Source organism: Cryptomeria japonica, chromosome 8 (genome assembly GCF_030272615.1).
Source record: "Cryptomeria japonica chromosome 8, Sugi_1.0, whole genome shotgun sequence".
NCBI classification, from domain to species: Eukaryota; Viridiplantae; Streptophyta; class Pinopsida; order Cupressales; family Cupressaceae; genus Cryptomeria; species Cryptomeria japonica.
Window position 1 is genome coordinate 458,882,398 of NC_081412.1, and position 288,358 is coordinate 459,170,755.

Below are 288,358 nucleotides of genomic sequence, written 5' to 3' on the forward strand. Positions count from 1 at the left end.
TTTACCTAAGTAGGTTCCATGGTTCTTTATCTCACAAGGTCCCTCAAGCCAATGCCTTTTCTCTCATATCACTGAGCAAAGTGACTTAGGGATGACGAATGCAAGAATGAGGGATGCTTTAGATTTATATTAACATGAAATGCATCCTATTTATGCATGATTCTATGAATGAGTTAAACTAGATTATAAGATGACAAGGTTAGTAGCAATACTATCCTAACATGATATACTAGTTAATGATTTAAGCTAATGATAATAGAAATACTGTAAAATGCTTATTAGATTAATTCCTATTATAAAGAGAGGCTAAATGTATTGATAAAATTGAGCATAAGTGAGATACTAAAAGCTTGGATGATCTTTGAAATGGAGGAATGAGAGCTCTATTTATAAGAAAAATAGGGCAATGGAAGGTCAAGATTGAAGGGTTAATCAATGGTCAGGATTGAAAGTTATCAATCCATGTTTACAATTTTCACCAATGAAATGGTGACAATTGTCAACATAAGATTGCTCGAGAGGAGATGTAAGAAGCATTAAATGCTTGAGAAGACGTCATGGTTACCTTAGAAGGTAAGGGTTAAGGTTAGGTTAGGATTACCCATTGGATAAAGCTTTTACCCAAAGGATAAACTCTAGTGCAAAGGTTAAAGAGATAACCATGGTCAAAGCAATGAATGCTTGATGAGACCCCTGGGTTAGAAGAAGGTTAAGTTAGTCAAAAAGTCTCTAACCATTCCACTAAGGGTTAGTTAACCATTAATGGTTTGAAGACTTTGGGGAAAAATTTGTAAGAGTCCTTCCAAATTTGGGGGTATTCAACAAGTTAGCTTGTTGAAGGCATAAAGGCTTTAATGCCTTTTGAAGACTTTACTCCAAACTTGATAAGTGACCTCCTCAAATTTAGGGAAAAGGGATAATGGATGGGTTTAGGCTAATTGATTAGGATTAGATGGATTCTAGAAGAAATTAGGAAGAGGGTTAGGATGCAAGTGGGAGATGTAGGAAAATGCAAGTGGATGAGGGATAATAATTAAAATAAATTGCTTTATTTCAATTTGGTTGTAAATTGGGGTTTAAATAAATTAGATTTATTTAATTGGGGTAAACTATTTAATTAAATGCAAATTTAATTTAAAAAGTAGAGAGAAGGGATTTAATTAAATAAAATAATTTATTCAATTAAATAATGTAAAGGGCCTAAGTGAATTTAAATAAATAAATTGAATAATTTTTCTAATTAAATAGAAGAATGTGGGTGATTTAATTAAATTAGATTTAACTAAATAGAAGAATGAGAATAAAATGAACATTAAATATTCATATAGGAATATGGTCATTTTTATACGTCTACACTAATAATAATTGGCAGTCCCATAATCCTGCTAATTGGTCAAATTATGGGAAAAAATATTGGGGAAACCAACATCCTTCATGGCCAAATAACCCTAATATGAACATGCAACAACCACAAGGTAGTTGGCAACTTCCTTGAGGGAACTAGCAATCAACACCTCAATGGAGAGGAGGACAAAAATGACAAAATCAATCTATTGGCTATATGCAACCACCTATTCCTCCTCCTCAACAAGCCATATTACCTCAAGCTAGCCCAAATGCCAATGCACCTAGGCCTACTCAATTGCTAGCACGACCTGCACCAAATGCTAACAGTAAACCACAACAATAGGCATTTGTTACTGACCCTATCCAATACCCTGCCTATGCTATGAATATTGGTAACATGCAACTCTACTCAGGAAAGGACTTGAGGGTTCCTCATTCACCAGCTATCACTAAACTTCCTCTAGAACAAGAGGAACAATTAGAAAATGATCACCCTCAAGCCACATAATTTAATTCTAGAGGACAAGTTGAGCAAGCACAAACAAGTGAGCTAGACCCTCCATTTCCTCATTGGCTAATAGTCAAAGAACTAGAAGCATAGCCAACCTTTGACTTCCTAGACCAACTCAAGCATGTTTGGGTTAGAATACCCTTATTCCAAGCCATTAAAGATGTTCCCATCTATAGTAAATTAATAAGGAAAATGTGTCTCAATAAACCAGGTAGGAAAAGAAAAGACCCAAAAACTATCCATGTTATAGGCCAACTGGAAGATATTATGTTGGTAAAAGTTATCACTCCTAAGTATTCTGATCTTGGTAGTCTAGTGGTAGAAATAATCATTAATGGGGGTTAGGTTAAAAATACTCTTATAGATTTGGGAGCTTCTATAAATGTAATAACCCAAAGCCTGATGCAAAATTTGAATATTACAACTCTAAGACACACCCCAACTATTTTGTAACTAGTTGACAGTTCCACAGTTACAACAGATGGGGTTGTTGAAGACCTTATTATCACCCTAGAATCCTGGGCCAACAGACTTTATGATTCTATCTCCTAAATCCAGTTTGGGGGATATCCTGTTATACTGGGAAGACCATGGCTGGCTACTACAGATACTTGCATAGGATGTGGCTCTGGAGCTATGAACTTTTCAAATGGTAATACCACAAAGAAGCTTGTTCTTTTTCCACCAGCTAAACCTAATGAAGAAAATGATACTGCAGTATGGCCTAACTTGGGTGATGATGTTGAGGAGGTTAATTCGCTACAATCATTAATGATGATAGGGAGGAGTTCTATCTTGTAATTGCAATATGAGGATGAGATTTTATCTCATCTTATCCAGAACAATTATGAAATAGATAATCATCCTTCATGCACTTTGCAAATTCTGTTACCATCATTTTCTACTCGAAAATTCCAAGATCAATCACACCTGTTGCATGAGTTATTCCCACATGAAGTCAAGACCCCCGTTGTTAGTCCAACATCCATGATATAACTGACTGAACAACTAGAGGTCTCTCCAGGAAGATTTATCAATATTAGCAATAAGTTGACCACAACCCGACATGAATCTTTGGAAACACTCCTAAAAATCCATCAACATGCATTTGCTTGGGAATATCATGGCATCGAGAGATTGGATCATATGCTCTATACACACAAAATTAATATCAATAAAGAATGCAAACCAATCTGACAACCACAAAGGAGAGTAAACCTTGCAGTAAGAGAAATTGTTAAGCAAGAATTACAAAAGTTGTTAGATGCAGGATTCATTTATCCTATCTCTGATAATCAATGGGTATCTCCTTTGGTCATTGTACCTAAGAAAGGAGCTAAGTGGAGAGTTTGTGTTGACTACAAAGAGCTGAATGCAGCCACTGAGAAAGGAGGTAAGTGGAGATTCGAGATTGTGTGTTGACTATAGAGAGATGAATGCAACCACTAAAGAAGATCACTTTCCATTACCTTTTATTGATCAAGTATTGGATAATTTAGCAAAGAAGCAGTATTTCTCCTTCTTGGATGGGTTTAGTGGATATAAAAAGATTAAAATTGTTCCTGAAGATCAGGAGAAGACTATCTTCACATGCCCTTGGGGAATGTATGCTTATTCAGTCCTTCCTTTTGGCTTATACAATGCCTTGCAACATTCCAAAGGGTAGTTATCAGTATATTCTTTGACATCTCTCTCAATAGAATGGAAATCTATATGGATGATTTTACAACCTATGGAGAAACATTTGATGAAGCCCTGTCCAATTTGGACAAGGTTTTGTAAAGGTGTAAAGATCATCAGTTATCCCTAAATAGTAAGAAGTGTTTCATGATGATGACAAAAGGTATAGTTTTAGGCCATCATATATCTCAGTCAGGCATTAAGGCGGACCCTGCCAAGATAGAAGTGATAAAAAATCTAGCAGTACCCACAAAGAAAAAAGACATAAGGAGCTTCCTCGATCATATAGGATATTACATGAGATTTATCCAAGACTTTAGAAAAATAGAAAGACCACTATATGGGCTCTTAACAAAGGATGTTGAATTCAATTGGATAGATTCTTGTGATCATGCATTCTCTACACTTAAAGATGCTCTAACTAGAACGCCTATTCTCTGAGGACCATGTTCATATAAATGCCTCTAACTATGTAGTTGACGTTGTCTTGGGTCAAAAGGAAGGAGCCAGTGAGCATGCCATCTATTTCATTAGTAAGAACCTTCAAGGAGCTAAATTGAACTACACAGTGATAGAAAAGGAAATGCTAGCGATGGTTTATGGCTTAAATAAATTCATGCATTATATCACTGGGTATTCAATGTTTGTCCATACTGATCATGCAACCCTCAAGTACCCATTGAATAAACCTTTGGTAGCAGGAAGGTTAGCTAGGTGGTTGTTATTGCTGAAAGATTTTGATATTACGATAGTAGATAAACTAGGGAAAGCCAATGTAGTAGAAAATTTTCTTTCAAGGCTTACCACACCTGGCTCTGACACTATCATTGATGATTCATTCCTGGATGGACACCTATTTTCTATCAATACTGAAAGGAAATACAAGAGCAAGGAAGGAAAAAGAAAATCCAAGTAAGTTTATTGATGAAGTAAATATTACCAAGAGAAATGTAGAAACCTTGGAGCAATCACCCAAATGTGAAGAAGGAGGTGCAAGAACTTTTGAAAGGGGAAAAGAAAAGAAAAACCCCTTGTGTTATTATGAATGAGGCAATGCATAAAATGTGTGTGTGTGTGTGTGAGAGAGAGAGAGAGATAAAAGAAAAATAAAAGAAATGACTTGTCCTCACACATGTACTAGAGGACAAATTACATGTAGGGATTCCAAAGGAATATCCTAAACTAAATACAAATAAACCTAAGCCAAGTAAAGATTAAATATTATAACACCCCCCCTTAAGCTTTACTTGGGGAGTTTACATCAAACCCTTCAATGGGTTGCAAACCAAGATTTTTTACAATGAAATTATAACTTCTCTTTACAAAGTGTCTTGGTCAAAATATCTGCAACCTAGTCTTCCCCCTTACAATAGAGGAGTGAAACTTGCTTGTCTTCAATTTGTTCTCTAATAAAGTGGTGTTGGAGATCAATGTGTTTTGTCCTTGCATGGAAAATTGGATTTTTAGCCAAGGCAATGACACTTTGGTTGTCACAATACAATGGAGTTGGTTCGTGTTGAGGTAGACCCAAATCTTTAAGTAGTCTTCTAAGCCACAAGGTTTCTTTGGAAGTATTAGTGCATCCTTTGTACTCAGCTTCAGTGGATCCAAGAGAGGTAGATTGTTGTTTCTTAGTATTCCAGGAAATTGCTCCTTAACCAACAAAAAACCAATAACCACAAGTAGATTTCCCATCATTGGGATGTCCACAAGGATTAGAATCATTAAAACCTTTTAAATTAAAATCAGAATTTGCATCATAAAATAAACCTACATTAATAGTTCCTTTAATATATCTTAAAATTCTTTTAGCAACTTTAAAGTGTGTTTATTGAGGTTTAGACATGAATATTGAAACCAAACCAACACTATAAGCAATATTTAAACTGTTGAGGTTTGGCCTAGCAAGAGTTAAATAATTGAAACTTCCAACTAATTGTGTATACAAAGTAGGATCAACAAGTGGAGTTTTCATATCAAGCATTAACTTAGTGCCTAATTCAATAGGAATTGAAACATGGTTAGCATCATTCATTTTAAACTTGTCTAAAAGATCTTGAGCATATTTTCTTTGAGATAGAAAAATACCATTAATTGTTTGCCAAATTTGCATTCCCAAAAAATAATGTAAAAGTCCTAAATCAGTCATTTGAAATTTATGATTGAGTTGAAACTTAATTTTAGAAATCAAATTATTGGAACTTGAAGTTAGAAATAAATCATCTACATATAAAATAATGATCACAATGTCATCTTCACTATGTTTAATATACAAATTTGGATCATTTTTACTTCTAATGAAACCTTGAAAAAGAAATAATGTATTAATCTTAGAATACCATTCCCTAGGAGATTGCTTCAAACCATAAAATGATTTATTTAACTTGCAAACTAAATGTTCATTACCTTCCTTAACAAAACCAGAAGGTTGAGACATACAAAATTTCTCATGTAAATCACCATTTAGAAAAGCATTTTTAACATCCATTTGGTGAATAGGCCAATTCATTCTAGAATTTAAAACAAGAACAAGTTTAATTGTAGGCATTTTAGCAACATGAGCAAAAGTTTCAGTATAATCTAAGCCTTCAATTTGAGAAAACCTCTAGCAACTAATCTAGCTTTAAATTTACTAACTTGATTATTAGCATTCAATTTAGTTTTATAAAGCCACTTGCAAGAAACAATATTTTTACCATGAGGCAAGGGAACTAAATCCCAAGTTTAGTTAAAAATTAAAGTATCATATTCTTCCTTCATTGCTTTTTGCCAATGTGGTTGATTTTTAGCTTGATCAAATATTTTAGGATCATTAGAATTCATAATAGTATATATTAAAGCATAATTACAATAATTAACTTTTCTTGCTTGAAGTCTATCCATTCTAGCTAAGTATTCATCACTATCTTGAATTAAAGATTTAAACCATTTAGGTCTTCTTTTAGAAGTAATGGATTCATCATTAGAGGAAGAGTCATGAGGAGTAGAGTCATTATTATCATCATCACTATCACTATAAGGAATAGTAAGAGATGCATTAGGAGTAGAGTTAAGAGAAGGAGGTTGGTCCTCCACAAGCACAACTTTGATTTGAGCAAGTTCATCATCCTCCACTTTAGAACAATCATGAATGTCTTTTCTGCAATACAAACATCTCTTGCAAATTTTACCTTGTTAGTAATAGGATTGTAAACTCTATAAACTTTAGTATTTTCATCATAACCAACAAAAATAAAAGGAGAATATTTAGCATCTAATTTTTGTCTTTTCTCCTTAGGTTTGTGAACATAAGCCATGGAACCAAAAATTCTTAAATTCTGCAAATTGGGCTTTCTACCAGACCAAGCTTCTTCAGGAGTTTTATCCTTTAAGGCTTTGGTAGGTGTTATATTAAATAAATAAGTTGCACAAGTCATAGCTTCAACCCAAAACTTGTAATCCATATTTTTGCATGCAATAAACATCTTGCCATTTCCATAATGGTCCTATGCTTCCGTTCCACCACACCATTTTTTTGTGGTGTATAAGGAATGGTAAGCTCATGTTTAATTCCAAAAGATTTCAAATAAGTATTAAATGCATTATTGACACATTCTCTTCCATTGTTAGTATGAAGAATCTTAATTTTAGAACTAGATTGCCTTTCTACAAGCATATGAAATTCAGTAAACACATCAAGCACTTGATCCTTACTATGAAGGAAATATATCCATGTTCTCCTTGAAAAATCATCAACAAAGGTAAGAGCATACCTTGAACCTTGGATGGAGGGATTCTACTTGGGACCCAAGAGATCACTATGAACTAGATGCAATTCAGTATATGCCCTCCAAGATTGACCATGAGGAAAGGGTTCCCTATGCATCTTACCACTCATGCAACCATTGCAAACAATTTGAGAAGGAACAATAGTAGGCAATCCATCAACAATATTTTCTTTTTGCATCAATCAAATATAATCATAATTGAGATGGCCAAGTCTTTCATGCCATATAGTAAAATCAACAGTAGTAAGCAAGGAATACTTTGTAGGAGCAAATTCATAGAACTTGAATAAGTTATCAATAGCAATAATAGGATTATTTTTTGGATCAATGATATAACACATGCCCCTATAAAAGTTAATCTTATAATCTTGACAAAGTTTAGGAACTGAAAGGAAATTTGATTTTAATTCAGGAACATAAAGAGCATCATGTAATTTCCCATTAGGGACATTCACATCACCAATAGCTTCAATTTTGCAACTATGATTATTAGCTATTTGAATAGGAATATTGGAAGTATAAGGATGCAAATATTCAAAACATTCTTTATGAGAAGTAACATGCTGAGATGCACTAGAATCAATAATCCACTCAAGTGGTTGAGAAACATTATAAGTACATGCAAATGCATAACGAGATGAATTACCATTATTATTACCTTTCTTATAATGAGGTTTATGTTGTTGATCATTTTGATTATTTTGGTTCATGGGCTTTTTACCATTTTGTTTTTTAAAATAATTATTAGTAATATGTCCATATTTTCCACTATATGTGCAATGAAATCTTGTATGAGAATTATTCCTTTGATTATTGTACATATTATTATGATTATTATTATGAGAATTATTATGATAGGATTTAGAATGAGATTGATAATTAGAAGCTTTGTGATTATTATTATTGAATCTAAAATTATTATTATTATTTTGGTTTTTAGACATAAAAGCATGTTCACTACTTTGAAGAGTACCCAATTGAATTAATTTAGCTTCCTCTTGACATAATAAATTATGAAAAATATCATAAGTTAATGAGTACCTAAACTAGGAATAGCAAGTTGAGCATGAATATTCGTAATTAATTGCTGAAATTGACGAGGAAGACATTTTTTAAGAATAAGATGAATTAAACGTAAATTAGCTAGTGTAACTCCTAACCCAGTTAATTGACTATTAATAGAATCAAACTTTAATAAGAATTCATCCATGGTTTTAAAATCCGTATACCTGAGATCTTCGAGTTGATCTTGCAGCTGAATTTTTTGAGATTCATTTGAGCTATCATAAGTTGTTTTTAAAATTTCCCAAGCTTCATATGTTTTTGTACAATTTCCAATTAGAACATACAAATCAGGAACCATTGAAATTCCAATGAAACCAAGTGCTTCCTCATTTTGAGCCTTCCATCTATCTTGGTTGGCTTGAGGAGTAGTTGTAGCGGGCTTTGAACTTTTATCAGTAACAACATCCAAAAGGTGTTTGAAACAAAATATAAAAGAAATATGTATTTTCCATGAATTATAATTACTGCTATTTAATTTAATTTCAAGAATTAATGTAGACATGATAGCAAAATAATGATTAGTAAAAAAAAATTACCCCCTTTAATTAAGAAACGAAAAATAAATAACATCAAATAAAAAAGTTATTTTTAAATGTTTAATTTATATTTAAAAGAAACTTAAATTTTAATTAAACAAATTTTATATTAAAAAACTTTAACTCTTTATTAATAATAAAATAAAACAATCAAAATGAAAAACTATTAAAAACTAAAATAATCTATTTTTAAACTTTTATTATTTGTTTTATATATTAAAAAACTTTAAATTTTTTAATATGTGAAAGTTATAAAAAAAAACTTTTTATAAACTTTATTCTATTTAAAATGATTTTTTACTTTAAAGAAAGTAAAGTTTGATTTTAAATAGAGTTAACATTAAAAATTTAAACTTTCATTCACTTGAATTGAACCGTAAGTATTAAGTTCTTTGAAACAATATTATTTCAAACTAATGACACTTGTTGTCAGATATGAGAGCAAGTTTGCAGAAATAATAGAGACGCTTTGAAAAAAAAATAGCAAGGAACAGAACTTGGCAAAAAAAAAAATGTTACAAATGATAGAGATGCTACAAAGTAATATTGTATAGAAATAATACGAGTTACAAAGACTTGAGCACAACAGACGTTAACAATGCAGATAAGGAATATGCAGAGCCAGAAATGAAATGGATTGGTAAAACGTTAGAGAAGAATGGTGCAAATAGGTGAGCAAAGAAGGGCGAAAAGGCATAGATAAGAGACTATGAAAATAGACATAACACTAATCTTCCTTAAAACGTATAAACAACAGTAGAAGCTAAGGAAGGAATAGATAATACAGAAAACAAAGAATTACACTTGAGAATTGAATTGTGAGATACGTAGCAACCTTCTACCTCACAAATTTCAGTAATTAGCTACGCTACAGTTGCACTAAAAAATTAACAAAATACGTAGCCTAGAATAAAATACACAAATTTATGTCTTTTATAAGTTAGAACTTGAAGGAAATGTTAGCCTCTAAAAGTTTTGAAAAAACATAAAAAATTAAATGAAGTAGCAATATGAAATTTCTTTTTATCCAAAAATATGCAACTGAAATGTTAAAACCTGCAAGCAAATCAAAGAAGCAACTGAATAATGGAAAGTGTTTTGGGGGCAAGCCTTCCAAAACTGATAGATAATATGGTTTTGGCGACAAGCCTTCCAAAACTGATAGATAATATGGGTTTGGCGGCAAGCCAACCAAACAGATTAAGGAGGCTGAGTTTGGTGGTAAACCTTCCAGACTAGTCACAAAAAAAAAACTTAAACCAAATAAATAATAGTAGAAAATATTAGAGAAATAACTTCTCCTCCTCTCAAGAATGCCTCCAAGAAGGTTAACTCCATAGAATGGTAACCTTCATCAATCTCAACTTGAAAAAAGGATTAGAAACCTGCTCTGATACCATGAAAGGAAATACAAGAGTAAGGAAAGAAAAACAAAATCCAAGTAAGTTTATTGATGAAGTAAATATTACTAGGAGAAATGAAGAAACCTTGGAGCAATCACCCAAATGTGAATAAGGAGGCACAAGAACTTTTGAAAGGGGAAAAGCAAAGAAAAACCCCTTGTGTTATTATGAATGAGGCAATGCCTAAAATGAGAATGAGAGAGAGAGAGAGAGGCTCTTTACAATAATGTCATTAAGAAGAAATGAGAGAGGAGACATCTCTTAAATAGAGATGAGGAGAGGATTTACAAAGTAACTCCCAAATCTATGAATGCCACCATTCATTAAATGTGTATGCCATGTGTCCGCATCCTCTTAAGGAGGAAATCTAATATTCCTTAATAAAAGAAAATAAAAGAAATGACTTGTCCTCACACATGTACTAGAGGACAAATTATATGTAGGGATTCCAAAGGAATATCCTAAAATAAATATAAATAAACCTAAGCCAAGTAACGATTAAATATTCTAACATATACACCATGGTATGTTGACATAGCAAACTATTTGGCTTCGGGCAAAGTTCCTCCTTATTTTTCGCCAAAGGAGAAGAGGTTGCTAGTTGAGAAGAGTTTTCCCTATTCTTGGGTTGTAGGTTGTTTATACTTTACTGTACCAGACCATGTGATGAATAGATGTGTTAGAGAAGATAAAACCTATTATATTCTACATGTCTGCCATGATGAACCATGTGGAGGCCATTTACTACCAAAAGAACCTCCATGAAGATTCTCAACACTAGGTAGTATTGGCCAACCCTTCATAAGGATGCCATTAAATATACTAGGAAGTGTGATCACTGCCAAAGGATGGGAAGGCCTACTAAATCTGACAAGATGCCCCTACATATACAGGTAGTTGTTACTCCATTTGATAAGTGGGAATGGATTTTAATTGTCCTATTGATCCTTCTAATAATGGTAAGTCTTAATTACTTGTTTACACTGATTATATTACTAAATGGGTGGAAGTTAGAGCTATGACACATGCTCAGGATAACAAAGTTGCAGAGTTTCTTTATAAGGAAATTTTTACTAGATATGGAGTCCCTAAGGAGTTGGTAACTGATCAAGGGCCATAATTTTCCTCCACCTTAGTCAAAACTCTCATGAATGAATATAGCATTCATCATAAAAAGTATAGTCCCTATCATCCCCAGGCCAATGGCTAGGTAGAGGTCACAAATAGGGAAATTGAAGCCATTCTCACAAAAACTGTGAGTCTCCACAAGAAGGACTGGGCCTCTAGATTACTTGAGGCAGTATGGGCTTATAGGATCTCATGGAAAACAACCACTGGCTTCACACCATTTGAGTTTCTCTATGGAAAAACAACTATCCTTATCATAGAATTTGAATACAAAATGCTACAGACAACACTAGACCTAGATATGGATATTTCTAAAGCACAAAGGGACTGCATCATGCAACTTAATACTCTAGATGAATACAGGAAACAAGCCTTCCATCATAAAAAACTAATACATAAACAACGCGTTCAATGGTATGATAAACATATCAAAAACAAGAAATTTGCCCTGGGAGATTGGGCATTGTTATATGACTCCAGATATCTGGATAACCAGGGCAAGTTGCAGACATGTTGGATGGGAGCATATGAGGTGGTTGAAGTCTTTGACAACGGGGTTGTTTGACTCACAACAATTGATCTAGTTCATTTTAAGTTGTTGGTAAATGGCCATAGAATTCTCCTTTATCACATGCCCAGTTCTAAACAAGAGTTCCAGTAGCAATTTGCGGGTAGTCCAAATTTCAAATTTTTCTATAGGAACCTTTGGCAGGCTTTCTAGTTTTCCATGTATTGATTAATGTTTACTTTTCCACCTTCTTAATAAAGTTTCCATGTCCACATGGAAACGATTTCTTCTTATCTTCCGTCGTCATTCCACCTCATCTCTCTATCTGATGCCTCTCTATCCGTACTTGCTTTCTTTCATTCTTTAACTTTGTTGTTACATTGCACATATCTCAGTCATTACATCGATGCCAACAATTACTGCTTATAATGCATCAACCTTCAGGTATGCATTCACATATTTTGTACTTATTGCCCTTAATTGCTTTTTATTCGAGTTATTTCCTTATCATTGCAACATATCAGTTCTTTCTCAACCTGTTTATATTCCTATGCCTTCCCATGTGTGGACCCTTGTGACATTTTGGTTGGGGGATTTGCAAATACGAAGTTGAATTATGGAATTCACATATTGGTCACCATCTACAAAGATTGATTTTAAATTATCCTAAGCCTTGAGTCATGATTTTTCCTTTGAACTATCTTTCTTGTCACCCTATCTTCATCAGTTTGAATGTGTGAATATGAAGGTGCTATAATTAGCTCTGAAATATGTGAAGGTTGTGGGTAACAAGTTAGGAAATTGCTATAACTTCAGAAGAATGGGAATTGCTCTATGTAGAAATAGTGGTAGAGTCTACAAAAAATGGGAGGATTGCCAACCAGACATGAACTAGTAGACCATGAGCTTATTCTTTCAGATGCAAATTGTTCACCAATATTTCAATCTTGTGGACAGTTGGATTATTTTTTGAAGCTTAGTAGTCTTGATTTTTCTTTAGCTCATGAGTTTGCATCCACATATCAAGAAGGGGAAGCCATGGTAAGAGGGGTTAAGATAATAGCCATAGAAGAACATATTGCCGAGGTAACTGGTCTTCCTGTAGTTGGGGGAAAATGTTTTCACACTTTTGATGCAAGATCAACCAGAGCTCAATTTACATTTCCTAGGGATCCTCCATTAGTGATTTCCAGGTAGGGGACAAGTAGGATATCTTTGCATCCATACTGAGCTCTTGTAGTGGTGTATATTATCAAATATATTACTTGTGAAGGTCGACAGTTTCTTCTACATGTTGTGCATTTCAAGATTCTTTCTCATCTTCACCATAGAAGACACATGAATATTTCAAGTATTCTGTATCGCATGCTAAGGAAGATGTCTTTAGAGACACAAAAAGGTAGGGATAATTTTATGTCTCACCATTGTTTAATCAAGTTATTAGTAGAAAGAAGTGTTCAGGAAATAAACCCTAGGTTGTCTGGGATAATTTTCTTCAAGGGGAACAAGTTCAAAATGTTGGGTCTGTGTCTCAACCTTCTTCTTCTAGAAAGAAAAAGTTTTAGAAGACTGTTGCAGAAGCCTCCTCTTCAAACCCTGATAATAGAATGGAAGCATAAACCCTAGTATCCTCAACCCCTAATTTTGAGAAGAAGAAGAAGAAGAAGAAGAAGAAGAAGAAGAAGAAGAAGCATCCTATGAAGGACAAAATACCATTGAAGGATGTACCCATGGAACATAAATAAATTCCTATGCAAAGGGTGTCTAGTGTTGAAGAAGATAGTCCTCCAAGGCCTAAAGTGAAGATATCAAAACCCTCTCCTGTAGTTCCTCCTGCAACCAAATAAAAAATAATATTCTTCGAACCCTCTAATTTCCCTTTGAGGCGTAGTAACTAGAATCAGGACAAAGCCAAAGGAAAAGTCAAGGTATTTCCCCAGCAGGTGATTATTGAAAGTGACACTGAGTCAGATAATAACTCTGTGGGAAAATTGGTAAGGATGATGTACAATACACCGCCATCTAGAGTTCCAACTCCTCTATCTCCTCATAATTTATCATAAAAAATAATAGGCATGGAGAAGAAAGAGGGGATAAATCTATTTGTTAATATGAATGCATCATTGCAAGATGGTAGTCAAGTAGGAACTAAAGGAATGATTGGTTTAAATAAGCTTGTAGACACTATAGAGCAGATGGCTTTTGCAAGTCAAGAAGAAATAAAGATGCACTTACCAATTCCTCCAACATTCATGTGGCCAGAATTGTTGTATCAAATGTACCAAACCATTCAAGATGAACGTGAAACTTGGAAACAAGAAAAGGAAAAAATGCAGAATGAAATCAATAGGAAGGATAAGGAAATTCTGAAATTGAAAGGTAGAATAGGAGAGGTCATGGAGTTAGTCCCTCAAATTGTGCAATGTCGGCCTCCACCCTGAGTATATTCTTTATATTTAAAAGAACTATATCTTTCTTATCAATTATCAAGAGAGTTTTCTGGTTTATGTTCTTCTTTTCTAACTCGAAGAGAGTTTCTATGTGCATATGAGACTTTGCATTCTGATTTCAAAAACTTGTTTTGTGAGTTATATCTGCATAATTATGCAGTTCCAATTGACACTCATTGGAACCCTCTGTTATACATTGGTGATGTTTAGCTCAAGGCATTTATGCCTTACATCCAGAATAAGAATAGTTGGGGGCAACACTTTAGGCAATACAAGGATTTGGAATTAAGAGCTGAGACATCCTTCTTAGACAATGTAATGTACCAATGGAATCGGATTTTGAGTGTCAACAAGAACATAAAACTTGTTTTGACAAAAATGAAACAGGTGTACAGAGAGTATGAAGCAGTGGCTTAGACTTCAACACACCTATTGTTTGGATACCTTTCTCAGCGATGGAATGGGTTGCTAGATGAGTTAAAGTAGTGGGAACCACACTCTTCACAGAAATACCATGCAATATTAGAAAGGGCAATTAGGTACATCCAGTTGGGAAGATCATTACAAGAAAGGGGGATTCTTCTCACATTTCACCCTCCACTTTTACTATATCTTGTTCCAAATTGAAAGAACCTCCAGGCATATGACAAAAATGCTGAGGATGCCCCTTGGAAAAAAATAGAAGGAAGTCAGGGTTTTTATTGGAATTCATATATTCTTGCTACAGGGGAGACAAAAGTTACTGATTTTAGAAATGAAGTATTTGAGGAACATGCAAATGCTTGAGGACAGGCATTAGTTAGGTTGGGGGGAAATAATGAGTAGCCTTTTTGGTTATTTTATATGGACTTATGTTATGTTAGATTTGTCATTTTGTGACTTAGACATTCTGGTTGTGATGGATATAAGCCCTTTTGTGTTTAAAACTATGAACTTTGCCATCTATTAAATAACCTTATAAATGATATGATAAATCTCTTTTAATGATATGAAAATGCTTGATTAAATGTTGGTTAGAAGTAATATTGTTTGAATATGTGTTGTGCGTATTAAATTCTATGTATGTAGCTGGAGGACAGACTAAGTCAACACAAAGACATTTGTTGTTGTTCCAGAGAGTTACCGTCCTACTCAAATAGGACTGTTGAATGAGTAGGACTGTTGAACTAGTCAAGCCGACAGTTGATGAATCTGATAGAGCTCCCAGTTGCGGTTGATGCAATTATTGTTTCTGAACATGTGCTAGTTTGTTGAGGAGATCTAGAGGATTCCATGACCTATATTTGTTCATTAGACTAACTCCTAGAATGATTCACCCTTCTATGATTTTATTTCTAATAAAAGTCGACCTCCTAGTTTGTTGGGAGTGGATCGATTGTGTAGTTAGTTAGTTGTTAAATTTCTTATAAATTCATCATTTAAGGATGGAGTATGTAATGCAGTTTTATCTTACTTGAGCATCGAGTGTACTCTGTTTCACAGTCAGAAATAATAAAGGATTTTAGTTCTGCCATCTTTGTTGTTCAAAATTTCAATGTGTATGTGATTGTAGACGCTTAAATTTGGCTAATTAATTTAGTCAAATTTAATCCCTTTAGCCATTTAATTAATTAAATATATTAATTAATTAAACCCACCCCTTAAATTAATTAATCTAATTAATTAAATCTCCCCTTTCAATTCCTTTAATTAAATAATCCAATTAATTAACTCCTCATTTTTCTCCTTTTATTTGAATTATATAATATCAAATATCCTCTTTAGAGCACATGGCTCCTAACTTTCAACTACCTAACTAACCCCCTTCTAACCTAACCTCCAATCTAACCCACGGGTTCTAACCAACCCTATCCTCGCAAACTAACCTTATCCTAACCTCCCCTCACATGTGTGTGCACACATATTCCCCTGATTTCCTTAATATTAGGAAATCTGATTCCTTTTTTGGGTGGCTTCCTCCCAAAAGAGACATGTGTCCTTGAGGACACATATCAAGACCCTTTTTGGCATTTGTCCCTCCAAGGGATACTTGTCCTCCCTTGTTGAGCCAGTGTGGAATCTTGTTCCACTTGTCATTTCTAGGATTGTCACATGTCCTCCTTGAGGACAAGTGTTGCATTTTCCAATCCCTTCCTCTCCTCCCTTCTCTTATTTAATCCCTCCTCATTTTAGATCAAATCATCCACTTTCTCACTACCATATTGTTATCATGCAGAATTTCATCCAACATTAGCACATCCATATTGTCATAATGCCCAATTTTATCCACACTTCATACCATCCAATCCTCATATCTTGAATCCAATCATCATAATCACATCATGGAGAAATATCGAGCAGTTGTTGCATCAATGAGCACACATCTTACCATGGGATAATCAAATCAAATATTTGAAAAGAGTTTGCATTTTGTTGTTTTTAATGTCTTTAATTCTTTATTCATCTCTTTCTAGTGTCCTAATCTTGAGGTGTTTGAGCTAATTGTGTTTGCTTGATTGTCATCGTAGGTATTTCAATCTTCTACAGTCAAACGCATATTTACCTCACATTTTCTAGCATGCCCGGTGGGACCCACTTCACAAGTCAATTTAATTCTATTTGTAGGTTGCCATTTTTAGCAAGTTTCTAAATATGGCAGGTTTCTATTTTAGCAAGTTGTTATTTTTAGCAGGTTTTCATTTTTAGAAGGTTTCCATTTTTAACAAGTTGTTATTTTTAGCAGGTTTCTATTTTTAGTAGGTTTCTATTTTAGCAGATTTCCATTTTTAACAGGTTTCCATTTTTAGCAAGTTTCTAAATCTGATAGGTTTCTAATTTTAGCAGGTTTCTATTTTTAATAGGTTGCAATTTTTAATAGGTTTCTAAATCTGGCGGGTTTCCTTTTTTGTAGGTTTCCATTTTTAGCAGGTTTCTAATTTTAGAAAATTCCAAAAAAAATTTAATTTTTTTTTTTTTTTGATGTTCTACTTTTAACTTTTGCTACTAATAGTTTGTCTACAGCATGTGGCAAGGATAACATAGATGTTTCGATCGGGCAAAGACTTACATTGAAACTTCTAATCATTTTCTCGCAGGGGTGTTTCAAGTGGTCAAAGACAAATCTGAAAACTTCTAATGGTTTGTTTTGCAGGGGTAACTTAGGAGTGTGTTTTCTTTTTAGAGTAAACAACTTCTATATGGGGATTAAAATGAATCTTGTGTCTTTCGTGTATGGCACACTTGTGCATTTGTAGGCTGGACTGACAGCTACACCTATTAACCTCTCCCCTCACCTTCGTGGAACTTGGGTGATGAGAAAGGTGGTTAATGATGCCCATTTTTATCTTTATTAGAGAATCGCCTCTTGGGGGCCTCATCACATGAAGGGAGTGTTTCAAAATAGGGGTACGTTGGGGATAGCATCTCTCCCAATGCGACCTCGAGTGGTGTTTTTTGAGCTGCTATACAAATACTTGGTCAAATGGCCAGAGTGTTGAGTGAATTCGTCATATGTGGAGGCCGTCTCTACACCGATAAGCTCAATTATATACTTAAGTGTCTTGCTTCATGAAATCATTGTTGGATTGGACCCATCAAAAAATTACTATGAACCAATGTTATAGTTGCCCCAATCCTTCTACTTGTTAGCTCAAGTGTTTTGATACATGCATGCCGAAGACACCCCTCATGTACCCCCCAACTGGAGAGAGAGAATTTCTCTAGATCCTTGGATCTCTATAAATTTGAAGCTTGGCATACCCGAGAAGTGTGTGCTAAGGGTGGAGCTAGTGCTGCCAAGCTTCTATCTATCCTGTTGGATGTGGTATTTTATGGTTAGGGGATTCAACAAGTATCATCTTTGACTATCCTAGGAAGTGCATGACTGATTTTCATTATCATACTTTTGTGTTTGCCGTGTTTGGTGTCATAATATCTTTTGTCGAAAATCAATTCAAAACATCAAACAATCTCACTTCCCCAGGTCCTAATTTGGTTTCATCCTTCAATACTTGTGCTTTTGATCTATCAATTTTGCGTTAGTTGTCTCGTAACATTGTCAAAATTTTACCTAGGTCAAGTGTCAAATCAGTTCATCTTGGTCTCATTTCAAATCTGGTATTGTCACTATTGTCCACTAAGGTCTCTGACTTACATAATCAAACTTTTGTCATCACAATTGTTAAGTCATTACCTTGTCATCTATTTCAAACTTGCATCATCACTATTGTCTACTAAGGTTTCGACTCGCGAAATCAAACTTTCATTATCACAATTGCTAAGTCACTACCTTGTCATATATTTCAAATCTTGCATCGTTACTATCGTTCTCTAAGGTTTTTGACTTACATAATCAAACTTTTATCATCTCAATTAGAATTCATAACTTTGGTCCCTCATTCTAATTGAACATCGCTAATCAGATCTTGATTTTTATTTCTAGCTTGCATCATCATTATCGTCCATCATCATTTCTAATCTCCTAATTCACGTCATCATTGCCTTCAATCCTAGGTCATCAATCCAAAAATCAAACCTCCAAAATCAAACATCAAACTTCATCCTCTTCCCGACTTCCTCAAAGTCAGTCCCTATTCTAGTCTAATCTTGTCATTCATCTCATTCAGATTAGCTTTGGTCTATCGTCCATTCTCATCTTTCATCTCTATCCAACTCATCAACTAATCATCATGTCACAATTTTATTATGATGAGTTTGGTTGTCCTTCATTTTCTTCCACTTCACCTTATGTTGATGATGATGAGGATATGGTTGATCAACTTGATGAGACAAATATCCAAGTCATGTCTCAATTCTACTATGATGAGTATGGTAATTCCTCATTTTCTTCTACTTCATCCTATGCCGATGATGATGAGGGTACTGATGAGATAGATGTCCAAGTCATGTCGCAATCTTATTAAGATAGGTTTGGTCATCCTTCATTTGCTTCCGCTTACATCCTAATCCAAATCCACCATCTCATCATCCCCAAATTTATTACACAATCCCTAATCATAGTCCCGCATCTTATCTAAATTCTCCATCCAGTTCTAATCCTCCATCTTATCTAAACTTTCCATCGAGTTCTAATCTCCCATCTTATCTCACTTCTCCATCCAGTTCTAATCCTCCATCTTATCTAAATTCTCCATCTAGTTCTAGTCCTCCATCTTATCTAAATCCTCCACCTGGTTCTAATCTTTAATCTTATCTAACTTCTCCATCTTATCTAAATTCTCCATCTAGTTCTAATTTCCCATCTTATCTCACTTCTCCATCCAGTTCTAATCCTCCATCTTATCTAAATCTTCCATCCAATTCTAATCTTCCATTCTATCTCAATCCTTCATCTAATCCTAATCCGCCATCATTTATCACACAAGTTGTGACTGGGGGCATGAATTATATAATGCCTTTATCATTTGTTCCCTCATCCATCCAATCAATGCCACAAGTGTTCAGTGCTCCACAATATCAATCTCAAGTAACATCACAACCTATTGTTTCAAAACCATGATTCAGTTATCTACAGGCACCACCTTGACACATTGTTGTGATGAACCTTCATGAACAAGCACATGGAACTAGTCACAATCCTTCATCTCACTTCAATCCTCCACCATCCACTTCCTTCTATCTCAGTCCACCATTCACTGTATCTTATCTCAATCCTCCAACTTCCCTTCCAACTCCCACATCTATCATTCCTCTCCCACTTTCTACCACCATCGAATACCTTTCATCCATTGAGATTCTTCCCTCACAATCCCCATTACCTACTCCTATAGTCATTCAAACTCAATCCAAGGAACCTCTCATCCTTCCATCCAAGCAACCTACCCTACCTGAAGAACCTCCCATCCTTCCATCCACTCCATCTCTCCCAATTTATGAATCTCCCATCCTTCCATCCACTCCATCTCTCCCGATTAAAGAACCTCTCCTCCTTCCATCCACTCCATCTCTCCCAGTTGAGGAATCTCCCATCCTTCCATCCACTCCATCTCTCTTGATTAAAGAACCTCTCCTCCTTCCATCCACTCCATCTCTCCTAGTTGAGGAATCTCCCATCCTTCCATCCACTCCATCTCTCCCAGCTAAAGAATCTCCCATCCTTCCATCTATTCAATCTATCCCAATTGAAGAATCTCCCATCCTTCCATCCAATTAATCTATCCCAGTTAAAAAACCTCTCATCCTTCCATCCACTCTATCTATCCCAGCTATAGAACCTCTCATCCCTCCATCTATCCCAATTGAGGAATTTCCCATCCTTCCATATACTCCATCTATCCTAATTGAAGAATCTCTCATCCTTCCATCCAGTCCATCCACCCAAGCCATTTAATATTCCATCCTTCCATCCATTCCATATGAAGAGTCTACTTACTCACCCCTCCTCACACCATGCACACCAATACCCTCATGCCAAGATCTTGTTCTAGAGCATGTTGAAAAAATTATTGATCCAAATCAAGATCCTACCATTTCATCTCCCCCATCTCAAGATCCCTTATCATCCCCTCTTCCAAGTCAAGATCTGCCCATCCCATATGCTTCACCTCCTGATCCTCCATTTCCTCCTATCCAAACCATCCCACCACCATCACTCTATCCACTTGGTTTGCTTACATTCATCCATGGTAGTTCTTTCACAAGAGAAGAACATCTCATATGCACCACCCATTATCCTCCATCTGATAAAAGACTCACATCTTGTCACCCAGAGAACAATTATCCTATTTTAAATAAAATGCTAAAAAAAATGAACTATCAAGGAAAAGGCTTAAGCCTACATGAGAAAGGTAATCTGGAGCTCATCCATGTCAAAGCAGATCTAGGATCTCATGGTCTCAGTTACATATCCCAAGGCACTTCATCCAAAAATGTTGGTACAACTAATGCAAAATCTGAGTATACTTCCAAACACACTTTTGCATCTCCCCATCGTTCTTCCAAATCATTTATTGCCATCCCCCCTCATCCATCATATAAAGCTAAAACAACCATCCATATCCCTCCTTCATCCTCTAAATCCATTTTGGGTCCCTATATCCCAAAATGTACCTTCATATATCCCCCACATGCTAATTCCACTTTGGGCCATTCTATCCCAAAATCCCATCCTCCATCTTTTCTTACTCATCCCTCCATACACAAATGCACTATCTCCATCACCCATCATAAACATCCTATTCTTTTCATTCATAGTCAGGACCAACAAAGGCACATGTCCTCACATTCCATCCAACATCCTACCTCCATCACTTCACCCATATTCCCTCCATCTCCTCCATGTTCGCACACTCCTTCCAAGGCTACTAGCATAAATTTGGATGGCAAATTATAAATGCATAAATCTAAACATCCACAACAATATGAAAATGACCATATCCACTCAAAAAGACATGTTCAAAAAGTGCAAAAGCTAATACAAAAATGTAATGAATCCCAAAGGCCACAAAGGTCCACTAAAGAAAAAGCAAAAATAATGTGGATTCCATAGCAAAAAGAAGCAATGCATGCAAAAGAACCTGCAATGGCATCAAAAATTGCTATTTCAACAGCTAAACATTCTCCCCCTCCATCTCCTAAGTTTATTTTGGGTCCCTATGTCCCAATGCTACCTATGAGAATTCCTCCATCATATCCACATGCTACATCCATCCCTCTGCTCATCCCACTTCCTCCACAACATGTGCCAATGTTGGTCTTGACAACATCCCCCCATCACGCTCACTTTCCCTCATTCCATTCAAACACTTTCCACTACCATATGCCTTCTATTGCATGCATTCCCCATCAAAACTGGCTAATCCAAGGCTTTGCATAATCCACACATTCCTAATAAAGTTGTACCAACATCTAATGATCACTCCAAATGGGTTCCCATTACCTTGATATTGAACTTAATGCCTGAGTCCTCCATCCATCTTATCTTCTGAATCCATTTATCCCCACCCATCTCCCTTATAACCTATCCTCCAAATCCATTTATCGTCGTCCAACTCCATCCATGAATTTCCTCCCAAAAATTAGAAAATACAAAAAAAAAAATGATGAAAAAAAGTAAAGAGAAAAATTCGTCCAATGGTGAAAACTTGGCAAACACATGCCTTGGACAAGTACCGTGAGGAAAACCTGGAAAAAAGGCATCATGCATAATCCCCCCATCCTTTTTCTCTCCGCACTTGGGTGCAAGCTCTTCTGCTCATCTGGCCATTTCCTTCTCCATTCCATCTACCTACCATATCTACCATATTCCATTCATTTCACTTCCTCCATCCTCCTTGGATCTTGATAAAAAGAAAAGGCCACCATGTAAACATGCTTTGGACACCTCTTTGCCTCCACTTCCCTATCACATTTTTTCTTCATATCTTTATCCAACCATCACCGTATCTTCCATCTACTTCCCTCAACTTCCTATCCTCCTACCAGTCATCTTATCTTATCCATCCATCCACCAATTTCTTATCTCCCTGTTCCTTCATCTCTTCATCCATCACTTGATCCTCCACCAATCCTTATCCCCTAGTTCCTCCATCCCTTTATCCATAAATTGGTTCCTCCCCTAATCCTTTTCATCTTATCCTCCATCCCTTCGTCCCTCATCCATTCATCTCCCAACCACATCCATAATGCTTCCATCTCCAAATCCTTTTTGTCCTATCCTCCATCATTTCATTCCTCCCATCATATCATTCCATTGCCTCTTTCATCTCTTCTCCTTGGTATGTCACCCTAGGATTCCCCCTGTGCAATCCACTGTTCTTCATCCCTTCTTCCTTTTTTTTGGCTCCCCCCCTATCCATCAAATGGGATCGCCCTCCCTCCCTGGTGGGAAAGTGAACCCGTCCCCTGTCCTTGGGTGGGATTATGAAATCACCATTAGTTTCGACACCCTCCTTCGCTCATCCATCTGATCACTTCATCTTCTCCTTGCACTCCATCCTCACATTTGAATCCTATCCATTTTCCTTAGCTATCCATAAATTAAATGTAAATAAAATAATCTAATCGCTTCTTTGGTCTTGTTCCCAGCCTTGCTGCAAGCCTTGATCGCTAATCGAATCATCCAATTGTATCCTTGGTCTTGTTCCCAACCTTGCTACAAGACTTGCTCCAACCCATCAATCATCAATCTCTCATGGATTTTCATCTTGATTGGGGAAACATCAAGCCTATCCATGGGTCTTCTTCCATCATCCATATATCTTGTACATCTTGTATATAGGTTTCATTGTACATAGGTGTCAGTCAGTCCTGTCTTCGAGATCATATCTTATCGAGTGACCTTCTTCAATAATCATCCTTGAGAATCTTGGTCATCATGATCTTATCAGATCCTTTTGTCGATCATCATTAATATTTTATCCTGGTGTTGTTCCAAGATGTATCCTACTCACCAATACCCATCATTTGTCTTACACAGGATGCATATTTCCTGAAACTAGACATTTTGATCTATCTTAGTCTTATACATAATGTATCCTTCCTGAAACTAGATGTCTTGATCATTTTTGTCTTATACAAAATGTATCCTTCCTGAAACTAGACATCATCAAATCCTTATCCAAATCCTTTGACAAAAGATAGTTGAGGCCCTTGTGTTGTCTTTGATATTTTTTTATCTTTGTTTATCTTTTTTGGCTCCTGAGGGCTTTGTTTCCTCTTGGTCACCATGATCTTTAATATCATGGTGCACTAGGAATAACAAGGCTTAGGATCTGATCTTGTTGTTTTTGCTTTTTGCTTGGTGTGTCTTTTGGATGCGTTCCTTGTTGTACCCTCATGAGGTCTCTGTTATCTCATGTAACACTAGGGCATATCTTCTGCTTGGGGTTCTTCTAGCACTATTGCCTACAAGGTCTCTGTAACTATGTGTGGTGCTAGATTAGCCCATGTGTCTATTTATATGTGTCAAATATTTCAATAGAGTTTGCATTTTTTTGATGATAATGTCTTTAATTATTTATTCATCTCTTTCTAGCATCCTAATCTCGAGGTGTTTGAGATAATTGTGTTTGCTTGATTTTCATCGCAGGTATTTCAATCTTCTACATTCGAGCGCATATTTACCTCACACCGTGATGCTGTCATAATATTTAGATTTGGTTAAGGTTTTGGAGGCTCAACCAAGGGGGTCCACTTGTGGAGAATCCATGTTCATTCACTTGCATGTTTTTCTAAGTAATTTTATTATCGAGCTTATATTTACTATTTAGAATCCTTTTTGTTGATTGTCCTGCAGCCATAGAAACTTCATTCCTTGACTGTTCTTGCAACCAAAGGATAAACAGAGTTTATGATTACCAGCTGGTTAGTATTTCCTACATAAAGTTACAAGCTTAATGTTAAGTATGCTAAATTTATGTTAGCAGAAACAATGATAGAATCTAATGCTTTCCATTAATTCCTTGTTTAGTTGCTTCAAGTTTGATTTTGTATTCCTAATGAGTCTCTTGGTGCACATATAGTGTAGACTTGTTTCAAGTATACATTCCTGGGTTGACAATTGAATGGATTTATTATTAATGAGTTAGTAGTCTAATGGTAACAAAGAATTGAACCCCTTTCGTCAAGGAAATGAGTCTTTATTACTAGCGCATTATAAGGAACCAACATGCATTATGGTTTGAGCCACTAAGTTGGATTCAACATTTGATTCTCATTATCTCACACCCTTAGAAATTAATTTTTTTTTGATAAGAGTAGGTTGGTGGGATTCGCCTTGGTCCCACACTTATTTCCTCGAATTTCAGGAGGACAATTTGGTGGTCCTCTCTAATTCAAATACCACTATATGTGAAAATATATCAATTCCAAGTTGGCTTAATTACTATTTTAATTATGAAATCCCTATATAAGGTACCCCTCTTAAATCATTTCCATAATCTTATCTTATACTAACATTATCATCAATTTGTTTCCACCTTTCCTCTCCCCACCAATTTTTCAAATCATCACATTTGGCCTTGAAAACTTATCTCATGGGAATTTTATGTCACATTATCAACATTAAACACCCCTTCGGAACCAAGTCTTGTTACTTCCAACCTTCCTTAGAAGGTTGTTTTCCTTATCACTCTCACTCATACACTATCTCAACTAATGATCAACAAATATTAGTGGTGTGTAACTATCTTTAATGGTTTCTAAGTTCTAAAGAGACTTGACTTTGATATCTCGATGATAATTATTGCTACGTATCGGTAGATCAATCAATTTGGCAACTTCGATATCAATTCCACTAATAATCGAGTACACAATCAGTCTAAGCAGGTAATATCCTTCTGAAAGCATTGGGTCATACTAAGTGATGGAGGAGTCTTAATGACACCGGAATATCAAAGGATTTGGGAACGTGTGCAATCATGTTTTGAAATCTTTAATTCATCGATCTCCATACATTGCACTTTTTCTAAGACATAATCCTATGAAGATTTGCATGTACGACTCCATAATGGCTAATTAAATCGTGAAAAATATACAAAGGTGGTGGCACAAGTTATAGCATTTAATATGGTTCTTTTCTTGCAAAAGGCAATTAATGTTTACACTTGTTCATTATGATCTCCAAAGTTGGCCAAAGAAACCTATCGATATGAATTATCCTTCATAGAATGGTTCCACATCATAATGATCAGTTTCCTATAGTTAACCCAGATTTGAATTGACAAAAGAACAAACAGGAAGATATTATCCTTAGACTATATGCCCTTGTATGTAAACAAAAACCTTGTTTTGTAGGGTATAGAGAGACAATGACACTGTTGGGAAAGATAGAAAGGGAAGCTGAGAATCATAACCACCAATTACAAGAAGAAATTGTTGCAACCAGAAATCCAGGTGATCAACCCAACAATTAAGTGCTAAAGTGCTTCAAGGAGACGACCATACAGCAATAATGTAGCTGGATATAGAATCCATCGAAAAACATCAGGAAGACATACTTATTGGATTGACAAACTTGGCTTGGGAATGCAAACACAACTATGTTGAATACTTGTGGGTGAGTTTTGTGCTTGAAGAGGAGGAAGAGATAGTCGAAAGACATGAGAGGGAGCTTGACATGCAAAGGAATCCTATTTTGCCTGTTTCGATTAGAATACTTGGGATAAGGTTTCCAATTTTGTCTTTGAATTATAAACTTGCATAATGACACATGTACTTTAAAGGTAGCTTTTTGTTTTCCTTTAGTAAAAATGGTTCTATCCAAGAAACCGTTACCTTATAGGAAGCTTTTTTCATTTTAGATACATATAGCTATAGATAGAAGAAAAAAAGGGAGGATAGATCGACCTTCCAATTTGATGCATGAGTGAGAATTGATTAGTTTGCTTTGTTCTAAGTTAATTTTTGGGATTTAATAGCATGTTTTCCATTTCATAAACATAATTTATATATGCAAAAAATAAAGACTTTATGCTTTTGAATATGAATCTAAGGATGGAAATTTATTTGAAACTTTGTATTCATGCATTTTCTTTTGGTTGAAATTTAGTTTGAGATTTGCAATCACTTCCTTGATTTCATCTGTGTATTAAGTTATGTATGTACATGTTTACAAAACTTTGAGTTATAACACATTTATATTATTTGAGGAAAATGTCTGTAAATTCCCCATTACAGTTGATCATATATAACAAATGGGTGAATTTTGAGCCATTTATTTGTGTTGTTTCCAAGTCCAATTCTTTCATCTATTTTGCTTTTGTGTTTGCCTTTCCTACTTTCTGGTTAAAAGCATACCTCGTAAAAACCCCAATTATATCATAGGAGGGAGATGTACCTCTAAAATTAAGAGGAAAGTTGTTAATTTAATTGGCAACTTCTCCAACTATTTGTTTCATGCTTGTATCTATTAATATGGCTTAGAGGGTTTTGTTTTATATTTCAAAAGGGACAGGTCTGTAAGCAAATAGATTTTTTAACGATTTTGTTGGGAAACTGATAGAGATTGATATTTTTGTTTCCTTAAATATTAGATGGTGCCTTTCCCAGAATGAAGGTTGGTGACTCTATTTAATTGAAGATCTTAGGAAAATGTCAGAGTGCCAAACACAGGAGAAATATCATTCTAAATCCAGGAGAAGACTTGCACCAATCATTGAAGAAATCTTGGTTGAAAATGAAAACATACTCCAATCTTTTTGGAATTCTTTCAAAGAAAGTATTTTAGAAGCTGCAAGGAGAAAGTTACATCCTTTTGAGGACTACAAATCTGCATTGCTATTGAGGAGTGTGCATCATAGATACCATTTACTCAAAGATTTTGAACATGAGATTCATAAGTTGCAAGCTGCAATAGAGAAATTGAGGCGGCTTAAAGAAGAACCGAAAAGTGAAAATTGGGTCTCCTATAACTTTTCTATTCTTGATGAACAACACTCTGTGCAAGCATTGGCTGGGCTTAATGATTTATCCGTACTATGGAATAACATTCACCAATAAAATACTCCAAACCAGAATGAGCTTGAAGAATCAAGACCTTTCATGACACGCATGCAGTTTGGGCAAATCGAACAATCAAATAATGTTTTTGAAAAAGAGATGCTTCTAGAGGAACACAATGTTGCTTTTATTTTAAATTGGTGCCTAGAGGGTTTAGATGGTAACTTTCTATGTGGAGTTGTGGATGAAGTCGGTCACATTACCAAAGTTCAAATAAATGTAGTTCCTTGTGATTCTAGTGATATAAAAGAAGATACGAATGTGCCATGTATGAAGCCTGAATATTCATTATTTGAATCTCTTGATAAAAAAGAATGAGAAAAAGGAATACAAGAAGATGTTAATCATCTTTCTTCTTTCAAAAATTATTTTCCGAGAGTAGGTATAACATAAGATTGCATTACTTGTGGTGTTGGTTCAATGAATAGAGTGTATGCACATAAAATGAAATCAAATTTGATAGTTCGATGATTAAGCCTGGTAAGGATACAGATAAAGTGCATTCTCAATCTATTTGTATTTTTAGTGATGATTTTATTTGTACAAAAGAAGAAGAATTTATTTATATCAAATTTGACCCCATGGTTATAGAATGTGAAACTTAGAAATCACAACCAACAATAGCATGTATAAATTTTGATTCAGTTTACAATCTGTGGGAAGAATATGTGATTTTTGATGCTTCTCTTCTGTGTTCAAAGAAAGCTATGATTAATATTGAACCAACAAATCATGTCACAATAGTAATAAAAATGGAGAAACAGTTGGAAAACCCTAAGAGCGAAAGTAGCTAGAGCAAATTTAATGCATTATACCTACTGACAAATTTTTATAATGACTCAAAGGTTAGAGATAATGCTCTCTTTCAAATCTCTCATCCTTTTAAAACTGTTGTTTAAGAAATTGAGTTCAGTGTTTATAAGTTTGAAAGTGTGGAAATTAGCAAACAAAGAAATGAGGATGAAATGGAAGATAATGTTTTATGTGAAGAAACAATTTTTCTTTCACCAAAAGAAATTTTCCCAACCAGTAAGGTTGTAAATGTTGATGGCGAGCTGGATGAGTCAATTGTTGTAGATTGTTAGGTGGTTGTTTTAATTGATAATGATTTTGGATCTAGCAATGCAAATTTGGTGAATGATGAGCCAAACATCCATATCGATGTTTCAAATAAAGTCATGAATAAAGTAGATTATGACTCAGAAGCTTTTGATAAAGAATGGTTATTTTGGTGCGAGTATAGGCTCGAGAATATTTTGCACTCCATCAATTGGAGGTCTAATATTGTGGCAGTCCCAAGGCGACAACTATCTCTAGCAACATCATATGGCCATGGTCCATTATTTCATATGGGTGCCTACTTCTCTCAGCATGTTAATGGATTCATCTGCAATACCTCAAGCATCCTCTTAAGATAAGGCCTAACGACTATGTATATACCTAGGTTTCTCATGTGCTCACATATTTTTTAGTTTTCTGTTGCTTTTTTTCTTCGGCTGGTCTTTCTCCCTCTTTGACTCTATAGCCTAATGGACAAGGCACTAGCCTGACTTTATATTATAGAGTTCTTTGTATCCATATGGTCCTTGTCCCCATTCAGAGCCTATGTTTCTACCTTTCCTCTCCCCACCAATTTTTTATGTCATCACTTCCGACCTTGAAAACTTATCTCATGGGCATTTTGTGTCACATTATCAATCTTCAACTCTCCTTTGGAACCAAGTCTTGTTAATTCCAAACTTCCTTAGAAGATTGTTTACTCGATCTCTCTTACTTGTACACTAGCTCAAGTAATGGTCAGAAAATCTTAGCTGTGTGAAATTGTCTTTAATGGTTTCTAAGTTCTAAAAAGACTTGACTCTGCAATCCTAATGATAATTACCACTACGTATCGACATATTGGTCAATTTGGGAACTTTGATATATCACTTCCACTGATAATCGAGTACACGATCTTTCTAAGTAGTCAATATCCTTTTGAGACCATTGGGTCATACTAAGTGATGCAAGAGTCTCAACAACACCGAGATATTGGAGGATTTGGGAACGTGTGCAATAATGTTTTGAAATATCTATTTCACTGATCTCCATATATTGCACTTTTACCAAGACATAATCCTATGAAGATTTGCATATACAACTCCATAATTGCTAGTTAAACGGTGAAACACATACAAAGGTGGTGGTACAAGTTATAGCATTCAAAATGGGTCTTTTCTTGCAAAAGACATTTAATATGTTTACTCTTGTTCAAAATGATATTCAAAGTTGGCCAAAGGAACGTATCCATATTAATTATCCTTCTCAAAATGGTTTTGCCTCATAATGATCAGTTTCCTGTAGTTAACCTAGATTTGAATTAGCTAGAGAACGAACAAGAAGACATTATCCTCAAACGATATGTCCTTTCTTGGAAACAACAAATTTGTTTTGTAGGGTATAGTGATAGGATGACACTGCTCAGAAAGATAGAAAGGCAGGTCGAGATTCATAACCATCAATTACAAGAAGAAATTGTCACAACCAGAAATCTAGGTGATCAACCCAACAATTAAGTGCTCAAAATGGTACTTCAAGAAACAACCCCGCACCAATAATGCAGTCGGATATAAATCCATAAAAAATCCTCAGAAAAACATACTTATTGGATTGATAAACTTGGCTTGGGAATGCAAACAAAGCTATTTTGAATACTTGTGGGTTAATTTTGTGCTTGAAGAGGAGGAAGAGAAAGTTGAAAGACATGAGAGAAAGCTTGGCATGCAAAGGAATCCTTCTCTGCATGCTATTTGAATATCAGCTAGAATAGTTGGGATAAGGTTTCCAATTTTGCCAATTTTGGCTTTGAATTATAAATTTGCATAATGACACTTGAACTTTAAAGGTAGCTTTCAATTTTCCTTTATTAAAAACAGTTCTATCCAAGAAATCGTTACCTTATAGGAAGCTTTTTTCTTTTTAGATATATATAGCCATAGACAAAATAAAAAAGGGAGGATTGATCCCCCTTTCTCATTGATGCATGAGTGAGAATTGATTGGTTTGCTTTGTTCTAAGTTAATTTCTAGTATTGTATAACATGTTTTCATTTTCAAAAACATAATTTATATATGCAAAAACAAAGACTTTGTGCTTTTGAATATGAATCTAAGGATAGATTTTTTTTTGAAAATTTGTATTCATGCATTTTATTTTGGTTGACATTTACTTTGAGATTTACAATCAGTTCCTTAAATTCATCTGTGTATTAAGTTATGGATGTACATGTTTACAAAACTTTTAGTCATAACACATTTACATTATCTGAGGAAAATGTCTATCAATTCCCCATTACAGTTGATCATATATAACAAATGGGTGAATTTTGAGCCATTTATTTGTGTTGTTTCGAAGTCCTATTCTTTCCTCTGTTTTGCTTTTTCGTTTGCCTTTCCTACTTTTTGGTTAAAAGCATACCCCGTAAAAACCTCAATTATATCATAAAAGGAAGCTATACCTCTAAAATTCATAGGAAAGCTGTTGATTTAATTGGAAACTTCTCCAACAATTTGTTGGATGCTTGTCTCTATTAATAGGGCTTAGAGGATTTTTTTTATACTTCAAAAGGAACAAATCTACAAGCAAATAGCTTTTTGGTGAATCTGCTGGCAAATTGATAAAGACTGGTATTTTGTTTTTATAGTGTCTTAAATTGTACTCCCTTATAATTTGATCCATATTTGGGCCCTCATTATAGTGTTCATGTCTCAAAGTTGGACTAGGACCTAATTATGCTCATACTATTCAAATATAGCCTCATTTCCTCTTTGCATATGACATGGCATCTTGGTTCTAACCCTTAAATGGGTTAGGACTAGGGTGTGGTGCCTTGGTCCTTAATGAGACTAGGGCATGGTGTCTTGGTCCTCTCAATTGGGACCTTAATTTAGCCCCCTTTAATGGTCACAATGAGTTGGCGAGAACCCGATCTCCATGGCAACCTATGTCAAAAAATTAAAAATGTTTTTCGATGGGAAAGTATAAAAGGAGGTCCATCCCTCTCATTTCATCATCACAGGAGACTCAAAAGGCATCCAATCAATCCATAAATTCAAGTAATCTACCATTCAAGAATTGAAGCATTTATCATCAAGCATTTCTAGAGATCTTCAAGGCTACATATTCTTTATTTATCCATTGTGGAGCAACATTACATCATTCATATGCAAGCATGTGTGTGTGATTAGGGTTTTGTCATGTTCATTCCATTTCATAAAATATATATGGTTACATTCAATAAGCAAAGCATCATTATCAGTCATTGCAAATCTGAGTTATATCTTTCCATCATTTATTTTAGTATTTGTAACATTTCATTCAAGGTTAATTCCTAAAGTAGGGTTTGACTTAGGCAAACCCCTATTCCTAACCTATTTCCCCTTCTTTCTGTGTGTAGGAAACAGGTATAAAGTTGTGATCTTTATAATAAACATTATTTACAGTGACAAATTGATCCCCCATTAGAGTGTGAAAAGTTCAGAGGACTAGGGTGACCACCACCATGGTCCCGACATTTTAGGAGCTCTTTTAAGGAGCAAGTTCGAAACTACTTGCATTGCTCAGATCTAGGTTTGTGGCTCATGTTGGCAACAATAATGGAGGAAAACTAAGAGGGGGGTGAAGCAATTTTCACCAGATTAATCAGTTTAAGCACAATCTCAGATCAGATCAACTACAACAAGAATAAAGAGAAACACAATGGCAACAACACACATAACACCAAGATTTTGACATGGAAAACCTAGCTAAGAGAAAACCATGGTGGGAACCTACCCACAATAAGATAATACTCTACAATAGTATGCACAAATATTATAATGGGAAATGCACATGCATTCAGGCACACTGCCTAGAGCTCACTGCTCAAATTATGATAACCTGAAAGACTCCAAGCCTCAGGGAAGGTTCACTGCCTTACAATAACATCCAGACTACAATCTGATCAAGATGAACTGAAAGAATAGCATCTCATAATGCTTGATGACAGTTCCAGTTAAGCTCATTTGTTTGCTCTGCAACAATATCAGTTCAATACACCACCTCAAAAGATAAATTCACTTATTTGCACATACACTACTCTCTGATAATGTATACACTATCACCCATACCCAAATTACATAAATATAACACCTATTTATACAATTCATCAACCTTGACTACAAGGTCGGCCAAACCCTCAAGACCTTATTACAAAATTACATCATATGTTATATAAATAAACCGCCAACCAATACAATGTCACAAACAACATATCATGGACCCAAATCAAATCCTCAAACATGAAAAACCACCAAAAATCTTGCCAAGATCCACTACAACACGCTACACCACTGAAAATATTGCATAACATGAAGAATATCACCGGACCCATAAGATCTTCAATAACACACACAATGATCAACACAGGCCACCAAAACAAATAGGACATAATTAGGAAACACCAACAAGCACATTATAACCATTCACAATAGCTGCACCAACACCACTTAATCAAATCTTCATCAATCAGTACACTAACTCTCAAGAGCACTTAACAACAACAATTCAGACTAGAAAGATAACTTGCAGAGCATGAAATCATGAACCATCTAAAATGAAGATACACATGAACATCCAAAACACTCTCCCAAATCTGCAACACAAGATCAGATCAGATCATACCGGAGCACAACAAGTCAAATACCAGACATTGCCAACCACTGAACAAACAAACCAAACTTCAATCCAGATCAAATGATATAACCAATTAAACATTTGGATCACTAAAACCAATAAAGAATGAAGTATCTCTAGTTGATTCAACATCCCAAACATGTAAACCAATCATATCAACTCTTTATAATCACCGGAGCACCAAAGCATATGAATATGTTGACATCAATGACAACAACATATCTTAGCAACAACAATATCCAACAGCTTAGTCCCGCAACCGTAGCTTATTGTTTCCACATTTTCAGCTTAATTTCCTACAAATTTACCTTAATTTCAGTAATTATCACAAAAGAGGGTTTATTAATTCACATGATCAAATCCCCAATCCAATCAGAGTTCTTAGTCCTAATCTTTACTGGTTTGCACCTAGATCTATTGGATTGGAACCCTCTTTTGAATGTAATGGTCCCTAAGTCACAAAATTAGCGATTTTCATTTATCTAATGGTAGAAAGCCTAATTTTTCACCATTACAATTTCATCAAATATCAAATGGCACCTTTATGAAAATGAAGGTTGGCAACTCTATTTAAATTGAAGATCTAAAGAAAATATCTCATTGCCAAACAAAAGAGAAAAATTAGTATAAATCTAGTAGAAGACTTCCACCAACCATTAAAGAAATCTTGACTGAAGATGATAAAATACTCCAATCTTTTTGGAATACTTTCAAAGAAAGTATTAAGGAGAAAGTTATATCCATCTAAGGACTAAAAATCTGCACTACTATCGATGAGTGTGCATCATAGATACCATTTAATCAAAGATCTTGAACATGAGATTCATAAGTTGCAAGTTGCAATATAGAGATTGAGGTGACATAAAGAAGAACTGGAAAGTAAAAATTGGGTCTTATATAACTTTTCTATTCTTGATGAACAACACTTTGCACAAGCATTGACTAGACTTAATGATTTATTAGTACTATGGAACAACAATCACCAACAAAAAAGACTCTGAACCACATCGAGCTTGAAGAAGTAGGACCTTTCATGACACACATGCAAATGGGGCAAATTGAACTATCAATATTGTTTCTTAAAAAGAGGTGCTTCTAGAGGAACATAGTGTTGTTTTTATTCCAAATTGGTGCCTAGAGGGTTTAGATGGTAACTTTCTATGTGAAGTTGTGGATGAAGTTGGTCACATTATTGAAGTTCAAATAAATGCAATTCCTTGTGACTCCAATGATATGAAAGAATGTATGAATTTGATATGTATGAAGCTTGAATATTCATTATTTGAATATCATGATAAAAAGCATGAGGAAAAGGGCATACAAGATGAGGTTAATCATCTTTCTTCTTTCAAAAATTATTCTCCAAAAGGAGATATTACACAAGATTACATTACTTGTTGTTTTGGTTCAATGAGTGGAGTGTATGCACATGAAAATGAAACCAAATTTGATAGTTTGACGATTGATCTTGTATACGTCTAAAATTAATTATATTAATATATAATTAATTTAAGCCTTTCCACATAATTAATTAATTTAATTGTGTTGACCCCCTTCCTCTTAAGGTTAATTAAATTAAATTAAATTAATTTTATCACTATAGTCCTATAATTAATTATTTCCCTATTATTCTAAAGTCATCCCAATCATTATTGCTTCTAAATCTTTATTAGTTAGTTAATTTTAATTAACTAAAATAACCATCCTACAAATCACCCTTCTTAATCCTATCACTCAACCTAATTAATTCTATCCTAATCATGCTTACCATTTTCCTCAATTTTAAATTCCTCTAGACTCATTCTCTCTCCTCATGTCACATCCTCCTAAATTTCCCATTTGCACTCTAATCCCTCATTAAGCCACCTAATCAATCTCCCTAATCATTTGCACATCCCTAATTACCTTGATTAAGGAAGGGTCAACTTGTTGGCATTATAACAGACAAGGAGAGATTGTTGGCATTTCAATAAGGATATTGAGAAGGTTGCTGATAATTATAGATAAAACTGATTAATGATGTTTACTGTCTTAAAATTATTATTTTGTCATTGATGTCAAGAAATTGATTTTCTAATTCAGTATGATGTTGCCATATCTTGAGAAGTATTATTTGATGAGTATAAAGATGTCGGTAAAAGACACAGAAAGAATGTGATGAATAAGGGGAGGAATAAGTTATTCAATGGACAACTATTATCGAGTTAGACAATGATGAGATCATGATGTTTAGATTGTTTTGATATCATACATATGTTATTGATTGTAAGGTTAATACTATACTATGTTACCGAGCAAAGAACCTAGTCGGTAAACCCTAAGGAACCTAGTCGGTAAACCCTAAGGAACCTAGTCGGTAAACCCTAAGGTTATCGCTATCGGTTAATGAAGGCGGTATGTCTACCGAGTGAAGTTTAGTATTTATTGAGTTGCAACCGAGTAGTAACAGAATGTATTGAATGAATAAAAGCATTATTTAATGAAGGAAGCTAATGAGCTGGCTATGATTAAATGATTGTTATGCCGTGCATGAAGTTTGTTAAAGAATCTATGGCAAAGGAAAATCGACAAGAAGATCTACAGCTCAGATTGAACCACAATACCCTAGCACAAGTTCCAAGAAATGTATGCAAGTTCCAAGGCAGGGTAAAACATTTTCAGATTGAAGGATACATTAAACCTGATCAAGTTTGAAGATCTGATGGCTATGATTGATCATGGGAAATGTGATCAAGGAGATTAAGTGGTTGACAAATTGTTTATAAATAAGGAACTGTTGATAAACAATGCATGCGGGCAAGTGTATGCACAAGGATGCTACATAGTGATTACCGAGCACGGAAGCTTGAAGACCTGTTTGAATAACAGAGTATAGAGCCCAACAGATGGACAAGATTAGTGCTATTGTATTGAGCAAATAAGAATCTGCTTTAGCATTTTTAGATGTGAAGTTGCAGATAGATTTTTATTACTATTATTTTGTAAAGTGACAGAAAATCTTTTAACCAAGTAGACTTAACAGTCTTATCTGTAAAACCCTCTAGCAAGGTGACATTCTGATTGAGTGTTTTAAATCCGTTAACAAGATCACTTCTAACAAGGTGAAGATCCTAACAGATCTGAAGGAAATCCCTTAACCGGGTCACATCTAGCAATGTGTTTGTAATCTTTAACAGGATTTGCTTTTAATTGAGCATACTTTAGAAGAGTATATTTTTTAGTGGGTTCGAAATCCCACAATGGTTTTTCCCTATTTGGGTTTCCACGTTAAATCTGGTGTTATGATTTTTATGATTTTTATATGCTTTTGAGTTTGCATGTTTAGCAGTTTTGGTTATATTGCTGAAGTATATGTTACCGAGGTTGAATCTGTTGTTTTTATGGAAGATTAAGTTTGTATGATTCACCCCCCCTCCTCTCATCTTATTAGCTTGGCATTTGTACTTAACATTAAGTATCAGAACTATCAATTGGTATCAGAGCTTTGGACTCTGGAAGAAAAAGTTTAAAGGTAATTGAGGAAAAGATGCAAAGATGTATAAGAGGAATGCACCGAAGCTGAACAAGTCAAGTTTCTCTACATGGCAGAAAAGGATGAAGCTGCACCTATCAGGAGTTGAAGAATATGCTGTATATTATCTGGAGAATGATTTCATTACACCGAGCACCTCTCCCTTGACAATGGAAGAGATAAAGGCAAAGCAAGAACATATCCAAGCAATGATTGAAATAACATCTGTTTTGACCGATTCAGAGTTTAATGATCTAGAAGGCTGCAATGATGCAAAGACAATGTGGGACAAGCTCATATGTGTGTATGGTGGTGATGAACATGTTCAAAGAGAAAAAGTGGACAGTCTAAGAGGACAACTTGAATCTATGAGGATGAATGAAGGTGAGAACATAACTCAGTACAGTAGAAGACTAAAGGAGATTGTCAATCAAATCAAAGGAGTAGGTGGAACTATTGAAGAAAAGGATATAACAAGTAAGTTGTTAAGAACTCTTCTACCAGCTTATGCAATCTGAGTCTATGCAATCAATGAATTGAGGTTTGTACCCAATATGCCAGTTTCTTTAGATGCTACTATTGGTAAGCCACATGCATTTGAGTTAAGTAACTTTGATAACAGTGGGTCATCGGTAAATAAAGTTGAATCTGCATTTAGTTCTTTTCATATTGGTGAATCTGATGATTACAATGATAGAATGAGTAAGTACACTAAAGGGGATCACAATGGAGCAAGTGAAAGATTTTGAAAGAACATGGAGGAAGTACACAAACTGTATGAGGAAATCAGAAAGCAAGAAGAGTTTGAAGCACTATTAGCCAGAAGGTTACCGAGAGGCAAAGGTAAGTATAAAGGAAAACTACCTTTAAAATATTTCAATTGTGATAAGATAGGACATATGGCTTCTAACTATCCTGACAAAGAATCTATTGAGAAAAGAGATTACCGAGATGATAGACAGAAAGATAATCATTATAGAGGACACTGAGACTTCAGAAGAAGAGATAGAAAGTCATGCTTAATAGTCGATGAGGAATCCAATGATGATAAATCAGATGAAACTGATACAGAGGAAGTAGTTTATGTGGCTATCAAAGATGGATTAGATGAAGAAAGGTATGAAGAAAAAGCCCTAATATCTCACATAAATACTAATGATTCTTGGATCATAGATAGTGGATGCTCACATCACATGACAGGTGATAAACACAAGTTTGTTATGTTACAAGACTATGATGGAGGCTATGTAAGATTTTGTAATGATGCACCATGTCTGGTAAAAGGTAAAGGATCCATAACACTTCTTGACAATGCAAGATGAAATGATGTTTATTGGGTTGAAGGTTTGAAATACAATTTGTTGAGTGTAGCACAACTAAACAATACAAGATACCGAATAGAATTTTAGAAAGGAATTGTCAAAGTTCATGCCAAGAATGGAAAGTTAGCTACTATGGGGACACAAACAAAAGGTAACACATTTCACCTTGACTCAACTCAGAATAAATGTCTGTATGCAAGGAAAGATGATACCTGGTTATGGCATAAAAGGTTTTGTCATGTAAATTTTGATAATCTGATCAAAATAAGCAAGAAGCACCGAGTAAGAGGTCTACCGAGTCTTGAAAAACCTGAGAATGCTATGTGCCGAGGATGCCAGATGGGTAAAATGACAAGATCAAGCTTTACAAGTAAGTCCTACACTTCTAAAGGAATTTTAGATCTTGTGCACACTGATCTTTGTGGTCCTATGAAAGTTCAAAGTTATTATGGTGATAAATATTTCATATTATTTGTGGATGATTATTCAAGGATGATGTCAGTAATGTTTTTAAAAGAAAAATCAGAAGCTTTTCAAATGTTTAAATGGTACAAGGCAAGAGTTGAAAATGAAACAGGAAGACAACTGAAATGTCTTAGGTTAGATAGAGGAGGAGAGTTCAAATCTAATGAGTTCAACTTATTTTGTAATGATCATGGTATAAAAAGACAAGTCTCTACACCGAGAACTCCACAACAAAATGGAATTACTGAGAGAAGAAACATATCTATTGTGGATTGTGCTAGAACCCCGATGATTGAAAAGAAAGTGCCACAAACATTTTGGAGAGAAGCAATAAGCACAACAGTTTACACCCTGAACCGAGTACAACTGAAGAAAGCAACTTTGAAGACACCATATGAAATCTGGTATGACAAGAAACCTAATGTAAGTTATTTTAAAATATTTGGAAGTAGATGCTATGTACACAAAGTTGATAGAAATGGCAAGTTTGATCAAAAAAGCGAAGAAGGAACATTTCTTGGTTATTCTTCTAGAAGTAAAGCATTTAAATGTTTGATCAAATCATCTAACAAAATCGTAGAAAGTGAAAATGTGAAAATTGATGAATTTGCAGAAAGAAATGATGCAGGAAACTCCAAAGAACCAGAAGATTATGATGAATTTGTCTATGTTCAACCGACAAGTCCTACCGAGAAAACTGCAGAAGGAAATGAAGAGAATGTCCAGTTACCGAGTGATGAAGAAGATCATACAGAGCCTACCGAGCCTGTACTAGCCAAGTATGTCAGAAGACATCATGCATCAAGTCAAATTATAGGAGATAAGGATGATCCAATGATGACAAGGAACAAACAAAGACAGAACACATGTCTGATATTTGAATTTGAACCGAGAATAGTGAAAGAGGCATTTAACAGTGAAGATTGGATAAATGATATGACAGAAGAGATTGATCAAATCAAGAAGAATGACACATGGACATTGGTCCCAAGACCGAAGGACAAAAATTTAATCGATACAAAGTAGATTTTCAGAAACAAGCTGAATGAAAAAGGTGAGGTCATTCAAAATAAAGCAAGACTAGTTTGCAAAGGTTATGCCCAAGAAGAAGGAATTGATTATGGTGAGACTTTTGCACCTGTGGCAAGACTTGAAGGAGTAAGAACATTGTTGGTATATGTTGCTTACAAGAATTTCAAGGTATATCAAATGGATGTCAAATCTGCATTTTTGAATGGTATATTAGAAGAAGAAGTTTTTATTGAACAACCTGAAGGATTTGTTGAAGACAAGAATAAAGATCAGGTGTGTAAATTGAACAAAGCTTTATATGGTTTGAAACAAGCACCTAGAGCATGCTATGAAAGATTGCACTCTTATTTAATCAAGATTGGTTTTAAAAGGAAAAAGTGAAAATAGTAACATGTACATGAAGAATGATGAAAATGGAATACTGATCTCAGCCATATTTGTTGATGATATTATCTTTTGTGGAAATGACTCTCTATGTAAGAACTTTGGAAATGAAATGAGAAAAGTATTTGAGATGTCATTAATCGGTGAGATAATTTTTTTTATAGGTTTACAGATACTGCAAATGAAAGATGAGATTTTCATTACTCAATCCAAGTACATAAAGGAAATCTTGAAGAAATTTGGAATGTAGGATTCAAAACCAGTAAGTACTCCTATGACTACCAGCTATAAAATATCAAAGAATGATGAATCTGCATCTGTTGATGAGACAATTTACCGATCCATGATTGGAAAGCTACAATATGTTGTTCACAACAGGCCAGACATAGCACATGCAATAGGTATAGTTGCAAGATTCTCTGCAGATTCTAAGGAAACACACATGACAACAGGTTACTTCTTATCAGATTGCCATTAGTTTCATGTCAAAGTTATACTATATACTCTAGTCAGTTATCTATTACCAAAATATTCAGTCGGTATGTACAGTCTAGTCAGTTACAGAAGAAAGCAGTCATAGAACGCAGTATACACCGAGCTATCTACTGAGTATCTTTACATGTCTACCGAGAAGAAAAGATGACACACCGAGTTGATTTACACCAAGCAAAATGTGTTACCAGATTCATTGAACCTGGACATGCATATGAAAATGTGTTACAAGATTGAGGCACATCTAACCGTTATCACATTGGAAATTGCACTTAAAGATTGTGTATGATTTTGAGGTTATCTAACCAATGAAATATTTTGCATGGTTATTCATTCAATAAATCGTGTTTGTAAGATCGAAGCAATGAATTGGATCATCGTCATAAGAGATCTATTTATATAGCATGAGTTAAGAGTTAAAGGTGTGTGCATGAGTGTAAGAAGATTGTTACAGAGACATAGAGGTCACCGAGAAGGTTTTCAGAGAATAGTTGAAGAATAGAGTAAACAGAAGGATTTACTGAGTTACTATATGGGTTATCGAGGTATGCTATAAGAAAGGTAATCTATTTTGAGCACATAGAATCTGCTATAACATTCCAGATGTAAAGTTGTAGATATTTGTAATGATTTTATTGTAATATTGTGAAGTTGTAAGAGAAACCTTTAACAGGGTAAAAGACTCTAATCAAGTCTATAAATTGTAAAGCCTCTAACCAGGTGTAGCATTTAGATGAAGTGTTGTAAAATCCTTTAGCAAGATAGATCTAACAGATCTTGTTACTCCCAACAGGGTATGCTATCAGAAATAGCTAAACATGTAGCTCTAATTGAGCACTCTTTATTATTGCAGTAGTGAAGTTGTGGGTGCCATCCCCACCACAGTTTTTCTCTCTAACTAAGAGTTTCTGTGTAATCAAAATATATGTGTTATGGAGTGAATCACGTATGATTGTTATCTATTTGTTTTAGTTTTATATTATGTTACTGCACTATTCAGTTTATGCATAACAGTAAAGATATTGTTGAAGAAGAGTTTTGAAGTACTGATTCACCCCTCCCCTCTCAGTACATTAGCTTTCCATATTGGGCCTAACAATTGGTATCAGAGCTCTAATCTTGGAAAATGGTTTAACTACCTAAAGAGAAAGATCTTATCAATGGAAGGCTATAAACAATCTTGAAGGATTATGTATCTGCAAGAAGAGCTGGATCATGCTAATCAAGTGATTGCAGACATGTAAATGCAAATGCAAAAATCTCTGAAAGTGAGAAGAAGATTATCTGATGATTTGGAGGACTCTCAAGAGTTAGTGGAACAAATTGAGACATCATCTGAGAACAGTATATCTGAAGAGATTGAAGAAATGATTGGAGTATTGAAAGAAAAGAACAAAGCACTGGCTGATCAATTGAAAGCAATGAAAAGAGAACATGAACATTTCAGCACACAGATGACTGAAAATCTAGATGCATTGAGAACAGCTGAGGATAAAGTAAGAGATCTAGAAAGAGAGAAACAACAACTTGAAGTCTTAGTATCTGATAAGAATGATGAAATCATAAGATTGACTGGAATTAAACAAAACCTATCAGATCAACTAGGTTATGCACATTATGAAGCAATTATGAAAAATGATGAGAATCAAGCATTGAAACTTGAAGTATCAAGGTTGTCCGATGAACTTGAAACATAGAAGAAATCCAAAGAAACACTGAAGAAGAGTTATGAAGCATCAAAGATGTTGGATAAGCAACTGAATACAAGAAGGCCCAACAAAGATGCAGGACTTGGTTACAAAGGAAAAGACTCTACCAAGAAAGGAATTCATACTACTGAGAGAGGAGAATCATCAAAGCAAGCTGGAAACAAGAATAACATCAAAAGAAATAAGCCTATTTGCAACTACTGTGGAAATCAAGGTCACACTGCTAACATATGCCAAATCAGAAAAGGTAAGCAACCGAACGCCACTAAGTCCAATGGTTATTGTTACAATTGCAATAAATATGGTCACACATCTAATCAATGTAGGAAAAAGTCTGTTAACAATTATCAGAAGAAAAAATTCAAAGGTTTTTTAAAAAACTGCAATAGATATGGACATAGTACCGAGAAGTGCTGGTTTAAGCAAAAGAACTATATGCATGCACACCGAGCAAATGCTAGAGGTTACCAAACTCACATAGATCCTTACCAATAGTATTCTGCAGTACCATGGGATTAAAATACAAGGATATGGTGTGAATGTTGTGGAAGATATGGACATATAAGTGCCAACTGCTTTATAAGGTTTGGGATGTACAATCGAAGATCATGGAGAAATCCTGGTATCACAAAGTTGGACACTTAGCTGGAGATTGTAGAGATCAACCTAGAAAAGACACTAAAGAAATAAAAGAAAAATTAAAGATGATTAGGAAAAAGAAGGAAATTGTGTCAAATGAAGAAAGAACCTTACCTACCGAGTTAGGTGCACCTATTCCAAATTAATCAGTAAAGGTATGAAGGGACTGCATTCTCTGAAGGTTAAAATCTTAACAGTTCCTATTCTATTATGTACTTAATTCAAAATATGCATAGTTAAGATGTAATAGTAAGTTTGAAATTCTATCAAAGTCTTTGAAGCACTTTATAGGAAACCTGTCAAGTCAGTGAATACAGGAAGCCTGTCAAGTCAGTAAATGAAGGAAGTTTGGTTACTCGGTTAAAATGAGAAAAAGGAGAGTAAATCAGTTAAAGAGAGACCGAGTGCATTTAATGTTTTGACCTAATCCGCACGGAGCCCGATAAGGTATTTTGTGTACTTAAAAGCATTTTCGTGGTCATTTACACTAACCAAGTTTTTGAGAGAACATAGCAAGCGATTCAAAGGCGATCAAACCTCCTACAAAGAAAATTCAAGGTATTTACATTAAATCTCAACACATTGTTAAGCTGGTTTACCTAGCTTATCTAGTTGCCATCATCTGCTAAGTATAAAGCGTTTGTCGTTTGAAATCCTAAAACCCTAAGGACTCTTTGTTAGTTTTTTTTTTTATCTGAAATCTTTGATGGTGCCGAAGATCCAAGATCCCATAGTTGTCAAGAATGTAGAGAAGCCCTCACTGAAATACTCTCTAAATCCCAAAGTCACTTCTGAATCGGATGACAAAACCACCTTTTCACTCATCCTGGATAGAGTGTTACTAGTCGAAGATGTGAGATTCTTCACCAAATGTCATGTTGAAGAACTCGGTCATGTGGAAATCAGAGACACCTATGATGAGCTATGTATTGATGGTATATTGAATAGCAAGTATGAGCACATCAGAATCAAGGGATTAACTGAAGCCCTAACCTATCCTCGTGTGTTCAAACCCCAGTGGGTCAAGTTCGTTTTGAGCAGAGTTCACGATGATTTCATGTGGCTAGAAGAACAACCATTTAAGATTACCAAGGAAATCATTCATTTGATTACCGGTTACCCTATCTATGATCATGCCCGAGCCCAGAAGATGATATCATAGAAGGAATTGATCAGTTTAACCAGAGTGGAATCTAATTACAGAGGATTGAAGCTGAATAATGTCACTGATGAAGAACTAAAATTTGCGATTAGAGTTATGGGCTACTGTTTCTTCCAATTGGTAAGGGAAAACAATGTTCCCTATGCAGCAGTAGACTTGACTTACAAAATTATGAAAAAGGGAATGAAAATTGACCTATGTGAGGTGTTGCTGAAGAACCTATTTGAAAATCTGAACACCATCAGGAAGCTGAAGGAGAACAACTCGGCTAATACTCTAAAGTTTGGATCACTACTGGTATGCATGTTTTTCTACTTTGAAAAATTCTTTCCATCAGTCGGTAAAGTTGTTTGGGAGCTACACCAACCTACCACCCATCAGATTAATGACTTCATTAAGAAGTTAGGTGATAATTTCAATGATATCATGGATGATTACTTCAGTAAATTTCAAGAGAAAATGCATGACAGATATAGGATTCCACCCCAGCTAGTAGAGAAATACAAAAATGATATATGTTTTGAAGTTGACATCGATTACTGTTATTTGAATGTTGTGGAACCGAGGACTCAATCTTTGTCACCAATGGGTTACAAGATTGATTTTGACATCACAAAATAGCAAATTGATGCACTTCTTACATTGTCCAGACATGCTACCGAGCTGAGGTATGGTACCTATGAGGAAGTAAAGGAAAAGATAAAGATGAATATTGTAGTGCCCAAAGCTACAAGAAAGGCAACAAAGATGATTAAGGCATTATCAGAGAAATTCAGAGAAGAATCTTCCTCTACACCTATCAAAGGCACCATTACCATTACCGAAGAGGAATCTGAAGCCCAAGAGGCAGTTATAACACTGAGCATTGAATTGCCTAAGGGTAAAGTGTTAAAGAGAAAGAAATAGGACACATCAAAAGTCTCATCAACTCCACCTCCAGTAAAATGACCTAACACTAGAGCATATTCAGCTTCACCGAGTAAGAAGACAAAGAGTGTTACTATTCCCAAGGTAACAAAGACATACAAGAAATCTACTCGGAGAATCATTTTGGCAAAAGAGTCTAGTGATACTGAATCAGAAGATGCAAGCAAATTTTAGATTGTCAAGAGCAAGAAGGTAAATATACATAGTGTTGAAAACTTCTGTGCTAATCTGAAAGAATATGGTGGATTTGGAGGATTTAGATATGTCAAGTATGAAACTAGGAACAATGATGAGAAGAGACAAATTGAAGAAGCTATCATCTGCACACTTCTAAAGTTCCGGTTAGCTCCATTGGAACTAGCTAAGTCACTTCCAAATGAATTGTATCTGCATATTGATAATAGGTGGAAGTATGCAATGGACTCAGAGAAACAAATCAGAGAAAGAAGTCTAGTCCATCTCTTTCCTAATATGTTAGTAGCTGAAATAAAGGAACATCTGACAACCTACAATTCAATGTTTCTTGTCAAACAAAGAGCCTTAAAACTGATGAATGGGCTATATATTGAAGTAGAAAATGAGACAAAAGCAAAGTGGTAGGAAATCTTTAAAATCAAGGATGTCAGTGGGCAAGCTACAGTTGAAATTGTTGATGTCATTGAGCACAATCCTGATGTCGCCAAGCAAGGTCCTAATGCTACCAAACAAGACCCTGCTGACACCATTCAAATAGATGAAGATGTCATGGATTCAGAGGCACCAGAACAGGAAAAGATAGAAGGCACTGCATATGCAAAACTTGTATCTAGTGAATCCATTTTGGAACAAGTTTAGCCTTATCCACCGGTCAAGCAACCTGTCTCAACTGAAACTCCTCAGGATACAGATCAAGGCACCGAAGGTCACAAGTCTAAAATAGGAGAAGGTACTACTCAAGAACGGACATCTCAAGCACCTTTCGGCACTGAGAATGTTGCAACTGAGACACCAAGTACCGAGACACCGAAGGACTCTACAGAGGCTAAAGGAACCGATCAAAGTGTTGCCTCTATCGAGCAACCTACCGAGGGTAATCAAGCCTCACAAGCAATTGTCTTAGTTCCATCGGTGAAAGGTAAAGAAAAGAAAGTGAAAAAGCATAGTTTTAAAGTTGATTTGTCAAAACCCACAGTGTTGCCCAATGTAGACATAGCAAAATTATAGGGGCAAGCACTCATTGATTTCAGTGAACTGTGCAAAGAAAAGGCCAAACAAGAGAAGCAAATGGCCATTCAAAAGAAAAATAAAGTACTTCAGAAGGTAAAAGAACTCCTAATAGATATGCTACCTGAAGCTACAGTATCAACAGATGCAGCCATCCACATTCAACTAGATGAACTCCTAACAAAGATAGAGACATCTGGAGTAGATGCATCAGAGTATTTGAGCAAGCTGAAAGACAAAGAGCTCACTGCCAAGATGATAGAAGAGGTACAAAAAGCTATAGCTATTGGCAAGGTTAAACTTGTCAAATTTATTGCTAAGTTGACTCCTCAACTCAAGCACATTCATTATTTATTTCAGAAACTCTGCACATTTTCTTTATTCATTAAAGACATTAAGAATAAAATAGAGGCAATTGAGAAAGAGATCACCAATCTTTCAAATAAGTTGACCACCGAGCCAAATTCAGTTCAGAATTTTTATACAACTTCAACAACTCATGGCTCAACAATTGGACTTAAGAAATGAAGAACACAAGATCAGGATGGACATAATGACACTTCAGACATTATTCCTTCCTCGTCTTTCATCAGTCCAAGAACAGATCAACCGAGCCACATACTTATCTACTACTCAAGAGGGAAGCACTCTAGATGGCTTAATATCACTATTGGATGATATTCAAGCATAGAATTCTTTAATGGATAGTGTAAAGGATGCATTCTCTGTCGCTCTCAACGACGCCCAGACCAAGTACAAATCCATTTTTGACCAGTTACCGCCCCTGAATGGAAATTAAGTTTTTGATGTTTGTCAAAAAGGGGGAGTGATACTATATTTGGGAAGTAACATGTTACAGTACTAGGGGAGTGATATAGTATTAATACAGTTTTGGGAGAATGATATAGTATTTAGAGTATAGTAAACAGGGGGAGTATACCGAGTAGAATAATAAGCAGAGTATCCAAGAACAGTGTACATAACAGTAAGCAAAGCACAAGAACAGATCACCAAGCATGCAAAATCAGAATTTTGTACAGTATATCGATAAGGGGAGTATATCTAATATATTATTTTATTGACTATTGTATATACTGTCAGCATAGTCAAATTTTGCAAAGTATATGGATTATTGAGTTATAACTTTGAAAGTAGTTTCTGTCAAACATCTCAACTAATGTCAAAAGGGGAGATTGTTACTACTTATCAGATTGCCATTAGTTTTATGTCAAAGCTATACTATATACTCTAGTCGGTTATCTATTACTGAAATATTCAGTCGGTATGTACAGTCTAGTCGGTTACAAAAGAAAGCAGTCACAGAACGCAGTATACACCGAGCTGTCTACCGAGTATCTTTACATGTCTACCGAGAAGCAAAGATGACACACCAAGTTGATTTACACTGAGTGAAACATGTTACCAGATTCATTGAACCTAGACATGCATATGAAAACGTGTTACAAGATCGAGGCACATCTAACCGTTATCACATTGGAAATTGCACTTAAAGATTGTGTATGATTTTGAGGTTATCTAACTAATGAAATATTTTGCATGGTTATTCATTCAATAAATCGTGTTTGTAAGATCGAAGCAATGAATTGGATCACCGTCATAAGAGATCTATTTATACAACATGATTTAAGAGTTAAAGGTGTGTGCATGAGTGTAAGAAGACTGTTATAGAGACACAGAGGTCACTAGGAAGGTTTTCAGAGAACAGTCAAAGAACAGAGTAAACAGAAGGGTTTACCGAGTTACTATATGGGTTATCGAGGTATGCTATAAGCAAGGTAATCTATTCTAAGCACATAGAATCTTCTATAACATTCCAGATGTAAAGTTGTAGATATTTGTAAGGATTTTATTGTAATATTGTGAAGTTGCAAGAGAAACCTTTAATAGGGTAAAAGACTCTAATCAAGTCTATAAATTTTAAAGCCTCTAACTAGGTGCAACATTTAGATGAAGTGTTGTAAAATCCTTTAGCAAGGTAGATCTAACAGATCTTGTTACTCCTAACAGGGTATGCTATCAGAAATAGCTAAACATGTAGCTCTAACCGAGCACTCTTTATTATTACAGTAGTGAAGTTGTGGGTGCCATCCCCACCGCAGTTTTTCTCTCTAACTAAGAGTTTCTGCGTAATCAAAATATATGTGTTATGGAGTGAATCATGTATGATTGTTATCTATTTGTTTTAGTTTTATATTATGTTACTGCACTATTTGGTTTATGCATAACAGTAAAGATATTGTTGAAGAAGAGTTTTGAAGTACTGATTCACCCCTCCCTTCTTAGTACATTAGCTTTCCATATTGGGTCTAACACAACAATCAAGAGAATTTTTAGATACTTGAAAGGCACTGAGGATTATGGCTTAGTATATAAGAAAATAAATGATTTTGATTTAAAAGTTTATACTAATGTTGATTGGGCAGGCAACATTGATGACAGGAAAAGCACAAGTGGAGGAGCTTTCTTTTTAGGAGAAAGACTAGTGAGTTGGCTTAGCAAGAAACAAGGATGTGTTTCATAGTCAACAACAGAAGCTGAATACGTTGCTGCAACATTGAATTGTACCAACATAGCATGGATCAAACAACTATTGGAAGGTATAAATGAGAAATTTATCGAGCTAGTAACTATATTTTGTGACAATACTAGTGCCATTAACATTTCAAAGAATACTGTTATGCACTCTAAGACAAAGCACATCTCTATCAAATATCATTATCTTAGAGAAGAAACTCAAGAGAAGAAAGTGATGTTGGAGTATGTTAGCACAAAGGAACAAATAGCAGATATCTTCACCAAGCCACTGCCAAGGGACACTTTTGAGTATCTCAGAAGTAAGTTAGGGGTCCTACCCCTATCTTCTACTCACTGATCGAGTTCGGTGAAAACATCAATTCAATGACTCTACATAATATCTTTTAGGAGTTGGTGCTGATTTACACACTTTAGGATGTTTTCTAAAGGTGTGTAGGAAACAAATACAGGAACAGGAATTGAAGACATAAATGCTCTGACCGAGACTAAGTTGACACATAACAGCAGAAAATCACTTCACATAGGAAGAAATTATGTTTTAGTTCTTTACTTTTTGGTATTTTTGTCAAAGGGGGAGAAGACTGAAGAAAAGGAGTGAATACTAATGTATGGGGGAGAAGACTGATGATAGGGGGAGAGCATTTCAGCTTTTCAAAATCTCACAACAATCCGAATTAATTAGGTCAACTCAATTGGTTTTGCCATCAATGCCAAAGGGGGAGATTGTTGGCATTATAACAGACAAGGAGAGATTGTTGGCATTTCAATAAGGATATTGAGAAGGTTGTTGATAATTATGGATAAAACTGATTAATGATGTTTACTATCTTAAAATTATTATTTTGTCATTGATGTCAAGAAATTGATTTTCTAATTCAGTATGATGTTGCCATATTTTGAGAAGTATGATTTGATGAGTATAAAGATGTCGGTAAAAGACACAGAAAGAATGTGATGAATAAGGGGAGGAATAAGCTATTCAATGGGCAACTATTACCGAGTTAGACAATGATGAGATCATGATGTTTAGATTGTTTTGATATCATACATATGTTATTGATTGTAAGGTTAATACTATACTATGTTACCGAGCAAAGAACCTAGTCGGTAAACCCTAAGGAACCTAGTCGGTAAACCTTAAGGTTATCGCTATCGGTTAATGAAGGCGGTATGTCTACCGAGTGAAATTTAGTATTTACCGAGTTGCAACCGAGTATTAACAGAATGCATTGAATGAATAAAAGCATTATTTAATGAAGGAAGCTAATGAGCTGGCTATGATTAAATGATTGGTATGTCGTGCATGAAGTTTGTTAAAGAATCTATGGCAAAGGAAAATCGACAGGAAGATCTACAACTCAGATTGAACCGCAATACCCTAGCACAAGTTCCAAGAAATGTATGCAAGTTCCAAGGTGGGGTAAAATATTTTTAGATCGAAGGATACATTGAACCTGGTCAAGTTTGAAGATCTGATGGCTATGATTGATCATGGAAAATGTGATCAAGGAGATTAAGCGGTTGGCAAATTGTTTATAAATAAGGAACTATTGATAAACAATGCATGTGGGCAAGTGTATGCACAGGGATGCTACATAGTGATTACCGAGCACTGAAGCTTGAAGACCTGTTTGGATAACAGAGTATAGAGCCCAACAAATGGACAAGATTAGTCCAATTGTATTGAGCAAATAAGAATCTGCTTTAGCATTTTTAGATGTGAAGTTGCAGATAGATTTTTATTACTGTTATTTTGTAAAGTGACAGAAAATCTCTTAACCGAGTGGACTTAATAGTCTTATTTGTAAAACCCTCTAGCAAGGTGACATTCTGATTGAGTGTTTGAAATCCTTTAACAAGGTCACTTCTAACAAGGTGAAGATCCTAACAGATTTGAGGGAATTCCCTTAACTGGGTCACATCTAGCAATGTGTTTGTAATCTTTAACAGGATTTTCTTTTAACCAAGCATACTCTAGAAGAGTATATTTCTAAGTGGGTCCGAAATCCCACAGTGGTTTTTCCCTATTTGGGTTTCCACGTTAAATCTGGTGTTATGAGTGTTATGATGTTTATATGCTTTTGAGTTTGCATGTTTAGCAGTTTTGGTTATATTGCTGAAGTATATGTTACCGAGGTTGAATTTGTTGTTTTTATGGAAGATTAAGTTTGTATGATTCAGCCCCCCCCCTCTCTCATCTTATTAGCTTGGTATCTGTGCTTAACATTAAGTATCAAAACTATCACAACTCTTTGCCATAAATGGATTGTCCCCTTCACCTTCCAAACCTTAAATGCACCAACTTTGTCTCTTCCAAGGAAAGTCAGATCCTTTCACATTCCCATGGCGCCTCTTCCCAAGGAATTTTTAATTCCTATTTTCATTTACTCTTCCCACACAATCTTCTATTTTGGAATTTTTAATAACTCCTCCCTTCTCCCAAGGAATTTTATATTCCTTCTTCTCTTCCCAATGTACTTGGGGAACTCTTCCCCATTTACTTGTGGGGCGTGGAAACAATAAATGCCTTTATGGTATATCTCTTGGATCCCACACCTTGTCCTCTCAATCCTCTCCCACCTTATCTCAATCCTAGCCCTCCATTTCAAATCAATCTTGGCCCTCCATTTTGGCTTCCTCTAGTAAATAAATTGGAGTCTCCTCTTCTCACAAATCATCCACTTTTTATGCAATCTTATGCTAGCATTTTGAGTTTCAAAATATTGTACCCTTATTATGCCAAAATATTGTCATAGCCAATCCATCGTCCATCCCACTTAGCCAATATCCATCATCAAATCTCGTTGTGTAGTGGAGAGCAATCCAAAAATCCAGCATCAAAGGAGCAAATCAAATCAAGTGGAGTAAGGGCACATTTTCAACTTCACCTAGCTCAATTGGAGAAAGAAGCAATGATCTAGGTGTAATGGTAATTTATGTTTTTTTGAATGCTTTTTAGCGCTTCTACATGATTTATGCAACTAACCATTAGCCTATGTTTTTTATCTCTTGAAAGCCTAGTAAGGATATGGATAAATTGCATTCTCAATCTATTTGTATTTGTAGTGATGATTTTGTTTGTACAAAAGAAGTTATTTATATCAAATTTGACCCCATGATTATAGAATGTGAAACTCGGGAATCACAACCAACAGTAGCATGTCTAAATTTTGATCCAGTCTACAATCTATGAGAAGAATATTTTATTTCTGATGCTTCTCTTGTGTGTTCAAACAAAGCTATGATTAATATCGAACCAGTAAAGAATGTCACAATAGTAATAAAAATGGAGAAACAACTGGAAAAACTTGAGAGCAAAAGTAGCTAGAGAAGATTTAACTCATTATACCTATTGATAAATTTTCATAAAGACTCAAAGGTTAGAGATGATCCTCTCTTTGAAATCTCTCATCCTTTTGAAACTGATATTGAACAAAATTAGTTTAGTGCTTATAAATTTGAAAGTGTGGAAATTAACAAATAAAGAAATGAGGATGAAATGAAAGATAATATTTTATGTGAATAAAGAGTTTTTCTTTCGACAAAAGAAATTTTCCCAGCCAGTAAGGATGTAAATGTTGATGGTGAGACAGATGAGTTGATTGTTGTAGATTTTTAGGTGGTTGTTTAATTGATAATTATTTGGGATCTAGTAACTTAAATTTGGTCAATGCCGAGCCAAACTTCCATACCAATAATACACATGACATCAGGAATAAAATGAATTATGATTTAGAAGCTTTTGATGAAGAATGGCTATTTGGGCATGAGTATAGGCTTGAGAAATTTATATAGTCCATTAGTTAGAGGTTTAATATTGTGACAGTCACAAGGTGGCAGTTGTCTCTAGCCACATCATATGGACATGATCCATTGTTTTGCACAAGTGCCTACTTATCTCAACCTGTTAATGGGTTCATTGAAATACCTCAATCATCCTCTTAAGATAAGGCCTAACGATAATGTATATACCTAGGTTTTTGGCATGTTTGCTTTTTTGTTTTTGTTTTCTGATGCTTGTTTTGGTTAGTCTCTATCCCTCCTTGACTTTGTAGCTCAATGGACAAGGCACTAGCATAACTTGGAAATTTGGAGTTCTTTGCATCCCTATGGTCCTTGTCCCCATTCAGAGCCTATGTTTTCACCTTTCCTCTCCCCACCAATTTTTCAAATCATCACTTCCGACCTTGAAAACTTATATCATGGGCATTTTATCACATTATCGGCCTTCAACTCCCCTTTGGAACCAAGTCTTGTTACTTCCAACCTTCCTTAGAATATTGTTTTCTAGACCTCTCTCGCTCGTACACTAGCTCAAGTAATGGTCAACCAATCTTAGCAGTGTGGAACTGTCTTTAATGGTTTCTAAGTTCTAAAAAGACTTGAATTTGTGATCCTTATGATAATTAATTGTACCGATTGGCAGATCGATCAATTTAGGAACTTTGATATCACTTCCACTAATAATCAAGTACCCGATCTATCTAAGCAACTAATATCCTTCTGAGAGCATTGGGTCATACTAAGTGATGAAGGAGTCTCAATGACACTAGGCTATCAAAGGATTTGGGAACATGTGCAATTATGTTTTGAAATATCTAATTCATTGATCTCCATACATTGCACATTTTCCAAGACATAATCCTATGAAGATTTGTGTATACGACTCTGTAATGGCATATTAAATGGTGAAAGGCATACAAAGGTGGTGGCACAAGTTATAGAAATTAATATGGCTCTATTCCCACAAATGGCATTCATTATGTTTAAAATTATTCATTCTAATCCTCAAAGTTGGCTCCAGAAATGTATCAGTATGAATTATCATTCTCAGAATGGTTCTGCCTCACAATGATCAGTTTCCTATAGTTAACCCAGATTTAAATTGGCTAGAGAGAAAACATGAAGACATTATCCTCAAACTATATGCCCTTGCATGGAAATAACAACACTTATTTTGTAGAGTATAGAGAGAAGATATCACTAATAGGAAAGATAGAAAGGCAATTTGAGAATCACAACCACCAATTAGAAGAAGAAATTATTGCAGCCAAAAATCTAGGTGATCAACCCGATAATTAAGTGCTAAAAATGGTACTTCAAGGAGACGACCCCGCACCAATAATGCAATCTAATATAGAATCTGTAAAAAATCCTAAGAAGATATACTTATTGGATTGACAAACATGGCTTGCGAATGCAAATGCAACTATGTTGAATACTTGCAGGTGAGTTTTGTGCCTGAAGAGGAGGAAGATAAAGCCGAAAGACATGAGAGGGAGCTTGACACATAAAGGAATATTTATCTTCCTATTGTTTGAATATCGGTTAGAATAGTTGGGATAAGGTTTCCAATTTTGGATTTGAATTATAAATCGCATAATGACATGTGTACTTTAAAGGCACTTTTCAATTTTCCTTTAATAAAAATGGTTCTATTCAATAGATCATTACCTTATAGGATTCTTTTTACTATTTAGATATATATAGCTATAGATAGAAGAAAAAAGGGAGGATTGATCCCCCTTCCACTTTGATGCATGAGTGAGAATTGATTAGTTTGTGTTGTTCTAAGTTAATTTTTGGGATTTGAAAGCATATTTATGTTTCAAAAACATAATTTATATATGCAGAAACATAGACTTTGTCTTTTTGAATATGAATCTAAGGATTGAAATTTGTTTGAAATATTGTATTCATGCATTTTCTTTTGGTTCTCATTTACTTTGAGATTTGGAATCAATTCCTTGAATTCTTTTGTGTATTAAGTTATGGATGTACATGTTTATTGAACTTTGTGTCTTTACACATTTACATTATCTGTGGAAAATGTCTCTCAATTCCCCATTACAGTTGATCATATATAACAAATGGGTGAATTTGAGCCATATATTTGTGTTGTTTCCAAGTCATGTTCTTTCCTCTAATTTTTTTGTGTTTGCCTTTCGTGCTTTCTGGTAAAAATCATACCCCATAAGAACCCTAACTATATCATAAAGGGGAGTTGTACATAAAAAATTCAGAGGAAACTTATTAATTTAATTGGAAACTTCTCCAATTGTTTGTTGCATGCTTGCCTCTATTAATAGAGCTCAAAGGGTTTTGTTTTATATTTCAAAAGGGACAAATCTGTAAGCAAACAAATTTTTGGCAACTCTGCTGGGGAACTGATAGAGACTGGTGTTTTGTTTCCTCAAATATAAAATGACGCCTTCTCCAAAATTAAGGTTGGCAGCGTTTTTTAAATCAAGATCTTAGGAAAATGTCTCAATGCTAGACAAAATATACAAATCAGTCTAAATCTAGGAGAAGACTTGCACCAACAATTGAAGAAATTTTGGCTAAAGATGATAAAATACTCCAATCTTTTTGGAATTCCTTCAAAGAAAGTATTTTAGAAGACGAAAGGAGAAAGTTACATCTATTCAAGGACTATGAATCTACACTGCTATTGATGTGTGTGCATCATATGTACCATTTACTCAAATATCTTGAACATGAGATTCATAAGTTGCAAGTTGCAGTAGAGAGATTGAGGCGACCTAAAGAAGAACCAAAAATGGAAAATTGGGTCTCGTATAACTTTTCTATTCTTGAAGAACAACACTTTGCACAACCATTGACTGGGCTTAATGATTTATCAGTACCATGGGATGATAGTCACCAACAAAAAAAGACTCTGTACTAGACTAAGCTTGAAGAACCAAAACCTTTCATGAAATATATGCAAATGGAATAAATTGAAAAATCAAATATCATTTTTAAAAAAGAGGTTCTTCCAGAGGAACATAGTGTTGTTTTTATTCTAAATTGGTGCCTAGAGGGCTTAGATGGTACCATTCTATTTGGAGTTGTGGATGAAGTTGGTCACATTACCGAAGTTCAAAAAAATGCAGTTCCTTGTGACTTAAGTGATATGAAAGAAGGTATGAATGTGCCATGTATGAAGCTTGAATATCAATTATTTGAATCTCTTGATAAAATGCATGAGGAAAAGGGATTACACAAAGAGGTTAATCATCTAAATATTGTTTCAAAAATTATTTTCCAAGAGGAGATATCCAAGAAGATTACATTACTTGTGGTGCTGGTTCAATGAATGTAGTGTATGCACATGAAAATGAAATCGAATTTGACAGTTCAATGATTAAGATTGGTAAGGCTATGGATAGAGTGCATTCTCAATATATTTGTATTTTTAGTGATGATTTTGTTTGTAAAAAAGAAGATATTTATATAAAATTTGACCCCATGATTATAGAATGTGAAACTCAAAAATCACAACCAGTAGTAACATGTCTAGATTTTGATTCGATCTACAATCAGCGGGAAGAATATTTGATTTCTTATGCTTCCCTTGTGTGTTAAAACAAAGATATGATTAATATTTAGAAATAAAAATTACAAGGAGATACAATGGTTATAAAATTAAACATAAAAGCATTCAAACACTTAAAATCAAACCATTATACCTTGAAATCTTATCTCCTCTCTTGGATTGAGCTCTTGATGAAGTTGAAGATGCACCTCCTCCAACTTGTTTGGATTAGGTCCAAGATAGGTTGTGGATTGCTCTCCACACATAACAACAATGTTCAAATGGATGGACGGATAATGGATGATTGCAAAGGGCTTGAGGATATGGATGCCTAAGGTTGACTATAGTGAATGCACAAAGGATTTTTTCAAAAGATATATGGGCAGCATAAGATTGCATGAGATGAGATATCAAATGAAGGGGATGAGACCCCAATTTATAGATTTGAGAGAGGAAGAATGGACAGTTGAGATTGATTTGAGATGGAGGATCAAGATTGAAGGAAATAGATGTAGTGGATTGAGAGGATATGGCATGGAGACCAAGAGATTTGCCATAAAGGCATTTCTTGTCTCCACACTTCACAATGTACATGGGGAAGATACCCTCAAATACATTGGGAAGACAAAAAAGAATTAAAAATTCATTGGGGGAGGACAGGGGAATTACAAATTCCCAAATAATGAGGTGCATGGGAAAATGAAAAGGGAAAAGGAATTAAAAATTCCTTGGGAAGATAAGAATGCATGGGGAAGAGAGGAAATTTGAAATCTTTGAAATGACCAAAGTTGGTGCATTTAAGGTTGGGGGTTGAGAGGGGGACAAGCCATTTATGACAATTAGTTGACTTGTAGCTAATAATGAGGATTAGGCACTAAAAAATGATTAGGAAGAGTGATTAGGTGGGATAATTAGAGATTAGAAGACAAGTGGGAAAGTTAGGAGGATGTGACAAGAGGAGAGAGAATGAATGGAGGAATTAAAAATTAGGAAATAATGGTAAGCATGCTTCTAGAAGAATTAATTAGCTTAAGTGATGATTAGAGGAAAGTGATTTGTAGGAATCACATGATCTAGTTAATTAAATAAAATTAATTAACTAAAGGGGACTTAGAGGAATCAATTAAATTAGATGACTTTAGAAGAATGAGAATAATCAATTTATTTGATAAATTAATTATTTGGACTATAGTGACAGAATCAATTAAATTAAATTTAATTAATACTGAGAAGAATAAGGATAAAATAATTAAATTAATTAATTATGTAGTAAGGATAAATTAATGAAATATTTAATTTAATTAATTTTAGATGTCTACTTTTTGCCCCTCTTTTATGCAGCGACAAAATTGGTAGTGGGTAAAAGAGAAAAAGAATGCCCCAGCATGAAGATGTGGGTGGTATATGCCCCCTCGAGAATTGAACCAATTTTTTTTGAATTTTTTTGAGAAAATTCTCAAAAAACAATAAATAAATGGGAATGAAAGAGAAGAAGAAAAGAAGAAAAAGAAATAATGAGGGGAAGAGGAAAGGAGTGGGACATAAGAAGGGCAAAGAAACAGGGCCAAGGAGGGCCCTATATAAGCCACATGAGGCCCAAGGAAGGGTGATTGTCACATACACCTTTGGATATTTGGAGAGCACAGAGCCCTAGGAGAGAGATGGCATGCATCCTACACCATGAGCACTACACGGAGAGGGTTAGATTATTCTAGCGATTGGTTGAGTATGACCCATTAGTACGTACCACAAACCCACTTTGTCATTTAGTAGGTTAGGGTAATTATTAGGGTCATTAATGAGGGAAAAAAGGGGTCAAGGCACATATGTCGATTGTTGTTTCGATGTTTATGCAGGGGGATCAACACCTGCACAAATGTTGAATTGGCTTAGATAGTCGATCCCCGCCCACACAGACAAATAATGTTTGCGCAAACGGTGTTCTACGGGGAAGGGGGTTAGAAGGGGCAGAGATTGTCGAATGATGTTTGCGGTTGTGGCATGACGTCTCCACCATGGCTTGAATGTCTCCACCAAAGGGGAATGATGTCTCCACTAGGGAAGTAGGAAAAAAGGGAATGAAAGGTAGGGGAAGGGATGAAAAGGGGTCAGGGGAGCATCCATGTACCCCAGAGATAACATAGGATATAAAATAGGCTAGAATAGGCTAGAATAAGAAGAGTAATAAGGTGAATTTGCTGGATGTAGGCGACCGAGGGCCTACTTACATCTCGAGAGCATTGGCCTCTGACTATGGCTCTCTATAGATGGCTCAAGAGAGATGAGCAAGATATTCTGAGTGTGGTTGGGCTAGGATTCATGGGGAGGTGGTCATAGATCAGGGCACATACCATGATGATGACAACACTCATAGAGCGCTGAGACAGTGAGACATGTACTTTCCACCTACCGACAAGGGAGGCTAGCATCACCTTACTAGATGTCTGGAGGATCTTGAAGATCCCCATCAGAGGAGTCATTCCTGAGTACCAACTGGATGAAGGTGACCACTACCTTCAGATTGTTTTCAAGCATGATGACCTACCCATGGATAGGACCCAAATGTGGCTCGGGGAGGCCAGGTGGATTTAGCATATTCCTTGATTTTTTTTGTTCATAAATGGATTGATTAGTGGGTGCATTATGCCCGATTTGAGCAACCACGGATTCTCTATCAAATGGGGCCGCTGTGTCTATTATATGATTTATAACTACATGGTTTATGCATGGGGAGTAGTGATGCTAGGAAAACTCTATCATGATATGCACATGTGTCTCTATTGGGGTTATAGGAGCTTCGACATAGGTGTGGCTCTTCTACATATCTAGGCATGGGAGCACAACGTGGTCACTAGGCCAGTGGGAGTCCAGGATCGACAATGAAGGTTTTTGTATGTGGATCACTATAGGGGACTGCTCCACTACACCAGGGTGGGAGCACTATGGTTTTGGAGGAGGGTGATAGATGAGCTCATGATCCTCACATGAAGACCATTTATGGATAGCGAGAGCTGGCAGGAGAATTGGCAGATCACATGGTTTTAGTCAGAGTGCTGGCTATTTGGACGTACAGTGCACATGATCAATTAGTACCTTCCTCACTACATAATGATGTAGTTCATCCAGATACAAGATATTATCATCCACGAGCACACTTACTCATGGATTACATGTGAGATTGCTACATGGGGAGAGACAGTGGGACCCTTTGAGGTTCACCTTAGTTGGACGGGGGCAGAGAGAGTGACATGGGATGAGCGCCTACAGGTAGGGGAGGACCCAAGATGCACCAAGGCTTATAAATGCTGGTGGGAGGCCCATAGACTAGTTAGAATAAGAATTCCAAGTGTACTGGAGCATAATGAGTTGTTGTCTTTCATCAATGTGGTAGTGGGAGGGGAGTAGGATGGACAAGCTGATAAGGCAACGGTGGGAGGAGGTGGTGGGTAGAGAGTATGGTAGAGACAGGTTCCATAGAGGAGGAGGAGGAGACAATAGGTGCCTTGAGTAGAGGCACCTTTACAGGTACAAGGCCCAGTAGGACAGATCGGTGTAGTTCCAACATGGGATATAGGTGGAGAGGAGAGAGGAGAGGGGGCGAAACCCATGGATATCCCAAATGTATAGGTCGAAGGATAGTAGGCTAGGCAGGATGGCAGGGACATGGATAGGCAGGTGGTGTGCCTTAGGTAGAGAATGATAGGGTTATATTCGAGAGAGATATAAAGAGGGCCATAGCGTAGAGTCTAGAGGATCGATTGGCTTTGGAGAGGGCTACGGAAAACAATCTCTAGATGTAGGTGGATCGGGTGAGCATGGAGGTAGATGACTTGAGGGAGGACCTTCAAACTGCCTTGATAGAGGGTATCGATATTATGAGGGACATGGAGGAGATGAAGAGGCTACTAGAGGAGGTGAGGAGTGGCAAGGCTATCAGGAAGTTGTAAGATAAGCTATAGTGGATGGATGATGATATAGACACACTGTGCTCCTGATTGAGAAGGGTAGAGGTAGACGTGACTAGGCTTAGGACCAAGATGGACATTGCTCCATAGTTACTAGCTCCTGATGGATTGACACCCCACTTGATAGAGATATTGACAATGAGGCAACAGGCAGAGCGGATGGGGAGGGAGATCTTGTAATAGAGGGATCTATACCATCAGTCTGTGCGTGGAGATCAATGAGCACCCTCATATGCAGAAAGAACCCAATCCCATAGGACTCAGAGTCATTATTCAGGTGCCTCCGTGGGGATGAGGGCACCACGAGGACCAGGTGGACCCTCAGGTTCAGGAGCAAGGGGAGGCGACAGGGAGAGCACAAGCTGATATGTGACATATTTTTGACCCGACACATTCATTTTTTTGAGATATATATTAGACATGATTTTTGGCAGCGTATGCATGTGTATTTATTTATTATGGACTATACATGGACTTTGATTATTATTTACATGTGATGGATGAAAATTTATGATTTTATTATGTGCATGTGATCTGACCTATTTATGATGTAGGGTGGATGGATGAAATGTATGCATATGTGAATGATGATCTTAACATGTTTGTGGATGCAGGATACAATAAATTGATCTATCATGTTATGGTGATGTTTATCTTATGATATATGATTATTATCTGATGATTGTACAATATACAAATGAATGTCCTACATGTACTATGTATATGATGTGATGGATGCATTATTCAAGTATGATGTAATGAAATGATACTACATATGAATATGCAAAGCTGAAATTAATGTAGCTAATAATGAAATGGACCCAAAAAATGATAAGTGAATAAATACAACTAAAATGATGGATGATTGTACATCTAAAATGATAGTGATTAATATAATCCATCTAAATGATGTAAATGCAATTGCTATTATGAATGTATCTAAATTAATGTAAGTAATAATATAATGCCCTGTAATGCAATGAGAACCCTTATTCATCCACTAGTATTACAAATTCAACAGACTGAAAGTGTGCTGAACTTGTTCTCGACTAACTTACCAAAATGTGATTATTTTAAAATGTTCTATATTGAATAGTGTTATTATTAATGATTGTAGAAATAAAGGTGGCCAATTAATGGCTCACCTTACCATTCCCGTGAGATATGAACCTAAAATGATCATGCAATTTAAGTGAAAATGCAACTATATGAAAATGATAATGCAACTATATGTAACCGAGACAATTTTATAGAATATGCTAACCATAGTACAATGATACAAGAATAGATAGAAGAAACAGGAAAGGTAAATAAATTGAGATCTCCAAAATGTAAAATGATGGGGGTGATGGGATAAAATGCAAGTGATATGGATGAAATGGGGGGGATTTTGTTGTTGTGCATATGTGGAGACCAAAATATGTTTTACTTTTGCCAAGGATAGTCTACATCATTGATTATAGGAATCAAGATGTTATGAGAATCCAAGGCATGGACTGACTCTTAGGCAATAGGTATCCCTTGCACATAACCATGTAAACACCATAAAGATGTAGGTATAAGGCTGTAGGTTCACATAGGGGAAAGCATCAAACACACCATACCACAAAAAGATGCCCCAATATACACCGACCCAAAACATACCAAAATATAGAATGATCCTGGCAGCTGTAAATAAGAGTAGTCATAGGACATGATGATGCAAGTCAAAGAAACAGACTAAATCATGCAAACAAAATGCACAAGTCCAACTGACATCTCTTGCCAAGAGTAGGACTTAGGAATATGGATAAACTATCAAACACGGGAAGGATGTATCCCAATGGGCAGGAGTAGCTGATAGGACTAAGTGGGCAATAGAGCAGATGGTATGGACACATGCATGCATATGTGGTACTGACTACAAATATTTGATTATACTCATATGGATAGGTGTGTGGATGATGCACAAGTCAAGAAGAAGCTCAAATTAATGGGATAAGCTCAGAGATCAGGGGAAAGCTCAGTGTGATGGGATAAAATATTAGTGTGATGGGATGATCCTTATTCATAGTTCAGACAAAGACTCATCATCTCCTAAAGGTGGGGGATTTACAGGTCAGCGAATCAATTTTCCTAATGAAGATACAATTAACCTTGATATCCAATGGTGAGATGTTTGAAGGTTTATGAGGTGGTGTGGATTGAAGAATGAAGGAGACAACCGATTGCAAGCAAGCAAGGGGGGAGATATTTTCGACTTGGGAAAAGCTAATGTCTTTCATAGTGCACAAGAAGGCACTGGGTAAATGGAGTGGGTGATCAAAATGGGGAATTATCCTGCACATATGCCCTTATTTGGTAAGTAAAGTTGTATAATCCTCGTCATTGTAGGGTTGGGGGAGTGTAGAAGATGTAAGAATATTTGATTTTTATTATGAAATATGGATGGTGGGTAGATGGAAGGAACAAGGTATGCAATGGTATGAAGTGGAATTTTCTCATGAACACTATAAAAGTGGCAAAACTAGGGGACCACTGCGGGAATATGGAGATTTTTATAAGTCTTAGTCCTATAAAGCCAGTTTGTCCAAGAAGATGATGGATCTAGATTATTTACCTTGATATCTAAGATCAATTTTTCACCAAGGTACTTGCCCATAGTGCCACAAAGTGGTTTTCATTGATGGACGAATTGATTTTTCTTTACTTTTTTCTTTTTTCATTGTTTTGTATTTTCTTGATTTTTTGGCTTCTTCTGATTTTGAAAAACTGGCGATCTCTGAAGACTAGACATATAATCTCTTTAGGTGTATGATGCTTATAGGCTCATCCAAGGGTTCTCCTTTGGGAGTAGCCAACTGATAGGCACCTGATCCATACTTTGTAGTGATGTATCTCAATGGGTAGGAGTAGCTGATAGGACTGAGTGGGCAAGAGAGTAGATGGTATGGACACATGCATGGGGATGTAGTAAGTTAACTATAAATATTTAATTAGACTCATGTGGATGGGTATGTGGATTATGAGCAAGTCAAGAAGAAGCTCTAATTGATGGGATAAGCTCAAAGATCGGAGGAAAGCTCAGTATGATGGGACAATCCTTATTCATAGTTCAAACAAAGATTCATCATCTCTTGAAGGTGGGGGATTTGTAGGGTCAGTGGATCAATTTTCCTAATGAAGATACAATTAACCTTGAAATCCGTTGGTGAGATGTTCGAAAGTTAATGCAGTGACGTGGATTGAAGAATGAAGGAGACAATCGACTGCAAGCAAGCAAGGGGGAGGTATTTGCGACTTGGGAAAGTCTAATGTCTTTCATGGTGTACAAGAAGGCGTTGGGTAAACATAGTGGGTGATCAGAATGGGGAATCATCCTACACATATGCCCTTATTTGGTAAGTGAAGTTGTACAATCCTCGTGATTGCAGGGCTGGGGGAGTGCAGGAGATGTAAGAATATCCAATTTTTATTATGAAATATGGATGGTGGGTAGGTAGAAGGAACAAGGTATGCGATGGTATGAAGCCAACTTTTCTCGTGAACACTATAAAAATGGCAAAACTAGGGGACTGCTGGGGTGGAAGTAGATTTTTTATAAGTCTTAGTCCTAAAAAGCTAGTGTGTCCAAGCAGGCGATGGATCTAGCTTATTTACCTTGATGCTCAAGACCAAGTTTTCACCAAGGTAATTTCCCATAGTGCCACAAAGTGGTTTTCACTGATGGATGAATTGCTTTTTCTTTACTTTTTTTGCTTTTTTTGCTTTTTTTGTATTTTCTTAATTTTTTGATTTTTTCTAATTTTGAAAAACTGGTGACCTCTGAAGACTAGGCATAAAATCTCTTCAATTGCATGATGTTCATAGGCTCATCCAAGGGTTCTCCTTCGGGAGTAGCCAACTGATAGGCACCTAATCTATACTTTACAATGATCATATATGGTCCAAGCCAATTAGGCTCAAACTTGCCTTTCTTTTCATGGTCCTGTAGGTTTCTCTGATTTTCCATAAGCACAAGATCACCAACATCGAATTCTCGAGATCAAACCTTCTTGTTATAGCTCAACTATAGACGGTTCTGATATACCCGGAGGTGATTTAAATCCTTGAGGTGCCTTTCGTCCAATAGTTCAAGCTCTTGTAATCATGCAACTTTGTATTCTTCCTCAGGGAGAATGTTCTACAGTGATACCCTGAGTGATGAGATCTCGATCTCAAGGGGAAGGACAACTTTGGAATAGAAGACAGGGAATATAGAGCAACACCTATGGGTGTACAGATGCTTGCACAATAGGCCTAGAGGGTGGGGTGGAGCTGCAAGTGCCAATCATGGCTAGCTTCATTGACTATCTTTTTGAGGATTTTGATAAGGGTTTTATTTGAAGCCTTAGCTTGACCATTACCTTGCGGGTAGTATGAAGTCAAAAAGTGGTGTTGGATGGAGAATATTCCTAAACATCCCAATTTTTGAAAGGTCTGCCATTATTTATAATGATTACTTTAGGAATTCCATATCGGTAGATGAGGTAATTCAGGATGAACTTAGAAATTTGTTTTCCAATGGTGAAGGTGAGGGGGATTGCCTCCACCCACTTGGTTAAGTATTTAGTGGCGGTTATTATGAATTTGTGACCATTGCATGAGGTGGGGTGGATTTTCCCTATGAAATCAAGACCCCATTGTGAGAAGGGCCATAGTGTGATGAGCGACTGTAGATCCTGAGAAGGTGCATGAATTTTATCGTCATGTTTCTGATAAGGGACACATTTATTCACATAATGGTATGCGTCTTCTTCCATTGTAGGCCAATAATATCCCATGCACAAGATATTCTTAGCCAATGTAAGGTATCTTGAGTGTGCTCCACAAATACCTTCATGCACTTTGTGTACTGCCCATTCAGCCTCCTCTTTGTCTAAACACCTTAGGAGAGATCCATCGAAATGCCTTCGAAGGAGGGTGTCACCAAGGATGGTGTAGCGGGCAGAATGATAGATGAAGGTTTGCTATTGGGATTTAGTGAGGTGTGGGGGAATGATGTTGTCTTGAAGGCAGGCAAATGTTTCTTGATACCAAGGGGAGTCAAAATCAATGAGGACGTCATATGCTGAAATTAGGAGCTGCTCAACCAAGAACTCACACTTTAGACTATTTGTTGACATCTAGAGGAGGGAACCAATTGTAGCCATGACACCAACAACATGATTGTTTGTTCTAGGAATCTAATCAAACTGGATAAGAGTGAAATGTTGCTTGAGCTCTTCTACCATGCTACGATAAGGAAGTAACTTGTCATATTTTGTTTGATACTCATCATTTACTTGCTTTATGATGAGTTGGGAGTCACCGCAAACTTGTAACTCGATTATCATCCATTGGATGGTGAGGCAAAGACAAGTGATTAAAGCTTCATATTCCACGATGTTGTTGGTACATACAAAGGCAATCTTGTATTACTTTGGTATGCAATCTCCTTGAGGTGTGATGAGTAAGATACTTGCCCCCAATCTATTTTGTGTATAGGAGCTGTCAAAGTACAACTGCCATTTGGATAATTATGTGATAGTCATTATGGCATCATCTATAAATTTTGTTATAAGGGGGTGATAAACTTGAAGAGGAGCATCAACCAATTGATTTGTTATAACTTGTCCTTTGATTTCTTTTTGATCTATGTACTCAATATTAAATTCACTTAGTAACATGATCCATTTTGTAGTTTTTCTAGTGAGAGCAGCTTTGGACAACAAGTACTTGAGGGGGTCAATTTTTGCAATCAACTTAGTCTTGTTATTGAGCATGTAGTGTCTTAGCTACTGTGTGCTGAAGAATAATGCAAGACAAGCTCTTTCTATGGGGGTATAATTGAGCTTATACTCTACAAGTGTACAACTAATGTAGTAGATCGTGTGCTCTTTTCCTTGGTCATCTGTCTATCCTAGTAATGCCCCCAGCGCCACTGTAGTTGCTGATATGTATAAAAGAAGTGGTTGTCCTAGAATAGGAGGCATCAAAACAAGAGGAGAATCTAGGTACTCTTTTATCTTATCAAAGGCCTTTTGAAACAAACAATCCCACTTGAATTTAGTATCTTTCCTTAAGAGATGTGCAAATGGGTGACACTTATCTGCCACTGTACAATGAACCTGTAGATAGACTGGAGTTTCCCTTGTAGGTTGCGTAACTATCTAAGTGTCTTAGGAGGAGGCATTTCTATTATAGCTTTCACTTTTGCAGGATCTACCTCAATGCCTTTGCGAGAAACTATGAACCCTAGGAGTTTTTCTGATGTAACTCCAAAGACACATTTCTTAGGATTTAGACACAACTTATACTTCTCAAGTCTCTCAAAGATCTGCCTTAGGATTGGAATATGCTCATCTCTTGTTTTTGACTTACCTAGGAGATCATCAACATAATCTTCCATTATTTTATGCAAAAGTTCATGGAAGATAGTTGTTAATGCATGTTGTAGGTTGCTCCTGCATTCTTGAGGCCAAAAGGCATGACTTGATAGCAGAATGTGCCCCAAGGTTTTGTGAATGTTGTCTTGTGTTGATCTTCTTTAGCGATCCGTATCCGATTGTATCTAGAAAAACCATCCATTAGTGAAAGCATCTCATGTTCGACCGTGAGATCTACAACCATGTCTATATTGGGCAGTGGAAAGTAATCTTTTGGACATGCTTTGTTAAGGTCTCTGAAGTTCGTATAAATTCTAATGCCTGCAACAGGCTTGCCAAAAGGTACAATATTTGAAACCCATTTAGGATAATCAATGGGTTTGATGAAGCTGACATCCAACATCTTTTGTAATTTTTCTTTGAGTACGAGAGCAATCTGAGGATGCATCTTGCGTAGCTTCTGTTTGACTAGTTTGGCATCCAGATGAACATCAATATTATGTACTACCAAGTTGGGATCAAGGCCGAACATATCAACATACGACCAAGAAAAATTGATTTTTGTCTCATCTAAAAAGGTCATGAAATTTTGTCTTTTTTGAGACGTTAAAGACTTGGCTATGATCAAATTGTTCGGAGTGTCTTTTGTACCCAAATTGATTGTTTCTGTCTCCTCAATGAGTAAAGGTGATTTTTACTGATGTCAGAGAACCATGGTAGGGAGGTCAAGTCCCTCATATTCTAGCACCTAATCCAAGTTTTCACTAGAGGATGCATCCTTTATTTTTACTTTCTTCATGTCCGAAGGTGCCTCATAGAGGTTTTCACCAGGGGACTTTTGATTTTTCTTTTTATTTTCTTTTTTGCGACCGAGGGAGTTGACCTAACTCCAAAGTAAGCTTCTAGATGATGCTAAATCCCATTGACAGATGTGTGATTCTCAAGGTCTTGAATGTTAATTAATTCCAAGAGGGTATCATCATCAACACAAATATCCAAGGTAGGTTGTCCTCATTGGCCCCAGTCAATAAGTTCGGGGTGAACAAGTTTAAGCTTAGATGGATTGTGAGGGGTGACAAGAGTAATAATTTTCATATGGGCATCGTGAAATATATCATCAAGGTATTCAAAAGGTATTTCATGGAATTCCTCTTCATTGGAATCTTCTACTTCAGTAGGATGATTTGGCTGGGCACCTGCAACAATGATCTTAGGTATAGGAGAGAAACCCAAGCCTCTATTGTACTTATAGGAAATTAGAGAGATGTGTGCTTTTTTGAATTTTTCTTTTGGTCCAAGACCATGTCCTTTGTAACCCATATTATCTACCATTGTGGTTTCCTTTGGATACATTTTCTTGGGCATGTCTGCTGGTTCTTCATCTTCCTCTCGATACAACCAAGAGGTGACATCGGTTTCCAAGATTTCTTCATCAAGTGGGCTCCACTGTTGAAAGGTGGTTTCCTTGCATTTTATAGTGGATTTGTTTTGCTTCTTGATTTCTTTTGGATTTCCATATGTCTTGGGAGAAGGCGGGAGTTGACCCATGTAGAGGGCATTTTGAAGGGTATATTCTCCACAACGATTATCAATGATTTTAACTTTGACCTCAGGTTGAGATGAAGTGGAAGCGATGTTTGAGGGATAAGATGGGGGTGGTGGAGCGGGTGAATTGAGAGAATAGTGGTAGGGGTGCTTCCCTTCAAGAAGTTTGCAATATTGGAAGGGTTGCGGGTCATCGTGAATGGTGATTTCTCTACCATTGAATGGGAATTTAAGGCATTGGTGATAGGTGGATTGGACGGATTCAATGGAATGGATCCACATACGACCGAGAAGGATGTTATATGGGAGGTCAAGGTCCAATACCTGACATGTTGTTTCCACAATAGCAGGGCCCACTTGAAGAGGCAATGTGATTGTACGTTTTGAAACTTTTTATGCATCATCATAGGCTTTTATTGTGATCTTTCCAGACAGGTCAACCAAGTCCTCAGATATTCCCAGTTGTTTGATTAACTTATATGTACCTAGGTTTAAACTAGATCCACCATCTATAAGGACTTGCTTAACTTTGTGTTTTTGTATGATAGCCTCAATGTGGAGGGGCTCATTATGAGATGAGTCATCGGCGGGTGCATGCTTGGATGTGAACACAAGGTGGTGTTGTGCAGTGAGGTTTCCTATGAAGGCTTGGAATTGGGATGCATTGATATTGTCAGTAATGTGAGACTCTAGGAGGGATTTCTCAAGGATCTCTTTATAGACGGAGGATGTCTTGAGGAGCTCAAGTATGGAGATTTGTACATGGGTTTTCCCAAGATGATCAAGGATATCACATCAGTGGGTGGATGACATGGGAGATTGTGGGGGAGGGAGAGGAGCTCCCTGGATGATTAGTCTTCCTTTGTTGGTGGTCACATTGCAGTCATTCTGAGCATTTGAGGGTGCAACACCTTGAATGATAATTTCTACTTGAGAGGACCGACTGGATGGTTGCGGATGAGGGACACCTTGGATGGTAACCCTGGGTCTATGAGGGGTGGGAGAGGGATCAAATCCTTGGATTGTGATGGTATTAACATGGGTATCAATGGGTTCTGATGCTTTGAAAAATAGACAAGGTTAGACTAAAGCCTGTGGTCATATAACACACAAAAAAATAAGAAACCGTTAGTGTTAATCAACCAAAAACTAATCTAAGAAGGCATATCAAAAGAGACACTAAAAACATGATAAAGGATTTAACTATGGAAGTAAATACAATAAGACATCTCCAAATGCCTTTTAACATGCTCTTAGCTTCTTCTCCTTTGTTCCTCTCCTCTCCAAGTTCCAAATTAGTGTAGCTCTCAGTAGCTTTTTGCACTGTGGATGCTTATGGAGGTTCAAGATTGACAATGCTTATAACTTATGCTATGCAAGTGTGAATAATAGTTGAAATGAGAGATATATCTAATTAACTAATTGATTTTAAACCAAAAGAGTGAATATGATGCTAAATGCTCTCTAGAAATACCTATAGATTAAATGCATACAAGTTTTCAGGATTTGGATTATGAAGAAATGGGCTCTATTTATAGGAAAAATGGAGCAATGGATGGTTGAGATTGAGTAATCTCAACAAGGATTAAGATTGAATGATATTCAATCCATGTGAAGGCTTTCAACCCAATCCCAGGATGACAAGTTTCAATATGAGATAGGTTGAGAGGAGAGGGAATAAGCATTAAATGCTTGACATGACCTGAAGGTTAACTTGGGAGTTAAGGTCAAGGTTGGGTTGAGTGAATAAATTCTTTATTCAAAAATAAATCCTTTATCCAATGGATAAACTCTTGTGCAAAGGTAAAAGGGATAACCATGGTCAAAGCAATAAATGCTTGAGGAGACACATGAGTCACATGAGGGTTGAGTTAGGGGTTAACCATAAATGGTCATGTAAGAGCCATAAGTGGTTTGGAAGACTTTAGAGGTTATATTGTTGAACACACCAAGCATTTAATGCTTTTCAAAGACTTTGAAGTCTTTGAGAAGTGACTCCAAGTTGCTTAGGAATGTGACAATAATTAGGGGATGGATTAGGTTAATTGATTAGGATTAGATAGGTTCTAGAAGAATTTAGGAAAGGGATTTAGGAGGCAAGTGGGAGATGTAGGAAAATGCAAGTGGGGGGGAATAAATGATTTAAATAAATATTTAATTTAATTTATTTAAAAGAAGAAAGAGGATTAAATTAAATAAATACAATTTATTCATTTAATTGATTGTGAATTTTGGCTTAATGAATGAATTAAAACAAATTGAATAATTTATTTAATTAATAGGAGAATGTATGAAGATGAATTAATTAAATATTAATTTAATTAACTGATGGCTAGTGGATTTTTAATTAAATAAATAACAAATATTTATTTAATTAAAATAGACAGATTTATGTGACTACAGGTTCTATGCGACCTATCAAGGAATCAAAGAAAGACATGTAGTTAGTGGATTCATAATTGACAGTGTGTGATGATGAGGCCTTGTCCTTACCATGCTTAGGGAACGGGTCCTGGTAAATCTTGAGTTTGTCATTGGAATTACCAGGTTTAACACCTACTACTTCAATGTCTCCCTTGTCAATTAGGTCCTGAATGTAGATCTTGAGTTTCATAAACTTTTGTGTATCATGACCATTGACGTGGTGATAAGCACAATATTCATTCTCATTGTACCACCGAGGTTTAGGTTAATTGGGGTCAAAAGAATGGGTTATCAGAAAGACATCTGCGCTAGCTTGGACAAGCTTTTGGAAGATGACCTCAATAGGCTCACCAAGCAGAGTGTGCTCACGTTGGGATTGGTTGTTGGAATGGGGAGGTCGACCTTGGACGAAGGGATTATTGCGGGGTTGCAATTGATTGGATTGATTGTTGAAGAAGTTGGTGGTGGTGGTGGGTTTGGATGGGGCAGCGATAGTTTGGATGTTCTTGGCGTCAATGACTCCATCATTGACCACATTCTTGTTCTTAGACCAAAACTTTGGCTTGTCATTGTAAGATGAACCTTGGTTAGTTTTTTGATAATGTTTTAGTGCTCCTTCTTCCAAAAGAACACATTCTAAGGCTAGACCTTTCTTGGATATTTCATCAAAGATACTCAAGCATTGACAAGTCAATGGTTTAGATAATTTAGGTACCAAGTTACACTAGAATAGCTCAACTTGATGAGGTTCTGGTATGTCCCATGATAATTTCTTGATGAGATGTCACCATGTTTGGAGGAAGTTGGCTAAAGTTTCTTTGGGCCTTTGCTTGGTATTGCATAAGTCCATCATAGAAGCGTTGTTTTCAATATTGTAGGCATATTGACACAAATTTTTCTACCAAGTTTGGGAATGATGTGATGGAGCCATGGGGTAGGGCAAAAAAACAAGCGAGGGAATCTCCACCAAGAATTTTTGGAAAAATCCTTCTAAGGTATACATCACTATAGGAGACCTCTTGACATAAAATGTGAAACTCACATACATGGTCTCTAGGGTCACCCTTGCCTTTGTATTTTTCAAATTTAGGCATTTCAAATTTGGGTGGGTAGGGTGCGACAGAAATAGATGGGTCATAGGGACAAGGACATATTTCCTCAAATGTGTAGGGTCTCTTGTTTGTCCCATTCTTAAAGTTTTTAATAAGGTCCTTCCTGTCCTGAATTTCATTTATGATGTCGGGTTGTTGATTAGGGACATGAGGGACATAATGACCCATGTTAGGAATAGGTATTTGAGAAGATGAAGATGAAATAGCACCACCATGAATGTATTGATATGAGGAAACAACAGGTTGTGAGGAGAAGGAAGGTTGTGATGTGATGAAAGGTTCTGACATGACGAAAGGTTGTGATGTGAGCCTGAAGCTTGTCGCTCCCTTATTTTCTATAAAAGGGAAATCAAGGCCATTAGTTAGGGTTTCAAATTTTTTAAGAAGGATCTCTTTAAAGATAGGTCTATTCTACAGGGTTAGTTTCCATGTAGTTCTAGAGAGTCATAGAAAATAGCAGTGACTGTAATGTCATTTTGCAGAGAAAAAAATAATAGAACAGTTGCGAGTTTCCTTTTCAAGTGGGTTATTCTGTACTCGAATTTGTTGACTGTTATTTGATAAAAGATAGCTTATGATATTAATGCAAATATATTTCCTAATCTTTACTCTCCTATGTACGATTTTATTTTCTTTTAAGCAAATGGGATCAAGGGTTTCGTTTGTTTATTGCATTGTTATGATGTATGCAATTTTCCATTCAATGCTTTAGTCTAAGGGGTTAATTAAAATGCTTGAATGAAATTAAAAATAAGTAAGACTTGTAACAAGATTTGAGAGTGGTAGGTATACTGTCAAGAAGTTCCCTTTGGGCCTGTTTATTCAGATTCTGATCCTTAGCAAGTAGATTAGAGAAAAAATCCATTGCAGTCTTGCTCATGGAATCATCATCTTCAACACATCTGCCATTCACTTTAATCTGTACAATTCTATTTATAGCCTTATGTCTAAGTATGTTGTCATTGATGACAACTATGTTTTTACAGTCATCTAAGTCCTAGAGGTCAACCAGAAAGGCTTAACCGGTAAACAGAGATAACTTTATCAGAACTGGTAATTAGGACTTTAACCGGTAAAAGACAAACAATATTGTATTTTGACAACCAGTACAAGAAATCTATGAAGAATGAGATGATGCGGTTTTGCAGCAGCAATGAAGGCTGGTAGATGAATTTATGTTCATGACTGCATGTGCAGATTCGATCAGATGAACGAGATCTGATTGACAGAGCAGGTATTTTGACTAAGACTTAATCGGTAGTGATGAAAATCACTCAGATCAGTAAAACGACACAGAATTGGATTTGTTATATCGGTGGTCGACATAAGTAAGGCGTGTAATGAAAGATTGTCTAGATGCATTGAACCTAGGGAATTGTAACAAGGTTCTAGCCGACCTTATGATGTTTTTAAATTATGTGATGAGGTATTAAGAGATATATGTGTATGAGCTTGAATGTGTAAGGATTGATTAGCGAATTTCGTATTTTTGATAGTGCAGTGATCAAAGGAGTTGAGAGATGAAGTTTATGTGATGTTTTAATGTTCTGAAGCGGATCTTATCAGACATTGAAGGTGTTATACTAAAATCATTTGTACTTGTTGTCTCCCTAACAGTTGCAGCAAGAAAATTCTCTTACAAGGTCACTCCTAACAGGGTGCAATCGGATCCTAACAGGTCTGATCATTAAATTCTCTAACCAGGTGACACATTACCTTGTGTTTACAAATCCCAGTAACTTGGGTAGCTCCTAATAGGGCTGGTCCTCATGGCCCTTTTGCAAATCTCTTAACCGGGCTTAGACACTTCTAACAGGGTGTGCCCCTAACCAGGTGTTGTAGACCTTAACTAGCCAAATCTCTATACTACAGCTAGTGGATCTTTGTGGGTACCAACTCCCATAGTGGTTTTTCCCATTTGGGTTTTCCACGTATAAACTCTTGTGTCATGTGGTTTATACTTCATGTGGTGATTGCATACTTGGTGTTGTTTCTTTTATGCCTATTGAGTTTTAAGTTGGTGAAATTGATATTCAGATTTGTATTGTTTTTAATTGCACTGATTCACCCCCCCCCTTCTCAGTGCCTTATAAGTTCATCAATTGGTATCAAAGCCTAACTTCCTTAAGGCTTGACCGCTTGGAAGGGATCTCTAATCCTAAGGCAAATATGGGGGAAGGAATGAGTTACCGAGAGATGGCTAAGGAACTTGCAGAAACCAAGGAAGAGCTAGAGACCCTAAGAGGCAAGTATAAGACATCACTAGCTAAAAGGAAGGAATTGAGCAAACAATTGTTGGAAATCAATTAAAGCAGCTCTTCTGATGGGGCAAACATAGATGCATTGGTCGAGGAAGTGGAGAAACTAAATGGTGAGAAACTTAACCTAACGAGAGAGCTTGAAGCCCTTACAATCTGGATGAGTCAAGAAGTTGAAGCTAGGAGGGCAGTTGAAGACAAGATCAAAGAGAGATCATGAGATCTATAAGGTAAATCGGAAAAATGGAATTCTATATGCACACTGGCTTGAGGAGAAAGAAGAGAAAGAAGAAGTCAAAACAGATCTTGATATGGCAATGTCTCTTAGAGAGACTCTTATGAAGCAAAATGATGATCTTACTAAAGAGCTTAAAAAAGCTAATGAGAAGCTTGTAAAATTCAACAAGATTTCTACCATGTTGGACGAATAGATCCAATCTTAGAGGATAAAAGGTGATACATCTGGGTTAGGATACAATACATTTGAGGAAGGAGAACCTTCCAGTACCAAGAGCAACATGAATGAAGGTAAAACAACTCCTAAGGCTCAGAAGCCTACCAGTAAGAAATCTTACAAACTTGTTTGTTTTAATTGTCATAAACCAAGACATACTACTAATGTTTGTATAAGCAAATCTGATGCTAATATTGGTTATAGACCTAACACTAGATATGTGCCTAGAAAGTTTGAAGGTTATTGTTATACATGCAACATGTATGGGCATTGATCTATCGAATGCAGGTATGGAGCTAATTATCCAACACCTCATATGAATCCAAGAAGTGTTGGTGATTGGAGAATGAATTTCAATGACCAGAGAAACACAAATTGGCAAACACCCCATGTTAACCGGTCTAGTCCTTATGAGATGGAGAAAAGAATCAATGTGATTTGTTCAATCTGCAACAACTTTGGACATGTGGCAATGAACTATGGAAGGAGGATAGATAGGTAGAGGAAATTCAGGACCATGGAAAGCATCTGGAATGGCATGTTATCATTGTAACAAACCGGGATACATTGCTAAGTTTTGCAGAACACGGAAGAACCAACTGGTGAATCATCCTGCAGACTGGAAAGGAAAGCAAAAAGTTGATATTGAAGAAACTAGAGTTGAGATGAATAGAACCTGGAAGAAGAAGAGTGATGACAAACCAGCTAAGGAATCAAATTCTTCACCTAGTGTGAAGAATCCATCACTAGCAAACTAAGTTGTTTCTACAACCTAGGGTGTGCATATTGTCAAATCTTGAGATGAACCCCTGAATGAAGTACTGTAAGTCAAATATGAATATTCTGATGCATTTTGATGTTTATAAGTCTTTTTGAATCATAATTGGTAAATATCATTGAGTTTTAGCAACTGGTAATATGCTTAAGAGTGTTTTAAGGTGTTTTAGGGTTTTGTCGGTTAAAGCATTTAATGCAGTAATTTGAAAATAAATAAAAAGAACTTTTTGAATTTCATTTGTCACATTGCGATCTTGAGAGCATTTGGTGAGCGAGGAGAGAAGAGAAAAGTTTGTGATTGCTACATTCAGCGTGTTTAGCAGAGATTTGAAGCGATTTGAAGTACATTGTGAATCGATGAATGGTGTTGAAGGTTTTGACGGTGTGAAACCCTAGCTCGGAAGAAGGAAAGGTATTTATCAGTGAATCTTACTCTTTTCTTCAAAGCTTTTCATATTGCATCTCGTTGATGTGACTGAGAGGCCACGACTTGAGTTTAAATGACATCCTTTCAAATCAGAGGAAATAGACCCTTTTGGTGCCCTATCTAGTGTACCGTATGGATCTTTCCATCTCGAAGATGTCAAATCTTTTTATCACTGCAAACTGGAGGACATGGGTGTATTAGTTATTCATGATCAGTATAGATCATTGTGTGATAACAAGGACATACTGAAAGAATAGTTTAAGAGTGTCATCGAGAAAGGGTTCCATCATGCAGTTAACTTCATTAATGATTTTGATAATGAGTTAGTTAGATTTATTTTGAGTCGCATTCATGATCAATTTATGTGGTTGGATCGACAACATAAAATAACAAAGGAATTCATTCATGCAGGAGCCAAATTTTGCTCAACTGGTGCAGTACCCTTACTAAGATTAGTACCCAATAATGATGTTGAGAAGTTGACAGGATCAAGATGGGATGGTAGAGCCATGATAGTAAACAACATCAATGATCCAACTGTGAAATATGCCTCTATGGTGATCGGGTACAAGATTTATTATTCAAGCATAATGAACAGTATATCAGTAACAATTATTCATACTACCTACCAGATGGTAAAAGAGAACATTGACTATGATTTGGCAAAGGCACTAAGAATTCAATTGATGGTGAATCTAGAAGCTATGAAGAAAGATAAGAAGCTGAGATTCAAATTTGGACAACTGATTTTGGGATTATTTTTCTATTTGCAAAACCATTTCCCCGGTATAGGAGATATTCAATGGATTGAAGGCACTCCTGCACTACTTCAGATGAAGAACAACATTAGGATACTGAAGGATAAGTTTGATAATATTTCATGGGGCTACTTCAAGGAATTTGAAAAGAAAATGCATGCTAGAGAGCGTATACCAACAAAAGTAGTAAACCGGTATGAGAAAACAATATGTTTTATGGTAGATATAGCCACATATATGATGGAAGCAGTTATCCCTAGAACCACATGGCTATTACCTATGGGATATGAGGTAGACAAGGATCTACTCATTTCTTATGTTAATCATTTGTTAGAGAAATCGACGGATACCACTGCAGAGAGATTTGGGACACACAAAGAAAAATCTCTACAAGTCCACTCTGAGCTGCAGAGACCAGTGATTGCTAAGAAAATGAGGAAGGGGGTAGAAGCATTTGTTGAGTAGGAAGGATTTACAAAAGAGAAGATAGCAGCAACTAGGGCTAAGTGTGTAGAAAAGCAAGGTGAAGTGTAAAGTGTACCTATTGGTACCCCTACTAGTACCCCTGTCGGTAAGACTAGAGCTACAAAAGCCAAGGCAACAAAAAGAAGATGGAAGAACACAAACCGGCTAAATCGCAAAGAGGGAAACCATCTAAAATTCAGTTTTGGAGAAAGCAAAAAACTGTTGATCCACCTGTTGAACAAGTTCAAACCAAAAAGAGGAAGAAGCAACTATTGGCTTGATGATGATTGTAATGGATGACTTCATGTGTTGTCATTGATGGCACATGTATACACACACATATGTTCATAGTGTCTTAGTCATCTTAGTTAAGACAAACCGGTATTACTCCTAAGTCCTTTGTATTGCAAAACCGGTATTATATGTATTATTAAGTTCAAACAGTTTTGAGGGTGTCTAACTGGTATATGTAGACTACCGGTACATACAGGAATGGCTTGACACTAGCATGGAGATTCAGCGGAGATCATCAAATAAGAAAATGGAGGACAATCAGTCTATGAGCTAGAAGAGGTTAACTCTTAACCGGTATCGGTGTTCCAATTGGTTTCACTAATTGTGTGATGAGTTATCACTGGTCGTGATGAGTTATCCCTAATCGAAAGATTTGGCGGCAATCTATGATAAGTTATGTTAGATTGTCCAGATACACTACACCTTTGAAATTGTGATATGATTCCTGAGCCGACATGAAATCTCATGTCTATATAATGACATTATGATGAACTATTTTTTCATGATGTGAGATAGAAGTGTTAAGTTGTTGAAGGCGTTGTAGAGTATGTTGGTGATACAGTTTTGAGTGAGCAGAAGAGGATCTATTCAAGCAAGTTGTGCTACTTCTAGATCACATCACCTATTGTTTTTTAATCACTACAACAGTCAAATCCCCTAACCGGGTAAGCTCTAACAAGCTTCATTGTACAAATCCTCTAACAAGGTGATCCATCAGTTTGGGTTTAAAATCCTCTACCGAGGTTACTCCTAACAGGGTACTAGCTTTAACAGGGTATAGCTCCTAACAAAGCTTTGGGATCTTTAACAGGATTCGCTCCTAGCAGAGCACCTTTATAGACCTTAACCGGTCAGTTACCTATTACTGCAGATAGTTAACTTGTGAGTCCCATCTCACCGTGGTTTTTCCTAGTTGGGTTTTCCACATATAAACACTTGTGTTATGGTGGATGTTTTACTTGTTGTGGATGCTTTAATATTAGTTTGGATTGCATGCATAGTGTTTAGTAAACTTGTTAACTGTCTTTATCGGTCTGTGTTTAAAGTGGTATTGTTTTTGTTGTCACTGATTCACCCCCCCCCCTCTCAGTGCTTTATAAGTCTATCAATTGGTATTAGAGCCAAACTTCCTTAAGGCTTAATCGCTCGGAAGGAAACCCTAAAGCCACGATTGGGAATATGAGTTATTTAGAAATGGCTAGAGTGCTTGAAGCAACAAAGGAAGAGATGGAAACCCTGGGTCATATTTAAAGCTTCACAAGTCAAAAGGAGAGAGTTGACTAAACAAATATTGGAGATATCTTATAATAGTTCTTTAGATGAGGTTAACATTGATGCTTTAGCTGAAGAAGTTGAAAAACTAAACAGTGAAAAGCTAAATCTGAGAAGAGAGTTGGAAGCCCTAACCATCTGCATGAGCCAAGAGCTTGAAGCAAGAAGGGAAGCTGAAGACCTAATCAAAGAAAGAGATCATGAGATTGCTAAAATCAAACAAGAGAATGCAACTTTGCATGAGCATTGGTATAAAGAGAAGGAAGAGAAGGAGGCTTTGCAGCTAGATCTTGAAATCGAAACATCTCTAAGAGAGATTCTGACAAAACACATTGACGATCTTACAAGAGAGCTCACTGAGGCTAATAGAAAGATAGAAAACTTGAATAAGAGTTCTTCTATGCTAGATGAGTAGATCCAATCTCAGAGGATGAAAGGTAACACATCTGGACTAGGTTTCAATACATCTTAGAAAGGCAACTCTTCTGGTACAAAGAGCAACATTCACAAAGGTAAAACTGATCCTAAGGCTAACAAGCCTACCAGTAAGAAAGATTTTAAACTTGTTTGCTTTGTCTGTCATAAACCTGGACATACTACAAATGTGTGTAGAAGTAGACCTAATGAGAATACATGCTATAATGCAAATGCTAGGTATGTATCTAGGATATTTGAAGGTCATTGTTTTACATGCAACATGTATGGACATGGATCAGTTGAATGTAGATATGGAGCAAATAATTTGGCACCGCGCATGAATCCAAGACCTAATGGTGACTGGAGGAGAACCTATGACAATAAGGGAAACATGAACTGGCATAAACCCTATGTCAACTATTTTAGTCCATTTGAAATGAAAAAAGGTAACTAATGTTATTTACACCATTTGTAACAATTATGGTTATGTGGCTATAGGTAATGCATGACCTTGGAGATCATCTGGAATGGCTTGCTATCATTATCACAAACTAGGACACATGGAAAAGTTTTGTAGAACCAGGAAGAACAAACTGGTCAACCACTCTGAAGATCAGAAAGGTAAGCATAAGGTCAATGTTGAGGAAACCAGACCTAGTGTGGAGAACCCTGCACCGGAGAACTAAGTCTTTCAAACAGGTCTAAGGGGAGCATAGCGGTAAATCTACTTCTGGACCCCTTGAAGAATGTGTGGTAAGAGAGTTTGCATTTTTGAGTTATTTTGTGAGAATTCTTGATATCATTGTCTATCAGTTTCTCAAAAGATTGTCAACCAGTTATATACCTGTCAGTATTGGGAAAGTTTTGTTAAGTGATATATTAGGGTTTGTTATCCTATCGGTTGAGGAATTAATGTAGTGGGTAAGTTTATAAAAGCAAGTTTTACTATGTTATTTTTACCCTAATTGCATTCGAAAGAGAGTTCTTGAGCACCTATAGAGCAAAAAAGAGAATTGCTAGCTAATTGTAGACAGATTTGTGTTGCGAAGTAAAAGATTGAATCGGATACGAAGATTAGCAAAGGCGAAATAGGTGTACATTCGAGAGATCAACCAGAAACCTTGCTAGCACAGAAGAATTAAGGTATTCTTTTGTTAATCTCTCTCAAATCGAGTTTATCCAGAATGGCATCATCGTCTAAGCAAGTAGAGAGACTTATGATCACTATTGAACCTATGGAGTCTATGGAATCAAACAAAATAGTGCCATATAATGCATTGTGTCAAGTTCCTGATGGTGTGATGATAAAGGTGATTTAGCCAGTTACATTGACTGTAAAATTGAAGATTTAGGATCTTTATCAATTTACTCTCAACTAAAATCCTTGTGTGATAAAAGTAACAAAATCAAACAAGAGTACATTAGGGTTTATGAAAAGGGTTTTCACAATGTGGCATATTTTCTTGAAGATTTTGAAGAAGAACATGTTAGGATAATTCTTAGTCATGTGCATGGGGAAAATATGTACCTTGAAAGGTCGCACACAATCACAAAGGAACCAATCCATGCAGTGACTAGTTTTTGGCAAACCGGTGAAGTTCCTAAGCTGAGGAAAATTTCAAAAGAAACTGTGGTTACACTAACTCAGACTACCTCTGTTGGTCATGCATTTTTAGTTAACAACATTAAGGATCCAGCAGTTAGACTTGCTACTATGGTCATTGGGTACAAGATATTTTATTCCAGCAGAATGAACAATGTGTCATTTGCAACTGTGCATACAGCTTACATAATGATTGTTGAGAATGTAGATTATGACCTATGAGAGGCTATAAGGAGCCAATTGATGTTGAACCTGCAATCAATTAAGAAAGACAACAGTCAAAAGTTCAAATTTGGTCAGCTATTGATTGGTCTATTCTTTTATTTTCAGAATTTCCTACCGGGAATTGGTGACATTCAATGGTCAAAGGACCTACCAGTAACTGCTCAAATCTAGAACAACATTAAGGTTGTAAAGAACACATTCTCTGCTGCAATGAATAGATATTTTAATGAATTCCAAAACAAGATGAGAATGAGGGTGAGGCTACCTGAAGATGTGGTGAAACACTTTGCAAAAGACATTTGTTTCGTAGTCACCACAAACTTTTGTCTTATGGAGGCCGTATAACCCAGAAAAGATGAGATGGATGAAATAAATTATGAAGTCAACTATGACTTATTAATCAGATATGCCAACAACCTTTTGGCATCTCCCAAGGATAAGAGGAAGAAAAGACTGGGAACATACGAGGAAAGAAATGCACCTGCTGAACTTAGTTCTACCAAAGAGAAGAAGAAGAAAGTTGAGCAAGCACCTTCAATGACCACCGGTACAGGGGTGACAAGAAGTGTTCAATCAAAATAGAACCGACACCCAAAGTATATGCTAAGAAGCAGACTACAATGAAGAAGAGAGGTGGGCAACTTATTCTTCAAGAAGAATATAAGGATACCGACACTAAAGAGGAACCAAAGAAGATGAAAGCAACTGGTAAGGAAGCCAAACCAGTAGGAGACACTTCACAGTAGGGTAGGTATTCCTATTAATGCTTTATCTTACAAACCTATGACTGATTTTGAAAGAACTGTAAAAATATTAGGGAGGAATAGGTTTGATAATGTGAAAGAATGTTTTGATTCATTTGATGATGATTAGAAGCAACAAATTATTCAAGAGGTAATCAACCACTTATGTCAATACAAGTGGTTGCCTCGAGATATTAAAAAGGATATTTCTGATTCTTTGTATTATATTATTGCAAAAAAGTGGAAAGTGGTTGTTGAACAAGATCAAGAAATGATGGATAGTATTTTCATTCAATATTTTTCTGAATTGTCTAGAGATTAATTATTAGCATTGCTTGATAATTTCAAAGGACAGTTTCATTCTAAGGCAAGAAGATTGAAGTTATTGAATGGAAAGGTGCAATCTGTTGAAGTTGAAACTCATCAGATAGCTAGATATATTCAAAGGATGCATGAGCAGATGAAGTCTCATCAAACTAATCAAACTGAGACTGGAGCACAACAGAAGTTAGATGAAGAAGAAATTATTCCCCCAGATATTGTCTATCCTACTAAGCATAAGGATGACACTACTTCTCTACCTGTTATCTTTGTAGATGATATTGAGGACACCATTGATATATCTAGTAATATCATTGAACCAGTTATGCAACCTTTACAACAATTGGTCATTACTGTTACACATGAAGCAGCGGAAGCATCGGTAATTCAACCTAGTGTGGATATTCAACCTCCACTTGAAAAAGGACACCAAGTAAAAAATCAATTGCCACCTGTTACAATGGTTACACAGGAGAAACAAACAAAGGTAGAAAAAGAGAAAGAGAAACTTGTGAAAGAAGTTGAAGTGAAGGAACCTAAAGAGAAAAATGAGGAGGAGAAAGAGAAAATAGAGGAGAAGATACCAGCCGAAATGGAAAAAACAATTGTTAAGCAACAAATTGATGATGAGGATGACTCAATAGGCATCAAAGGGCCTATATATGTAGAAAATATGAGTGCATATGAACTCATGGAGATTCCTACAATGATGCAATCTAGAGCTCTGAAGAAAAGATTAAAAGAGCAGAGGAAGGAAGTAAAAACTATTCAAACTGTCGTTGAGATTCTGTCGAGTCTTCTACTGGAGACTGATATTAGAAATTTGTCAACTCCTATCGGCAAGCTTGGCCAGTTGGTTGTTGATGCCTTTGACCAACTAAAGTCCCTTGAAGAGCCTAAAGATATTTTGAGGACTGCTATTGAAACTGGAGGAAGGATACTAGCCTATACATCTAATGTTTCATTTTTCTATACTTATTTGATTAAGAGGTGAGAAGAGACAGAACAGGAACTGGAAAGGATATGTATTGCCTACATACCTTTACAGGACTCAACCTTAGCATTTGACAAATCAATTGATGATTTGCAAAATTAGTTAGATATCTATGATTGTGAACAGGCTAAGAGACTATGATCCTTGAAAGAGATAAAGATCCAGTTGAGACCTAAAGTGGACATCTTACAACGGGCATACAGGGATGCAAAAGCAGTTTTGGAAACTCCACAGATGAGCACAGTGGATGCAATAGAAGAATTCGCTGCACAGGTTATGACAACCATTGAGATCACTAAAACCTTATTGGAAACATGGGAAAATGATTTTTCTCAGATGAAGATCACTTTCAATGACATTTTCTTGCAAATTGCAATGAACAATCCTTGATAAAGACTCTTACATTTTTGTATATGTAAATTTTTGATACAAATTTTTCTATAATATATTTTTATTTTACTTTTCAAATTGGAATTGTTGTCAAAGGGGGAGTAGAAATATGTTTGTACCTTTTTTTGTAAGCACACTTAGTTGTAAAGTTATAAAATTTTCTATGTGTTGCCATCAATGCCAAAGGGGGAGATTGTTGGCTTGATGATGATTGTAATGGATGACTTCATGTGTTGTCATTGATGGCACATGTATACACACATATATGTTCACATTGTCTTAGTCATCTTAGTTAAGACAAACCGGTATTACTCCTAAGTCCTTTGTACTGCAAAACCGGTATTATATGTATTGTTCAAATGGTTTTGAGGGTGTCTAATCGGTATATGTAGACAACCGGTATATGCAAGAATGGCTTGACACCAGCATGGAGATTTAGTGGAGATCGTCAAAGAAGCAAATGGAGGACAATCGGTCTATGAGCTGGAAGAGGTTAACTCTTAACCGATATCGGTGTTCCAACCGGCTTCATTGATTGTGTGATGAGTTATCACTAGTCGTGATGAGTTATCCCTAACTGACAGATTTGGTGGTAATCTATGATTAGTTATGTTAGATTGTCCAGATACACTGCACCTAGGAAATTGTGATATGATTCCTAAGCCGACATGAAATCTAATGTCTATATAATGACATTATGATGAACTATTTTTTCATGATGCAAGATAGAAGTGTTAAGTTGTTGAAGGCGTTGCAGAGTATGTTGGTGATGCAATTTTGAGTGAGCAGAAGAGGATCTATTCAAGAAAGTTGTTCTACTTCTAGATCACACCACCTATTGTTTTCTAATCACTACAACAGTCAAATCCCCTAACAGGGTAATCTCTAACAAGCTTCATTGTACAAATCCTCTAACAAGGTGATCCATTAGTTTGGGTTTAAAATCCTCTACCGAGGTTACTCCTAACAGGGTATAGCTCCTAAAAGAGCTTTGGGATCTTTAATAGGATTTTCTCCTAGCAAAGCACCTTTGTAGACCTTAATCGGTCTATTACCTATTACTGCAGATAGTTAACTTGTGAGTCCCATCTCACCGTGGTTTTTCCTAGTTGGGTTTTCCACGTATAAACACTTGTGTTATGGTGGATGTTTTACTTGTTGTGGATGCTTTAATATCATTTTGGATTGCATGCATAGTGTTTAGTAAACTTGTTAACTGTCTTTATCAGTCTATGTTTAAAGTGGTATTGTTTTTGTTGTCATTGATTCACCCCCCCCTCTCAGTGCTTTATAAGTCTATCAACAACAAGCCCACAAACCGACAAATGATGAAGAGGCTACTGAATTAGAGGAGGATAAAAGAGAACTTAGAGAAAGTGTTAAAGAAGCCTAAGGCAACCGGTAAGGGCAACTCACCTAAGAAACCATTTACATTATAAGACTCTTTCAATAGAATGGTTCAAATAATCAAGGATTATGGGATATACAAAGGTTTGAATACATTGTTTGCTCATTTATCTGAAAGTCAACAAAGGGAGATTGAAGATGTAGTCATCTTTAGTATGAATAAATTTAGCAGAGCTCTTATTGAGCTACAAGGGCAAGTTCCAAATTCTTTGTATAATCTTATTGATGCAAGGTGGCAGGCTGCCATTAGCCAAGACAAAGAATTTGTTGATTATATCTTTAAGCACCTGCAACCGGAAGCAAGTAAGAAATTGAACAAATAAAGGTTAATGCAAAGGCATCATTCAGATCCAAGAAGAGATTAACAAGAATGTTCATAGGAAAGACTGAATTAGTCCAGAAGGAGATTGAGATTTTGATTAAGAAGGCTTTAGGTCTCATCCCAGATGAAGATGAAGAAAAAGATGAACAAGTTAAGGAAGATAGTTCTGAAAAGCTGAAGGCATAAGAACTTCCTAAAGGTGTTAAGATCACAAATTTTTAACCGGATAACAAGTATATGTATGATGATCCTATTGATACTGAACAGATATTCATTCCTGATGATAACAGTGGAGACAATGTTGATAATATTGTTGATAATATAGATGTATTTGATGTTGATGTTCAAATGTTTGAACAACATAAGCAACAAGAGGAACAAGTGGAGAAGCAAACTGAAGAAAAGAGCTTTGATGGGCCATCGGTGAACACACAGCCTACTGATAGTCAAATTCCATCGGTAAGTGTAAATGTTGATGACAGTCAAAAGGAAAATATTGATGAGGAAGCACTGGTGAATGAACAAAATGTGGAAATACAACCACCGCTGGTCAAGGACACCACTGAGGAATAGAAGATAGAAGAAGATAAGTCCGAGAAGAAGAAAATAGAGAAAGAACAGGTAGAGAAAAAGGGGACAAAGGAGAAGAAAATAATTGATGATGATGGGGTGAGCCCACAATAGTGGGTTACACTTTTTTGGATGAGTCCAAAAATCTATTTTAGCCATGTTCTATTGAAACCCCCTTTCGATTGAATGCAAAAAATGTGTTTGATCGAAACCCCTTTTCAATTGAATCAAAAAAAGTGTTCAATACAAAATTTATATAAAGGAGGTTTGATTGAACCCCTTTTGAGATAACATATGTTCTATCGAACCTCCATATTAGAGATCTCCCACCCAAACTTGCCTGGTTTTTGCAAAAACAAATTGGCCTTCGAAGCTCAAATTGGGGGCTCAAATGGATGAATTTTGACAAACCCAAATGCATGATAGTAGTACTCGAAGTGAGATTTCCAATGATTATTATTTTAATATATATTAAGTTTATTATGTTTTTTTTTTATTAACTAAACATAGGTTTCACACCAGACATCAACTTCTAAGTTCAATGCTTATGGAAAAATAGTAAACAAGTTAAAAAAAATGAAAAATATCTATGCAATAGGTATTGAAGTCCTCTTTCTAACAAAAGAAAAAAAAAAAAAAGAATTTCGATACATACACAACAAGTTACGAGCGACCAAATGAACATATGTAAAAATTACAGTTAACTTGACTTCAAAACTTCATAAAATATGAAATATTGAAGATAATGTTATGAAACCAATTACAAACATTAGATATGGATGTTACAAAACTAAATTCAAAAGAATCACATTCATATATATTTTAGAAAACAAGTTATGTCGTACCAAATGAGTATTACTCTTTAAAAATATTGTTTTTTGTAAAAATTCTAATTTTCGAGGGAGATAGAAAAATGGAAACAAATTGATTTCAAAAAATTTCAAAAAATATATATTTAGAATATACACACAAAATTCCACAAATCACTAGTTCACATCATCTACACGTTTTTTACAGTTTACCAATAATAGGTGTCTGAATGTGAAGTTTTTCTGAAAATAAATATTGTAGTGTCAAAGTTGGCAAAAAAGTGTAACCCATTATTGTGGGTTCACCTTGATGATGATGACTCAGTGAGAATTAAAGGGCCTATTGATATGGATAATCTGAGTTCTTCTCAATTGATGGAGATTGCAACAACAATGCAATCTAGAGCTCAAAAGAAGAGAATGAAGGAATAGCAGAGAGAGGCTGAGACAATCAAGATAGCAGTTGATATTTTGTCTAGTCTTCTACCAGAGACTAATAGTGAAAGTTTTGTCACTCCCATTGACAAACTTGGACAGTTGGTTACCAATGTCGGAGATCAACTCAAGAATTTTGAACATGCAACATACATATCAGTTGAAAAGGACTAAAAGAAGAAAAGGACAAAACTGTTGATGTTTGAGATAGATAAAGGTAAGGTAGCACTCACGGTTAATAAATATTTGTTGAAGAATGCACTAGAAACCGAAGGAAAGATTTTGACTACTATTTCAAAGTTTTCACTGTTTTGTGTTAACTTGAAGGAGAAAAGGAAAGTTGCTGAGAAAACCGAAGGAAATATTTTGACTACTATTTCAAAGTTTTCACTGTTTTGTGCTAACTTGAAGGAGAAAAGGGAAGATGCTGAGAAAGAACTTGAAATCTTGAGTGAAACTTTTAGACCCCTGAATGACTCAGCTATTCTTTTTGGTAGATCAGTTGTAGACTGACACCACAAACTGGAGATGTATGAACTTGAGTAGGTTAAACAAATAAGATCATTGAAGGAGCTCCAGACTCAACTAATTCCTAAAGTGGAAATTTTACAGCGAGCATACAAGGAGTTGGAGGCTATTTTGGCTACACCTGAGATGAGAACAATTGATGCAATGGAGGAATTAGTTGGGCAGATAAAGACACATGTTGAGATTATCGGCACACTATTAGAGACATGGGATAATGATCTTAAACAGTTGAAGTTTCATTTCTGTGACGCTTTTTCTAAAATTGCCTTGTAAAAACTTTATGACTCTTATATATATAAATGCTCTGATGCAAATTTTGATGTAAAATGGATATATCTTTCATGTATTTTACTTCTTTATTTGGCATTTTTGTCAAAGGGGGAGTAATAGTTGAGAGTTAGTCAAAATTTTGTATGCAATGTAAAGGGGGAGTAAAAGGAGAAATTGCTAAGGGGGAGTAAATGTCATATAGTTAATTTTTTGTCTTGCACACTTAGTTGACATTTTTTTCCCTAAGTGTTGCCATCAATAAAAAAGGGGGAGATTGTTGGCATTTGATCATTTTATCTTAATCGGTAATTGTTTGTTTGCTTGATGCAATCGATACATGTTTGATTAGATTGTTGTATGATGACTATGCTATATGTTGTCATTGATGGCAACTATGTTTTATAGTCATCTAAGTCCTACAGGTCCATCGGCAAGGCTTAACTAGTAAACAAAGACAGTTTTATCAGAACCGGTAATCAGGACTTTAACTGGTAAAAGACAAACAGTATTATATTTTGACAACCGGTACAAGAAATCTATGAAGAATGAGATGATGTGGTTTTGCAGCAGCAATGAAGGCTGGTAGATGAAGTTATGTTCATGACCGCATGTACAGATTTGATCAGATGAACAAGATCTGATTGACAGAGCAGGTATTCTGACTGAGATTTAACCGGTAGTGATGAAAAACACCCAGATTGGTAAACGATACACAATTGGATTTGTTATGTCGGTGGCTGACATAAGTAAGGCATGTAATGCAAGATTGTTTAGATGCATTGAACCTAGGGAATTGAAACAAGGTTCTAGCCGACCTTATGATATTTTTAAATTGTGTGATGACGTATGAAGAGATATATGTGTATGAGCTTGAATGTGTAAGGATTGATTACCGAATTTCATATTTCCGATAGTGCGATGATCAGAGGAGTTCAGAGGTGAATTTTATGTGATGTTGTAATGTTCTGAAGCGGATCTTATCAGACACTGAAGGTATTATACTAAGATCATTTGTACTTGTTGTTTCCCTAACAGTTGCAGCAAGAAAATCCTCTTACAAGGTCACTCCTAACAAGGTGCAGTCGGATCCTAATAGGTCTAATCATTAAATCCTCTAACCAGGTGACACATTAACTTGTGTTTACAAATCTTGGTAACTTGGGTAGCTCCTAATAGGGCTGGTCTTCACAGGCCTTTTGTAAAGCTCTTAATCGGGCTTAGACACTTCTAACCAGGTGTTGTAGGCCTTAACGGGTCATATCTCTATATTGCAGATAGTGGATCTTTGTGGATACCAACTCCCACCGTGGTTTTTCCCATTTGGGTTTTCCACGTATAAACTCTTTGTCATGTGGATTCTTATCCTTTCCCTTTTTGATGAGTACCTACTTCATTGTGTAGACTACAGTGCTCACCACTTCCCTCCAAAAGGTGTGAGCAACATTTCCTTGGATCAACATGGTTCTAGCCACTTCAACCACAGTCCGGTTGTTTCTTTCTACTAAGCCATTCTGTTGTGGAGTCTAGGGGGCAGATAGTTGCCTCTTGATGCCATTCTCTTCGCAATATTTGTTGAATTCACTGGAAGTCAATTCCCCTCCTTGATCAGTTCTAAGGCATTTGATTCTTCTACCACTTTCCTTTTCTACCAATGCTCTAAAAGCTTTGAACTTTCCAAAGGCTTCAGACTTATCCTTCAACTAGAATGTGACCCACATCATTCTTGAGCAATCATCTATAACAATCATAAAATACCTATCTCCCTGCACACTCCTAGTTTTCATAGGACCACACAAATCAGTATGCACAAGATCAAGTAAGTTGTCAACAGTGAAAGATTTACCTTTGAAGGTTGAGGAAGACATTTTCCCCAGTTGACATTCTCTGCACAAAGGATTTTCCGGTTTGCTCAACATCGACAGTCCTCTAACTACCTTGATCTTACTAGCCTTTATTATGTTATCAAAGTTTACATGGTAGAGTCTCCTATGCCACATCTAGCTATCCTCAATCTTAGCCATAAGACATGTACTTATATTTGCATTTAGCTGAAACAAGTTACCTTTGGTCTGCATACCGATGGCCACCAATTCACCATTCTTTCCTTTGATTCTGCATACTCCATTTTTTAATTTCAAAGTGAGTCCACTATCATTCAATTGGGCAACACTCAATAGATTGTGTCTGAGACCTTCCACCCAATACACATTGTCAGCACTACTCTTTCCATTCAGAGAGATGGACCCTCTTCATCTGACCATACATGGTGCATCATTACCAAAGCGAACCACACCACCATCATATTCTTCCAAAGATAGAAACTTGCTCCGGTCACCAGTCATATGGTGAGAACAGCCACTGTCAATAATCCACTCATTGGAATTACCAAAGTGGGAGACAAGAGCCTTCTTGTCTGACGCATCTTCCTTTACTGCAACAAACACAATATCTTCATTTTCTTCATCTTCTGATTCCTCATCTGTGACACCTTCATCAACTGCTACAAAACAATTTCTCTGGTTTCCTCCTTTGAATTTCTTGAACCTTTCTAGTTTGTCCTTGTTGTCACCATTAGGACAGTTTATAGCAATATGTCCTATCCGGTTACAAGAAAATCATTTCAAAGGGAGCTTACCTCTGTATTTATTGGTTCCCTTAGGAAATCTCTTGGCAAGAAAAGCTTCAAATTCCATAAGAATCTCCTCATCATCCATTTCTCTGCTTTGTCTTGGTTCACTGCTGGTGCTTGCTTCTTTTCCTTTTCTGGATGGTGCAGCAAAAGCTCTAAAAGCTGATTCAATCTTTTGAATACTGCCATCATAACTATTTAGCTCATAGGTTGTCAACTTTGCAATGATGGAGTCTAGGGATACCTTGGTCTTGTCTATTGATCTCAACTCCCGAACAGTAGCAACCCTTATTGCATAGACCAGTAATAAGGACCTCGGGACTTTACTAATAACAATAGAATCTTCCATTTTTCCTCCCACACTCTTGATGTCTCCAACAATAGTCTTGATTCTTAATCCATATTGTTGAATGGTCTCACCTTCAATCATTTTCATGTCTTCAAACTTCCCTCTAAGGCTTTCTTCCTTAGCTTGTTTTACATGCTCATCACCGCCATAGATATTCTCAAGAGTATCCCAAACTTCTTTGGGATTATCTTTATCCTGGACATCAATAAACTCAATGTCAGATAAGTTGTTGATTAGGGCTTCCATGACTTGCCCATTCTCCTATATCTCTCTCTTTTGATCATTAGTGAGAGTAATGGTAGGAATGACAAAAACATTCTCAACATAGCTCTAGTGTTGAGCACCCATGCTTCTAATGTAAATCTTCATTCTGTCCTTCCATATTTTAAAGTTATCTTTGTTGAACTTTGGACCTTCCCTCTTCATCATTACAATAGGATCTTTCCCTCAAGCGGTTAAGCTTACAACACATAGGACCTAGAGGAGGCTCTGGTACCAATTGATAACTTAATGATGAACGGTAAGTACCAAACTGGTACTGAGAGGGGGGGGGGGTGAATCAGTACAGTCAAAAACACTTTCCAAAAACCGGTTAGACAACAAACACTACAAATGACTAGCAAATAGTAACACCGGTCTGAAACAGAGTACAACCGGTAAAGCTAAGAATGATTGTGACAAGCATTAACCGGTTGATCACTTAGCTTTCCACTCAACTTAATACTACACATCCATTTCGCCCTTATGCATGAACAAGTAATCTATCATCAGAAATATAATAACAGCTAGTCCAACATGATTTACCTTCAGACACAAATCACTTAAACCATCACATGAAAAACACCACATCTAACACACAAATTTTTCACGTGGAAACCCAACTAGGAAAAACCATGGTGGGGATGAATACCCACAAGCTATTTTTGAACTCTTTAGAAGTTCGCTCTGTTAGGAGCCTAGTTTGGTTAAAGACTGTTACAACAGGTTCTGTTAAGAACCGATCCTGCTAGGGATCACCCGATTAAGGGATGGCTAAATACCCGGTTAAGGGTTAAACCCTATTAGAGGTTACCTTGTTAGAGGATTTCAAGAACCTAATGAATTTGAGTCACCCTGTTAAAGGATTTACAACAAGCTTGTTAAAGCTACCCGGTTAAGGGATTTTCTAACTGTTGAAGTGATTAAAGATCAACAGGGATTACAATGATTTGATAATAGCACTTAATGCCAACGCAAATCTACTTTAGTTCCTTCCTTCAGCACACACATTATGCAGGTATCAATCCTCTTATCTCATCTAGTTTGGCAAGAATCATGTATCTCTGCACTTAGATACACACACACAATTTTCCAACCACCTCAGCATGAAACACAACGTCGACCTTATAGGAAACAGATAGGTCGGTAGCATAAACCCTAAACCCTAAACATTTAGGTTAAGAAATTGAACGATTCAATCCTGACCATTGAACACTTTGCATTTGAATACAATGGTCTTGAACAAATCTCAAGACATTCTCCATCGTTCGTTCTTCACCGCTTCATGGAGGTAGTAACCCATCATGCACTCTCCACCATTTACAGGGACTTCGCACATTCTCGAGATAGATATGATCAATCTCCTTCATGCAAGATCCTTCACGTGCACAAGGCTGATGTGGCAACACAATATGATCTTCATTATAATGCTAACTCATCCCACGATGTCATCGGTTGAATCACACAGGCTTGGAACACTTCAACCGGAAACCCTGAAGCTAAGACTACCAACCGGTAGTCCTACCACATTCATGTACCAGTTCACATTTCATCATACCGGTTCACTTGGACAAACATACCGCTTCACCTATTGCTCATATATCATTTTACACCACCATATCGGTTCTCTTTGCCAGCAGCTTAGCTCCAGTATACCGGTTCACCACATTATACCGGTTCACTTTTCAGAATATTGACATCAATGACAACATAATATCATCATGTCAACATACTCTGCACAAATGCCAACACACGCAACACCACCAAATAATTCACCAAGATCATTTGCAACACACTACACCACCGAATATGTCGCATAACATGAAGAATATCATCGGACCAATAAAATCTTCATTAACACACACCATGATCAACGCAGACCACCAAAACACATAGGACACAATCAGAGAACATCAACAAGCAACGTGAATTCCATCGCAATCACCGCAACAACTCAAATAATAAGAATCATCATTAACACCATCACCGGAGCTCCAGAACACCAACTAACAAACTGAAAGATACACTTGCGAAGTTCCAAATCATGAACCATCCAATCAGAGGACACACATGAATGTCCCAAACACTCTCCAAAATTCGCAACTCAAGATATAATCATTCCGGAGCAATATGAATGAAATACCACAATCTGCAACATAGAACACTAAAAAAACCAATCCACATACCGAACCCCATAACTCAACCGAATCACCTCATAGCAACATGAAACTCATATTGAATCAACTACATATAAGCATCTCAAAACCCAATAAACCGCATCAGCACATTTGCAACAGATCACAAAAACCAACTAATTGTAACACACCAACTCTCTGCAACACAAGAATATTTTGACATCAACGACAACAAAACATTCTAACAACTCTAATATCCAACATAGTATAGGTGGTAGATTTGTTCTTTGTAGAGGTATTTAGACTCCACAAGACACCTAAGAACATTATTAGTGATAGGGAAAATAAGTTCATGAGTTTATTTTATTAGGATTTGTTCAAGTTATGTAGTATAGAGTTGACTAGTAGCACTAGTTACGACCCCCAAACTGATGGACAAACTAAGATTATTAATAAATGTGTGGAAGGTTACCTATGCAATTATATTTCAAGACAAAAGGCATGGGTTAAGTGGTTGCATTTGGGGCAGTTTTGCTACAACTCCACCTTTCACATGACTACTAGGATGTCCCCCTTCATTTCCTTGTATGGTTATGAATCTTCCAACTTCACTTATTTACTCTTTGGAGATTACAGAGTGCTTAGAGACAAAGATCTTCCTTGGGAGATCTAAGAAATCATAATATTTTGAGGGATAACATCCAACATGCTCAAAATCAAGAGAAGTAGTATGTTGATTAGCATCGTATTGAGCATACATTTGAGGTAGGAGACATAGTTTATGTGAGCTGACAACCCTATAGTTAGTCCACTCGAAACAAAAGTGGATTAAAGAAGTTGAAGTCTCACTTATATGGTTTGTGCAGAGTCACTGAGAGGATTGAAGAGGTGGCTCACAAGATTGAGTTGCCTGAGAGTAGAAATGTGCATAATATTTTCCATGTATCTTACCTCACAAGGCACTTAGGCATAACATGATTCCTTTTAAAGAGTTGTCTCCTTTGGATGTGGAAGGCAAGGAAATAGTGATTATAGAGACAATGATTGATTTCAAGGATCATACTCTACGAAAAAGGATTGGCAGGGAATACTTGGTGAAGTGAAAGAACTTTCCAATGGAGGATGCTATTGGGGAGAGTAAATTTTACAACATCCAGATTTACGATTGCTTGAGGACAAGCAATCTTGGGGAGGGGGAAGTATATTGTCCCCTTCATCCACCTAGTTAGTTTGAGATTTCCATTACCCTATTCTTGTGTTCTTGTAGGCTAAATGGTTTTTATTAGGGGACTTAGTGTCCAATGGAGAGCTTTAGCAAGTGATTTCAGTTTGTTCCAGTAAACTTTATATTTTTAGTATTTGACCATTTTTAGTAAGTGTCATTTTGGGTACTTGGTCTCAACTTTCATCTCCTCATAGTTCAAAGTGAAATGTTTTGAATTTAGTGCCTTCGTGATTTCTAAGGTTGGATAAAGTCACTTTATCGCTTAAGTGAAAGTGCAAGTGTTCATAAAGTGTTCCCTATTGCCATGCCTAGGAAAGTGGGTCAACTTAAGTTATTTTTAAAAACACATTTTGACCCTAAAAGGTGATGCCAAGGCTAGGAGATGATTTAAGTGTTTAAATAGTTGTTTTTTATGAGCTCAAAAGAGGATGCCAAGGAGAGAGAAGGTCTATTTTTTGAATAAAGTGAAAAGTGAGGGAAATAAATTCAAATTTGTTGAGTGTTGCTCTAATTCTTCCCTCCACATTATATATTTGATTGTTGAGCTCTCATTTGTATATATTGATTTGACAACATAAGGAGATATTACTAGAATAAGCGTTGAGAATTCTTCTTTCTTTTGTTGGTTGAGGACGAAAAACCCTTTGTAGTGTTGCTAGTTTCGATGGTGAAATGCCTTCCCTAGCTAGTTGGTGTGTTTAGCTTCAATTTTATAGTAATTTTTGGCTTGCGTTGGAGATACGGGTTTTAAATGGTGAAGGTTTATGAGGTTTTTGATGTGAGTATTGATTTTTTGATTTGGTGTGTTCATTTTGAGAGTGTTGTTTGAGTTTGATAATAGCACGTTGTTTTTTCAGTTTGTTGGTCTTCATTTTCTAAGTTATAAAAAATGTATATTTTGTTTGTATCTTTTAAAGGAGGATTTAATTGGTTCTATACATTTGACATAGTTAGGTGTCGCATTTTGATAGCTCATTTGTTGATTTCGGCAAAGATTTGATTTTTCTAGGAAAACCGCCTTTCCTACTAGAGTTATATAACTCCCATTGGCATGTGAGCTTGGAGAATATTTAAATCTACATTTTGAGTACTAGAAAACTATTGGCATTAGTGCCTAGTATTGTAAAATTGGAGATTGGTAATGCTAGAGTAATTTTGGTAAAGTTTCGAGGCTTAGAATCACTTCTTGTGAATCATCCTTATCCCATTCTAGATATCAATTTGGTGATGATCATTTTCTAATTGTTCAATTCATAATTTGAAGTCATTTTTAGGTCTTACAAATGTAATACATTTTGTTTAGGGCTTAAATCTGATTGAAAAGATTAATAATGAAGTTCTTTAAATGCATTATGTTTGCTATCTATTTGCAATCTTTTATGTTCCATTTTATGTTCTCTATGTGGAATGAAATTTGAAACAAAACAAGCAAAAATGATGACACTTTGGTTCTAAATTTGTAATACCATTTCAAAAAAAATAAAGGATGAACAGTTCAAAGTACCTTGAAGAAGAACGGAACTAAAAACCTCAATCCCAAGTATTATGGACCCTACAAAGTGATCAAGAAGATTGGTGGAGTAGCCAATGAGTTGGAGCTTCCTTAGGGTAGCATAATTCATAACTTAATTAAATGGAAATAAATTCCAATTAAGGATGCCACTTGGGAGGGACCTTAGATATTTTAGCATCCAAATTTTTATTGCTTGAAAGCGAGCAATCTTGAAGAGGGGGGGACTTTCACGGCCCATTTTCAAAAATAGCAAAATGGATTGATTTAATTAATCAATTTTCAATCCCCATGTGTTAATTAAAAATTCGTGAAAAATACTAATTTAATATTTCTTCTTGTCCTTATAATTATTATTTTTTGGTATAATTAAATAATAAATTTATTATTTCATGTTCAATGGGGTGTTAAAATATGTGGGCATCACTTATGACATTCTCTAGAGCATTCTTGGGTATTGGTTTATTTGCAAGTTCAAAGGTCAATTACAAAGTGGGTTCTACTACAATTTCAAATTAATTTCCCTCTCATATATTGGTGTGGAATTTTTGGGCACCCAAATTTAGCATGAATCGTATAAAATAAATAAATTCATCTTTTGGTCTCATTTTGGTTAGGAAAAAACTTTTGGAGAGCATTGGTGTTCTTCATACCTTTCTCGAACAAAAACCCACTGGAGATTGTAGTTAATGAATGAAAACCCACTGATTAATTTGGATCAAAGGATGGAACCTTTTTGTCCTTGCATACATTCTCACACAAAGGTTGGGTCATGCATAAGGAATTTTATGTTATTAGCTTACATGTTATTTGTATGTTGCAGATTGCAAGATAAGTGTTTGTTAAAATGGCTACAAATTGCATTTTGGAGTTTGGGGTGTGACTCTCTATTGCTAAACAACCCTTTTACTGTCCATCATCTATTCCATTATCTTTCTATCATAAGTGCATTGTTATTTTGGTGTTTTTTAGGTTGTGTCATTTGTGTGGAGACTAAGTTGCTTGTAGTGAAGTTTTGCTTCACTTTTTGATGTGTTAGTTTGAAAGTAAATTTCTTATTGTAGTTGTAGTTGTTGTACAATGCTTCTATAGCAGCCCATTTTATGTATCTATAATAAGAATAAATATTAATGAATTCTTCCAAGTATTAGATATGAATTTGGTGAAAACATGTGTTAATTGCAATTAATTAAATTGCCAAATTCTTCAAGATCTCTTGTTGAGGCACCAAAAAGATTGAAAAGAATAACAATTTCATTTGATTTTTTGTTATTTGGAAATTTTAAAAATTAAAAATTTCATAATTGGTTAATCAATCAAACCAATAGAATTTTGTTGTTAAATGTAGACTATGGGTAATTCTTTCATACCCATGCCATAAAAAAGTGTGAGTTGTGTTTCAATCCAAGCACACTTCCTAATACTTCCAAGCATATCAAAATGGGCATTGGAACAATAGGAAACCATTACAAATAGTAAAAAACACAACTCTCATACAAAATATTTTTTTTTGGAGCTCATTTCATAAAAGGCAAGATTGGATATTCTATTTGTGTGTTGATACAATCGAAGAAATTGAATAAAATGCATACATGTGTAGTACGGAAGTGGCAACCACAACATCTAATGTTTGTATCTATTTTTAGTGGTTTCATGGCATTCTAATGCTATTTTGTGCCTATTTGAAAAATGGTGCTGACAAAAGCAAAAAAAATTTAAAAAATAGTAGTACAATATGCAATCACATGATAGATGTACAATACAACATTAAATATTCAATTACCCAAATAAATAATGATAAAATAAACAATGTCAACTACAATTGTAATTAGGGCTGAATAGTAAATTTACAAAAAGGAGAAGATATTATTTTTTCTTGTTGAATAAATCATGCACAAGTTTTGACTACAAATGTAAATATTTTAATATGCAAACTTTAGATTAAATGTAGCACTTAAACTTAACTTTATAAAAATGGAATATATCTCACAAAACTAGAACACAATAATTCTTTTAAACCTCCACAGTCTACTAGTAAATGTAAATATTTAACCATTCTACCTAAGACAAATTGTAAGAAGCCCCAAGATTATGCTTCAAACCAAGCAATAGAATAAGAAATGAGCACTAGAGTGGTAGGAGATTTAATCAAAATGTATTTTTAAAAGTTCACAAATAATGTTGCTTCTAAGTGAAACAACCTTAATTGTGAAAGCAAAATTGGAAACTTGGGATTTTTTCTTTTTTCAAGGGGGACATTTTAAATGGGTGTGACTATGCACTTGTTATCAAATAGTAGACGAGAAACTACCTATATTTCGTAGGAACCATGTGGTAGCTCAAAAGTAACCTTTGAATACGCCTTGTTAAAAAACCAATCACTAAAACATACAAGCATGCATGCAATATTATATACTTTATCTACCAATTATTTTTCTCCATCTTATCTTAGGAGAAATACTCGAAAAGAAATTGGTTGTCAAAGGTACATTAATATTGCATACTCCCATGGGTGGGTTTGAATTTTAATCATCAATTGAGGAGGTTTCATAATTCTTAAATGCTTATACATGTTGCAAAAATTGAGAAATCAATGCTTGCCCATATTGTAGGAAAGAGTGGAGATTTTCAAGAGTATGTTTAGAAGATGTAGGTCTTGAAAGGTATGCATAGTACAATTGATAGTGGCTATATTCAAGCCCCAATTCTTACTTCCTTTCTAATCCTCAACCTTGGATGGTGAATTACTTGTCTAAGGCGCGATGACACCACCTTCATAATTGGGCCCAAGTTTCGAGAACATCTGTCTAGGCCACCCATGGGGCTGACCTAATTTGGAATGGATTTACTCCACCTCTCCCTAACAACACCATGGCTATCCTTATTGTGGGGGGGGCAATAGAAAAGATTAAATAATTGGGCTAGAAAATGCTAGTATCTTCTAAAATTATGAATATATGCATATATCGATATCATTAGCATAATATAAACATCAATCATATTGTAATCAATATTCCTAGTGCATGTATGTAATCGTTTGTATTAAATGCTTGGGAATGTTTGTGCCTTTGATGTGAATGCATGAACATTTACTGTATGTGACTATCCTTTCTATGTGAAGGACATATTTGACAAGTCAATGGTAGTGAAAGAACATTGAATATTTGATGACAATGTGAAAGATTGTAAAAGAAAGCATATGATATGAACTAAAGCAACTATCCGACAATCATGATACACCATGACATCAATGGATGGATGCTACATAACTGAAATACTCGAAAAGAAATTGGTTGTCAAAGGTACATTAATATTGCATACTCCCATGGGTGGGTTTGAATTTTAGTCATCAATTGAGGAGGTTTCATAATTCTTAAATGCTTATACATGTTGCAAAATTTGAGAAATCAATGCTTGCCCGTGTTGTAGGAAAGAGTGGAGATTTCCAAGAGTATGTTTAGAAGATGTAGGTTTTAAAAGGTATGCTTCTACACTAGTCACATATATTTTTTTCATTTGAAACTTGTCAAATATGTCCTTCACATAGAAAGGATAGTCACATACAGTAAATGTTCATGCATTCACATCAAAGGTGCAAACATAAAAGCAAGTCAATGGTAGTGAAAGAACATTGAACATTTGATGACAATGTGAAAGATTGTAAAAGAAAGCATATGATATGAACTAAAGCAACTATCCAACAATCATGATGCACCATGACATCAATGGATGGATGCTACATAACTGAAGTTTTGACTTCTCATTGACAATCAAATGACAATATTGTTGTTCAAGTGACAGTAGTTCTACAATTCACTCTCATTTGTATATTGTTGTTCAAGTGACAATAGATTTCTAGGAAAAAAATAAAGACGAAAGATTACTCCTTGGATTTGTTGAATGTTATGATTTTTTTGTTCTTTTCTTTTTATCATCTTTTTTCTGGACACCACATTATATTCTTAATTTTTTGGTCTTCAAATATTGCAAAATGTTGGAAAACTTGACCACAAATAGAGAAATTGAAAGTTTGCAAACAATTAGCAAGTAAAATTGAATCTTTTAAGCTCAAGAGTATGAATTCGATATTATTCTAATTTAGAATGATTGCAAAGGAGTATGTTTAGTCATAAAAGTTTAAAGTCAATAATGTTATTATGGATGCTTAGTTATGGCATTGAACCACTATAATTTTATTTTTTAGATGTATGATGAAACAATACGTATCAAATGTGAAAACATGGTTTATTATTTTAGTGGATTCATCTCCCTTCAACATAAAAGATAATTTGGTTGACAATTACTACAAATATTTGGTTATACAAAAGTTATTTCTTTGTTGTTCAAATATTATTGTCTTGACATGCGAGATAACTCATTTCAATTTATTAAATTCTCAATTGCTTTAAATTATTAAATCATTTATGTCATTTCAATGGATTCCTCAAGAGATGCTTTTAAATGACTCAAAAAAACCAGAATTTAAAGAAAATAACAAGAAACCTACCATGATGGCAAATTGAACCCAAAGCACTAAAAAAAGATTCAAATATGACTATCATTTTCATTTTGAGGTAGTTGTTACTTTGATTATAGTTATTATAAATTATAGTTAGTTCTCGCATGTCAAGAAATTAATATTTAAATGACAAAAAAATAACTTTTGTATAACCAAATATTTATAGTAATTGTCAACCAAATTATCCTTCAGATGAAAGGAAGATGAATCCACTAAAATAATAAACCATGTTTTCACATTTGATAAGTATTGTTTCATCATACATCTAAAAAATAAACTTTATAGTGATTCAATGTCATAATTAAGCATCCATAAATAAATTTCTTTCAAAACCACACAACTAAAAAATTGCTATACAAAAAAAAATATAAAAAATTAATGTCTAAATATAAAAAGTAATTTCATACAAATTATGATTTTTTGAATCTATATAAATTTAAACATAGCATAATATTCCATAGCCACCCAACACTAATAACAACTAATTCTAAGCATTTTAAACCTCATTCGCTTCTTACAAATCATTTTTCCCTAAATGCCTTGTAATTAAAAAGAAACAATAAATTGCACAAATAAAATAATAGAGAAAGTACAAATTGGTTACTTTCGTGTTTTCAATTATAAATGCACAACTATATGGACTAGTCATTTGTGTCTCTTAATACCACAAACACTAACAAAATTCATAAACCCTTACTGTTTTAGGGAAAACAAACAAAAAAATGTTATGATGTGCACAAAATGTCATTCAAAATCTTGAAAAAACTTTCATAGAATGTCATTTTGGGTAAAAAATTAACTATTTTCATTTATATAGAATTTGCCATTTTGCCTGATATTATTGGCAATTGTATGTATGATGCCTTGACTTGTCCATATCATAAGCGGTGCTCTTCATTCTTATTGTCGTTCTTTTCCCATCCAAATTCTCAAACTTTAAACTCAACAACCAAACTAAAATAAAATTCACCAAAATATTCAAATCTAACACATTAATCTTTAAAAAATCCATAAAACAATAGGTGCTATAATGACCAAAATTCTCAAATGCTTTAAATTATTAAATCATTTAAGTCATTTCAATGGATTCCTCAAGAAATGCTTTTAAACGACTCAAAACAACTAGAATTTAAAGAAAATAACAAGAAATCTATCATGATGGCAAATTGAACCCAAAGCACTAAAAAAAGATTCAAATGTGGCCATTGTTTTCATTTTGAGGTCGTTGTATATCATACATCTAAGAGATAAACTTTATAGTGGTTCAATGTCATAATTAAGCATCCATAATCTAAAGTGGTAATATTTTTCAATCTTGTCAATATTTAAGTGGTTCAACTCTAATAACTTCCAATTTTTTTATATTTAAGAATTGCAATGAAATGGGTGTCACCAAACAGTTGTCACCGTGTGACTGTATCTCTTAATCAATTATAAATTAACTATCGCAAGGGTCTCGAACTCAACACCCTTGTTAACCTATTTTATCCATTGTTTGAAATAGGCATCAAATTAAAATTTTGAGGACCTAAGATAGAGACAGGTCGTAATGCTTTTAGGGATACTTTGTATGTTAAATGTTTTCATGATATCCTTGACCCCGGGTCATTTAGAAAGACTTTTTTGTTTTGTTTCACATACTCAATTTCTTATCACAGTTTTAAAAATATGTTTTCCAAAAGAGGAAAGGGTTTGAGCTTCCCGTGTAGTTGTTTTCATGCATTTTGGAAGTTGTTATAGCTTGCGCACTTGTTGAAGTTCCACAAAAGCTATGGAGGTGCGCGGGAAGAGTCCATTGCTGTCTTGTGGACCTACATGGCACGTTGCAAAACATGGAACCTGGCGTGGTGCATGAAAAGGAAGAGCTTTCAGGATTCGCGATTAAGTCAAAAGAGACACCTCTCCATTCTGAGTTCTACCCACGTTCAGGTCAAGAACAAGTGCAGCTTAATGTGGTTGATTTTCATCTATTGACATGTATGATATTAACAATTGAAACACACCTCTTCGTGAGCTGCAATATTTATAACTGTTCAAGGGGTTTTGAGGGTGTGCTGTCGAGCTATGGAGAATGTCGGATAAGTTGTGAAAGAGCTGTGAATGGAGAAAGCATGGCTGCAAACAAATCTAAAAAAATGAGAGAAAATAAGACTCACAAGATGCAATTGTGAAGCTTTAAAAGAAGCAAGAGGAGCACAGTCATAGATGACAAATTTGTAAGGTTATAAGATTGACACTCTTCATGCAAAGAAATGACCGAGTTAAGAGGGCAATTCTTTCAAAATGACAGTGATGACAGTTAAAGACGAGAAGAAGCATGAGCCCAACTGAAAGTGATCCACAAGCTGCTTGCCTTGGGTGTGCAGGCTTTTGCTACTTTCTCAGTTTTGATCAAGACTGTAATTATCGGATAGGTACGCTAGGATAGAAAGGACAGTCCTCAATGCCTACTGTAATTATCAACACAAAGATCAAGACTGTCATTCTGTGGATAAGTCTATTAGTCTTAACACAACGAATTCTTCAACCCTTCAGGACAGTCATTGAAGCCATCTAAAATCATTTCTCTAGAAGAGCCAAAATACATGAAGGTACACAAGACAATATATATATGGAGAGCAACCATGCAATACAACCATAGAAATGCATTAAAAAAGTGCCTAGTTTAAAAGACAGATTTTAGTGCAATATGAAAAGAGTGGCCCTAGATGTCAAAGTGTATTAGCAAAAGATAATACCCTTTGCAAGGTAGATCTGCTTAGAACCAAGATACATAGGACAGTCTTTGAAGAATCTACAGCTGACAGTACATACATAACAGTGGCAGGTCATAGTTTGTTTCCAGGAAGAACAACTTCAAGGCTTAAAGAACCAACATTTTAAGTTGTATTCATTGTTTTAATTAGTGTATCAGCAATTGGTGGTGGTATTTTGAGTGCAAAAAGTGGCTCTGAATTGATTGGTTACTTGTAGTTTATGGAGGTGGTGGAAATTTCCTGGTCTACAACATGATTAGGATGTGAAAGAGACATGACCATACTGTAATATTCCTGCCTGTAGAAGACCAAATTTAATGAGAACATGGCTCATCAAAGTTTAAGTGTTCGAAATTCCACTTTTAATATGTAATGGTGATAGTGTAGAGGTCAAAAGGGTTTGAAGAAATAAGTACCTCATGAAGCTATTAAACCCTACCGTGTCAAAAACGTAAAAGAAGGAACCCTGTTTTGTGCAGACCTTGTTGTGAATATGGTGTAGGTCCTCAAACCTTACAACTGCCAGGAAGAAACACATGGATAAAATGTTCAACCCTTATTTGAAATTAACGTTTGAAGGTAGGTGTTGTTTGAGTAGTGTGAGTTAGATGAAAGGGGGTTATAACATCAGAGGGGGACTCTCAAATTCAGTGACAATCACGAAAAAAAATGAGCATGCAATGGCAGGTTTATATTTGAGGAAGGATAAGTATGGGAAAGTGGCAATTGTAGCAATGCTGCAATAGTATGACAGTGTTTCAACCAAGAAAAGGGGCCTAAACTGAGCCATAGCAATAGTCCAAGTCACTATTGAACAGTGAGTAAGCTGAGCTATAGCAATAGTAAAAGGGCCTAAGATGAGCTTTGACAACAGTCAAAGACCCTATGGTCATACCAACTAGAGGGCAGTCTTAAACCTACAGAGAGGTATAGTTCAAAAGATGCGGGTTCAAAACGACTAGTTTCTCATGAGCAAGGACAGTGTATAAAGGGAAAACTACGCGATGAGGATAATGTACATATCACAGCTATAAAGAAGAGGATATACTTTGAAGAGGTGGTCCGAGTCACTGTTTAACAGTGACTAAGCTGAGCTATGACAACAGTTAAAAGGCCTACGGTCGTACCAACTAGAGGGCAGTCTAAAACCTAAGGAGAGGCGTAGTTCAGAAGGATTAGTTTCTCATGAGCAAGGACAGTGTATAAAGACTACAAAATGAGGAGCTACAAAGAAGATGATATACCTTAAGAGTAGGAGTCCAAGCATAGCAGTCTACATGCTAATGTGTGAAAGTTATGAGCAAACATAGTGTCTATGATAGTGCCAAATCCAAAATACAATGAAGAGTAGGACGAGATAGTCATGGCAGCAGCATGGAAAGAATAAAGGCAGGCATAAGAGAGAAAAGAACACACTCAACAAAGAAAAGCAGCGATCCAAGTGGCAGGGACAGCAAATCGAGCTAAACATGCATGGTTACCAGCGAAATTTTCCATTTTTATTGACCAAATGAATGTAAAGAAGATGAGAATGGTGAAAAAGGTAAAGAAGTCTCTAGCTATCAGTTTGAAACCCTTAGTCGTTATCTTTTAGGAGCAATAAGCACAAGGAATGGAATCCCAAAGCTGCTTTGCAACTGCCTAACCAATTCGTGGTGCTTAAATACACTCCACAGAAAATTGGATCTCCAATTTATTTGTATATATCTCCTCAGCTACTTTTTCCTACTAGAATCAAATGAAAACAATATTTTAAAACAAACATTCTTAATCGCTAAAACATAAAACAAACCATTCTTAACCAGAATATATATAGCCCAAATGAAACAGAAACCAATGTTCGTTAATACCAATAACTGTATTAATAGAAACCTGTGAATTACTGACACATAAAGTTGACAAATGAAAGCCTGTGAATTACCAGAACCTAAATGAATCTTACGTATTAAAACCTATGACAAACCAACATCCACATTAATTTTCCTAATGAAAAGCTCCTAATTATCTACACCCACATACATTTTACTGAATAAATACCAGATTACTAACACCAACATCATACTAATAAATACCAGGTTAATAAATAAATTTGTCTGCTTCAGTGGCTTTAAAAGAAACTCAAAAGGAGATGAAAAACAGAGTAACGGTTGTATACAAGCATTCAGAAATAGATGTTATATGATCTCCTAATAGAGACATCATGAGAAGTTGAACTTGGAGATTGAAAAGGTGGCTTTGCCGGTAATGGCGAAAGACTTCTATTCCGAATTCACACAGATATTCTCACAGCAGCTGGAGTATGCTGAATTCAAACTTAAACAAAATTATCCAAATAAATCACATCAAGTGTCCTAATAACATCAAAAAAATGCTGAAAAATAACAAAACCATGGTTTGGAAGAGTTAATGAAATGATTAGATGAAAAGTGTACCTCCTTGGAATATGTAGCATCCACATATTGGACAAGGTTTCCAAACGTTGGGGGAGTCGCACTCTGTTCAATCCGTTGCCTTTGTCATCTCCATTTCTTGGACCTTACGCCACCCCAAGTAGATATTTCCACCGGTGACTAAAATCAACAGAATTGCCAGTACAGTAGCTACAACTGTAACACATTTGCATTTAATTCCTAGGGATTTATGATCCAGACCTAACTTAGCAGTAAGGCATTGGGAGGTGGTATTGAAGGTCTCTTCTCTAATAGGAAACACCAATAACTCAGGATTGAAATGAACTCGCTTGGCTTTACTCACTTTCGGAAATGAGCAATGTGAGCCTTGTGATACATTCTTCTCACAAAATGTTGAATTCTCCTCATCTTCTGCAACAATTTGATTACGAGGCTCTGAATGAACATAATTTTTTACATCAATGGTAAAATTGGTACGCAAGATCTTGAATGGGATAGATTTGTACAGTAGATGAATTCCCCTGAATTCTCTGATTGGTTTCATCTTTACATGCTTGATCAGTATCCACATTGGCAATCTTACTCATACCGGAGTCTATAGGGCATGAAATATTGACGGGCTCTGCACTCTGGTTTGATTTGAAGCATTTGCAAAAATCCCTGAGTCTCCCATGCAGTAGACCTCGTTCACCGATATCTTGGCAGAAACTCAATAAACTGCCCATTAACCTTCTGCTAAAATTAATAAAGTTGACCCAATTTTCCTTTGTAGGATGTAAGATAAAGAAAGAAGAACAAGAGAAAAGATAGGAGTCTACAAGCTTATCCATAAATGTGCTTGATGAATTCTTGAGTCGACCCATGTATTCAGAATGCAATGCAGCTTCCCCTATCAAGAAGAACCCTTTCATTTTCTATGATAATCTCATTCTTTCTGTAAGCAGCAGAGAATTTATATGGGCACTGTGATACTGCACATTCGCGGTGCCCAAATCCAGAGGCCACGGTGGCCAATACAAAGAACATAAATTCCGCTCATGAATTCCGCTCATGAAAATAAACCGCCCACATCCAAACAAGTTTGGAAAATTGAATCTCAGCAAACTGTGCATTCATAAAACCACGTGTTCATTTTGATTTTTAAAAAAATAAACGAAAACCTCCAAATTCAATATAAGAAAATGAATAGAATAGAAGAATTTTAACATCCACTACACCAATGAACCAAATATTAGTTGCAAACCTGCCAAAATATGACAGGCGAAGACAATACTAATTTTTCCCAGTTTAGGGTTCAATGACTGTTTTTTGTGTTACAGGGCTTGTGGGAAGTGACATGTGATCCACTGCCTGATATGAAGCGCTGGCCTCATCTATCCTCTGATCAGAAATGCTTAAAATCCTTGAAAGAGAATAGAGACCAAAGAACATATACATAGACACATGGCAACATCCGGTTGCATTTTCTTGAAAGTTTCTGTAGCCCAACAGATCCACTGTATGTATTTTTCAATAGTGGTGGCCCAAGAGTTTATATTTCTCTGCATAGTAGTTGCAACTTGCAGCCATACCATCTAACAAAACTCCTCTATGCCTTATGCTGATTTAAAACCCTTATCAAAACTCGTTCAATCCCTTCTACCCATGCATTTGTCTATTTTTCTTCTCTACCTGCCTCTACAACTCCACTAAACCATGGTCGCCTCCAATCATCTCATAACCCTCGCTTGTTCTCAATTTTTTTCTCCTTTTAAAGTCTGGTAGAGTGTCCTTCACCTATTCTCCCTTCTCAATTCTTTTCTGTCCTTTTCAAGGCACATGCATTAATAACGTGTGAAACAATTTTTGGAATTTGGCTCTGAATTTCTACTGCCCCTGCGCCTTTTCCCACGCATGCTGCTATCTACCTACCGTCCTCATGGAATTGGGATGCCATCCTCCATAATAGAAAGTTTTCCTTACTCTCTGGCTTGTGCCATTCCTCCCGTAGTCTCCAATTTAATGCCCATAGCTAGCCCATATGTTAGCCCATCCCTCATTAAGTTGGCAATTCTCTAGATAAAATTTATTTCTCCAACATCCACCCTCGAGGCAACTGAGGGGGATGTGACAGAAAACACCACTAAATCCTGCAAAGTGGCTACTTTCAAAACTTCAAGAAACAGAGGAGATGAATAAATGCATTCAAAAAACTTACCTCAACCAAGGCAATAGGGAATGAATTAGTCCCACCATTTCATTGGAAAAGGTAGGAAGTGCCTCAAAATTGATTAGATCTTGATCAGAACCACTTCCCCATATGACATATACACAGTCCACAGACAATACCAAGTAAATAGAAAAATACACTGAGGCGGTAACGAATAGAAGTTAAAACTTAAAACTAAGAGGATATAACCAACACAGATATGGTATACAAATGTATAAGTCCTCACGAAACCCAATAGTACTATGAGATTGAATAAGTTACAGCTCCCCATATACACAAACAGTGCCAAGGAATAGAAAAATACACAGGCAGTAACGAAAATAAGTTAAAACTAAGAGGATATGACCAACACAGATATGGTATACAATGTCTCTAAGTCCTCATGAAACCCAATAGTATCTATGATATTAAATAGATTAAATACAATTAGGCAAGATTTCCGCAGTTTAGATGCCGTTTACAATGATTCTCTACTGCTGCTCGTATATATAATCTACCATTAGTCCATCGCAGGAAAGAAAAAGTGTATAAAATAATTCTCAATTACGAGAAATAAAAAATGTTTAAAATAATTCTAAAATACAGGAAAGAAAAAATGTTAAATAATTTTCAAGTTAGGAATCATACACATAGAAATAACGTGGATTGGCCAAATAGAAAGGTGCCATAGCATTTGAGAAAAGCTACTCCCAATCTTTGATTTGCACTCATAAATGATGTGCAACATATATACCATAACACGTGACAGACAAGGCATATGAATTGTTTGACAAAATGTCTCGATCGTTGCACAAGAGATTTAAAAGGAAAATTAACAAAATGACAGTTTATGTAGGATTATAATGGTCTGTATATTGGAGTTCAAGTATTCTTTTAGTGTCAAAATCTGACCCTCAGTTCATCAGTCCTTTGCTCAACTCTAAAGGATAAAAGAAAGAAAGATTTCAGATAAGAAGCAGATAAGACTCAAGGCTAGATACAATTTAAGTGCAATTTAAGTGTGTTCGAAGAGGGGATTCTTCAACATATTGATCAAATGGTAATAACGAAAATTTGCTACTGATTATAAAGTGCATCCTAAACACATCTATAACTCCGCCTAGAACCATCTCTCATCATGTTGGTCTTAACTAGCATAACTAAAAGAAAGATACCACCATCCATACTTTTATATATTTGCAACTAGATCATTCCAATAGATCCAAAACATCAAAACCACCCAAATCAAAGTCACTGTAAAAATAAATCAGGGCATAACCCGCCATACCCAATTCAATAAAATCCTCAACCCAAAATGGTATATGTATCTAACTAACTATACCAGTAATACACCTGCATCCGGATTCCTATCCACAACAAATCAAAATACATTTCTACTAATTTTCAAATAGGGATAAAAAAACCTTGTATAAATCCAATGCATAACAGAACATCCCTAACCCACAGTGTCCAATAGATTTCGAAACAATCAATCAAATTCTCAACAAAAAGTTCAGCATACCAGACACATGAAAAGCCAAATATCAGAACACCCAAACACCAAACAATCAGAAATCAGATGAAACGATCATTTTCATAGCATAAGGATGAAACCCAAAACACATTTGAAGTGAAAAACAAAAGAACCGATGTATAAGGAACAAAACACAAATCCTACTTGATTTAAAGTCGACGTCTAGAAATATCAGGACCGTATGTATCAGTATTTCGTATGAGTTTTAACCTACCAATCAACTCCCATTAGGCCCTTTACTGATAGAAACAAGACGGTAACCATAACCAACCTCCTGACAATAACCACAAGACGGGCAATTCAGGAATTGCCACGCTTGCTGCCAAATACTCTGCATAAATTGCCATTGCTCTGCCTCTGCCTCTTGCTTTCCCTCTTCATCTATTCTGCCTCTTCCTGTGGAAAATAGAAAAACCAACCAAAAGACAAAACAAATCATTAATAAACAGACCAGACTAGCATGCATGCTGTAAAAAAATACATGAAAATTTCTTAGAAAAATAAAACAAACATAAACACGAAAACAAAATTAAACATTGACAGAAGAGGAAGTGATGAGGAGCACCTGGCTGCAAGTCACCATTTATAAGAGGTAGAAAACATGTTGTTTTTTTAAACGGTCATACTTTTTTAACAGTCATGCTTTTTACAACGGTCATGCTTTTTTTCACAATCACCATTTCCTCCATGTGATGTAGTTTCAGAGCTTTTTCTCAAAACGGTCACGCTTCTCTTTTAAAACGTTCATGTTTTTGTTTTTTAAATTTAGGGCACGCGATGGATGAAACCGCCAAAGATAAAGAATATATTTTCTTAATAAAATTTGAATACTAAATTATTAATTTACTATATCAAATGAATAAAATGTTATTATGATGTTTAATTTAGATAAGAATTTTTACACCTATTAAGTTAATTAAATAAATTGATAATTAATTTTAAATATAATTTAGGTTAGTCAAATAAATTGTATATAATATAAATCTATATGGATTACATTGATGATAGTTGACATGGATAATTTAAAAATAAATGTTAGTTTTAAGAAATCAATTGAAAAGGAAAGTTGTAGATAGCTAATAAGTTAATGACAATATTACGTAATAGAATCAATTTGCTATATTCTATGAAAAAATGATAATATTGGAATTGCTTGTTGTACTGAAGTTTTCACAAATCTAGAAAATATGTGTGGGTTGATCCCATGGATCTAGGATATGCCATTATAATCAACTACATCTATAGATTTTCAAGAAATTAAATATTAGCTAACCAAGGAAATCAAGAATAAATTACCCAAACAATTAAATTTGAGAGAAAAATGGAGAGGATGCCAACTAGAATAACTAGAATGGACCATGAGAGTGACAATGTTAAAAACAACATGGGAAGTTAACCCTATAGGCACAAAATCACAAAGAGATTTAAAGTTTAACAATGTCTAAGAAATCTAAAGAATGATGATGACATGAAATAAAATCAAGAATGGGTAGTTTGAGGAGTCTAAACTATTGACTTGGTATTAAATTATATGGCATATCCTAGATCCATGGGATCAACCCACACATATTTTCTAGATTTGTGAAAACTTCAGTACAACAAGTAATTCCAATATTATCATTTTTTCATAGAATAGAATATAGAAAATTGATTCTATTACATAATATTGTCAAAAAATTATTAGCTATCTACAACTTTCCTTTTCAATTGATTTCTTAAAACTAACATTTATTTTTAAATTATCCATGTCAACTATCATCAATGTAATCCATACAATTTATATCATATACAATTTATTTGACTAACCTAAATTTTATTAAATTAACTAGTGAAGCCCCTATGTCGAGATCTAATTATCATGGTGATTTTCCCAAAATTCATCTTAAATGATAGATTCGTTGGCTTTTTTTTCAAGATATGCACAAATATTATACAAAAGTTATTTTGACATCTATAAAATAATTAATATATTTTGAATAGATAAAAAATCAATAGTGATGGCGGTCACCCTTTGTGTCACCTCTCCCATGTCAACCACTTTTATAGTAGATAGCTATGGGAAAAATAAATAAACAAACAAAATGAACCGATTTGAAAAATAAATAAAATGGGACAAAAGGAGGACGAAGAGTAATGGTGTAGGTATGGGTGCCATGGAAGGGGAATGTTGAAGCTTGCAATACATGTATTGAGAATGATGTCATCACATCCTCATTTATTAGGTCTTTAGGATACAAACAAGAGCAAGAGGGAAGAGGGAATCATTATGACTACCTTAGTAGACACAAATAGAAGTGTCAAAGTAAGGAGAGTGCACAAAGGTTGGATGAAAAAGGGGTTAGATAACTGCAATTTTATGGAGTACCATGAGGGGAGGATAAACATGAAATGGAGTTTTTGAAAATTATTTACAAAATTTCAAGAAAAATGCAAAATTAGCATGTGTAAAAAGACCAAACTATAGAGCCTTTGATTGTGTTCTCTTGCCTACACTATAATGAGAACTTTTAAACAAGTTATGGACTTTCACCAAGCCAAATGGATGGATAAATACTAGGAGATGGTATAGAGAGGGAAGATGGGAGATGCAAAGTAGGGATGAGACTCTCCTCTAAAGCAAGTTCAATGTCTAACGGAGGCAAGACGCATACAAAATGGATTCATTAAAAAGGCTTTAGGAACTTTTGACCAAATGTCATTGATAGGTGTAAGTACAAATTTCATAACCATTGCTAATTTTCTCCTCCCTTGGGCTTCAACTAAAGCTCATGAACAAGTTGTGGGAGTCCATCTTCTAAGAAATCAATCATGTATGGAACAGGAATTGTCACCCCTTTTCTAGATGGGTTATTCTATGAATGTATTGTCACCATGGTGAAGGTCATGTTTATGCTTTCTTAATTTCATTCACCGACAACATACTTTATAGTATCTCTAAGATCCTAAAATATCCCTATGTGGAAGCATCCAAGTTTTTTATTTTAAGAATAATTATGAGAGATTAGGAAGTACACCTGTAAATACTAAGTCATCATTGCTAATTATTTTTTTGATTCCCACACCACCCAAAAGGAAAATCAAATAAAGGTAAAGGGAGAACCAACAACATATTCCAACACCTAAACAAAATATCTTCAATGTCATTCCTAGAGCTAAGTATATTCCTATTTTACATAACATTAGGCTCTAAGTATCAACTTTTGCAACTATTATTGTAAGGATTTTCTAAATTTATAGGGAATAACATGGTTATATTAGTGAGTGATGCCTACGTAAAATTTTGGATGACTACCTTATGGTAAGACTATGTAACTATCAAACCAATGCTCTTCTCATGACTCAAATTAGTCCTTATGCTTAAAGTTATTCTTATCCTAGGTGTTGGATGTTGAACAATAGAAACATTCTCCCCACCTCCATCAAGCTATGAATCTCCTCTAATGTGTGTGAAGGTATAGATATATCACGAGTGATAGAAGAAAGATAACTAACATAAATCTTAGCAATAAATCATAGTCATTAGAAGTAGGGAAATTTTAAATCCATATATTTATCACTAGGAATGGTATGGTATGCAACACATGAACTATGTTGACAAAGTGGCATGCACAAAACATATAAAGACAAATAGAATGTAACTTAAAATTCAAGAATTGATTTATCCAATTACACAATTATGTTTTTTCATTTTTGGTTTCACAATTCTACAAAATTATTACATTTTGCCCACTTCTTTCATATTCAATGTTCAATTCTATATTTATTTAATACAATTAGTAAAAAGAATGAATGCAATGATTCTATATTATCATTTTCAAACAAAAAATATGATAAATATCATTCCAACACTAAAACGTGAAAAAAATTATTCATAGAATCAAAATTGGTCTGAAAACATGAAATTTTACTTCTTCTATATTAGCAAAACAAAAAAAGTGGTGGAAGATGAAGAAATGATTGATATATCCTCAACACCATGAAAAAAGAATTTCCTTGTCAAATAATACAAAAATTGCAAAAAAAAAAAGAACAAATCACGAGTCCTAAATCTGGGGACCCTTTTCATTTTTATTGTTTTTTGTATCTCTTAAAATGAAAACATGTTATAATGCACTCAACATGCATGGAGACTTCAATAGGAAGAGATGGGGAGAGTTAGACAAAAAGATACAAAGACTAAGAGATAAGGGGGTAGGAAGGAAGGGTGAAAGGGTGGACACACACACAAATAGGTAGGTAGGTAGAAGTAGAGAGAGAGAGAGAGAGAGAGAGAGAGAGAGAGAGAGAGGTGAGACGGATAAGTAGATAGAGAGAGGGGGAGGGAGAGATAGTTAGAGAGAGAGACCCTCAACCCTCCATCATCAAACATAAACCCTTAAACTTGACATTAATAATATAACACTAAAACCTTAAAATTAATTTTAATCCCTAAAACCTCAATGCTCATTAACCCTCCATCCTAAATCCTCAACCCTAAAACCTAAACCCTAGGACTTAAGCCCTAAATGATAAAATATAAATCATGAATAAGAGAAATAGAGAGGTAGAGGGAGAGAGAGGGGGTGGGGAGGGAGGGAGGGATAGGCAAGGGGAAGGAGATAAAGGTAGAGATGGGAGAGAGAAATAAAGTTGAAATAGTGGGAGGGGGAGGGAGGGAGAGGTAGTTTGAGAGAGGGAATGAGAGGAGGGAGGGAGAAGGAGAGGTGGAGAGGGAAGAGACAAATGTGAGTGAGAGGTGTGTAGACATATAAATCTCTCTCTCATCAATAATAAACCATAAATTATAGGACCTGAACCTTAAATAATAAATGATAAACCCCAAAACTTGACATTATTAATTTAACATCAAAACCTAAAAAAATAAATATAATCCATAAAACCTTAATTCTTAACCTTTCATCATAAACCATCAACCCTAAACCCTAAAACATAGGTCGTAAACCTCAAATCATGAATAAGAGAAAGAAAGAGGTGTGATAGAGAGAGGGCTGAGAGGCAGTTAGAGAGAGGGAAGGAGAGATGAAAGGAGAGGAAGAGAGGTGAGAGAGAGAGATTTATATAGACCCTCAACCCTCGATCATTGACCTTAAACCCTAAAAACTATACACGATAAACCTTTAAACTTGATATTAATAATTTAAAACTAAAACAAAAAATTAATTTAATCCCCAAACCCTCCATCATAAATTATCAACCCTAAACCTTTGATCCCAAACCCTAAGCCATGAATAATTTAGAGAGTGAGAAGAGAAGGGGAGAGAGAGTCAAAGAGGGGAAGAGGGAGGTAGAGGTAGACAGAGAAGGATGGAGGGAGGGAGGGGGAGCGGTGAGATATAGAGTAGGCGTAGATAAGGGGAGAGAGAGGGAGGTAGTTAGAGAGGGAGAGAGGGAGGGAATAAGAGATAGTTATAGAAGGGTGGAGGGGAGGAGGGAGAGGTAGAGATGGGAGATAAATGGAGAGGTGAGAGAGAGAGAGGGGGAGATATAAATATAGTTAGAGAGGGAAGGAGGGAGGGAGAGGCAGTTTTAGAAAGGAGGGAGGGGGAGATAGAGGGGAGATTTTATCTTCACAAAAAAGTGAGAATGTTATAATGTGCTCAAATTTATTTTAAATGAAAGAATATACTGTGTTAGAGGCATTTTTTCACAAGAACATGAGAATGCTATAATGCAATCAATTTATTTCTTACATTGGGAAGTTTCAAACTTAGGTTTGAATTTATCTTTAGCATCCAACCCAAAGGATTGGACTTACATATCAACAACCACATATGTTTTTTAACAAACAGAATGTTCATCACGTTATCCATCAAGTTTGTACATATTTTAATGTCAAGTTAAAAAATATCACAATAATGTTAATCTCTCTCTTAGCTTTCTAACCATATAATTTTTTTAGGTTTAAAATATGTCAAGGTTTTTATCTTTAATTTATTTTGCTAATGTGTCCATTTTATGTCAGAAACCTATATATGGTACTTTAGGCTTCAATATTTTAACTAGTTTTTTAAAATTTAATGTAAATTATATTTTTTTAAACTAATCTTCATTCTATACACAATAAAATAACTTACTAAAAAATAGGGGGAGCGGGCTTTATTTTTTTATTTTTTAGGAGGTGTCCACTTTTAAAATTAGTAAAAATTATATATTCATAAAAAATTAGCAGAAAAATTGAGCATAAACTACATGTTTGATGAGCTCTTCAAAATGTTTTTAGCTGATACTATTTATCTTGTTATTCTTTAGAAAGTGATGAACTTTTATACAAACTTCATGACACTTTCCTAGGTTTAAGATAAATATAAAGAATTGAACATAATCATTAATTATATGATAAATATATACATGTGTGCATGTTTATTGGTTAAAATTGATGAAATGGTATGATTTATCATGATGAGTAAATATATTCAAGAATGACTAACTTGAAAATAAGTAAGGACGTGATGACATGTGGGTATTCCTATAGCCAAGAAAAGGACATCATCAATGATATTCATGTAACCAAGTGAAACATAGGGTTGTAGCAACATGTAAACGAGTGGTGAGCTAACCATTGAGTAGCTACACAAGAGTCACACTACCAATTAATGAGTGTAGAATTAAGGACTCTTCTACTACAATTATTTTTAAATGTTGTTTTGTTACATACCTTTCTTGACATACCTCCATAATTAGATATTCTCTCGTGTTAACAAAGTTATGATTAGGTCTCTTTATTAATCTTTTAATTGTTTTCTTCCAACAAGTAACTCTCTCCCTAATTAAAAGGAGCGAGAAATAGGTTTAATATGATTAGTACAAATTAGTTAGGGACTAGTTGATTTTATATATATAACAAAGAATAATGGATCAAGATCGAACATTATGTGTATGTTTTGTTTTCAATTTTAATCAAACAACAAGAAGTGTTTCATGTCTATGAATTGACTTTACATAAGGCTTTGATTGTTAGCTCGTTACTCCGCATAATGAGTGCACATACCCAAATAAGACCGCACTTGAGGTACAATGCTACTTTTAGTTTGTTAATGGTTTTGCATTTAGTTGTTATTGAATGCATGCAATTGCTATCCAATAATAAGTTAAATGTGCATGTAACAACTATTGATTAAACACTCTATATATAAGACTTTTAGCTAAAATTATCATCTACCTATAGTTATGATTTGTAATAGGAATATTAGTAAGTATTGTCCAACCTTTTTATTTATTTGTTGGCTTAGTAATGTTTTATCTTTATATTCATTGATCTCTTCAATTCATGAAAGCATAGTAGAAACCTCAGAAACTTCCTAGTGTACATATAATGTGGGTCTCATTCAAAGTTTACATCCTTGGTTGATAATTTAATGTATCCTATAAAAATTTATGGTTTCTTTATGTAGGATAACTTTGTCCTTTAAGTTAAAGCATGAGACCATACTACACTAGATCATAAGTTATTATAGGAAGCCACACATTTTTCGCACCATTATCAAGGATGGCACCAAAATATGTGAGTAAGTTGTTGAAAGTTATTTCATTCTACATATATAATGACTCATTTTCAACACTTAATATCAATAAATATTACACTAAATGCCAAAAATTTTACTAGCACTATGAAAGCAAGGTGGGCAGTGGAATACAACTATTACATGCAGAGAGCGAGATATTTCATAGGAAGAGTCCTTTAGCCTACGCCCATAAAATAACATATCACCTGTAGTGGAAGAAGAAGTAAGATTGACAAGTGGGTCACAACAACCTAAAACTAATCCACTTTACCAATCTCCACCTTCAACCCTTAATTCTAGTTCTACCTCTAGTACTCTATTTTTAACTTCTCCATCAACTACTAGTTCTCATCCAATAATTGGGGATGTTGGAGGAGAGAATGAACAAGATATTGAAATTTCTACCTTTCACTTTCCTATAGTTGGTCAAGAAATAAATATATTCGTGAAGAATATGCCTCCCTCAACCTTTTCAAACTTCTATGACTCGATGGTAAAGAATCCTAATAGATTCTTCTTTGATTTTGATGTCTTTTGCAAAAGCTAAGATTATACTATATATGCACATAGTTTAAAGTTATTCCTACCCACATTGAAACATTCAACATTAATATGGCTCTTGGGAATCCACACATACAATAATTGACTAGAATTCCATGAAAGAGAAGTGTTTGTAAAGAAACATTAAGACTATTCTAGGGGAGGATATGTGAGAGATGATAATATCTTTAGGATGAATTATAAGGAAGATGAATTTTTGATATATTATGTTGATAGATGATTTTTCTTCTTGTAGAAATTTAACCAAAACTAACTGATAGGAGACTCCTTGAAAGTGATCTTCTTGTGAAGAGTTAATGAAGAATGTTTGGATGATTTGGACCTTATAGGGTCAGGAGACATATTTTAGGTACCATGGGAGGATTTTTTCCAAACTATGGAATGTCTTTATGAACCACAATGAAAAACACTCTTAGCTTGAGAGCATTGACTACCAAAATAGTTGTGGCTATCTCAAAATAGATTTTAGGATTGCTTTTGTAAATGGTGTTGCGAAAGGGTCATGAATGCATGTTTTGTTTAATTCTTTGAAGTTCATAGAGATCCTAATTTTTGCTATCTTTTAATTCTAATCCACAATGGGACTAATCCATTCTAAGTATTTGACTAGTTTTATGATTGTGATGGCCAATTTTTTGTCCAATTCTACCTTCCCACTCTTTATCATTTTAAGATTGAACAAATAGGGTCTTTTATTTTATGGTTTTGTTTATTCCTTTAGTTCCATTCTCATTAATACCACCTCTTATTTTATTCCCTTCATCCTTGTATATTTCTAAGGAAATAGACCTCTTCATATTTGAACAAAAGTTTAATGATAACTACAACTACCTATTCATCTCAATAATCCCCAAATTTTGCATATTGTGGGTTGTCAACGGAGGCTATATTCTATTCACTAAGTTTAAGAGGCTTATTTTTTAAATATTCACCTTCTTAATGTGTTGTGTAGTACCTATTTTCCACTAGATGTGTTTGTTTTTCCATCCATTCTATCAGTTTCCATATGACTTGACTCTGGGTGGATGATTTTAGTGAGGTGGTTTAGTAGTTATTTTGAATCTCATTTAAATATGATTTTATTTATCCTCTTTCAATGTAGTACAAATCTACTTGTTTTCATCCTAATAAGAGAATGTGTAGACAAAATCCTTTGAAACCTCATCAGAATCCATAGTATCAAACCTGTTGGTGTAAATAATTATTCATCATGGATATTATTACACTTACTTAAGTTTACTTAGGATAATGCATTTTCATATTAGTTTGGGTATGAGACACTTGGGTGTTTGTGCCACATTGGGATAGTGTGTGTAGGAGAAATTCCACATTTTATGGTGTTGATCTTGTTGTTACACTCCACATTCAGTGGGTGATCCACCTCATGTGGACTATTATATTATTTCTCCTACCTACCCACACCTATTTCCTACCTACCCTTGTTTCTTATTGAGCCACATGTCATGTTTGTGTGCTCACATATCCCTAGCCTTGCCTATATAAGTAGGCTCTTCTACATTGTATGTAACGATTGAATCATTATTATTGATCATTTTCTATTGATGAGAATACAGTTTATTCTTGTCCCATATTGTGTCTCTATTTTCTACATTTCATTGAGCTCTTGATCTTGGCAAAATCTCACATGGTATTAGAGCCATTGGGGCTTCATTGATTTGTCTTGAAGAGGCATTATTGTGACGTCAAGAGGCAGATCTAAGGAGCAACATCTTTTGGAGGCGTCCTAGACCAGATCCGACCCCGCCATTGCATCCAGAAGGCCGTTTCCATGATTTTTGGTTATAAAGTCGGCCTATTTTGGTGAGAAAATTTTTTTCTCCAATTTTACTAGTATTGTATGGATTTCGAAAAAAATTTCTATATTTTTCAAAAAAAATAAATTTATTTTCAAAAAAATTGTTCAGAAAAATCAAAAATAAAAAAAATTTCGAAAAAATTCAGAAAAATAAAAATAAATAAATCAAAAAGCAGTTTTTTGGGGGGTCCGCAGACCCCCCCTCCGTACCTGCGTGTTACAGGTTGCAGGCCACGTACCTGCGTTGTTTCCCGTGCTTGTACTTGTAGGTTGCGTCCGTTGCGTTGTTCCTCGTGCCACCCTCCGCGTCGTCCTCTGCCGCCGACGTGTCGTGCCTCTGTCACCGCCGCCGGCCGTTTTGTCCCCACTGGCACACACAGCCAACAGCGCCGACTCCCCCCGACACTGCCAGACTCTGCCGGCACCTCCCGGTGCCTTTCGCCATCTCCAGTCAGCGCCTTCAGGCGCCAACGCCGCCTCTTCAACCATAGACCCTGCCACGCGGACAGCCGACCAGTCACCCAGACCGACGAATCCGCGTCCGCCACGTGGCAGGCGGCCACTGGCCTGCGGATTAAACTGTACACACAGTCAACAATCCGTACAAAGCACCACACAAACTTCCGTACACATAGTCACCATGCCACGTCATCCGTACGGACTGCACAGTCATTTGCCACATCAGCCCGTCCGTACAGTATTGATGACCAGTCAGTAGAGGGCGAAGTTTTTGCGACGGTCATACGACCATCAAGTTTAATCCAATGACTTGCTGATGTCAGCACCATGTCAGCATTTTTCAAAAATTTGGCAGGCCCCTCTCATTTGCATTTTTGATTTTGCAGTTCAACTTCAAATGGCCATAACTTGCTCATTTTTGCTCCTTTTTGGCTGCAAATTTTTTTGAAATGGGCTAGAATTTCGTGCTCTCCACAGTGGTGAAGAAATTTTTTGATTTTGATGCATTGATTTTTCAGAAAATGCAGTTTTTGGTGACTGTACCTGAGTAATCCTAGTTTTTGCAACTTTAGAGGCTTCGTTTGGGGTCATACGACCTCCTTTTCAAGTGCCATTTTTTTTGAAAGTGCGTATTTTTTTGTCTACTTTCACATGATGCTATCAGATTGATTCCATTGTAAGTAAAAATTGTACTTTCAGATTTTGGCCATTCTTGGCTCTCTTGGTACTTGTATATTTGCTTGAATCTCAATTAGATTCATTGCACTATTGATAGAAGTCTCTTGTATCTCATTTGAGAAGTTGTAAAATTTGCATCATAAGCCCACTTTGCCTTGTTTTGCAAGTGGCTCATTGTAATCGCACTAAGTATAAAGTGCCAAAATAATCACTTTAGGGGGGGTACATTGATTGAGTGAATTTGGGGGGGTGTCTCTTGTGCTTTTGTGCTCTTGTGTTCCTTCCTTTTTGCTGCTATGGGTTCTTCTAAGTTTCCTCTCTTAACTCCACATAATTATGCTACTTGGAAAATTGATGCATGGAGTAAACTTATGGAAAAAGGACTCACTCATTACATTGATGGAACTATTGTTGCTCCAGCTGATCCTAAGGCTGATCCAGTTGGTCACTTAGATTGGCTCACTAAAAATATCATGGCAATTGGTACCTTAAGAAAGTATGTATCAAAGGATCTCATTTTTCATATTGAGAAATGTACTTTAATCAAGGATGCTTGGCAAAAGTTTCAAGACTTGTATGGTCAAGTTGATGAGATTAGGGAATATCAAATTGATAGTGATCTCACCATGCTAGATCCCAAGAACTTTGATACTATACAAGATTATGTCACTAAGGCAAATGAGTTGAGGGCACAACTCAAAGATTGTGGCATTGATAAGAAGGATACTCGATTGATATTCAACTTGATAGGCAAGCTTCCACAAGAATATGCAACATTTGTTTCTAGTTTCCAAACCCATAGGATGACAATGGGTTCAAGCTACAAAATGCCTACATTTGATGCTTTCAATGAAATGTTGATGATGGAACAAACTAAGTTGATAAGCATGAGCATTCTTAAGGCTTCTAAGTCTCAAGCATTAGTGGCAAATCAAGGGAACAAAGGAAATCAAGGAAAGGACAACTCAAACAAGAAGAAATGGCAATCAAAGCCTAAAGAAAAAGCACCATCTTCTTCAAAACAAGGAGATTCATCCTCTTCCAAGAGAGATAATTCACCAAAGAGGGAGAGACCTACTTGTGCTTATTGTAAAAAGATTGGTCATGAGGAGCATCGTTGCCATTCTAAGAAGATTGATGAGCTCACACATATCATCAAAAAGCATAACATTGATTTGCCTAAAGTCTAAAAGAAGGATGATTCATCAACTTCCACTTCCTCACATTCAAAAGGAAAAGGGCAAGCATTCATGGCTTCTACAAGTGGGAAGACTCACTCTTTTGGAACAAGAAAAGGAAAAGCTCTATGTGCTACTATCAGTCATGATTCAGAGAGATGGCTTCTAGATTCAAGGGTTTCTCATCATATGGCATCTTCACAGTCTATGTTCTCTACATTTGAGCCTTGCACCATGCCACAGATTTTGATGGGCAATCATACATACATGGATGTGATTGGGAAAGGATCTATTGACATTGGGGATAACTCCTTCAATGATGTGTTGTGTGTACCCCACTTGACAAACAATCTCCTTTCCATCTATCAAATCACTCATGGCGCAACTAAGAGAGTTGTGGAGTTCACACCTGACTCAGTTTTCATTAGAGACATGGAGACTAGAGCTATCATTGTGACTAGGGTGTTTGATCATGCATCTTGGTTATACTCCTTTTCAGATTTTGTTGATGATGATGATTTCACATTTGATGATTCTACACATGATGATCACACTTATTGTGATGGTTCATATTTTGAGGAGAACTTTGGGCACTTGAACATGGGGATTCTCACATGTGACCCCATTCTTGAGCCTTGTATTTCATCTCCTCATATTGATATCACATCACCTATTGCACCTGATGATGCAGATAGTGCGATAATTTTGCCTTCATGTGATTCAGTGCAGCAGGATATTCATTGTCTTCCAGCTTCAGATTCATGGGATGATTACTTGACAGACATTGCAGGTTTATTTATGGAATCCTACATTGCAGATTTGGGAGACATCATTGATGACATTCATCTTCTCTTTGATGAAGGTGATCCTTCTTTGATTGTTGCGAGGGCACATTCTGACCCTCTTGTTCATTCTCTACATGATCATTCTTTCAAGGTTGACATGATTGTGGATACTTATGTACAGCAATTGGAGGAGGTCTCTTTATGTTTTGAGGAGACATGTGAGTCTTTGGGACATGTTCTACATCCCTCTCCACTAGATCTTGGAGTGCCTTTTTCAGCAGTGTGGCACAGTTTACCACCTTTGGAGGGGGTGTCTTTCAGCATCGACATGGGGACTCTTGAGCAGTTTTCAGAGATTCCTTTCATCATGAGTTTTCTTCATACATCTTCCCTTCATGATTGGGGAGACTTCATGGATACACCTTTGGTTTTGTTTCTTCCTAAGGGGAGGAATGTTTTTCGACGTTCGTGGAGCAGTTTCTTCATACATCGAGCTTCTATCATTGGTGCAAATTCCACATTGAGGGGGGGCTTCCTGACTTCTCTTCTTCTCTCATATGGGGGGGACTTTTTCCTCACATGGGCTTTTGTCCTTCACATTCTTCTATGAGAGTTCTCTTGTATGTTTTTCATCTCTCTTTTGGGGGAAGGTTTTTTCCCATTGGGTTTTTCTCTCTTTCCCCACTTTGTGAGAGATTTCATTGCATTGGTTTGCATGCATTTTCATTTGTACATGGGTACCTAACATGGCCTCGTAGCTGGGACCCATCTTGCATTGCTTAGTTGCATTGTAGACTTAAGTGCATTCCCCTAAGTTGCACTTAAGGGGGGGTGTTGGTGTAAATAATTATTCATCATGAATATTATTACACTTACTTAAGTTTACTTAGGATAATGCATTTTCATAGTAGTTTGGGTATGAGACACTTGGGTGTTTGTGCCACATTGGGATAGTGTGTGTAGGAGAAATTCGACATTTTATGGTATTGATCTTGTTATTACACTCCACTCTTGTTGTTACACTCCACATTCAATGGGTGATCCACCTCATGTGGACTATTATATTATTTCTCCTACCTACCCACACCTATTTCCTACCTACCCTTGTTTCTTATTGAGCCACATGTCATGTTTGTGTGCTCACATATCCCTAGCCTTGCCTATATAAGCAAGCTCTTCTACATTGTATGTAATGATTGAATCATTATTATTGATCATTTTCTATTGACGAGAATACAGTTTATTCTTGTCCCATATTGTGTCTCTATTTTGTACATTTCATTGAGCTCTTGATCTTGGCAAAATCTCACAAAACCTCATCTCCTAGTGTATGTACCATGTTTATATTTCTAGTATTAATGTCCAATAGAAGATTTGAATGCATAATCAATTATCATATTCTCTATGTCCTTGCCATGTGATTATACACACTTATAGATGATCTTCTAGAGTAATTGAGCCCTTATATTTCAAAATGATAGCATATTCCTCTTCTTGTTTCATGTATCAAACTCTAATAAAGTTTCTAAATGCATGCCAACAAGGAATGTTGTCATTATGTGTGTTCCACCAACATGCATCATTATAGACTAATGTATTGTAAAGTACATCCATCCACATTTGTTCCTCCTAAAGGGTTCATTCCATATCTATTATGTACTCATTTACATTACTAACCCTTGATAATCTAGGAAGTTCAATATGTGATATGCCCCTTTGAATGTGATTTACATGTTTTTCATTGCCATATGTTGTGGCCTATGACTTTTGCAATCATTTTGTTGAATGACTTTGTATCATAAACTCCCTCCTAAATCTATACATCTTATTGGTGGGTTATTGTGGTTGTTATATGTTAGTTGTCATACGCACTTTAGAAACTAAATATATCAATATTGAACTATTTTCTTCATTGTTGTCTTGGGAAACCTCCTTCAGATGAGATTTATCTTTTTCATCTCCTACGAGGACATGTACTACCATATTTTCATATGCCAAGGAAAATTCCTCCTTCCTTAAGTCTACAACTACATTGGCATTTAGAAATTATTTTATGCCTAGTATTGTCTTAAATGTATTGAATGGTTCCTCCATCTCTACCATCTCAAAATTTGTTAGTTGTTTCAAGCCATGTATGTTCACTTCTACATTCTTCAATGTACGTGATGTCTCCATTCCCAATTGTTGTCCCTTTTTAAATTTGGAGTCATCATCCAATTTCTCCTAAGTGTTCCCTTTCACTTCATGTTTCAAGCTTCCAGTCATGGGCTTTATGAGTTTATGAAGTCATGTTGCATGTTGTGTACCTTTCTAAACTTGTCCCAAGGTTAGAAAGTTTCAAAAGTTTCCGATCACTTGATCTCCCATTGTCTTGTGCTTCGGTTGCTCTAACGTAGGTTGTGAAAAGTTTGTAAGTCCCGACTGTAGGTTCTTAAGTTCATATTTTCCCTGACTGAGCAACTTGTCAAGTTTCACCTAGGTTTTGGGGTGTCACCTTTGTGTCAAGTCTTTGTATGGACTAACATTGTTTGCCTTGTCAGTAGGGGTAAGACGAATTAAACAACCATTTTAAAAGGTGAAGTAAATACAACATTTAAGGCATGTCATATCCCTCGAGTACATAGGCGAGGTGGCAGATGATTTTTCAACCAGCCTCCATTTTTGAGTTTTCACAAAGTGCATTATCTAGCTTGTGTCCATGCAGAGTGTGATAAAAAATCACTGGGTAGGCGTGTGAGAAATAGAAGTAGAGAGATTGAACTTAGAAATTTTTGTGTAAGAGATTGAAGGAAGCGATAGAACTCCGCTGCGAGAGAGAATTTTTTCAGTGTGGCTTGACTTTCGCAGCTGGTTTTCTGTTTGTTGTTCCCTGCGTAGATTTAATTATTGCACGCTTCTAAAGATATGACCCAAAAACACAAGAAATATGAGCAGAGGGTGGTAGGGTTGTTGCATTGATTAATTCTGAAAGCATCTCTTGTTCTTTGTGCCTTCCTAAGAAAGAAGCCTCCAAAAACATGTTTGTTCTAGCTAGCGAAGAGTATTTATGAATGCATGGGGATTGGTGTATGAACTGCATTGTCAGGACTTGGTTAAAGTCTGAAAAGGGAGGTAAGTCTCAATTGCTCACCAAATTAAAAAGGATGCACTTTAATGATGAAGTTGCATAAATTATAGCCCACTTTCACCGTGTTGTAGCAATGCTTGCACTGATTCTTTTGAGTTTTAGATGTGTCATTTCATTTTGGTAATTTGTGCTCCTAAGATTTTTATTGACTGGGCCTCTATTATTAGCTATCTCTTGAATGAACAATTGTAGAATTTTTGTCAGTCCTTAGTTTTTCATATGTGTTCATACCTAATTTTCATCCTAGCTAGTCAAGAGTCTGGTTGGTCAGGTCTAGAATTGCATCATCCTCTCTTTGCATTCACACCCATCTACTGTAAATTCCCCCATCTCACCATGCAAAAGGGTATGCAAGATTTTTCACGTGTCAATGATGTGTTATCAATGGGTATGGTCATGAAATTAGAAGGAAACCCTAGCCTACAAATTTTCCATGAGTCTTCTACCTTTGTGACAAAATTTAGGAGTTTCTACACCCAATTCGACAGGTTCGTATACCTTATAATTTGGGGTTTTTAGAAGGCCCCGCTAAAATTACCTCGGTTCCTGTCTAATTATATTGTGTTTCTAGAAGTTTTTCGCCAAATGGTTGTTGTAAATATTAAATGCTCAAACATGGGGAAGAAAGGATACTCCTTCCCATTATCCACAACTTATTTCTCTTACAAAACAAATAGTGCTGCTAAGGCCGTGGGAACGATTCTGGAGAAATTTCATTTTCTATCTCTGCCATCTAGAATTAGTTTTGACAGTAAGGGATATGTGAAGTGTTATTTGTATGGAGACAAAGGATACATGCATCGACCTAAGATCAAATAATTCTGGGAGGATTGTCTAGATGATGCTGAAGTGTTTTAGATAAGTTTCATGAGGTTCTCTCTGTAGTAAATCTACACTCTTGGTGTTTCCTTTAATGTTCCTAATGATGTGGTTGAAGATGAGGTCAGTATTGACCTAGAGTATCATACTTTTGCTGATGTAGACCCCACAGAAATTGATTGGTCTAAAGAATAAGTCTTGGACCTAATGGTTCATACTGCTCCAGTATTAAGGAGGACATCCGACTGGTTAAATGGTAAGTGGAAGCAACAGGTCGACTCCTCACAAAGACAAAAGTCATCATCCCACAGAGAGAAAGGAGAAATTTCCTCTTCCCTCATTCCAATATCAACAACTAAGTTTGTAGATAGGTTACTAAACTGAAGCTCCCAGTCAAGTGGTGATAGAGAGAGACATGAAGCAATCGCTGCCAAACTAAAATCAACCTGTGAGCGGGATGATGAGATTGTGCCACCCGAAGGGGAATCACCTCTCATTGATTCTAAAGGTATTTACCAACAAATAATTGATGATCATTCTTTTTCTGATTTTCTTGAAATCCCCTCCTCTCTTGTGCAAAATACTCCTAGCACTATTTATAAAGGATCAAGACTTGAAACAACCTCTCCAACATGGTTGAAAACAGAGATAGAAAAGAAAATAAAAATGTTCACTCCTGCTTCCAGTGAGATAGATACACTCACGCTATCGTTACAAGGTTCTCGCAAGCCTAAAAAGGCTAAGTGAATGTCTCAGATCATTTATGACTCTGTATCTGAACTCCTATAAATTACTGACCCTGTAAGGGACATGAATGCAAGTGACATAACTAAAAATGATTATAAGATCATCCATGTGGATATGGGACCTTCAACTTTAGAAGGGGATGTCTATCATGTCTACTTTTCAGTCCATGCATTGATTAAAAGGACCCAAGAACATAAGAAAAAGGACCTGGAGCTGCAATCCCAAGTGTAGTCATTGAAGGATTTCATTTCATCTAACATAAATCTTGCTACTGGAGAGGCTTCAAGTTCACATGTACATGGAATTGATCCAGATACTGTGAGAAAGGTCAAAGATAATTTGGGGTATGCTAAAGTTGTCATTGAGTGGATAGATGAAATGTATCAGGTTGGTGTCAGTTACATCACTAAATTCAAAATGTTATATGTGAATATTTGGAATAAAAGAAAGGAGTTATTAGTCGATCTACAGCAGATCAGGAAAGAGCATGGAAGCATATTTGTGCTTTCAAAGGAGGTCGCAGAGCTCATGTCATTGAACCATACCACACTAAAGATTGAAAAATTAGTAGAACATCCTAAGTTGACCCTTCCTGGCATGAAGCTTTGGATTGGAAAGAGAAGATCTATTGTGATTATATCAATGACATTGACAATTCTTTAAAACACTACTTGAATGGTCTACTAAAAATAAAGGATAACCTTAGTGCTCTGGATGTTGACCTCATGGAAAACTTTGAGGAAAATGTATGGAAACTTCATGAAATAATGGGCCAATTCAAAGATAATTATTAGAAGAACGTCAGAGATCCTCAAAAAATCTCCTTGGAATCCTTTAATGGATTGTGTCACCTTCTAATGCATACCATTGCCTTTGAGAACATGATTGATGAAATGCACAAGAACATAGCCACTATCGACGGGTTAATTTCAAAATGGAGAATGAGACTGCACATTATAACAATGCTAGAGGACCCAAACATGGAGCCGGTTATGAATAGGTATTGTGAGTACAAGCAAATAATCAAGGCCTAGGAAGTGGCATGTGTTGGACAAGAGGTGGAGATCATCGGTGATAACAAACTGAGAGCAGAGTAGGTAGTGGCAGTTTTATAAAAAAAAAATTGTTTTATTTTGATCGGTAATTGGCCGAAGCTTGAATAGATTTTTATTGGACCTATGAACCAGTGGGGACATAGTAGGGGGGGGCCATCCCCATTACATATCTTTGAATTTGTATTATTATTATGTCTGATTAGATTGACCCCAAGACCTTCCCCATTCTATGAAAGGCCAAGAGTCACAACTTAGAATTCCACTTCAGATGTCCCTATTGGGAATTCAACTTGGGTCTCCATAGTGAGAACCCAATGTTTTAACCAGTTAAGCTCAACCCCTTGGACTACAGTTTTATAATTTTACTATTTTATTACTTTTCTTAATTATTGGTTGGGATGCCTAAAGATTGATTTTAAATAACGGTTGTCTTCAAGAAACTATTACTTTAATGTTTTAAATAGTTGGACTTTGTTTCATATCAGGATCTTTTGGGCCAAACTTTGTTTTACTCTTAAGAGCATAAACTTCTTTAAGCATTTTTTGTTTTACTGCTTTGAATATAGAAAAACTGTTAGTGGCTTTTAGATATACACAATCTTTGAATTATGGTGTGTGGATGTCTTCTATTCTTTTAAATAGTTATCAATGGATGAATTTATATTTGAGATGGTGAATGGTTTAAATTTTCTATTGAATATTATCCATGAATGATATTTTGTGGTAATTTGGTTGATTCAAAATCTGGAAAATCTAAAAATAGTGTCTTGTATTCGTGTGTGCCTTTGCAAATCTTTCCAATTAAAATCTCTTTCCTTACTTGCTTTCGAGTTAAAAGCATTATGGTTAATTCTTTATCCATTGAATATTATATGAAGGTGTCTTCCACCTTATAAAATAAGTAGATAATCAGTCAGTAGATAGTTTTTTAAGATTGGTTCAACTATGGCTACATTTGTCACCTTTGTGGGCATGAGAATATAGAGTTAGGCGGTAAATCTGTTAACCAACACCGATCCATTAGCTAGACTTACATTAAATGGATTTTTAACCATCTTAGGTTTCCCTAGTTTGTCCCAAGTGGTTGTAAGAATGATTTTTATGTATGCACCTAGACCCATCATGACATGTTTTACCTTGACGTTATATAGATGTGCAATGATCAAAAAGAGGTCCATTCTTCCAATTCTAATCTTCTATGATTTTGTTGATTAACATTTTTTTCTATTTATTCTAGTACTTGCCCATTTATTTCAACTTTACCACCAATTTGTTTTGTTGAACTAGTGAGGCTAAGCTCCTTATCACAAGTACTTCTTCTTCCAAAAAAAAGAAGCTACATCTTCCTTATTTTTTGTACTATAGTTTTTTTAGTATTTTCTACTACTTTTTCATGTCATTATTTGGTAAGCTAGAAGTAATTATATTCATCCTCTTTTAGACTAGATTCTTCACTAATCTTTCAATTATCTTCTTCTTATTTCTCTCATTATATGTCCCTTGGTGACTTAATATAGTACTTCTATCATTGTTGTTTTTTCATTTTTTATTTTTTGGGGCTCTCATCTGCTATTTGTTCTTCTTCAAAATATTCCTCATTTGATGTATCTAATGACTAGTTATCTATTTTTTGCATCCTCTAATGCCTTGCAAGGGAATTATTCTAATCACCTTTCTCCTCTATTTCATTGTAGGTCATCACTTCTAGAACGTAGTGTGTCATTTTGAAAGTATTGTTGTGCTCTCCACTTTTGAATAAATCATAGTTTTCATCACCATATAATACACAAATCTTCTTCTTATTAGATCAATGTTCTATGAAAAATTGATAAATTTTATTACACTTGTAACAAGTTTGTTCATTTCTCTTGCAATCACCTCTTCCACGTCCTCTTCTTCATCTATAGTTTAACTAAAAGTTGTATTTCATATAGTTCTATGAAGGGTTATTTTTTAATGTGTAAGCTTTCCTATCATTTCTCCACAGAGGCTATTTGTATCCTCTATCATTAGCATATAGGAATCCCTATGCAAGACCCTTAACATAGGCCATGTTCTTATCTATCTCCCTATCATAGTAATGGTGTAACAAAATTTAGAGTATGCGTGGTCTTCTTCCTTCTAGAGACAAATTGCATTAGATATAATTTTCTGTGGCATAATTGTCTCATTGTCCACACGTCTCACAATATGATTGATTGATGTTGTTTGTAGTTCAACTTTGATTGTGGCCCCCTTTCTCTCTCCTTGTGGCTTTGTAAACTCATTTCTATGTGTCCTTCCCTTAAATAGTAAGAGAACTAGATCTCCTATTTTGGCTTCTTTACTTCTTCTCTAGGACCATGAATCTTGTTGCAAAGTCAATTGTTCAATAACCATTTGTGATATCTCTAATGCATCACTCTGTCATTCTTTATTGTCCTTCCTCCAAGGTTGACCTCAATTTTCTAAGCCATGGTTACCACATCCATATATGTATCAAATATTCTTCCATATATCACAACTCTAATGTCTATTTGTATTTCACAAATAATCCATTATATCTTCTACTTATTAGTAAATGATTATTTCAATTATTGGGATACTAATTTAAATATTTTATCATATTCTTGCACCTACTCATCTTCCTTTTGGACTAGGTCCCTCCTCCCACTCATATTATCAATTGTGATGTCTGGAGGGTCAAAGTTCTCTGAAATATTTTTCACCTCCTCCTAGTATTTATCATGTTTTTGATATGTATTTTTATGTACCAATTTAATGTGTCTTTTTGTAGGGAGGCTACACAGTCTAGTAGTTTAATTTTATCACCTTTTACGTCCTTCCTCTACTAAAGTGATTCCAAGAGGAATATATGACTCATATCTTCTATAGTATCCTTTCTAAATACTTAAATCTTAATTGATGGGTCCATTTTGGTCTTCCCCTTCTCCATTTTGGACTTGTGGAGTGGTAGAGTGTCTTCTTTATTCTTCTTTGTTCTTTGAACTTAGGGGCCTATCTTCTCTATCCTTATCTCTTACTAACTTTATCTCAAAATACTCTTCTCCCAAAATATCTCTCAATCTACCAACTTATCTTCTTTCTTTCTCTTCTCTTTACTATGTGGTACATCTTCAATAGATGCCCTCCTAGTCTTATATGCTATCGGGGATGAATCTTGGTTTAGGGGTTGTTACTCTTGATAGAATCTCTTCATTTTCTTATTCGTTAATGACATCTTATTAGTTAGTGAATATGAAGAAAAAACACACACACTTATATTGAGAGGGGGGTGAATCAATATAGGACCAAATTTATCAACTTTTAATTTTAGCAATCTTAAAGAAAAGAACAAAGCATCCACACAATTAAGATCTAACAAAGAAAGACAAGATGCACACACAATTTTACATGGAAACCTTTGTGAGAGAAAACCACCAAAAAAAATATTTTTATATATAAATTCTTACAACTTTGTAGGATCCAACCCATAGGAAACACCAATCTCCTTCATTGAGCTCCAACTCAACAAGAGACTCATATCTCTTGAATAAGAGGCTGCAACCTTAGATCTTGCCAAGTAGAAGGTTCCAACCTCCAAAATGTAGGGTGATAATAATGTTGTTGGATTTGCCATGATACCTTCAAGGTCTTGAACAAAATTTGACCACTCCTTCACACAAATCTACCTTGAACTTCTACTCTCAAATATCCTTCCAGGTTTCATAAATCTTCTAACATGTAGGTTGGAGTTTTCTTCTTAGATCTACTCTATCTTTGCACTATTTTCCGTTTTTAATGGGAAGAATCTTCAATGAATTGCATTTTTATTTGTCCACAATTACCTTCTTTTAATATATCCATCAAGTGTCTTTTCAAATGAGCAGTTGCACCCTTGCAAGAAAGTCAACTAGATATATAAAACAAATGTTTTTTTTGTTTTTAATTACCTTGCTCAAAATGGGTGCACTTTTCTAGGAAGTTGGCAAGCTCTAAAAATACTTTCTTTTATTTATTTATTATTTTAATTCAAAATTGGACACTTCATTCTCCTAGGTCAGCCAATTTGGAGGAGGTATTAAATACATTTTCTTTGGTCGGCCAATTTGAGGAGACATTAAATATTTGATTTTTTGCATTTAATATTTTATTTCTACTCTTAGGTAGTTGTGACAGGTTGGCTCATGTAGACATGAATTTGGATTTAATTTAGATTTTCTATGCAAATAAAAATTCTATAAAGGATGCCACAAATTTTCCATAAAGTAATGTCTTCATCCATGATTCTTTCAAGTGGTCCTTTGACATCAATGACAACAATCCAACAATATGCCCCTTTTCATTGATGCCAACCCTTGAAGAAATTTTTTTGAGTGCAATTAGCTGACTGTAATGCTCCCCCTAACTGCATTCATCCCCCTAATTCAAATTCTCCCCCTTTAACATCAAAGTCAAAGAGTATCTGACAATAATTGAATAAAGTAATGAATAGATCCTCCTGAACACATTCTCCTTGTGAGAACTTAATGAATGGATGAGAGTGGCATCATTCCCAATTTCTCCCTTAGGTACTCAAATGTCTCTTTTGGAAGATTCTTTCTGAATATATCTATATTTTGCATCTTTGTAGCGACATAATCCAACTTAACTTGTTGCTCATGTACTTTTTCCCTCAAAAAATGATACTCGATTGGGATGTGTTTGTCTTGGAGTGCATGGCTAGATTATTTTATATGTTTATAAGACTTGTATTATCATAAAGTATTAGAATAGCTCCTCAAACTCAATATCTTTCAATGTTTGATTCATCCATAGAACCTATGTACAACATATTATTGCTGCAATATATTTGGCCTCAATTGTAGACAAAGAAATTGATGCTTTCTTTTTTCTTAGCCAAGATACAAGAGAACTACCAAGAAAGAATGCACCTCCATTGGTGCTTTTTTCTATCATCAATGTTGTCATCCCAATTTGCATTTGCGTATGTTGTCAGACTAAAATCTTCACCTCTCAGGTACCACAATCCAAAATCTATAGTCCCCTTCAAATATTTCAATATTATCTTGACTACATTAAAAATGACTTTCCTTCGGATTTTCTTGAAATTGTGCTACCAAACCAACTGCTTGCATAATGTTGGGCCTTGTAGCTATTAGATATAACAAGCTTCCAATTGTGGATCTTTATAAAGTATGATATTCTACATGAGATTCGTCATATTTAGAAACTAGTAACCATAAGAGTATTTAGTGGATTACAATCTTCCATTTTAAACTTATTCAACATTTCTTTAACATATTTTGTTTCAAAAATATAAATATCTTTATCTGATTGGGAAATTTGCAAACCAAGAAAGAAATATAGCTCACCTAACATTGACATCTCAAATTCCTTCTACATAATTGAGGTGAAGTCTTTGCACATTATCATTTTTGCCTTCAAAAATGATGTAATCAACATATACCTCAATAGTTAGTGGTATGTGCAAGATCATGAGGTGTCAAACTAGGCCCTTAAGTAGCGATGGAAATTTAGAAAAACAAAGTTAGACAACTTGACATGAAAATTTGCATATGTTATCAACATAATTTAAAAAATATGTAAGAACAAAATTATAGAAAATTTAATGTAGTTTCTAAGCCACTAGTTTTTTTTTGAAAAATAAATAAATCTAATTGGTGAAAATTTGAAATTCCAATGTAGTAGGAAAAATTTAAAAAACTAGTGTATGTCTTACCAACCTAAGTACGAGATTAACATATTTTTTTTTTATGAAACTTTAAATATAAGTAGAGGACACATGCCTACATCTCCCACACATTTTTTTATAATTGTTTCCCAAGAAAATAATATTTTTAAAAAAATATAAAAACTCATATATCTGACCACCATAACTTGGTCAAAACTTTATGAAATTCATTTTTTTAATCATATAGCATGCAAAGCATAGAATGTGCATCTTTCGGATTCAAAAAATGTGAAATGTTTGAAAGTTATAGATATTGTACAATCAACCTATCAATTAGGAATTTAGTCATAATCCATGTCGACAATCAATAATAATTATTTATCAAATTCAAAATCAGACATAATTTATATTGATGGAAAGTTGACATTTTCCTAATAAACCCTTTTCATTTCATTAAATTCAAATAAAAAAATTCATGAGACATATGGGCGAAGTATGGAAAACCAAGGAAAACTTCTAAACATGTTTTTGTTGTTGAGTTTCTAGGTTTGGTATGTCCAAGCCAAATCCCAAAGTAATCCTGAGGGAAATCCTAAGGTTGCAGATTTTTGTTAGAAAAAATGGATATCCATTACTTCTATGTGTTTTTTTATTATTTGTTAGTTTATTTATTATAATTAATTTGTTATTTCAACTATATATTTTAATAATTAATTTTTTAGTCTATAATGCATAATATATTATAATCTCTTATATAATTGTACATAATATTTAATATTCATATACATTATATATTTTATTTAATATATCCACAAGCACTTTATTGGCTTTGCACCAACACTTGGCTTAGCCATTGATTACGCAGTTTATTACACGGCTATTGATTATGTTGTTTAAGTAGTTGGTTCAGCAGTGGATTCTTTCGATCCAGCAAATGACCCAGGACCAGATGATTCATGAGTTCCATCTCCTTAGCCATAATGAAGATCCAGATTCATACCCAGAAGCAGAACCAGTAGCTTAAGAACCGATTGGATAGCCAATCCCAGAAGCAGTTGAAGCAATGGAAGCAGAGCCAACAACAGCAGGAGTTTATGTCGATGAAGCACCACAAGTAGCAGCATAAGTAGATCTGGAATCCAGAAATATTTATATATATTACTAATACATATAACATGATAAAAAATTTGTGTTAATATATAATATATTATAAATATTATATATATTCTTGATATAACATTTTATATTAAATAAATGTGTCCCTCTATTCCTCTCATACTCTCTCTCTTGGAGGCTCTCTCCTCTCTCTACAGGTCTACCTCTCTCACTATCCCTCCCACCTTACACTTGTTTATACCCAACTCTCCTCACCTCTCTCTCTCTCTCTCTCTCTCTTGTTTCTACTTATCTCTCTCCTCTCATTTGTGACCTCTACACATGTATCTCTCTATATGGACCCATCCTCTGTTGGTATTTTGGTATGGTTTTGTCATTGATGTCAACACCTACTGAATACACCTACTTTGGAGATCCAGCAACATTCACCGACAAACAGTAATCTGTGCAATAGTTACTGGTATATGATTCACCGACAGGATATATTGTTCACCGGTACCTGGAAGGGTATGAAAGACACTTTGTAATGTTGAAGACATCATGTAGACACTTTATTTTGAAGTAATAATCATTGGTATATTCATATTTGCATATTTGCTTTTACCGGCAAATAGGTCCAGGTTATCTAGGGTTACATTGGCAGGTTTATCTTTTCCAGATCAACATGGCACGCTATGGAGATGATTTATTATTGTTGTAAATGCATTAAGCCGACATGTTTAATCGGTTATTGCATCAGATATTATATTATTTGTAAAATGTTTTTATTGTAATATCTTGTAGAGCCGACCTACTAAAATTGGTCTTAGGGTATGATATAAATGTAAGATCTTATTTGTAAGATCAAGTGTGGAATGCGAAAAAGATTTGAGTGAAGGTATATGCGAGATCAAGCAGAGGCATAGATGAAGACATCATTTGAAGGTGAAGTTAGGTTTTTGTAGAAGCATATCAGCATTACACCGGTACTGAATCCAGCATATGAAGTTACTATTTTGTGCAGTACATTCTTATTGGATTTAACCATCCAACTGTAGTCAGTGTGACTCCCATTTGTGATTGAGCAGTGAGCTCTAGGCTGTTGGCCTTTCTGCATGTGTAGACCCTTTTTGTACACTTACTATCTGCAATAGTATCATCTAATTGTGGGTAAGGTTTCCCATCGTGTTTTTTCCCCTTACAGGGCTTCCACGTACAAATATTGGTGTCATGTGTTGTGGATGACTTTATGTTTATGTTTCATGCATTAATCCTTACCAGTATAGCGATTTACTATTAACACTATCTACCGGCATACTTAACTGGCTTACCGGCATTAAGCATTAAGTGGTTAATTAGTTTTCGTTTGAATTTATTAGACAACTGATTCACCCCCCCCCCCTCTTAGTTGTCTCCGAGACCTAACAATTGGTATCAGAGCTTAGTCCTCTTTTTGCAGAAGTTTAACAACTTGAGGAGATCCAATGTCTACTAATTATTTCAGGAAGGACGGTCCTAAACTTAATGGAACCAACTATGGGATATGGAAGATCAGAATGGAGACACATCTGAATTGCATCGGTAAAGACATCTGGGAAGTTACTAAGAATGGTTATACTGTTGCTGTAGCTGGTCAGATTGCTCCAACCACCTTAGCCAAAGATGAAGAAAATGATTGCAAAGCAAGAGAAGCACTCTTGAGCGCATTATCAGATCAACAAATCATGGGAATATCATATAGGTCTACTGTTAAAGCTATTTGGGATCATTTGGAAACACTGAATGAAGGAGATTCCACAGTCAAAATTGCAAAACTTGAAAGCTTCCGAGTTAGGTATGAACATTTGAAAATGGAAGAAGATGAAAGGATTTATGCTTTTATGGAAAGAGTAAATGAAATTGTTTTGGGTATCAAATGTTGTGGAGGAACCTTGAGTGAGGATGAGATTGTTTCAAAAATCTTAAGAGGTTTTCCACTGGCATATAAAATGAAGGTTACTACTATAAATGAGTTGAGAACAATGCCTAGTACATCAGTAACTAGGGATACATTGATTGGAAAACTTTCAGCTTTTGAAATTGAGGAATTTGGTCCTGTTGCTACTATAAAGACTAATTTTGCCTTTAAAGCATCAACATCATCTGCTCCATCATTTGACAAATCAGACTAGAGAGCCTTTTATGCAAGAGAACTTGAAGAAACCAGAAAGGAGAACGAAGAACTTGAAGAACTTGAAGCACTTTTTGCAAGGAAAATGCCAAAAGGTCCAATTGGAAGTAAGTATGAAGGTAAAGCACCCTTTAAATGTTTTAACTGCAATAAGATTGGTCATATGGCTTCAAGATGCCCTGATAGACATGCTAGACTAAGAGAAGAAGCTAGAAGAACATACAAGCCTAATCCTGAATATCAGAGATATAGATTTAAGAAGAACAAAGATAAATCTTGTTACATTGCTGATGAAGGTGTGACTGATGATTCTGATGAGGATCCAACAGACAATGGATGGGTTTTTTTTGCTATAACAGAAGATCAACCGGCACTTATTGCTCAACCGGTAGAACAAGCCCTAGTAGATAAAGTTGAATCAAAGGATGAATGGATTATTGACTTAGGATGCTCACATCACATGACTGGAGACAAAGGTAAATTCTTAAACTTTCAAGAATACAATGGTGGTTTAGTAAGATTCAGAGATGACAAAGCCTATTTAATCAAAGGTAAGGGTTCAATATCTCTTGATGGTAAACATAACACTGACAATGTCATCTATGTTGAAGGATTAAAACATAATCTTTTAAGTGTTGGTCAATTAGTTGAGAAAGGTTTTCAGTTACAATTTAAAAATGGAAAATGCAAAATCATGAATAGAACTAGTTTGGAAATTGCAACCAGTAATCAAACTAGAGGTAATATCTTTCATTTGAATAACAGTGAAAAGGCATGCTTAATTGCACATATAGATGAAAGTTGGTTATGGCATAAGAGACTATGTCATGTAAATTTTGATTGCATGGTAAAAATCAGTACTTCTAAGGCAGTTAGAGATCTACCTAAAATTGTGAAACCTCAGAGTACAATTTGCAAGGAATGTCATTTTGGAAAACAAGTTAGAGCTAGTTTCAAAAGTATTCCAGAAAAATCCAATAATGCTCTTGATTTAATTCACACTGATTTATGTGGTCCAACTAGAACTAAAAGCTTACAAGGTGATAGATATTTCATGCTAATTATTGATGATTATTCTAGAATGTGTTGGGTTACTTTTCTCAGAGAAAAATCAGAAGCACTTGGCAAGTTCAAACTATTCAAAGCAATGGTTGAAAATGAAACCGGTAAGAAAATCAAATGTTTAAGATCAAATCAAGGAGGAGAATTCACATCTAAGGACTTTAATACATTATGTGAAGTGAATGGAATCAAAAGACAGTTATCGGCACCTCGGATACCACAGTAGAATGGAGTTGTTGAAAGGAAAAACAGAACTATCTTGGATGTAGCAAGAAGTATGTTATCAGAAGAAAATCTACCACATGTGTACTAGAGAGAGGCAGTAAGCACTATTGTCTATACATTCAATAAAGTTCACATCAAAGGTGAAACCGATAAGACCCCTCATGAACTATGGTTTGGTAATATTCCTACTCTTAAGTATTTCAGAATTTTTGGAATTAAATGTTATATTAGAAGAGATGAGTATATTGGCAAATTTAATCCTAGAAATGATGAAGGAATATTTCTTGGTTATTCATCTAAGAGCAAGGCATATAGATGTTTTAATAAAAGATTGCAGAAAATTGTTGAGAGTACAAATGTAAAGATTGATGAAAAATTCAGAGGAACTTCAAGGTATATAGACTCTGAACCGGAAATAGAAGTTATGACAAATGAACCTACACTTAATCCACCGGTACAGAATGAAGATCCAGTTACCCCGGTATCATCAGAGGATTCCACAGTAATTGAAGAACAACAACAAACTAAGACACCTCGGTATGTAAGACTAAATCATTCTGAAGATCAGATAATTGGAAACAAATTTAAAGGAGTTATGACAAGAGGAAGATTGGAAAATGAAGAGGTATGTCTTATTTCTCAAATTGAACCATCATCTATCAATGAGGCATGTGAAGATAAATTTTGGATTAAAGCTATGGAAGAAGAATTAGGACAAATTGAGAAAAATAATACTTGGACATTAGTTCCCCGGCCTAAAGATAAAAATGTAATTGGAACCAAATGGGTATTTAGAAACAAACTTAATGAAGATGGTAAGGTTGTCAGAAATAAAGCAAGACTAGTGTGTAAGGGATATTCTCAGAAAGAAGGAGTTGATTACAATGAAACCTTTGCACCGGTAGCCAGAATTGAGGCAATTAGATTATTCTTGGCTTTTGCAGCTCACAAGGATTACAAAGTTTATCAAATGGATATTAAATGTGCATTTTTGAATGGAGATCTTGAAGAGGAAGTTTATATTGAACAACCTGATGGATTTTCTTTGACAGATGACAATGATATGGTTTGCAGGTTAAGAAAAGCTATGTATGGATTGAAACAAGCCCCAAGAGTTTGGTATGCAAGATTGGATAAGTATCTTTTAAAGATTGGTTTTACCAAAGGAAATGCAGATAGCAATTTATATTACAAAGTAACTAATGATGACATCTTGATTATTGAAGTATTTGTTGATGATATAATCTTTGGAGGAGAAGATGGATTATGTAAAGAATTTTCTCTTGAAATGCAACAAGAATTTGAAATGTCTATGATTGGAGAAATAAAATTCTTTTTAGGATTACAGATTGTACAAACTGATAAAGGTATATTTTTGAGTCAATCTAAGTACTTGAAAGAACTACTTAAGAAATTTGGGATGGAGAACTCTAAACCGGTAAGCACACCTATGACTACAAATGACAAATTATCTCAAAAGGATGAATCTACACCTATTAATCCAACTAGATACAAATCAATGATAGGAGGTCTACTGTATTTGACACAAACCAAGCCTGATATTATGAATGTAGTATGTATTGTTTCTAGATTTCAGAGTAATCCTAAGGAAAATCATGAATCAACAGTGAAAAGGATTTTCCGGTACTTACAAGGCATAACAAATCTTGGATTATGGTATCCTAAAGATGAAAATTTTGATCTATGTGCATATACAGATGCAAATTGGGTAGGAGATGTGGATGATAGAAAAAGCACCACTGGAGGAGCATTCTTTCTTGGAAAGAGATTAGTTTCTTGGTTGAGTAAGAAACAGAGTTGTACATCTTTATCAACAACAAAATCAGAATATGTTGCAGTAGCAACAAATTGTACACAGGTACTTTGGCTTAAGCAAATGTTGAAAGACAAAAAGGTAAAATGCAAGGAACCTATTACTATATACTGTGATAACACTGCAGCAATTGATATATCTAAGAATCTGGTATTACATTCTAAAACAAAACATGTTTCTATCTGTTGGTGTAAATAAATATTCATTATGGATATTATTACACTTACTTAAGTTAACTTAGGATAATGCATTTTATAGTAGTTTGGATATGAGACACTTGGGTGTTTGTGTCACATTGGGATAGTGTGTGTAGGAGAAATTCCACCTCTTATGGTGTTGATCTTGTTATTACACTATCATATCCACTTATTGTGGAGTGATAATTCCACCTTCGGTGGGTGATCCACCTCATGTGGAATATTATATTATTTCTCCTACCCACCCACACCTATTTCCTACCTACCCTTGTCTCTCATTGAGCCACATGTCATATTTGTGTGCTCATACATCCATATGGCCTTGCCTATATAAGCAGGCCTCTATTCATTGTATTGGTTAATCCAGTTGATCATTTTATATTGATGAGAATACAGTTTGTTCTTGTCATTCTATTGTCTCTTTTATGCTTTTCATTGTGCCCTTGATCTTGGCAAAATCCAGCACTATCAAACTGAATTTTCTAAGGGAAAAAGTTGAAGAAAAAGAGATAAAGCTGGTTTATGTGAATACTAAAGAACAACTTGTAGATATTTTCACAAAACCTTTGCCTAAGGAAACTTTTGAGTATCTCAGAGATCAGCTTGGAGTCATACCACCACTGGTAGAGACTTAGACAGTTGATGATTGTCATCAACCAGTAGAATTAAATGGACAAATCTTTTATTCCGGTATTTGATGAGGAAGCTACTTCTCAGGGGGAGTAGTTGGTATATTGAATTGGTTGGTATTTTGTATGAACTTGACTTTTTGTGACTTTGGCATTTGATGTCAAAGGGGGAGAGATATCTATGGAAAAACACATTATCTTTTTGGTAAGAAAAAGAGATTTTAGGGGAGAGATTTTGAAAAACACATTTAAGGAGAAATTGGTATGAAAGATTGGTATTGTTACTCCTAGGGGGAGAAATGGAGATTGTTGGTTTTTGTATTTGGCATTTCCGTTTGGCACTGTGATAGTTTTTTCCATCTTGTGTTGCCATCAATGCCAAAGGGGGAGATTGTTGGTATTTTGGTATGGTTTTGTCATTGATGTCAACACCTACTAAATACACCTACTTTGGAGATCCAGCAACATTCACCGGCAAATAGTAAATTGTGCAACAGTTACTGGTATATGATTCACCGATAGGATATATTGTTCACCGGTACCTGGAAGGGTATGAAAGACACTTTGTAATGTCGAAGACATCATGTGGACACTTTATTTTGAAGTAATAATCATTGGTATATTCATATTTGCATATTTTCTTTTACCGGCAAATAGGTCCAGGTTATCTAGGGTTACACCGGCAGGTTTATCTTTTCCAGATCAGCATGGCACGCTATGGAGATGATTTATTATTGTTGTAAATGCATTAAGCTGACATGTTTAATCGGTTATTGCATCGGATATTATATTATTTGTAAAATGTTTTTATTGTAATATCTTGTAGAGATGACCTACTAAAATTGGTCTTAGGGTATGATATAAATGTAAGATCTTATTTGTAAGATCAAGTGTGGAATGCGAAAAAGATTTGAGTGAAGGTATATGCGAGATCAAGTAGAGCATACACGAAGACATCATTTGAAGGTGAAGTTAGGTTTTTGTAGAAGCATATCAGCATTACACTAGTACTGAATCCAGCATATGAAGATGCTATTTTGTGCAGTACATTCTTATTGGATTTAACCATCCAACTGTAGTCAGTGTGACTCCCATTTGTGATTGAGAAGTGAGCTCTAGGTTGTTGGCCTTTCTACATGTGCAGACCCTTTTTGTACACTTACTATCTATAGTAGTATCATCTGATTGTGGGTAAGGTTTCCCACTGTGGTTTTTCCCCTTACAAGGTTTCCACGTACAAATATTGGTGTCATGTGTTGTGGATGACTTTATGTTTATGTTTCATGCATTAATCCTTACCGGTATAGTGATTTACTATTAACACTGTCTACCGACATAATTAACTGGTTTACCGACATTAAGCATTAAGTGGTTAATTAGTTTTGGTTTGAATTTATTAGACAACTGATTCACCCCCCCTCTCAATTGTCTCCAGGGCCTAACATCCTCACATTCGCCCTCTTGTTATCTCTCTCCCTCCCACCTTACATCTATCATCACCTTTCCTCATCCCATTCTAACAACCTCTCAATCCTTTCTCTCTCCCCCCTTCTAGTACCTCTATCTTGAACTACCTCAGTCCCAACCTCCTTCCTATCTTATTATCCTTGTCTCTCACTCTCCCTTTCCCTCTCTCTAGTCTTCTCTCTCTCCTTAAATGTTTATCAATGATCCTCTGTGACCTCTCTCTACCTATATCTCATTTTATCCCTCCCAAATTGCCTCTCTCTCTCTCTCTCTCTCTCTCTCTCTCTCTCTCTCTCTCTCTCTCTCTCTCTCTCTCCCCCCTCACTAGATACCTCTATACACACACATCTTCCTTGCTAAGAGATCCATCCCCCCTACTCTCCCTCCCACCTTATGTTTGTCTCTAACCACCTATCTTCATCTCCTTTAGTAAACCCTGCCCCCTCTATCTCTCCCTACCTCCATCCTTCCCACCCTACCTAGATAATTCTCTATCTCTCCCTCTCTCCCTCCTTTACTACTTGGGGTATGATTTCTCAGGTCACAATCACCCTTTCTAGTTTTCTTTGATTCTTATTTCTTGCTCACCTTCTCCTAGCCTCACTTGATTTTTATATGTTTTTGCATTGTGTTCACCATATAAAATGAAGAAATGGGGGAGCTTTTTATACCATGCATTTCCAATGAGGAAAACACCCTATATGTCATTGTATCCCTCCCACCTTACTTATGCCTCTAGCTCTCCTTAAATTTGTACTTCTCTCTCAGGTCTCAGTCACCCTTTGTAGTTTGTGTTGATTCTTATTTCTTTCTCACATTCTCCTAGTCTTAAACTTCAACATTTATTTCATAGTTCATAAATAATAAAGATGTTCATATGGTGTTGAAAATCTCAAGCAGGCAAGAGTGTGAGGTCCAAAGTTATATTAGGACAAACAATAAAGTGAATTTTATTCTAAGCAATTCATCTAAAAACCCTACACATTGTTTCTCCTCTTAGAAGCGCATGATAATAGAGTATACTACTCCTTGAGCTCTTTGTATCTCTCAGGTCTCTCCCACATTCCCTCTCTCTATGTGTATCTCATTGTATCCCTCCCACCATATCTATGCCTCTCTCCCCTTCCTTCTGTACTTCTATTTTAGGTCACAATCAACCTGATGCAGAGCCTTGGTATAGGTATAGGATAGGATCCCCTAATCCAAGAGCACACCAAGGACCCTAGAAATCACAACACACTACAAGGGGTCAAGGAATGTCAATTTGACAAGTCCCATATCCCTCTCTTCCAAATAATCTCCCTCACAAGGTCTCTTTCATTGAGCATCTCATAAGGTCTTCTAGAGGCTCTTAAGGACCCTATGGTCAACAATGGGTTGGTCCCTTCCCCAATGCAAAAATTGCTATTTAAGGTTTGGTTTGAAGTCCCTTAGGCCAGGGAGACCTCCTCAATCAATACATTTAGGTTCCCTCTACTGGTTTGGGGTAACTGCTGCAACAAAGCCTACTAATCCTAGTAGCCCTGCTAGACCGGTTTTCCACACTTCACTCCTTATTTATCCAAAAGACTCAGACAAAAAATCCTAGATTTGGATACCCTTTTGAGAGTTACAAAACATATCCTAAGGTTTCTAACTGGTTGGGAACACAATAATCCAAACCTTGTTCTAGTTAGGAGACCTAATAGCCCCAATTAGGCCTATTTTACGAAGGAGTGTGTAGACAAAGACCTTAACTCATCAAACCAACTCAAGGGAAACTATTAGGACATGGAAAATACACCAATTCCCAAGTCTTAGGTCATGATCATACCTCTAACCCCTGATGTGAAACATGTTTGCTTACACTTGCATGATGGCCACATGGAGTTTCCCACCTTAATGCATCAACCATCACCTCCAACTGATCCTAACCTACAAAGGGCCTTCAAAATCCTAAAATAAATTGGCCATACTTGCATCCCCTCCAAATCCATGAACCACCAATGAAGGATCAACAAGATGAGGCCATTTCTTTGCAAATCCCTAGGCAAAATTGTCAAATCTAGACCACTTCCAGAAAATTATAGGTTTCTCTCTTGTCCTGATGAATTAAGACCTCACACTTGATTCATATGAAATTTTATTGGCCACTCTAGCACATCCAATTTGTTTCCTAATTCCAAAATGATTTTACATTACAGTACACCATGTAGAATAACAAAATTGCAGAAAATTCTCAGAATTGTATTACTTCAATGATGCCAAATGTTTACAAAGTCATCCTCTCCAATCAACGATGATTGGGAATTAAATTTTAAACCTCCCTAAATGGTTATCAACCACCTTTTTAACTGAGGTGACCACTGGAAAGAAGTTGCTATTTGCAACCAAAAGTTGTCATTAAAAGCTGTCAAGTTTGAGCAACTTTTGACATATGTTAAATCCGCCTACCTAGAGATGTTTCAACATGTCCTAAACCTTCCTAAAACATATTCAACACATAAACACCTATATAATACTCCACTAAATACCCCTAGGCCCATATGCCCATGGTGGCTCATCAATTTGCCAAATCCATGCCATTGGGTGACAAGGTGGGGTTTATTACAAAAATCAAACAAACAACACTACCCTATCACATAGATTGAAAGGTCGCATTCCCATGTGTGACCTTTAGCCTTTATTGCACTTATCATCTTAGTCTTGAGGTACTCCTACACCATACTCCCGGGGTAAATGAATCTCAAGTCCACTTGAGATGAGGTCATGTAATGTAGTGTCATGCTTCTTGATCTCATCTTCATCCAACCAAATGGCTTCAGAGTCTAGTTTTCCTTTCCATTTGACCAAGTATTGTTTGTAGTCATTGTTCCTGGTCTTCTTTACAATCTTGGTGTCCAACACTTTCTTGAGATTAGGTAGCTCATGTTTGGGAAGGTCTATATTTGCTACATCTTCTAGGACCTATTGTGAGTTACCTGCATTAGAATCACCTTTAAAAGGAGTTAAATCACAAACATTAAAAATAGGAGATATGCCAAGGTTTGATGGTAATTGAATTTCATAAGCATTGGTGCCAAACTTCTTCAAGATTTGACATGGTCCTACTTTCCTCTGCATGAGCTTAGTGTGTTTTCCCTTGGGTAACCTTTCCTTCTTCAAATTTTCCCAAACCAAATCTCCAATTTGAAATTGCACTTCTCTCCTTTTCTAATCTGCATGTTCCTTGTACTTGCCTGATGACCTTTGAAGTTGTATTTTGACCTGCTTATGAACTTCCTTGATGGCCTCAGCAAACCTCTCACCATTTGCACTTATGGGATCTGTATGGGACAGTTTTCTCAACTCTAATACCCCTCTTGGATGTAACCCATACACAATCTGAAATGGTGACTTCCCTATGCTTCTATTTATAGTATCATTGTAGACAAACTCAGCCTGAGGTAAGATTGAATCCCACTTTTCACCATGTTGCCTTGTAAGACATCTCAACAAATTCCCTAATGACCGGTTTACTACCTCTGTCTATCTATCTATTTGTGGATGATAGGTTGATGAGAAGGACAGATTGGTGCCAAGTTTCCTCCATAAAGTTCTCCAAAAATGGGCAACAAATTTGACATCCCTGTCAGACACTATGTTCAATAGGAGTCCATGAAATCCTTTCTACTTCTCTGAAAAACAAATCTGCTATATAGGATGCATCACTAATGGACTTACATGGCAAGAAATGTGTCATTTTGCTAAACCTATCCACTATCACAAATACACTGTCAAACCCCTTTTGGGTCCTAGGTAAACTCATTACAAAGTCCATTGACACACTTTCCCAAGGTCTTGAGGGAATGGGTAAGGGTTGATAGAGACCATCATTGGTGCTTCTTCCTTTTGCCTTTTGGCAAATGGTGCATGCATCCACAAACTTTCTTACATCAACTTGCAATTTGGGCCAAAAGTAGTGCCTCATTACCAATTCAAGTGTCTTGTCCAAGCCAAAATGACCTGCCATAGCCCCATTATGATTTTACTTGATGATATTAGTCCTCATTGAGGACTTTGGTATGCACAATTGCCCACCTTTGAAAAGAAGTCCATCTTGGATCAGAAAATCAGAAAACTCCACATGATACCTTTCACCAAATTCAGTACATGCCTTGTAAATCTCCTTAAAGTCCTCATTTGTAGCATACATATCTTTCATTGCATCAATCCGAATGCTTTCTAATTGGATTTTAGATATGGTTAGCACTCTCCTACTTAGTGCATCAACCACTTTGTTGGCTACTCCTTTCTTGTGTTTTATGGAAAAGGTATAGACTTGTAGGGATTCTACCCACTTCATATGCCTATGGTTTAACTTTTCTTGGCTATTAATAAAACTCAAGGCTTGGTTGTCAATATAGACTACTAATTCCTTTGGTAGCACATAGTGCCTCCATTTTTTCAAAGCTTGAACTAGTGCATACATTTCTAGGTCATAAGAAGAATATTTTCTCTTTGCCTCATTGAGATTTTCACTAAAGAATGCTATAGTTTTTCCTTCTTGGCTCATGACTGCTCCTATGGCCAGATGACTAGCATCATATTCAATCTGAAATACTTTGTTAAAATCAAGTAAAGCAAATACTGGTTGTTGAGCTACCTTTTTCTTGAGAGTTTCAAATGCCTTATCTGCCTCCTTTGTCCAAGCAAACTTGCACTTTTGACCACCTTTTATGTTTTCCAACATTGGAGCACATATCTGACTGAAACCTCTTATGAACTTTCTATAGAATGTGGCTAATCCATGGAAACTTCTAACTTCACCAATAGTCTTAGGAGTAGGCCAAGAAAGAATTGAATTTACCTTATCTTGATCCATCTTCTAGTGACCTTTGGAGATCAAAAATCCAAGGTAGATGAGCTATTCCTACATGAACAAACACTTCTGCATATTGATCATCAATTCCTCTTCACTCAACTTTTCCAAAACCATGCCTAGATGCCTCAAGTGTTCTTCCTTAGTCCTGCTAAATACTAAGATGTCATCCAAATACAGTATGACAAACTTCCCTGTGAATTCTTTAAAAACTTCATTCATGAGTCTCATGAATGTACTTGGCGCATTAGACAAACCAAATGGCATAACCTTCCACTCATACAACCCTTCATTTATTTTGAAGGTTATTTTCCACTCATCACCAGGCCTAATGCTAATTTGGTGGTATCCAATCTTCAAATCAATTTTAGAAAAAATATTTTGCACGTCCCAAACAATCAAGCAAATCCTCTATCCTAGGCATAGGAAATCTATACCTTATGGTGATCTTGTTGAGAGATCGAGTTAGTACAAAGCCTCCATGTTCCATCCTTTTTGGGTGCCAAAACTGCAGGGACTACACATGGGCTAAGACTCTTTCCAATCAGGTCAGAATCTAGCAGCTCTTGAATCTGCCTTGCCATCTCCTCATTTTGCTATGGTGTGAGTTTTTATGTAGCCTTGTTAGGCAATGTAGCCCCTGGGATCAAGTCAATATAGTGACCGACCTCTCTCATTGATGAAAAAATCCTTGGCACTCCATCTGTAACTATTCCTTGGTATCTACCAATGATCTCCTTCACTTCCAGACTGAGATCCTTGTCCTTTCCTTTTGCTCTGTCATCTGCAGCAGGCTTCTCGTTTGAGGTTGGTATTGGAAGCAATGCAAAGCATATTCCTTCTTCCATCTTTATCTCCTTGAGGAATGGTTTTCCCTCCATCATCATCACTTTGGACTCGGTTTCTTTCTACTCTTCATTGTTTTCAATCAGGGGCAATAGCTCTATGACCTTGCCATTCTTTGTGATGGAGCAGGTATTCCTAAATCCATCATGATGTGCTTTGAGATCATACTGCCATGGTCTTCCAAACAAAAGGTGACAAGCATCCATGTTAACAATATCAAACAAAATCTTATCTTTATATGCACTTATCTGGAATTATACACATGAATTCTCTTCTACAAGTGTTTGTTGCCCCTTTGCGAGCCAAGACACCTTATAGGGGTATGGATGGGGTATCCTCTATTTCAACTTCTCTACCATTTTTATTGACACAAAATTCTCAGTAGACCTTAAGTCAATCATAACTTTACATACCTTTCCTCCTGATTGGCAAGAGGTGTGGAAGATAGACTTCCTCTAAGGTGGCTCCATAGGTGTTGGTACCTTCAAGAGGGTTCTTCTCAACATTAGTGCCTCTCTAGTCTCTAGGTAACCATATGAATCAGGTTTACTACTGCCTTGGTAATATGATTCTTAGGTTAGATTGGTTCTCCTTTCTCCTTGGGAACTAGACCCCATCTTCTCCGGGCATCTGCTGGAAATGTGTCCCTCTCGGTTGCAATTAAAACACTTTATTGGTCCTTCTCCTCTTCCTAATGATTTACCTTTGAAATTAGGCCTTCTCCCTCTGAAGTTGCCTTTGTTGTCATTCCTTGAGGAGACTTGACTTCTCTCTCCTTGAAACTCAAAATTTGATCCTCTTCGTCTGAAGTTGCTCCTTCCTCTTGGTTGCTTACCCCTTCCTCTACTGCTCTGCTCTTGTCTTCTTTTGAGCTGCTCCTCCACCTTTAATGCTAATTGATAGCATCTATGAACAGTGTCAGGGCACAAGAGGTTCAACTCTTCTTGTATGTTCCACCTTAGGTCATTTAGATACCTTGCCACTCTTTCACTTTCATCCTCAACCTTCTTAGAATTTATACTCAGTTTTTGAAATTCTTCAATATAGGCACACACATCCATCTCTTTCTGTCTGAGATTCTGTCGTCTCTTGTGTAATTGGACTTCATAGTCCTCAGGTACATATACTCCCTTGATCTCTGTAATCATCTTCTTCCAAGAGGTGATCATTCCTCTTCCCTCTTTTACCCTTTCTCCTTGCACAAAGTTCCACCATGTCAGGGCTTCTCCCTGCATTTTTGTCTTGGAAATCTTCATCTTTTGGTTGTCAGCAATGTCTTCACATTCAAAAAAAATTGTTCAAGGACTCTATCTAGTCCATCACTCCTTCGGAATCCATCTTCCCACTAAAAATAGGAAGGTTTGATTTCTGGTCCATGGTTGTCCTCTCCATAGACTTCAAGGCATTGACCAGGTACCTATGCTCTACAGGAACTTCCTCTTCTTCCTACCCCTGTGGGTTCTCCTCTTCTTCTCCCACTTCCTCCAAGCCATGAGGTCTCTCTAGCCTGCCCTCCAAGTTCTCAATCAACTTTCTAAGCTGATCATTCTCTTCTCTGTTCTCTTGCACCATCCTGGAAAGTTCCACATTTGTCATCTTTGGAGGGAATCTTCTAGCCTCACCCTCTGATTGTTTTGTTGACATGTACTATTCTTCTTCCCAAAAGGATTCCTCCTATGATCTGATACCAATTTAATGTAGAGCCCTGGTATAGGTATAGGATAGGTTCCCCTAATCCAAGAGCACACCAAGGACCCTAGCAATCACAACACACTAAAAGGGGTCAAGGAATATCAGTTTGACAAGTCCCACATCCCTTTCTTCCAAAGAAGCTCCCTCACAAGGTATCTTTTATTGAGCATCTCATAAGGTCTTCTAGACTCTCTTAAGGACCCTATGGTCAAGAATGGTTGGTCCCTTCCCAAATGCAACAATGACTATTTAAGGTTTGGTTTGAAGTCCCTTAGGACAGGGAGACCTCCTCAATCAATACATTTAGGTTCCCTCTACCAATTTGGGGTAACTGCTGCAACAAAGCCTACTAATCCTAGTAGCCCTACTCAATCGGTTTACAGTTAACTCCTTATTTCTCCAAAAGACCCTAACAAAAAATCCTATATTTGGATACCCTTTTGAGATTTACTAAACATATCCTAAGGGTTGTGACCGGTTGGGAACACGAGAATCCAAACCCTGTTCTAGTTAGGAGACCCAAGAGCCCCAATTAAGCCTATTTTACAAAAGAGTGTGTAGAAACAAATCTTAAATAACCAAACCAACTCAAGGGAAACTCTTAGGACATGGAAATAAACCAATTCCTAAGTCTTAGGTCATGATCAAACCTCTAACCCCTGATGTGAGACATGTTTGCTTACACTTGCACGGTGGCCACATGGAGTTGCCCACCTTAATGCATCAAACCCTCACTTCCAACTGGTTCTAACCTACAAAGGGCCTTCAAAGTCCTAAAATAAATTGGCCATACTTGCATCCCCTCCAAAGTCGTGAACCACCAATGAAGGATCAACAAGATGAGGCCATTTCTTTGGAAAACCCTACGCAAAACTATCAAATCTAGACCACTTCCAGAAAATTACAGGTTTCTCTCTTGTCCTGGTGAATTAAGACCTCAGACTTGATGCATATTAAATTTTATTGGCCACTCTATCGCATCCCAGTGGTTTCCTAATTCCAAAATGATCGTACAGTACAATACACCATGTAGAATAACAAAATTGCAGGAAATTCTCAAAATTGTATTACTTCAATGATGCCAAATGTTTACAAAGTCATCCTCTCCCCTCAATTATGATTGGGAATGAAATTTTATACCTTCCTAAATGGTTATCAACCACCTTTTGAACCAAGGTGACTGTTGGAAAGAAGTTGCTATTTGCAACCAAAAGTTGTCAAGTTTGAGCAACTTTTGACATATGTTAATTCCACCTACCTAGAGATATTTCAACATGTCCTAAACCTTCCTAAGACATATTCACACATAAAAAACTATAAAATACTTAGCTAAATACCCCTAGGCCCATATGCCCATGGTGGCTCATCAATTTTCCAAATCCATGTCATTGGGTGACAAGGTGGGGTTTATTACAAAAATCAAACAAACAACACTACCCTATCACATAGATTGAAAGGTCACATTCCCATGTGTGACCTTTAGCCTTTATTTCACTTATCATCTTAGTATTGAGGTGCTCTTGTACCACAACCTTTCTAGTTTGTGTTGATTCTTGTTTCTTTCTCACCTTATCCTAGTCTCAACCTCCAACATTTATTTCATAGTTCATAAATGAGAAAGATGATCATATGTTGTTTCAAGGCTCAAGCAAGCAGGAGTGGGAGGTCTAGAGTTATATTAGGACAGACAATAAAGTGAATTTTTTTCTAGGCAATTCATCTAATAAATATACAGATTGTTTCTCCTCTCAAAAGCATATGATGATAGAGTTTATTTCTTCTCTCTCATTCTCTCTCTCTCTGTTCCTCCCTGCCACCTTACCTATTCCCCTCTTTCCCATTTCCTCTATAGTTCTCTCACAAGTCTTAGTTGAATCCTTTGTATTTTTATTTGATTCTTAATTAAGTTTCTTACCTTCTCCTAGTCTCAACATCCAACATTTATTTCTCTCTATCTCTCTCTACATACATTTTCATCTATATCCCTCCCCTTCTACTATCCCTTGTGGACTCTCTCCCTCCCTCCCACCTTACATCTATCTCTAACCATCTCTCCTCATCCCTTTTAGTCAACCTCCCAATCCCTAATCCTTCTCTCCCTCCCTCCCTCCCTCTATCTCTCCATGTCTTCCACCCTCTCTATCTCAAGTCTCTCCATCATGCCCTCTCTCTACCTCTGTCTCACTTTATCCCTCCTACCTACCTACATACATCTCTCTGAACTTCCCACTATACTTATATCTCCTTCCATCCTCCCACCCAACTTAGATAACTCTCTTTGTCTCCCTCTTTCTATACTTCTCTCTCTTAGGTCTTGGTTACCTCTTTCTCTCTCACTCTCAATCTCTATACATACATTTTTTCTAGATCCCTCCCCTCTTACAATCCCTTTTGGACCCTCTTTCCTCCCTCCCACTTTGCATCCATCTCTAACCAACTCTCCTCATCCCCTTTAGTTTACCTACCAATACCTAATATCTCCCTCCCTCCCTCTATCTTCCCATGTCTTCCACCTTCTCTCTCAATCTCTCTCTCAGATCTCTCCCTTGCAATCTCTTTGTCGCAACTCTCCCTTGCAATCTCTCTCTATATATCTCACTTTATCCCTCTCACCTTACAAAATTAGGCTACCATGCAATTTTTCATTGCATGCACCTGATGATTTTTGCAACAACAAAACAATTGCAACCCTAAGAAATTGGGTCCAAGCCTTGAAAATAAGAAATATGTTATTGTAGAGGGGCCTCACATGACAGTATAGGTTCACACAGTGCATTCATATGTAAAACAAATTCAAAGAAATAGCTCATCAAAGTTCGATAGTTTTTCAAACTTAGGGCACTTAAGTGATAGCATCACTAGGGTATGGCCCTAAATTCTTAGGGGAGTTGGGAAGAAAAATAGGAGCATGGATAGCATAAACATGCCCACCTGAACATGTTGGTGCTGATGTTTCATGCCCATGGCGAACTAACAAAACTTAGGCTACCTTGCAAGTTTTCATTGCATACATTTGATGATTTTTGTATCAACAAAAAAATTGTTGCCACATTTGGGTTTGAGTATTGAAAATTTGAGATATTTTATTTTATAAGGGTCTCATGTTACTATAGGTTCAAATGGTACATTTGTATGTGCCCCAAATTTAGAGATATAACCCATCAAAGTTTGATAAGTTTTTGAACTTAGGGCACTTCGGAGATAGTGCCACTAGGGTATGCCCCTAAATATTTGAGCTAGTTGGAAATTGAAACAAAATAATTCCTAGTATAAACCCACCCACCCAAATGTGTTGACATTGACAGTTCATGCCCACAACAAAAATAATGAAAGTTATGTAATATTGCAACTCTTCATTGAACACTTTTTGTATATTTCTGTAATTTTTTGACACTTTTTGACAAACCTACTAAACTTGGGAGATTTGTAATTAATTTAGGACAACCCTAATGAACCCATGTCACTTTTAATGAACCTAAGTTGGTCCTAATGAACCTAGGATATTTCTAAGTAAGACAATCATGGAAATTATATTTGATTTGCAATGATTTGGTTTTTATTTAATATATTATTGTGGCATTTAGGTGTAAAATTTTTGTTGCACCGCATTGATCAAGTACATCATAGATTTTGCTTGGATATTTTTATGAAGTAGCAAGCATACATTCTATTGGCATGTGTCACTATTCTAAATTTGGACCCCACATTCACTTTTGCAATGCACAATCGAAGTAAAAAATGAATCTCTTTAGTCATAGGCTTAGTAAGTGATAAGTTTGATAATGTAATGAAAATTTACATGTGACTTCAATCCAATTTTGATAACCTGTTATCCATCATTAATAAGAATCCATTTTATGATTGATAAAATTAGAAAAATGGTGATTAAATTTGGTGAAGTCACCCAAGGCAACTAAATTTAACACTTGGAATATAGATGAATTACCAATTTTCATTCATAATTTCTATTGAAATGCAATATCATTACAATACTATAACATGCTATTTTTCATAGCTTAACCATTCTAAACTAACTATACATTCAAAATGAAAATTTCAAAGTAGGAAGATATGCACACGAGGAACAAATTACATCGAATATCAACTTTTATATATTAAATTGTAGAATAGTTGTTTGTGTCCATATATAAAAATGGCAGAAATGCCGACTCAATTTTTTTTTACAAAATGTGGCATATGTCATCTCAAGATTATTACACAATATACATTCCAAATAGCTATGTATGAATCCCTAAATGTCCACAAGTGACTACTACATGTCTCTAGTAAATCCTAAACTTTTGGAGGATCATCAAAATTGGGCCTCTTTAAGTATTCCATGGCTCTGAAGATGTATACACAATAACAATTCAAACCAAAAGTTATATTAATTATACAATATATTTTAGAATTATCAAATAAATATCAAAATTAATATATATTGAACTATAATTTCTCTAAAATTGAATCCTTGATTACCTCAACTCTATGTCCTTTCTTCAAAAGACATTCTACATGTGGTACTCCCCTAGATCAGGAGTCATGTCATATGTTTGTAGTAGAGGCTCCATGATATTTTCAACTTGTGTATAGGACTATTACACATAAATTTAACTTGATACATGTGGATTGGAGGTAGAATATTGTCTTTTGTGCAATCTTCAATTTCTATTGATTAAAATATATGGACCTATCTCTTGCATCAACAAATATGAGTTGTGGGCTGAGATTAACAATTTTATGGGGAACAATTTATACCCCATCATATTAGAGGAGGTACTTCAATGTCATCCTATATAGACAAGATAAAAGAGGTATTACCAAACCTGCACATTCACAAAAGGATTTTGGGGATTGGGTAGCAAGAAACTATCTTTCAGAAATTGAATTAGGAGATGGATATTACACATGGAACAATAGAAGATCGGGTTTCAACAACATTGTTGAAAAAATAGAAAAATTCTTCTTAAAAGGAGATCTCACAATCTTCCCCTTCACCTTGATGGTTCTATCCTTCCTTGCTTTGACTCAAATCATTATCCTATCAAGTTAACCATAATGGGTGATGAGAAATTAGCTAGATCTCCCTTTGAATTTGAAAATATATGGTTCAAAGATGATAATTTTCTTAATCTCATTGAAACCTATGGGGGGGAGAACAATTTGATGGCTCCAATTTATTTTTCTTTATTTACAAATTGAAACTTGTTAAACGTAGATTAATCCAATGGAAAGAGGATCATTTTAAGAATATCTTTTGGTATCAGAGCATTGGTCCTCTATGTGCAGAAGCTTAACCACTTGAGGTAAATATCCTTGAGGATAACATGGTGGATATGAGTTATAGGGAGATTTCAAATAGGCTTGTAGAATCTGAAGAATCCCTAGGTGAGTTAAGGGTCAAGTATAAAGCTTCATTGGCTAAAAGAAGAGAGCTAGCTGAACAACTGTATGAAATTAGTGAAAATAGTTCATCTGAGGAAGCAAACATTGATGCCTTGGTGAATGAGGTGGAAAACCTTAATGATGATAAGGAAAATCTAAGGAGAGAACTGGAAGCCCTTACTGTCAAGATGAGTCAAGAGTTGGAAGCTAGAAGAACAATTGAAGACACAATAAGAGATAAGGAGGATGAGATTATTACACTGAACTGGGAGATCAGTACCTTGTATGCACATCTTCAAAAGGAAAGAGAGGAAAAAGAGGAAGTGAAAACTGATCTAGACATGGCCATGTCTATTAAAGAGATTCTTATGAAAAATAATGAAGATCTTACTAAGGAGTTGGCTGATTCTAATGAGATATTGGATAAATACAACAAGAGCACTGCTACGATTGATGAACAGATTCAGTCACAAAGGCATAATAAAGATACACACTAATACATTTGGCCTCAAATTCTGATGAAGGTTTTTGACGGACAAGGCATATTATGATCAAATTTAATATTTTTTTACAAAAATGCCCGAGTTCATTGGAATTCTGATGGAACGAATTCTGACAAACTCGGACATTTTTGTAAAAAAATATCAAATTTGATCACAATATGCCTTCTCCATCGGAAACCTTCGTCAGAACGTTTTGAAGCTATTCGTATGAATAGAAGCCTGTGATCAGGGTAGCACACGTTGATGAAATCCATCAGCAGGACTTACACTAGCGACGAAGGGAACATTTGGTCTTGCTGATAGCCGATGAGGCTATCGGTAAGACATACACCGATGCAGACCTGATGTATTAGAGGGAGTTACATCGATGAGAAATTCATCAGGGAAGGTCATTCACATCGCCAAAACAACTTTCTAGTTATCCCGATGCTTGATGAAATCATCAGAGATACATACCTTGAAAAACTATACCAAGGAATGAAGGAGTAAGTTACACCGATGGCGCCAAAGAGAGAAATTACATCGGGGAGACCTAAGCCAATGAGTCGTTATTATATCAGATTTTAAAAATGAGTAAAGTGTTCCTATTTAATTCTCACAACAGGCTCGCACAAAGCAAATAAATAGAATGCTAATCATTCTAAATTGAACACTTGATGCAATTGATTGAAGTTGCTTAGCTTCAAGTCCTTTTGGTAGGTAGAGTTAATCAGCGGAGATTCGAGTGTTTAGACTAGGAAGATAAGGGTTTTCAGTTGCAGAGATGGAAGCATCTAGATTGACACAAAGAAAGAGGCCGACGAAGAGTAAAAAATCAAAGGCTAAAATGCCCAAGACAGGAGAGGATGTCCCTCCTAGAAAATTGAATCAAGACATGAAAGACCAAATGCAAGCACCCGGGCCAACATCCAGGAGGTCAAAGTAACATTTGTTAGGAAGGGACCAATTGGAGGATAAGTAAAAGAATATTGGGGATGTCAAGACAAATGTGAGGGGATATGAGCTATTAATATTTCATTATTTAAGAAGGAATAAGGAATTAGCCCTCTGCAACTCATGGTCAACTAACTGAGGAAAGCTAATTGTTCCTAATGTTTTTGTAAATTTGAAAGTTTTGGAGATCTTGGTTAGAAATTATGACTCAGTAGGAAGATGTATTCGGGCCCCAGGTGGGGATGCATTCATAAGAGGTACTATTAATGAATTGTTCAATCTGGAGATTGGTTTTGACATGCCACTATATTTTTGAGAATTGGAAGAAGAATACAGGCGAATGGATACTGCATATTTGGGAGGGAAGTTGGCCATTGATAGGAAAGAGCTAGGGAAGCTTACAAAATAGGATGGGCCACCTTTCAACATTGACCTTTTTAGACACTATTTGCAATATACTTACATGTCTTGTGGGAAATTGGAAGGTGTCGAAGTTCTCGATTTAATGAACATTGGACCTATGGTCTTGGCCTCTAATATTCAGATGTATGAACCCAGGCCTTTCGATTATGCTTCCTACTTGGTAAATAAACTACATGAGGATTTTCTTGATTTCCAAGCAAATCGAAGCCCTGATTTCAAATTCTATTCATTGTTGAAGTGCATTGTGTTATTTTATGAATGATTTTGGGGAATGTGGCCCAAAGAACTAATTTTGCACAATAGAAACAAAGAAGGTGAAGAGCAACCAGTCTAATTATGGACTTCCGTTTGGGACTCTTATTTCATGAGGTCCAATTATATTAAATTTGAGGAATGGATAGTTAAGCCTATTTGGAGAATATATAGTGTCCCAAGTGATTATTCTATTTCAGATGAAATCAAAGCTTTTTTGAGACCAAAAGAATTTGATAGCAAACAGATAGTCGACCATAATTGGGGTGATTGTTTTGTAAACAAAGACTTCACATGCTTTCGAATTTATGGGTTCGAAGGAACCCCATATATGCTACCAAAGTGTGTTCCTGACAGAATTGCCTATTTGAAAATCGTGAGGCAGTTGAGCGTTTCCAATGCGAAACACTTTGGAGATCTGCGTAAGCAATCTTTTCTACCTAGTCCTCTTAGTTTTGGGGATTTTACAATTGTTTCTACAAAAGCCTATAAAATTATTGATAGAAAGTTGATAGAAGAATATAATTTGTTTGAGCACTTTTCAAGAAAAAACTATGACCCAGAGGGGTATATTTGTTCCTGCAAAAAGAAGCAAAATTTGGGCGATTATCCTCATATTGGTTTGGAGGTAGAGGATGTATTTAGAAACATGGAGGAAGTGGAAGCCCAGGTTGTCATCGATGATTTAAACATGCAATTGGAAGAAAGAAGGCAAAAGCTAAGGGAGATGGACTCTGAGGAAGAAGAAGAAACTACAAAAAATGAGCCTGAGGATGTTGAGGTTGTTTCCAGGTCACAAGCAAAGGAAGTAGAATAGACACAAAATGAGGGTGATCAAATTGTAGCCACATTGCAAATTAACCAAGATGTGAGGTTGGAGGAGCATATTGCTTTTGTGTCTGATGATGTAATTGTTTAATCAAAATAATTTAAAACATTTCTTTATAATTTTAAAGGTAAAAGGATGAGAGAGTCAGTCCCTAATGTGACCCCTGAAAAAGTTGCTGAATTGGTAAGGAGGTTAAGAGAAGACATTGATGCAAAATTGTCAACAATGACTCCTCAAAAGGGAAAACAATTACTAGCAGAGGCTAGAATAATAATTTTTCCAGGATGGGATATGAGTGCCTCATTTATCTTTGATAGTTTACTTCATTCTGAAAATAAAGATTTGAAATTGGATATTCAGGGAGTGAATGGTATTTTCATTGGTTCTAGATTTGACCAAGATGAAGAAGCTTTGCTATTGTGGGCTTTGTACCCACCAAACAAAAGGCCAAAAATCATTGACGTTGATAAGGCATTTGGTCACATGATGAAGTTAAAAGTTGGTGAGATTGATCCTATCGTCTTTGCAGACATTGGAGTGGATATTTCAAAGTTTAATAGAGCACAGGTGGCAAGAGTGGTCCGAGATAGAGATCAATACAAAGCTATGTACGAAGAAGTCCTCTGAAGAGGTGGTCAGACTGTCCCTATTGCCTTCCCCAGACAGCTCAAGATGGAAGAAGAAATGTGAAGAATCACAGCAGGAGAATCAAAGGATTCTCAAACAAATGCAAAATGTTAGATATGATACTGCTTCCTTGTTATTAAATAAAAGATTTGAAAAATTAAAGGGTTATCTAGAGGAGTTCTGGACTATTTTCCAGCATATACATTTGTGTCTCACAATAGGATGAAGAACAGGTTGGGTGTGAAGTTACATGAGAAAACCTCGGAAGGAACAAATGCAAAAGAGATTGATAAAATCAATAGGCTCCTGGCAAAACATGATAAATTTGATGTCCAATTACAAAGAAAATTTTATGAATGCAAGGACACAGTTAAACATGGAATTCCTGCATTAGTCAATCAAAGAGGGGAAATTAAGGATAAAGATAAATAGATTTCTAAATGTCAAATTCTTCTTAATGTTGTCCTTAATGTTGCATGGATGAATGGGATTGATTTAAAGGAGACCACAACACAAATGGAGCGACTCATCACTTTGGAAATCATTGTTCGAGATGTCATCTTTGATGTAGATACTATCAAATCAGAGAATTATTTAGAGTATATTCAGAAGTGTGGTGAAGTTTTGGGCAGTTAGACCTTGTGTTTAATGATTCCAACTGTGGTTCTTTAAGAGATTTATGTAATATATTTTCTATGTCAGTTGTCAGTTAGGTTAGTTAGTTAGTTTGTAATTAGGTTTTAGTTAGTTTGAGTCTTAATGAAAGGGTATGCCCTTTCACTTTCAAACAAAATTCTTATTTATATATATGGACAATTTATTGAGAGAAGGGACAGAATAAAAGTTATTATCATCTTTGAAGACATTTTTAATGCAATAATTTGAGTTTTATTTTTTGAAAATGCTACATTGGTGAAGTATATTATCAGTTGATTCTCTCATGTTCTCTATTTTATATGAAGATTAGATGTTTTATTTATCTTTGATGACATCTGTTTGTTCAATCATTTGATTAGTTCCTTGAGATCAATCTATTTTTTTTAGATTGCTTCAATGTGCTTTCTTATGTTTTTATGATTTGAAGTAAATTGTAGTTTGTAGTACCCCTCCTCAATCAACTTCTTTTTGTATATTTTGATTTACTTCAGTGATTGTTCAGTGGAATATTTTTGTATATTGATTCGAATGTTATGCGATGTTATTTCATGCTTTATCTCGATCTGTGATGTATGCTTTTATGTAGTATTTCAATGCTTATGATTAATGTTATTTTTTATGGATCATTATCATGGACTGACACTTTTACCTTATATGTGCAATGCGTTATTTACATGTTGTGTTTTTGCATGTGTATGGGATGCGAGGAGATGATTTTCCTTCACTCACTTCGGTGAGATGGGGAACATCATGACTCTCCTTCATCAGTGTGCATTTCATGTCTATATTTATATATTTGTCTATATGCACGTGTGGATTCTTTGGTGCAGGACATTGCAGGTACTAGTACCAGGTAGGTATGGGGTATTGACTCCACCTAGTTTCATAGGTCTAAGCATGCCTTATATATATCTGACGGGAGTGGAGGAGATAGTTGTCGTACCCTAGTTTGGCCTGCAGTTGCACTCGTGTGAGTGTTGTCAGTTGGTTGTCTTTCCCGTTTGGTTGTTATGTGAGTCATGGTGCCTTGGTTTGGTCATTTGAGAGTCATCATTTGATCATTCTTGGTTTTGCATGTTTCTGTTCATTTAAATGGTTATTTAATTTAGATGGATGATGTTATCTTATGTTGGCATAATTAGTTGATTATTATGCTCTGTGATTATTGATTTAATTAAATTAATGATTTGCTAGATTAAATGGTTAAAGGGCTTATTTCTTTTGTAAGGTGCATTGATATATTTTGGAAGGAAATAAATAATTGCCTAGCCATTTAAATGTTAAATGATTCTGTTGAAAGAAAGTATTTTTGGAAATAGAAAATAAAATAAAAGCTTTCCTTTTTACTTTTCCATTTGACTTTTGTAAAGCGGAAAATCGCGATCGAACCCTAGTTGCTCTCCCCTCTTCCAACTCCAAGGAGAGAGAAGGGAGGTCGCTAGGGTTGATGGTTTTCACTTAAGGGAGAGACTTTACATTCAAAAGAGGGGTTGAAACCCACAAGATCCAATCCCACACAATGCAAGATTGGATGCTAAATGTGTTTCAAGGGTTAAGAAAGCAAGGCTACCCTCTTTTGTAAAGAATGTAGATAGAATGATTAAGCTAGGAATGCATAGAAAGTGACAAAGATTCACTTATAAACTGAGATAGGGTTATAGGATGAAGCTGCGGACCTGGAATTAGCAGTAAAATGTTGATACGGTGCTATCCTGCAAATTTGAGCAAAAGTTGTCGGGACGATGGCACCCGGTGCCACGGTCCTCCGAAAAATCCGCGAAACAAAGGGGGATCTGTTCGTCTCTGCACAAGGATTCCAGATCTTCAATTTCAGCCGCGTACCTGCAACCTACACACAAAAAAGCGAAGATGATTGGGGGGTTAGGGATTAGGGGTTTGCCTTTAGGTCAAACCCCAGTTTTGGAATTAACCAAGAAATGAGAAATGCTGTAAATGTAATGTAAAACAAGTACTAATACCTTGTTGTAAGGATGTTTGTATCCTTATGTGCGAAGGTATAGATGTTGTTGTTTGTTGTATGTTGTATGTTGTAGCATGTAATGTGTTGTAAGTGATCTCCTCTTCAATGGTTGAATCCTTGTCTTGAATGCAACACTTAGCCTTGAATGGAGACTTGGAATGAATGCTTGAATGCTTGAATGCTTGAGTATAGTTTCCACGCTTGTACCATCATGTCGAATGAAAGAGGAAAATGTAGTTTATATACTTGTCAATTAGGGTTGATAGATTGATTTTCCTGACCTTAGGCCGACTAGGAAAGATAATTTTCCAATTTGCAAACATAAAGACCCAAAGTCCAAAAGAGACTGGGCCCAAAATAGGACCCAGGGACCAGGGCGCTGGGCGCCATGGTCCTGGGGACCAGGGCGCTGGGCGCTCTGGTCCCACCTCCCAGGACAGCAGGGTGCAAAGGAGGTTCAGGCCAGGGTGCAAGAAAATGCAGTTTTTGGTGTCATAATCAGGTTTCGGGGTCTCCATTCAGGTTCAGTGTTAAGTCGCCATCGTGAAGACCGAAATGCAGTCGAAATTGCAAGTGTCACAATTTTAGGATGCTACATTTAGCCCCCACTTTAGCGGGAGTATAAGCGTACGCTCATACTTCCGGTAAAGTACAAGGAAACAACATTGAAAAACTTTCACCACGTCAAGGAGGCAAGATACACCAAGCCCCCAGTGGACTAAGGATCTTACGACTTCGATTGACAAAGTAAAAGGGAAGATCATGAGGGAGAACCATGACTGTCAGTAGTAAGGTTCCCTCACTATGAGTCATGCAAGAAAGATATCAAAATTTTCAAGGCAAGGTTAAATTTGCCAAGAAATTTTCAAGTATCTTGAAAAGATATGAACGGGATGTATGCCCCCCTACGTTAAAGTGATCACACGCACCTCACCGGGGGTGATTGCTTTAAGGTAGTGATACATATAAGAAATGAGAAAGGAGCACGTTATCACAAGGATTTAGCCCCCAAGTGTGAGATAAGCCCAAGGATAATAGACACAAAACACAAAGCACAAGGTGACTTCACTTTCCTCGGGGTCAGTATGCTGTATGATAATTCATGTATATCATATGTATGTATGCATAATTGTTCTTCATTCCCCAATCAAGGAAGGTCACCTAGAAGAAGGGAACACATGTGTCTTTTGAGTCAACATGAGAGAGATCAAGAGATCTCAATGCTTTGCATCGTCCTCAAGTAGACAACACTAAGGACAACAAATAGAAGAATGAGAATAACACATAGAAGAAGTAACAAAAGAGAGGGGAAGAGAATCTGCTATGCTAATGTAACTAGTCTAGCACGTCATCTACCCCCCGATCTTGCTGATCAATGTTTCGGGAAGGTAGGGAACACGCTAGAGGAGGAACATCCAACATAGTAGATGGAGCTATCACAAGATCCAAACAAGGGCTATGTTCATACCCCAAGCCACGGTGTTCTTGTCTAGGAGCTAGGATAAGTGCTTTAGAAAATTCATTAGATAAATGGTTATCAACATCAACAAGTTCATATTCACTATCAGAATGAACAGGAGAAGTAGCATTTTCATCATGAATAACATTTTCATCTATATCATCATCAAGATTTATAAAAATAGGATCTTTAACTCACATAGGATCAAGACCATCATGCATCTTATGTTTAGGAGATTTCGGCTCGATCGTCGACTGAGGAGAAAATGGAATAATGCTTCTTGAAGGTGTTTTTGGGGATTGCAAAGTTTGAGAAGCAGCTGCCTGAGCTCTAAGACGACGCTTTCGTCGGCGTTCACGTGCAGAATGATTTCGTCTAGTCTTAGTGGGTAGTGGAGAAGAGTGAGGAGGAGGAATGTTCTCATCCTTATCACTTGGGTGTTTAGGTTGTGGTCTCTTAGGTTGAATAATAGGAGAAGAGGAAGGTCTCTTCTCTCCATAAGAGGAAGGAGGAGGAACTGCTCCATATAAGGGAGGATATTTGGTTTAGGAAGGAGACCAAGTCCATCATGACGAGGAGGTATAGGTCTACTCTTAGAAAGTTTATTAGACATAGGCATAGTCACATCCATAGGGATGGGTTGGGAATCTTCTTGAGGAAAGACATTAGTTTTATCTTTCAAAGGAAGAACTTCCTTCTCAAGAACGATAGGAATGTCAAGTTTGGGTGTTCTAGGTTCACTTAGAGATAGGATCATATCTTTTTTCCACTTTTGATAAGATTTAAAAAGATGATCACTTCGCGGAGGAAGAGATTGGAATTGTTTAGGCCAAAAATAATCAATAGGAACACTAGAGGTTCTTTTAGCTGGTTTAAAGAGACTATGATTGATAGTAACAACTTCACCATTATGGGGAAATTTCAAGCACTTATGAATAGGAGAAGCAATAGCTTTCATGGAAGACAGCCAAGGATAACCAAGCTTCACACGAAATTGTTTGGACGATGGAATAATAGCAAAGTCCACATCAAGGGATTTGTTATGAACTTCAATAGGTAATGTAATAGAACCAATTGTAGGAGAAGAAAATGCTCAAATAATTTCACAATCACATCTGTTTTGTCATAGATCACTTGATTCAATTGCAAAGTAAAAAGAAATTCTTCAGTAATGATATTAACCATACAAGAAGGATCAATAAGCACTCCACAGCAAGGTGTATTCTTGACTTTTGCAACTATATATAAAGGACCATCAGGTGCCCTGATAGTTTCACTGGAATCAAATGTGATGGAAGGTTCTTTAGGGATTTTCTGCTGCTCAACAAAGTTAATCACATTCAGAGTCATAGACACGAGATCATCAGGTGAGACAGAGGAATCAGTAGTGTCAATTGCATTAGAGGTATGAGAAGGTAATGGATCAGTAAAAATCTAAAGATTTTGGTTAGGAAGAGCTATAGATTTGTTGCCTTTATCATTCACTCCAGAAACAGAGATAGTATTATTATCAATCAAATCTTGAATTTTCCCCTTTAAAGCAAAACATTTTTTAGTATCCTGCCCAGGTTGACGATGAAATTGACAAAAAGATTTTTTATCAAAATAGGGTGAATTAATTTTTGCAGGATCTATTTGCCTTATAGGAGGAAGAGTAAGCACATTTTGTTCCAATAACTTATTCATAATACTATGGAATGATTCATTCAAAGGAGTAAACTTTCTTTCTCTCTTGAAAAACTTAGAAATAGGAGACACACCTGATGCTGCATTCACATTGTTGTTGATGATGTTTTCATTGAATTTAATGGACTCTCTGTTCGGTTTAAACTTCCCAAATGGTTGTTGACTACTATCACCCTTATCACTCGGAGCCATAGGATGTGATTGTTCCATTTGACTCACAGTCAGTTGATAATTGTGAAGAGTTGCGCACAACTATTGGAAAGAAGTAAACTCAGAAAACAGGAGTTTGTCTCGAATGTCTTTTTGTAAATTGGAAATAAAGATTCTTTGAATATCATTGTTAGGCACTGGAAAAGAAATTTGAGCATACAAATGCTTATATCTACCAATGAAATCAGTCACTTTTTCTTTAACACCTTGTTTACAATGCATTAAGTCAATCAAAGTAACTTTAGGACTTATATTGTTTTGAAATTGTTGAATGAAAGCATTTGCAAGTTGTTCGAAAGAAGTAATAGAATAGGAAGGCAACGAGCAATACCATTGTAGGGCTTTATCTCTTAATGTTCTAGTAAACAGTTTTGCAAGCAATCTTTGGTCATAAGCAAAATCAGTACATATTGTTTGAAATGTCTTAACATGCGTTAGAGGATCACCCTTACCATTATAAAGCTCCAAATGCGGAATTTCAACATGTTTAGGGGGAATAGCTCGGACAATGTCAAGAGAAAGTGGGCTCGCAACATCAAATGTGGGCACACTAAACTTGGATTGATTCATAGAGGCAATTTGTTGCTGTAAAGAAGAGACAGTTTGTGCAAGATTGTTAATGGTTGCTTCAGTCGAAGAGTTCATATTAGACGTGTTAGATTGTGATGGAGGTGTTATGTTATTGAAAGAAGGTAGAGAGTAAGGTGGTGGGACACTATGATAGTTAGTCATAGGAGATGATTGGACAGGAGGAACACTACAAGGAGGAATGGAAGGGTTAAATGAATTGCCCCCTTGCGTCATGTTCATTTGAATTTTGAAAAAGAGAGGGAAACTGAAATTTTGAATTTTATGATTTTAGAGGGAATACCAAAAGCAATGCAAGTTTTGAAATTTGAAAGTTGACTCAATTTCACGCAAAATTCAATTCTGAAAGCGGAGATCAAAGTTGTTGTAATTAAGCACTTAATTTCAAAAGTCACAAATTGCAAAAATTTGAATAAATCACTGAAATTTCGAATGAATGCAAACACACTTTTCAGATTTAGGACTGTAAGAAACACAATTTTGACACAAATTTCAATTTCAACAATTTTTGAATGACTAGAAGCCTCAATCCAAGCAATCGCTAGACCAACTTTGACTGTAATTTTGAAGGTGTTAAAATTGATAAAATCAGTCAAAATTCTGGATTTTAGTAGGAAAATACAGTAAGATCTAGTTCCCGAAATTTTGGAAAAAATGTCAGGGATGATGGCGCTCGGAGTGCACACGGTCCTCGCAACTTTTTTCCAAATTTTCAGGGATGAAAGATATTGTGATTTTATTGCGGAATCCAAAGTTATAGCCGATTTGGAGATATTTTGATTAGTGAAATTGTCGAACAAAGGTTGAATCAAGAGGGTTTCAAAAATTAGGGTTTTGACACTTAACCACTTAATTTTCAAAATTAAAGCACAAATATGAATTGACAATTTGTAATAGAAGGGCAGATCTGAAACAAGCATTAATAATTAAACATTTCACAAGTTTAATTACTTAAAAAGAAAATTTAGGGTTTTGTGCAATTAACCTCTAAAATTTTGCAAAAGATCAAACATGGAAATGTAATCAAGGAATCCAATTTTCAAATCTAACCATGAATAATCAGAAAGGATGTTCACGTCGGGTTCACCAAAATGTAAAGCAAAAAATCGCGATCGAACCCTAGTTGCTCTCCCCTCTTCCAACTCCAAGGAGAGAGAAGGGAGGTCGCTAGGGTTGATGGTTTTCACTTAAGGGAGAGACTTTACATTCAAAAGAGGGGTTGAAACCCACAAGATCCAATCCCACACAATGCAAGATTGGATGCTAAATGTGTTTCAAGGGTTAAGAAAGCAAGGCTACCCTCTTTTGTAAAGAATGTAGATAGAATGATTAAGCTAGGAATGCATAGAAAGTGACAAAGATTCGCTTATAAACTGAGATAGGGATATAGGATGAAGCTGCGGACCTGGAATTATCAGTAAAATGTTGATACGGCGCTGTCCTGCAAATTTGAGCAAAAGTTGTCGTGACGATGGCGCCCGGCGCCACGGTCCTCCGAAAAATCTGCGAAACGAAGGGGGATCTGTTCGTCTCTGCACAAGGATTCCAGATCTTCAATTTCAGCCGCGTACCTGCAACCTACACATAGAAAAGTGAAGACGATTGGGGGGTTAGGGATTAGGGGTTTGCCTTTAGGTCAAACCCCAGTTTTGGAATTAACCAAGAAATGAGAAATGCTGTAAATGTAATGTAAAACAAGTACTAATACCTTGTTGTAAGGATGTTTGTATCCTTATGTGCGAAGGTATAGATGTTGTTGTTTGTTGTATGTTGTATGTTGTAGCATGTAATGTGTTGTAAGTGATCTCCTCTTCAATGGTTGAATCCTTGTCTTGAATGCAACACTTAGCCTTGAATGGAGACTTGGAATGAATGCTTGAATGCTTGAATGCTTGAGTATAGTTTCCATGCTTGTACCATCATGTCGAATGAAAGAGGAAAATGTAGTTTATATACTTGTCAATTAGGGCTGATAGATTGATTTTCCTGACCTTAGGCCGACCAGGAAAGATAATTTTCCAATTTGCAAACATAAAGACCCGAAGTCCAAAAGAGACCGGGCCCAAAATAGGACCCAGGGACCAGGGCGCTGGGCGCTCTGGTCCCACCTCCCGGGACAGCAGGGTGCAAAGGAGGTTCAGGCCAGGGTGCAAGAAAATGCAGTTTTTGGTGTCATAATCAGGTTTCGGGGTCTCCATTCAGGTTCAGTGTTGCGTCGCCATCGTGAAGACCAAAATGTAGTCAAAATTGCAAGTGTCGCAATTTTAGGACGCTACAACTTTTTCATTTTAATTGTTGGAAAAGAATTATTTTTGAAAAAGGAGTAAATCTGATTGCTTTTTAGTTTTAAAATATTTAAATCTGATTGGTTGGGATGTTAGGATTCCCAAAAATACTGAGAGGGGGGGGGTGAATCAGTATCTAACCGGTTATTGAATTTACTTGATTTAAAACAAGTAAAGCTTATCAATACCGTATACCAGTAAACCAAGAATAATGTAGCAAACAAGAATAACAACAACAACATGAAAAGCACACCATAACATAGTAGTTTAACGAGGAAACCCAGCGTGGGAAAAACCTTGGTGGGATTTGTGACCCACAATATTCGCTTACTGGACAATAAGTGAATATTACTCTTACAATAGGGACCTGCACATGCAGGAAGGCCAAGTGCCTAGAGCTCACTGCTCAATTACAAAATAAGAAGTCACACTGACTTACAAAATGGATTATACAAATCCAATGTCTTGTACTGCTTCAAATTAGCATCTGCTATGCCAGATCCAGTACCAGTTTTAGCTTTGCTTCATACATAAACCCTTAACCTATAATTCGCATATTAGGTCTGCCTTATTTCTGTTGGCATTTTCAGTAGATAGAAAGATTGTTGATATTCATTAAGGATATCGAGAAGGTTGTTGAAGACTATTTGATATAACTGAAAAGGGATGATAACAATCTTTATAACATTATTTTGTCATTGATGTCAAAAAATTAATTTTCTGATTCAGTATGATGTTGTCATATCTTGAGAAGATTGATTTGAAGAGAATTAAGTGGTTGGTAAGTGACACAGAAAGAATGTGATAAGAAAGCGGAGAAATAAGTTATTCAATGGGTAACTATTACCGAGTTAGACAATGATGAGATCATGATGTTTAGATTGTTTTGACATCCTACATATGTTGTTAATTGTAAGGTTAATACTATACTATGTCACTGAGCAAGGAACCTAGTCGGTAAACCCTAAGGTTATCGATATCGGTTAATGAAGGCAGAATGTCTACCGAGTAAAGTTTAGTATTTACCGAGTTGCAACCGAGTTATGATAGAGCGCATTGGATGAATACAAGCATTATTTAATGAAGGACAATGATGAGTTGGAGATGTATAAATGATTGGAATGTCGTGCATGAAGTTTGTTAAGGATCTATGGCAATGAAAGATCGACAGGAAGATCTACAACGCAGATTGAACTGCAATAACCTTGTGCAAGTTCCAAGAAAGGACAACAAGTCCCGAGGCAAGGTAAAACATTTTCAGATCAAAAGATGCATTGAACCTAGTCGAGAATGAAGATCTATTGGCTAAGATTGATCATGGGAAATGTGATCAAGGAGATTAAGCAGTTAGCAAATTGTTTATAAATAAGAAATTGTTGGTAAACAATGTATGCGGGCAAGTGTAAGCACAGGGATGCTACATAGTGATTACTAAGCACAGAAGCTTGAAGACCTATTTGAATAACAGAGTAAGGAGCCCAGTAGAAGAAAAGATAAGTCTTATCACTAGATTGTTTTGAGCAAATAAGAATCTGCTTTAGCATTTTAGATGTGAAGTTGCAGATATATTTACTACTGTTGTTTATTCTGAATAACAGAGAAATCTCTTAATCGAGTGGAATTAACAGTCTTATTTATAAACCCTCTAGCAAGGTAACATTCTAAATGAGTGTTTGAAATCCTTTGACAAGGTCACTTCTAACAAAGTGAAGATCCTAACAGATCTAAGGGAAATCCCTTAACCGGGTCACATCTAGCAATGTGTTTGTAATCTTTAACAATATTTGCTTTTAACTGAGCATACTCTAGAAGAGTATATTTCTTAGTGGGTCCAAAATCCCACAGTGGTTTTTCCCTATTTGGGTTTCCATGTTAAATCCGGTGTTATATGTGTTGTGATGATTATGTGTTTATGAGTTTGCATGTTTAGCAGTTTTTGGTTATATTTCTGAAGCATATGTTACCGAGGTTGAATCTGTTGATTTTATGGAAGTTTAAATTTGTATGATTCACCCCCCCCCCCCATCTCATCTTGTTAGCTATTGGCATCAGTACTTTACATTAAGTATCAGAACTATCAATTGGTATCAGAGCTTTGGACTCCGGAAGAAAAAGTTTAAAGGTGTTTGAGGCAAAGATCAGAAGATGTATAAAAGGGATGCACCAAAGCTGAACAAGTCAAGTTTCTCCACATGGCAGAAAAGGATGAAGTTGCACCTATCAGGAATTGGAGAATATGCAACATATTATTTGGAGAATGATTACATTGCATCGAGCACCAACCCTATGACCTTGGAAGAGATAAAGGCAAAGCAAGAACACATTCAAGCTATGATTGAAATAACATCAACATTGACCGACTCAGAGTTTAATGATCTAGAAGGTTGTAATGATGCAAAAGCAATGTGGACTAAGCTCATATCTATTTATAGCGGTGATGAACATTTTCAAAGAGAAAAAGTAGATAGTCTAAGAGGACAACTTGAATCCATGAGAATGAATGAAGGTGAGAACATAACACAATACAGTTTAAGGTTAAAGGAGACTATCAATCAATTTAAAGGAGCAGGAGGAACTATTATAGAAAAGGATATAACAAGTAAGTTGTTGAGAACCCTTCTACCTTCTTATGCTATTCCAGTCTCTGCAATCAATGAATTGAGGTTTGTACCTAACATGCCAGTTTCTTTGGATGCTACTATTGGTAAGCTACATGCATTTGAGTTAAGTAATTTTGATAACAATGGGTCTTCGGTAAATAAAATTGAATCTGCATTCAGTTCTTTTCATCTTGGTGAATCTAATGATTACAATGATAGAATGAGTAAGTACTCTGAAGGGGATCATAGTGGAGCAAGTGAAAGATTTCACAAGAACATGGAAGAAGTGCACAAACTATATGAGGAAATCAAGAAGCAAGAAGATTTTGAAGCATTATTAGCCAGAAGGTTACCGAGAGGCAAAGGTAAGTATAAAGGAAAGCTACCTTTGAAATGTTTCAATTGTGATAAAATAGGACATATGGCTTCTAACTGTCCTGACAGAGAATCTAGTGAAAAGAGAGATTACTGAGAAGACAGGCAGAAAGACAACCAATATAGAGGACATCGAGACTTCAGAAGGAGAGATAGAAAGACATGTCTAGTAGCTGATGAGGAATCAAATGATGATAAATCTGATGAACTGATACTGAGGAAGTTGTTTATGTGGCTATTAAAGATGGATCAGATGAAGAAAGGTATGAAGAGAAAGCCCTAGTATCTCACATAAATAGTAATGACTCTTGGATCATATACTGTGGATGCTCACATCACATGACAGGTGATAAACACAAGTTTGATAAATTAGAAGACTATGATGGAGGCTATGTAAGATTTGGTAATGATGCACCATGTCCGGTGAAAGGTAAAGGATCTATAACACTTCTTGACAATGCTAAATGTGATGATGTATACTGGGTTGAAGGATAGAAATACAATTTGTTGAGTGTAGCACAACTAAACAATACAGGATACCGAATAGAATTTCAGAAAGGAATTGTCAAAGTTCATGACAAGCATGGAAAGTTAGCTGCTACCGGGACACAAACAAAAGGTAATACATTTCATTTTGATTCAACTCAGAACAAGTGTCTTTATGCAAAGATAGATGATACCTGGTTATGGCATAAAAGGTTTTGTCATGTAAATTTTGATAATTTGATCAAAATAAGTAAGAAGCACCAAGTAAGAGGTCTACTGAGTCTGGAAAAACCTGATAATGCTATATTTTGAGGATGCCAGATGGGTAAGATGACAAGATCAAGCTTTACAAGTAAGTCCTACACTTCTAAAGGAATTTTAGATCTAGTACATATTGATCTTTGTGGTCCTATGAAAGTTCAAAGTTATTATGGTGATAAGCATTTCATATTATTTGGGGATGATTACTCAAGGATGATGTCAGTCATGTTTTTAAAAGAAAAATTACAAGCTTTTAAAATGTTCAAATGGTACAAGGCAAGAGTTGAAAATGAAATAGGAAGACAACTGAAATGTCTTAGATCTGATAGAGGAGGAGAGTTCACTTCTGATGAATTTAACTTATTCTACAATGATCATGGTATAAAAAGGCAAGTATCTACACCGAGAACACCTCAGAAAAATGGGATAGCCGAGAGAAGAAACAAATCGATTGTGGATTGTGCCAGAACCCTGATGATAGAAAAGAGGGTACCTCAAACATTTTGGAGGGAAGCAATTAGCACTGCAGTTTACACTCTGAACTGAGTTCAACTGAAGAAAGGAACTATGAAGACACCATATGAGATCTGGTATGACAAGAAACCTAATGTAAGTTACTTTAAAATCTTTGGAAGTAGATGCTATGTTCACAAAGATGACAGATATGGAAAGTTTGATCAAAAAAGTGAAGAAGGAACATTTCTTGGTTATTCTTCTAGAAGTAAAGCATTTAAATGTCTAATCAAATCATCTAACAAAATAGTAGAAAGTGCAAATGTGAAAATTGATGAATTTGCAGAAAGAAATGATGAAGGAAATTTCAAAGAAGCAGAAGATTATGAAGAATTTGTTTATGTTCAACTGAGAAGTCCTACCGAGAAAGCTGCTGAAGAAAATGAAGATAATGTCCAGTTACCGAGTAGTGAAGAAGATCATACAGAGCCTACCGAGCCTATATTAGCCAAATATGTCATAAGACATCATGCATCAAGTCAGATTATAGGAGACAAGGATGATCTAGTGATGACAAGGAACAAACTAAGACAGAACACATGTCTGATTTTTGAATTTGAACCGAGAATAATAAAAGAGGCATTTAACAGTGAAGATTGGGTAAATGCTATGAGAGAAGAGATTGATCAAATCAAGAAGAATGACACATGGACACTAATCCCAAGACCGAAGGACAAAAATGTAATCGGTACAAAATGGATTTTCAGAAACAAGCTAAATGAAAAAGGTGAGGTCATTCGCAACAAAGCAAGACTAGTTTGCAAAGGTTAAGCTCAAGAAGAAGGAATAGATTATGGTGAGACCTTTGCACCTGTGGCTAGACTTGAGGGAGTAAGAACATTGTTGGCATATGCTGCTTTCAAAAATTTCAAGGTATATCAAATGGATGTTAAATCTGCATTTTTGAATGGTATAATAGAAGAAGAAGTTTACATTGAACAACCTGAAGGATTTGTTGAAGACAAGAGTAAAGATCAGGTATGTAAATTAAACAAAGCTTTATATGGTCTGAAGCAAGCACCTAGAGCATGGTATGAGAGACTACACTCTTATTTGATCAAGATTGGTTTTATAAGGACTAGTGAAAACAACAACATGTACATAAAGAGTGATGAGGATAATGGAATACTTATCTCAGCCATATTTGTTGATGATATTATTTTTTGTGGTAATGATTCCTTATGCAAGAACTTTGGAAATGAAATGAGCAAAGAATTTGAGATGTCATTAATCGGTGAGATAAAGTATTTTATAGGTTTACAGATACTGCAAATGAAAGATGAGATTTTCATTACTCAATCCAAGTATATAAAGGAAATCTTGAAGAAATTTGGAATGGAGGATTCTAAACCAATAAGTACTCCTATGACTACTAACTGTAAATTATCAAAGAATGATGAATCTGCATCTGTTGATGAGACACTTTACCGATCTATGATTGGAAAGTTGCAATATGTTGTGCATAGTAGACCGGATAGAGCACATGCAGTAGGTATTGTTGCAAGATTCTCTACAGATCCCAAGGAAAACCATATGACAACAATCAAGAGAATTTTCAGATACCTGAGAGGCACTAAAGATAATGGCTTAGTATATGAAAATAGATGATTTTGATTTAAAATTTTATACTGATGCTGATTGGGCAGGCAACATAGATGACAGGAAAAGCACAAGTGGTGGAGCTTTCTTTTTAGGAGAAAGATTAGTAAGTTGGCTTAGCAAGAAACAAGGATGTATTTCACAGTCAACAGCAGAAGCTGAATATGTTGTTGCAGCATTGAATTGTACCAACATAGCATGGATCAAACAACTATTGGAAGGTATAAATGAAAAAGTTACCAAGCCAATAATTATATTCTGTGATAATACTAGTGCCATTAATATTTCAAAGAACTTGGTAATGCACTCTAAGACAAATTATATTTCTATAAAGTATCATTATCCAGAGAAGAAGTCCAAGAGAAGAAAGTTGTACTGGAATATATCAATTCAAAGAAGCAATTAGTAGATATCTTCACAAAGCCATTGCTAAGGGACACTTTTGAGTATCTCAGAAGCAAGTTAGGGGTCCTACCCCTATCTTCTACTCACTGACCGAGTTCGGTGAAAGAATCAATTCGATGAATCTACAGAATATTATGTGTGGATTGATGCCGATTTACACTTTAGGAGGTCACCTAAAGTTGTGCAGGAAATAGTGAAAAAAGACAAGTTGCTCTGACCGAGACTGAGATGATACACAACAAGGCAAATTACTTCACAAAGGAAGAAATCATGATTTAGTTCTTTTACTTTTTGGCATTGTTGTCAAAGGGGGAGAAGAATAAATGGTAAACATCATAAATTAAGAAGATAATAGAAGACTAATGACAAGGGAAGAAGACTTTCAGAAGAAGTCTACAGCTCAAGGATAACAAGAGAAGTCTAACAGCAATCTGAATCCGAATCAATTTGAATATCTTGTTGGTATTACCATTTAATTATTGGTTTTGCCATCAATACCAAAGGGGGAGATTGTTGGCATTTTCAGTAGATAGAAAGATTGTTGATATTCATTAAGGATATTGAGAAGGTTGTTGAAGACTATTTGATATAACTGAAAAAGGATGATAACTATCTTTATAACATTATTTTGTCATTGATGTCAAGAAATTGATTTTCTGATTCAGTATGATGTTGTCATATCTTGAGAAGATTGATTTGACGAGAATTAAGTGGTCGGTAAGTGACACAGAAAAAATGTGATAAGAAAGGGGAGAAATAAGTTATTCAATGGGCAACTATTATCGAGTTAGACAATGATGAGATCATGATGTTTAGATTGTTTTGATATCCTACATATGTTGTTAATTGTAAGGTTAATACTATACTATGTCACCGAGCAAGGAACCTAGTCGGTAAACCCTAAGGTTATCGATATCGGTTAATGAAGGTGGAATGTCTACCGAGTAAAGTTTAGTATTTACCGATTTGCAACCAAGTTATGATAGAGCGTATTGGATGAATACAAGCATTATTTAATGAAGGACAATGATGAGTTGGAGATGTATAAATGATTGGAATGCCGCGCATGAAGTTTGTTAAGGATCTATGGAAATGAAAGATCGGCAGGAAGATCTATAGCACAAATTGAACTGCAATAACCTTGTGCAAGTTCCAAGAAAGGACTGCAAGTCCCGAGGCAAGGTAAAACATTTTTAGATCGAAAGATGCATTGAACCTAGTCAAGAATGAAGATTTTATGGCTAAGATTGATCATGGGAAATGTGATCAAGGAGATTAAGCGGTTAGCAAATTGTTTATAAATAAGAAATTGTTGGTAAACAATGTATGTGGGCAAGTGTAAGCACAGGGATGCTACATAGTGATTACCGAGCACAAAAGCTTGAAGACCTGTTTGAATAATAGAGTAAGGAGCCCAGTAGAAGACAAGATAAGTCTTATGACTAGATTGTTTTGAGCAAATAAGAATCTACTTTAGCATTTTAGATGTGACATTGCAAATATATTTACTACTGTTGTTTATTCTGAATAACATAGAAATCTCTTAATCGAGTGGACTTAACAGTCTGATTTGTAAACCCTCTAGCAAGGTAACATTCTAAATGAGTGTTTGAAATCCTTTGACAAGGTCACTTCTAACAAAGTGAAGATCCTAACAGATCTAAGGGAAATCCCTTAACCGGGTCACATCTAGCAATGTGTTTGTAATCTTTAATAGGATTTGCTTTTAACCGAGCATACTCTAGAAGAGTATATTTCTTAGTGGGTCTGAAATCCCATAGTGGTTTTTCCCCATTTGGGTTTCCATGTTAAATCTATTTTTATATGTGTTGTGATGATTATGTGTTTATGAGTTTGCATGTTTAGCAGTTTTTGGTTATATTTCTGAAGCATATGTTACCGAGGTTGAATCTGTTGATTTTATGGAAGTTTAAGTTTTTATGATTCACCCCCCTCTCTCATCTTGTTAGCTATTGGCATCAGTACTTTACATTAAGTATCAGAACTATCAATTTCATCTATCACATTTTTACAAAATGTTGTACAATGATCTCATACATATATGAGCCATATTACAACTCACCATGTCGGCTTACAATGATTTTACAATTAATTACAAAATACATGATAAACAAAATTCCTGTTGGTCAGGATGTCGGTATCCTTCCTTTGTCGGTGTAGAGTTTGTCATTGTCGGTGTCGATATATTGTCTTGTTGGTATCATATGATTGCAAGGTTGCCATCAATGACAAAACCTTCAATCACCTACAATTTCTCATTGGAGTGTGAATTTGCCAACAATCTCCCCCTTTGGCATTGATGGCAACACTCATGAGAAAAATCCAAAAAGTGTCATCCAAAAATGAGTTTACCGGAATTGTCTTACCAAAAAAATATGAGCTCCCCCTGAGCTGATGAGCCATCTACTGATCATTTTTCTCATAGCCTCTACTCTCCCTTTGACATCAATGACAAAGGTTGTCATTTGCTGTCAGTGGAGTCCTACCTAGTTTCTTGTAACTGGTGGGTTACACTCTGAAAAATATCTGTCAAAATTAAATTTATGTCGTTGTTGAATGTTTTGCTATCTTTTATAGCTTCATGGGTTCTCTACACTGTACTAGTGAGTATGTGCATTTTCTCTTCTGGTGTCTTCAGTCTAGGAATGAAAGCCTCAAATATTTCTTTTCTCAAAGAAACAAGATACTCTAGTTTTGGACCAAGTCTGCATTTTAAGTCCTTTGTTTTTCATTTTCCAGTTTCCTGATTTTCTCTTCTTGATTTGCAATTTTCTTCTCTAATTCCAAAAATGAATCTGATGTTCCAATCAAATTGTCAGCAATATTGTTAATCTTATCCTATGTCTTTATGATTTCATTGTCAAGATCTTCTGTTAATTACATCCATTTTGCATGTATCCCTGTACAATTTCTTGAAGTAAAAAATGATTTCATTGAGTTCCGGTAAAAGAGTATCCATCTCCTCTTTGTTCTTATTCACAATTTCCATAAAGAATTTCTCTTTTTCTTTTATCATCCTTTTCTTAAAAGTATCCTCATTTATTTGATCAACAATGATTAGGTTATCGGTGATGAATTTAGACAATGTGTCTAATTGTTCTAAAGAATCTTTATTCTCTATTTTACACTTGGGTGCAATCATCTTCAAAATTGGTATGGTGTCATCAATAGCCTTATATGCTAGTGCATTACAATCTCTTATTTTCTTAATTGAATCTAGCAATACAACTGTCATATTTGTTGGTCTGAATTCAGACATGGAGGTTCCAGATGTCTGTCCAATTGTCTTCACAATTTGTAATCAATCGGTGGTGATAATAGCATTGCTTTCCTCTTTCACTAGAGGATCAGTTTGTGTCTACATTTCAACTACCAAAGGTTTAGGTCTTTCAGTTATAGCTAGTGGCACTGTCTCTGAATGTACTTGTGAATGAACCTGTTGTTCTACCTGTTTCTTTGTACTCTTTACTGATGGTTTCTCTGATGGTGTCTCTAATGATTTTTCAGTGGTATCCACTGTTGGTTTTTCTATTTGTGACTTTGTATGTTCTACTGGTTTCTTTGTGCTTGCTCATGAAATGTCTACAGTCGGTATCTCAATAGATTTTTCATTGTTAGCAATTGTCGGTTGCTCAATAGATACATTATGTACACCAGTGCTATCATCTTTTCCTGTATCCGTTGTCTATTCAGTTTGTTGCTCACTCCCAATTTCAATGTCTCCAACTGTATCTTCAACATTTGTCTCAATTGTTGTGTCTTCTACTGGTGGCTCAGTTGCCACATCTCTTTTCTCACTTGTTTCCTTATCAACCACAATGCTGACTTCCTGAGTATCGATATTCATTGTGTACAACACCTCAGAATCAGGATTTGTGTCCTCATGTGTTGTCTTCATACTCTCTATTGTTGGTTGATTTTCAGTAGTGTCTACCGGTGGAGTATCTATAGGCGGTCGGGGTAAGTTGTATGTTATCTTTATACTGGGAGGTCCACCAACCTTGCCTTTTCCTTTGTCCCTATCCTTTTGATATACCTTGAAGGTTTTAGGTTTTTGATACTCTTCTTGTTTCTCCTTTTCTACCAGGAATATATCCCATGCATCTATTGTTTCCTCTGTTATCTGATTCGCTCTTCCTGCCATCAGTGCTACATGCTGGTGAGCAGTTGAGAATACTGACCAGTTAGCTTCAGAGATTAATTGATCTATTTCACTAGGTGAGTTAATAGGGTGCACTGCAAGTAGTTTTTTAATCTTTATTTTCTTATCTAGCTCAATAATAGCTACTCTTCTAGCTTCTAGTCTGTTATATAGATCTGTCGGTATTTCATCAACAACTTGCATCAAAAATTTCTTGAAAATATCTAAGTGTAATATTACACTATTCTCTACTCTTTCTTTGTCATAGGCGGATAGTGTGTTATACAGTTTACTGATATTCTTCAACTTGTAATCCTTAGTAATTTCATTTAGTAATTTATCAATAGGAGCTATAGTTTGTTTTGACTTCTTCTTAGGAGTCAACGTCTTTTTATTTGGAGTTAATTTCTTTGTTGGGGGCCTTACTGCCTGTTGCTTCTCTCTTTTTGGTGTAGGAGACGGTGTCGGTGAAGGTTTTCTTTTCCTTTCAACTCTCTTGAATACTTTAGGTATGTCACTTTCTGAAGAAGTTCCAATCGGTGAAAGGTGTGTTTCTGGTTGGATTGCTTCCAATTCACTTTCAGTTATACCGGTTTGCTTTAGCACATCTTCTTTAATAGCTTTTTCCTGTCGGGTTCCTTTTCTAAAAGATGCCTCAACCCTTCTAACTCTTTTCCTTGATTGAATTTGACTTTCTATAGTTTCAGCATTACCAAATACTTCTTCTTCAGGTTCCTTAGGAGCTTCTAGGAGGGCTTTTGCATAGGTTTCTATTATGTTGTCATCAGTCTCATACCCCATTTCAGTAACCCAAATGGTTCTAGGAACAATTGCCTCCATCCAAATTTCATCTTTCTTTATTACAAAACAGATTTCCTTTTGGTACTTATCCACAATAGCTTGTGATAACCTTACTCTTTTTTCATTCGAGCTTTTCGTGCTTGAAAGTGCTCATTTATGGTTTTCTCCCTGTTCTCTCCCATATTGTTTAGCAATTCTAAAAGTTGTTTTCCTACTGGTATATCAAATCCAAAATCTTTGGTGCCAATACTGGGTACTTGATTGGTTATATATAGCATCAGACAAACAAGTAGGTTTCCAAATCTAAATGTTCCTTTCTTTTCCCTTTTGATCTTTGCTAGATTGTCTATTATTTCATCTTTAAGCCATTCACATATGTCTATCCTTGCATTATCACTTACCATATCATAGGCACTCTTAATACAAAGGATAGAAACTAAGTTTAACCTATTTGCATGTGTAGTCTTGTAACCTAAGATCATACTGATAAATCTGATATTTGTATCTTTTACATAGTTTACTCTTAGTGATCTCTTATCAAATGTTGCACCGGTTAGGTTTGTCACTAGATCATTTGAGACCTTCTTAATTTTGTCAGGTCTGTTGTCAGTGGAGGGTAACCCTGTCACAACCTTTACTGCTTCTTTTGTGATTTTATGAACTGAGCCCAACCAGAAAAATTCACCATGTACTTTTCTTAATACTATCCTTATGATATCCTTGGGGAAATCTGGGATACTAAGGATTTCAGTGAAACCTAGGCTTTCTATTATCTTATGTTCAGGTTTGACATTTCTCGATTCATCACAAATCATAGATTCATACATATTCTTAATTTCCTCATTACCTAGTTCATCAATATGATAGTGTATATACATTCTAGGGTCTTCAACATATACTACCCCTTTAGGTATTTGAGAAAATGCACCTAAGCTATCATCTTTCTTCGCAATTTTGGGAACTAGCTGGAATACGGGTCTAGGGTGTTTAATAACTTCAACAACAGTAGGGTTTGCAATAAATTTGGGAGTAGATGAAGATGCCATAGCTATAAATACCTTAATCTACCTTAGGGCTGAAAGATTTGATAGATTGCTTCGCTTCTTTGCTTGGAATGCCTTTTCTAGGGATTTTCGCACTCTCGAAGATTTGAATACTCGGTGAAATTAAAATGGAGCCAAAACACTTATTTTATAATATTATTTTCTTCACCTACCGTATTTAATGCTTGTCAGTTAAGTCACAACATAACTTATCTGACGGTAAAGAAGTAATCTCAACTTCTCACCATCAACCGAGGGAATAATAGCACATTTTTCATTTAGTTTTTAAACCCCCAAAGGAATTTTCTTCAGTTAGATGAAGAGTCTCCTGCCGGTGGAGTGTTACTCTGTTTTGTCGGTGGAGGAGTATTCAGATCAACATTTTGTTCTGATTTTATGATCCATTGTTTTGAGAATTCTTGTTTTACCTCTTCAACCTTTTCTTTACCTTTCAAACTAGCACCATTATTATTTGCCGGTGGTGCCTTACTTCTATAGAATTTTGCAATATGTCCAATCTTGTTACAAGCATAACAAGTCACATTATTTTTCTGAATAGCTTTCCCATATCCTATGCCGGTTTGTGTTCTGCATTGATTAGATAAGTGTCCAAATCTCCCACAAATATAACATCTTACATTCATTCTGTAATTCTTTGAATTATGACCAACTTTGTTGCATTTAGAACATTGACCGATGGGTTTATTGGTGTTTTGATAATTTCTAGATCTACATTGATTTGCTCTATGACCATAATTGTTACAGTTAAAGCATTTGCCATTAAATTTATAAGCATTTAGTTGCCTTACCAGTTTGCTATGATCATGTGTGTCTGCAGTACCAGAGCTTTTCACCAACTTCAAAGCCAAGGCCATTAGTGTCACCATTAGGTTTCTGATTCTTCAACATGTCACCAAGTTCTTCTGAGCTTTTCTTGAATGTTTCCTTATGCTGATTTGCAATAGCCAGTTCTCTTTCCAAGATTCTTTTCTGGCTCATAAGTTTATTTGAGTCATTTTGTGTATGCATCAAATTTGTCTTCAACATATCATTTTCATAACTAAGTCTTGCGTTTTCATTTGCAGCATAATTCAGTCTACTAGTCAGATCTTCTTCATTTTTCTTCTATCTTCAATTTCTTTGCAAAATCTCATAGTCATATCCTGCATTTCATTATTTGTAGTACTGCTTTCTTGTCTTAGTTTGTTTACCAGATCATTAAGAGTTTCCTTTTCATCATTCTCATTCTGCATCTTTTCACAAAGTTCTCTTCTCTTATTTCTTGCAATGGTAAGATTTTCTTGAAGTGCTTGAATAATATCCTGCGCAGCTTTTAGATCATCTTCAAGTTTGATATTTTTTAATTTTTCTGTATCATAGTCTGAAAGAGTTGTTTCGAATTGTTTCTTCAAGTTATCCATCTCTATCGGTTTCAAGATCTTCCTCAAGCTATTAGGCTTCTGAAAATAGAGGGTTGGGCTCTGATACCAATTGTTAGGATTCCCAAAGATACTGAGAGGGGGGGGTGAATCAGTATCTAACCAGTTATTGAATTTACTTGATTTAAAACATGTAAAGCTTATCAATACTGTATAGCGGTAAACCAAGAATAATGTAGTAAACAAGAATAACAACAACCACATGAAAAGCACACCATAATATAGTAGTTTAATGAGGAAACCTGGTGTGGGAAAAACCTTGGTGGGATTTGTGACCCACAATATTCTCTTACTGACCAATAAGTGAATATTACTCTTACAATAGGGGCCTGCACATGTAGGAAGGCCAAGTACCTAGAGTTCACTACTCAATTACAAAATAAGAAGTCACACTGACTTACAAAATGGATTATACAAATCCAATGTCTTGTACTGCTTCAAATTAGCATCTGCTATGCCCTATCCAGTACCGGTTTTAGCTCTGCTCCATACATAAAACCTTAACCTATAATTCACATATTAGGTCTGCCTTATTTTGCCTATCACATTATTATAAAATGTTCTACAATGATCTCATATATATATGAGTCATATTACAACTCGCCATTATGGCTTACAATGATTTTACAATTAATTACAAAATACATTATAAACAAAATTCCTGTCGACTAGGGTACCGGTATCCTTCCTTTGCCGGTGTTCTGTGTGCCGATGTAGAGTTTGTCGTTGCCAGTGCCAGTATATTGTCTTGCTGGTATCATATGATTGCAAGGTTGCCATCAATGACAAAACCTTCAATCACTTACAATTTTTCATTGGAGTGTGCATTTGCCAACATGGGAAACTTTTAACCTATAAGTTTAGGTTAAAAATTATTTTCCATATATGCCTGGAAATTCATGGAAAGAGGAGGCAGAATTTTGGAGAGAAAATTGGAAAATCATTATGGAAGGAGGAGCTAGAATTCAAATTGGTTTGCAGGGATTGGGATTCTTTCTTCATTTTGGTTGCTAGTTTGCTTCAAGGTTGGATAATCTCTTCTTGTTTTCATTTTAAATTTTAAATTTTCAGTTTGCTTCCTGTGTGTGGAAATTATGCAAATCTTCTCATGGATGCTTGTGGAATGATTGGAATGGAATAAAGAGTGTTTATTATTGATGGTTTTGTGAAATCTATATCATATGGTTGCATTTAGTAAGGAAATGGTTCATTTCTCTATCTGCTGTGTGTTTGTTCTTGAAAATCAATTTCATGTTTTACCTCTTCTATTTGAAAAGAATGAACTAGATTTAGCTTGTTGTGTGCTTTCTAGTATCTTGTTGTCCAAGATTTAGGGTTTCTGTGGGAATTCATTTCACCATTTTGCCTTATTGGTAAATTTCCATTTAAAATTTGGATTTGGCACTGTGTATGTGTGTGCCCACGAAATGTTTCGAAAATGAATCATTTTCATGTTTAAACGATTGGGTGGAGTATTGATTTTAATGCCTTGGAGGCATGTGTTTTATCTATTTTGTTGACCTTACCTCACCCCGTGGTGGGCTAGTCCCACCACGTGAGTCGATAGTCTCTGCTGCCCGCAGGTAGCAGTACTACTTGTCGATAGTACTGCTATGTGGTAGCAGTACTACTAGTTGGTAGGACTACTACCGATTGCTACTGGTTGGTAGTGCCTACTACCAGTTGGCAGCAGTACTACCGGCAGGTAGTGCCTGCAGCCCCGACAACGACATTATTGTGGGTTGGTTTAACCCCCGTGTAACCATGTCCCCTCACCGATACAAACCGATTAGTGCAATAAAGTTAATTTTATAAAATGAAATATATTTTGTGAATTGGTTTTAGTGTTAAATAAAAATGGTAATTTTCTTATGATTTTATTATGTGGTTAATATAGTATCAATGGAAATTAAGGCATGAATTAGAGATTCAAATTGGTAAATTTGGATGTATTTGGAAAATGAATTAAATGCATGTTAGGAATTCATGTTTAATTCGGTTGAATGTTTAATGTGGATTTTATTCCTGATGGAATATTGATTTGGAAATTGATTAGATGTGACTGCTGGAAAAGAGTGTTTTATTTAATTTTCAATCAATGATGTTGCAAGTGCGTTTGATGTTGTTTTTCTCAAAGATTGTCTGAGTGTGGACTTAGAGTATTATTTGTCCTTGCAAGTGTATATTGTGCTATTTTTGGTCTGTGGTTCAGTCGTCCTATGGTGGCATATTTGGTACCTTTGACCAAGTGATATATGTTGGCTTCGTTGTCGTAACGATGTAGTGTCTTTGCCTTATGGTTAGCCAAGAGTCAATATGTCCTTGTTTGACCACTTGTTTTTGATAGTGGTGTTATGGTTGTTTGTTTCACCATAGGGTCCTCGGTGAGTGACCTTGTTTGTTTAGTGTCCCTTGAGAGAGTGGCTTTCGAGCAGGTTACTCCTGCGATAGTCAAATAATAAGTGATAATATAATTAATTGATTAGGTGGGTAGTACTCAAACATTAATGAAGATAATTGTATCTCGCGCATAGGTGAGTTCTCGTACAAGACTCATAATATTGCGAGAAGGCCTAGAATGGCAAACCGACCGCCTTGTCTTCATGAAAGGCTGGTAGGGTTTGCATGAGACTTAGTTGGAGCCGGAGGTTCGGGAGAGGTTACTAAGACAGAGAGTTAGGACTTAGGAGAGCCTACCGAGGTAACCATCAAGCTATGCAATGATACTCTCTCATTTGGTTCACTTATGTGTTTGTGATGTTGAGACACATGGATTTTGTGGAGTCATATTGTGTTGGCATGAATGTCGCATTGTTTTGTCGACCATGTCATGCTTATGCTTGTTTGAGGGTCCTCAACTATCTCCTAGCACAGTGGGGTGATTCCATTTTGGGAATTACATGGTCGGGTGGTAGTGCCACTTCCCATTGGATGTTCAAATTTGTACCTTTATGCAAGGATTGGCTTCGCAGGTGTTTTCTGCAGATCGTGGCTCATTCTTCATCGCTTGTTGAAGATTATTGTTATTTTGAGACCTATGTGGTCATTGTAATATTGATCTTATGTAACCTTGTATTTGGTTGAGATGTATCTTTATATGTATATTGAGAAGCTATGTATTGGAAGAGCAATGTAATCCTATTTTGGGATGTTTTTATCAGTTTCCTTTATGATATTTGTACATGCTTATTGAGGTGGAATTATAATATATCCTTTCAATCTTTCAATGGTGTAATCTATTAATGTTTATGGCTTCTTGTGATCATTGAGTTAATGATGAATATATGGATTAATGGTTATTGTGGAATTTATCTTATGAAGTTAATTCTTCGTTGGTAACCCTTAAGGAATTCTGGTGTAAGTCTTCCACTTGAGTTATCATGCATGTTGTGTAAATGCACTTGTTATGTTTATACTTTAAAAAAAATAAAAATTGTTTCACCCTTGTTGTGGGTTTTTCCTTCGGGGTTCCCGGTGGGGCATTACACAGTTCAAGTATCAACGTGGAAGATTGGTTGTCAAGTTCCATTTTGTCCTGTTGGTCTTTCAAAGAAAAGTTAAAAACAACAAGACTAATTGTAACCTTTTACTTTGGTTATAATTCATATAGATGCCCTTGAAGTGATAGTCTTGTTCAAGGGCAAGTTAAAATTGTCTCATGGGTTATACATAGAATCAATTAATTGAATCAATAAGAAGTCGATAAGGGGTGAAGGCACTAGGCTGATTATGATTTTGAAGTGGTTAATCAAGTATTTCCAAAAGTAATATTTATATTTACAATTTATCAATAAAGCGATTTTTGTTTCAAGGCAGTTGTATGCAAGTAAATAATTTATAATTTCCAACACTTGTTTGATTGTGATAAGAAGTGTAATTTGATAAATCTCTAGATTTATTTACCATCTGGAGAAGATCATGAAGTTTTAAATTCTCTTTAGAAAAGCCTTAGGTTCAAGGTACAAGTTCACCTGCTTAGGTCTAGCAAAACCTGAAGTGTAGGGGAACTTGATCAAAGTGATTGTTCTTGTTTGTTGGCCAGAACTGATCTGAAACCACTAAGAGAAGTGGCAAAACTCTTTGGTTTCCAATCCATGGTTTTGGGAACCAACAAATCCTTTAGTTGTAATATTTATTCAATTCGTTTTGGATATTTAATAACAAAAAAATTGAAAGACAAAAATTGCAAATTTCCTTACTGGATTATTTTTTAATTTATTTAATCAATATTTGTAGTCTATGATCTAATAGAATCCACAATGGAAGGGGTGTGAGAAATCGATCTATCAGAAAAAGAGCTCTCTTTAAACTTGCACTCTCATTTGAATTGGAATATTGTAATTGATATTCCACTTACCAACCACCTCTTAATCCTACACTTTACCGTTGTTCTTACAAGAGTTATTTCCCATTTCTATGTCACCTTTTTCTCTCACTCATGCCCACTCTATCTCTAACTCTCTATCTCCACCTCCTCCTCTCTATCTATATCTCTACATCTCTACATCTCTACATCTCTTTCTTATTAACTCCATGAATCTTGCTCTATATTTCTCTATATTTCTCTATATTTTTGGCTTTGTCTACCTCTCTCTATCTATCTATATCTTCATTTATATCACTCTCTCTCTCTATAGAATTAACTTCATCTCTCCCTCCATCTCTCCATCTCTCCTACTCTACATCTTTATCTCTATTTATCTCTCTCTCCCCTTACTCTATATTTTTGTCTCTACCTCTCTCTTTTGTTTGATCCATCTATCATGCTCTATATCTATTTCTCCCCATATCTTTCTCACTCCTCTCTCTCTCTCTCTCTCTCTCTCTCTCTCTCTCTCTCTCTCTCCTTATCTCACTCTATCTATATCACTTCCTATGTCTCTCTCATTCACTCTATTTTTCTTCCATCTCTCATACTTTATATCTTTATCACCCCTCTATCTCTATTTATCTCTCTATCTCCCTCTCACTCCTCTCTCTATCTCTTTCTATCTTTATCTCTCTATCTCTTCCTATCTCTCTATATCTCTCCCTCTCTCCCTATCCATACTCCTCTCTATATATTGATCTATCTCCCCTTCTCCCCTCTTCCCCTTCTCTCCCCCTCTATCTATTTATCTCCTTATATCTCACCATCTATATCTCTCCATCTCTACCTCTCCTGCTTCATTCATATCTCTCACTTCCACTATATCTCTTTAGCTCCCTATCTCTCTCTATATTTATCTCCCCATATACCTTTCCCTATATCTCCATCTATTTTTATTTCTTCCCCACTCTCTATATCTATATGTATTTATCTCTTCCATTTCTATCTATCCCTCTCTCCTCCATCTCAACCTTTATCTTCTCACCCCATCTCTCTCTCACACTTCCCAACTCTATTTCTCCCTCTTTGTCTCTATTGCAAACATAACATGAGCCTGATTATGATTTTCAATCATCTTTGGATCCCTACATGTGGATCCATAGTTGATTTAAAATTATTTCTTCTCCATTGAAACCTTTGTTGCGCAAACAACATCATTTGTTGAAGGGCCCACTAATTAACCTCATGTACTACACACATGTATGCAAAACAATACATCAATTTTTTTCCTAATTAGCCTTCAAAACATTTTTCGACGTGCCCATTGCACACCAAAAGTGCAATTTCTAGTCTTATATACATTTTATTTGAATTTATTTTCATCTCATGAATGTTCATTCTTTTGCAAATTGACTATGTTGTATTCCCAATATTCACTTATGATTATTACTCTTGATTGTTATATACGATGATTAACTTTTAATGATTGTGTTGAGTTACCATATCAAACTTAGTTATTTTGATAGTTTGTATATAAAATATTTTAAATTTGAACTCTTGAACCTTTTGTATTCATTATATGATAGAGTTAACCAGTAAGAAAATTTGGTCATTATGCCTACTTGATAAAGTAGAAGTTAATTGGGCCAATATGCACAAGATGAATAATTTAATAATAATTACGCACCTATATGGATCTCTCATATCTCACTTATTATGTTGTAACTTGTTATTATGATGCATTCCATCTTTATGTTATATAATATCATGAATGATATATAGCTCATTTAAAACGATAGCACACGTGTGCACTTATTTCATCATGACAATTATGTTGATCATGGTAATCTATCATATTGTGACATATAACATATCTCTAACAATCCATGCTACTAATGGTTAAGATATCATCATTTGGATATTGATCATCCAACCCACCAACAAGTATGAGAATTAATATCGGGAACTAGACTTGAATGACATTAGAGACACATTATGAGCACTACATATTATATTTGTGAATTTTTTATTCACTTATAATCTATTTATTCACACATTATGACCTTGATTATAAAAGGGTGTATCCAAATCGATATAATTATACTTGTATATCCAAGATTAATGAAATGATATATATACTTCACTCATATATTTGTTGATCCATAATCAACATGAAAATTCTGGTAGACACTTCATTAACATGAAGTTTTTGCTATACATACTTAAAATATGACATTACAAATGTGGATAATTAACCACAACCACAATGCAATCCGGAACATGAAATGCACAATTATTGTGAACTCGTTTGGAGCCAATGCTTCTATACTCATAATATATTAGAAAACTTACAAGTAAATAATGTAGAAGTGTCAGACAAAACTCGGCTAACGCGTGGGTAGAGTTTGTGAATTCTAATGGTTGGCAACACGCGGTTACTCAACAAACGTAGCTCTTGTAGGTGGGATTTTATTTTATTTGGCTAGGGGTTCTACAAGTTTCTGTTTGATTGGAACTTTTAGGGCATTGATTATTAAGTATAAGGTTATGCGCTGACTGTTCGTGTTCGCAGTTTCAGGGTACTTAATATTTTTGTGGTAACTTGGTCGGTTGTTCGTGTTCGCATTTTTAGGGCACTTAAGATTTTTATGGTAACTTGGTATGTGACGGTGTCTGCAATCTTGCACTTTCTAATGGTTATATGCATTCCTACATTCCTCGATTTCGGTAGCTACTCTCTGCATTTTACATAGAGGGTTTTTGTGGTGTAACACTTTTTAAGTTTGCTTCCCTGAGATCATCTTTTGTGTGTTCTTGCATTTTGGTGTTGTATTGGGCATTGAATATGTCTATGAAGAGTATCAACCATTTGCAAGGTTTCTCTGGAGTTTCTCAACCATCTATTGCCTACTACCATGGATTCTTTTAGCATGGAGATGGTTGTGTCAACAATCCGTCAACTTGGTTTATTAATTTTGAATATTTATCATACAATTTAAAGCATTTTCCCCCTTGATTTTTGGTAAATTTGCAGTTTATAAATGTGGGTTGTGTTTGTCGTGGGATGAAATTGTTTACCCATTTTGCTAGGAACTCGGGTTTTGATTATTTTTTCATTTTGTCCAATATCATGGCATGTACCTCAGAAGGACTTGAATCAAATAAATTGGGAAGGTGAAAAGGCCCTTTATTCAAATTGAAAATTTAGTTAGCAATTACATACTAGATATAAAAGAAACACCACATGAGAAGGACATAATGCAAGTGATTTACCTTGTGGAAAACTGAATTAGTAAAAAAATCTAATAAATAATCTATTATCATCAACATACTAGTAAGATCCCCTTTAGGAAGAAACTCTAGACACCTTATAAAATTCAAAAGTGTCCTCACTTCTCCAAGTAATTTTGTCTTACTTGTAACATAGTGAGTTACTAAAATTATGAGTTCATTCCATTCTCAAGGATCACTGTGAACACCTTAAGGCACCCTCTCACTTATATAGAAGGTGTTAACTGTAGTGATCAGAAGTGATAATAAAACTCATAAATAAACAATACAAGAAAAAACACAAGACAACACACGCAAATTACCCTGGGAAAACCTCCAGATTGGAGGAAAAACCTAGCATTAAGTTTAGATCAAAGCTTTTAATATAATGTTCGGATTACATGAGCAGATATCAAATATACTTATCTGATTGGTGACTAATCACAGTTACTAATTGAAGTCTAATGTGAAGCCCTCTATTTAGTGCCTAATCCAATGGATGCAAATCTAATTGTTGAATGAGCTATCCTCAATAAATCTGCCTGATTCACTCAAGTTGACAATACTTAGAATAATTCAAATGCACAGTTGATGGCACTTATAATCATCTCAATCCAATGCTTTGCCTCCTTAAGTATTTTTTTAGATGCCATGATGAGGGCAGTTCTGTTTAATGCCATTTAGCATCTGCACTCAACATCTTTTGTTGGGAGGGAGAGAAAGAGGGAGGGAGGAAGAGTTGGTGGGAGAGGAAAAATAATTTATGTTGAACATCTAATGACTGAACATCTATCTAAAAGGAATTTGTGACCACTAGCTACATTAAATAAGTTCTCTATTAAGTTCAATGTTTCAAGATGAAAAGGAAGAGTTAAATGGTTTTGGCTCAATTTGCAATTTTTCTATGTTTAAGTATTTTAATTTGGTATATTATACTGAAACATCATTTCATAACTAACATTTCAACTTCTATATAACTAGTTCTAAGAATACTTTCATTCTTGCGATATCTTTTTGCATAGTTTGTGAAGGTTATGCACCGAAGTTTCCATAGACTAATTTTTTTGCCTGTGAAGAAAGACCATGTTAGATAATATAAACGAGGAACAAAATAAGCAGACAATTGCTAGATTGTGGTCTAACTTGAAAAGAAAAGGTGATGGAAAATGTTATTGTCCCTACAAAATTTGTAAGGGCTTAAAGAGTAGAAGACTTATAATCAAAACAACTAAGAACCATTGTGGGCAACATGGTCAAATTGAAGGGGGACATGATTATCATCCATTGGTAAGTTGTTCATTATATCATTTTAATAATTTATATACATAAGAAATCACTTGATGATGAGATCATTATCATGGTTTATTTATGTTGATCACTTTTTTATAGGTCGAGCACCCTAGGGCACATGATATGGACCAACACAACCTAAAGAATATGGTTTTTGAAGTGGAGGAACATGGAGGTGTGAATATCGAAGCTAAAGATAATGATCCCATGGAAGATGACGATCATGCGCCAGAAAACACAATTGAAGATGATGGTACAAATACATTGATCCATTATATATTTAGTACTGACACAACTAATCATGATGATCAAGATGACCCTGATGTTGTTCATGATTTACCTCTACTTGAGAAGGCATATGAGGCCCTTTACAATGACTCCCAAACAACTCTTCTCTTTGTTGTATTGTTGTTGGTGAACTTGAAGGTTACAAATGGTTTATCCAACATAACAATCTCACGTATGTTAAGGTATGCCATATATGTCATTATAGTTAATAAATGGTGAATCATGTACCATTAATATTCTTTATATTAACAAATTATATTTTTTGTTGTAGATTGATAGGAGAGTTTTTGTTACCACCAACAAATATTCTACCTCGCTCATATCGATAATTATCTGCCATTATGAAAGATATTGGAATGGAGTATCAAGCAATAGATGCTTGTCCCAATGATCATAGTATATATCATAAACAACATGAATTTGGAACAAAATTCCTTGAATTTCATATTAGTAGATATTGAACAAATCAAATAAAAAAAAAAGTGCCTCACAATGTTCTTCGTTATATTCCCATTATTCCACGTATGCAACGATTATTCAGGTGCACTAGCTTGGCACAATTAATGGATTATCATGCACACAATAGAAGTCGAGATGACATTATTTGAATTCTTGTGGATGGTTCAACATTTATGGACATAGAGGAAAAGTGGCCACACTTTAAAGAACCTCGTAATCTCAGGCTTTCATTGGCAGCGGATGGTGTCAATCTGTTTGGAGAGTTGAGATTTATTTACTCGGTGTGGCCTATTTTTGTTATCAACAATAACATTCCTCCATGGATGTCAATAAAGAGGGGGCACATAATGTTGGCAATGATTGTTCCAGGTATTTTATCAATTAATTGTCATCTACATTTAATTATAAATATTGTAGTAAAATGGTCATAATAATTATGTAATGTTTTTGTTCATTCAACTATGTAAGTACCAAGTTAAAGATATGAATGTATATATTGAGCCTCTTATCAATGAGTTGTTGGAGTTATGGAATGGTGTCACCATGTATGACATCTCTAGACCAATAGGACAAAGACAATTTCAATTCCATGCAATGCTTGTATGGACAATACATGATGCCCCAGGGCTAACACATTTTTGTGGTATGTTATAATGTTCAAGTTGTGCATGATAATTATAATTATAAAAATTTACATATTTAATTGAATTATACATTATCTTGTAGGTCTTCAAACAAAAGGAAAATTTGCATGTCCAGTTTGTGGTCCAAAGATGAAATCTTGTCATTCAAAAAGTTTAGGAAAGCAGGTGTTTGATGAGTATAGGCACCTCCTCCACAAAAATCATAAGTATCAGAATACTGAAAACATCTTTTCAATGGGAAAGAAGAGACTACATCAAAGCCACGAAGAATGACACCTCACCTATGGAAGTTGGAATATAATAGAATTAATCGTCAAGGTAACGTCATTCCATCTAATGGTTTATGTTTGGAATTTATATTTTTCTATCATGTTTTGTTTACTAATGATGTAATTGATGATCGTGAAGGTCGTCAAAGCATGGATGACCACCTTCCAAAGGGACTAAAAAGTTATCCTAGACAATTTAGTAGGTTTCCCCACTACGAGAAACTACAAATTGTGCATTTGTTTGATACTATGCATATTGGAAAGAATATAACAAAGATATTATGGAAAATATTGGATGGAAGGCGTGACAAAGAAAAAATTGTCAAAATTTGTAGTGACATTCAGGAATCCAATCATGCAATGAAAAATGTCATTCAATCAAATATCAATGGATATCGGATTAATATATGTGCCCTTCCTTGGTTATTAATGGAGCAACAAAGCAATGCTATAAAGAAGTCATAAACAATCTTATATCAAAGAAAAGTGAATTTGGGTCAGGGATGAAAACGCGTGATTGGCATACCTTCATTAAGGTAATTCATGTTCTTGTGTATTTACTATATATTTGTATATTGTGCATGTACTTTTTGTAATGCCCCGCCAGGAAACCCCGAAGGGATTAAGCCATAACACAAGAATAGGGTGCAATAATTTTTTTTTTTTTAAAGTTACACCACATTAAGATACAACAAGATATCAAAGATTCAGATTACATAGCGGAAGACATCAACTAACACCTAAAGAGTTTCCCAACGAGATTACTTAAATTTCACAATACACTTAACTCACACAATTAATCCAATAAGCTACTAATCTAACAACGAGATAATTCTTAATCAGGATAATTTCTTTCAAAAGATGGAAATATAAATTACAAACAAAGATTCATCCATTAAGATCTATTCATAATCTTCATTCAAGCTTTTCATTTAAAATACAAGCCACACATCTAATATTCAAAAACACTAGAATTCCATCATAAACATATGAGATCTTTTCAAGCATACTTAATTTTCTAACCACAACGGAATAGTTTCCATTACTCTAAGTTACATTCATTCATATTCCAACTTATTGCATTTTAAAAGACGATTACATACAGGCATCTATGATAAATCTCATCTAAACTACTTATGCATTCGATCAACATGACATTCAAGAAAGAACTGCATATAAACATTTAAAGTTAATTCCATTTATCCACTTAACCATTCTAACATAAGCTATTCATACATGATAAAGCTGAATAAAGGAAACGTGAGAGAATACATCACATAACACCATAATGATCTCAGAGTTCACCCCTAAAGGGCTACATCTCCGGGTCTGCTCAACTGCAAGACCCCTCTGATAATTAATAAAGTTAAGAATACAAGAGGTTACACCAATTACTATCCAGCCATCAAGGTGAAACAAAAACAATATACAAACGACCGCATCGGTCAATTAATACATAAACAATCCCTGAAAAGAACAGGATCCAGCTGAACATAATCAAAGCTAAAACAAAGGTCCAGAAGAGCATCCATAAAACTAAGCCATCACCACCCAAGGTCTATCATGAAACTGACACTCACAAGGGCATAAACAAAAAGGATGACCCACAAAGGTACTCCTAACAGGACAAAACGACAACACACTAGCGAACGTAGGGACAAGTGTCATCACACAACCTGGTATGGTTACCATAGCAAGTCTTCATAGGTCCCGGCCCCATACACTAGGTTACCTTGGCAACCTAATCCAAGCTTTCGGCCCATCCAAGCCTCATGTGGACCCACACATCCTCTCGTGAAGACAAGGATGGTGGTTTGCCATTTCAGGCCTTCTCACAGCATGTCGAGTCTATGATAGCACTCATCCCATGTGTGAGGCACATTATCTTATTTAGAGATTACATTCTAATCTACTGTTAGGTTATCACTTATTAGACTCACTTTCGACGGGTTACCCAGCAGCCACTTTGGGCACGGCCCCCAATCGAAAGCCACTTTCCCATACGACACTAGACTAAACTCAAACGAACTCAAAAACCAAGGAATAGACATGGTCAGGCGAACGGAGTTCAAGAAGGATAAACAATCATCTGGTCAAACATGACTCATAGATGCACACTTACTAACGGTACTCTAACTGGAGACCTGACCAACAATGGTCAACCACAAATCATCATTCGACTCACACAAAGAGGATACGATCAAAATGACACTACCACAATACAACAGTCAACTCAGAACCGAGGACTGAATACAGGTACCCCAAATCATGCCATACGATAGGGACCTATCAAACAAAGCACTCTTGCCATTTCATAATTAAAAGCGAATACAGAAATTAAACTCGCATAGGCAATAAACAGATAAGACAATATTCAACAGATGCAATCCTTCCGAATTGATCTAAACATTAAACATCAATCAAGTTTTCTACAAGATCTAAATCAGATTACAGTTATCTACCTCATCTAGGAATGAGTTGTTCTTGGTTTTCTAACTCTCTGAGGTTCAAAGCATCGAACCGACATATAAAGCCATAATGAGTTTTTAAACCAAATTCATATTAATTAAACTCAGACAACCATTAATCAAATAAATAAGATATTTAATCTCCAACAAAACATCATTAACATACTAGTCCAAAACTGACCTCTACAGTTTCTTATTTTCAATCCCAGATACTCTATACAGATCACGGAATATTAATATAAAAAGGAAATCCAAATGAAGATAATCATTTTCAAAAGCATATCGTTAAATTTCTAATGCCCAATGGTTGATTATTCGTTTCTAATATCTCCAGATGGCTTATAACATTAAAATCTTCAACAATATATTTATTCATGAATAAGCTATATTTTAACTCAACAAGAATCTCCAATATATCAATATTTGATCCTTCCAAAATATACACAATTAAATTTCAAGCTTGCATAATAAGCTAACAAAGAAAATCATCGGCATAATCCATTTATGCCACATTTCTCATCATAAAGACTTAATTTACAATCTTCATAAAATAATATTAAAAACATTATATATATATATATATATTTTTTTAAAAAAATACATATAAAAAAAAACATCTTTTAAAAACTAATTTAAAAACCACAATTAAAAAAAAAAGGGCGGCGAAGGCGGCCCGTGCCCTAGCCGCAGGCGCACTCTCGCGCGGGCGGCGCCACTACGGTGCCCGCAGGTCCCGCGGCGCCCTGCGGCCACCGCGGTCCCTGCGGCCACCGCAGTGAGCCGCGGCCGCTGCGAGCGGGGGAGCAAGAGAAGGGGATGAGCAGGGAAGCAAGAGAAGGGGACGAGCGGGGGAGGGGAGGAGGAGCGGGTGGAGCTCCGCTCCCCGCCCTCCAAACCCCAACCAATGACTTCGTTTTAAATAAACTCTCACCCAGCTCGATTCCATTGAAAAAAAAGACAACGCACAGTTCGCCTCAAAAAAATATATATATATTACACAGCGTTGAAAATTCATATGCACAGGTTCGAAAACTAAAAACAAAGAAACGCCCACTACGAAAATTGATAATAAATATCGATTTAACATAAATTCGATTTAATAGGGACTGATTCGGTATCAAGTTTTCTATGATGATTTTCATTTCCTCCAAACACAATGGGATTCAAAACACCCAAAAGGAGACATTGAGGGATAACAAAATCTCAAAATAAAATTTCCAGCCAATTCAAAATGGCCAAACAGGGAACTAATTTTACCACAATAATGCAACCAAAATTGTTTTCTTGAAGATCATAAGCAAATGGGCATAGATCCAAACCCATAAGTCCAAATCTAAAACTAAAATTCAATTTTAACAAATTAGATCTTAACAACCATCAGCATTTGTTTTCTACCAACAGAACATATTTCCATGGCAACAACGAAGAACAGATAAGGTGATTCCTACCTTCATACGCATTCCTGGAATAGCTGAAGGAGAGCCCAATCCTGCCAGATCCAGAAGAACTTTCTTCCTCCCAAAACCCCCAAAATTTCTTTCCCAACCAAAATTTCTCCAAAAATGTCCATCCTCCAAATTTTCCCCAAATTTAGGTTATATGGAAGAGTTGACCAAAAATTCTATTTTTGGAATTAAAATTTTTTTATTTAAAAATAACTCTCCAAATTAATACTTTTCTAACTATAGCAACAAATTAACTTGCTTTTCAATTCCAAAATCGATTTCTTCCTTTGATTCAATTTAACCTTTCTAATTTCAAAAGCCAACAGAATACTATTAAATCTATTGCGATAAAATACAAAACTTTCTTTTCAACAGCATATACAAAATGCATTTAATATTCAAAATCAGTCATTTAATCGAACTTACTCCCAATATCAACGAAAATCGCATAACGGAATCCCGATTAATCTAGTCCATTAATCTCTAATGCACAAATACATATATAATCAAAATAATTACTAAGGACTAATTAATCAATTTAACCATGCACACCAAGCACGCAAACCGAGAAGGTCAACCAAACAGACGACCCGCAAACCCAAACAAAAAGGGAACACCGACGACGACTGGCGATGCTCACTTGAGCACGACTAAGGTCAACTAGGGTCTTACGACCACCTAATCCAACTTTAAGGATTAAAGAGGTACACTCAAACCTGCAAATTCAGGTGAAGACGAACCTCGCACTCATGCGGCGTTGTACCTGAAATATCCTGCAACCAAGAGTCATACATGCATACATATATAAAATTTAATGAAAGCGTTAGCTCAATATTAATACCACGGAATAGGTACACTAACAACTTGCATACAACTAGTGTGAAAACCACATCAACAGCTATGCGTTAAATCAACATTTGACTATAACATTATATTAAGATACACTAACCAAGATTAAACCAAGATTAGAGATTGATTAGGGTAGGGGTACTACACTTTTCATTATATTATGTTAGAAAACAATGAAAAGATCATTTTATAATTGTTGCAGTACGTTCTACCTCTATCTCTCTCAGACCACTTCGGCAATAATGTCAAGCAATTCATATATGATCTTGGAAAATACATGAGGTAAGTAGTGATGTTTGTTCAATTTGTTGTATAGATATTATATTTGTGATTTATTTTACTTGTTATGTAATATATTGTATATTATTTTGTAAAGTCTCATTTATATATTTTTGCATCTTGAATCTCTTGTAGGTGGTTGTCATCTAAAGAAATCCATAAAGAAGATATTAAATACTGGAAGAGAAAAATTCCTCATCTAATGTGTGAAATGCAAAAGTGACTACCTTCAACTTTTTTCAATGCACAAGAACACTACCTCATACACCAAGTTGAGGAGATTGAATTGTGTGGACCTATACACACTAGGTCGATGTGGATGGTTGAGAGGCACTTGAAATTTTTGAAGGCTTTGGTTCAACAAAGAGCACATCTTGAGGGTTCTATGGTATACCAGACTATGGTGTACATTACTGAATATCTTCCTAAGTTTGCAGCAAAGATCCACGTAGATCACATTTGGGATCCCAACCCCATTAACAAATTCGAAGGGGAGTACTTGATGGGGAAAGGTAGATTGAGAAAAGTGAGAGGTAATTATAAGATGTTATTGTAGTTAATTAATTCTTAATCTTCAAAATAAATCGGTTGTAAGCCGTCTATTTATTTTTTGTACAGTTGGTTGAGAGTGGGATGCACTACACTGGTATATTGCAAATAATCTTGATTGGATGACGGTATGGATTGAACAATGTCAACATTTTGGTCGCACATTAACATGGGAAGGTGTGGCTTCATTGGTTAAAGAAGCTCATAGTAATGGAGATTCCAATGTTACGCAAAGGGAAATTGATTTAGCATATGGTTTAAGAGATAAACAGGTACGTATAAATTTATTAATCACCAATATGTTTATCAACTCATGATACAATAATTTTTACATGTGTAACATATTGTAGGTCAAACACCACAATTCTATGTTCTTCAATGGTCATAAATTTCACATCAAAAATTTGGATGACACGAAGAAAACTTGTGATTCTGGGATAATTGCAGTCTTTGAGGTGGAAAATATTTTATCTATAAACGATATACATCCTCAAGAGCCTCAAAATTGATACTATGGCATTTTGGATGATATACTTGAGTGTGACTTTAATTCCTGCAAATTAGTTATGTTCGTTGTCAAATGGTACAGGATACAACTAAATAAAAATGATCCTGATAGAACTGTTATTGAACATGATAATGGATTTACAATGGTTAATACAAGGTCGTTTGACCCAGTTGGGGATGAGCCCTATGTTCTTCCAAGCCAATGTGAGCAGGTATTTTACTCAGAGGTTTCACATAAACCGGGTTAGTCGTTTGTTGTTAGACATGATCCAAGAGGAAGGCCGATAAAGTATAATGTGATGGAAGAAGAAGATACCAAAGAAGTAGAAGATGATGTAGATGATGATCATGATTGATAGTTAGCCATTGATGTTCCTGATGAAAATGTTCATGAAGAAGAAGAAGTCGATGATGATGATGTTGTTGTTGCTGATGATGATGATGGTGGTGGTGATGGTGATGGTGATGGTGATGACGATGATGACGATGATGACGATGACGATGATGATGATGATGACGATGATGATGATGATGATGATGAGGATGAGGATGAGGATGAGGATGAGGATGAGGATGATGATGGTGGTGGTGGTGGTGGTGGTGGTGGTGGTGGTGGTGGTGGTGGTGGTGGTGATGAAGAAGAAGATCAATAGCATGAATGAAATGTATGAGGTATGTGATTAGTATATTATCTATTTAATATTGATTTCTTGATAGAAATTTATTTGACTTATATGGTTACATAATTAATTCATTATGTGGACTGTTTATTAGCTATGTGATGGATGGTGATTTATGATATATATTTGATGGATTACATGTTTATGATGATACATATGTGATGCTTATGATGCTCAATTACATATATGATGAAACACATGTGATTCTTATGATGCTTATGATACATATATATTTATTGTTTATCAAATTACAAATGTAATGCTTATGATGCTCAATTGTTGGTGTTGATTTCATGTATATATTTTGTGTGATGCTACCACCCTTGGTGGAAATGGCTAATTGACTATAGACATTGTCAACCCTTTAGTTGAGGATCCTGCACAATCTATATAAAGTAAAGGTAAGGAATAAAAAAATATGTAATGATTATGATGACTGTGTATTGTTCATGTTGTATACTATGTAATTTTTAGTATATGTATCATGTGATTTTTAGCTAACATAAGATAATTGAATTGCATATGTAGGAAGTTGAACCCCTTTGATGAGGATCTTGCACAGTCTTATGGATCGACATGTATAAGTCAATACACCCTATAGAAACAATTTATTTTAAAAAAAATTACTAGGACAACAAACTTCCTTAGTTTTTCAAACCTCGACATTAGCAACAAATCTAATACAGTTATCAACACTTGAGGCCCCATTTTGGAGAACTGGGATGATTTAGATAAAGAAAATACAAGAAATGACAAGCAACAGTGAAGTTGATGAACAACTAATTGCAAATGTCTTAAGACAGTTGATAACCAATAAGCATAATTGTCAGTGAAAAATATAATAGTTGTCATGTGTAGGCAAATTTGTATCCTAACTGCAGGAGGGCTTTGTTAGAGGTCAGAGCATGCTGATACCATAGTCATTATTGATGTAGATAAGCACAAATTACCTCTACCCATAGTACTTCTTTATTGTGGCAATGGCCTTCATTTGGGCACCATTGTTGTAGGGTAGCCAGATATAGTTACATATTTAGAAAGCAACTTTATTTGTAATTTTGTAGTACTCTAAATGTATGTAACAACGCAACAATCTTCAGCATGTTGGAGACCATAGGCCTGTGAGGCATGAAACATCAAAGTTTTCTCTAACACTATATTAGAGAAGAAGAGAAAGAGTTCCAGGATTACAAATGTTCAAATTATTGATACATTATCATGGTAAATTTTCCTATTAAATACCTTTACTAAGGAAAACCAAGTTGACTATCTGTGACACAACTTACACAAGAAAACTAAAATGAAATCTCAACAAAGTGGTAACCAGAGTTACAAGAGTTTGCGAGTTTGGGCAAGACTCGTCAAGTCCCAAGGTAGGTCGCCCTCACTGAGGCTAGTGGCCTCTAGACTCGGGCTCGATCGAGTCTAGCTGAGTTTTAGCAGACTCACTGAGTCTTCCAGACTCAACAGACTCATCGAGTCCCGTGGGTTAGACTATGTCGTCTAGGCAGCATGTAAAAAGTGAAAAAAACAACAACTTTATTTTAAATAAAACAAAAGGTTAATATATTTTGTCTCCCACCCTAAAAAGTCATTTTTGTTGTTTGCAAACACAAGGAGGAGTGAAAAAGAGGGTTTTGAGAAAAAAAATAGAGACGTTGAAGAGCATCCCAATAGATAGATTGAAGAGGGGATAATGATTTTTGATTGTTTGTGCAAGTTTGTAGCTTGAATTTGAGCATTTAAAGGTGTTAAAGAAGGATTTGGAAGAGGTTTCTAGCAAATTTATAGAGCCAAGTACCATTTTTTGTTATTTTTTTATTTTCTTACTTTCATATTTTCCATTTTTTTGAACATTTGTTTTGTTTTTGTTTTATTTTATATTGATGGAAAAAAAATGAAAGTTGAAATTGAAACCCTAGTTTTGTTTTATCTTTCTATTATTTATTTTTAAGTTTAACTTAATCAAAATAAGAGACATTATGCTGATTTTTTTATTTATAATATATTGCAGCATAATGTCTCAGCCTACCGGTAGTGGAAGTGGTGCCCAAGTTAGACATGATAAGGCTTGGAAACATGACATCCTTGGATCAAAAAAAGGAGAAGTAACATGTATCTACTGCAAAAATATATATAATAGGGGAGGTAATAACTGGTTGAAATATCACATTGCACAAATAGACACCATGATGCAAACCCATGCAAAAAAGAACCCCTTGAGGATATACGTGAAGTGAAAGCTCAATTATAACAATTTAAAGAGAAAAATGAATTAAAAAGGAAGAAAATGGAAGAAATGGCAGCCATTGGTGGATAGGGTTCTTCAAATCCTTGACGTCCATTTCCTAGATCTGGAAGTACTGGTCTATGGTAGTGTGAATGTGAGAATTGGACCTCGAATTGCAGAGTTGAGGGATCACTAATATTGGCTCCTCTGAGCCTTAGACTTATAGGCTCTAGCTTTTATGTTGATATATATTTTGAACTTTTGATGACATGGATTTCATAGTACATGAATTTTGTAGACATTTGACACTATCTATATTTCCGATGTGTTATTTTGTTTAGCTTATTTCCTTCAATTCAAGCCTAAAATTTGCATTTATACTTATGTGATGAATGTAAACTTGTGTATGTATTCAAAGTAGCTTCTATTTGATGAGATTATTGTGTCTTTGAGGTTTATTTATTAAAAAATACATGAGACAAGTTTTAAATTGTTAAAAAACTTTGAATTTCTTGGGTTTTTCTATTTGTCGAGGCTTTGCCGAGTTTTTGCCGAGTTCGAGTCAAAAATCAGGTTGCCGAATCTAAGGCGAGTCTGAGTCTTGTAACTATGGTGGTAACAATGATCTTAATTTGGTTGTTCATTTAACCACTAATTCCATATATAATATATCTTACATGATGTCCCTACATTATTGTAGCTTTTGCATTGCAAAATATTGAAAGGAGTTTGCTAGGTAAACATTTCTGACATGGTAATAAAACACAAACATATTTACAATGTCATAGAACATTGTTTCAATGTAACATCATTATAAAGGGATTTGGGGTCAAAGAAAGAAGAGGATGATGATAAACTATCCACAGTGAGGGATTATAGGAGATTTGCATAATCCAAAGAGTTTTTATTATTTGCATACATGTTTAGCCATGACGATTGATTGAATAAAGATAGTACCTTTTCATTACGTAAGGTTATGTATCCCATGAGGGTCTTTCTATGATAAGTTTTTTGTGACCAAGTAATTGTAATTTCCTCCTATTATTTTACCCTTTTCATCGCTACTTATTAAATGGAGTAAACTAAATGGACATTCTCACATGGCAATAAGTTGAATACTTGTTTACATGTTCTTGATCATGGTATCAAAATTAAGTTATAGATATCTTTTGTTTTTCAAAAGTGTAGTCATACACTTATTCAGAAACACATCAACGTATAATTGTAGCTAAAACCATTTTTAATCAATATTTTTGTGGAATTCTAGTTGTTCATCTTCCAGATCAACAAATTAATTATTATAACATTTATTTGAATAATGTTGTACAATTTAATATGAAATTTGGTATAAGTATGGTTTTTCATGTTATGTTTGTTAATGTTATAGCTATGGTCAGATCCTTCGGGATGACATAGCAAGTGAAAATGTGTGAGTGGCCTATCAGCCTTACACATTTAACATGTTCGAATTCTATCTATTTTCAACTTTCATATTAAAATGGTTTGTTGATAAAACATAACTAATATATGACCTACCGCCTTGAAAGACGTGTTAATTATAATATACCTGATCCCTAATGATGAGACGTGTTGGTTAATAAGAATCCAACCCTTGGAATAGTCATGTTGATTGGATGCACACTTGCGTGAGTATGTATATTGTATGTCTCCCTCTTTCCAAGATGATCGAGTAAGTTATCATCAAGCAGATTAAGCATTGAACATTCAACAGATTGTATTCCTCTATCAACATATTGATATCCTTCAGCAATTCATGTTCTTTAGCAAATTGACTCCATTTTTTAGTAGTCTCTCATCTTCAAGAAAATTAATTGATATAGAAGATTGATCAAGATAGATCATCATACAACAGTTCACATTCCTAAAACAGTTCGGATTGCATACAACAGTTTAGGGTGAATCTATCACATCATACAACTTCAAAGTGTGAAGAAATTCTTTGTAAAGATACTTATCATATTTGAAATAATAGAGATATACTTTGTTGCTGCATTTTTCACCTTCAAAAGGAAGGTTTTCCTAGGGTAAATACTATGCATTTGTGTTTGAATTATATTCTATCTAATCTGATCTTAAAAACTTGACATGGTATTAGAGCCACGGTGAAGTAGATCACGATCAGATTTGTATAGCAGTGAAGTTTTTTCTTTCATCTCTCACCTTCAAGAAGCATTATCAAAACATCAAAAATGGTATACGAGTTGAAGGTTGAAGATAGGCTTGAAGGCACACCAAACTTCACCTCGTGGAAGTTTAGAGTGCTTATTGCACTTGAAAAAAATTATCTTATTCAGTTTGTGGAGGAGAAAGACTTAATTGAGCCAGAAGATCAAGAGGAGAAACTTAAATTCAAAAAGAATGTTGTCAAAGCAAAGAAGATCTTAATTGACTCCATGAAGGATCACCTAGTTCCCATCATTTCCAAGATGTCAAATGCAAGAGACATGTTTAGAACTTTGGAAGAATTGTATGAGATCAACAAAACAAGTAGGGTACTTGCATTGAGGCAACAACTTCATAAAGTGAAGATGGCAAAGGGAGAATCAGTCATATCCTTCTTCATGGAGATTTCAGAATTGAGAGATCAACTAAGTGCCATTGGAGATGAAGTTATGGACAAGAATCTTGTCATGCTAGTATTGAATGTTCTTGGGAGCCATTTATTCAAGGTATAATTGGGAGATCCAAATTCCCTAAGTTCAAACGTCTTTGCATTGACTATATCCAAGAAGAATCAAGGTTGGTTGCAAGGGGAATTGTCAAAAGTTCTCAAAATGAAGACACTCATGTTCTTGCCACCCAATCTACTAAGAAGAAATGCAAATTCAAGAGGAATAGGTATCTAAGGTTAGACTTTGCATCCAATTCAAAGAAGAAGAAGAAAGATCTCTCCCACATCCAATTCTTTAGATGTGACAATTTTGGTCACTTCACAAGAGATTGTTTAGCAAGGCCTAAGCAACAAGTGGCAAACATTAATGAAGTCTCTAATCAAAAGGAAGCAAACAACAACTCTAGTGGATTCCTCTTCATATCTGCCTTATCAAGTAATGTTCCCACATATAGTGACACCTAGCTAATTGATAGTGGGGCCTCTCAACACATCATAGGCTATCAAGATCATCTTTCAGATGTGGTGGAAAGGGAGTCTAACCTTCAAGTAATCATCGAAGATGATGCACGCTATTTGGTGAAAGGATTTGGTGCTACATCACATAATCTAGAATCTGGAATTTCTCTTCATCTAAGTAATATTTTATCTGTGCCAGGAATCAAAAGGAATCTAATATCTATTTCAGCCTTGGAGGATAAAGGTTGTCAAGTGACATTTTTGGAAGGGAGAGTTCTTGCATGGCCAAAGAACTCCAGCATCAAGATTGCATGTGTGATTGGGAATTAACATGAAAGTTTGTACAAGCTTTCCACTCATCAAATTCAAGCCCTCCTACATAACTCTTCAAATTCAAGTGAATTGTGGCATAAAAGACTTGGACATCTATATTTCATGGCTCTTCCATCATTGGAGAAGACTTGGACATCTAATAATGGAGGTGAATACACCTCGAGTAGCTTTCATGATTTCTATATTGAGGTAGGGATCAAGAGGGAGTTTTATGTCCCTTACAACCCTCAACAAAATGGGGTTGCAAAAAGAAAGAACAGATCTATTGTTAAAGATGCAAAAGCCATGATCCATGATCAAGACCTTCAAACCTTTCTTTGGGCAGAAGCTTCTAGAACAACAGTGTATGTTCAGAATATATGTCCTCACTGGATATTGCAGAATATGACTTTGGAAGAAGTCTTTTCAGGGATTAAACCTGATGTCAGTCACTTGAGGATCTTTGGTTGTCAAGTGTATGTTTATATACCCAAAGACAAAAGAACCAATTAAGAACCTTCTAGAAACAGAGGAATTTTTGTGGGGCTACAGTGAAACCTCTAAAGCCTACCATATTTACATTCCTAGTCAAAAGAAAATAAAAGTGAGTAGAGATGTTACATTTGATGAAGATACTGCATTTAGAAAATCTAAGGGTTTATGCATGGAGATAGATGATGAAAATCATGAAACTCCTCAAGACATGGATATTGATCATACTCCTGAGATTCAGAGGGATCATGATGAATCTGTAGCAAATAATGATCCAATTGAACCTCTGGATCCTACTAATGGGCATAGAGATATTGTTATGAATTGAAAGAGACCTCTTTGGGCAAGGAACACTATGTAGGAGGCAAAAAAGTTCCCGGCTCCTAGAGGCACATTCAGAGAAAGTAAAAGACCACATAGATTCTCTAGTTATGTTGCATTGATGTGTAATCTTATTGAGACTAAACCTTCCAGTGTTGAGGAAGCCTCAAAACAACAAGTATGGAAAGATGCTATGGATGAAGAGTATCAATCCATTATTAAGAATGACATTTGGGATATTGTACCTAGACCTGAGGGGAAGTCAGTTGTATCTTCCAAGTGGTTGTACAAAATTAAACATGCAGCTGATGGAAGCATTGAGAAATACAAGGATAGATTTGTGGCTCATGGTTTCTCTCAGAAAGAAGGAATAGACTATGAAGAAACATTTTCACTTGTTGCTCGCTATACTTCCACCAGGACCATCATTGCCATTACAACAACTAAGGAATGTAAACTACATCAGATGGATGTGAAGATAACTTTTCTCAAAGGTGTGATCGAGGAAGAGGTCTACATTGAGCAACCTGAAGGGTTCCCAATTCATGGGAAAGATTCTCATGTATGCAAACTGAAGAAAGCATTATATGGTCTTAAGCATGCTCCTCATGGATGGTATGGAAGGATTGACAAATACTTGGTGAGTTTGGGTCTATGCAAGAATGATGTGGACCCGAATATTTACTTCAAGGTATTCAATGGTGAATTTTTAATCTTGCTCCTATATGTTGATGAATTATTTATTACTAGGGAAGATCATCTCATCCTTAGATGCAAGGAGTTGACTTCAGAATTTAAGATGAAGGACCTAGGACTCATGCATTTCTTTCTAGGTTTGGAAGTATGGCAGAGGCCTAATGAGATAATCCTAAGTCAAGGAAAATACACCATTGACATCTTGAATAGATTTGGAATGTTAGATTGCAATTCTATGTCTACACTGATGGAGACTAACTTGAAGAAATTGAGGTAATCTACAGCTAGTTCAGATCTTGTGGATCCTACTATGTACAGGCAGTTGATTGGATCCTTGATGTATCTAGTTGTAATGCCTATACCCTAGTCGGACTTTTAAAACCCGTTTAACCTTGATTGACCACCTATGTGGCACTCTTGAATGGTAGATTAACTGATATGTAATGTGTAGTTTAGATAATATAAATAAATTGTGCATACTTATTATTGTGCGTTTGCCTCGATTCTCGTGTAAATATAATTGTTTCCTAACCCTTGTGATAAATCTTGAGCTAACGTCTTCATTGAATATGTATTTGTATATGCATGCTTGTATGAATTCATGGGTGCAGGAGATTTGCAGGTACAACATCGCTTAGGGCAAGGTTCATCTCTTTTGGAATTTGCAAGGTTGAGTATGCTCCTTCATCTTTTGAATTCGGATTTAGTGGTCATATAACTCTCGTCTTGCCTTAGCCATGGTTAGGAGAGCATCGTGTGTGGATTCGTGGGGCTTGCCTTTCATTGGGATGCGTGTCGAGAGTTTTGGAGGACTTCCTCGATTTGCGTGCCTTGTGCGAGGTAAGTGAGGTTTGTGATCCTAAGTATTAAATTTAAATTTAAGAGTAGACGAGTGCATTAGAAATTTAGAAATTTAAATGGGTAGCTTCTTCTATATGATTAATCACTAATTTAAGAGATTGCTTTAAATTGTTATTGTAGCAAGCTTAAGGTATTTAACTGAGGTTAGTGTGCTCATTTACGCATTTGTAACTTTTATGCATTTGTAGTTGAGAAATTTGAATAAACAAGACTCTTGCATTAGATTGGTCATTTATTTAAAAATGTCGCTTTATTAAGTTATAGCGAGTTAATTTAATAGTTAATTTTAATAACTACGATTTTAATAAATTATGCATTTTAGAAAGGAAAATTTTTAAAGTCGTTTGGGAGATAGTAATAAATTACTCATTTTCGCATTTTGGAAGAAAAGGGATAAATTATTATTATTTAAATGAAAATTATTTCCTTTTTACTTGTATAGTTGACATAGTATAAAAAGATTGATTTTTAGAAAATTAAAATTTAATCAAAATGCCTTACTCGGCCAACAGGTTCGAAATAAGAAGTAGGCTTAAAACTTGTGGTGAGAAATTAAAATTTAAAAGAACGCAATAGGAAAAGGAAGCTTTTAATTTTAAGGGAAAAATGAATAAGAGGTTTCCATTTTTCATCTATTTTATTTTAAAAATAAATGCCTAATTTCAAAATTAAAAATTAGGGCAAAATTAGGGCTTTTTCTTTTTAACTTAGTTTTGCAAGCATTTTGGGGGTTCTTGGCTTTTTGGGGTCTTTCTTGGAAAAAGATGGTTCTTGCAAGGGAGATTGGGGATTTTGGAGAAGGATGAGGAAAGAGAGCAGCTGATTTGGGAGCTCATCTTCATCAAAATCTCTTCCCGGAAAGCGTTTGGAGGTAAGAAATTTTAATCTACCCTTTTTGTTGCATGAGTGTTCTCTTTTAGTTTTAGTTTTCAGTTTGGTTGTTCTTGGTTCTAAGATTGGCCATGGTTTTTGGGACATTTTGAGAAAGAGAAAATCTTCTCCATTCTTAGTTTAAACAATCTGGAAATTCATTTTTATGGCTGTAAAAAAATGGGTATGGGTTTTTTTTACATTCTTTTTTGTCAATCATTTTGGTTTATTTCAAAATTTTGTTACAAAAAAAAAGAGAAACTAGCTGTGACTGTGTTTGTTTTCAAAAATAAAGAGAGAGGGTTTGCTGGAAAATACTATAAGTTTTGTGATTCTAGACTGTGTTTTGAAGAGATGTTCATATATATTTTTGTATTACTACACATTCTAATTAGTTAGAAAAAAAAAAATATATGTATTTAGATTCAATAAAATTAAAACTGGTCTGCTCATACTGGCAGCTGAGACTGTGTTTGTTGCTGTATATTTATCAGACAATTTTCTTAACAAAAATAAATAATAAAAAAAAAAAATATAAAAAAAAAAACCCTACCACTCTACCCCCCCATACGGCTGGGAGGGAGTAGCTGCAATGGCAGCACTGCTACCATTTGGTAGCAGCGCTACCATTGGTAGTGCACTGCTACCAAATGGTAGCTGCGCTACCATGGCAGCTGCGCTACCAAATGGTAGCAGGGAATGCAAAAGGGGGGGGGCCCACGTGGCTGTCCACGTGGGTACCCTCCCACACTTTTTTTTAAAAAGAAAAAAATGTTAAAACAGAAAAAATATAGTTATTCCATTTTTATTTTTATTTAATAATATATATAATTTTATTATTTTAAATGATTGTTTTAAGGTTAAAAAAAAAAATGCGTATGTGTTCAATATGTAAAAATAAAGAAGAGTTAATCGATAAGTGATTTTAAAATTAGTATAAGTGAATTAGACTTAGTTTTTTTTATATTATCCAAATTCCGTTTCTTTTATATTACTAAATCTCCGATTTGCTAAATAATAGATTTGGAATTTAGAGATTCAACATTTAAGAAAATCCATACTATAATTCAAGCTACTAATTTCATACTGATTTCATCATACTCGGGTTGTATTTATTAATAACATGAACTAATTAGTAGCAGTGGTCTAATACGCATTCTCAAATATAGTTAAATTATCAAAACCATAAACTCGACCGACAATTGTGGATAGAGATGATATGGGTAAACAAATGCATCTTCCGGGTGATGTCCTTGCAGTTTAAAATGCTGTAATTAAATTGGTTAGTTTATAGTAAGACTTGATATGCTAGTTTTGGTCATAAGTCGATCAAAACCCTAGTTAGGGTACCGTCAAATAATAGAATTTTGGTTTGTTTGTCTTCTTTGTTATGTTTTAATTTGACCCGTTTTTTCAAAAGGGATCACTATGTAATAAACTAACGAGGTAGAGGTGGAGTGGTGTATGTGTTCGCCTAAAAGGCAAGATTGTAAAGACATGTAATTATGTAACCTTAACTATATTAAATACCAAAAGGGTCTTGCAGTTGAGCAGACCCGGAGATGTAGCCCATCCGGGGTGAACTCCGAGATCATACCTGTGTTATGTGATGTTTTTTAGCGTACTTGTTTTATGTTTTGAATTATCTTGAATGGTTGTATTTGTGCAAAGTGTATGGTGTAAATTAAATGAATTCAAATTTGAATGTATAACATTTTTCATATGGATAAACGTAGTTATTCAAGATCATAAAACGTTGGGAATTATGAATAGGGCATGGTATTTAAATATTGAAATTAAAGTGTGAAAAAAAAAAAGTAAATTGGTAATGTTAATTTAAATTGTAATAGTGGAAGAAATCTAGATAGAATTACTTCTTTGGATTAATTGTTAAAAAGTATGTTAATTGGAATGAATGTAAAAAGGGGAAAACAAAGTTAAAAAAAATTATGTCACAATTCCTAGATTGAAATTTAACAGAAGAACATCATAGAAACATCTATCCTTCTACCTTAGTAAATAATTCACGCCATGTCAGTTATGTTTCATTACATTGGATAAAATTTGTTAAGTTATTTCACGTTTTAATCATAACCAATAATCCTCACCGGATCAATTTGTTAATCATGTGGACTCAATCAAATATTCATGTTGTTTATTGAACGAATATACTTAGTAATTTATGTTGTAATTTTGAATCAATAATCCTCACCAGATCATTTCAATAACCGGGTGAACCCAACTAGAAAACCCATATGTTAATCTTTATAAAAGGAATCCCTCATGTTGCTAAGATTGAACTAGAATGAGAAACGTCATGTTAATTATGTTTCATTATATTGGATATAGTTGTTTGGTCAATTACGTTTAATCTTAACAAATCAACCTTACCGAAATTTAACTTGACAATTGGTGATACTCAACTAGTCCATCCTATTTATAACCCCAACAAATGAATTTCTTTATGATTGTTAAAGATGAACTGAAAAAGAAGGGATTCAATTAGTTGTTGATACATTAAACCTAATAAAATAATCTCTCTCACCTTATATTCATTTAACAATAAAAAGAGTGATTTGCAACAAGATAATGGTAATTCAATCCCAATGAAAGAGCATCTGTTGGAACTTATACTCTAATCTTGAAATGTAAGATATTATCTAGCTAACTACATCTTAAAGGTAAAGGATGAACTCTTGTGGCTCGATACATTTTCAACGTAATGATTCTAGCCAATCTAGTAGTATTATTTTAAAACTTCAAATGACTCCTATGGCTACTCACATTTTATCTTTCATTTAAGAGCTGCAACTCATTAGTTGGCTACGCATGAAATCGAATAAAGGGGTTTCACCCTATTAATTGTGGTCAATCCTTAAGAAACGAAAATTCTCCTTATTAACCATACTATTTAATATTTTAAAAAGGATATCAAATGTGGGTGAACACTTTGAAATCAAATGAAGGAATCCTCACTTTACTAATCATAGTTTAGCCTTAAATGAATGAAATCTCATTGAGCACATTTATAGCATTAAAGGGGGATGTCAAGTGTGGATGGTTACTTTAAAACTCTAACGAATGTACCTTGTTATATTTAAAACACTTGAACCCATTTGGAGACCTCCTAATGTAATTATGAATTAAGGTGCAATGAATAAATAACTTCTTAATGGCCCTCTAACCGCCTAAAGTAAATGATCTCTTCCTAAAATTATAAGACGTCAAACCATTGAACACATTTGTAATTAAGATCTATGCATTATCCCGTAATAAAGATATCCAGTTTAAAGGATCTAATGACGCAAGATGAGTTAGGTGTAAAGTTGTGTAATCGCGTTGGGAAACTCCTTAGGATCGTTTTGGCCTTCCGCTGTGTTATCTAGATAGAGGTAACTTGAGATCACTTCAATCTATCTTAATATTGTAACCCTTTGTATTAACGCTCTCAATAATTATTTAAAAAAAAAAAATTTACACTCTATTTGAGTGCTTTTAACTTAAACCCTTTAGGGGTTTCCTGGCGGGGCACTACATTTGGTATCAGAGCCAGGTTTGCAACACTGGGATCTCTGGTTTCACTTGTGCTCTTAGTTGGTGTGTGTGTGCCTATCTTATGTTGTATGCTTGTCCACCTTGATGTGAGAGTGTGATTTAACAAACCCTATTTGTGTGTAACATGTGTGTTCACACTTTGTTTTCACCTTATTGATGTGGGTGTTTTGGAAATAATTATGGGTGTTTTGTCTACCTATTGAGGTCTTGGTCTATGACTTCTCTTCTTTGAAAAGGATTCGTATGTACCTTCATTCTTGCTTTGTTTTACCTTTTGACTAATCTATCTAAGTTGGTTGTTAATGTCTTGAACCTAAAAGAATGAAATGTGTTTGTTTGTGGTTCTGGCTCTATCTTCATGATTGTCCACTTGAAAGACTAGTATGACAAATGTTAATGCTTATCATGTAGTACATTGAGTGATTATGACTCACCTCCTTTTCTCTTTCTCTAAGTAAATTAAAATGAATTGATATGTGTAGCTACCTCTTAGTTAAGTTTTCTAATTGTAAGAGAAAGGATGATATTTCTTGAGCTTTGTGTGAGCTTCATAACGTTTTTGTGCTTTAGATTGTGGAAAGGATTGATTTAGGAGTTAATTTTTGGTTAATGATAGAAAATTGTATGGTTGCATTAAAGGGTGCTCCAGGTGCTTGGTAGGAGTAATATAATCAAATTTCATCTTAAGTAAGGTGCCTTAAATGCGTATGGTTGATTTTGTGCAAATTGCTCGATGTGAAAGGAAAACCAAAAGAGGACATACTGTAGTAGCTTCAAGAGTAAATTGATATGCTTCTCAAAAGATTGTTTTATGTGCTTATTCAATTAGTGTGATTAGGACCTATTAAATGACGCACCATTTAACTTGCTCTGGATTTAGAAAATTGCCTTATTATGTTTCAAAAGGAGTAAATAAAAGACTTGCTGATTTGTATGCATTAAATGTGTAAAAAAATCTAGGGGATAGCTCTTCATTTACCTCCTTGTTATATTATGAATTTCCAATGTTAGATTTGATGTATCATTGTATTGTATTGTATTACGAATAGTGATTGTGCTCTAGAAGACTTGTATTACAAAAAGAAAATTTGGTCATTTTGAATTCTTGTTCAAAAAACTAGAACATTATAGTGCAGCAATAATGATTAGAAACGTCATGTTAGGATGCTTTGACACCTTTCCTAAAAGATAGCAAAATGAAAACTGTGCAACACAAATGATAAACTTATGTCCGAGCATATGGAGTGATTTTGAAATTCTTGTGTATTCGTAGGAAATAGTTGATTTTCCAACTCCCTTCCTCCTCTCGTTTAAAATATAGGAATTGTTGTTTTTGAAACACTATATAGTATGCAGTGATTTAAGAAGAAGTTTTGCTATAATGCATGTGAAATTTTATGTTGCTTTGGGCTTCTAATTGAAAGGGGAAAGTTTTTCATCTTGAAAAGGGAAAATTGCATAGTTAATAATGTGAATGAAAATGCGTAGGGAAGATTGAGAAAGATATTAGAATGATGTTATCTCATTGTGTAAATTGAATTGTTGAAAATTTCAGAACGTGGATCTAGAGTAAACTTTGTTGGTGATTCATGTGTAAAGCATAATTAGAAACTTCCCTTAAGTATATGTTAGCATAATGTAAAGTGCTCCCCGTAAATGTGACTAAACCAGTAATAGTGCTATTCGGTGTGTGTTGTGAGAAAACCCGTACTTGCTTTGTGTGCCCATGGGATGGTGAAGTAATCAACCATGGGGAATGTGTTTGTTTATGAGTATGGGAAACCATACCTATCTATGTGATGTTGCTTGTTTGTTTCCCTTACTGAGTGCCAACCCACGGGTTGTTGATGAGTCAGTATGTGAAGGGGTAGTAGTAGAAGTCACCGCTCCTTGAATAGAATGAACAGCGTACGAGTAATGTCGACGCGAAGTGACTTTAGCTTCCCTATTTCGAGGAAAAGCATGGTTTTGTAACGAAACTATAACATAGGTGTACTCAATACTTCCCCTTGTGATGAACCGATTTATGAGGTTCATGTGTGCCAACCTTTTTCCTATCCTTTATCTTGAGCATATAGATGACAGTTTTTGAGCATATTGTTGGATTCCATGGGAGCATTGTTGCCTCGTCTTCATGAGAGGCGTGGTACTTTCTTACAGATTGGAGCATTTGTTGCCTTGTCTTCATGAGAGGCGTGGTACTCTCTTACATATTGGAGCATTTGTTGCCTTGTCTTCATGAGAGGCGTGTTATTGTTCTACATAAGTTACCAACTGGCTAGTGTTGGTAGACTTATGGGTAGACCTTAGCCATGTATACCTCTGGCTTATGGCGAGTATCCTGAGAGGAACATCGCTATGCGGAGTGTGACCAGCGCGTGCCTTGTCCGCGGGGTACACTGCCATGCGGGATACGTCCATTGCGTGCCTTGTCCGCTTGGAGTATTGCCATGCCGTGCTGAGACACGATGCGGGATGTAGTAGACATTCCATGCGGTCTACCGCTATGTATTGGGTAGAGCCATGCCACGTGACGACGTGATGCGGGGTGATGCCGAGGTGCACACTGCCATGCCATGTGGATGTGTGACTTGGTCACACCACATGATGAGCTACTAGGGTAGCTAGACGATTGTTCCTTCCTTCCTCGTTGGTGGCTAGCTACTAGTCACGTAGTGATGTAATGTGCAATTATGATTTTCTTGTAATTATTTATTTATTTCCTTGTGGGCCAGCAATTTATTTTACCTTGACCTTGACAGTTAGCCACGATCTTGCGATCTTGATTTTTACTTGATTTGATGTTGCAAATCCGGAAAATTATTTTCTTGTTTTATTGTTGGAATTGACAATTATTATCTTTAACCTATTGTACTTTAGTGGCTAAACCGGTTTATCCTTGTTGTTTTTGTATGCTGGTCTTGTGTTGTAATGTGAATTCCTCTCCAAGAACGTAGGAGACGGGCTTGGATGAGTGTATACGAGGAAGTAGACGCAAGGAACCTTGAGGATGGAGGTATGGGAGGCTGTGAAAACAGCTAAGATCCACTACCTACCTATGAGTGGTGACTATCTCTTGGAGGCTAAACACCTTACACAACAAGGGATATTCACGAGGGACTTGTATGGAAGGTGGCACCGCTATGGTGTACCCTAGCACCATCAAGCCCTTGAGTGAGGTGATGGATAATTGTTGATCATGTATGTATTCTGAGAGCAGACATAGAGATGTGGATCATATATGTTACCTTTGACCGAGCATTAGACATGCTCACATGTGGCCTATTGTGTTGTGTAAACCAGTATTGTGGATGGATATTATGTGTAATCATGGATTAAATGGTATTAACTTGTCACTATGTTATGGGGCATAGTCACTGGAAAGGATCTTGTATGTCTGAAAAATGTAAACAATTGAGTTCTTATGTTCTTCTTATTCGTTGAGAAGTTAACTTGGCCCTGGAAATTGTTTTATGTGAAACTAGTTCTATGTGATAAAATCTTGTGAAAGAGAGGAATTGATGGAAGAAATTGACCTTGAGAGCCTGTTTTCTTGTCATGATTGATAAATGAGAAGGATGACTGTGTCTATGTGAATTTTAATTGCTTTAATTTGGTGTAATAAAAAGGGAAAAAGTCTCGTATCCTTGCTATGATTGAGTGTAAATTATAGAATATTTGAAGGTGTGAATGATGTTAGATGCATTTTATTGATGAATAATGTTTTAAATTGTTGACAAAATAGTTGTTTGTGCAAATTGATAATTGTTAATTGAGTTTAAGGACTAATAAGTGTTGCAGGGCTTCCGTCTAACTTTGCGACTTCCAGGAGTAAGTCGGAACCTAGGGGGGGAGAATGTAATGCCTATACCCTAGTCGGACTTTTAAAACCCGTTTAACCTTGATTGACCACCTATGTGGCACTCTTGAATGGTAGATTAACTGATATGTAATGTGTAGTTTAGATAATATAAATAAATTGTGCATACTTATTATTGTGCGTTTGCCTCGATTCTCGTGTAAATATAATTGTTTCCTAACCCTTGTGATAAATCTTGAGCTAACGTCTTCATTGAATATGTATTTGTATATGCATGCTTGTATGAATTCATGGGTGCAGGAGATTTGCAGGTACAACATCGCTTAGGGCAAGGTTCATCTCTTTTGGAATTTGCAAGGTTGAGTATGCTCCTTCATCTTTTGAATTCGGATTTAGTGGTCATATAACTCTCGTCTTGCCTTAGCCATGGTTAGGAGAGCATCGTGTGTGGATTCGTGGGGCTTGCCTTTCATTGGGATGCGTGTCGAGAGTTTTGGAGGACTTCCTCGATTTGCGTGCCTTGCGCGAGGTAAGTGAGGTTTGTGATCCTAAGTATTAAATTTAAATTTAAGAGTAGACGAGTGCATTAGAAATTTAGAAATTTAAATGGGTAGCTTCTTCTATATGATTAATCACTAATTTAAGAGATTGCTTTAAATTGTTATTGTAGCAAGCTTAAGGTATTTAACTGAGGTTAGTGTGCTCATTTACGCATTTGTAACTTTTATGCATTTGTAGTTGAGAAATTTGAATAAACAAGACTCTTGCATTAGATTGGTCATTTATTTAAAAATGTCGCTTTATTAAGTTATAGCGAGTTAATTTAATAGTTAATTTTAATAACTACGATTTTAATAAATTATGCATTTTAGAAAGGAAAATTTTTAAAGTCGTTTGGGAGATAGTAATAAATTACTCATTTTCGCATTTTGGAAGAAAAGGGATAAATTATTATTATTTAAATGAAAATTATTTCCTTTTTACTTGTATAGTTGACATAGTATAAAAAGATTGATTTTTAGAAAATTAAAATTTAATCAAAATGCCTTACTCGGCCAACAGGTTCGAAATAAGAAGTAGGCTTAAAACTTGTGGTGAGAAATTAAAATTTAAAAGAACGCAATAGGAAAAGGAAGCTTTTAATTTTAAGGGAAAAATGAATAAGAGGTTTCCATTTTTCATCTATTTTATTTTAAAAATAAATGCCTAATTTCAAAATTAAAAATTAGGGCAAAATTAGGGCTTTTTCTTTTTAACTTAGTTTTGCAAGCATTTTGGGGGTTCTTGGCTTTTTGGGGTCTTTCTTGGAAAAAGATGGTTCTTGCAAGGGAGATTGGGGATTTTGGAGAAGGATGAGGAAAGAGAGCAGCTGATTTGGGAGCTCATGTTCATCAAAATCTCTTCCCGGAAAGCGTTTGGAGGTAAGAAATTTTAATCTACCCTTTTTGTTGCATGAGTGTTCTCTTTTAGTTTTAGTTTTCAGTTTGGTTGTTCTTGGTTCTAAGATTGGCCATGGTTTTTGGGACATTTTGAGAAAGAGAAAATCTTCTCCATTCTTAGTTTAAACAATCTGGAAATTCATTTTTATGGCTGTAAAAAAATGGGTATGGGTTTTTTTTACATTCTTTTTTGTCAATCATTTTGGTTTATTTCAAAATTTTGTTACAAAAAAAAAGAGAAACTAGCTGTGACTGTGTTTGTTTTCAAAAATAAAGAGAGAGGGTTTGCTGGAAAATACTATAAGTTTTGTGATTCTAGACTGTGTTTTGAAGAGATGTTCATATATATTTTTGTATTACTACACATTCTAATTAGTTAGAAAAAAAAAAATATATGTATTTAGATTCAATAAAATTAAAACTGGTCTGCTCATACTGGCAGCTGAGACTGTGTTTGTTGCTGTATATTTATCAGACAATTTTCTTAACAAAAATAAATAATAAAAAAAAAAAATATAAAAAAAAAAACCCTACCACTCTACCCCCCCATACGGCTGGGAGGGAGTAGCTGCAATGGCAGCACTGCTACCATTTGGTAGCAGCGCTACCATTGGTAGTGCACTGCTACCAAATGGTAGCTGCGCTACCATGGCAGCTGCGCTACCAAATGGTAGCAGGGAATGCAAAAGGGGGGGGCCCACGTGGCTGTCCACGTGGGTACCCTCCCACACTTTTTTTTAAAAAGAAAAAAATGTTAAAACAGAAAAAATATAGTTATTCCATTTTTATTTTTATTTAATAATATATATAATTTTATTATTTTAAATGATTGTTTTAAGGTTAAAAAAAAAAATGCGTATGTGTTCAATATGTAAAAATAAAGAAGAGTTAATCGATAAGTGATTTTAAAATTAGTATAAGTGAATTAGACTTAGTTTTTTTTATATTATCCAAATTCCGTTTCTTTTATATTACTAAATCTCCGATTTGCTAAATAATAGATTTGGAATTTAGAGATTCAACATTTAAGAAAATCCATACTATAATTCAAGCTACTAATTTCATACTGATTTCATCATACTCGGGTTGTATTTATTAATAACATGAACTAATTAGTAGCAGTGGTCTAATACGCATTCTCAAATATAGTTAAATTATCAAAACCATAAACTCGACCGACAATTGTGGATAGAGATGATATGGGTAAACAAATGCATCTTCCGGGTGATGTCCTTGCAGTTTAAAATGCTGTAATTAAATTGGTTAGTTTATAGTAAGACTTGATATGCTAGTTTTGGTCATAAGTCGATCAAAACCCTAGTTAGGGTACCGTCAAATAATAGAATTTTGGTTTGTTTGTCTTCTTTGTTATGTTTTAATTTGACCCGTTTTTTCAAAAGGGATCACTATGTAATAAACTAACGAGGTAGAGGTGGAGTGGTGTATGTGTTCGCCTAAAAGGCAAGATTGTAAAGACATGTAATTATGTAACCTTAACTATATTAAATACCAAAAGGGTCTTGCAGTTGAGCAGACCCGGAGATGTAGCCCATCCGGGGTGAACTCCGAGATCATACCTGTGTTATGTGATGTTTTTTAGCGTACTTGTTTTATGTTTTGAATTATCTTGAATGGTTGTATTTGTGCAAAGTGTATGGTGTAAATTAAATGAATTCAAATTTGAATGTATAACATTTTTCATATGGATAAACGTAGTTATTCAAGATCATAAAACGTTGGGAATTATGAATAGGGCATGGTATTTAAATATTGAAATTAAAGTGTGAAAAAAAAAAAGTAAATTGGTAATGTTAATTTAAATTGTAATAGTGGAAGAAATCTAGATAGAATTACTTCTTTGGATTAATTGTTAAAAAGTATGTTAATTGGAATGAATGTAAAAAGGGGAAAACAAAGTTAAAAAAAATTATGTCACAATTCCTAGATTGAAATTTAACAGAAGAACATCATAGAAACATCTATCCTTCTACCTTAGTAAATAATTCACGCCATGTCAGTTATGTTTCATTACATTGGATAAAATTTGTTAAGTTATTTCACGTTTTAATCATAACCAATAATCCTCACCGGATCAATTTGTTAATCATGTGGACTCAATCAAATATTCATGTTGTTTATTGAACGAATATACTTAGTAATTTATGTTGTAATTTTGAATCAATAATCCTCACCAGATCATTTCAATAACCGGGTGAACCCAACTAGAAAACCCATATGTTAATCTTTATAAAAGGAATCCCTCATGTTGCTAAGATTGAACTAGAATGAGAAACGTCATGTTAATTATGTTTCATTATATTGGATATAGTTGTTTGGTCAATTACGTTTAATCTTAACAAATCAACCTTACCGAAATTTAACTTGACAATTGGTGATACTCAACTAGTCCATCCTATTTATAACCCCAACAAATGAATTTCTTTATGATTGTTAAAGATGAACTGAAAAAGAAGGGATTCAATTAGTTGTTGATACATTAAACCTAATAAAATAATCTCTCTCACCTTATATTCATTTAACAATAAAAAGAGTGATTTGCAACAAGATAATGGTAATTCAATCCCAATGAAAGAGCATCTGTTGGAACTTATACTCTAATCTTGAAATGTAAGATATTATCTAGCTAACTACATCTTAAAGGTAAAGGATGAACTCTTGTGGCTCGATACATTTTCAACGTAATGATTCTAGCCAATCTAGTAGTATTATTTTAAAACTTCAAATGACTCCTATGGCTACTCACATTTTATCTTTCATTTAAGAGCTGCAACTCATTAGTTGGCTACGCATGAAATCGAATAAAGGGGTTTCACCCTATTAATTGTGGTCAATCCTTAAGAAACGAAAATTCTCCTTATTAACCATACTATTTAATATTTTAAAAAGGATATCAAATGTGGGTGAACACTTTGAAATCAAATGAAGGAATCCTCACTTTACTAATCATAGTTTAGCCTTAAATGAATGAAATCTCATTGAGCACATTTATAGCATTAAAGGGGGATGTCAAGTGTGGATGGTTACTTTAAAACTCTAACGAATGTACCTTGTTATATTTAAAACACTTGAACCCATTTGGAGACCTCCTAATGTAATTATGAATTAAGGTGCAATGAATAAATAACTTCTCAATGGCCCTCTAACCGCCTAAAGTAAATGATCTCTTCCTAAAATTATAAGACGTCAAACCATTGAACACATTTGTAATTAAGATCTATGCATTATCCCGTAATAAAGATATCCAGTTTAAAGGATCTAATGACGCAAGATGAGTTAGGTGTAAAGTTGTGTAATCGCGTTGGGAAACTCCTTAGGATCGTTTTGGCCTTCCGCTGTGTTATCTAGATAGAGGTAACTTGAGATCACTTCAATCTATCTTAATATTGTAACCCTTTGTATTAACGCTCTCAATAATTATTTAAAAAAAAAAAATTTACACTCTATTTGAGTGCTTTTAACTTAAACCCTTTAGGGGTTTCCTGGCGGGGCACTACATTTGGTATCAGAGCCAGGTTTGCAACACTGGGATCTCTGGTTTCACTTGTGCTCTTAGTTGGTGTGTGTGTGCCTATCTTATGTTGTATGCTTGTCCACCTTGATGTGAGAGTGTGATTTAACAAACCCTATTTGTGTGTAACATGTGTGTTCACACTTTGTTTTCACCTTATTGATGTGGGTGTTTTGGAAATAATTATGGGTGTTTTGTCTACCTATTGAGGTCTTGGTCTATGACTTCTCTTCTTTGAAAAGGATTCGTATGTACCTTCATTCTTGCTTTGTTTTACCTTTTGACTAATCTATCTAAGTTGGTTGTTAATGTCTTGAACCTAAAAGAATGAAATGTGTTTGTTTGTGGTTCTGGCTCTATCTTCATGATTGTCCACTTGAAAGACTAGTATGACAAATGTTAATGCTTATCATGTAGTACATTGAGTGATTATGACTCACCTCCTTTTCTCTTTCTCTAAGTAAATTAAAATGAATTGATATGTGTAGCTACCTCTTAGTTAAGTTTTCTAATTGTAAGAGAAAGGATGATATTTCTTGAGCTTTGTGTGAGCTTCATAACGTTTTTGTGCTTTAGATTGTGGAAAGGATTGATTTAGGAGTTAATTTTTGGTTAATGATAGAAAATTGTATGGTTGCATTAAAGGGTGCTCCAGGTGCTTGGTAGGAGTAATATAATCAAATTTCATCTTAAGTAAGGTGCCTTAAATGCGTATGGTTGATTTTGTGCAAATTGCTCGATGTGAAAGGAAAACCAAAAGAGGACATACTGTAGTAGCTTCAAGAGTAAATTGATATGCTTCTCAAAAGATTGTTTTATGTGCTTATTCAATTAGTGTGATTAGGACCTATTAAATGACGCACCATTTAACTTGCTCTGGATTTAGAAAATTGCCTTATTATGTTTCAAAAGGAGTAAATAAAAGACTTGCTGATTTGTATGCATTAAATGTGTAAAAAAATCTAGGGGATAGCTCTTCATTTACCTCCTTGTTATATTATGAATTTCCAATGTTAGATTTGATGTATCATTGTATTGTATTGTATTACGAATAGTGATTGTGCTCTAGAAGACTTGTATTACAAAAAGAAAATTTGGTCATTTTGAATTCTTGTTCAAAAAACTAGAACATTATAGTGCAGCAATAATGATTAGAAACGTCATGTTAGGATGCTTTGACACCTTTCCTAAAAGATAGCAAAATGAAAACTGTGCAACACAAATGATAAACTTATGTCCGAGCATATGGAGTGATTTTGAAATTCTTGTGTATTCGTAGGAAATAGTTGATTTTCCAACTCCCTTCCTCCTCTCGTTTAAAATATAGGAATTGTTGTTTTTGAAACACTATATAGTATGCAGTGATTTAAGAAGAAGTTTTGCTATAATGCATGTGAAATTTTATGTTGCTTTGGGCTTCTAATTGAAAGGGGAAAGTTTTTCATCTTGAAAAGGGAAAATTGCATAGTTAATAATGTGAATGAAAATGCGTAGGGAAGATTGAGAAAGATATTAGAATGATGTTATCTCATTGTGTAAATTGAATTGTTGAAAATTTCAGAACGTGGATCTAGAGTAAACTTTGTTGGTGATTCATGTGTAAAGCATAATTAGAAACTTCCCTTAAGTATATGTTAGCATAATGTAAAGTGCTCCCCGTAAATGTGACTAAACCAGTAATAGTGCTATTCGGTGTGTGTTGTGAGAAAACCCGTACTTGCTTTGTGTGCCCATGGGATGGTGAAGTAATCAACCATGGGGAATGTGTTTGTTTATGAGTATGGGAAACCATACCTATCTATGTGATGTTGCTTGTTTGTTTCCCTTACTGAGTGCCAACCCACGGGTTGTTGATGAGTCAGTATGTGAAGGGGTAGTAGTAGAAGTCACCGCTCCTTGAATAGAATGAACAGCGTACGAGTAATGTCGACGCGAAGTGACTTTAGCTTCCCTATTTCGAGGAAAAGCATGGTTTTGTAACGAAACTATAACATAGGTGTACTCAATACTTCCCCTTGTGATGAACCGATTTATGAGGTTCATGTGTGCCAACCTTTTTCCTATCCTTTATCTTGAGCATATAGATGACAGTTTTTGAGCATATTGTTGGATTCCATGGGAGCATTGTTGCCTCGTCTTCATGAGAGGCGTGGTACTTTCTTACAGATTGGAGCATTTGTTGCCTTGTCTTCATGAGAGGCGTGGTACTCTCTTACATATTGGAGCATTTGTTGCCTTGTCTTCATGAGAGGCGTGTTATTGTTCTACATAAGTTACCAACTGGCTAGTGTTGGTAGACTTATGGGTAGACCTTAGCCATGTATACCTCTGGCTTATGGCGAGTATCCTGAGAGGAACATCGCTATGCGGAGTGTGACCAGCGCGTGCCTTGTCCGCGGGGTACACTGCCATGCGGGATACGTCCATTGCGTGCCTTGTCCGCTTGGAGTATTGCCATGCCGTGCTGAGACACGATGCGGGATGTAGTAGACATTCCATGCGGTCTACCGCTATGTATTGGGTAGAGCCATGCCACGTGACGACGTGATGCGGGGTGATGCCGAGGTGCACACTGCCATGCCATGTGGATGTGTGACTTGGTCACACCACATGATGAGCTACTAGGGTAGCTAGACGATTGTTCCTTCCTTCCTCGTTGGTGGCTAGCTACTAGTCACGTAGTGATGTAATGTGCAATTATGATTTTCTTGTAATTATTTATTTATTTCCTTGTGGGCCAGCAATTTATTTTACCTTGACCTTGACAGTTAGCCACGATCTTGCGATCTTGATTTTTACTTGATTTGATGTTGCAAATCCGGAAAATTATTTTCTTGTTTTATTGTTGGAATTGACAATTATTATCTTTAACCTATTGTACTTTAGTGGCTAAACCGGTTTATCCTTGTTGTTTTTGTATGCTGGTCTTGTGTTGTAATGTGAATTCCTCTCCAAGAACGTAGGAGACGGGCTTGGATGAGTGTATACGAGGAAGTAGACGCAAGGAACCTTGAGGATGGAGGTATGGGAGGCTGTGAAAACAGCTAAGATCCACTACCTACCTATGAGTGGTGACTATCTCTTGGAGGCTAAACACCTTACACAACAAGGGATATTCACGAGGGACTTGTATGGAAGGTGGCACCGCTATGGTGTACCCTAGCACCATCAAGCCCTTGAGTGAGGTGATGGATAATTGTTGATCATGTATGTATTCTGAGAGCAGACATAGAGATGTGGATCATATATGTTACCTTTGACCGAGCATTAGACATGCTCACATGTGGCCTATTGTGTTGTGCAAACCAGTATTGTGGATGGATATTATGTGTAATCATGGATTAAATGGTATTAACTTGTCACTATGTTATGGGGCATAGTCACTGGAAAGGATCTTGTATGTCTGAAAAATGTAAACAATTGAGTTCTTATGTTCTTCTTATTCGTTGAGAAGTTAACTTGGCCCTGGAAATTGTTTTATGTGAAACTAGTTCTATGTGATAAAATCTTGTGAAAGAGAGGAATTGATGGAAGAAATTGACCTTGAGAGCCTGTTTTCTTGTCATGATTGATAAATGAGAAGGATGACTGTGTCTATGTGAATTTTAATTGCTTTAATTTGGTGTAATAAAAAGGGAAAAAGTCTCGTATCCTTGCTATGATTGAGTGTAAATTATAGAATATTTGAAGGTGTGAATGATGTTAGATGCATTTTATTGATGAATAATGTTTTAAATTGTTGACAAAATAGTTGTTTGTGCAAATTGATAATTGTTAATTGAGTTTAAGGACTAATAAGTGTTGCAGGGCTTCCGTCTAACTTTGCGACTTCCAGGAGTAAGTCGGAACCTAGGGGGGGAGAATGTAATGCCTATACCCTAGTCGGACTTTTAAAACCCGTTTAACCTTGATTGACCACCTATGTGGCACTCTTGAATGGTAGATTAACTGATATGTAATGTGTAGTTTAGATAATATAAATAAATTGTGCATACTTATTATTGTGCGTTTGCCTCGATTCTCGTGTAAATATAATTGTTTCCTAACCCTTGTGATAAATCTTGAGCTAACGTCTTCATTGAATATGTATTTGTATATGCATGCTTGTATGAATTCATGGGTGCAGGAGATTTGCAGGTACAACATCGCTTAGGGCAAGGTTCATCTCTTTTGGAATTTGCAAGGTTGAGTATGCTCCTTCATCTTTTGAATTCGGATTTAGTGGTCATATAACTCTCGTCTTGCCTTAGCCATGGTTAGGAGAGCATCGTGTGTGGATTCGTGGGGCTTGCCTTTCATTGGGATGCGTGTCGAGAGTTTTGGAGGACTTCCTCGATTTGCGTGCCTTGCGCGAGGTAAGTGAGGTTTGTGATCCTAAGTATTAAATTTAAATTTAAGAGTAGACGAGTGCATTAGAAATTTAGAAATTTAAATGGGTAGCTTCTTCTATATGATTAATCACTAATTTAAGAGATTGCTTTAAATTGTTATTGTAGCAAGCTTAAGGTATTTAACTGAGGTTAGTGTGCTCATTTACGCATTTGTAACTTTTATGCATTTGTAGTTGAGAAATTTGAATAAACAAGACTCTTGCATTAGATTGGTCATTTATTTAAAAATGTCGCTTTATTAAGTTATAGCGAGTTAATTTAATAGTTAATTTTAATAACTACGATTTTAATAAATTATGCATTTTAGAAAGGAAAATTTTTAAAGTCGTTTGGGAGATAGTAATAAATTACTCATTTTCGCATTTTGGAAGAAAAGGGATAAATTATTATTATTTAAATGAAAATTATTTCCTTTTTACTTGTATAGTTGACATAGTATAAAAAGATTGATTTTTAGAAAATTAAAATTTAATCAAAATGCCTTACTCGGCCAACAGGTTCGAAATAAGAAGTAGGCTTAAAACTTGTGGTGAGAAATTAAAATTTAAAAGAACGCAATAGGAAAAGGAAGCTTTTAATTTTAAGGGAAAAATGAATAAGAGGTTTCCATTTTTCATCTATTTTATTTTAAAAATAAATGCCTAATTTCAAAATTAAAAATTAGGGCAAAATTAGGGCTTTTTCTTTTTAACTTAGTTTTGCAAGCATTTTGGGGGTTCTTGGCTTTTTGGGGTCTTTCTTGGAAAAAGATGGTTCTTGCAAGGGAGATTGGGGATTTTGGAGAAGGATGAGGAAAGAGAGCAGCTGATTTGGGAGCTCATGTTCATCAAAATCTCTTCCCGGAAAGCGTTTGGAGGTAAGAAATTTTAATCTACCCTTTTTGTTGCATGAGTGTTCTCTTTTAGTTTTAGTTTTCAGTTTGGTTGTTCTTGGTTCTAAGATTGGCCATGGTTTTTGGGACATTTTGAGAAAGAGAAAATCTTCTCCATTCTTAGTTTAAACAATCTGGAAATTCATTTTTATGGCTGTAAAAAAATGGGTATGGGTTTTTTTTACATTCTTTTTTGTCAATCATTTTGGTTTATTTCAAAATTTTGTTACAAAAAAAAAGAGAAACTAGCTGTGACTGTGTTTGTTTTCAAAAATAAAGAGAGAGGGTTTGCTGGAAAATACTATAAGTTTTGTGATTCTAGACTGTGTTTTGAAGAGATGTTCATATATATTTTTGTATTACTACACATTCTAATTAGTTAGAAAAAAAAAAATATATGTATTTAGATTCAATAAAATTAAAACTGGTCTGCTCATACTGGCAGCTGAGACTGTGTTTGTTGCTGTATATTTATCAGACAATTTTCTTAACAAAAATAAATAATAAAAAAAAAAAATATAAAAAAAAAAACCCTACCACTCTACCCCCCCATACGGCTGGGAGGGAGTAGCTGCAATGGCAGCACTGCTACCATTTGGTAGCAGCGCTACCATTGGTAGTGCACTGCTACCAAATGGTAGCTGCGCTACCATGGCAGCTGCGCTACCAAATGGTAGCAGGGAATGCAAAAGGGGGGGGCCCACGTGGCTGTCCACGTGGGTACCCTCCCACACTTTTTTTTAAAAAGAAAAAAATGTTAAAACAGAAAAAATATAGTTATTCCATTTTTATTTTTATTTAATAATATATATAATTTTATTATTTTAAATGATTGTTTTAAGGTTAAAAAAAAAAATGCGTATGTGTTCAATATGTAAAAATAAAGAAGAGTTAATCGATAAGTGATTTTAAAATTAGTATAAGTGAATTAGACTTAGTTTTTTTTATATTATCCAAATTCCGTTTCTTTTATATTACTAAATCTCCGATTTGCTAAATAATAGATTTGGAATTTAGAGATTCAACATTTAAGAAAATCCATACTATAATTCAAGCTACTAATTTCATACTGATTTCATCATACTCGGGTTGTATTTATTAATAACATGAACTAATTAGTAGCAGTGGTCTAATACGCATTCTCAAATATAGTTAAATTATCAAAACCATAAACTCGACCGACAATTGTGGATAGAGATGATATGGGTAAACAAATGCATCTTCCGGGTGATGTCCTTGCAGTTTAAAATGCTGTAATTAAATTGGTTAGTTTATAGTAAGACTTGATATGCTAGTTTTGGTCATAAGTCGATCAAAACCCTAGTTAGGGTACCGTCAAATAATAGAATTTTGGTTTGTTTGTCTTCTTTGTTATGTTTTAATTTGACCCGTTTTTTCAAAAGGGATCACTATGTAATAAACTAACGAGGTAGAGGTGGAGTGGTGTATGTGTTCGCCTAAAAGGCAAGATTGTAAAGACATGTAATTATGTAACCTTAACTATATTAAATACCAAAAGGGTCTTGCAGTTGAGCAGACCCGGAGATGTAGCCCATCCGGGGTGAACTCCGAGATCATACCTGTGTTATGTGATGTTTTTTAGCGTACTTGTTTTATGTTTTGAATTATCTTGAATGGTTGTATTTGTGCAAAGTGTATGGTGTAAATTAAATGAATTCAAATTTGAATGTATAACATTTTTCATATGGATAAACGTAGTTATTCAAGATCATAAAACGTTGGGAATTATGAATAGGGCATGGTATTTAAATATTGAAATTAAAGTGTGAAAAAAAAAAAGTAAATTGGTAATGTTAATTTAAATTGTAATAGTGGAAGAAATCTAGATAGAATTACTTCTTTGGATTAATTGTTAAAAAGTATGTTAATTGGAATGAATGTAAAAAGGGGAAAACAAAGTTAAAAAAAATTATGTCACAATTCCTAGATTGAAATTTAACAGAAGAACATCATAGAAACATCTATCCTTCTACCTTAGTAAATAATTCACGCCATGTCAGTTATGTTTCATTACATTGGATAAAATTTGTTAAGTTATTTCACGTTTTAATCATAACCAATAATCCTCACCGGATCAATTTGTTAATCATGTGGACTCAATCAAATATTCATGTTGTTTATTGAACGAATATACTTAGTAATTTATGTTGTAATTTTGAATCAATAATCCTCACCAGATCATTTCAATAACCGGGTGAACCCAACTAGAAAACCCATATGTTAATCTTTATAAAAGGAATCCCTCATGTTGCTAAGATTGAACTAGAATGAGAAACGTCATGTTAATTATGTTTCATTATATTGGATATAGTTGTTTGGTCAATTACGTTTAATCTTAACAAATCAACCTTACCGAAATTTAACTTGACAATTGGTGATACTCAACTAGTCCATCCTATTTATAACCCCAACAAATGAATTTCTTTATGATTGTTAAAGATGAACTGAAAAAGAAGGGATTCAATTAGTTGTTGATACATTAAACCTAATAAAATAATCTCTCTCACCTTATATTCATTTAACAATAAAAAGAGTGATTTGCAACAAGATAATGGTAATTCAATCCCAATGAAAGAGCATCTGTTGGAACTTATACTCTAATCTTGAAATGTAAGATATTATCTAGCTAACTACATCTTAAAGGTAAAGGATGAACTCTTGTGGCTCGATACATTTTCAACGTAATGATTCTAGCCAATCTAGTAGTATTATTTTAAAACTTCAAATGACTCCTATGGCTACTCACATTTTATCTTTCATTTAAGAGCTGCAACTCATTAGTTGGCTACGCATGAAATCGAATAAAGGGGTTTCACCCTATTAATTGTGGTCAATCCTTAAGAAACGAAAATTCTCCTTATTAACCATACTATTTAATATTTTAAAAAGGATATCAAATGTGGGTGAACACTTTGAAATCAAATGAAGGAATCCTCACTTTACTAATCATAGTTTAGCCTTAAATGAATGAAATCTCATTGAGCACATTTATAGCATTAAAGGGGGATGTCAAGTGTGGATGGTTACTTTAAAACTCTAACGAATGTACCTTGTTATATTTAAAACACTTGAACCCATTTGGAGACCTCCTAATGTAATTATGAATTAAGGTGCAATGAATAAATAACTTCTCAATGGCCCTCTAACCGCCTAAAGTAAATGATCTCTTCCTAAAATTATAAGACGTCAAACCATTGAACACATTTGTAATTAAGATCTATGCATTATCCCGTAATAAAGATATCCAGTTTAAAGGATCTAATGACGCAAGATGAGTTAGGTGTAAAGTTGTGTAATCGCGTTGGGAAACTCCTTAGGATCGTTTTGGCCTTCCGCTGTGTTATCTAGATAGAGGTAACTTGAGATCACTTCAATCTATCTTAATATTGTAACCCTTTGTATTAACGCTCTCAATAATTATTTAAAAAAAAAAAATTTACACTCTATTTGAGTGCTTTTAACTTAAACCCTTTAGGGGTTTCCTGGCGGGGCACTACATTTGGTATCAGAGCCAGGTTTGCAACACTGGGATCTCTGGTTTCACTTGTGCTCTTAGTTGGTGTGTGTGTGCCTATCTTATGTTGTATGCTTGTCCACCTTGATGTGAGAGTGTGATTTAACAAACCCTATTTGTGTGTAACATGTGTGTTCACACTTTGTTTTCACCTTATTGATGTGGGTGTTTTGGAAATAATTATGGGTGTTTTGTCTACCTATTGAGGTCTTGGTCTATGACTTCTCTTCTTTGAAAAGGATTCGTATGTACCTTCATTCTTGCTTTGTTTTACCTTTTGACTAATCTATCTAAGTTGGTTGTTAATGTCTTGAACCTAAAAGAATGAAATGTGTTTGTTTGTGGTTCTGGCTCTATCTTCATGATTGTCCACTTGAAAGACTAGTATGACAAATGTTAATGCTTATCATGTAGTACATTGAGTGATTATGACTCACCTCCTTTTCTCTTTCTCTAAGTAAATTAAAATGAATTGATATGTGTAGCTACCTCTTAGTTAAGTTTTCTAATTGTAAGAGAAAGGATGATATTTCTTGAGCTTTGTGTGAGCTTCATAACGTTTTTGTGCTTTAGATTGTGGAAAGGATTGATTTAGGAGTTAATTTTTGGTTAATGATAGAAAATTGTATGGTTGCATTAAAGGGTGCTCCAGGTGCTTGGTAGGAGTAATATAATCAAATTTCATCTTAAGTAAGGTGCCTTAAATGCGTATGGTTGATTTTGTGCAAATTGCTCGATGTGAAAGGAAAACCAAAAGAGGACATACTGTAGTAGCTTCAAGAGTAAATTGATATGCTTCTCAAAAGATTGTTTTATGTGCTTATTCAATTAGTGTGATTAGGACCTATTAAATGACGCACCATTTAACTTGCTCTGGATTTAGAAAATTGCCTTATTATGTTTCAAAAGGAGTAAATAAAAGACTTGCTGATTTGTATGCATTAAATGTGTAAAAAAATCTAGGGGATAGCTCTTCATTTACCTCCTTGTTATATTATGAATTTCCAATGTTAGATTTGATGTATCATTGTATTGTATTGTATTACGAATAGTGATTGTGCTCTAGAAGACTTGTATTACAAAAAGAAAATTTGGTCATTTTGAATTCTTGTTCAAAAAACTAGAACATTATAGTGCAGCAATAATGATTAGAAACGTCATGTTAGGATGCTTTGACACCTTTCCTAAAAGATAGCAAAATGAAAACTGTGCAACACAAATGATAAACTTATGTCCGAGCATATGGAGTGATTTTGAAATTCTTGTGTATTCGTAGGAAATAGTTGATTTTCCAACTCCCTTCCTCCTCTCGTTTAAAATATAGGAATTGTTGTTTTTGAAACACTATATAGTATGCAGTGATTTAAGAAGAAGTTTTGCTATAATGCATGTGAAATTTTATGTTGCTTTGGGCTTCTAATTGAAAGGGGAAAGTTTTTCATCTTGAAAAGGGAAAATTGCATAGTTAATAATGTGAATGAAAATGCGTAGGGAAGATTGAGAAAGATATTAGAATGATGTTATCTCATTGTGTAAATTGAATTGTTGAAAATTTCAGAACGTGGATCTAGAGTAAACTTTGTTGGTGATTCATGTGTAAAGCATAATTAGAAACTTCCCTTAAGTATATGTTAGCATAATGTAAAGTGCTCCCCGTAAATGTGACTAAACCAGTAATAGTGCTATTCGGTGTGTGTTGTGAGAAAACCCGTACTTGCTTTGTGTGCCCATGGGATGGTGAAGTAATCAACCATGGGGAATGTGTTTGTTTATGAGTATGGGAAACCATACCTATCTATGTGATGTTGCTTGTTTGTTTCCCTTACTGAGTGCCAACCCACGGGTTGTTGATGAGTCAGTATGTGAAGGGGTAGTAGTAGAAGTCACCGCTCCTTGAATAGAATGAACAGCGTACGAGTAATGTCGACGCGAAGTGACTTTAGCTTCCCTATTTCGAGGAAAAGCATGGTTTTGTAACGAAACTATAACATAGGTGTACTCAATACTTCCCCTTGTGATGAACCGATTTATGAGGTTCATGTGTGCCAACCTTTTTCCTATCCTTTATCTTGAGCATATAGATGACAGTTTTTGAGCATATTGTTGGATTCCATGGGAGCATTGTTGCCTCGTCTTCATGAGAGGCGTGGTACTTTCTTACAGATTGGAGCATTTGTTGCCTTGTCTTCATGAGAGGCGTGGTACTCTCTTACATATTGGAGCATTTGTTGCCTTGTCTTCATGAGAGGCGTGTTATTGTTCTACATAAGTTACCAACTGGCTAGTGTTGGTAGACTTATGGGTAGACCTTAGCCATGTATACCTCTGGCTTATGGCGAGTATCCTGAGAGGAACATCGCTATGCGGAGTGTGACCAGCGCGTGCCTTGTCCGCGGGGTACACTGCCATGCGGGATACGTCCATTGCGTGCCTTGTCCGCTTGGAGTATTGCCATGCCGTGCTGAGACACGATGCGGGATGTAGTAGACATTCCATGCGGTCTACCGCTATGTATTGGGTAGAGCCATGCCACGTGACGACGTGATGCGGGGTGATGCCGAGGTGCACACTGCCATGCCATGTGGATGTGTGACTTGGTCACACCACATGATGAGCTACTAGGGTAGCTAGACGATTGTTCCTTCCTTCCTCGTTGGTGGCTAGCTACTAGTCACGTAGTGATGTAATGTGCAATTATGATTTTCTTGTAATTATTTATTTATTTCCTTGTGGGCCAGCAATTTATTTTACCTTGACCTTGACAGTTAGCCACGATCTTGCGATCTTGATTTTTACTTGATTTGATGTTGCAAATCCGGAAAATTATTTTCTTGTTTTATTGTTGGAATTGACAATTATTATCTTTAACCTATTGTACTTTAGTGGCTAAACCGGTTTATCCTTGTTGTTTTTGTATGCTGGTCTTGTGTTGTAATGTGAATTCCTCTCCAAGAACGTAGGAGACGGGCTTGGATGAGTGTATACGAGGAAGTAGACGCAAGGAACCTTGAGGATGGAGGTATGGGAGGCTGTGAAAACAGCTAAGATCCACTACCTACCTATGAGTGGTGACTATCTCTTGGAGGCTAAACACCTTACACAACAAGGGATATTCACGAGGGACTTGTATGGAAGGTGGCACCGCTATGGTGTACCCTAGCACCATCAAGCCCTTGAGTGAGGTGATGGATAATTGTTGATCATGTATGTATTCTGAGAGCAGACATAGAGATGTGGATCATATATGTTACCTTTGACCGAGCATTAGACATGCTCACATGTGGCCTATTGTGTTGTGCAAACCAGTATTGTGGATGGATATTATGTGTAATCATGGATTAAATGGTATTAACTTGTCACTATGTTATGGGGCATAGTCACTGGAAAGGATCTTGTATGTCTGAAAAATGTAAACAATTGAGTTCTTATGTTCTTCTTATTCGTTGAGAAGTTAACTTGGCCCTGGAAATTGTTTTATGTGAAACTAGTTCTATGTGATAAAATCTTGTGAAAGAGAGGAATTGATGGAAGAAATTGACCTTGAGAGCCTGTTTTCTTGTCATGATTGATAAATGAGAAGGATGACTGTGTCTATGTGAATTTTAATTGCTTTAATTTGGTGTAATAAAAAGGGAAAAAGTCTCGTATCCTTGCTATGATTGAGTGTAAATTATAGAATATTTGAAGGTGTGAATGATGTTAGATGCATTTTATTGATGAATAATGTTTTAAATTGTTGACAAAATAGTTGTTTGTGCAAATTGATAATTGTTAATTGAGTTTAAGGACTAATAAGTGTTGCAGGGCTTCCGTCTAACTTTGCGACTTCCAGGAGTAAGTCGGAACCTAGGGGGGGAGAATGTAATGCCTATACCCTAGTCGGACTTTTAAAACCCGTTTAACCTTGATTGACCACCTATGTGGCACTCTTGAATGGTAGATTAACTGATATGTAATGTGTAGTTTAGATAATATAAATAAATTGTGCATACTTATTATTGTGCGTTTGCCTCGATTCTCGTGTAAATATAATTGTTTCCTAACCCTTGTGATAAATCTTGAGCTAACGTCTTCATTGAATATGTATTTGTATATGCATGCTTGTATGAATTCATGGGTGCAGGAGATTTGCAGGTACAACATCGCTTAGGGCAAGGTTCATCTCTTTTGGAATTTGCAAGGTTGAGTATGCTCCTTCATCTTTTGAATTCGGATTTAGTGGTCATATAACTCTCGTCTTGCCTTAGCCATGGTTAGGAGAGCATCGTGTGTGGATTCGTGGGGCTTGCCTTTCATTGGGATGCGTGTCGAGAGTTTTGGAGGACTTCCTCGATTTGCGTGCCTTGCGCGAGGTAAGTGAGGTTTGTGATCCTAAGTATTAAATTTAAATTTAAGAGTAGACGAGTGCATTAGAAATTTAGAAATTTAAATGGGTAGCTTCTTCTATATGATTAATCACTAATTTAAGAGATTGCTTTAAATTGTTATTGTAGCAAGCTTAAGGTATTTAACTGAGGTTAGTGTGCTCATTTACGCATTTGTAACTTTTATGCATTTGTAGTTGAGAAATTTGAATAAACAAGACTCTTGCATTAGATTGGTCATTTATTTAAAAATGTCGCTTTATTAAGTTATAGCGAGTTAATTTAATAGTTAATTTTAATAACTACGATTTTAATAAATTATGCATTTTAGAAAGGAAAATTTTTAAAGTCGTTTGGGAGATAGTAATAAATTACTCATTTTCGCATTTTGGAAGAAAAGGGATAAATTATTATTATTTAAATGAAAATTATTTCCTTTTTACTTGTATAGTTGACATAGTATAAAAAGATTGATTTTTAGAAAATTAAAATTTAATCAAAATGCCTTACTCGGCCAACAGGTTCGAAATAAGAAGTAGGCTTAAAACTTGTGGTGAGAAATTAAAATTTAAAAGAACGCAATAGGAAAAGGAAGCTTTTAATTTTAAGGGAAAAATGAATAAGAGGTTTCCATTTTTCATCTATTTTATTTTAAAAATAAATGCCTAATTTCAAAATTAAAAATTAGGGCAAAATTAGGGCTTTTTCTTTTTAACTTAGTTTTGCAAGCATTTTGGGGGTTCTTGGCTTTTTGGGGTCTTTCTTGGAAAAAGATGGTTCTTGCAAGGGAGATTGGGGATTTTGGAGAAGGATGAGGAAAGAGAGCAGCTGATTTGGGAGCTCATGTTCATCAAAATCTCTTCCCGGAAAGCGTTTGGAGGTAAGAAATTTTAATCTACCCTTTTTGTTGCATGAGTGTTCTCTTTTAGTTTTAGTTTTCAGTTTGGTTGTTCTTGGTTCTAAGATTGGCCATGGTTTTTGGGACATTTTGAGAAAGAGAAAATCTTCTCCATTCTTAGTTTAAACAATCTGGAAATTCATTTTTATGGCTGTAAAAAAATGGGTATGGGTTTTTTTTACATTCTTTTTTGTCAATCATTTTGGTTTATTTCAAAATTTTGTTACAAAAAAAAAGAGAAACTAGCTGTGACTGTGTTTGTTTTCAAAAATAAAGAGAGAGGGTTTGCTGGAAAATACTATAAGTTTTGTGATTCTAGACTGTGTTTTGAAGAGATGTTCATATATATTTTTGTATTACTACACATTCTAATTAGTTAGAAAAAAAAAAATATATGTATTTAGATTCAATAAAATTAAAACTGGTCTGCTCATACTGGCAGCTGAGACTGTGTTTGTTGCTGTATATTTATCAGACAATTTTCTTAACAAAAATAAATAATAAAAAAAAAATATATAAAAAAAAAAACCCTACCACTCTACCCCCCCATACGGCTGGGAGGGAGTAGCTGCAATGGCAGCACTGCTACCATTTGGTAGCAGCGCTACCATTGGTAGTGCACTGCTACCAAATGGTAGCTGCGCTACCATGGCAGCTGCGCTACCAAATGGTAGCAGGGAATGCAAAAGGGGGGGGCCCACGTGGCTGTCCACGTGGGTACCCTCCCACACTTTTTTTTAAAAAGAAAAAAATGTTAAAACAGAAAAAATATAGTTATTCCATTTTTATTTTTATTTAATAATATATATAATTTTATTATTTTAAATGATTGTTTTAAGGTTAAAAAAAAAAATGCGTATGTGTTCAATATGTAAAAATAAAGAAGAGTTAATCGATAAGTGATTTTAAAATTAGTATAAGTGAATTAGACTTAGTTTTTTTTATATTATCCAAATTCCGTTTCTTTTATATTACTAAATCTCCGATTTGCTAAATAATAGATTTGGAATTTAGAGATTCAACATTTAAGAAAATCCATACTATAATTCAAGCTACTAATTTCATACTGATTTCATCATACTCGGGTTGTATTTATTAATAACATGAACTAATTAGTAGCAGTGGTCTAATACGCATTCTCAAATATAGTTAAATTATCAAAACCATAAACTCGACCGACAATTGTGGATAGAGATGATATGGGTAAACAAATGCATCTTCCGGGTGATGTCCTTGCAGTTTAAAATGCTGTAATTAAATTGGTTAGTTTATAGTAAGACTTGATATGCTAGTTTTGGTCATAAGTCGATCAAAACCCTAGTTAGGGTACCGTCAAATAATAGAATTTTGGTTTGTTTGTCTTCTTTGTTATGTTTTAATTTGACCCGTTTTTTCAAAAGGGATCACTATGTAATAAACTAACGAGGTAGAGGTGGAGTGGTGTATGTGTTCGCCTAAAAGGCAAGATTGTAAAGACATGTAATTATGTAACCTTAACTATATTAAATACCAAAAGGGTCTTGCAGTTGAGCAGACCCGGAGATGTAGCCCATCCGGGGTGAACTCCGAGATCATACCTGTGTTATGTGATGTTTTTTAGCGTACTTGTTTTATGTTTTGAATTATCTTGAATGGTTGTATTTGTGCAAAGTGTATGGTGTAAATTAAATGAATTCAAATTTGAATGTATAACATTTTTCATATGGATAAACGTAGTTATTCAAGATCATAAAACGTTGGGAATTATGAATAGGGCATGGTATTTAAATATTGAAATTAAAGTGTGAAAAAAAAAAAGTAAATTGGTAATGTTAATTTAAATTGTAATAGTGGAAGAAATCTAGATAGAATTACTTCTTTGGATTAATTGTTAAAAAGTATGTTAATTGGAATGAATGTAAAAAGGGGAAAACAAAGTTAAAAAAAATTATGTCACAATTCCTAGATTGAAATTTAACAGAAGAACATCATAGAAACATCTATCCTTCTACCTTAGTAAATAATTCACGCCATGTCAGTTATGTTTCATTACATTGGATAAAATTTGTTAAGTTATTTCACGTTTTAATCATAACCAATAATCCTCACCGGATCAATTTGTTAATCATGTGGACTCAATCAAATATTCATGTTGTTTATTGAACGAATATACTTAGTAATTTATGTTGTAATTTTGAATCAATAATCCTCACCAGATCATTTCAATAACCGGGTGAACCCAACTAGAAAACCCATATGTTAATCTTTATAAAAGGAATCCCTCATGTTGCTAAGATTGAACTAGAATGAGAAACGTCATGTTAATTATGTTTCATTATATTGGATATAGTTGTTTGGTCAATTACGTTTAATCTTAACAAATCAACCTTACCGAAATTTAACTTGACAATTGGTGATACTCAACTAGTCCATCCTATTTATAACCCCAACAAATGAATTTCTTTATGATTGTTAAAGATGAACTGAAAAAGAAGGGATTCAATTAGTTGTTGATACATTAAACCTAATAAAATAATCTCTCTCACCTTATATTCATTTAACAATAAAAAGAGTGATTTGCAACAAGATAATGGTAATTCAATCCCAATGAAAGAGCATCTGTTGGAACTTATACTCTAATCTTGAAATGTAAGATATTATCTAGCTAACTACATCTTAAAGGTAAAGGATGAACTCTTGTGGCTCGATACATTTTCAACGTAATGATTCTAGCCAATCTAGTAGTATTATTTTAAAACTTCAAATGACTCCTATGGCTACTCACATTTTATCTTTCATTTAAGAGCTGCAACTCATTAGTTGGCTACGCATGAAATCGAATAAAGGGGTTTCACCCTATTAATTGTGGTCAATCCTTAAGAAACGAAAATTCTCCTTATTAACCATACTATTTAATATTTTAAAAAGGATATCAAATGTGGGTGAACACTTTGAAATCAAATGAAGGAATCCTCACTTTACTAATCATAGTTTAGCCTTAAATGAATGAAATCTCATTGAGCACATTTATAGCATTAAAGGGGGATGTCAAGTGTGGATGGTTACTTTAAAACTCTAACGAATGTACCTTGTTATATTTAAAACACTTGAACCCATTTGGAGACCTCCTAATGTAATTATGAATTAAGGTGCAATGAATAAATAACTTCTCAATGGCCCTCTAACCGCCTAAAGTAAATGATCTCTTCCTAAAATTATAAGACGTCAAACCATTGAACACATTTGTAATTAAGATCTATGCATTATCCCGTAATAAAGATATCCAGTTTAAAGGATCTAATGACGCAAGATGAGTTAGGTGTAAAGTTGTGTAATCGCGTTGGGAAACTCCTTAGGATCGTTTTGGCCTTCCGCTGTGTTATCTAGATAGAGGTAACTTGAGATCACTTCAATCTATCTTAATATTGTAACCCTTTGTATTAACGCTCTTAATAATTATTTAAAAAAAAAAAATTTACACTCTATTTGAGTGCTTTTAACTTAAACCCTTTAGGGGTTTCCTGGCGGGGCACTACACTAGTTAACACTAGATCGGATATTTTCTATGCACTGAGTGCACTTAGTCAGTTCATGTGTGAACCGAGGCAGATACATCTAGTTGTAGCCAAGCATATCTTGAGATACTTGTGTGGCACAGTTGGATATGGCTTGAAATATTCTTCCAGTGTGGACCTAAATCTACATGGCTATTCTAATTCTGATTGGGTAGGGAGTGTTACTTATTGGAAGACCACCTCTGGTTGTTGCTTCAGTTTGGGGTCTGCTATGATTTCCTGGTGTAGCAGGAAGCAGTCTTCAGTGGCACTGAGCACTGTAGAGGCAGAATACATTGCAACATGTGTGGCAACTAGTGAAGCAATGTGGCTTCGGAAGCTCCTTGTAGGATTGTTTGGACAATAATGGGAGCCTACAATTATTCATTATGATAACCAAAGTTGTGTGAAGCTATCTATCAATCCAATGTTCCATGACAGAACACAACATGTTGAGATTCAATTTCACTACATCAGAGATATGGTACGAAGGAATGTTATTCAGTTGAGATAAATTTGTACCGAGAAATAGACGACTGACATTCTCACCAAGCCCCTTGCCAAAGTGAAGTTTGTGAATTTTCGAGACAAACTTGGAGTTGTGGATAATGAAGCACTTGCTAAGAGGGAGTCTCAGCATCACTGATTCCTTGAGATTTACTATAATGCATTCTTCTCTGTGAGAGAAGTTTAAGGTGTAAGCCCTTGTTAATGCATTCTTCTCTATGAGAGAAGTTTGAGGTGCAAGCCCTTGTAAATGCATTCTTCTATGTGAGAGAAGTTTGAGTTGAAAGCCCTTGTTCCATGTAATGCCCCGCCAGGAAACCCCTAAGGGTTTAAGTTAAAAACACTCAATTAGAGTGTAAAATTTTTATTTTTATTTTAAATAGTAATTAAGAGCGTTAATGCAAAGTTACAACATTAAGATAGTTGAAGTTAACTCAATTCATAATTAGACACGACATTAAAATACAATGGAGATTATCTGTCAACTTAGATATCACAGCGGAAGGCTCAACCAATCCTAAGGAGTTTCCCAACGCGATTACATAACCTTACACCTAACTCAACCTGCGTCATTAGATTCATTAAACTGGATATCTTATTTACGAGATATTGCATAGATCTTGATTATATAAGTGTTCAATAGTCTGACCTCTTATAATTTTAGGAAGCATTCATTTACTTTGGTGGTTAGGAGGCCTTTGGTAGATTATTTATTTCAGTGCACTTAAATTCATAATTTCTTTTAGAGGTCTCCAATTGGTTCCAAGCGTTTAATATAATGAGGTTCTTTCAGTAGGTCTTAAGATAACCATCCACCCTTGACGTCATCCTTTTATGCTATAAATATGCCTAATGAGATTCATTCGTTTAGGGTTAAACTACGATTAGTAAAACGAGGATTCCATCATTTGATTCTAAAGTATTCACTCACATTTAATATATAGTTTTTTTTTAAATATTAAAAGGTATGGTTAATAGGAAGAATTCGTTCCTTAAGGATTATCTACTATTAATAGAGTGAGGTCCCTTTATTTGATTTCGTGCATAGCCAACTAATGAGTTGTAGTTCTTATATGATAGGTATGATGTGAGTAGTCATGGAATTTCATTTGAAGTTTTAATAATGCAATAAATGGACTAACTTCATTAAGATGGATATGCAATAGGGCAAACGGAAGCATCCTTGAAATTAGAGTATCGTTAACTAGATGACATTCACCATTTCAAGATTAGAGTAATGAGATCAAAATGACATCCTTCTATTAGGATTAAATTGCAATTATCTTATTGCATATCTTTTTTTTGTTAAATGAAAATAATATGAGAGGGATTCTTTTACTAGGTTTAATGTATAAACAACAAATCAATTTATTTTTCCAATTTAGATTAACTTTAGCAATCACGAGGGATTCCTTTTTATAAGGGATTAAAAATGTGGATATCTAATTGAGTTCACCCAATTATAAAATAAATCTGGTGAGGATTATTGATCTTAGTTACAACATAAATTACTAAGTGTATTCATCCAATATACAACATGAATTACCTAATTGAGTCCACACGATTGTCAAATTACTCTGGTGAGGATTATAGTTAAGGTTAAAGCGTGAAATAACTTAGCAACCCATCCAATGCAATGAAGCATAACTAACAAGGCGTGGATTTCATTCACTAAGGTAAAAGATAGATGTTTATATGATATGCATCCTTTAGATTTCAATCTAGGAATTGTGACATAAATTTTAACTTTGTTTCCCTCTTACATTCATTCCATTAACATGCTTATTAACGACCTCATCCAATGAAGAATTCTAGCAGGATTCTTTCCACCATTACAATTTAATTTAACATTATCAAATTCCTTCTTCCACAACTTTAATTGCATTATTTTAAATACTTGCCATAATCATGATTCACAATGTTTTATGAACTTAAATAACTACATTAATCCAGATGCTTAATGTTATGCACTTAAATTTGAATTCATTAAATTTTCACCATACACTTATGCAAGAATACAATCATTCATGATAATTTTAAAACATAAAACAAAGCACGATATAAACATCGCATAACACAGATATGATCTCGGAGTTCACCCCGGATGGGCTACATCTCCGGGTCTGCTCAATTGCAAGACCCCTTTGGTATTATATGGTTAGGAATACATAATTTATAAGTCTTTGACATCTTGCCACTTAGGCGAATACAATCAATATACAATAGACACCTCGGACGTTACTTACATAATGATCCCTTTGTAACGGATCCTACTAAATACATCAAGTAAAAGGGACAAGGTTTTCTTAACAGGTGGTACCTTAAATGGAGACTAGATCGACATTGGACAGACCGAGGCAATCAGATGACGGGGACCCAACAAATCTTCCAAAATAATAAGTCATGCACAAGCGTTAACGAGAAAATTCAACACTTTCTTAGGTTGACATATACGTCTAACCAAAATAATTAACCCTTAGATCCCCACTAATGATAAGATGGTTTTACAAGATACTCTAGCCCCCTTTTAACTACACAAGGATTACCTTGTTACTACATAAGAACAAAATAAATAAAAAGTAAGTAAAGAAATGGGAAAAACCGTTTCCGAGCTAAATTAGCTTTTATCGCATGCATAAAAACAAATTAAGGACTAACACCACCATTTCGATTTACTCATTAACACCTAACCGCGAGTCCTATCATTTCCCACTTAAGAGAATTATAGCCTAAATGCACTTTTCAACATTTGCAAAGATGATGAAACTCATTTCCACATTAAATTTCAACAAGACAAAATCAATATAGGTCATCTCAATATATATATATACAAATTAGATGATTAACACATATTTTTACGTATCTATCTATATATTTCTTATTTTTTTAACTTTTTTTTTTTACATTTAAAATAAACATCCCTTACTTATTAGATGTTCATCTCAACTCAAATCTTAATATAACGTATTGCTTTAAATATACTTATTTAAATAAGCACCCTTTTGTTTTTTTGATAGAATAAAATAACACATCATAAAAACCATTTTTTTTTAAAAAGAAAAAAAACTTACTTAAGAAAGAACTAACCAACATTTAATAAACCATGGCAAAACGAAAATAACAAATTTCATGTTTGTATCGACCAAACCCTAGCCGAGCCGAGCCGAGCCCTAACGCAGGGTTTCCATGTGGCGGCGCCACTGCGGTGCCCGCAGGTCCGCGGCCCCTGCGGCCACCGCAGTGCCACGGCCACTGGCCAACCACACACGCGGGCGGGGTGAAAGCAAACGAAAAACGCAATGGGAAACGGACGGGGATGCAAGCGGGGAAGGGGAGGGGAGGAGGAGCGGGTGGAGCTCCGCTCCCCGCCCTCCAACCCCAAACCGAGGGTTATAAAACGCGCACAGTCCCACTTTCGGACAGAAAAATAACGCACCGTCCAATATCAAATTTTTGTAAATTTTTTTTTTTTTTTAGAAAACACAGTTCGATAAATAACAAACAATAAACCCATTTCAAGTTTGGATAAAGAATTTCGGTTTGAATAGAATCCGATTTTCAATGATTTTTTTTTTTTTTTGGTATGAAGTTTTCCTTGATGATAATCACCCATTCCAAACACAAAAAAAAAAGGGGTTTTCAAGCACCCAAACAGCAATGAGGATTAACATAAAATGCATATACAGTCACAGCCATCACTTCTCCATTTTTTTGTTTCTTTTCAGAATAACCAAAATATCAAAATGGGGAAAGATTTCAAATTAACAGTTCAAGGTTTTCTTCCAAACACATTTCTTATGGTTTTAAATGCAAATACAAGATGCACAAGAGACCTACCTCCATTAGCATTCCTAGCATGAATTTGAGGAAGAGCTCCACCTGCAACTCCCAACAAGAAGGAAAAAACTCCATTTTCTCCCACATTTTCCCCCAAAAAGAGAACCCCCAAAATGTCTCCAAAACTAGGTTAAAAAGTGAAACCCTAATTTTGCCCTAATTTTCAATTTCGAAATTAGGCATTTATTTTAAAAATAAAATAGATGAAAATCAAAATGGGAGTCATTCATTTCCTCTTTATTCATTTTTCTTTTAAAATTTAAAAGCTTCCATTCCTTATTCAACTCTAATTTTTTTAAAATTTTCTTCATATCACTTTAGCCAACACTTAATACTTTGATTAATTTAATTTTCTAAAAATCGAACTTTTATACTTTATCCACTTGACAAGTAAAATGGAGCTAATTTATTTAAACAATAATAATTTACCCTTTTTCTCTTCCAAATGCGAATATGATTAATTTATTCCCATCTCCCAAATGACTTTGAATTTTTCCTTTCCAAAACGCATAACTCAGTAAATTCATTATTTTAAATTAGCTATTAATTTAACTCGCTATCATAATAAGACGACATTTTTAAATAAATGACTAATCTAATGCAAGAGTCTTATTTATTCTAATTTCTCAACTACAAATGCGTAAATGTTGCAAATGCGTAAATGTGCACTCTAACCCCAGTTAAATACCTTAAGCTTGCTACAATAACAATTTAAAGCAATCTCTTAAATTAATGATTAATCATATAGAAGAAGCTACCTATTTAAATTTCTAAATTACTAATGTGCTCGTCTACTCATAAATTTGAATTTAATACTTAGGATAACAAACCTCACTTACCTCGTGCAAGGCACGCAAATCGAGGGAGTCCTCCAAATCTCTTGACACGCATCCCAATGAAAAGCAAGCTCCACGAATCCACGCACAATGCTCACCTAACCATGGCTAAGGCAAGACGAGAGTTAAATGACCACTAAATCCGAATTCAACAGATGAAGGAGCATACTCAACCTTGCAAATTCCAAAGGAGATGAACCTTGCCCTAAGCGGTGTTGAACCTGCAATCTCCTGCACTCATGAATTCATACAAGCATGCATATACAAATACATATTCAATGAAGGCATTAGCTCAAGATTTATCACAAGGGTTAGGAACAATTACATTTATCCGAGAATCGATGCAAAAGCACAATAATAAGTATGCACAATTTATTTATATTATCTAAACTACACATTGCATATCGGTTAATCTACCATTCAAGAATGCCACATAGGAAGTCAATCAAGGTTAAACGGGTTTTAAAAGTCCGACTAGGGTGTGGGAATTACATTCCACCCTTTGGGAGTAGCCATGGTGGATATCATGTGAGACTCCATGACTTAGCACTTGTATTTATTCATCCTATGGGAATAGCCATTGTGAACGTCATGTTGAGATGATGACATCACGTGAGTGATTCCATGATAAGTACTTGTGTTTATTTTCATTTCCATTCATGGGTGTAGCCATGATGGACCCACCGTCTGGGAGTAGAGATGGTGGATATCACTACAGAGATCAAGAAGGATTCCTCCCTAACTAAGAGGGAGTGTTAGTGTTATAGCTATGGTCGGATCCTTAAGGCTGACATAGCAAATGAAAATATGTGAGTGGCCTATCGACCTTACACATTTAACATGTTTGAATTCTATCTATTGTCAACTTTCATATTAAAATGGTTTGACAAAACATAACTAATATATGACCCACCACCTTGAAAGATGTGTTAATTATAATATAACGGGTCCTTAATGAAGAGATGTATTGGTTAATAAGAAGCCAACCCTTGGAATAATTATGTTGATTGGATGCACACTTGCGTGAGTATATATAGTGTCCATCTCCCTCTTTCCAAGATGATCGGATAAGTTATCATCAAGCAGATTAAGCATCGAACATTCATCAGATCATATTCCTCTATCAACATATTGATATCCTTCAACAATTCATGTTCTTCTTTAGCATATTGAGTTTATTCTTCAGCAGTGTGCTCTCATCTTCATGCAAATTAATTGATATAGAAGATCGATCAAGATAGATCATCATACAACAGTTTAGATTGCATACAACAATCTAGGGTGAATCTATATCATCATACAACTTCAAAGTGTTAAGTAATTCTTTTTAAAGATACTTACCATATTTGAAATTATAGTGAGATACTTAGTTGTTGGGTTTTTCACATTCAAGAGGAAGGTTTTCCCAGGGTAAATATTGTGCATTTGTGTTTGAATTATATTCTATCTAATCTGATCTTAAAAACAACAATGTTGTCAAACCAAAGAATTCTTGGGTATTTTGGTTGATCCATAAAAGTTGGAGACATCTCAAGAGTAGTTGAAATAAGGTTGTCTTCAAAGGAGTTGACCAAACCACCTATTGGTACCCCTTTTTTTTATGTCTTGTTTGGTGATGTGTTGCTCCCATATTTTTGCCTTAGTCAAAATCCTGAGTTGAATAATCAAAAGAAACTAAGAATGTGTATTTTGGTCATCGGGTTGTTGTTCAATTTTTTCCTTTATGTCAGGTTTTCATTCCCCTCATCTTCCCCTACTGCTGGAAGTTTGACATGGAATTCGTGTAAGTGATAGGTTTTTCGGTCCATCGGTCCATCAAATTCCTCCCTACCTTCATACACCTCATCGCTTACTTCCCTTCATCCTTTCAACCCTTAATATTCTATCTAAACCTTGAAAATGTCTAAGTTTATTGCTCATTAGTGCTTTGTCGGTATCCATACATTGATCCACTTTGGCATCTGATATTGATCATATCTAATCACTGACTCCCGACACCTCCTTGCCTTTTGTCTATTTTCTCAAGTGTGGCAATTGTCAGGGTTTTTTCTACTCACGTGCCTTATTTACATGCTTCCTACTAGCATTCCAACCGTTGACTCCCCATGGTTGCCTTTGTCAGGGGCCCAAGTCTCTGCCTTGTCGGAGTTGTGGCAATCTTTAGGGGGTAGGTATGTATGCCTTGTTTGTAGCTCAATTAGGTTCCTTCTGCAAGGAGCATGAGGTAGTCTCATATTGTTGTAGGCCATATATAAACCTCTATATAGATTACTGGCATTGTGGACTATAGAAGATCATTTCCTTTCCATTTTCCTTTTTTGATCTACCTCTTTACGCTCATTAAATTTCTTCATGAATCAATCACCCTATACTAAAAAAAAACAAAACTAATAGGGCTGCCAAGTTTCCCACATTGTAACATCCAAATGGGTATCCACCTATCAAATTTGAAGGAAAATGGGAAAAAAAAGGGAAAAATTATGCTTGGTAAAAGCATTTGATGATATTTGGAATTGTTATTAGTGTCGACAGTTGTTCCTAGAACCATCAAAACTATTGACGGGTTCTTGTTCCTTGCTTCTTCAATGACGAAGAGGAAAAGTTACTAAGTGAAGAAGTTGAGACCACCTGTTGGTTTTAGAACCATTGTTAGCCTGTTATGTGGTTCTTGTAATCTCCTTCTTTGTCAATTTAGTCCTTGATGAGGTTAGAACTATTGGCAAAGCAAAATGTGAAAGGGCACACCCGAATTTTCAAAGGGCCAACATGTAGAAGAGATTAATGGGTGTAGTTGATTTTAATTTGGTATAATTTTGAGCAACAGTGGTTAAGTATGGCACAAGTGGAGCTTTTGGTAGTTCTTAGAATTGCCAAAACTATCAATTGGTTTTTTTTCTTGGTGAATTGTAGACCCCTGATTGAAGGAAGAAAAAGGGAAAAAGAACCATGAGAACCTCCATTTGGTTCCTAGGTAATGAGTAAGCCTCGAATGCCAAAAGACAAAAAGAGTATCAAGTGCAAGTATTTCCATGTGAGATTTGTTGCTCAACAAATGTAGTTCAGTAGTAGACCTATTTCTTGCATGGCTTTATTGGGATGAAATTGCCACAAAAGACAAAAGCAACAAATAAGGATCCCAAAAACTAAGTGCAATAGAAAGAAGACCCACATGGCAGGTCAAGGAGGCATAAGTGGCAAGAGAATGAATTTGATTGCATAAAGAAAGAAAAAAATGAGGCAATTGTTTATTAGAACTTTTTGAGGTTTTAGGAATCAAGAAACCACCAATTTTGTTTCTAATTCATGGGAAACCTGCAATCCATGTGTCGAAGCCTTGAAGAAGACTAAGTAAATGGTATCGACTATTCCAAAGGTTACAAGAACCACTATAACTATGAACTTGGTTCCTAGCAGACCTATAACCTTTGGTTAAGGACAAAATAGAAGCAACCAAGGCAAAAGAAATGGGATATATATTTAGTGGATGTTGATAGGATAGCATGCACACCATTTTGCTTGGCAACTCTCCTAGAAATCATTAATGTGTTGTGATTACAACAAGTGCAACCATGAGATTTGTACCCAATAAGTTTATAATACATTTTGGCATGGATTGAGGGTGAGATTGTGATGCCCATGCTACATTTATATTTTTTAGATTACTTTTCTGACATGCTCCCCTTCTAGGTGTGATTTTCAATAGATTTTATCGGTGATTTTTCTTATTTTCTTGCCCTCAAATGAATGACTCATCAATGTAAGGGTAAGACACTTGCCAAAATAAATTTTTTCATATTTTTTTGTGTTTTGATTTTATTTGTAGTGGAGATTTGTCATCTATGCATTTGATGAGGTTGCAACTAAAGCTTTTTTGGTGATATAGAACTTTTTGATAGCTTAGACACTTGCTTGTTGTGGGTATATTGACAAAAGAATTCATTTTCAAAAGGAGAATATTTTTGTAGAGAGGAGAGTAGTTGCAAGCCAACAAAAGAGAGATTTTCATGGGAAGCCCTAGGTGTCATATTTCAGTTTTAGGTATAGCTATTTTTGTATTTTAATGTTCTAGGTTGATTCAAAATTTGCAATAACATCTATAACCTTTTAAAACTAAATGATTAATAAAAAATGAACCTTTATTGTCTCCATATGTATGTTCTACATTTTTGGATGTGTGTTGTTTACACGATCAATAAAAGACTGTAAAAATCATTGCAAAATTTTTGTAAGGTGTTTGCTCAATGCAAATAAAGGTAACATGCAAATATTTCTATAGATAAGTAGACTCAAGATGCTACCACAATAGTGTGTCCCCCTTTTGGGACATCTTAATTTTTTTTTGAAATCACATTTTTTATAGAAAATATAATGATTTAAGCCTTGAGAGATTCCATTTAAAGGATTTTAATTGAAGAGAATTAGATAAAACCCCCTTAGATCAAACCCTTGGATAGAACCCCTCTAGTTTTAAATCATGTGTAATGGAATCTCCTCTACACCTATCAAAACACTAACAAAAAATCACTTTTGCTTTATCTTTTGGAGGATGAAATGAATTAATTTGAAATTTATATTTTGTAAACATGTAGCCTTATTATAAGATTTCCAACAAGTATAACTTTTAATGTATTTAATTGATTATTATATTTATTTTCTAGTAGGTATTTCAATGAACATCAAGGTCTTTGGTTCACACATGCGGAAAAATAGGAAAATAGAAAAAAAATATAAAAAATGTGTTCTTTAGCTATTGATGTCATTATTTCAACAATAAAGAATAAATTAATTCGAATATTAAAAAAAGCTATGCGATATGGCATACAAATATGTCCAAATTGGAACTACTTTGAATTTTAAAATTAAAAAATATGCCACAAAAAATTATCCATGTACAAGAAGTGTTGCAAAACTATATTTTAAAAATAAGAATTTGATCCTTTACCTATTAAAAAAGTTGTGTTACACATAAACATCGCTTATTAAAAATGTTGTTTAGTATACAAAATGTTATTAAAATTTACATAAAAAAAAATTAACAATTTATTTCTAATATTAAAAAAATAAATTAAATCAAATAATAATATTTATTAATTAGTAATAATTTTTAAATCACTCTGATACTTGCACAATGTGTGCCCAACTCCTTTGCACAACAATCATTCTTTGTGTTTCCTCCTAGAACGAAAGGTGATAGAGGCTACAAAGGTTGCAGCTATATGGAGACCCTCTCCATGGGTGGTTTTGGTAGGGTTTTGCAGTGCAGGTAGGCTAATGCCTCAACATTGGATTAATCTTTGATGGTGGTCACTATTGAGTAGGGTTTCACAAGAGGCTTGGGGGCTACGAATCCTTCGCTTGTGGATAAGAACATGTTTATGTTTCCTCCATCCTCTGCTCCTTCACCTTTGTCCACACCTGGGATGATTCCAAATATGAGCAGTCCACTTTCATTTCACCAATCTGGAGTAATTTTGGAGGTGTGTTTGGGTGGGGATATTATTGACAGGGAAGAACATTTTAAGGTTCATGCTCTAATATGCAAGTTCACTAAAGCCTGGCCAAAATTGTGTGATTTACATGTGTGGATTTCAAATGTTTGGAAGGAGGGCTTGGAGGGAGAAGTCTGGATTTACCCTTGTGCTAAGGGTTTCTTTGTTCTTAGTTTTGATTCGTCTGAAGATGGATGGAAGGTGCTAGAAATGGGTCCATGGTTTCTCATTGGAGACTTTTTATGCCTGAAACCTTGGTTCCCATTTTTTTATCCTCGTTATGAGTCCTCTATAGCATGCCTTTGGTTCATATTCCATATTTGTCATTGCAATTTTGGGAGTTGGAGAGCCCATGTTCTCTCGGTAATAGCTTGGACAAGTACATTTTCTATGCAAAGGAAACAATCAATTATGCAAGTTCAACTTGTGCCCATTTATCTATTGAAATGGACCTTTCCAATGGTCTTCCCACTGAGCTAGAACTTATTGTGGGAAAGAGAACTTGGAGGCAAATTGTACACTATGAGAGAATCCCCTTCAGATGTAATAAATATTTCTTTGTTAATCACATTAATACATAATTCAATAAGCCAGGTCATGGATAGATTGAACAAGCTTCAAGAGATAGACCTACCTAGTGGGTGGGGGTGGAACCTCATAGTTATGCTATTGCTCCTAAGGCATAAATTGATATTCTAATACCCAAAGATACTCCTAAGTCTGCTACAAATTCTTATTCCTTCCCTCTGACTACTATGCAAGGATTGCCTTTACGGAAACCTTATGTTGAAGGTATCATTGGAGATTGCATTGTGGGTTTTTCAAATTTTCTTGACAAAGACAATAACTACTCCTCTTGTTGAAGGCTAAACAACATCTCTTGAGACTACAATTTTCCTTGGGTGCTTGGGGAATGAGGGTTTGAGATTGTTTGATGTCTCTCCAAGGCTTGGGGTTTCTAGGGTTGACAACAACTGAATGATAGGTAAAGAAATTATAATTGTGGATACTCACACAATAAAATCAATATTGTATTGAGTTGAAGAGGAGGAAATCCTCTCATCAAAAAATCCAAATGACACTAAGATCATCTAAGAGAATAGATAACATTTTCATTCACTAGGCCTTCATGGCCATGAAAGGATCGGTATGGGAAGTTTTGTAAAGGCTTTTCCCTATAGAAATTGGTAGACCTTTCAAATGATTTTATGCACCCCTATTCTTAGGGCATGCACTTTAAATATTTTACTTATTATCATATAATATAATTTACTACAACTTTGGTTGCACGTGCATTACGTAGCAAAAAACTAAATAAATGTAATCTACACAATCTCACAAATCACTAGTTCACCTCGTCTTCAAATTCTTAATCGTTTTGTTGCTATAGGTTTTAGAAAGTGAAGATTTAGTTAAAAATGTTGATTTCAATGTCCCACTTTGGCCAGAAAGTGGGTCATGGTATTGTGGGATCACCCCTCAGTTAATATTTTGGAACCATATACTATTTTCCCTTATATATATGTAGAGACTAGCTTGTTTGTGCATTCTATAAAACCTAATATTTTATGGCATGTTGGTTAATGTGTCACCTTGCTTTTATTTGTTACATATTTTGTTTAAATTTAGAAATCTCTATTTCCCAATTAGATAAAAGCACTAGTTTGTTATTGGTTGCCTCTCCTATCATCCTCAATACACGCTATATACAATTAATTCAAGTGTCCTTTCAATTATACTTGTGTGTGTTCATTTATCACATCTAGGTGTGTTGGTATTTTTGTATGGTTTTGTCATTGATGTCAACACCTACTAAAACACTAGCACTTTGGAGATCCAGCAACATTCATCGGCAAGCAAGTAACTATTGCATAGTTACTGGTATATGGTACACCGGTAGGATATAATGATCACTGACACTCGGAATGATATGGAAAACACTTGGTAATGTTGAAGACATCGTGTGGACATCTTTTCTTAATGAATTAATCATTGGTATATTCATATTTGCATATTTGCTTTTACCGGCAAATAGGTCCAGGGTTATCTAGGGTTACACCGACAGGTTTATCTTTTTCAGATCAGCATGGCATGCTATGGAGATGATTAATTATTGTTGTAAATGCATTAAGTCGACATGTTCAATCGGTTATTGCATCAGATATTATATTGTTTGTAAAATGTTTTTATTGTAATATCTTGTAGAGCCAACCTACTAAAATTGGTCTTAGGTTATGGTATAAATGTAAGATCTTATTTGTAAGATCAAGTGTGGAATGCGAAAAAGGATAAGTGTGAAGGTATATGTGAGATTAAGCAGAGCTATACACGAAGACATCATTTGAAGGTGAAGCAAGGTTTTTATGAAAGCATATCAGAACTACACCGGTATTGAATCCAACATATGAAGATGTTATTTTGTGCAGTACATTTTTATTGGATTTAACCATCCAATTGTAGTCAGTGTGACTCCCATTTATGATTGAGCAGTGAGCTCTAGGCGCTTGGCCTTTCTGCATGTGCAGACCCCATTTATGTACACTTACTATCTGCAGTAGTATCATCTGATTGAGGGTAAGGTTCCCCATCGTGGTTTTTCCCCTTACAGGGTTTCCACGTACAAATATTGGTGTTATGTGTTGTCGATGACTTTGTCTTTTTGTTTCATGCTTTAATCTTTGTCGGTATTGCATTTATCTGTTAAATTTGTCCACCGGTATAACAGACTGGTTCACCAGTATTAAGCATTAAGTTGGTTGAGTTGTTTTTGGTTTGAATTTATTGGACAACTGATTCACCCCCCCTCTCAGTTGTCCCCGGGACCTAACAATTGGTAACAGAGCCTAGTCCTCTTTTGCAGAAGTTTAACAACTTGAGGAGATCCAATGTCTACTAACTATTTCAGGAAGGACAGTCCTAAACTTGATGGAACCAACTATGGCACATGGAAGATCAGAATAGAGACACATCTAAACTACATTGGAAAAGACATCTGGGAAGTTACAAAGAATGGTTATACTACTATTGTATCAGGTCAGCCCAGTCCAGCTAACTTGACAAAAGATGAGGAAAATGATTGTAAAGCAAGAGACGCACTTTTGAGTGCATTATCAGATCAACAAATTATGGGACTATCAGATAGGTCTACTGCTAAAGCTATTTGGGATCATTTGGAAACATTGAATGAAGGAGATTCCACAGACAAAATTGCAAAACTTGAAAGCTTCTGAGTCAGGTATGAACATCTGAAAATGGAAGAAGATGAAAGGATTTCTGCTTTTATGGAAAGAGTAAATGAAATTGTTTTGGGGATTAAGTGTTGTGGAGGAACCTTAAGTGAGGATGAAAATGATTCAAAAGTTTTAAGAGGATTGCCACTGGCATATAAAATGAAGGTTACTGCTATAAATGAGTTAATAACAATGCCTAATACATCAGTAACTAGGGATACATTGATTGGAAAACTTTTAAGAGCAAAAAAGGAAAAGAGAGTAGACTAGAATAGATTTGATGATTTTTTTTTTCACATTTTGAATGTGGATTATACCATCTACTCCATCATTTGACAAATCTGATTGGAAAGCCTTTTATGCAAGAGAACTTGAAGAAAGCAGGAAAGAAAATGAAGAACTTGAAGAACTTGAAGCACTATTTGCAAGGAAAATGCCTAGAGGACCAGTTGGAAGTAAGTATGAAGGTGAAGCACCCTTTAAATGTTTTAACTGCAATAAGATTGGTCATATGGCTTCGAGATGCCCTGATAGACATGCTAGACTAAGAGAAGAAGCTAGAAGAACATACAAGCCTAACCCTGAATATCAGAGATATAGATTTAAGAAGAATAAAGACAAATCTTGCTACATTGTTGATGAAGGTGTGACTGATGATTCTGATGAAGATCCGGCAGACAATGGATGGGTTTTTGTTGCTATAACAGAAGATCAACCGACACCTACTACTCAACTGGTAGAACAAGCCCTGGTAGCTAAAGTTGAAATAAAGGATGAATGGATCATTCACTCAGGATGCTCATATCATATGATAGGAGACAAAGGTAAATTCTTGAACTTTCAAGAATACAATGACGGTTTAGTAAGATTTGGAGAGGACAAAGCTTGTTCAATCAAAGGTAAGGGTTCAATATCTGTTGATGGTAAGCACAACACTGACAATGTCTACTATGTTGAAGGTTTAAAGCATAATATTTTGAGTGATGGTCAATTAGTTGAGAAAGGATTTCAATTACAATTCAAAAATGGGAAATGCAAAATCATGAATAGAACTGGTTTAGAAATTGCAACCGGTAACCAGACTAGAGGTAATATCTTTCATTTGAATAACAGTGAAAAGACATGCTTGATTGCACATATAGATGAAAGTTGGTTATGGCATAAGAGACTCTGTCATGTAAACTTTGATTTCATGGTAAAGATCAGTACTACTAAGGCAGTTAGAGATTTACCTAAAATTGTCAAACCTCAAAATACAATATGTAAGGAATGTCAATTTGGAAAACAAGTTAGAGCTAGTTTCAAAAGTATTCCAGAAAAAACAAATAATGCTCTTGATTTAATTCACACTGATTTATGTGGTCCAGCTAGAACTAAAAGCTTACAAGGTGATAGATATTTCATGCTAATCATTGATGACTATTCTAGAATGTGTTGGGTTACTTTTCTCCGAGAAAAATCAGAAGCACTTGGAAAGTTCAAACTATTCAAAGCAATGGTTGAAAATGAAACCGGTAAGAAAATCAAATGTTTAAGATCAGATCAAGGAGGAGAATTCACATCTAAGGAATTTAATACATTTTGTGAAGTGATTGGAATCATAAGATAGCTATCAGCACCTCAGACACCACAACAAAATGGAGTTGTTGAAAGGAAAAACATAACTATCTTGGATGCAGCAAGAAGTATGTTATCTGAAGAAAACCTACCACATGTATATTGGAGAGAAGCAGTCAGTACAATGATCTATACATTCAACAAAGTTCACATCAAAGGTGAAACCGGTAAGACCCCTCATGAACTATGGTTTGGTATTACTCCTACTCTTAAATATTTTAGAATATTTGGAAGTAAATGTTACATTAGAAGAGATGAGTACATTGGAAAATTTGATCCTAGAAGTGATGAAGGAATATGTTTAGGTTATTCATCTAAGAGTAAAGCATATAGATGTTTTAACAAGAGATTATAGAAAATTGTTGAGAGTACAAATGTGAAGATTGATGAACAATTTAGAGGAACTTCAAGGTACATAGATTCTGAACCGGCAACATAAATTTTAAATGAACCTACACTGAATCCATCGGTACAGAGTGAAGATCCAGTTACACTAGTATCACCTGAAAAATTCCACTGTGATTGAGGAACAACAACAAACAAAGACACCCCGGTATGTAAGACTGAATCATTCTGAAGTTCAGATAATTGGAAACAAGCATAAAGGAGTTATGACTAGAGGAAGACTGGCAAATGAAGAGGTATGTCTTATTTCTCAAATTGAACCATCATCAATTAATGAGGCGTGTGAAGATAAATATTGGACTAAAGCTATGGAAGAAGAATTAGAACAAATTGAGAAAAACAATACTTGGACATTAGTTCCCCAGCCTAAAGATAAAAATGTAATTGGAACCAAATGGGTATTCAGAAACAAACTTAATAAAGATGGTAAGGTTATCAGAAATAAAGCAAGATTAGTGTGTAAGGGATATTATCAGAAAGAAGGAATTGACTATAATGAAACTTTTGCATCGGTAGCTAGAATTGAGGCAGTCATATTATTCTTAGCTTTTGCAGCACACAAGAACTACAAAGTTTATCAAATCGATATTAAATGTGCATTTCTAAATGGAGATCTTGAAGAGGAAGTTTATATTGAACAATATGATGGATTTTATTTAACAAATGACAAATTTATGGTTTGCAGGTTAAGGAAAGCTTTGTATGGATTGAAGCAAGCTCCAAGAGCTTGGTATGCAAGATCAGATAAGTATCTTTTGAATATTGTTTTTTCTAAAGGTAATGCTGACAGTAATTTATACTATAAAGTGACTAATGATGACATCTTGGCTATTGAAGTTTTCGTTGATGATATAGTTTTTGGAGGAGAAGATGGATTGTGTAAAGACTTTTCTATTAAAATGCAGCAAGAATTTGAAATGTCTATGATTGGTGAAATAAGATTCTTTTTAGGATTGCAGATATCACAAACTGATAAAGGTATATTATTTAGTCAATCAAAATACTTAAAGGAGTTACTCAAGAAATTTGGGATGGAAAACTCTAAACTGGTAAGCACACCTATGACTACAAATGACAAACTATCCTTAAGAGATGAATCTACACCTGTGAATCCCGCTAGGTAAAAATCCATGATAGGAGGTTTACTGTATTTCACACAAACCAGACCTGATATCATGAATGCAATATGTATTATTTCAAGATTTCAGAGTAATCCTAGAGAAAATCATGAATCAGCAGTAAAAAGGATTTTTTGGTACTTACAAGGCACCCCAAATCTTGGATTATGGTATCCTCAAGATGAAAACTTTGATCTATGTGCATACATAGATGCAAATTGGGCAGGAGACATTGATGATAGAAAAAGCACCACTGGTGGAGCATTTTTTCTTGGAAACAGATTAGTTTCTTGGTTGAGTAAGAAACAGAGTTGTAAATCTTTATCAATAGCAGAATCAGAATATGTTACAGTAGCAACTAACTGTACACAGGTACTATGGCTTAAACAAATGTTGAAAGACAAAGGTAAAATGCAAGGAACCTATAACTATCTATTGTGATAACACATCAGCAATTGATATATCTAAGAATCCGGTGTTACATTCTAAAACAAAACATGTTTCAATCAAATTGAATTTTCTAAGGGAGAAAGTTGAAGCAAAAGAAATAAAATGGGTTTATGTGAATACTAAAGAGAAGCGTACAGATATTTTCACTAAACCTCTGCCTAAGGAGACTTTTGAATATCTTAGAGAACAACTTGGGGTCATACCCCCACTGGTAGACACTTAGAAAGTTGATGTCTATCATCAACTAGTAGAATTAACAAAGAAATATTTTACTCCGGCTTTGATGAGGAAGCTAATTCTCAGGGGGAGTAGTTGGTATATTGAAATTGATTGGTATTTTGTATCTGAACTTGGTTTTGTTGTAACTTTGGCATTTGATGTCAAAGGGGGAGAGATATCTATGGAAAATCACATTATCTTTATTATCTTTTGGGGAGAGATTGGTATGTTGGTATGGAAAGATTGGTATGGAAAAACTTTGGAAAACACAAGAAAAACACATGTTGCTCCCAGGGGGAGAGATTGTTGTTTAGGAGAGATTATTACTCTTTGTATTTGTATTTTGATTTCTGGTTATGATCTTTTTGGAGATTGTTGGTTTTTTTTGTATTTGGCATTTTTGTTTTGACACTTTGATGGTTTTTCCATCTTGTGTTGCCATCAATGCCAAAGGGGGAGATTGTTGGTATTTTGGTATGGTTTTGTCATTGATGTCAACACCTACTAAAACACTAGCACTTTGGAGATCTAGCAGCATTCACCGGCAAGGTAACTATTGCATAGTTACTGGTATATGGTACACCAGCAGGATATAATGATCACCGACACTCAGAATGATATGGAAAACACTTGGTAATGTCGAAGACATCGTGTGGACATCTTTTCTTAATGAATTAATCATTGGTATATTCATATTTCCATATTTGCTTTTACCGGCAAATAGGTCCAGGGTTATCTAGGGTTACACCGGCAGGTTTATCTTTTTCAGATCAGCATGGCACGCTATGGATATGATTAATTATTGTTGTAAATGAATTAAGCGGACATGTTCAATCAGTTATTGCATCGGATATTATATTGTTTGTAAAATGTTTTTATTGTAATATCTTGTAGAGCCGACCTACTAAAACTGGTCTTAGGTTATGGTATAAATGTAAGATCTTATTTGTAAGATCAAGTGTGGAATGCGAAAAAGGATAAGTGTGAAGGTATATGCGAGATTAAGCAGAACTATACACAAAGACATCATTTGAAGGTGAAGCAAGGTTTTTATGAAAGCATATCAGAACTACACCAGTACTGAATCCAGCATATGAAGACGCTATTTTGTGCAATACATTTTTATTGGATTTAACCATCCAATTGTAGTTAGTGTGACTCCCATTTGTGATTGAGCAGTGAGCTCTAGGCGCTTGGCCTTTCTGCATGTGCAGACCCCATTTATGTACACTTACTATCTGCAGTAGTATCATCTGATTGTGGGTAAGGTTTCCCACCATGGTTTTTCCCCTTACATAGTTTCCACGTACAAATATTGGTGTTATGTGTTGTGGATGACTTTGTCTTTTTGTTTCATGTTTTAATCTTTGTCGGTATTGCATTTATCTGTTAAATCTGTCCACCGGTATAACAAACTGGTTCACCAGTATTAAGCATTAAGTTGGTTGAGTTGTTTTTGGTTTGAATTTATTGGACAACTGATTCACCCCCCCTCTCAGTTGTCCCCGGGACCTAACAAGGTGTATGTAATATCATGTGGGGTTATTATAAAATTCATTTTTAAACATTTGTATGATAGATTAATTAGATGTTGAACCTTGAATTCACTAAGCTACCATATAGGGAGGAAGTGACACTTGGAATACGAGTGTATCATGCAAATGGTTGTGGTTTATGTCAAGGTGAAAATTGTGCTCAAGTGGTGAAAACTATTTCAGCATCTTAGGGGAAATCCCTTTAGTTTTGTAGAGCTAGAAATGAAGGAGTATTATCTGTAAAGTGGAAAAATCGAACCCTAGTCGTTCTCCCCTCCCCAACTCCAAGGAGAGAGAAGGAAGAGTCACTAAGGTTGATGGTTTTCACTTAGGAGGGACTTTACATTCAAAAGAGGGGTTGGAACCCACAAGATCCAATCCCACGCAATGCAAGATTGGATTCTATATGAGTTTCAAGGGTTAAGACATCAAGGATACCCTCTTTTGTAAAGAAATGTAGATAGAAAGATTGAACTAGGAATGCATGTAAAGTGGGAAATATTCGCTTATAAACAGAGATAGGGATATGATATGAAGCTGCGGACCTGGAATTAGCAGTAAAATGTCGAGACAGTGCTGTTCTGCAAATTTGAGTGAAAGTTGACGGGACGATGGCGCCCGGCGTGCACACGGTCCTCCGAAAAATCCGCGAAACAAAGGTGGATCTGTTCGTCTCTGCACAAGGATTCCAGATCTTCAATTATAGCCGCGTACCTGCAACCTACACACAGAAAAGAGAGGACGATTGGGGGGTTAGGGATGAGGGGTTTGCCTTTAGGTCAAACCCCGGTTTTGGAATTAACCAAGAAATGAGAATGCTGTAAATGTAAATGTTTGTAATGTAAACAAGTACTGATACCTTGTTGTAAGAATGTTTGTATTCTTACATGCGAAGGTGTAATGTATGTAGTATGTAATGTGTTGTAAGTGATCTCCTCTTCAATGGTTGAATCCTTATCTTGAATGCAACACTTAGCCTTGAATGGAGACTTAGAATGGTCAATTGCTTGAAGGAATGCTTGAATGCTTGAATGTTTGAATGCTTGAATATTTGAATATCGTTTCCGCGTCTTTGCACACATATGTCCTCCTCCCTTTTTGAGAGAGGAAATGTAGTTTATATACTTGTCAATTAGGGTTAAAAGACTGATTTTCCCGACCTTAGGCCGACCAGGAAGTACTATTTTCCAAATTGCAAACATAAAGACCCAAAGCCCCATAGGAGACCGGGCCCAAAATAGGGCCAGGGACTAGGGCGCTGGGCGCCATGGTCCTGGGGGACCAAGGCGCTGGGCACCCTAGTCCTGAAGGACCAGGGCACTGGGCACCATGGTCCCACCTCCAGGGACAGCGGGGTGCAAGGAGGATCAGGCCAGAGTGCTGAGAAATACAATTTTTGGTGTCATGAACAAGTTTCGGGGTCTCCATTCAGGTTCCGTGTTGCATCACCATCGTGAAGACCCAAATGCAGTCGAAATTGCAAGTGTCACAATTTTAGGACGCTACATTTAGCCCCCACTTTAGCGGGAGTATAAGCGTATGCCAATACTTTCGGTAAAGTACAAGGAAACAACATTGAAAGACTTTCACCATGTCAAGGAGGCAAGATACACCAAGCCCCCAGTGGACTAAGGATCTTACGACTTCAATTAACAAAGTAAAATGGAAGATCACGAGGGAGAACCATGACTGTCAGTAGCAAGGTTCCCTCACTATGAGTCATGCAAGAAAGATATCAAAAATTTTCAAGGCAAAGCTAAATTTGTCAAGAAATTTTCAAGTATCTTGAAAAGATATGAACGGGATGTATGCCCCCCTACGTTAAAGTGATCACACACGCCTCACTGGGGATGATTGCTTTAAGGTAGTGATACATATAAGAATGAGAAAGGAGCACATTATCACAAGGATTTAGCCCCCGAGTGTGAGATAAGCCCAAGGATAATAGACACAAAACACAAAGCACAAGGTGACTTCGCTTTCCTCGGGGTCAGTATGCTGTATGATTATTCATGTATATCATATGTATGTATGCATAATTGTTCTTCATTCCCCAATCAAGGAAGGTCACCTAGAAGAAGGGAACACATGTGTCTTTTGAGTCAACATGAGAGAGACCAAAAGAGATCTCAATGTTTTGCATCGTCCTCAAGTAGACAACACTAAGGACAACAAATAGAAGAATGAGAATAACACATAGAAGAAGTAACAAAAGAGAGGAGGAGAGAATCTGCTATGCTAATGAAACTAGTCTAGCACATCATCTACCCCCCGATCTTGCTGATCAGTATTTCGAGAAGGTAGGAAACACACTAGAGGAGGAACATCCAACACAGCAGATGGAGCTATCACAAGATCCAAACAAGGGCTATGTTCATATCCCAAGCCGCAGTGTTCTTGTCTAGGAGCTAGGATAAGTGCTTTAGAAAATGCGTTAGATAAATGGTTATCAACATCAACATATTCATATTCACTATCAGAATGCACAGGAGTAACATTTTCATCATGAATAACATTTTCATCTATATCATCATCAAGATTTATAAAAATAGGATCTTTAACTCGCATAGGATCAAGACCATCATGCATCTTATGTTTAGGAGATTTCGGCTCAATCGTCGGCTGAGGAGAAAATGGAATAATACTGGCTGAAGGTGTTTTTGGGGATTGCAAAGTTTGAGAAGCAGCTGCCTGAGCTCTAAGATGACGCTTTCATCGGCGTTCACGTGCAGAACGATTTCGTCTAGTCTTAGTAGGAAGTTGAGAAGATTGAGGAGGAGGAATGTTCTCATCCTTATCACTTGGGTGTTTAGGTTGTGGTCTCTTAGGTTGAACAATAGGAGAAGAGGAAAGTCTCTTCTCTCCATAAGAGGAAGGAGGAGGAACTGCTCCATATAAGGGAGGAATATTTGGTTTGGGAAGGAGACCAAGTCCATCATGACGAGGAGGTATAGGTCTACTTTTAGGAAGTTTATTAGTCATAGGCATAGTCACATTCATAGGGATGGGTTGGGAATCTTCTTGAGGAAAGACATTAGTCTTATCTTTGAAAGGAAGAACTTCCTTCTCAAGAATGATGGGAATATCAAGTTTGGGTGTTCTAGGCTCACTTAGAGATAGGATCATATCTTTTTTCCACTTTTGATAAGATTTGAAAAGATGATCACTTCGCGGAGGAAGAGATTGGAATTGTTTAGGCCAAAAGTAATCAATAGGAACGCTAGAAGTTCTTTCAGCAGGTTTAAAGAGACTATGATTGACAGTAACAACTTCACCATTATGGGGAAATTTCAAACACTTGTGGATAGGAGAAGCAATAGCTTTCATGGAAGATAGCCAAGGATAGCCTAGCTTCACACGAAATTGTTCGGATGATGGAATAATAGAAAAGTCCACATCAAGGGATTTGTTATGGACCTCAATAGGTAATGTAATAGAACCAATTGCGGGAGAAGAAAATGCATCAAATAGTTTCACAACCACATTTGTTTCATCATAGATTACTTGATTCAATTGCAAAGTAAAAAGAAATTCTTCAGTAATGACATTAACCATGCAAGAAGGATCAATAAGCACTCCACGGCAAGGTGTATTCCTGACTTTTGCAACTATATATAAAGGACCATTAGGTGCCCTGATAGTTTCACTAGAATCAAAGGTGATGGAAGGTTCTTTAGGGATTTTCTGGTGCTCCACAAAGTTAATCACATTAGGAGTCATAGACACAAGATCATCAGGTGAGACAGAGGAATCAGTAGTATCAATCACATTAGAGGTATGAGAAGGCAATGGATCAGTAAAAATCTAAAGATTTTGGTTAGGAGGAGCTACAGATGTGTTGCCTTTATCATTCACACCAGAAACAGAGATAGTATTATTATCAATCAAATCTTGAATTTTACCTTTTAAAGAAAAACATTTTTCAGTATCATGCCCAGGATGATGATGAAATTGACAAAAAGATTTGTTATCAAAATAGGGTGAGTTAATCTTTGCAGGATCTATTTGTCTTATAGGAGGGAGGGTAAGCACATTTTGTTCCAATAACTTATTCATAATACTATGCAATGATTCATTCAAAGGAGTAAACTTTCTTTCTTTCCTGAAAAACTTAGAGATAGGAGGCACACCTGATGCTGCATTCACATTGTTGTTGATGATGTTTTCATTGAATTTAATGGACTCTCTGTTCGGTTTAAACTTCCCAAATGGTTGTTGACTACTATCACCCTTATCACTCGGAGCCATAGGATGTGATTGTTCCATTTGACTCACAGTCAGTTGATAATGGTGAAGAGTTGCGCACAACTGTTGGAAAGAAGTAAACTCAAAAAACAGGAGTTTTTCTCTAATATCTTTTTGTAAATTAGAAATAAAGATTCTTTGAATATCATTGTCAGGTACTGGAAAAGAAATTTGAGCATACAAATGCTTATATCTACCAATGAAATCAATCACTTTTTCTTTAACACCTTGTTTACAATGCATTAAATCAATCAAAGTAACTTTAGGACTTATATTGTTTTGAAATTGTTGAATGAAAGCATTTGCAAGTTGTTCGAAAGAAGATAGAATAGGAAGGCAACGAGCAATACCATTGTAGGGCTTTGTCTCTTAATGTTCTAGTGAACAGTTTTGCCAGCAACCTTTGGTCATAAGCAAAATCAGTACATATTGTTTGAAAAGTCTTAACATGTGTTAGAGGATCACCCTTACCATTATAAAGCTCCAAATGTGGAATTTCAACATGTTTAGGGGGGATAGCTCGAACAATGTCAAGAGAAAGTGGGCTCGCAACATCAAATGTGGGCACACTAAACTTAGATTGATTCATAGAGGCAATTTGTTGCTGTAAAGAAGAGACAGTTTGTGCAAGATTGTTAATGGTCGCTTCAGTCGAAGAGTTCATATTAGACGTGTTAGATTGTGATGGTGGTGTTATGTTATTGAAAGAAGGTAGAGAGTAAGGTGGTGGGACACTATGATAGTTAATCATAGGAGATGATTGGAAAGGAGGAACACTACAAGGAGGAATGGAAGGGTTAAATGAATTGCCCCCTTGCGTCATGTTCATTTGTGGAGATATAAGAGGAACACTCATTGAAGGAATGAATGAGGAAGTTGGATTGAATGAAGGAAGAGGGTTGATTAAAGAAGAGGGATTGCCCCCATGACTGGGGATCCTAGGGGGAATATCTTGTGTTGACGTAGTCATTATGTTTGATGTAAAAGTAGGTATGCTAGCAATAGGAGTCGTCAAAGGAATAGAATGATTGACTTGAGTAGGAGGTTGTGTATAACCTAAGGTTTCGGCACAACTTTTCATAGGCATCACATTCGAACCCACAATGTGTGCAATACCACGCAAAATATCAATTCCATTCTTATCACTTTGAACCATACGTTTTAGACCCTCAATTAATGAAAGAGCTTGACTATCGGGGTATTCTTGAGACATCCATTGTCGAAAATCATCAAATTGGTTATCCAATTTTGAAAGTTGTTCTACAGAAACCTCATGGAGAGCTTCTTCATCATTAAGAGGATTAGAGGAATTACCCATGTCCTCATTAAAAAGGCCATTCAAATTAGGTTCCATCTCCTCAGTAATTACACCTTGGAAAGACATAATTCTAAGGCTTCGTCTAACGAGAATAGTGTAAGTAGGGCTTATTGTTGTAAAACTCATGCACTAAAGAGAGAGAGAAGATTTTGAATTTTAGAGGTAGCAAATTTCAATAAAATCAGCCAATCTCCTAGATTTAAGCTGTTAAATACAATCAGGACAATCTCCTGAAATTTCGGAAAAAATGTCCGGGACCGTGGCGCTCGGGGTGCACACGGTCCTCGCAACTTTTTTCAAAATTTTCAGAGATGAAAGTTATGATGATTTTAAAGCTAATTAAAGTTACGATTTGTAGATAGGCCAAATTAAAGTTGCAATCTCAAAATTGAACCCTACCAAGATTGTTGAAAAATGTAAAATTTGAATTTTTAAAAAGAGGGGGAAACTAAAATTTTGAATTTTATGATTTTAGAGGGAATGCTGAAAGCAATGCAGGCTTTGAAATTTAAAAATTGACTCAATTTCATGCAAAATTCGAATTTGAAAGTGGAAATCAAGGTTATCGCAATTAGACACTTAATTTCAAAAGTCACAAACTGCAAAAACTTGAATAAAGCACTGAAATTTCGAATGAATGCTAACACACTTCTCAGATTTAGGACTGTAAGAAACACAATTTTGATAAAAATTTCAATTTCAACAATTTTTGAATGATTAGAAGCCTCAATCCAAGCAATCGCTAGACCAACTTTGACTTTAATTTTGAAGGTGTTAAAATTGATAACATCAGCCAAAATTCTGGATTTTAGTAGAAAAATACAGTAAGATCTAGCTCCCGAAATTTCAGAAAAAATGTCGGGGACGATGGCGCTCGGGGTGCACACGGTCCTCGCAACTTTTTTCCAAATTTTCAGGGATGAAAGATATTGTGATTTTGTTGCGGAATCCAAAGTTACAGCCGATTTGGAGGTGTTTTGATCAGTGAAATTATCAGTCAAAGGTTGAATCAAGAAGGTTTTAAAAATTAGGGTTTTGACATTTAACCACTTAATTTTCAGAATTAAAGCACAAATATGAATTGACAATTTGCAATAGAAAGGTAGATCTGAAACAAGCATTAACAATTAAACATTTCACAAGTTTAATTACTAAAAAGAAAATTTTAGGGTTTTTATGCAATCAACCTCTAAAATTTGCAAAAGATCAAACATGGAAATGTAATTAAGGAAGCAAATTTTTCAGATCTAACCATGAATAATCAGAATGAGGATGTTCACGTCGGGTTCACCAAAATGTAAAGTGGAAAAATTGAACCCTAGTCGTTCTCCCCTCCCCAACTCCAAGGAGAGAGAAGGGAGAGTCACTAAGGTTGATGGTTTTCACTTAGGAGGGACTTTACATTCAAAAGAGGGGTTGGAACCCACAAGATCCAATCCCACGCAATGCAAGATTGGATTCTATATGAGTTTCAAGGGTTAAGACATCAAGGATACCCTCTTTTGTAAAGAAATGTAGATAGAAAGATTGAACTAGGAATGCATGTAAAGTGGGAAATATTAGCTTATAAACAGAGATAGGGATATGATATGAAGCTGCGGACCTGGAATTAGCAGTAAAATGTTGAGACGGTGCTGTTCTGCAAATTTGAGCGAAAGTTGACGGGACGATGGCGCCCAGCGTGCACACGGTCCTCCGAAAAATCCGCGAAACGAAGGTGGATCTATTCGTCTCTGCACAAGGATTCCAGATCTTCAATTACAGCCGTGTACCTGCAACCTACACATAGAAAAGAGAGGACGATTGGGGGGTTAGGGATGAGGGGTTTGCCTTTAGGTCAAACCCCGGTTTTGGAATTAACCAAGAAATGAGAATGCTGTAAATGTAAATGTTTGTAATGTAAACAAGTACTGATACCTTGTTGTAAGAATGTTTGTATTCTTACATGTGAAGGTGTAATGTATGTAGTATGTAATGTGTTGTAAGTGATCTCCTCTTCAATGGTTGAATCCTTGTCTTGAATGCAACACTTAGCCTTGAATGGAGACTTAGAATGGTCAATTGCTTGAAGGAATGCTTGAATGCTTGAATGTTTGAATGCTTGAATATTTGAATATCGTTTCCGCGTCTTTGCACACATATGTCCTCCTCCCTTTTTGAGAGAGGAAATGTAGTTTATATACTTGTCAATTAGGGTTAAAAGACTGATTTTCCCGACCTTAGGCCGACCAGGAAGTACTATTTTCCAAATTGCAAACATAAAGACCCGAAGCCCCATAGGAGACCGGGCCCAAAATAGGGCCAGGGACCAGGGCGCTAGGCGCCATGGTCCCACCTCCAGGGACAGTGGGGTGCAAGGAGGATCAGGCCAGGGTGCTGAGAAATGCAATTTTTGGTGTCATGAACAAGTTTCGGGGTCTCCATTCAGGTTCCGTGTTGCATCGCCATCGTGAAGACCCAAATGCAGTCGAAATTGCAAGTGTCACAATTTTAGGACGCTACATTATCCAATTCACTAATTGGTCTCTAGTTTCCTAACTTGAAGATAGATTTGTGGTGATCTCAATTTCAACACCCTTCACACTAGGTGATTACCAAATTTTAGAGATTTGGGGCATGCAACTCAAATCACCAATAAATCGGCATTATTTATAGGCTTTCTCTAAATCAATAATTAACTTGAAGACCCAAGTTAATTTGTGACCACGATGCAACTAAGAAAGTCTTAGTCTTTGGATTGAAAAAATAGAATTTTGTTGATTCTAATTATTTTCTCTTCTTGAGTGGCAACTATGTTAAGGAAGATTCAGAAAAATACCTCAAAAGATAAAAGAATGGAAAGAGACCAATGCATCAAATGTCAAGAAGTGTCTGAGGTTACTTGTTCTAATGGAAGGTGACAAGAATAGTGGAAAGCTAAAAATCCATGTTGGTCATCTTTGCATAATTCAAGAAATACTAAAAGATTGGGATCCTCAGATAGAAGATGCACATCCAAGGATTATGATCAATATACCTTAGATGATTAAGTTGATAATAGGGACAAAACTACTAAAAGAACCATTAGATGTGAATATTCTAAGTATGGAAAATAGACAAAATCATGGTGCAAGAAATGTAGAGATGAGTGTACCTCTACTTTCTCCTTTGAGAAATCAAAGGAAAAGTAGGCATAATATTGTTCAGACTTTTGAACAAGAACTAGACTCCATTTCAAGATGTTGATCCTAATATTTAGTTAGAGAATTAATATATAACAAAGAGAGCTTGATCAACACATAGATATTAAGGACTATATTAGAGAAAGGAAACATAAAATAGAGGCACAATTTGTACTACAAAAGGCCCAACTTGCGCAATAGGCCCTACAACTCAATCAAAATTAGAATCTTGCTCAATAGAATCAACAAAATGTTACTCAACAATAAAGTGCTATTCAGCCTCAAAATGTTGCACAAGTTGTTCTAAATGAGTAAGCACCCAATGTATAGAAAAATCAGCAAAACTCCCAATAGAAAAATGTAGGACAAAATGTTGTGGTCAACCTTAGAAGACAAGATTATATTTTTGCTCCAATGGGATCCCCATTTGGATTGTAAAGGTGCATGCTACAAAATTTTTATGGCATTCCTAATTATCCTAACCTCATTCTAATTAAGATTAAAGGAAATATACTAAAATTCTAAGTTAGCATTGTTATCACTGGTGAAGTCCACTTAAGACATCTCATTGATGTTATTGATGAATATGAGATAGACAATGAAGATGTCATTATGAAGGTATTTGTGCAATCACTAGAAGAAATTGCAAAAAAATGGTATAAAAATCTTCCACGCGATACCATAGACTAATGACATGAGTTATAAGGGTGCTTAGATTGCAATATGGAAAATGAGTAGATCTAAAATTTGCAATTCATGAGTTGACTACCATAAGAAAAGGGGTAAATAAAGTGATTTTTGACTTCAATAATAATTTTATCATGACAATGAGGAAAGTATCTCCTTAGATGATACCAAATGAATCTATGTCTCTTGATTTATATTATGGGGCATTTTATTCAAAGTTGAGCTACCTTTTAAGAGACAAGAGCCCTTAGATATTGAGGGAAGCTTATGCAATGACATAAGCATAGAGAAATTTGAGGGCATCTGGTAAAGAGAAAAAGTTTTGATGTGAAATTGTTGAAACCAAGTGCAAAAACTCTTAATAATTCTCTCAACTTTGAAGGAAAACTTGAAAGTCGATGGGAGCTATGAACAATCTCTCATACAAGGTTGCAAAAAATGAAAAAGGTGTGTGTTCTAGTACTACTACCCCTACACATTTTGATGATTGTAAAAGGTTATAGAACAAACCATTTAACAATGAGTGGTCAAAGGAACCTAGAAGAAATGACAAACAAGTAGTACAAAGGAATTCAAACTAAGGGTACCAAGAGAAGCACACTCATGATCCCTTGAGAAAGGATCATGTGAATCTTCAACAAGATTCATTTTGATGTGGCATATGTTATTTTCCTCATGATCAATCCAAGTGCATCATTATGGTTGCACTTGTAAATGATGTTCAATTTACAATTCAATATGCAAGATGTATTCTTAATTGTATTCTCTATATCTATGTAATTTTCTTTCTCTATTATAAATCTCGCGTAATATAGTGTATATGCCAATCTATATTCATGATGGTGTTGGCATGGCATATTAACCGATGGGAATCGGTGTCTAAGTTAATTGACACTGATCACTAACTAAAGGTTATATATCCCAAGCGGTGCATACTTTGCCACCCGAAAGCAACTCGATAATTATTTGTTTATTGTTGGGAACACATCCGATGTGAATCGGAATACATAGTTAACCTAATAACCATTAGTGATCACTGATATACCATGCTATAACATGATTATCGATATTGATCGACTAAGTAGATTTGATATATAAAAGAGGAATTATTATCAGATGAAAATAGCTTGAAGTTTTCTTGATAGTTTATCGATAAGATAAATGATTGAATGAGAGACTTCATTTATCTCTCATTCAATAATTTATTTTACCGAAGCTATCATGCAGTAACAGGACTTGATAAAGAAAAACTTCCAATAGCATGAAGGTCCACTCGAGTATTATGATAATGCTAACGTGGATCAATTGGATGCTTATGAGGGTGAGGATTTTTTTAAAAATGATGATAACAACCATCATGTTCATTATGAGATACCAAACAAAGATTTTGAACAAATCAAGAAACACATGAGGAAAAGGTATAATAGAGAAAAGCCTTTTAATGAAGACATTAAAGCTCCCACTGAAGTTGTTATCGTACAAGTGCAATGTGATTACTAGCTATGGAATAGATAAGTAGATTCCAAAGACAAAGTTGCTACCCCAAATGTGTCAATTAAATAGTTAAAAAAAAAGAAACCAAAAGGATTGGAATGCAGAAAAAACAACTAATATAACTACAAGGATGTCACCACCTAGGAAAAGATGTGCTTGCCAAATGCACCCTTGCAACAAGTGTATGTCGAGAAACAATAAGGTTCTGATGTTTCAAAAAATAATATGGAAAATTGAAAGGATAATGGAGACAATGCCAAACAAAATTAGGGAATTGAAACAACAAATGATAAACAAAAGGTGGTAGAGGAGGTTGAAAAATGGTGAACATAAAGAAAATTGTGGTTGGTGATCTAGTGATGCTTTTCACCCTCTACTTCTCTACCTGCATAGTAGACAATTTACATGGCTTGAGCTTTGAGTCAATTAAAATTTCTAGTGGCAATCAAGGAGTTGTTAAGGATCCCTAAGCATAGGGAAACATCATTGCTATATATCTATGTCCTTCCTACATTTGATCAACCAAATTAAATTGCAGATGTTCCCAAAGACTCGGAAAAAAAAGTTAGCATATATGAGACCCTTGAAATATACTTGGGCAGTGTTTCATGAGAGGATAATGATACAAAAATTAGATTAGCGCCCCTTGAGGGCAGTGATTATAAATTCATCTTCAAATTGAACTTTGAATGCACCAATAATGTAGTAGAGTATGGGGTCTTCTTCTCAGTTTAAACATGGCTTCAAAATATAGGATAAAATGCATTAAATTGCATAGTGATTCAAATTTGTAGTCCCTCAAGTTGAGGCACGTATCTAGAAAAAGAAAAGAGACTAGGAAAGTATAAAAATATTTTTGGGATATTAAAATTTTGGATTCTTTCAACGTCATTTGGTTTGAAAGGGAAAATAATGTATTTTTTTTATGCCCTTTCTACGTTAGCTTCAAAAATTGATGCTTCCTTTGCCTCTCCCCGTGTAAGTATGATGTTGAAGTTCTTACTAGGCCTATTATTCCAAATAAAATGCATAATTGGAAAGTTTTCAACAATGATCAATAGATTTATGAGTTCTTAAATTGCATTCATCATTTGAGAAATAGATAATTGATTGTTAGCCCATAGTGGAAAAGAATGAAGATAATAATGAGTCTCTTTGGAAATGAAATCATTCAATTTGAAAAAAAAAAGCCATTCTTAGAGGTCTTGTTGCTTTGGAAAGGACATTTGACAATGTTGATTGTTATAAGATAAAAGTGAGCTTGTTAGTGAAGAAGATATAGAGGGAATACATTTAGGAACCAAATCAACTCCTAAAATGATTTACATCGTTAAGAGATTAAGATGAATAGTAAAGAAAAATTTGATAGCAATGTTGACAAAGCATAAAAAAATGTCTTGCTTTGTCCTATGATGAACTAACTACTTATAGAGAATATTTGTTTTGGTACACTATCCCCTCAGTGGCTGGTATAAAGCTATTCAAATAGAAATAATTCTTTATCAACACTACTCTTGTCCTCAAATGCAGAAGGAACTAATGATATTGAAAGAAGGGGGTATTATTAGGCCAATTCAAATTTGAAATGGGTGTCTAACCTTGTTCTAGTCAGAACAAAGAATGGGGATATTAGGTTGTTCATGGATTTTAGAAATTTGAGTATTAAGTCTCACAAGGACAACTATCCATTTCCCAACATGGACCATTTGTTGTAGTGGGTGACAAGGTCAAATGTGATCTATATGATGGATGACTTCTTAGGTTACAATCAAGCCATCGAGAACTTTTGTATATCTTTAAATGTCATTTAGGTTGAAGAATGTCCACATTTCAAAGAGCTATGTATGTTAGGGTTTAAGAAAGACTAGATCAATAAACAATATTAAATATAATACAAAATAAGAGATGTAAAAATAACAAATCACAACAACACAAATATTTACTGTTGTTCACCCAACGTTTGCTACATCCACCAGAGAAACAAACATCCACTTCTTTTCTATTACCCAACAAAGAGAAAATTAAAATATGATGATTTCACATTATATAGCCACTTATTTATCAAGCCTTTAGGTGGTTTACAAAGGTCAATTTGCATGCCAAAATAATAGTTGACACTTTTATTTAATAATAGGCAATTTTTGCTTTTGGGGTGTTCCTTGAAAACCCTTGCTAGGGGAGCCCTAGAAGCCTTAGATGGGGGCGTTGCCCCTATACCCCTACCGAGGGAATGAGACCCTTAGGCTCCACAGTAGGGGATTCCCCCCCTACACTCTCTTGTTAATTGATTTGGGGGCAAAACATGGCTGACAAAGTCGCCAAACTTTAAGCCCAATAGCATGATCAGTCGTCACATACAAGAAATCTCCCTCTTGGAGACTGATTAGGATCCACACCAAAATAATACATGTCACTTTTGTAGGAATTATAGCTAAAATCATGGTTGTACACCAATATTCTTTGATTTCATGCCCCAATAATCCAAATGATTACTAGAAACACTTGGGTGTTAATCTTCCAAATATTCTTAGAGTATGGGATATCATTGAATCCCAAGAAGTGTATTTTTGTTGTGGAAGAAGAAAAAATATTAGGGAATATTGTGTCTAAGGAGGTGGTAAGGATTGATCCAAAATGTGTCAAGGCCATTGATTTTAATCCCTCATGCCAAAATAGTTAAGGTAGTCCAATCTTTCTTTGAGTAGATAAACTTTGTTAGGAGGTTTGTTCCTAACTTTGTTGAGAAGACGAAGACTATTTCTAAGGTGTCAAGAAAGGGAAAATCATCAATTTGGGATAAGGAATTAAATAATTACTTGTTATAAATCAAACATCCATTAAAGAAGGAACTAGTGTTAGCAAGTCTATATTATTCTAAGCCTTTTCAATTGTTTTCCTTTACATCTATCTACACTATTGATGTTCAATTACAAAAAGATGATGAGGAATATGAATAGTCAATAGATTTCTTCATAAAATCTTAGTGAGATGTTTAATTGAATTATTCCATGGTAGATAAGTGTGCCTATGCTCTTTTTAATGTCATGAAGAATTTCAGATCCTATTTTGTAGGGTCCAAGATCACAACTTGTGTGTCACATACTATTTTTAGGGACATCTTTGTACAATAAGAGGTATCAAACAAAAGGTGTGGATGGATCAACAAGATCAAAAAGTATGACATAGAGTTTAAAACAACCAAGTTACTTAGAGGTCAAGCCCTAATAAAAGTTATGGTTGAGGAAAATTTAGAAGTTGTTGCAGTAAATCAAGCAAATTTTGATCTAGGTGTTGTATCATTGTAGTTGAAGGAGTGTCCTTAGTATAGGATATAGTATTTTATTTGGAAAACCTTAATTGTCCTCCCAAGTTGAATGATAAGAATAAGAAGATGTTGAAAGTTTAAAATAGACCTATGTCTTGATGGAAAGACAAATGTTATGGAGAAACCTAGATGGTGTTCTCCTAAGATGTCTAGATGTAAAGTAGCCTATGAGGGTTATTAAGAAATACCACCATGGTTTGTATGGCGAGTATTACATGTCAGAGACCGTTGCTCATAAGATTATGAAAGTGTGTTACTTGTGACTATCATTATTTAGGGATGTCGCCAAGTTTTTAAAAGGATATGATACTTGCCAAATGCTTTTTGGCAAGATAAAATTTGCAAGTGCACTTCCCCTCACCACCATTTCAACAGATGCTCCATTTTAGTAATGGTGTATTCATTTTATAGGAAAAATAATTGAAAAGTTTAGCAATAGATGGAAATGGATATTGTTAGTCATTTATTACTTCACAAAATGGGTGCAGGTAATTCCCACAAAGAATACAACTTCAAAGGTAGTAATTGAGTTTCCACTCAATAACATAATCACTAGGTTTAGTCTTCGATCAAGAATTGAAGCTGATAATGCAACATGTTTCAAATCCAAATATTTTGTTGGCAGTGGTTCACAAAATGGGATATCTATAACACATTCATCACCTTATCGTCCACATGGGAATGGACAAGTTGAGTCAACCAACAAGTGCATCATGAAAATCATCATAAAATTTTTGGATGCAAACAAGACAATGCGGGATAGTAAATTAAAGTTTGTTGTTTGTGCATAAGGGGTCGCCTACAAGAAGGCTAATGGGAAGAGTCCATTTGAATAATGCTAAATAAGTCTTGAATTACCATTCTATAGGTTGATACAACAAGTTGAAGGGATAGAGTAAGTGCCATTTTCCAAAGGATACATGAGTTGACTAAATTGAAAGAAACTACAAGGGTTGTCCATGGAAGAAATTTATTAAGAAAAGAGAAGGTAAAATGCCTCTTTATTAAGAGGGATGTCATGAGGAACTTCTAGGTTAAATGATAAGAGAAAACATTGAAAATTTGATGCCTTGGGGGTTGGGCCCTTTCTTAATGCTTAATTTTATGGTCAAGTAATGTTCTTTCTTAGGTACCCTGATTGAGATTTCATGGAGCTAAAATTTCATGGTCAACACCTCAAGCACTACTTCTTCTAAGGGTAAGGTTTCAAAAACCTTGTAGTATATGTAGTTTTTGTTGTGATTATATCATATATGTAGTCTTGTCTATTGTTTGTTAGTCTCGATCCATGTTGTTCCCCTTTTTTGGTATGCTCCCAAATATCTAAATTCTCATTGAATTTGTAAGAGACGTGCATCACCAACTAGAGACAATGTTGGCACCCTTATTTTCATGTCTCATTTTGTGCTGCCTTGCTCCCATATTCTTGCTTTAGTAGAAAACATGAACTAAATAATAATCAAGAAACTTAGTGTTTGTATTTTTTCCCATCGGGTTGTCAATGTTCCTTTTCCCTCCTTTTTGTTGAGGTTTCATTCCCCTCATGTTCCTTTTTTTCTTGAAGTATGACTTGAAATTTACTAAAGTGTTGTGTTCTTGAATCCATTGATCCATAAACTTTCTCCCTACCTTCATACCTCTCATTTCTCACTCCCATTCATACTTTCAATCACAAAATCTCATCAAAACCTTGCGACTATATAATTCTATTGCTCAGTGGCTCTTCGTTGATTTCCATACCTCTATACCACTTTGATATTTAATACTTATCAACCTCGATCCCTGACCCTTAATGCCTCCTTTCCTCTTCCATTTTAAATTAAGTTTGGTGGTAGTCGAGGTTTCTTCTATTTCCATACCTTTTGGGGATGCTTCCTACTAGAATTTTTATTATTGACTCCTTGTAGTTATCTTTGTCTCATTCTTAAGTCTTTGTCTTATCTGAGTTTTGGAAATCTTCACCCCCCGATTTACCCTTTGTCTCTATTGAATTTCCCCCTAAGTCAAGCACCTTATCATGAGAAAACTAAAACTTTAGCTAAGTAAGAGGGATGTCGAGTTTTCCAAATTGTAAAATTTCAAAATGGGTACCCCTTGTCAAATTTGAAGGCAAATGGAAAAAATGGACAAGTAATGTCTAGTCAAAGCATTTGGTGGTACTTAGAACTATCATTAATGTCAATCATTGTTCCTCAAACCATCGAAACCATCAATGAGTTCATGTTCATATTCTTATTCCCTTAGCATGCAATGAGAAAGAAGAAATATTGCTAAGTGAAGAAGTGAGAACTTCCTCTTAGTTCTAAGTCCAACACGGTTCCCACAACCCTCTTCTACAATGATTTGGATCCCAACAAGGATAAAATCGCTGACAAAGAAAAATGTGAAATGGCGTGTGCAATTTTTTAAGAGCTATCATATAGAAGAGCTCAATGGGTGCTGCAAATTTCAATTTGGTATAATTTTGAGTAAAAATGGCTTAGTATGGCACCATATGAGCTTTTGGTGGTTCCTAGAATCATGGGAATGTTGACCTATTCTTGGTTCCTAGTCAATCTATTCTTTATTCCTAGTGAACCACCAATCACAATCTAAGAGAGGGAAAAGGGAGAAAGGTCAAAAAGTGTTGGAGCTTCCCATGGTTCTCAAAACAATGGGAACCTCCAATTGGTTTCTTAATTTATGAGTAGGCCTTGACAACCAAAAAACAAAGAATTATATTGTAGTAAGCACTTTTTTCTCAATAAAATGTTTATGAGAAATTGTTGCATCAAGGTCTACAAAAATTTAATTTTGGGCATAGTGTAAGGATTGAGCTAAAATATTCCCCATCCAACCTAGCGATTACTCTATCATTTGTTGTTTTCACTTCTCTAGTCTAGGTATCATAGTAGTTAGTACATTCTAGAACCAAGTTTGTGCATTGTCCAACCACGAGAAAACCAATGTCTTATAACAACCCACTATCTACTAATTTTTGGGTGATTAGAGACTTGTTCTCGACATTCATCCTCTTCTAAAGCTCTTCAAAATATATATGGCCTAGCTTCATATCCCCAATTTTGGGCAAGGTGTTCCCTAAACCATATACAAATTGTCATATCCAAGAAATTTGTACATATTTTTTTATAGAATTAACGTACACATGAGGCAAATTATGTCTTGCAACACATAGTTGAATAAATTCAATGGAATTTCGATTTTTAGCAGGTAGTTATGTGCTAGGAAAGTTTTCATGAAAATCATTCTAAAAAAAAAGAATTCCTCCTATAAGCTATGAGAGAAAAAAATAGTTATATACCTTAACAATTGAAATCCTTTATGTTGTATGTCTCCTTAGAATTCCTCATGTACATCTTCCTAGATGCACACTATAAATTGAGTTTCACACCTTTATACCATTCTTGGCAATTAATTGTTAAAGTCCCTTCTCTATGTTTCACATTAGCTTTGTATTAGCTTGCATTTAATGTTGTTGAGCTTTGTGAGAACAGTAATGGCACTTTTAAGGTTGATGCATGTTTTCTTCCATCAAATCGATAAACTTTGGTTCCTTTTAACATATAAGCTACGATTTAACTTGTCAGAGGTTTATAGGGTTTTTGAAACTTTATCGAACCCCAATGATGGTTTCAAAACCATACATTGAAGCTAAAAGGGGAGATATTCTCTATGTGAAAAAAATTATCACATTATTGACGAGTCATCTTTTAAAAAAACATTTGTTTAATCATGTTTATGAATAATTTCTCAATCTTTGGTGAGGTTTTAGCAACCTTGTCAGATTGGGTAAATTTATAGCCTCTACAAGATGGCTCTCTTTGTCACATGACTTTGTTGCAACAATACTTCCTAATCTAGGTCAAATCATTTTTCCATTTTTATTTTTATCTGGGATAAAGGTCCCATCAAAGGCCTCCATTTAGAATTAAAGGAATGTGGTTTCAAGATCCTTTGTTTGTATCCTTATTAAAATACCATTGGTTGAGTGTTCCCTTTATGGTGGGTTCTAGAGTGTTTCAATTATATCCTAGACTAAAATTGCTCAAACAACAAATTAAAGATTGGATTCAACTACATTTAAAAAATATCTTTGTAGGAAAGGTCGTTGTAGAAGAACAATTAATAAATGTTATGAAAATGGCATTAAATTAGGAATGGACGAATCTCTACGAGAAGAAGAAAGGCATCTAAAATTTGATTTGGAAGAGATCTTACATAGAGAAGAAAGCTATTGGAAATAGAAATGTAGAGAAATTTGGCTCAAGGAAGGAGATAGAAATACAATGTTCTTTCATGCCTCAACCAAACTTAGGAGATTGAGAGATAAAATATCCTCCATAACTTCTTCCTCGAGTGAATATATTTTAGAGAGAGACAAAATACAGGAGGAGGCTATTCTATTCTTCAAATATTTGCTAACTAATAAAGGCCCTCAACACAAGAAAAAATTATCTAATATCTCACATTTAGTTTTTGAAGAACAAAATCAATTCCTATTAGTTGAGTTTACCTTGGAAAAACTAAAGCTAATGATCTTTTCAATGTCTCTAGATCAGGCTCTTGGTGCTTGAGGTTAGACTACTCTTTTTTTCTACAAATGTTGGGACATTTTGGGAGGGCACATACTCTTGGCATTAGAGGACTATAGAAAACAAGGTAACATTTTAAATGAAAAAAAATTAAACTCTTTTGTTCATAATACCTAAGAATTCATCTCTGTACTCTTTTGCTAATTTTAGATCCATTGCTTTGTGAAATACATTATATAAGATCTTCACTAAGGAAATCACTACTATATTGGCTAATAACATCTCACTTATAATTTGAAAAGAATAAGGAGGTTTTATTCTAGGTTAAGAGACCTCTGATAGAGCAATAGTTGCTCATGAGGTTCTACATTCTATCTTGGAGGAAAAGATATTTGCAACGCTTTTCAAAATAGACATGATGAAAACATTTGACAAGGTCAATTTGATTTTTTCTATCTAAAGTCTTCATCAAATTTGGCTTTAACAAAAAATGGTGCCAATAGATTATCTCTTGCATGTCAGGGCATATTTTTTAGATTTAATTAATGGAACACCATGTGGGTTCTTTCATTCATTACAAGGAATGAAACAAGGGGATCTTTTCTCACCTTTTTTGTTCATAATTTTGGTTGAGGCATTAAGTAGTTCACTGATAGCAATAAATCAATCAAACAAATGTAAAGATATTAGGATAAGGAGTTATTCAAAGCCAACCACACATGCTTTGTTCATAGATGACACTTTATTATTTGGTCAAGCTAGTGTTGTTGAATCTCAAGCAATATAAAATGCAATCTCTTCATATTGCTCAATTTTTGGCCAATATTTTAACATTAAAATTGAAGATCTTCCAAAATGTCCCTTCAAGGGTGAGAAACAAAATATTAAAAAAATGGGTTACTCATCAAACATTCTCTACTGCAAATACTTAGTTATTATTCTCAAGAATAGTAAAAAAGACTTTTGGTAGCACACCATCTTGAATATAAACACCTAGAAATGGAAATGGCTCGCAAGGGGTGTAAAATTAACACTTTTAAAATCAATTATGAATGTAATACCAACCTACATGATCTCAATTTTTGAAAATGTTGGAAAACATTATATATCTTCAAAATTGTTTAGATCCTTCTTATGGACTGATACATTGCATACTGAGAAGAGAATTTATCCACGTGATAGGATAGAATTTGCCAATCAAAGTAAAATAGGGGTGGTAGTATTCAAGACATGGAGGCTAAAAATGTTATTTTGGGAGAAAAGTTAGTATGGGGAATCTACTCTAATTCATAGTTCAAATGGTGCAAAATAATGAGTATGAAACTTCATTTCCTAGCCAAAGACATTTACTACTGATATCTAAGACTTTCTTTAAAGTCAAGCATTCCTTCACAATTAACTTTGAGACATAATACCTTACCGCTTGCATTTAATGGTCATATTGAACTAATTATTCTAATCTACATTTGAAAGGAGAGGTAATAACATCAAAATGCAAGTCCTCGTGCTAACATCAATTAGCCAATACATCGCATTAAAGCCACTATCATAATTGTGAGTAATAGAATCCAATACATAGAATCCCAAGGGGACCTAGTCCATAATGCACCCACAACCAATGAAATTTTTGTGACCTTTGAATCAACAACAAATCTACTACTAAACACAAGGCATAAAATGTTGGAGGGGGGAGAGTAGTTCCTACTTTCACAACAAAAATTCATGAAGGAACATGTAACTCCATTCCCATGATAGTCCAATTTCATCCTTCAATTAATTTGTTTGTATCCCTTCAATGACCAGGTTAGCCAATTTATCAACTTTAGTATTGGCTTGCCTATACTCGTGGTTTTTTGTAAACAATTGAAAAGATCGAGCAATCTCTAGAGCTTCCTCTAAATAGTGTTGGAGCTTCTAGTTTGGTGTCAAACCTTTCCTTAATGCATTGATCATTGTGGAAGAGTTGCCTTCTATCTCAACCTTCAATTAATTGAGTTCTATACACCTTTGAAGCCCTCAAGTAAGGGCCCTAAAATCAACTACATTATTTGTTCCTTTAGAAAGTGGAAAAGCAATCCTACTGATAGTAGACCCTTCTTAGTTTTTGATTAGGCAACTCGTACCTAATAATCTAGAATTACCCCTCGAGGCACCATTAAATTTTAGTTTCACCCACACCACTTGGGGTGGTTTCCATCTTGCTTCCTCCCTTAGTCTAAGGGCATCCACCCCTCTAAGACCTACAATTGGAGGATTTCTCAATCCCTACCAATTATTTTGCATACAAGCATCCAATTCTCCAAAAGGTATGTGCTTAAGTGTTTGTTCCCTTATAGGACTATTGGCCACCTCTACTATTGAAGCTTCAAATTTATTGAGGAAAGAACTTATGTTTATTTATTTGTCCTAAAAGAGTCTCATGTTACTTTCCTTCCAAATTTTCCAAGTTAGGATGGATGGACTTATTCTCCAAAGATAGGAGAAGGTTGCATCTCTCTTAATAAGAGGTCATTATCTAAACATGCTTAATATGTCTCTTTAGAGACAACCCATCCACCTAGTTTCACACATAACCAAATCCAACACTCTTACGTAAAGGGATAACCAAGAAATAAGTGATCAATAGACTCTTCATTGCATCTACATAATTCACACTTAGAGGGATCCTTGAAGCTCATCTTTTTGAATTTATCTATAGTCAATACATTCTTCTAAAGTGTTGTCTATATGAAATTTCTAGCCTTGGGCAATAATAACTTATGCTACCATAATCCTATTGGGATCTACATTTCTCCTTGAGTCTTATTCTTTTCAAGAGGTCTATAACCATCTTTGACATTGTATAAACCCAACTTAGGACAATTCCATGCGAATAAATCCTACCCATCACATAACACTATTGTTCTTTCCTTAAGAGCCTCTTTTAGCATTTTAACCTCTCTATTAGGTAGTCTCAAAGAGCCCATGTCCTTCCAAGACCAAATCCTCATAACATCCTTCAAATACACTTGCAAATAGTCTTGCACAAAGGAAGAACAATGTTACTTGAGATAGTTCTTAACTACATCCACCTCCAGAGTTTATTAAGACTTAATACTACACCAAAAGTCTTCCCAAAACATAGTAGTTTGACTATCATCGATAATCCAAGTAAGGAAATTGGAGATAAGAGGCTTGCATTCTTGCATGAAATTCCAAATTCTCGAGCCCCTTGGAGTATTTGAGGTGGTTAAGATGCTAGAATCCAAATTATCATCTAAATATTTATGTTGAAGAATTATTGTCCACTTTAGATGAGGTTCCTTAAACATTCTCTAAATGAGTTTTTCTCCCAAAGCCTTGTTTTGCAGCTTTTGTTGTCTAATACCAACCCCACCCAACTCTTTAGATTTGTAACTTTGTCCCAAGTGATCAATAGAACCTTGTGCTTATCCTCGCCGCCTTGCCAAAAGAATTTTCTTAATGTCCAATTTAATTAATGATTGGCTCCAGTTGAAATGGAAATACAACAAAATTACATATATGGGAATGGTGGAGAGAACAACTTTCAACATTACGATTTGACCAACCCAAGACAACCATCAACCCTTCCAAGAGATAGCTCTATTAGAGATTTTTTCACTAGGATTATCCCATAATTTTTTTTCTATAATCCCCTTATCCAAGGGTACCCCAAGATATGAGCAAGGAAAAAGACCTTTCTTAAAGCCTGGGGCTCTTATGATTTATTGTTCTTTCCTCATAGTCATGGAAAACAAAATAATCTATAATTTGTTCCTACCCAACCTCTTTCTGTAAAGCATTGGAAGATAGATCAAGTATCTCCTTCAATCTCTTTCCTCTTGTCTCTTTGTTGCACTATAGAGAAGGGTGTCATCTACAAATTATTGATGAGAAATGGATGGGAAATTGTTAGTAACCTTTAACCCTTCAATGTTTTCCCTCAATCTTACATAGTTTAAGGTTCTTTCTATTGCCTCTACCATGATGATAAAGAGGAAATGTGACATTAGATCTCCTTGTCTTATCCCTCTTGATACATCAAAGAAACCTTCTAGAGATTCGCCAATTAAACTTAAAAGTAAGGGCTATCAATCTAATTACATATCCAATCTAGCCAACCTTTTGAGAAACCAAAAGCCTCCATGACTTTGAATAAAAATCTCTAGTCAACTCGATCGTACGCCTTCTTAATATCAATTTTAATCATCGTTACTAATTATTTAACTTTTTGAATTGAGTTGATTGCTTATTGAAAATTTATTTTATCTCATCTATGATGGATCTTACTGGGACAAAACTTGATTGTTCTTTTGATATTATATCTAACAATATTCTCTTAAGTTTGTTTGCCATGTTTTTGTTAGTATTTTGTAAAAGGTATTACATAGGGAGATAGTTCTAAAACCATCCAAAGAGGTGACAAAATATTTCTTAGGAATTAGAGATAAAACAATAATGCTAATTTCTTTGATAACCTTACCAAAGTCTCTTGAATATTCAATAGCTTCAAAGACGTCTTTTTGTAGGATGTCCCAACACTTTTGAAAGAAAAATGTTGGAAATCCATCCAATCCTGGTGCCTTATCAGGGTGTATCTGAAATAGAACTTCCTTGACTTCTTTTATAAAGAAGCTAGTGATTAGCAACCTATTTTGTTCTTCTGAAACCAAAGATGGGATGCTATTCAAAACTTTCCTCTAAGACTATATATAATAGAAAAATATTCTTTATTTTTCCTAAGTCATATTTATCTTCAAAATGAATATATCGTAAAAGAAGTCTCATATCTATAAGCTAACATTTGTCATTTAAACAATCATCATTTAATTCATTTGTAAGAGATAATGTATAACATAATCATTCAAAAATGTAGTATGAATGTAAGTATGTGTGTGTAGGATTTCCATCATGCCAACTATTACCAAATGGCTATGCCATCTCTACCACAACAATTTTCCTACCTTCAACCTGTTCCTACACTCATTTGCATTCAGATTTTTGTTAATAAGGTAGACCATAAAACTATAATCATAATTGAAAGTACTTGCAACATAATAATGCATAATCATTTTAATCTCAATTTCATGCATTTTACAAATAACATCTAATTACTATTCACACACACATTTATCCATAAATAAAACACCATAATATAACTGTCCAATAGTCTCATCTAGTTTATTGTATTATTCATGCAAAAAAAGGTTGAGATGTGATACTTGAATTGGTCTTGAATCAATGCAACAATCTTTTGATCACTGCAAGCATTTGATGAGCACATGTCAAGATTTTTCTAAGTCGTTTGAGCTTGAGTGTGATATTATAGGTGAATGTATTGGGGTTGTCCTAATGCAAAAACCAACACCCAATTGCATTTGAGATAATTTAAAAGGAGGTGAGAGGAGCTACTCCATGCCTATGATAAGGAGGGACATAATGCATCTCTTGTCTAAATTTGCACAACGTGGGAGGGAGATTCATTATTAAAATTAATCATAATATCCTCAAGTACTTCCTAAATTAGAAGGCTCTCAATGATTGGCAACAAAAATGGGTTAGCACACTCCAAACCAATGATTTTGACATTGAATTTGTAAAGGGGAAAATGAATATAGTGGTTGATGCATTATCAAGAAAGCCACAGTTATGTTCATTTTTAGAGATAGCAACAAATTGGAAGGATGAAATGGGTTCTCCCGCTCGCAAGGCAATCGTTACCTTGGCGACACTTGCCTGCAACTTGCTCGTTGCCTTTGCGCATGCCTGCATCTCGTCCATTGTTCCTTCCGCAAGAGTTTTTGTGGGTCGTGCGACTGTGTCTGGGGTGGACATGAGTGTTTTTGACATCGGTGGGTCCTTCCCGCCTGGCGTGGCCTCTTTTGTTGTTTTCCCCCCACTTCCTCCTCGCATCAGTGGTGTTACTAGTGTGGGTGCATACTCTTCTGCACCCACACCCCCTGGTTCTGGTTCCTACGTTGATGGATGCACCCTCTCTGTTGTAGGCGTCATTGGCGATGTGGGTACTGGGGTTTTTGCTCCACTTGAGGCTATACTTCCTGGGGCTTCTACTAGGTCCTCTGTTCTATCTGTTGAGGGTTTGGATGATGGCTCTGTTTCTTTGAACACTAGTGCTGGCCTTCTTTTGTTGTGAACACTGGCAAGGGTGTGGTTCCCAAACCTCCTCCCCTTGCTATTGGGTGAAGCTTTGCTTTTGTGGCTAGATTTGTTGTTGCTTCTCAAAAAGGTATTTGTCCTCTTCCTTGTGCCAAGACCTCCCTTGTTGCGGTTTGTGGCAAGGAGGTTGTGGAAAATGTTGACTTCTATCTATGCAATGCTTTGGTCTGTAGATTTATTGGGTTTTGACCTTCTCTTCCGGACTTGCATCGCTAGGTGTATAATTCTTGGAAGCCTTTAGTTTCTCATGGTATTGAGATTTTTCCTTGTGCTAAAGGATTTTTCATTGCTTATTTTACCTCTACTCATGATCGTGATTTGGTTCTAGGAAAGTTGTGGGCTTGGAGGGATCAATCTCTCTCTCTATTAAGCCCTGGAATCCTTCCTTCAACTCCCTTACTGAATCTTTGACTGTTTCTCTAGTTTGGGTCCGCATCCCCAATCTTCCCCTCCATTTATGGGAGCCTTCTTGTTTCGAGGCCATCGGTAACTCCATTGGAAGCTTCTTGAAGGTTGATGACGCCATGTATTCCATGGGTCATTCTACCTTTTCTCGTTTATTAATTGATGTCAACATATCTTTGCCCCTTCCCAGGGATGTGGTTCTGATGGTTGAGGATAGGCCATGGACTCGACCGCTTGATAATGAGAGCCTCCCCTTTCGTTATCGAAGGTGCTTCTCAATGGGTCACTTAGCTTCAGACTGTTCTCTCTCGTCGTAGAGGTGCTACTATTTGGTGGAAGGACGTTACTAAAGATCATCTGACAATCAATGCTTCTAACTCTGTTTCAGTTGAATCCTCTCAAGAGGATGATGTTGTTGTTGTCCGTGAGGTCCCAACTCTTGTGACTCCAATCTTGGATTCAACTCTTGTCGCCTTCAACTTGCAGCTCCATTCCACATCTTTTTCTTATGCTCCTGAAGCCACTCCTTTGTAGAAGCTTGTTGTTGTTCTGCAACAGTCCTTTGTTGTTCTGTAGCAGTAGTTGCACTCCCTTGAACCTATTGATGATATCCAAGCAGGGACCTTACCGCTTGATCACTCTCTTGATGGTCCCAATAACAGTATTGCCTGGACGATTGTTTGTCGCAGGTGAAGAGGGAAATTTTCCCCGCCCCCCCAAAACCCCTCTTGCCTCGGGTGTCCCTACCCCTCCTTGATTTGGGTCTGGATTGTTGTTGAATTGTAAGGTTTGGTTGTTGTAAGATTGTTATTGATAGTCTCTGACTATGTAAAGGGTCGGCACCCTAGTTATCGCTTCTTTATTAATCAAAAACAAATTGGAAGGAGGAAATACAAGCTAATTATTCAAAGAACATCATTTCCAACAACATTCTATAGAGATCTTTACAAGATAACTTGTACAAGGTAAGGGATAGTCTCATTTTATACAAGGAAAGATTCTTGCTAGTTCCTGAACCCAATCTCAACACAGAGATTCTTAAGACATTTCATGACACTCTTGTGGTTGGCCACCCTAGATATTATATGACATACATGTATATCTATGAGAGATTCACATAGAAAGTAATGAAGGATGATATTCTTAAGTATGTTTTTGAATTCCAAGTGTGCCAACAAAACAAGAACAAACATACTTACCATACTAGTCTATTGTAGCCCCTACTTATTCCTATCGAAAGTTGGAGAGCATCTCAATGAATTTTATCATAAGACTTCCCAAGGTCTAAGGGAAGGATTGCATATGTGGTGGTGGATAGATTGAATAAGTTTTGCTCATTTTTATGACATTTCAAGGTATACAATAGTATGTTGGCAGCAAAGCAGCAAGAAAATTGAGAAGGGGGGCTAAATCAATTTTCACCAAACTCAACCAAATTAACCTTATCTTCATATCTGATTATGAATAGCAATAACAAAAATAATCACCACATCAACAACACATAATGCACAAATTTTTGATGTGGAAAACTCGGTTAAGGGAAAAACCACAGTGGGAACCTACCCACAATAAGATGATACTCTGCAGTAGTATCTGTAAATAATACAATGGGGAATGCACATGCATTTAGACACACTACCTAGAGCTCACTACTCAAAAACAAGAAGGGCTACAACCCTGGGAAGGCTCACTGCCTTAAAAAGATCGGACAACAATTTAGATTACATGAGCTGAAAGAATAGCATCTCCAAATGCCTAATTACAGTTCTGGTTAAGCACATTGTCTGCACAACAACTCTTCTCTTCTCTTCCACACTTCCGAATGGTAGATTCTCTTGTTCACACATCCAACATACTCTCAGATCATAAACACAACCACAGACACACAACTTACATGAATACATCACCTATTTATACAATTCATCAACCTTAACCTCAAGGTCGGCTCAACAAATAAGACCTAATTACAAAATTACATCACACGATACATAAATGCGTAACCAGACCAATATAATGTCGGCAAGGACATAGCATGGACCCAAATCAAATCCTTGAACACGCAACACCACCAACTAATTTGCCAAGATCATCCGCAACATGCTACACCACTGAATATGTCGCATAACATGAAGAATATCACCAGACCAATAAAATATTCATTAATGCACACTACGATCAACACAGACCACCAAAATGCATAAGACACAATCAAAGAACAAAAACAAGCAACATGAATTCCATCGCAATCACCGCAACAACTCAGATAATAAGAATCATCATTAACACTATCACCGGAACTCAAGAACACCAACTGACAAGCTGAAAGATATGCTTGTGAAGTTCCAAATCATGAACCATCCGATCAGAGGACACATGAATGTCCCAAACACTCTCCAAAATCTGCAACTCAAGATATAATCATTCGGGAGCAATATGAATCAAATACCACAATTCTGCAACACTGAACACTGAAAAAACCAGTCCACGTACTGGACCTCATAGCAACATGAAACTCATACTAAATCAACTAGAGATAAGCATCTCAAAACCCAATAAACCGCATCAACACATCTGCAACAGATCACCAAGACCAACTAATTGCAACATGGGAATATGTTGACATCAATGACAACAAAACATTCCCAAAACTCTAATATCCAACATGGTATAGGTGGTAGATTTGTTCTTTGCAGAGGTGTTTAGACTCCACAAGACACCTAAGAACATTATTAGTGATAGGGAAAACAAGTTCATGAGTTTATTTTATTAGGATTTGTTCAAGTTATGTAGTATAGAGTTGACTCGTAGCACTAGTTACAACTCTCAAACTGATGGAGAAATGAAGATTGTTAATAAATGGGTGGAAGGTTACCTATGCAATTATACTTCAAGACGACAAAAGGCGTGGGTTAAGTGGTTGCATTTGGGGAAGTTTTTCTACAACTCCACCTTTCACATGACTACTAGGATGTCCCCCTTCATGGCCTTGTATGGTTATGAATCTCCCAACTTCACTTATTTACTCTTTGGAGATTACAGAGTGCTTAGAGGCAAAGATCTTCCTTGGGAGATTTAGGACGTCATAAGATCTTTGAGGGATAACATCCAACATGCTCAAAATCGGGAGTAGTAGAGTGATTAGCATCGTATTGAGAATGCATTTGAGGTAGGAGACATACTTTATGTGAGTTGAAAACCCTATACTTATTCCACTCTCAAGAAAAGTGGATTAAAGAAGTTGAAGTCTCACTTATATGGTTTGTGTAGAGTCATTGAGAGGATTGAAGAGGTAGCTTACAAGATTGAGCTGCCTGAGAGTAGAAATGTGCATAATGTCTTCCATGTATCATACCTCACAAGGCACTTAGGCATAACATGATTCCTTCTATAGAGTTGCATCCTTTGGATGTGGAAGGCAAGGAAATATTGATTATAGATGCAATGATTGATTTCAAAGACCATACTCTACAAAAAAGGACTGTCAGGGAATACTTGGTGAAGTGAAAGAACTTACCAATGGAGGATGCTACTGGGGAGAGAGTAAATTTTACAACATGCAGATTTATGATTGCTTGAGGACAAGCAATCTTGGGGAGGGGGAAGTGTAATGTCCCCTTCATCCACCTAGTTAGTTTGGGGTTTCTATTAGCCTATTCCCATGTTCTTGTAGGCTAACTGGTTTTCATTAGGGGACTTAGTGTCCAATGGAGAGCTCTAGCAAGTGATTTCTGTTTGTTCCATTAAAGTTTTTATTTTTAGTATATGACTATTTTTAGTAAGTGTCATTTTGGGTACTTGGTCTCAACTTTTGTCTCCTCATAGTTCAAGTGCAATGTTTTGAATTTAGTGCCTTCGTGATTTCTAAGGTTGGTTAATAATATTTTATTTATTTCACTTAACTGTTTTTTTATAAAGTCACTTTATAGCTTAAGTGAAAGTGCAAGTGTTCATAAAGTGTTCCCTGTTGCTATGCCTAGGAAAGTGGGTCAACTTAAGTTATTTTAAAAAATACATTTTGACCCTAAAAGGTGATGCCAAGGCTAGGAGATGATTTAAGTTTTTTAATAGTTATTTTTTATGAGCTCAAAAGAGGATGCCAAGGAGAGAGAAGGTCTATTTTCTGAATAAAGTGAAAAGTGAGGGAAATAAATTCAAATTTGTTGAGTGTTGCTCTAATTCTTCCCTCCACACTATATATTTGATTGTTGAGCTCTCATTTGTATATACTGATTTGACAACATAAGGAGATATTACTAGAATGAGCATTGAGAATTCTTCTTTCTTTTGTTGGTTGAGGACGAAAACCCTTTATAGTGTTGCTAATTTTGATCGTGAAACGTCTTCTCTAGCTAGTTAGTGTGTTTAGCTTCAATTTTATAGTAATTTTTGGCTTGTGTTGGAGATACGAGTTTTAAATGGTGAAGGTTTATGAGGTTTTTGATGTGGGTATTTATTTTTTGACGTGGTGTGTTCATTTTGAGAGTGTTTTTTCGAGTTTGATAGCAACACGTTGTTTTTTTAGTTTGTTGGTCTTCATTTTCTAGGTTATAAAAAAACCATACTTTTTTTGTATCTTTTAAAGGAGGATTTAATTGGTTCAATACATTTCACATAGTTAGGTGTCACATTTTGATAGCTCATTTGTCAATTTCGGCAAAGATTTGATTTTTCTAGGAAAACCACCCTTCCTACTAGAGTTATATAGCTCCCTTTGGCATGTGAACTTGGAGAATATTTAAATCTACATTTTGAGTACTAGAAAACTACTGGCATTAATGCCTAGTCTTGTAAAATTGGAGATTGGTAATGCTAGAGTAATTTGGTAAAGTTTGGAGGCTTAGAATCACTTCTTGTGAATCATCCCTATCCCATTCTAGATATCAATTTGGTGATGGTCATTTTCTAATTGTTCAATTCATAATTTGAATTCATTTTTAGTTCTTAAAAATGTAATACATTTGATTTAGGGCTTAAATCTTATTGAAAAGATTAATGATGAAGTTCTTTAAATGCATTATGTTTGCTATCTATTTGCAATCTTTTATGTTCCATTTTATGTTCTCTATGTGGAATGAAATTTGAAACAAAACAAGCAAAAATGATGACGCTTTGGTTCTAAATTTGTAATACCATTTCAGAAAAAATTAAGCATGAACATTTCAAAGTACCTTGAAGAAGAACGGAACTAAAAACCTCAAGCCCAAGTATTATGGACCCTACAAAGTGATCAAGAAGATTGGTGGAGTAGCCAATAAGTTGGAGCTTCCTTAGGGTAGCATAATTCATAATATATTTCATGCTTCATATTTGAATAAGGTTCTTAAACATCAAATTGTTCATAAAATATATTTACCACCTCTAGATGATGAAGAATAATTGATTTTAATTCTAGAAGTCTTAGACATTAGGGATAAGAGGTTGATAAACATGAGCATCATAGAGAACTTAATTAAATGGAAACAAATTCCAATTAAGGATGCCACTTGGGAGGGACCTTAGATATTTTAGCATCCAAATTTTTATTGCATGAAAGTGAGCAATCTTGAGGAGTGAGGACTTTTATGGCCCATTTTCAAAAATAGCAAAATGGATTGATTTAATTAATCAATTTTCAATTCCCATGTGTTAATTAAAACTTCAAGTGAAAAATACTAATTTAATATTTCTTCTTGTCCTTATAATTATTATTTTTGGGGATAATTAAATAATAAATTTATTATTTCAAGTTCAATGGGGTGTTAAATCTGTGGGCATGACTTATGACATTCTCTAGAGCATTCTTGGGTATTGGTTTATTCGCAAGTTTAGAGGTCAGTTACAAAGGGGGTTCTGCTACAATTTCAAATTAATTTTCCTCTCGTATATTGGTGTGGAATTTTTGGGTACCCAATTTTAGCATGAATCATATAAAAGAACTAAAATCATCTTTTGGTCTCATTTTGGTTATTTAAAAACTTTTGGAGAGCATTGGTATTCTTCATACCTTTCTCAAACAAAAACCCACTAGAGATTGTAGTTAATGAATGAAAACCCATTGATTAATTTGGATCAAAGGATGGAACCTTTTTGTCCTTGCATACATTCTCACACAAAGGTTGGGTCATGCATAAGGAATTTTATGTTATTAGCTTACATGTTATTTGTATGTTGCAAATTGCAAGATAAGTGTTTGTTAAAATGGCTACAAATTGCATTTTGGAGTTTGGGGTGTGATTCTCTATTGCTAAATAGCCCTTTTATTGTTCATCATCTATTCCATTATCTTTCTATCATAAGTGCATTGTTATTTTGGTGATTTTTAGGTTGTGTGTCATTTGTGTGGAGACTGAGTTGCTTGTAGTGAAGTTTTGCTTCACTTTTTGATGTGTTAGTTTGAAAGTAAATTTCTTATTGTAGTTGTAGTTTTCGTACAATGCTTCTATAGCAGCCCATTTTATGTATCTATAATAAGAATAAATATTATTGAGTTTTTCCAAGTATTAGATATGAATTTGATGAAAACATGTGTTAATTGCATTTAATTAAATTGCCAAATTCTCCAAGATCTCTTATTGAGGCACCAAAAAGATTGAAAAGAATAAGAATTTGATTTGATTTTTTGTTATTTGGAAATTTTAAAAATTAAAATTTCATAATTTCACTTAGAATTTTGTTGTTAAATGTAGACTATGGGTAATTTTTTCATACCCATGCCATAAAAAAGTGTGAAAGTTGTGATTCAATCCAAGCACACTTCCTATTACTTCCA

At 35.4% G+C, this 288,358-nt stretch overlaps 1 long non-coding RNA gene across 1 annotated transcript; it reads right to left on the reverse strand.

The window, feature by feature from the left end:
• Positions 1–104,976: 104,976 nt before the first annotated feature.
• On the reverse strand, positions 104,977–109,663 carry LOC131061693 (uncharacterized). Its single transcript, XR_009110579.2, has 2 exons — positions 109,515–109,663; positions 104,977–109,345 (listed from the first exon to the last, which is right to left on the reverse strand). It is a non-coding gene; the product is annotated as an uncharacterized LOC131061693 (long non-coding RNA).
• Between the last annotated feature and the right edge of the window lie 178,695 nt (positions 109,664–288,358).